This window comes from Cyrtonyx montezumae, unplaced genomic scaffold (genome assembly GCF_038088225.1).
Source record: "Cyrtonyx montezumae isolate F1298 unplaced genomic scaffold, pur_monq_1.0 scaffold_1, whole genome shotgun sequence".
NCBI lineage: Eukaryota > Metazoa > Chordata > Aves > Galliformes > Odontophoridae > Cyrtonyx > Cyrtonyx montezumae.
This window is the reverse complement of record NW_027071825.1, coordinates 21,309,392-21,597,749: the sequence shown is the minus strand read 5'-3', so window position 1 is coordinate 21,597,749 and position 288,358 is coordinate 21,309,392. Positions and strand designations below refer to the sequence as shown.

Genomic DNA, 288,358 nt, shown 5'->3' with positions numbered 1-288,358 from the left:
CTGGGGATCCTGGGACTTCTGAGTAGGGCACACTGCTGTTCCCCAGTGTGATGGCTGATGCTGGATCAATACATCATTCTATAGTCTTTTCTAGCCAGGCTAGATTTTTTTTCTTCAAAAATTCATGGAAAAATTTATTCACTTAGTAAGGACATGGATTTTTTTCCTTCATTTACACTTCTCCAGTTGTGAATCCTTTCCAGTTGAGTTTTGCTGCCCCCCACTTGCACACACTCATCTTTCAGAGCATCTTGGGGGTCACCCTGTCAAAGATTACTTTAAAAATACTTTAATCAAAGATCACTCTCCTTTCTATGGCCATCCTCTATAACTTCACTGATATTCACAGGCACTGACTGTGAGATCTCTACTGCTTTACAGTAAATTTTCCTATTTACTTTTTTTACCCTCTTTGTATGTGTGCTATTTTTTTCTTTGTGTATGCTGTTCTCATCTTTCATGTGGAAATGCTCTATGATGACTGCGTGATCGAAGATGCATAAGAATATGTTCTGGGCAGAATGATTTCCTTACATCAAAGAAGTCGGTGCTGCAGCAGTTTATATCTTCCCCACCTTACCTCCAAAACCATGAATAGAGATCAAAACCCAAAGTAAACTCAGACGTTGATTTTAAAAAGTCTTTGTTAAAAGAAGAAAAACACTGCCAGTGACAGCAAGTTTATACTGGGATTTAAATGTAATGATACAGTGTGTCATGTATTTGAAGAATGATAGTTACTATTCCACAAAGCCCCAAAGCTCACATCAACTGAGACTATCTTTAATTGTTATCCACTCCTCCTCTTCCCTCAGATAGAAACACAAAACTGATGAGAGTCTGGGGTTGTGTTTTTCATTCTGAGGGCTGAAGTTAAGGAAAGTTCCAAGGAAATCTGTAGGAATCTGTTTGTTTCAAACAGGCATTGTCTGCGTGGCCCCTGGTGACTTAAATGAATGTTTTCTCACTTATATTCTTAAATAGCCAGTTTTTCTGGGCAAGACCTGAAGTTGTTTTCTGAATTCTGCACTATGATATCAGCTTGGCATGAGGTATGTAGGCAATTATGGAAGGAGGAATCTATTTTTAGTATTAAATAAGTTGTCAACAGAGAAAAGATATTCAGAGGGGCTACTGTATTGTGTTCAGTGACATGGCTGTCTTGTTTGTTTGTCAGTCTTGTGTATGTGCAGGAGAATAGGTATCATCTTAATCAAATGTCTGCAGGATTCTGTCTTCTATAAAGGGAAACCTGCAGAGTTCATCAGATTTAAAGCCCAGGGAGAATGAAAACCCCGAAGAGAAAAAGTCCAGAAAGCTTTTCAGCTGTATGTTTTCTAGCATAAAAAAGCTTCAGCTCTGCCAGAGGAGGAATGATTTTCACTTCAGCAGACTGCAATATTCAAGAGAGGAGAAAGAGAAGACATGAAAGTTACATGTCGCTGCTTGTTTCACATTGCTGCTTTCTCAATATTTCTCACTCAATTTATTAAAGTGTGCAGCTCTTTTAGACAGGAGATCTGTAGAAGAAGCAAGTTTTCAAGGTTTTGTGTTGTGAAATGTGTTCTTCAGGTTATTAGTTAGAAAAATATTCTTTTAGATATTCATTTACTAATTGGTATCACTTGCTGTGTGGGAATGCTGGCTTTTTTCCATATTCATTACTACCTTCCTCTGAGAGCACAACTTAATATTGCAAAAATCAAAATAAATGTCAGTTCATCTCCTTATCTCTTAGTTGTTTTACAGTGACCTAAAATGAATGCTTTCACCCGCTGCAAAGGTAGTTGGTTTTGTTTCTTTGTTTAACTTTTTAAAGCATAGGACTAGCTCCCAAAAGAAACGTCAAGGTCGTTTGTGTGGCTGGAGGTGAAGACTGTATGGTTTGCCACCTTCTCCATTTTTCTCCCAGTGAATTCAAGTTTGGACACTTCCAGACCTAAGACTCAGTAGGAGAGAACATGTGAAAGAAAGGTTGTCTATTAAGCCAAGATTGGAGAAAAAGGCAATAGATCATCATTCCCATTCAGGGCGAAAGATCACTGCGGCACAGATAAAGAAAAGAATGTGGTGCAGCTTAGTGAGGTGAGAACAGGATGTAAAGCTTCTGTGAGAGCAGTAACAGGAAGGCGCCTTGCAGCAGTTTTTAGTGTGTTGGCCATGAACCATTTGTTTTTACAGAATTCACCAAAATGATCTAAAACCTCCCCTGCCTCCATCTCAAACTCTTCTTCACGGGATAGAAGTCTTTTGTCATACTTTATTTTTCTTGCCTAAGTGTATAAAAACTGGGGAAAAATCTCTTTGGTTTCCAAAAGTTGGAGGTGTCTGTGCTTTGAATACAAATGGCAACTTTTCAAGGTCAGTGTAGGGAATTAATTACACTAGGTAAAATACTGCTGGATTGTTTTATCTTTGTAATGATAAAGAAAAATATCTGTGGAATCAGAGTTTCTCCTTACAGTATTGTAAGTGTTATTGCAGTATTGTAATATCCTCTCGGTGTTGTTTTATCTAACCTACTTGAGACCTTTGGAATTTCTAAGACACTATTGGTATCTTTACTCCACCGGCCATCAGTATGAATAAAAATTACCAAGCTGTTATTATGTAGTTGGGTTCTTAGGTTCTTGGTAACACATGAGATTTATACCTGAATAGTACTGAAGTTATTTTGTTTGCAACAATTCCTGTAGAAAATGGGTATAATCCGATTGCATAAAAAGCATTTAACTTTCTATACTTACTTCATTCTGAATAATGCTTAATTATGGGGCAGCCTTCAGTTATAGGTCTCAAAGGAAGAATGAATATATTTGATGGTGAAGCTGAGGTATAAATGATGTTTTGTATCAGTCAGAGAGCTAGAAGCCATGCTGTCATCACTTAATAAACAACTACCATTTGTGCTGGATGTAAATTGAAGGTACAGAAAAACATAGTGTGAGAAAAAAATAATGTAATATAAAAAGCTTTAATATCAAGCTTATGAGATTGCACAGATGAAAAGATTTAAGTACATACTTAATACAAGTAATACTTTCAAAATTTAAGCCAAATACGTATTTTTGTCATATAAACAGTATTAAAGTTACAATACTAAAATGAAAAACATGAAATCGATTTTGAATTAATTTTCTTACATGCAGCTTTTGTCTCTGAAGTTAGAGGCATAGAAATAACTTGCACAGTTGATAACCTGATATACACAAGCTTGGTAGAATTCCCATGCAGTCATAGAGACAGCATGAGACAAAAATTAATAAAACAAGGATTTCTTCTGTCTTCTATCTTTTCTTCTGTAAAATAACATAACTTAGAAGAACTCTGAGATGTTTCAGGAGAAATGCTGCTGTCACTGGAAGAGAAACATATAGTGAAAAGTGACAGATATGAGGTAGTGGTAATTATGCCATCTTAAATATTTATGAACTTGAAAATACTGAAACAATGAATTCCTTCATCTGGAAGGTTCAGTGATATTGGAAGTTACGTTTCAGATATTTTTTGTTGCCCAAGGTTGTATTTTAAGTGTTAGCTTTGAATTTGGAATACCTGTGTTGTCACTATCTTCAGTCAATTGGAGAATTAGGAAGTGATAATAAATTAAAAATGTATTTGGTGAACAGGAACATAATCAGATGGCTCATCTGAAAAGGTTCTGTATAGATTCAGTATTTCTTAACGTTTCACAACGTGTCCCAATAATCAAGTCTTTCAGTTTCTATATTGTCACGTCATTTTTCAGTGAGCAACATCTTATTTGTTTAGTTCTTTGATTTTTGTGTCATTATAATCAACTGTACTTCAATGATTTGAATATATGAGAAAGTGGTAGTTATGGTAAAATACTCAGAAAGCTAACATGTCTGATACCAGCATCATCAAACTGGAATAACACAGGAATTGTTTGCCTTGTGTTCTTGCATTTAGATGAAATTCTAGTACGCAAAAGACAATGTAGCCTCCAGTAAAAGACCATAAGGATGCTGACTGCTTCTACTTGCATTTCTTAAGGTACAATGAGTACTAAATAATTCAGTGTTGTTTCAACAGCATCTCCAGTTCCCATGCCTCAGCGAAGTGCTGAGTGTGGTAACTTTTGAAGACAATTCAGTCAGTGAGATGCCAGGGTATTCAATGTGCTTTTGAAGACCATTGCCCTTACATTGCCTTGGATGAACAAAGTAACTTAGGAAAAACAAAGTTAGAAAAGTTAGAATTTTTGGATGTGAAACTGCAAGTGTAGCACGAAGTTTAAAAGGCAGTTTTGTATTTTTTATTGTTGTTGTTTTTTATTTTTAATGGGTTTGAATAGTATTGAATAATATAGAATGGTTCGTGAGAAAAGTGTTTTAGGCTGTCATCCATTCTCATGAATCAGAATAGACTTGTTTAAATTCAGTAGAGACTTTTGCAAAAAAAAAGACAAAACTTTTCAGTATTCTCAAAATAGAAGACAAAACTAATTCCATAACCATAAATGTTTTGAAGATATTTACAATTTGAAAGAGAGGAGGTAACGGAAAATGAACATGTCATCAGCTTGTGAAGAGTTTCTAGATTAATTGATGTGTGACCTTTTTAATTTTCATCTCATATTTTAATAAAATAGTTCCAAGGATCAGTGCATTTGACAGGTTTAAAGTTTGCAATTGATCCTTCAAAAACCTGAAGAATACTCTTCAGGAAAATCCATGTGCTTACAGGTGCCCCGAGCAGTACTTGTAATGAAGAATGTTTTATAACTCAGCTGTATGCATAGATCCAGATCTAGAACACACACAATTTCTTTTTCTCCCTCTCTTTTGTTAAAGCTCTGTGGTACTATTTCCTATATCTCCAGGCAATGCTTGTTGTTTACCTATTGCTGAGGTCTTTCACTGATGTATGCTATTTGCAAAAAGCAAATAGGACCTTGGTGGACCATTATAACCAGAGGATCTTTGCTATTGCTTTTTTGTTTTTAATACTCATTAAGAAATGTGACTTGAACGTTAAGATTACTTGCATCTTCAGGCAAAATTTCAAAGAAGGGGCAAAGTTGCTAACATATTTGTACTTAACATGGGAATTTGATAAATTGTTGATATGCATTTCTGCCTGGAGCACTTAGGTTCAGTTTCATTTTCTGTCACAACAAAAATCCACTTTCTAGAGAAATATCTTAAAACCCAGGCATTAAATGTCTATAGGCTAAGATGATCTTCAGGCTGTCTTATTGATTTAGTTTAAATTTGCATGAAGTACCCTAGAACAACTGGAACTCATTCAGCCTTCCAGTAAATATTTTAACCTCTCAGACTAGAAAATCAATCTGTGGCCTAATGGATGTGCAAGCATAACAGAATTATCTCAGAAGAATGTGATGAATTATTTCCTCAGAATTCCTTATGAACTCAAAATCCTGGAAAAACTGTATCCCCTTGGATGAAGAAAAATCAACAGTATGTCAGCAGGGCCCAAATCTGACAGAAAACCAAGTGCATTTTCTCAATGGAAATGGACCTTTTCTAGATATGAAGTAAAATAGCAAAAGTTCTTATAGCAGACATGAAAACTGGGGAACTAGTGTTGTATGTGCTTATCTTAAACAGGATCATAGTGGAGATTTTATCAAAATAAGAGAAGTTTTAGTTTCAAGTATTGTAGTTGGGCTATGTTTGGTAGGCTTTTATCCAGCCATTCATGTTCCTCTTGAGCTGAAAACCTTCACCCTGTGAGATCCAATTTTTTTGCTTCCCTCTTCCTGCTGTTAGTCAAATGAAAGGAATTCAAAATGCTTGTAGCAACAAATATTTGTATATAAATACGCATATAATGTGTTGGATTGCACTGAAATATTGCAGCACCTTGGTGTTCCCAGAAGAGATGAAAACTTGTTGAACTAGGAGCTTTGTGCACAAACAATGTGAGACAGCCCCAGTCCAAGTTTAAAATAAAATCCTGCGCAATATGCCCAGGAAACAGTGGCATTGATTTGCTCAAGGTAAAGGTCATGGCCAGAATTAGAACACAGCATGCTAGAGGAACACTTGAAATGAGATTTCCTGCCTGCCAACTCAGTGTGCTTTATTGGACCATGGTGCTGTTGAGCAACACTTTTATCTTACTAGCTATCCCTCAAGGGGAAAAACAACATGGAAAACTATGAATAAGGCAGTCATTTGAAGGCACTGTCATAAGTGATTAATTTAATCTTAAGATTTTACATTCTTTCCTTCTTTTCCAGATGTATTTTTCTATTCAATTGTTTGGGGAAAAAAAAATACAGAAAATATGGAGGGAAAGGTGAGCAAGCTTGGGTAAAATTACTATTCCAGTGAAGAAATCTGATCAGTGATAAGATGAAAATGTAAATCCCAAAGAATGTTTTACGGATAATCAGTTTTCTGATATACTCCATGTCACAGCCTTAGGCTTCATAAGCAAACATATTCTTTTAATTTCTTTTTTTTTTCCTCTTCTAGCTACCAGACTAATTTTCCACTGAACTGAGGTTATTCATCCTTGACTCAAATGATAGCAACTGGTAGTAGTATCTTCTTGGCTAACGTTTGGATTGAAGCTTTCAGTTACAAAGTTCTCTTAGGTTTTTTAATTACAGATATATTTTTAACACCTTGTTTTCCAAAATGAAATATATTTATTTATTTATTTATTTATTTATTTCAGCCCAATATGTTCTGACATGACCTCTGGTAGGACCCTTCTGAATATCTTTTGTATTTGATTCATAATTTGTAGTCTGCCTTTAAACTTTTCTCTTCCGTGTTTTCTGCATGCTTTGTGAGCATGTCTGCAGGAAAAAGTTGTAGCAAGGTATCTACTATTCTAGGAGGCTTTAAAAACAACAGAAGAATAAAACAAAAAAGTAAAGAGAATGAATCTGCTTTTTCCCCCATACACAAATATTTTAGATGGATGTACTGAAAATGCTTCTACTACATCCACCCTGAATAGCTTTTGTTTGCAGGACCACTTCTGGTTTTAATGAGATTTATTTATTTATTTCAGAGTAATGATTGTATGAGTGAGAAATATGCAAGCAGAGGCATACTGTAGAATGAAGTTGAAATCTGGTTGTAGACACGTGTTCTACTTTGACTTTAAGATGTAATCTTGTTATGTGTTTTTGTACTGGGGTAAGTTTTTGTTTTCCTCCTGAAGTGTTACTGATAATTTGTTAGTAGGAAAATGCTAGCAACATCATACTAACAGGTAAAAAGTCCTGTGATATCAACAGCACAGCAGTTCTTAGTCTAGACATAGACAAACTCAACCTCTAATTGCTAAGTTCTCATTTTCTGCCCCTTTTTGGAGGTATTAAATTTGTTCTTCCTTAAACACAGAAAATAGGAATGTGTCAGTTTTATGGGGTGGGGAATTCATATTTCTGAGACGTTCAAGAAGCAAAGGAATTCAGAACCAGATGATCTGAGAACCAGATCAGAATTTGTTTGAGGAGGTGGAGTATATCAATAAAGAGGATTCAAGCTAATCTGGAAACCATAATGGGAATTCATGAACAATTTGCTGTCATAAACGAACAGCTTGATGAGTGAAAGCCCCTCAGAAACCCCCCTTCTGCTGAGAAAGTGATAACATTCTGTGATGATGTGGAGTGGTGTAACTGCGATTTTTACTTGCTTCTTAATTAAGAATATAAAATTTGAGATAACTATCTCTTCTTAGTAGAGTGTAGTAAACTATTTGCAATAATTAGAAGCCTTTATAATTGCCCATGCATTTTAAAAACTTACATGAAAAACTTTTTTGTCTATGCAATGTGTATTTCAGTGGGCTTCCAATTTTGTTGGATTTTTTTTCCTTGTAATTACAGCTATGAAAATCATTCCAGGCATGCGGAAAACCTTTCTTTGAATCAATGAAAATTTTATCACACAGTATGTTTTCTCATTTGGTACAGATACACAGGACTGAATCTGAAAGGTTTATTCCCTTAAAACTGCAGGGGTGTTCCTACACATACTAGGTACAGGTGAAGGTTCCTTGGTCCTGCTTTGACCACATTTTTTGCCTTTGATTCTTGGGTGATATTCTCAGGTTTTGAAAGGTACCGAGACATTGTGCATCTCCATGTATTCCCAAGCCTCCTGTCTCCAGGGAGAGAACACATACAAAGAGCATATCTGCTTAACAGAAAATTTGTTTAAGAGTAGGTATTTGGTCATTTTCTGATTTAAACTGGAACTTGTGTACGTGGCCTAATACCAGTTGCAGCTTCAGTGAAAATGCAGTGCTCAAAAAGATCAAATTGGTACCCAAAACAATGGCTTAATGGCTATGACTTTCTTCCCTACCATTTTTTTTTAATCTCCCGGTTCCTTCTTTGTTCTTTCTTAACACTTGCAATTTTAAGCCTCTAGTAACATGCTGACATCGAAGGTCCTCAGTGGGTGGTATTGTCTGTTTTATAAAAGGAGATTTGAACTGTGGAGACGCTGACTGGCAATGCTTCCATGCATATTAAAAAGACTTACTAGATTGCCAGCGGCCTGCGTATGCTGTACATTCAGTTGGTAGATTTTGGATATTCCCCAGGTTTGAGAAGTAGTCTGTTGCAATCTAGATGAATCTCAGATATGACCAAACCTATTAATAAAGACAAGACTAAAGCTTCTCTTATTCTTAAATAGGGAATGTAAATGTAAGCTGTGTGATTCGACCTGTTAATATTTATTAGGTGTGAATAATTAAACCTGTCTTTAATGGTGAATGTTTGAGACAGCAGGTTTGCAGATTTGCTTGACCTTCTTGCTGATGTCAGGTGTTTAAAGGTACTTGAATGAATTATCTATCACCTAAAAGAACTGCTCTATTGTTTTATTACTGTTTTATCTTAAATGCAATCTGGAGTAGTAGCTAAAGAAGAAGTAAAGGAGAGAACATAGAGTATATATTTATTGGTATAAATCAATATAGATTTTTGACCCTAATGAACTTGCATAGATTTTTTTACAAGCTGAGTATATTCATCAGTACAATGGATACAGGCTGACAGTTGTGTGTAAGGTCTCCTGTAGGTTTCCTCCTCTTTAATACTCATGTCCAGGTACTGGACAGATCAGCTAGAGATGAGGCATTACCAGACCTGATACATGTCCCTCTTCAGTGCTTAAGAACTGATATTTGTAACTACCCCTATGTTCCAGTTGACTGAAGTGGTGCCAGAGCCTAGGTCCCTTGGGATGTTGGCTGCATATCTACTAAACACCTTCCAGAAAACTGTTTTCCAAAATATCATAGATGGCAACTCATTTTTTCTGACCTTACTGCAGATTGACAGGTGTCATGTTGCTCACTCTGCTTCCTGTTTGCGTTGTTGGACATGTCTGTATATGTTGATTTCACGCCTCCATGTAAGTAGTGTGCCTTGGCTCACCATACTTTCTAATTTACATTTTCCTATGGTGCTCATCTTCATTTCTTAGCAGAATAAAGTTTTTTTTTCTTTACCAGAATTTAAGATCAGCAATTTCAAATTTGGATTTACACATATTTAGCAATATGGTCTACTCATAGCTACAGTTTATCTTTGCATGGATCTTTAAGGCACAAGTAACTTGCTTTGTTATGCTATATCACACATTGAGAGCCATCTTGATTACAGTTACTATACAAAACCTAATTAATTCAAAAATTGTCAAAGAAATTTGTCACACCTTGATTCTCAAATATATTTTCAAATTTTGGTAGTGTGTACATGCATCACAGTTTTGATCACAGTGTGAAAAAGATCTTAATCACAGCAACACATGTTTCTGAGGACAGGCTTTCCTCATTCATTTCCTTCCACCCACTTTTAGGTGTATGTCTGCCATAAGTTCAGTCTGCACCCATCTCTGTAGCAAGTTGCATCCATTCATGAACTAAAAGGATATAATCAAAGAAATGTCATGGGATTTATGTTTATCCTTTAAGGCCAATTTAAACTGAAGGGAAAATCTTGATGTAATGAGTTCCTGCAATAAATCCTACTTTAATATAGGAAGCAAAAGAGTGATCAATGATGGAATTATTGTCTATTAATAGAACATAGCTCTAAATATTTTAATCAACATATGTTGTGTTATTAGGATGACAATATAAGTATATACATCCCATTATTAGAAATCTCTTCAGGAAAAAAAACAAACAACACAGTGATCAAAAATTTGGTAACATTCTGTTACTTTTCTCATTTATGAAGACTTCTGTATGATGTTTAATGTAACTTTATTGACACATAAAGCTAAGTTTAAAGAAACCTTGCTTAATTTCTTATTCAGAAGGAATATCTCACAACAGTTTTTTTTAGTAAAACTACAACGTTAAATAATAGCTCTCTTAATTATGTAGGTCACTCTGAAAGTAATGCCTCTTATTTTTTTCCATGGAAATTATGACAGATTAAAGAGTACAATAACATTATTCAATAGTGCAAATTCTCATCCCCAAAATGGTATTTTTTAACATTGACACCACCATTAGCTATTTTAAATTGCCAGCGATGTACAAGAGCCTGCAATCTGTGCTTGTAAAAATGTGAGCCAGTGGTGATGACCCACTCTTGCCACTTCTATAACACACCACCCACTTCGTCTCTGTGCTCACATCCCTGTTTGATCTCCAGAAATGTTCAGCAAGCATTAAGGAACATCAGTGGGTGCAATTTCTTCAGCATGGAGGAATTCAGTTCTGCACTTCCATGTCAGACACCAGTTAGTCATACTGCCCCTCTACTGCCATCTGTCACACAGCAACAAAATTTAATGGAAAGTTGGTGGGAAGATTCCACCTTTACTTCCATATTACCAATATCTGCCTCTGATGCTGTGGGCCAAAGTAGTTAAATAAGAGGAATTATTTCTGGAGCAGCCCTCGTGCATTTATTGGTGAGATAAATGAAATATTATTACAAGAGTCATTTGACCCAGCTTAGCAATTGCTGGGATAATGGCTATCTTGATCTAAAGTGGTAGAATAATAAAGCATTTAATAGAATTCAATTTGTAGTTGAATTAGACTTATGTTCAAGTTGATATAAAGAATATTACATTTATTTCCTATTAGCTTTCGTCAGAGATTTGTAAGTAAAAAATACTGCTGTTGTCTGAATGAATGCATACATGGTTATACAAGTGGTTCTTTTTCTTTTATCTGTTTGTGATTTTGTTTTGATAGTTCATAATATTTAACACTGATGAGAACATTTATGTCAGAAGGGATGGTATTTCTTGAAATGTAAGAGGTACACAGAGGGCTTCAATCTCTTTGTATATTCTATACAAAATGGCTCAGCCATTTTGCCTGTTTAGGAATAGCACTGCAGGTTCTGTAACAGCCTCCTCTGAAGAATTTGCAGTCGAGGATCTCCTCTTGGTATTTCCTGTAGAAAGGAGGTGTCTTTCAGCAGCCGTGCAAGAAAATACTTGCATTTCTCAAGTACAGTCCAAATATCAGAAACTGAAGATTTTCTTGTTTTGTTCATTTCTCCTTACCTTAAACTACTTTCAGTTATCATCTGAATCATATACTGGTTAAATATTTTTGCTATGCTTTCAGCTAACGTGAATGTAAATATCAGGGTGACCATTTTCTTCTACTGCAAACTGCTTTAAAATCTCACTAAATGTGACATGCTGAGTAAAACATAAAATCTTGCTGTGCTAGACCATAGATTTGTATTATTGTTACCAAGTGATACCTATGTCTTCTCTGAAGACTGTGAAAAAGCTAGAAAGTCTCAAATAGCTTCTTACTGAACCGAATTGTATGCTGAGCTCTGTAGGTTCTCTCATATGAGGTAGCCACGTGATAAGTATATGTGGTTGACATGCAGATGTCAACCCACAACCCCCCAGGAAGGGAAGGTAGGTTCTCCCAGCTGTCACATGCAGAGAACTTTGGTCTTCCTGTCGAAGGCAACTGCATGTTTGCACTCTTTTCACACCATCAAGTGCTAAGCTATAGAGTACTGATGATGTTATAAGTGATTAGAAGCTCCATGAGCATCTCCTGTGCCAGAAGAGGGAGGAGCACTCCTCACAGCCTGCTCCCTGTCCACTTCTTTCTTCTCAGCCTCTGAGGTTGCAGGGCTGATCTCAAGATACAAGCTGTTCTCACAGGCAGCATCCACCTTGCAGGCCGTGTGCTAGTTTATGGCTTGGATTAAAATTATCTAGAGACTAAACACAGAAACCTGACTAACCCACTTGACAGTTTCAAAGATCTGTTTGCACAACTGATTTGGTTAGCAATTAAGAAGCATCTAAGTGGATAGCAGTTATTTAAAATTATTTCTATTACCACAGTTTATATCAGTAGGAGGAAGGTGGAGTTCTATGTGAAAGAATTTGGTTCATGCGCTCACTTCTTAACATTTTAAGGGCTGTCTGTCTGTTTAAACCACCATCAATCTCACAATGTGAATCTCTGGTAGCATCAATGCAGATAGCCTCCTCCTGGGATATGTTTCCTGATGTTTCTGAATAGTAGTTTGTACAAGGAGAATCATGCTTACTGACATGCAAACATCTGTTGTTAATTTATATACAAATTGATCCAGATTTCTGGAAAAGGTGCTAGAAAAGATCCGATCATTGTTCCCAAAAGTTGAACTGTATCCATCCATTTGATGTCATTTTCACTTAGACATGTCCTCTTAGCAAATGTAGACCCCAGTTTTATGTGACATTAAATGATTTCAAACCAGCATGAGAATTTAAGAAAAGCATTATTTGGAGAATGACTAGTTCTGAGGAATCATCAGTACGTTTCTACTTTGTCTGAGAAATTGGCAGAACTACAGGGACAGACTTGATAGCCGGAACGTTTTGTGTCCATAATTACTAGGTGACTGGGGGCTCCAGTTAGTCTGCAAGTGCGTTAAGATATGGCCAAATAGACTGAAAGTGGCTCTGGAGCATCGGGTAGGAATATAAGCGTGAGAACATCGTTACACATATCTTTGCATTTATTATTTGTAAATTATTATCTCTGTTTATAGCCAAAATATAAGGGTGCATAAAATAATGCCTTTTTGTATTTTAAATAATTGACGTATTGTCATCAGCAGCTAATACCTAAGACATATTGGATTCAGAGGAACATGATGTTCTGGTTATTGGTTATCTTTTTTTCTAAACTAAATAATTTTTAAGTACTTGTTCCAATCTCCTTTTTTTTTTTCTGTCCCAAAATGGTCTTTCCTTCAACTGAGAGTCTACTGAATGCAATTTATGTGACGTGTTGTTTATCCACAGTTACGAGAGTTTTTCTCTTATATTTGTCACTTTTTTTCCTATTCTTTTATATATGAGGAGACAGCATATTCTCTAACAAAAAGTTTTATGCCTAGTCTTTACAAATACTATATTTTTAATGTGAAGTATAGCTCTGGATAAACATCTGTTGTTGATGTATTCCCTTGTCTTGTATTTGGCTCCTATCTCTGACTAGAGCAATAGCTTTGTTCAGTACTACAGACACGTGGTGCTGGTATTCTCTAAATCTTCTTTTCCTTCATAAATTTGAGTTGATTACTGCCAGCATATAAAATGTATTCTGGCTCAATTAAAATTTCAATCCCCAATCTTTTTTTTCCTTTTTTCTTTTTTTTCTTAATGAGGAAAAAACAATCATGAAAAATCATAACAACAGAATTTTAAACTCACTAGGGAGCTGTTTTTTAATTATTTCTGTCTTTTTTTTTTTAAGCAATTTATTCAGCAGTTGGAGTCTTTTCTGTAAAGAATCTTGATTGAAATAATTTCTATTTTCTCAGCTGGAATTCAGTAGGTGCAATACGTATCTGTAACAACAAAAAAGATTAATTTTAGGGAAACTCTCTGTAAGAAAAGTGCTTGAAGGACTAGTATTGGAACTGTGATTCTTCCATACACCCAGTCTTCATTCTTGGTAGTGTAGGAACAACAGAACAACACGCTTTCCAATTTAGCTGAAAATATTTAACCAAGTACTCAGTTTTATTTTATTCCATTGGCATCATCTGTAAAGATGATATGAGATGTAAATCTGTAAGATTCAAGTATGGATCCCTGCAATATAATATTTGTTACCAGCACCTATGTGGAGTAAGAGGCAGTAGTTACTACCCTCTGCATCCAGATACCCAAGCATCTTTTCACCCATTCTGTCCACTGACCCTAACATTGTACCTTAGGTACAGTACTGCTGTGGTAGATGCTGCTGAGAGCATTGCTAAACTTGAGACAAATGGTATCCATTTGTCTCTGATGAAAAAATTCAAACACTTCATCAAAAAAATGCAGTCAGATTGGTCAGGCATGACTAGATTTTATAAATCCATTCCAATTGTTCCCACTGAGCACACAGCAGTCATGCAGAGAAATGTGGTGCTGTAAGGCCCTATGATGTTCTCAGGGACTGAAGTCAGGCTAATGTGCCTGTAATTCTCTGAGCTGATCTGTTATAAATCTCTCCTAAATGTCAAGTATCTCAGCTTACACTAACTGAAAGTGAAATATATGGACAAATCTATTTGGTGTTTTGGCTTTTATAAAGCAAAATTAAAAAATACTCTCAAAGTAGTGATTTTCAGAATGTATCGGAAAATGATTTTGCTCTTAAGTTGCTGTCCAGGACCACATATGAAAATACTTGATTTCAGTGGCAGTATCTCTTCTACATGCCAACATTATTTTTACCTACAGGACATGTGACTGCCTGCTGGTATTTGGTCAGGTATTTACTATAACCATCCTACAGTGTTTCTGCATTTATTCATTCTACCGCTGTGACTTCACTTGTTAGTCTGGCAAAGAACTTGAAAGTAAGATCTGAATGAAATCTGACTGCAATAGCTGCTGCTATTAGTAGGTAGAACTTTCAGAAATTTAGTAGCTTTTATATGGAAAAAAAATGGGTTCTTTATTATATTGCTGATCTACAAGGTTTCTTAATCTGCATTCTACAGTGATAACCCACAAATGGAAAACACTGCTTAGTCCCTGTTACAGCCAAGGTCATTTGAAGGAAATCTTGACAAGGCTTCTTTATTTATCAGTTGTTTCATATGAATTTATGCAACCTTCAATAAAAATAAATCATTTTTATATATCAATGCCTTCTTATAAGCGGGTATAAATGGTCCATCCTGGAATTTAAAAGAATGAAGTTTAAAATGTTTGCATCAAGAGGTTGTCATGTGGACCAAGGCATGTTTTTTCAGATACATTCTTTTGTGGTAGATTGATCAGACTGTGGATTACTTTCTTGGGAGTTAAAGGGTGTCTTTGCAATTTGTATTTTAAACAACCAAACTTCTGTGTTGTGCTTGTGGTTTGAGGGATAACTGTAGAAAAATTAACAAGCTTTTTTGCTGTTTTTGCCTGGGCTGTATTGCCATCCTATTCTTAACAGGAATTAAGCACACTTGACAGAAGGCACAGAAAGACCTGATAAACCCAGTACAGTATTCCAAGTTGTTAATTCTCATGTTTGAACTGTGCATTTCTGATAGAGATAGTATGGTTCTCCAATATCTGTTTCAGAAAAGGAACAATCTTAAATGCTGCATATTAAAAGTGAATGGATTTGTTTCAAGCCTCCTTAGGCTTGTGAGCTTTCATTGCCATATGGTACTGATAATGGCTTTTGACCTGAAGTGACGTTACCAGAAATTATATAATATGTCAGTGATTATGAACAGGAGGAGAATGCTAGAGATAACTTGATTTTATTTTTATTGCCTTCCTACTTAAGGAGAATTTCCATCATTTGTTCTTTTTTTTCCTCCATCATTTTGTTCTTTTTTCCTGATGCATCTTAAAGAACTAATCTCTGAGATAGCAGAGAAATGCTGTTTGTTGCTATTTAGGTGACTGGTGTGCTATAGTAGACATACTGCAAGCCATTGTGTCAAAATGTAACACAATGTAATGATAATGATTTTACTGGGGTTGTGTATATGGATTGTATTTCCAAAACTGTCATAGCAGAATTACTGTTAATTTATCTTGGTATAAACTGGGGTTAATCCTTTAATATAACTCAAAATACAAACGTTACATAGCAAAAATATGGAAGTTAATACATTTAATTCAATGTTTTGTCCTAGATTTTTTTTTCTCTTAATTTTATGTAGGGGGGGGGAAATTTTAAAGGAATTTGTTGTTGGAAAGGATTTGATCTCAGTTTTCTGAAATACATCCTCTTTGTACAAATGGAATTACTCAGACCTGATATTAGAGTGAATCTTGATTTTTACCCTTAATCTCTAAACTATTCTTACAAAAGATTGGGAAGTATTAAATAGAATAAGTAGGTCAAACATGTGAGATGATACTGCCCCTTATCTTTAAACAATATTCTAATTTGACTTTAGCACAGTGAAAGGAAATGAATACTGTATGGATTCCCATGTGAGCTGTCAGAAAGATAAAACTGAATATTCTCTAAATCAGCTTTTCCATGGACAACTGCTTCATCATCATTAGTATGCATATCCGTATTAATATCTAGGCCACCCAGTTATGTGATCCTAGACTGAAACCTTCATAATTTACAACTATCCTAACATTTTCAATAAGAATGCCTGCATGACCTATCACAGAATTAAGTCGATGAATTTATCTGAATCTTCTCAAAGATTTTTTATAAGAAGGATATGAATAAATGTATCCATCTGTTTTTAAAAGTTGTGCTTATTTACAGTGTGATGATTCTTGCCAATTGATTTACTTTAGCTGTGTCTCAAATAACTGATCATTATAACATGTCTGGGTATTTGGAAATGAGAGACAGAGCGATACCTAAACGTTAGCTTCAGATCATAGAAATTCTGAAGTCACCCAGTTTATACACAATATATTTTCAAGCAGTCTTTGGACCAAGCGTAGAAAATTTCAAAACTGTTTATAGACCACTCATAAAAGATCTCTTCATCTGGTTGAAAAATTTAGCTTGAAACTTGATGTTCATAGCAGAAATTAGGGTAAATGAGAGTGGAATGGAGATGACTGTACACCAGTATACAGGTAGAGCTAAGGGAAACAAGTGTATATAGGTGAGGCTAGATTATTGTAAATGTCATTTGCTTCTAAAAAGGAATAATACAATGTAGACTATACTATACAGGACAATGTAAACAAATATGCACAATTGACTGCTATGGCAGCATCTTCAAAAGAAATGGAGAGTTCAGCACATGGTTCAATATAGTTGGATTATTAAATACATAAAATCAAATTAATATAGAACTTCAATAGGTTGTTAGGAAAGAATGAGTTAAAGCTTATCCCTTTGGAATATTTTCTTGTTGGTATGTTGAGATGAATCTCTCAGTCTATGATCTCTAAATGTGAGGAATTAGCTCAGGAAGCTAGGATCAGAGGAATATTTTAGCTGCTTTCTTGCATGACGTCACTGAATGCTTTTAGGAATTGGAACTTGAGATTTCTGAATGGTCTGTCAGTTTTGTGGAATAGTATTCATAGTTTTTTGTCTTATAAATTTGGTCTGTACTCATATATATATCAGAGAAAAAAATCCTGCACTTTTGTGGTTGGACTTGGAAATATTCTGAGCAACGTTGAAGTTTAATGCTCTAATTCTTCAGAGATTGCTAGGTTGGATTTGTTCCTTTGCCACATTCCTTCATGGGCACTGGATTTAGCAGGAATTATTTTGTTGCAAGTTTAATGGATGTTGTTTCTGCATAGGGACTTGCAGGTGCATTGACATAGAGGAGAAACTTTAATTTCAATACCCATATCTTCAGTTATTAGGAGGGTAACCTCTCATACATTGCTGTGTTCAGTTCAGAACTGATTAGAGTGAGTTGGACATTTTTAATAAAAATATAGCTTGATAATTAAATATATTAACTTTCATGCTGCAGACAGCAGCCGAGTAATCACATCTACTGATGCAGTTAATGGTGATCCTCCCTTTATTTCTAAGGGCAGTTTACATTTACACCATTCTAGATTGCAGCATTCGCTGAAAATAGCCCGTGCATAATCACAGCATCTGATTGGTTCACAGTATACAATGGTGCACCTGTCATGTGTGTTACAATTGTCTCATCTAGTTGTTTCTTTAGCTGAAGCTGCTGTGTGTTACAACCATTTCATCTAATTGTTACTCTAGCCGAAGCACGCATCTTCTTCTTTCTGGCAAATGCCTTTTTGCTGATTTACACAGTGTCTGTTCTGTTCTTGTCCTACTTTTCAAATGATAGCGACCTTTATGGCAAGGATTGCTCATAAGTTCATAAGGTTGGAAAGGACCTATAAGATCATCTAGTCCAACCATCCTCCTATCACTATCTCTACCCAACTACTAAATTAAGTCCTTTAGCACCTCATCTAAACGCTTCTTGAACAGCGCTAGGGATGGTGCCTCAACCACCTCCCTAGGCAGGCCATTCCAGTGCCTGACCACTCTTTCAGAAAAGAAATGCTTCCTCAGGTCTAATCTAAATCTTCCCCGGCGCAACTTGTGGCCATTCCCTCTCGTCCTGTCTTCTCAAAATCCCATACACTTTCATAAATGTATGTCTCAGCTATTGCTGTTTACTTTCAGGGCAAATACGGCAAGGTAAAGGTAATATGGCGTTTGTTTCACTCTCTGGATAATGTAATGGAACAGTTAGTGGATTTCTATCGGAGGTTGGAGATGAGCTACATGTGTCAGTAAGCCTGATTCAGTATGCAGTGATCTAAACCATGAAATAAGTATTTTTAAGTCTGAGTTTGAAAGGATAAAAATCATGTAGATTTGTACAAACAAACAAAACCAACAAATTTGTTTCATGTAGATTTGTTCAAACTCTTGTCTTCTTAGCACTTACTTCTTGGTACATCTTGCTTGAAGCTCTTTCTGTGCCCTTTCTGTTAGCTGCCATCATCCTATGTTAAACAGCTTGTCCTAAAGCACAGTTATCCTTAAGTAAACATATTGTGCTTCATGTGGTGAGTCAAATAAACTCATGAGACAGAATGTTCTGTTTTTGAGTCACAGCTGAATTTGCAGATGGTTAATCTGGAAATCTTAATTGTTGGAATGCTGAAAAACATGAGGTAAAGTACTACTATTGGTTTGTCAAATAATTTTGTTTCCAGCACAGTCTCCACTGTGAATGATTTTGAAGGTATGGGGTTGTACATTCATTTGTAGCAAGCACATCTGATTTAAGACAAAAACTCACTCTGAAGGTGATCAACGTTTCTAGGTTTGACATCTTTAAGACATTCTTTTCCACTGAATGATTTGTCTTTACCCTGTGGATATATAGTTGTGTTACTAATCTTAGCATCAGTACTTAATTTGCGTGCGCTTCTCCAGGGTTTTGTGTTGCTTGGTTTGCTTGTTTGTTATTAATCCTACCAAATTTTGATACAAAATAATCTCCATTATTTTTCCTCTGCTGTTTGTCTGGTGGCTATGTTTGTCAGTATGCTGATGCTGTTTGTGCTCTTCCCTACAATTCAAGAATCAGATGTTTGCTGTGCTAAAGTGAGAATATACTACTTGTGAATCAAGCGTCACATGAAATAAGACAAAAGTGCATCAAGAATGGAATTTCTTCCAGGTGTCTCACCTGTACCATTAACATTTTTGTTACAAAGTTTATCCTTAAATTTTGCAATAAAATATTCTGTATATTTTCCAGATAAGAAAAAAAAAGGTTTTCTCACAAAACTATTAATCATCTACTCCATCGATTCTGAATTTGTTTGAGAATGTAATTTTAAATCCCTTTTTAATTAGAGGAAAAAGACAGGGAGCTTGAAGGTATTTACATTTTACTTGAAAATAGATATGACTCTCAATACGTATATTTTTACTTAAGTAAGTTAAAATTACTTTTTTTGTTGTTAGTAAACTTAAGGTTTCCTTTCTTGTGCCTATCATCTATCAAGGGCACATGCAGTGTAGATGAATACAACAAAGTACTTCCTTGCAGTGTTAGCAATTAATACTTAATGTTGTCAGGATCTTCAAATATATGTGTGACCATCTAGATAACTTTTAGCCATTTAAAATTTGAGTTGAACTCAAGACTGGTGTTGAGTCTGATGTTGATACTATTTTCAAGATAGATATAAAAACATTATCAAGTCATGCATGAAGGTTTTTACCCAAATTGAGCCAAAATCCACCACTTATTTTAAATGAAAAAAGTAGTTATATAAAATGAAATAATGGTAAAATAAAGAATGTGTAAGAGATGTCTGCTTTTGACAATATTTGAGGTTGCAATAAGCTTTTAATGTCTGGTAGAAAAGCTACTAAAGGCTTTAAAATCAGCAACAACAAAAACTAGAGGCCTGAAACACAATTTCCAAGTGTTAAGAGCAACAGTCTCCTATTGCACTAATGAAACCAATGTTTACAGTCTTCTTATAAGAGTTGTGGTGGTGATTCACTTCAAAGCCATGAAAAAATTGTTTTTATTCGCAGTTGGAAATGAGTTTTAGGAAGGTAACACAGTATATTACTGTTACACTATCAACTTTGCTAATTTATTTTGAATATTTAAAGCATCTCTATATCTTTCTGTAAGGAGATCAGTATTCTGAGTCCATTCAGACCTCTTCCAAATCAGCACTGTTGTTTTACAGAACTCACTGACTTCATTGCACCTTTTGATGTTATTTAAATAATATGATCAAAGTCAAATAAGTGTGTTAAGTAAAATGGGAGCATTCTTTCGTATCCCACTTTATGACTACACTTTGACTATAAACTCAGAATTAGTGAGCTGACTACAGTAAAAAAAAAAACAAAACAAAACAAAAAAAAAACACAAAAAACATATGAGTTATGGCCAGTTCTGCTGTTAAGTCTTATGCTATCTCAGTATGCTCATTCTTGGACAGTAGCAATGCTCAAGAAAAGTCACTCAATAATGTATTGAGAATAAAGACTACAGAGGATTATTAATAAAAGTCAAGTCCAGGTTAACCCAGGTACTTTCTTGTTTTGGAAGTTTCTCTTTTATTGATGCAGTTTTGACTTAAATCTTAGCCTAAATCTGAAAAAAAAGTCAAAGGGAATTGTATTAATCCAGAGATTTAGTTGATGTCTTTAACATCAAGTTTTTTTTTAACAAGCAGTTTCTTCCCTTCAGAGGGAACTCTGACTCAGTCCAAGAATTGCAAATGGGCAGTGATGTCTATTAAATTTTATGTGCTTCAGTTCTGTACGTTTATGTAAGTGATTGTCATCCTGTATAAAGTAGATCCATAGGATAAGTGTTAAGTCTTTCAGGAATTAATGATAAGCTTCTTTGACTCACAGCTTCAATAGCAGATCACTAAATATTTGCACCGAAAAAACCTTGAAGGTTTATTTAATCAAATGTATTTTGATGCAGGATTTAACACTGTAAGTTGATGTAAGAAGTGCTTAGCTGTGCACTTAGAATGTTTCTAAAAGCCTGGGCTGTCTGGATCTGCTGCGAGCACGTTAAATTACAATAGTAAAACATGACAGTGAAAATGTGATGAGAGTATTGTGATGTTCACTTCCTTTCGGAGATGAGAAATCAGTAATAGTAAGAGCAGGAGATTTTGGAGAGAGTTAATGAATAAATGAAGACTCTTCAATTTTTCCTTTGCATAAGATTAGTAGAATGATTCTTAATTTATGAAAAAGAAGCAAAGTTCAAGGGAATGATTCATGCTACTGCATTGGTAACAAACATTTATTTCTCTTTAATCTTTTCAGCAAATGTACGAATTCGTGCTTAACCAGATTTCTATTACTGGAGCATGCAAGTTTGCCTTTAAGCTAATTTCTTTATTCCTTTGATCGCTTTCATAATTCTGATTGTTGTTCAGTGATACCTTAACGTAATCAAAATAGTTAAAGACTACATATCATAAAATACTTAAATTCTCACAAAACAAAGAATTATTATTGTTCTAAGCTGCCTGGTGCTTACCACACTAAGTAGGCTGTATTTTCCTCTATAAGGTTAGATTTGGGAAAAGAAGGCTGGGGAAGGGGAAAATTCAGTTGTTTGGTTTTATTGTTAGGTTGTTAAAGGATAGTCTGTGTATGGATGACTGTCTGTCACACTTCCTATAGACAGCTTTTCATAAGCCTGACAGTCTGTCTTGAGAAAGCTGGACAAGCAAACAGGATTGATATGGTATATGTTTGAGATGAATTCCCACAGTTGTGGAGTCATAAGGTAGAGCTCAGTGCATTAAACCTATGAGATCTACAACCTTCAGGAACTGCTGGAAGGAATGAGGATGTCTGTGGGTGTCTTTGGATTTATAAAAAAAAAAAAGAAAGAAAAGAAAAGAAGACTCTTAGGAGTTTGACATCAATGCTGCACTGCATTCATGCTCTGATAGATTTGGGACCAGTCTTTTATTTCATTTGTTATTCTTTTGTTACTAGATTTTTTCTTTTCCTCTTTTCATGTAAGACGCCACAGCAGAGAATTCCATGTCCAGAGTGCTCGAATAAGTACAGTTTCCTTTGTAAGGTTTTTATAATGCCAAACAACCTCTTAAAATGTCATTTGACTGATAATGATCACCTGTAGGCAGACAGCTAATCTGATTATGTCCTAGATAAAAGTAAAATAGGTTCCATTTGAAAACATGATAAACCATCACTCTTTTATGGCTGCCACAGGTAAAATTTTTTGCTGTTGCTGTGGCTAATTTAATATTGTTTAAATGATCATCACTCTAAATTAGCCATCACCTAATGAAAAAGCAGTTAGGATTTCCTTAGAAATAATTAAAGCACCCTTGATTGTGACATAGCTAGTAGCAACTAACAAATTAATAAAAACACGTTCTACTGAGTTTATACAAGAATATTCTATAGGAAAAGTAGTATTTATTTACAGTTAGATTCTTAGCTGAATAATCATTTGTCCTTTGACATTATTTATTAACATAGATAAGAGACTGGATTATTGATGAGAAAAGATATAAGACATAATTACTCTTAAAGCACACATTTCATATAATGGGTTTTGAAATAGTAATTGTTAGTAGACTTTGAACAATAGGTTGTAGATCTATAGAACATAATATTCCTTCTTAATAATAAAATATACTTCAAGGTGTTGATGACATAAGTGCAGAGTTAACATACATTTGGAGTCTGTCTTGCCTACTGCAGTGTCTTATTTTTCCCTGTGTTCCATTTGCCCAGTCTCTCAGACTTAAAAGTCTCACCTGCCCTGAAAGTTAAGAAACAATACCTGCTACAGACACAAGTATATTAGTCTTCATGTAAGTGTTTGTTATATTGTTAATACAAAAACTACCTTATGCTATATTATGTACTGTTATCCTTCTACAACATCTAATGCAACCAGTAACTACACAAAAATTAGTAAATTAATTACATGCTCAGCAAAACTGGAGCAACCCTTTGCTAGCAGTATCAGCAAAGGACAAAGCACCTAACAAGGGGAGTATCTTCTCTCAGTGTTACAAGGCATGTGTATATAACTTGCCTTGCAGAGTTCTTTATTTAAGAGAATGAAAATAAATTGACTAGTAAGAGCCACGAATTTCCAGCTGACCTATATGTACAGAAACTCCTTATAGCTACATAAATGAGTGATGTAGAAATGATGAGAAGTGTAAGAGTTTGGGTTTGGTTGGTTGGCTGGTTGATTGTGAGCTTTTTTTTCCACTTGCCTTGAGCTCTCATTTTTGATCTTCAAGTTGATCTTTTAGTGATTTTTGAAGTACAGCAAGTTTCATTTATCCTACATGAGACAATTGTTAGCAGATAATGCTTGAGTTTGTTTTGGTTTTGTGTTTTACTGTTAAACGCTTTAATTTTCATGGATAATGCCTTGTTTTCTATTGGCTGCCATACTTTATAACTGACTTGTGCAGACAAGTTACACCTTTATAATTTGTAATTATCCCTTTTTTCTTCACAATCAGCAATTAATCGACTTTTTTTTTGTTTTACATATGCATTGTAATCTTCTGCAACTAGTAAAATTATTAGAAGTATGAAGCTTTTAGAAAACTGTTTCCCCCTGTGCGTAATTCTGATGCATCTTGTTTTTTCTGACACAGAAAAATAAAATGAAAATTTTATGTGAAGCTAAATTGACATTATTAAGCTTAAGTTACTGCTGATTTGCTACTACCAAAAATCAAGTTCCTTTTTTGAGAAATGTAAGGTTGTTTTTTTTTTTAATGGGAGACTGAGAATCTCAAAGCAACTATTCTAGCTTGACAGTTAATCTCAGAAGAGTAGGTTTGCTGCAAATTAAAAACAAACAAAGCCTCCGTTTACCTTGTGAAATGTTCTACTCATTATATTTTGGGATTCAGCCTAATGTTTTTGCAAATTAAAATTATGTGCTCATATCAAAGTAAGGGGAAATAAAAAGGTTAATTTTAATGTGCATTCATGTTCCTTCTATAAGCAATTCCTTACAGAACTACTACTGTGTCAGAAGTGAAATCAGAATCATCAGATATTAGCCTTTGAAAACTGCAATTATCGATAAGTCATATTGTTCATTATAAAAATGAAGAGTTTTTAATTTGAGAAATTGCAAAGAGAGTTCTTAGTAGTTATGAAATGAATCTTAATACTCTTTATTGTGGGAACCAGTAGCATTGCTTTTGATGCATCTCATTAATAACAAGAAGTCTCATTCCAGTTATTAAAATACTCTTGTATATTCTGTACTGATCATTTTGGAATTTTTTACAATTTATTGCTTGCATTACTCCCCAGTGACACTATCTGTGTAAATTGTTCGCCAAGTACGTACAACTGAATAATAATATTAAAAACTAATAACATCCTTTGAGTGCACTGTAGAATTAAAAAAGGAAAACAGCTTTAAAAGTTTAATATAATGAAAAATTATATTGAAGCTTTAATATTCCTTTGCTTATGCTTCAGTTATTGCTTTCATTAAAGTTTTAATTTCCAGAGATATTGCTTTGATAAAATTAAATAAACCTCTCTGGTTAGTATCAGTGCAGATGCTGAAAATGATTTGCCTTTTCCTCCTCATTTGCTGTCATATAATTTCAATCATAATTACCTCACTAATATATACATACAATGCAGCAAGACTGATCCATGAAAAATGCGTGGGGATGAAGAGTATAATCTTCAAAAAAAAAAAGCAATACAAGAACAGGAAGTTACATTTTTTATTTTTTTATTGCAGTACTCCATTGTTTCCACTGATGTGTGTATTTTAAAATGATAAAACACATTTATTGTGGAGAATAATTACCTGTATTTTTAACAATTCTATCGTTTACTAATTACTACAACTGTTTTGTAATATGGCTATGACTTATTAGCCTAAGCAGTGCAGATGCGATCACTGAAAGAAGAGGTTAGATCTAAAGCTGAATGAAGTCAGTGCTCATCAAAGGAAGACTGGGCTGTAGAAATACAGTCTCTGAAAGGGGAAGACTGTCACCCAAATGTTTTTGGTTTTTTTTAATTATTAACCTTAATCATAGTATTTAACCATGGATTATCAGTATGCATCCAGATAATATTGTTTCAATTAGCTTTATATCAACTACTTTAAGCAGTGCTACCTGTGTTTCTATACACACCTCTCTAAGCAGATAAAAATGCACTCGTGTCATGAAGCTTCATCTACAGATGGTGCAGGACGGGAATTGCAGTTGGGCTGTGTGCTGTGCAGGGGACGTACACATGAACATATGTACTAATTGGTCTTTGGAATGTTAGTTAAATGAAAAGGAAGAGGGAGACATTGGAAGTTATGCGTGAAAGCCCTTAATTGTATCCCTGAGATTCACAGCCCAGGAAGGCTGAAGGAATCCTCTTTTTGCTTTTTTTTCTTATTAACTTTCTTTTTGTTGAGACTCCTAAGAAGTGAACTAAGAGTTTTAGACTGATTCCCTTCATGTGGATGCACTGGATTTTTTCCTACACTTTAGCTATTGTAGCTCCCCATTATATCTTCTTTTGAAGCAGCTACTTCTGTATATTGGCCTTTTGGTGAGCAAGGTTGAATTATTGTCTATGGTTTCATTACTTAGAAATAAATATACAAAAGTATGGAATGAACCAAAAATGTTAGGATTGTTGGAAAGTTTGGTCATTTGTGAAAACAAGGAACTTTGAAAGTGGTCTCATTACTTCAGAACTCCCCATATACAAGTTCTATGTTTTTCTCTTCTCACCTATTGTTATAATACTGATATCAGCAGTTGTAGAATTCTCAGTATTCTGATTAAAATAATGATGATATGAGCAGTAGTAATAATTTATGGATCTTTAATTTTATACTGCTGTTACTAATTTCCTCTATTTTTTTAATTTTAACTGAGATTACTGTGGCTTGGATGACATCAACCTCACTATGAAAGCTAGCTGAACTTTTCTTTTAACTGATAAGTAGATCAACTGATACCTTTATTTGTGCCTGTCTAAACAGGTAAATACAATAATGTCTACTTGTAACACGGTAGTATGAAAAGAGCCCACCCTCATAATCTTGACTGCCATACTTTAGATACTTATAAACAGTTATGAGATCCCCTCCTCAGCCTTCTCCAGGCAGAACAGTCTCAGGTCTCTCAGCCTTTGACCTCAGTAGTCTTTGTTGTCCTAAGTTTTTGAAATTTTTAACTAATTATACTTGCAGTGAAGAACTAAAATAATTACATTACAATAAAAGTTAATATTTATCCTGGATTCATTTTTAAAAGCTTCACTTTAAATTTAGTCATCACATCCAGGTTGTAACTCCATGAAGTAAAGAAACATAGAAAGTCAATCAATCCTTTACTTTTTTTATCTTATGTTTACATAATTTGTTTCATATGTGTTTGTATGCACATATTAATTCATCTATGGTCGCATTTCATATGCATACCATAGCTAAGCTGAAAGATTCTGCTTTAAGCTTGTTATGATAGGCTATCATCAGTTGAGACAAATATGCCTACAACATTGAAAACTACATTTTGCTATGGTGTTCTTGACCCTTGACAGTACTTCTCACTTGCATGATAATGAGCAAGCCCTGGAGAATGCCTAGTGCAGCATTTGAGGGTCAGTCTGCTTTGATGCTGCATAGCAGCTGGAAGTACTTGGTGACACGTACACTAGAAGCTGATATTCTTCTGAGCATGTTTAGTCTAAAACAAAGCAGTGCCTCTGATTACTCACTACATTAGCTCTATCTACTTGATCCTGTAGTTATGGTTACTATTCTATTAAGTCTAAGAACGAATTTGGTTCAGGAAAATATTCACTCTATTTTATATTGCATTGAAGGAAGCACTGTATGATAAATCATGCTGTATTAATCACTTCTCCGCTTAGTAAAAGGAAAGAGGAAAAGAGTCTTAGCACAAGCTGCTGTGGAAGTACTCTCAAATATACAATTTTGTGGGGGTTTTGTTCAAGAGAAATCAGATGTTGGAGTAGTATGCCTTCTAGATGGATAGAAATCACTTCATATATTGTCTGGTTTATAGTAAAAACAAACTCAGACTTCCAAAGGATTCAGAGATTAGGAATCCTTCCATTTGTATCTCTTTTATGCTTTTTAAAACTAGGTCAAAGTACTTGTTGCTATTACTGTCATTTAACAGGATTTACTTCAATATTCTTGCTAGTGAGCTTCTGAGAAATTTCATTTTAGCCACTGCAGTAGCGATTCAGATTTATGGCTTCTCAAATAATTGATGTTGTCTTTATTTCACTGACTGCAAAAACTGAGGTTTTTTGTATGCAATAGTTTTATCAAAAATATATAGAGAAATGTACAGTGCTACAAAAGGACAGGCAGTCCAACTGATTATTTACTTATTTTGTGACATTGATATGGAGGATAGGTTGAGAATGAATAGATTGAATATTTAACCATCCCGTTAAAGCATAGCTATTTTTCTAATTACTCCAGGTTTACTTCATTGAAGTTGTGAACAAAGGAATTTTCTGTTGTTCTCTAGATTTGTCACCTTCACAATAGAAGTCCAGCAGGCCTACTTGAGGAAATGCCATTGATTTCCCTTATTATGCCTAAGATCAAAGCACCGTACTCTGGAGGCTTACACAATACTCTTGCTACTCAGATACCAGTCACTCATCTTCTGTCAAAATAACCTCATGGCCATAGGCTATAGCCATTAGGATACTAAGTAAAGTGTCATTATCTATGGTTTATTCTGAATGCAAGGTTAAAATTCTATCTTTCCTCTTGGAACTAAAGGTGTGCAAGTTTCATTATGCTCTTGGAGGCTTTTTTTTTTTTTTGTGGTAAGTGGTTCCCCAGCTCTACAGAAACATGCAGTGATCTTGTGATCTTGACAGGAGATGATCACAAGGCTATGAGAAGAACTGAAAACAGTTCTCTGAATTACAGTCTCATCTGAATACTGCATTAGTAAACTTCACAGTTTACTTTTTGTGATTTGAAAGGCACTTTATCATAAAGTAATTAATTTAAGCATCTTTAGAGTAATTTATTTTACTGTAAGATTTAAAAATTACAAGTAATTCTGCATTTCAGTGGTCTACATAATGGCATAATAATGTAGTAAATCCACAGAACTGAATGAACACCTTCAAGATTTTGGTATATGGAATCTTGGTTTCACTACCTTCTCTTCTGTATATAACTAAGCCTTTTGCATACAGCAAGAGAATAATTTTAAAGGCACAGGAAATTAAAATTTTATAAGAGTTTCTGCCAACCAGGACTGATGAATCAGACTGACTTCAAAGGAAAATGGGTTTTCATGTTGTCTGCTGCTTTCAGTTCTTCTTATTTTAAAGGGACGGGAGCTATTTGTGCATTGCAATCTCTCTCATATGTTGCATCTGACTCAAAACTATCAAAGTCTTCTGGTTAATTTTAGATTTTCAATAGACATTCAAATCAGTTTTGCTAATTGGTAGAAGGGAGAGAGGAAAATTTCAGCCACTTGAAAAGTGAGTAACTGCCCTGAAATTAATGCTGAAAAATGTAGTTGTCTGTCAGTTCCATGATTAGCCCAATATCCATTGTGGTGAACTACTTTCTATGGAATATGCCTGCCATATGGCTTAAGTTTTCTTAACTGCATTGTCTAAGACTGCATCACGTCTGAATAGTTATGTGTACAAATGTAATATCTTCAGTAAATGTAGGAACATTTTTTTCTTAAAAAAAATGTTTTTAAACTTTTAACAGCATATCAGGTTTTTTGTGCACTAAGCATGCTATTTAAGTTTTTAGCTGACACACAATGTGATTTTTTTAAGTTACCTTATGACAAATGACTGCATGAACTACAGGAAGAAGAGAGGGCAAGATATAAAGCTCAAGTTTATTAAAGCTTGTCTTCATGGTAGAAGTGACGTCTTACAGTTGAAAAGCCAGCTATGACTCTCTCCAGCATAAATGACCTCTCCAGCCTGTCTGTACTTGTTGTAAGATTAGTCTTTATTATGCCCAGGGGACAGACACGTTGAGCATGTTCCAACAGCTCCTATCAACAACACAATGCATTCCAAGAGGAGAGAGGGATGAAGTTTTGGGGCTTGGAATCATTTTTTCCAGGAGCAGTCAGAAGCAATGGGAGTCCCTGCTTCCATCCACGTGTAATCACACATGTACTCTACCTCTACATCCCCTCCCCTCCTCTGCAGTTTAAGTTTAGATATTTTGTCATTTTTTTTCTGCCTCACTCATCGATGGCCAATGTGATTCCTGTGACTACTGCTTGTGCTAGGATAGTGCCATGTAACTTTGATATAATCCTGGTTAAAAACTGCCCAACTTGCCTAATCAGGTCATAGCACTGAGTATGCAGGACTGACTATTTGAGTCCCTTCTGCCAGAGGCATTGTTCTACCTATGGTTGAAGCTAAAGGAAAATTGTCATTGATGCTTGTGAGCTCTAGGCCTTGTCCTGTCAGTAAAATTTCCCTATTTTAAAGGGAACTATTGTTCAATATTAACAGCCATTTCAGCTGCTGATTTTCTGGCAGCAATGACTTCAATAGATATTATTACTATATGAGCTGACAATGAGTTGGATTAGGCTGGAAGTATTTTCAGCCAGTATTACTGGGTACCAACATTACTGACATTAATAAATGTGTCTGTTCAGTACCTGAGAATCTTAGATCATGGTATTTAAAGCCTGGCTTTTATTGCCTGGCTCTGAACACCAGGAGATCACAATCTATTAAACTTTATCGAAGTGATAGAATGAATCGGTGTCACTCCTAGGGGTCTCCTAAGTCACTAGTCTAGTTTATAGCTGCTGTTTCTCACATGACAGAGTTTTCCACATGTGGCTCTCAATGTTACAGAGCAGACGAGATCTCTAGTGTTAAGGTGTCATCCATGAGGGTGCTGCCCATGTCCCCCCACCAAAGCTGAGCCCATGAACCCTTCCAAATATTGTTATGCTTTTGACAATAATTATTGCAATTTTTAGTGAGTGAAACTGCAGATGACTGCAAGAGGTATATAGTCTGTTCTTGAAAAAGTGACTTGGCATGTCTGTTCACTAAGGCAGAATTAAAAAAATGATACAGAAAACATTTTCTAACGATAACTTCAGCTTTCTTTTCAGGCAAAATAAGAATGTTTTGTTACATGTTTAGCAAACAAATATTTGATTATATAGCCTAGCCAGACAGCAACAAAACATTCTAGGCATTGCTATCCTTAGGAAGAAAAACAATCTGTCTTCAGAATCTTCCTTTAGGCCAATGCTGCCTTTACCACACTCAGAATTCGTAATCTTTATCACTATGACTAGAAAATATTCTTTTGGTGAAAATGAAACAGGCACAGGAGACTACATATCTGTGCATAGAGCACACACCACATGATTATTTGATGCTGCATAATCATTTGGTGGAACAACAATATAAAAGGAAAGTGATCTCTCATTGACCTTTGTGATGTAACCTTAACACTTTTTACACTTGCACCCCAAGTTTAGCACAGCAAAGTCCATTTGCAATCACTGAAAATCTGAACATGTCTCCTGTTGCAGAAATGAATTGAGGTGAACAACTGCAAGGAATGCTTTTGTGTACAGGACATGGATTTGGTTTATAGAAAGCAAATCACTGAATAGCAAATTGCTGATAGAGCTATCATGAGACTGTTCTTTGCACCACTGCTTGTTGGCAATCTGCAGTTCCTTACTGTATCCCAGTGTTCTGAGTTCTCTTTATCCTGCTATCTCCACATGCTAACTAGTTAAAGAGATTTTTTTGAAGAGGTAATGGAACCTTCCATGCTTCCTTTCCTGAATATTGCATTAAACAAGTCCTTTTTGGCTTCCTGAAGTCACTTAAATAATTTCATCACATACTGAAGCAAAACTCAGCATCTCCACATAGGGTTGATAACAGCAATGATGATAACTTCTTATCTTTGTGACAGTCTACAATAAAGTTAAACAATTGCTTTTCCAATGTTCTATCTTTTATTCACAAATGATATACTTTCTAATGATGTATGGAAGACTTGTGGATAATTTAAAACTTTTGGAGCTGTAGCATTGGTAACTGCCACTTAGCACATAGCTGAAATTCCCTAAGCTTTTCTTGCTTCAAATTCAGTAAATGTTGATGTCTTTGAAATCTATGATCAAAATCTGTCTTGCCTAGTGATTTCTGTCTTGTTAGACTGAAATGATATAAGAATACCTATGGTAACAAATCAGTTAGTGCTGGCTGTTTCTGTTTCATATTGAATAGCTGCCTTTAGTTATCTACATCAAAATAGCTGATAGACATCATCATTAGAACAGACTCAAACTAAGGCCCTTTTTATTCTTGGTTTTTGTTGTTTTTTTTTTTCCTCTCTAATAATGTATGAACTGAAGTAGAATGTATCAGGCACATGAAAGTTTTTCTTTCTTGATCATCAGTTTTATCTTTTTCATAAATTAATTCCAAACTCTGAGATTCTAGTTTCAAAAGGGTATTTTAAGTGCAAAAACTACTTCATCAAACGTTACCAGGATAGCATCTTCACATCTGTGACCTTGTCCTCTTACAATTTTTCTTAATCATTTTCTTCTTCCAACAAGCAGGCAAATGTGTGTGTATGTGTTTTGTATATTTCATCAATACATCATTTTCCCAAGTGATTTCTGGCTTTCAGAATAGATGGAAAAATACTGACAGCTGAATACTTTGAGAGATACGCTGTTCATTCTTTGGAACATCCTTTCTTGAGAACAGTGTCCGTTTGCTCTTTATGTGAACTTAGTCTTGGGAATTTTACCACATTTAATACTTATTGGTGTTTGAACATTTTGTTTGCAGGGCTGTAGTCATGGATGAGCTTTATAATTTTCATTTCTGTTTACGCTGCCATTTGTTTTCTGGAAAGTGTACCTAGTAGATGTAATTTCTTTTCATTTTGAGAGCAGAAATAGATTATTTTTTAAAAGTTTCTATTTAATTATTGTGGTGTCCTTGAAAAGAAAATCTGTACATACAGCAGACCTGACCTTGTTTTCGTACTCTGATAATTAGGAAACCTTATTTAAAACTGGTCATGATCTTTGTTCTCTACAGATTAGAATCTTTCAGATACATGAAGTTTATTTCGGAGTAATTAAATTCAAAAGGCTTTTGGTGCAATAGCGTCTTTTTGATTTCTGTTTTGTTCTAGAATGTGAACATTTTCTGGTTCCAGATTTAGAACCACTAACAAAGAAGGAAGGGAATGGTATCGCTATTACTTCTGATAAGGCACCTGCTTCCATTCTAATTTGGTTATCTACATGTGTGTAAGTGATCGCTGTGTGAAACAAGGTTTGATTTAACAGGCAGAGAGAGGAGGGGAGTAACAAAAGAAGAGACTTGCTTGAGAATTATGCTGTAGGTTGATAGCAAAAATTGGAATTCATCTTCAGGACTCCAAGTAAGTTTTTACCTACATAATATCAAGTTCAGAGCACACTGCCTTTCCTGAGGGCTTAGGCCAGTCTTAATCGGGAGCAGATTTGTGGATTTGAGGATCCTCACCAGAGACCTTCGATCAGGAGCTGGTTTTAAGTTCTGCCCTTTGCCCTTGGTCTCTGCCTCAGCTATACTGAGATACATCTGTGCCCAGTTTTGTACTTCTCTGGTGCTGATCCCAACCCAGACCTGACTGACACTGCAGACAGTCTGGACAGTAGGCAGAACCTGGTAAGCATCTCTGGACCCACCTGCATACCTTGTGTACTCCCACAGGGCTCAGCCTTTGGCACAGTGCACAGCTCTTCCTGCCTTTCTTTGACTTTGGAATCCTGGCTCGCTTTTCCTTACAAAACAACCTGCCCATACTGCTTCATGGGTTGTCTTTCTCTTTGTATGTAAAGTGCAAAAATGGAACAACTAAAATTGCATTCAGCAGGATATTTCTAATGTATGTACCACAACATGCATTTTTCTTAGTTTCAGTGTTTATACAGTGGTGTGGAGAAATGTTCATTGTTTATTGAGTTCTTGTGTTATTTTACTTCTCAAGCTGCTGCTTTAAGGTAGATATTGCACCTTCGCTGCTGGTGTCATTACTGTTTCATGCTGAACAATGTTTGATCGCAATCTAAAAACAATATAAGGTTTTAAAGAAAAATTAGAGGTTTGCCTTATTTTTGCTAATGAATAGATCACTTCTTGGTACTGCTGTTTTAACAGTGTTGTGCAATGTAGCAATCAAATCAGATCTTACTTTGCTTCTGCTTATATAATACGTGGTGACTATTACCACTATCTATGTTGCAGAACTGGAAGTAGAATGAAACTGCACAGTTCAGTATCAGATGAATATCAGATTAGTATCAGATGCACATAGTATCTTCATATTTAGCTGCCAGACTAAATCCTTTAAAAATCTTGTTTGCATTTATGTTTTTGTGCTGGTGAGATAAACGATATCTAATTTGGAAAATAGAAGGTGGTTAAATAGAACATCCTTTGCAAAGAAACTGGGGCATTCTAATTCATATGCACTGCTTTTTCTACATGAAAATATAGAAAGGATTTTCCACTCTGAACTGACAGTCAGGTCCACTTTGAAACGTTTTGGCAGTCGCTTCCTGTATGGTTTGCCATACGTATCCTGGATGATCTCTCATTGTTTGGAGGAAGGGGTGAGGGAGGAGGACCTAACAAATGTTAAATAAAGAAAAAATCTTAGTGTTTGTCACTTAGAAATGTCATAAACACCCCGCAAGACTGTTATCTTGTAAGTAAGTTTCCTGTAAGGCAGTGTGGGTGGCAATGGAGATACTGCCACTGCTACATAGATGCATTTAAAAAGAAGCAACTGAAGGGCAGAATCTGAATTGAGTGAAATCATCCTCATTAAAAAAAACCCAAAAACAACAACAACAACAAAAAACCAACCAAACAAACAAAAAAACATTTCAGACTGAGTTTTACTATCAGGAATGCAAGTTTTTTCTGAGCAGATCACCCTGGAGGATAAAACAGTGGAAAGCTGCCTGGAAAGGACTTTACTAAACGTGCTTAAGTTGGTAACATTCTTCTTATGTCATCTACTCTTCTTATGCCATCTTGGACTAGATGATCTTGTAGGTCCTTTCCAACCTTATGAACCTACATCCCCCTGAAACCCCACCAGGGAAGAACAGCAGTGTATTTGCATAGGAGAGTGTTAGTGTAAAGTTATACTTTATGCTCATGGGTAATTATTCAATTTCTGAAAGACCAACATGTATTGACTAGAAGAAACAAGTTTTCTACAGCATCTCATCTTTAGTTCCATTTAATTAAAGGATAATTCCTATTTTTAGTAGAGTAATGCAGTTACGAGGAAATGCTTGCAGGATGGTCTAGAATGACTTAAAACCTTTGGCTTCTGTTTTGTGCATTGTTAGGATCTAGAAGAGCTCAGATCCCTATGCAAGATGATAAATTATTATTTAAGGTTAATAGAAAATAATTCTCAATGGTGATAATTCTAAGAACTGGTGGTTTTGGGGTAGCTCTTTATCTCCTTGATAATGTATGTAGATACAACTAATTGAAAAAATAATTCATAAATTACTATTATATACAAAGCTTAATCACCTAATTATCTCACCAGTTAAGCAGGAATAGACTAGAGTTGATTTCCCTGGGTTTCATAGTCAGAAAGCTCAGGTTCCATTTATATAGAACTCTAATTACAGATTTTGGCATCTCTTTATGTTTCTGAACTTGATAACTTCTTATATAAGAAAAAATAACAAAACATTTTGAAGCAGTGAAACTTTGAATATTGCGGTCCTTAAAGGTGTACAGTTCTTTAGAAGTACAGTTCCTTATTGTTCAAGTTAAATGAGTGTCTGCAGAACCACCAGATTTGAAACGTTGAATTCCTCTGGGATAGCGTAATCCTGGAAGATACTGCTGTATCCAAAAGGCAGTAATGCTTTTGGTTTGCTCATCTTACACCACTTTCCAGAGATGTGTAAAATTTAACATTCATAGCCAAAAACTCAGAAACAAAATTCTGAGTTCAAGCACAGACTTTTTCAAAATGTGTGTCATGTTGGGTATAAGCACAGTGTTGCATCGTCCGTGCTGGCTGAGCTCAGTCCTTTTGTGGGATTCTCCAATGTCTGTGGACCACTATTACAGTATATTTCCAGAATATCTTTTCTTACTTCATACCAATATTCAGCCCCATTTTACTCCAAGGAATTGTATTTAGCATAGGAACCCTCCCACATTTTTGCTGTAAAATGGCATTGACTTCCTAGTCTGTGAAGAAACCTGTTTTGAGGTACCTCCACTATTACAGAAAAAAAAATGCCTCATTTTCCTAGCAATGCCTGTACTTTGTTCCCTCTCTTTAACAGTGACCTTGGGAGCCATTTATTGAAAGTGCTGTTTTTACTCTAATGAACATGTTTATATTGGAGTTAAACATAAATAGTGGAAAGCCAGAATTTAACAGTAGGTTAAGATTCTAGAAAAGCGAGGTAAGAGCATCTTCAGTCCTAGGTGGTTAGACGGAGTCATAAATCTGAGCTGGAGCCTTACAATATGTCACTAGTGTAGCAAATGCCTCCCTTTGTCATGCATCCTGTCAAGGTAATAAAGATTTAAGCTCCAAGAATGTTCTCAGTCTGTATGAGAAACAAATTTAACAGATTGCTATTTCTATTCTTTCAAGACATTCTGCCTAGCACTTCTGTATGGACCTTTAGGGATCATATTATTTCGAGCGTAGTTTTACTCAGCACCTCTGAGACCAACTACTGTGAAATCAAGTACCTGTACAAAGAAATCTGTCTGCTAATCACATTTCTCCTGCCTCTGTTAACTCTGTAGTTCTTGCATTGGAGAAAAATCTTCTTCCACTGTGGAACCACATTGTGCAGCTCACGTAGACTTTCCCAGCCTGTGGAGCTGTGTTATTTTAACAATGCCAGAGCATCTCCAGAGGCCCATATTTACCTGTTAAGTTGCATAATTTGAGAAGACTACAAATATACAAGTGGGGTGGACTTTGAAGGCTACACAACATTGTGAGAAGCATATTCTTTCTTTCTAAGCAAGCACTTGTGCTAGACTCACTTAGAAGGGATCAGGGGGTGCAATAACTTCCGCTGAATTCATGTGCAGCAGGATGTGAAGGATGACCTTCCCACTGTGTGCTTTAAGGAATGCCTTTCTCCTAAATGAATTCAGATACTTGCTCCCCAGCTGCAAATGCTTTGTTAGGATAATGAAACCAACTTGTAATAGGGTGATCAGTTTTCAACTGCTGTATAGAGATTGTCTTAATTGTGAAGTAGCAATCCTAATTCTTCCTTGGAATAGTTTTTAAAGAAGGAATCTACCCAGTAAGGTGTATATATGTTTATTGTGGTATGCATCTGTTGTTAATTCTAATTTGTGTGTTGTATAATATACCCAGTTTTCAAGAGTGTAACTTTTGCAGTTTCAGGGTATTAAGTCACGGAAGTATGACATATATGAAAGAGAAATTAAGGTAACACCAACAAATGAGCTTGCTGCTCAGTCTTTTAGAAGCATATTTAACGTTCTTGTCTTGAGAAGAATTTCATTGTTACCCAGAGAAGGTTCAGCTATGAAAAAAAGAGCAGATGGTCTCCAGGAAACATCTACCGTGGATGGAAGATGAGAATTTTCAATCCATATGTGATTTTTTTTTTTTTTTTTGTTGGTCTCCCTGGGATCCTGATTGCAAAATTAGCAAAATGGTTTGAAGCATGTCCTGTCATTATCATCGCTGGTGCTATTTGTTAGAACACCAGATGCCAGTGGTCACAATAATTGAAGGCAGAATTAATCTTTCAGCAGACACTTTGATTTAGTCTAAACGTACTTGGAAGTTTTCTAAAATAAGATTTTCTTCTACCATCAAAGAAATGTAATCTTATTCATGTTTTGTAAATTAGGCCGATTTCATTGATTTTTCTGGTGAGAACCTAGGGACCTTTTGAACTGGATTTTAAGGGACTCCAGACATTCCACTTCTTAGTGGAACATCTTAAAACTAATTCTTGTTTCAAGAATTGTTTGAAGCAAATTTTGGAGCAGATTTTCTTATTATGATAATTTCATTCTAACTTAATGTTTTGGTAATTTTCAGAACTTTGTTATTTTTCATGGAAAAAGAGTCAAGCTTATTACTTGGCATATTAATCACACTTTATTACTTTCTTTTAATCCATAGTTTTATATAATCTTTGTAGGCATTTAGAAATAAGAATAAGGTAAAATACTTCAGAGAATCTCCAGCTTCCCAGTGCAGTACTGTCCATCTGTAGTCATGTTTCAAAATCAGTGCCTAGCACCTAACTTGTATTATGGAAGTATTGCAGTTTGTTTAAGCACTACATAGACTTCTCTACCTCTCAGGATCCTAAATAAAATACATTTACAAAGATATACTTTGTGCTAATACTGCAATACATCCTGAAATAGCATGCAGCTTGTTACAGCACTGTAACATTTGAATAGCCCCATTGTTCATGGAGAGCTAAGAGTTAACACACGTTGGATTAGTGCTGTCACTTTGCAAGTGGAAACAGTAATGGGCAGGAACTTCTTAGAGGCTCTGTCCTATTTGTGGAAATGCTGATTTTCCTGCCTGTGTGAATCTAAGTATCACTGGCTGAGCACTCCAGATGGTAGGAAGCAAGCTCAGGGAGCAGCCACTCACACACAGGCTGTCTGCAAGGCTGCAAATAGCTGCTCTCTGGTTCCCTGGGGAGCACACAACAACGGCAGAGAAGCATGGTGATTGGACTTGCTTGGCCAAAGGTGTTCACAGAGCATTTCTAGCTACTCCTAGAAACAGGCTGTAATGCTAGTACAAGCAAAGTATGTGGAAAAGCTTGCAAAAGGCTGTTGTTTTTATTAGAGGCACAGTTTAACGTTTTAGTCTTTAATATATATATATAGTTTTCATTTAACATGGAATAATTAATGAGTTCTTTTTCCCACTTGTTTGTACTAGACCTTAACAATAACTTATCGTTAATTTCTTGGTGACTGCTACCAATGTGTTTTCTCATGGGTGTTCAAATTTCTTCATGTTCTTAAGCATCAGATGCCATCAGATTGAACTGGGATGATGCTTTCTTTTCTTCCTGTTCTGGGAGCTACAATTGTATTTATGTTCTGGGTGAATATTCATACATTAGTGTTAAACTCTCACTGTCATTATATGAACATTCTGGGGCATTTGCTCTGTTTTTCAGGAAAACATACTTTCCTGTGTATATTTAATTCCTTACAAAACCAGAATATTTTTATGTACGTTGAAGTGTACTAACTTTTTAAGTTTGTAGAGGTCTTATTTTTGTTGGTAGCTGATATCTCTAGGGGAATTTAATTGCTGATGAACCAGTAGTTAAATCTATTGTGTTAACTTGAACACATGTGGCAATTAACTGACACTAGTTGAGGCTCATGTGCCTTATGGCTTCCCAGCTGCTCCATGGAGGCTTAGGTCAGAAAACAGAACCTCGTCTTCTAAAGTTTAAACAAGTGCATCTGCCTGAGCAAGCTGCTGAGCTAAGCATAAGAATCAAGTGTTTTAATGAAAATATTTAAAGACAGTTGAAATCATACTATTGCAACCCAAGTTATCAGCTGTTCCTTTGTGATTCTATTCTACCTTCATATTTATTTAAACAATTGAGGTTTACATATGTTCTGTTATCTCAGACTGGGAAGTAAAGCAATCGACTTGTTATACATAAGTAGCCTTCATGCTGTGCATAATGCTCAGATTTCCTAAAGGAACAATGTGATATTACAGAAATGGTCAATGCTTGACACATGGACAATGGTTTTATAGACAGACTGTGATTTTTATTTCCAAAACGAGCTATTTCAATGGCTTTAATTTGACCTAAGTGTCATATTTTCATTAATTTACTGTGCATTATTGTGGTGACAGAAAGGAAGGTAGATTTCTTGAACTCCCCAACTGCATTTGGATTTTGAATTCACATTGAATGGGTGAAAAATTGAGACTTGTGTTGAACAAGCACTTAATTTCTATCAATAACTGCTGGGGTAATAGCTACCAGCAGAATAAGCACCTGGTCTGACAATCACAAGGCAGCCTGATTTGTTCATGCTAATGATGAACATAGTTGTACAGGATCTTTTTGGTAAGAATCTAATAGATAAATGTGCTTGAGAGCTTTTAAGATTGTAGTCTAAATGCAGCTATCCTTACTCTTGAAACAGAGCACTAGTGTATTGTCAAGGAAGCATCTGTCATGTCTGAACTTCCACTGATCAGTTCATAATTACAATGCAGTTTACTTGTACATTATGTGCCTTGGTTTTTATTTTCTCTCCTCTTTTTTAGGTAGAGCTAGTATGTCTTTGAAAAACTCTAACAGTTTATGTATTAAAATTCAATTTGCAAGTTTGAATGCTTTAATAAATGCTTTAAGTAAAGCAGAAAGCTTTTAGAAGACCTAAATGAATTTACACAAACATTTTTTCCTGCCTCAGAAGAGATTGTCAGAAAGACTTAAATCACCAAGAATGCACAGAATTATTACAATTTGTGCTTTATTACACAGTTGTTAAGTGACACATTCAACTCTTTTTGTGTGCTGATGTTATTTAAATAATTGCAAGTAGGAAAAAAAGAATCATTAATAATACAAACTAGATATATGATCAATATTAAAGACCTCATTTAAATAATCATTTTTAAACAAACTTGATCATGAGATTACTCATTATGTTCTAATCTGTTCTGCTTTGAATCCTGCACATTCTTGTACCACATGTTTCTGTCTGATGATTTTGTAATTTTTTTTTAATGTTCTTGAATGTTGTAAAAAAATACTGCTGATGCACAAGTTGGCAGAGCCAATGTGAGCTCAGTGTCTTAATCTGAGACTTCATCCCGGGTAACTTCACCCCTGAATACTGAGCTATTGGCTTTCCAGGAGCAGTTCCATAAGCACCATGCCTGTGCATAACGCACAGGTGTATTCTGTGAACTAAATAAATATATATATATATGTATTTTGTTTTCATATCAATGAAAATGAATGCACCAAAGCTAGTTCATGATTTTGGAAGGACTCTTCCAAGATCAGCAAAGTTGAAGTGAACTAAAAACTTCTGAAACACAGTATAAGATTTTAATCTAATCTTGTAGGCAAGTCAGAAGTAGATTGTCAAGGCAGGCCACTGTCCAAGACAGAAGTTATTAATTTGGTAGGAAGATTATTATTAATTTGCTCAGCCTTTTAAGTTTAAATATTACATTAGCAATTAAAGGGACAGAAGATATTTTTCTACATACATAGATTTTTTCTGAGTTTATTTCCCCCTAAAGACAGAGAGAAAACATTTAGTTTTTAAGATACATGGCTCTCTTGTAGTTTATGATGTACTAATTAGTATCTTTAATATTTCCTATTTATGGACTCTTAATTGTTTTCTATTAGTCATCTTTAGAATGTTACATTTGTTTTTTAATTGTGTTGCGTAGTTTGATTAATCCAAGTTGCATGCTTCGTGCCGTATCATAAAAGACATGCAGTACATTAGCATATTTTTTTAATTTGTCTCTCTTTCATGTGCTGCTATTTAGCATATTTCTAACTTCCAAAGAGCGACATGTAGCTAAAAAAGTTTTCTCTTCAATTTTTTAAACTTGTTGCAGTGTTTGTCACCTGCCAGGAACTGATTTGCCTTCCTTTCAAGTCTGAGGAAATCTCATTTAAGTAGAAATTAAAATGTAAAGGATTCCTTTAAAGAAAATAATGTGGAAAGAAATAGGTTTCTTCAAATTTTCAGTCTCAGATTAGGCAATACTCGATGTACCAAGAACAGGTTCACAAAAGCCTCATCTTAAAAGATTTTAAACGAAATCTAATACTATGCACTTTCAGACAAATTCCAGAAGGAGAATGATCAATGGTAGATATGTTTTTCACAGATTCCAAGCATTGTTTTCCTTATCTTGCCAAGCTTGCGAGGGCAGTTGTTCTTCTGTTCCCTTTATCTGTCCCATTTTTTCTCCTACCCCAATGTAGTCTGCATTTCTTCCAGATGGGAAGACCAAGAAAATCATTGTTTACTTGGCTATAAAAGGCTTAGCACCTTTTCATTTTTTGAATAAATAATTATTATAAAGCAGTTTGTGTGGCATTAAAATCATCTGTAGATTCCCCCTGCCCAGTAGTGTGCATGTGTATAGAGTTTATATACACATGCATAGGTACATTTAGGTAATCTTATCAGGAAATATTTTGAGAAAATATCACTTGGGAGAAGTCTTCTCAAACTTTTCTCAAGGTACATGCAATTGACTCATGACAAACATTGATAAAAATCACATAATGATGTTAAATGTTTACAGTCTTATGGGGCTGCTTTACAAGCTGTCCAGGGCTGAGAGCTATGAGCTGGTCAAACCTGTGTTAGAGACTTCTTTGACTCAAAGCTTTGTGGTTCACTTTTCTTTTTTCCTTACCTAAAAGCATCAGGAAACCCTCAAATTTCTCAAGAGGGCTTCCAGGCATTCTCCGAGATTTTCAGGCCTTGTCTTGAGAAGGTTCTGGGGTTCCAGTAAAAAAAACAAACAAACAAAAACCAACACAAAGACTGCTGCAGAAACTGCTCCATATGTTGACTGCTTCTGTTGGCTGCATTCTGAATGTGAGAGAGGGGAAAAGATTAGTAAAAAGAAGAGGTCAGAGAAGAGCAAAATGGAGAAACACAGGGAAAGAGGTGATCAGAGAAAAGGTTGTCAGAGAATGTGGGGAGAAGAGGTCAGAAAGAGCAGATTGGAGAAGACCAGTGAAGGACAGAGAACAAAATGTCAGAGTGGAGAAAAAGGTTAGAAAAGAGAAGACCATATTTGAAGTTGAAGAAGTAAGACCTTTGCTTTTCCTAAGCCTTCTGGATGTTTGTATATCAGTTTTCATCTTAATGGAACTTGGGAATGAAATATTGGTTAGCTGGGAGTCTTAATCCCTGATGTTTTAACAGATTCTGTACCCTCTATCTCGATAGCAATGATGGACAATAAAAATGATAACATGCTATTTTACTTAAATCAACAACCATGATTTTATTTGTAATCTGCAGCCGTATCTTTGCACCATAACAGTTAAGTAATAATTATGATATTTTCATTGATAATTAATCAACTATGTTTTCTAGAAATGCTTGTCCAGCTACAAGTCATTATGTTGAGCTAGTTTCTAATATTTCATATGATGAATACTCAATAACAAATTTCAGTTATAATAAAGGATGTAAATATTGGCAGAAATTTAATTGCTTGAAATTCAACTCATGGGCAGAAGAAATTAAACACATTGCATATAACATTTAGTTCTTAAGGTACCATTGATAAAATTCTATTTACCTTAAAATTAGTAGTTCTCATCTGCAGATAAATAGCTCCTTTTAAGGGAAAGCCTATGGGAATTTGATCATTAACTTAGTATGACAATGATCAGAAGGATGTTGCATAAAATAGTTTTGTTGACAAGTCTCATAACAACTCAAGTTAACATTTTAGACAGTGAATTTTACTTTGCAAAAGTGTGAGAATCTCCCTTGCATAACAATGGTAAAAGTACACTTCATTTGATATTCATTTCCATCTACATAGCACTAGAAACAGTTCAGAGGAGAGAGAGATGTAGCAAATGATAGAAATGACAAGTGAATAGGATAGCAAACCTCTGGATACGTTGTGTACAAAGCCCTGAAGTACCAAAACAGCTACAATGCTCAGGTTTGTATTTCTTATTAAAAATGATCAATATTAAGACATGTTCCAGGTTTTTCTATGTGATATCTATATTAATGATAAAAGTAACTTGATTTTAGATAATGTTTTCCTTTTGCTTAACAGCTTATAAACAACATTTTGGATAAAATATCTGGGGAGCCTATCTTTTGAGTTGGATATTTTAACTATTGTTGTTTCAGAAGTTCTGACCATGTCTGTTAGCACAGCAGCCAAGAAAAAAACAAAGAACTGCTATTTACACACAAAAAAACTGTTCTTAAAGCTGAGACCTGACCACAACTGGGACTCTACAGTAACAGGTAGAACAAAACTGAAAGCAACACCCAAGTCCAGCAACAACCATAAACTGTCAAAATTAAGATGTTGAATATTTCATGCTGGCTGTCATGAGTTAGAAACAACAGCAACTAACCAAACAAAGAAATAAAACAGAGATCACAATTATTTTATGCATTTTCATTCTTTTTTGTGTCTCCTTAAATACTAGAGTCATACTGTATGCTTGAAGTGAACATGCAGAGAGGAAGTATTTATTGTTTTAAATTCCCTGGTGTGATTTGCAAGAACAGTTCTATCTACAAAAATTTTAAAGTACCTATGCTGGTTTTCAAGTATTGGAGATAATTGCCTCTTCTCTCCATCATCCTATTTGTTACTTGACTGTGATGACAGCTTCTTCATACAAAATACAAGTATGAAATTGTGAAGCATTCCCAAGCCACAGGAACTTCCTGTTTCCATTAGTCATTCTTTCAAGGACCACTACTCTCAAATTTATTTTGTATTGAAGACATGAGTTCTGAAATCAGGCAAAGTCTTGCTTGAGACCATGGTGACTGCCTCTGAATTACGGTGGCTGTGACAGCATTTCTTGATCTACGAACCATCACTTTGATCTCTGCCTGAGGGCTCAAGCAGTTTTCTGCTAAAATTCTCTAATCTCATTTGAAAAGGGTAACAAATGTGGTAATACCCTTAAATTCACTTTGAGATATGAGATTTTGATCTGTTTGTAAAGAAATGATTGATTTCTTTGAATCCTTTGTGAAGGCCAGATAGGCTCACAGACCAAGCTAAAATACCTTCCCATATTTAAACATCTGTTTGTTCAGGTAAGAGACACACGTTCTTCTGGATGAACTAGAATTGTCTGCCCATTTCAGCATTCACAGACTTTAACAGACTAACGGAAGTGTAAAAGTCGTAACAGATCGTTGCTTCTTGGAGTAAATAATAAAAACTATTGAAGGTTCACAGAAGATTAGGGATGCTCCTTTTCTTCCAAAAATCTCTCACCTAATTTGAAATGATGCTGTCTAGGGTGCTGTAGTTTTATTTGATGTAATGATGTCTCCCACTGGCACTAATTGAAAATTGCTGTTTTACCAGCACACTGTGCTTGAAGAACTGCTGTGCCCCCTGTGATGCATGGCTGATTGATGGAAAATAACTGAGAAAGCTCATTTGAACACAAAGATTTTTAAAATACAGAGTCATTGGAAATAATTTGGTTACAACGATAGAATGGTGTGATAGATGAATAAGAGAAAAGCACTCCATAATACATATCCTAAGAAATGTAAATCTCTTAGAAGTATATATTTTTGGCTAGGATTCCTTGAAAGTACTTGAAATTAAGACATGGTAAGTGTTGTAAATATAACACTATTTCTGGGAAATTTTTGAAATCTTTGGCTGCTTTTCTAAGACACCAATTAGCTTCAGCTTTTTGTCATACTAGCAGCATGCAGGAATGGACAGTAAAGCAAAAGACCTGGTGAATGGGGAGGTTGTAAATAAGTTGAACCTGCTCATATCTTTGTAGTACACGGATTTTTTTCATTTATACTGATTGGGAAAACTAAGATTTTTAGTGGTCAAATGGTCAATCATTAATTTTTTTTTAATAAAAAAAATAGTCTTTGCATATTTACCAAACACACACACAAAAAGATATGCCTACTGAAAGAGACACACAATTCCAGGCACAAACTGGTCTTTGAGCTGTGCTAACCCCAAAAGACTTCCAGCTGCTTTTCCAAGACACTCACTGCTCCTTTTTATCTTGCTCTCGCAAATAGTACTTTAAAGAAAGCACTAGACATGAGGTCCTCCTCGTTTCTTGTCCAGGTTCTCTCACAGGAGATAATTTAAGCACTTTTGGGGATGCAAGAAAGCAGTTCATGTCATCTATATTTAAACATCTAACTGGTAACTAAATCAGAATTATAGTCTCGCAGGCTACACCTCACATAGTCAATGAAGAGAGGGAGCAGCAGTCTGAATTATCCTCTGGAGGGCATGAGGTTGAACAAGCTTGCCCTGAAGGAGTTGCTTTATCACTGCAACCATAGGAGGAGGTTAAGCTGCTTCAGCTAAGTCTACCAGAGCTTGGAAACTAAATACTTTTCTTGGTACTGATTATACCAGTAAGCAAAAGGGAGGTGTAAATAACTTACAGTAACAAAAGAAACATTTAGACATCAGTTTGTATTCTAGTTAGAAAACCAATACATTTATAAATTTTTAGGGATATCCCTTTGATAAAATTCTGGCTGTTTAGTCTCTACTATTTATAGCTCACTGTTCCAGTCCCCCTTCTCCTTCCACCCCCCAAAAAAAAACAAAGCAGAACAAAAAACACGTATTTTCCCAATTTATAGAACATCTTATCTTTTTTTTTTTTTTAACTTCTTATAGTTTTTTACTGAGTTTTCCTGTGAAACAATTGATGTCCTTTAATGAGAGCCTGGACAATGAGTTGATCACTGAGAATTTTATTCCTGGTAATTTTTATAACAAAGTAGTTGTGATAGGTAATGCTTTGTTTAGTAGAAGTCTAAAGGGAAACAGAACGCTCTATTGTTTTTATAGGTTTTCAAAAATATATCAGAGATATTCAGCATGCTGTTTTTTTTTTCTGAAGATAGAACAAAAAAATCCTTTACAAAAGAGAAATCTGAAATTTTCTCCACAAAAAAAAAAAAAAAAGGTGAGAAACCCAAGAATCTTGCAATTATTTTTCCTGAGGTTAATGAAAACAACTCATAGGGTATAACTCACAAGAAAGAGAAAATGTTGCTTAACAGTTTCTAAAATTATATCAACAAAACCATGACATCCAGCAGGCTTTCATAGCCATTAATTTTCTTGGCAACAAAATTGGAGTGCAAAATAAAGAAATGCCATTTGTATAGGGAAGAACTTCCTCTTAATGTGAAAAGTAACTGTTACAATGATGGTTTGTTTATGTACCTCCTACTTAATTGCACTAATGTTTTCAGTCATTCTCAAAGATACTCTTAAAATTTAACATAGTGTTGTGGTTTCACCCTGGTAGGCAGCAAAATATCACACAGCCACTAGTTCACTCCTCCCCCTGGGGGAGAGAGAAGAGAATCAGAGGGGTAAAAGTGAGAAAATGTGGGGGTTGATTGACAGGTGAAGCAAATGCTGCTCATGAACAAAATAAAGAATTAATAAAGAATTCATTCACTACTTTCTGTCACCAGGGAAATGTTTAGCTATTTCAGGGAAACAAGAGCTTCATGACGTAACATGTACCTGGGAAAACAAATACCTAACTCTGAACATTCCCCACGCACCTCTTTACCCCTCCTTTCCAGCAGCTTCTCATGCTGATCATGAGATTACAGTGTGTGAAATATCCCTTTGTCAGTTGAAGGCAGCTATTTTCTCTACTTAGAAATGTATATCAATACTTTATTTCTCTTACATTGCTCTCATTTTTAGTGTTGGTGCCTTTAACTTCTCTTTCAGTGTACCCTATTTGTTGTTGCTCCTGAAACAGGCTGTAAAAATAATTACCCCAAAATAGTGTAAAGTTTAATGTGGCTAAACATTGTATAGCACGTCATATGACAGTGTGGTTGTGTTTGATGGTGCTTTGTTAGCTGAAGTGCTCTTTTGCTTTATTTTTTGGGGGGAGGGATTTTGTATTTAAAATGTCTATTTACTGTGGGTCACAGGTTTTTTTTTTTGTTTGTTTGTTTTTTGTTTAAGTTCTGATTATATTCTTAACTTCTTATTAAATACTTAAGTGCTGCTTCTACTGTTGTGTTTTTTCCTGAAAATAAGGAGATGGTATGTCTAATTGGTATCTGAAGTGGATGCACAGTAAACATGGGTAGACTGTTGAGTCATTATCTTATTTGCTTTCAAGATGGAAACATTTTAAATTAGACTCCCTGTTTGAGGGCACTTCTGAAGCCAAGCCAGTGACAAGAGTTGAATTCAAGAAACTGAAAAATTAGCCTGATAATCTGTGTTTTTCTGTTTCCCCAAGTATACACAACGTTTATACCATTTTTGATACATTCAAAAATATGAAAATATCTCTGAACTTCTTTTAAAGAAATAGTTTTCCGATAGTCTTGAAATAACATTGAATACTTTTTTTTTTAATTAAAGTAATAAATTTTCAGACATAAAGAGCTTACTGAAGCAATTTTCTCTAACTGAACTATTGAAATTGTGATATTCATATTAGAGCTGGAAACATTTTATTCCTAACATCATTATGACTATTGATTAGTTGGCACAGCGGTGATAGCTATGATTTGGGGAACAGGTTGCTGATGTAAGAACTGGCATATGTGCTTATGCTAACTCATATAATCATATAAAAATTATGTAAAATTTATGCTTCAGTAACCCTTTATTAACATGATTTCAAAGGAAAATTTTCTGATATCCATTCAATCAGATTTAGTAATAAGTGAAAGGACAGCATTTGTTATTACATTGCCATTTTAGCCCAAGCAACCAAAATCTATATGCGGTATGTGGGTAAGAAGTGACTCATCTATTTATTGCAGAAAACGTTGAACTTTGCTTTCGTTCTTTTGCATTTTAACTGCCTCTGCCCATCTTTGAAAGTGGCTGGACATCCTAAATTTAAAATAGAAAAGTCATAACTGAAATTCAGGTCAGATTTTCCTCTCATTTTACCGTATCTACACTAGAGTATAGAAAATGATATTTCCTGAAAACTTAATTGCCATTTCTGGGTTTACATTAGTGTCAGAATAATGAAATGGTGATTGTTTTGGTAGTGGTTTTTGCTCAGTATTTCTCAGGTTGAGTGTATGCATAAAATGAAATAGTTATTGCTGTGTTTCTCAACCGGAATCTCATTGTTAGTTTATTGTGCTATCCTTAGGTGTTCCAGTGCTTTAATGGAAAGTGACAGTTACATTTCGGTGCGTGTGATAATGTATTGATGTTGCTCAGTGAGATATGCAAATAAAGCATTCACTCTAAAAATGGGAAGAGTTCTGTCCTGCAACCAAGCATATGGCTAGGGACTGTGCAGCTACACATTTGGGGGAAAAATGATTGGAAGTTCCTGTTACGATGTTTCCCTCTTTTTAGAGATCTTCCAGCCAACATACAGAAAGCTGGAGCTTTTCTTTCTAGATTGCTTTAAAACAATATCATAACCTGGCTTTATTAAGCTTCTAAAGCTGCCTGTTGGCAAATACCAGCCAAAGAACTGGAGAAAGGCAGGAAATTGCTTAGAGATTTCTAATTGACAGGAGGCAAAGTTATAACTTACAATCATCTGGAAGAAGAATGAGATTTAGTTTTGATTTAGAGTAACAGTTCCACCAATTCCAAGCAAAAACATTTTGATCTCCACAGTGTCCCCTTGTGCTCATAGCCTGTATGTTGTACATGGGTGAAATGCAGGAAGGAATGTGTGTGCAACAGTAATATAGTCATACTGACACAAATAAGATATTTTGTCTTTACCTATATATTAAGAGTATTTTAATTGCATTTTGTATTACCTTAAAGGGCTTTCTGTGAACTTCCTGCTTTCCAAGTCAATCCTTCTCCAACTGATCATCAATGCTGGAGAACATGACATGCCCTGCGAATGATTTCTGCAAATGGCCACTCCTGTAGTGACATCTAAGAGAGGACAGATAAAGAGAATGACATGTGATTCTTAAGCAGAGTTGCAGTAAGTAAATTATTTTTTCTCTATATATAAAATTTCTAAAGCTCTTTTGAGAATTAAGAATTTATTTACCAGAAAGATTTGCTGTAGAATTCATAATGCCTAATTAAGAACAGAAGTTTTTCTGAATTCTTTTGAATACATAAAGAATCAGATACCTGACTCCTTTATTGAAGAAAACCCACTCATACAGAGCTTACTCTCAACAGAGATTTTTAAAACCTCTGACAATGTTTTCAATTGTAGAATAATTACTTAAAGTTAAAGCAGTTGGAAATGTTTATGGCCTTGTCTAATCATGCTGTTCAGGTTAGCTGAATATATTATTTTGTACAAGAGCAGTTTGTGCTCAGACATGTGTCTAGGTCAGGGCCTCAAAGCATCGGAAGTATTCAAGAACCTTGCCATGTGCACATATCTCCAGTAACAGTGCTTCTAGGATATTGGTCCCTTGAAGCTTGGCTGTTATGTAGGCAAATTCATTAGGAATTTAAGTAGTTTATAGTGTCTTAATTTCAACTCTTTAAATGTTTTACTCAATGGAAAAAAAAAAGGAAAAAAGAATAAAATTCACTTGTTCCCTTTGTAAGAATGCTTTGGTTTCTATTCAATTAATACTGTCATTTTCTATATTTGATATCATTTGTCTAGTGAATATAATTATTTTCTTTTAAATACACTGATTTTATATATATACCACACTTGTGATTAGATGTACATTTGTAGAAACCCATATCAGGATGCACCAAATAGTAAGCTTTTATGTTATCAAGAAGAAAAGCTAATAGTGAAACCAAGAACGGTGTATTCACTCAACAGTAGAATTTCTCACCTTATGCTTATCATTAGAACATGCTAGGTGAAATTATCTTACTGCGTTTATTATTATATTCCGAATTAAGTTTAGAGAACATATTCCATACAGTTTAGAGAATTTTTTCTGAATGAAATGTGTTTTTTGTTGAAGTCAATTAGTATGAAAAGAGAGACAAAAAGCTGAATTAAAACTTTTGTTCATGGATTTTGAACTGATTTAGAAACCTGTTTTTCTCTTGTATCTGCTTTAAGAATTAGATATTTTCTTAGTACAGCACTGCTCTCCTAGTGAACCTGGTGAATCTGTCCATTCTTCCAAGTGATGACGAATAAATTTGTAGCATGGTTTATAGTAAGAAACTTCAGAGAAATAAGAAGCCGTTTCTTGTTTCTGTCTCATTTGTTTTCGACTTCATCCATTATACGAAGACAAGGGGAAAATTCTTATGACTGTCAAGTGCACATGTTGAATGAATTCAGATTACAGATATCTTTTGTTCTGAAATGTTGGGCATAGGCATCTTTGAGAAACTGATTTCTTTACACAGTATAGTAGCTCATTTTCCACCTTTATGTGTTTATTATATTTGATTACATATTAGAATTGTACTATTGTACTCTTATTGCACTCTGAACAGATTTGATTCGTGTTTTAAGGTACATAAACATACTTGAGAGTGTATTAAAAGAGGAAAGATTGTCTGGAAGGTATTGAATTTGCTGAAAATAACATGGATGGTAACTAAAGTAGTACATTCAGTGCACATACAAAGAATGAATTGGAGCTCTGTGTATGCCATTTATCCAGAGCCAAATATACCTGAAATTGACATTAGCAAAGGATCTAAGTAATGAATGTGAACACTATTTCTTCAATCTGCCTCTATATGACAGAAAAATTAATGATTTCTGAATTTTCAAGCAGAGGAAGCCAGAACTTGAATGTGGGTTTTTGGTAGCTTTTTTTTTTTTTTTCCATTGTCATACTTAAATACAAATAAATGCATATTTGACATATGTACATGCCTGTATTTACAACATAGATATGATAGACTTCATGAATCTGGTTACCGTAGCGTTTCAATGACACTGATTATATAAATTCAGCAAACCACCAGATGTTTGAGCAGAAAATAAGAATTAATTTCTGTGCTTTTCATCTTCACCTGGCAAGATCCTTGCTGTCCCAATAGAGTTGAAAATATCTGTATGCTCCCCCCAACAGGGGAAACTGAAGCCAGTTCAAAATATTCTTTTTCACAATACCTTGTGTGAAGAGTAGTGACACACTTTTCAGTTAGCCTTAAAAAAGTAAGAAAGCATGCAACATGACCTCACAGACTGTTGTGTGATTTGTTCTTCAGTTACATTCCTTCACCATGCAATTTTATATAGTATATGGCTTCACTTAAAGTCATCAGCAGTCTTAGAATGTATTTCTTCTTCGGAAGATTTGCTTCAAGGATTTCCATGCCATTTCTAACTCTTCTGTTCTTTGAGCACTAAGTTACCTTAAATGCCTGTAGTTATTTCTCTAAACTATTAATAAAGGACATCTTTATTCAGCTATTTAGGTAGATAACTTTGGTTGTTGACATCTATTTATTAAATACTATGAGTTTTAACAGTAATTAAGCACTCGATATTAATGTACAGTTTTCCACGTAAAAATACAACATTTATGTTTGGTTGATGTTTAAATAATTTGTTGAATAATTGAATAATTTGTTTGAATTCTGTTATAAATATTTTAATCCTTTTTTTTAAGGAATTAGCTGTTCTATTTCCTAACTACACAAGTCTATCTAGACAAGTCTATTGCCAGTGACCAAAAATTGGGCTAGCCAATAGTTCAGTTTAGTCCAGACTCATAGCACTACTTTGACAGTAACTGACCCAGAAACAAATTACTACTTCCAGCTACAACTGAACTTTGTGTCTGTGCTCCTCTTTCATTAGGTGGAATGACCTATGTTGACTTTCTACATTCCATAGCTTGAGGACAGCATGTATATTGTATTTTCCCTGTCCTCATTTCCTCTGTATTTCTGCTGTTACAAGCAATGCACTGATCTAGAGCTTCTATAGGAAGCAACAGAGTAGATTTGCATCACGTACTCACCATTCATGGTAGCAGTAGCAGTAGAAACTGATTTCTTCAACATCAGTGTGTACATGACATACCCAGTGTCATTTTTGTTGACTAATTGGATTGTTATTTTGAAGTGTCTTCTTTTTTTTTTTTTTTTAAATTTGAATTAAGACTCCAAATGCAGAAAAAGAGACAATAAGAAGGGAGAAACAAACAGAAAGAACCACAGGAGGTTCTTGATCAAAGACTTCTGAATAGGCATAAAATATTATTTCATTATTCAGAGAAAAAAATGCCAGTTCCACATTTTATACGTGCTGTGAGTTGTATTTTCATAACTATACCAATGACTTTCGTAGAAATAGGTGATCTAATGATACCTGCAACGTTTTCATTATTTACTCAGCGAATAATTTAAAGTAACTGTTTAGCATATATCTTTTGTGTAAATCTTCCATTAATAGAGAACTTGTCTTAGTACTGCACTGATGTTACCTCCTATAAGAGCGCAGACGGCAATGAAAAGTCATTTAGTCACTTTAGGACCTCTTCATGTTCCACTGGGATGACCTTTTCGACTGCTAATTTTCTCAGAAATCCCAAACAATTTCTGCAGAGAATTTAAATCTATAGCCTACATGTTCTAAAATAGCATAATCTGAAGGGAATATTCTAGCAGCATTTATATGCAGAAATAACTTAGTTTTGTATTTTCAGCTCTTCACATAATGCTCAGGAAAAAAATCCGGTTCCACTGCATTTCTAAAATCCTGATGCAGTTAAATTTTACCATTAGACCTTTTTACCAAATGCTAACATTCTTCTATCCTTTACAAAACAAGTGATTTATTCTTTCCTCAGCTCCATAAACTTCAGTGAAGCTGAAAATTGGTTCAGCTCCATTTATCTCAATAATATTACACCTATTTACCCTAGCAGGCTTTAATGAGTGTGTCTATGAGATACACTTTTACCCAGTATAGATTCTTCCTCTTTCTTTGTGTCAGTGATTTATTTAAAAGAAAGTAAATGCATGGTCAGGAGTGGGATTTCAGTCATACGAAATAGTTAAGCTGTCTGCTTAATACTGTTCATTCATGCGCTTGCACTTAAAGCACTGACAGTGGAAAAGTTTGTCAGAAGCAATAATCAATGTACAGCAAAAGAAGTGGTTTACCAACAGTGAAGCCACTTTGGTAGGAGATTCTGCATTTAGATCAAAGATTATTTATTCATGACAACTCTGAGCCGTTGCTTTCTATTGTGTCTGTTTTCATTTTAATACGGGTTCTGTAGTGTGCACCTACTGTCATGTCACATGTGTGTTTCAGGCAACTGTACATTATGGGTTCTGTACTGGATAGTAATGTTCTCTTAATGTTGCCTCTTTTCAACACGTAGATTTTTTGCAGTTCCTGAATGACTCATCTGTGTGCTGCAAATTGATAGTTCAGAAGAGCTGTTCCTAGTGACAGACAAGTAGCCATTCCTCAAACAGGTAGAAATAGTTCATAGAAGGTTTGCGGTGATTTTTTAAAATTTATTCTGTTCTTATGGCAACTATTTTTAAAATGCCACAAAACATTCAGGTTACAGTTCTATCTTTAACTGGAAGTTATCATATTCTGTAAAATGAAAAAGAAGGGTCTGTTCTACTCTAATAGATTTCCTGTTGTTAAAAGATAACTGCACAACTGAAAGGAATTGCTAGAAATGTCACTTGGAGTTTTGGAACACTGGAAGACTTCTTGGATAAATGAACTAGAATGGTGACAAATGTCAGGAAGTTACAAGTCTTTGCTTTTATTATTCTGATTGAGCAGATCTCTTAACAATGCAATTATCGATTGTAGTAGATTTGATAAATAAGATTAGGAAAATTGATTTTATAAGTGGTACAGAGAGTATTCACTTAATTAGAGCGAGCATGTTCTACAGACTTAAGAACAAAATAAAGAAGGTATATATTTGAATCCAGCAAAACAGGCATTTTCATTAGTTAGGTAGTAATTGTTTAAAGATTATAGTACTAGAATCTCCTATTTTGGTTCCTATAATACATTTTACTTTATAATCAACAAACGAATAACATGTAGAAGAAAGAGCTCACCCTGATACACACAGAGCACACTATGAGTACAGAGAAACATCACATGACATTTTTGCCAAGTATTTGAAGTCTGAACCAAATGTACAAATCCACTAAAAGCATAATAGATCATCACGCTGTGTATGCATGCTACTGAAGGAAGGTTGATACATGCAGCCACAGCTTTCACTGATAGAAGTCAGGGGGGGGGAGATTGAGTTAGAGAAGAGCAGTGCTCTGAAACACACATTACTCAGGGTGATACTTGTGGTGTAGATACAGCCCTTTCTTTCTCTCTTGTCATATTTTGTCCAACTTTTTGACACATTCCTTCATTAAAGAATTATTAATTATATATATACAACATGTCACTTCATTCATGAGCTTCCGGTATCTGCCACTATGTGTTCCTAACTCAAAGTAAATTAACTTCTACACACTAACAAATTTCATTTTATAGACCGTTAGAAATCATTTGCAAGACTTACTGCAAGAGAAGAATAAATAAGACTAAAGATGTACAAGACTATAGATGCACAAAGTGCTGGACAAAAATGAATCTGTTCTTCCAGTGCCAAGCTTGTCAAAATCCTCTTTGACTTCACAGCCAGGTTTCATAGATTGCAGAGAGAATTCTTATGCAAAATATAAGTAGATTTTATGTTCTGTGATTTACAACTTGTATTTGCAGGGAAAAAGTGGGGAAATGATTTATATGCTTCAGCTCCTTAACTGGGAAGATTAGTTTTCTTTTTCCAATAAAAAGGATTAAGAAGGAAAAACATTTTTTTCTTTTCTTGTAACTAGGGGGAAGAAATAATCATTTAATTTTGTTTGGAGGGAATAGGGTCAAATCCACTGTGGGGTGAAGCACATCTACCCCCTATGGAGAAAGAGATTTGATGGACCAAATGTTCTAATACTGATAGTGTTCACTTATACATACAGCCATAGAAGAGAAACAGTACAAGGCAAAATAGTTTCAAACATAAAGAGGATAGATTTAGGTTGGATATAAGGAAAAAATCATATACAGTGAGTGTTCTGTGGCACTGACACAGGCTGCCCAGAGAGGCAGTGGGTGCCCCATTCCTGGACATACTCAGGGCGAGGCTGGAGCATGTTCTGAGCAGCCTGATCGAGCTGTGGTATCCGTGTTCATTGCAGGGCAGTGGGACAAGATGACCATACAGGTCCCTTCTAATTCAAAGGATTCTATGAGAAATAGTATCTTTTGATTTAAAAAGTTTGTACCTTATTTCATTGGAGGGTTGTTTACAATAATTTGTTCTGTTTGCACCAGAGTAAGGAATACAATTAGTTCTTTCGTGAAAGAACATCAGTCTCCCCTGTGCAGGACTTAAATGACTTCCATGTGGCTGTTTTTGATGGGTTATTGGAGAATAATATTAAAAATCTGTTTTGTCCCGATATGAGTTCAGATCAATAAATAATACTGTAAGATATAATTTGGGTAGGTAGTAGCCAAGAAGAAGCAGATCTGAATGTATTTTGTGGCAGAATTACATGTTTCTATGAAATACATATTTAAGTGATTTTGCTATAGCCTAAGGGCATGTACACAAACTGTGGTTTAGTAAGTGTATGATAACTGGGTTTGGCCTTGACACATGGTCTTGGAATGGTGTACATTTTGCAGTTTTTCATGGGCTGATGCTATCAGGTGGTATGTCATTAGTTGCTTCAGCACTGCTCCCATGTCTGCTCTTTACCAATGATTTATTTAAAATTTTTTTGATAGCAGTAAAATTCAGAACAGTTTTATGAATGTTTTTAAACCATGGGAGTTATTACTTAAGTGATTTTGTTACCTCATAATGCAAAGTTGAGTTAGATTTAGGAATATTTTTCTGTTTTGTCTAAATTGTCTAAAAATAGTACCATTCATTAAGCTGAGTCAACTTTGAGTACATGTGCTTCCTTGTTTTATGTGATGTTACAAAAGTATTGTGCAGCAGAAGCCAATGCTAACATTCGAGGCTGAACTGCTGAGAAGTGTTCTTGAAAGCTCCTCTGTTTATGGATCTGCCTTAAACACCTTTAAGTCTGATCTCAAGCAGCACAGGATTAATATTTACTTTGTAAGAACAGTGCAGAAGTCTGCTTCATACTGTCTATTTTAAGAAGTGATTTTATTAAGGAGAAATTTTGATGCAGCAATATTTCAATTTCAAATCAAATTGTTTTTGCCCAAGGAAAACGAAGATGAACGATGAAACCACTGGTTCTGCCCTTGCCACTTTGCACAAGAAATTCCTGAAATAAAATTTAGTCAAATAAGAAAAATCAAAAGATGGAATTAGGGCTGATAAGTCATTGACTTAATTGCTGAGATTAAAGAATTAACGAATTAATTTTGGGTTAAAAAATGAATTTTACCAGATATGTGAAGTCTGACCCAGATACAGTTCAAATACTGACAGTCATATTCCCAATTTTCTGGGGTATTATTACTTATGTTTACTATTACTTGTATAAGCAGAACTTACACAAGTTTTTGTGTTGTTAAACACAGCTGTTCTTTAGATATATTCAGGATATTGCTACTATTTGTTTGTTTTAGAATCTTGTTTCTATCAAAAAACCCACATATAATGACATAAGTATGTCTAGAGAGTTTCTAAAATTATCTACTCTACCAACTAACTGCAAAGATGTACCTTGTTTTAATGAGGATGATTTATCTGTTCAGGAACACACGGCATGAGCAGTACATCACAATATAGGTTACTATAGTAACTCTTCTGTAGTTTTAGGCTCATATTCTGCTATATCTTATTTTATTTTTCGAGGGCTCTTTGTGAACATTTTTAAATTAGCTTATCACTGGAAAACACTTGTGGAGGACTTTTTACCGCAATATTATTTAATATTGTTGTTATGGCAACAATATATTTCTCTTGAAATTTTACCTATAAAAAGACAGTGGCTCTGTCTCAGGCAAATAAGGGATGAAAAAAATCATTTGCTTGTTTCTACAAACGTGGAACCTTGTAACAATAGTGATTTTAGCATGATGTACATAAAAGCATCTACTCATATCAGGGTTTGAGCTGTTTTCTTCTTAGGCTTTATTAACCAACAATGGAAATTCTCTGGATCAATATGATTGATAACATGATGTTACACTTGGAAGATTCTTGATGAGATGATTAGTTGATGTGAGTTACGATGAGACAAAATAGAATAACGAAGAGTGAGGCACATCGCAAAGGACACTTGGAAGTCTATTAGCAAAAGAAGCCATGAGAAGGACTGAAGTTAGAATGAAGCAATGCCCCTATCCGAGAGAGTTACTGGCACTCTGTAAAAGAATTACAGGAAGGAATCTTCCTGCAGGAGTTTTATATCTAGCTATTTGATGCAAACAAGTATGTAGTGCAGGAAGTACCATCTTAGTTTTGCCTACAGAAGATCCCTTATCTTGATCCTATCTTAATAGGAAGAAGATCCTAAAAATAGTGGTCTATGAGATGTCTGGAAATCAAGGATTCTGTTTGATACTTTTTTCCATGGGTCTCTGGCAGCTTGCAGAAGTTAATATTAAAAGCCTTTCTGGAGGCAAAAGTGAGAAATGACTGTGTCAGGATCCACACTCAGGTCCTTGTTTTATCCTATCTATATATCCATACAGTACTGCAGTGTCTGTACGCAATCCTCCATTCACTTGACTTAAATATAAATACAGCCTGATATTGAGGTGAATATTTTGTATTTGACAACAGAAAGGTAACTGTATGTACAGATATTTTTTGCCCTACTCATGCTGATGTGGAAATTTAGCATGCACTTTTTAGATATCAGATATTTTAAATAATTTCACGACTGATTTTTATGTTGGTCAATTTCAAATTAAATTTACCATTACAATAAAAGTATCAGTCAGTACCCTGTCATGGTTTAAGAAACAGTTTTACAGCCTATGGTCATATTAAGCATTATTTAGATTATTTATTTTGAGTAAACAATAGACATCTATGTCCAAAATGGGTACTTACTTTTTAATTAAAATGAACAGGACAGTAATATTAAGCACAACACAGTATTTCTTAGACTGAGAGATATAATAAAATATCCCCCTAATTATTTCTAGTATATATCAGAAAATTAAAATCTAAGCTTTTGGAATCCTTACTCTGAGAATTCATCATTACTTGTAAATTGAATCAATGATCTGAAAAAGTACTATCTTCACCATTACACAGCCTCTAAATAGATACTGAAATTTTGCTAAAATTCTTGTACCAGTCAGCAGCACAAGAGTCTACCTCTGCTGAGCAAAGTCCTTATTCATATGTGCAATAATTCAGGTTTCATAAGATTTTACAGCTATTTTTTTATTAAAAACATGCATGTAGCTGAGAATGAATATTTTAAAAAAGGTTTATAGGAAGTAGAAGTGGTAATAAATAGTGATTTGTAAGATAAAGAGTTATTCACTACAAAAGCTATGTTACCAGTTCATACCGGTTTTAAATTGACTTTAACTTATGTGCTTACATCACAAAATAAGTTCAAAGTTCAAAACTGAAGAACGCAATAAACATAATGGATAAATCATTCATAGATAGATCTAGAGTCAGTATGCATTTGTGCAGTGCTGTGATGTCACCCGAGGAGCTCCACGAATGTTTGATGGTTGGATGGACTTGCAGGTGTTACTGAAAGCACTGCTTTTGGTCTTCATAAATAATTTTGTGTAAACCCTCTCCTGGCTTTGATGCTGTAGAGGTAAATTAAGTAGGCTGTTGTTAGACAATTTTTTTTAAACAGTACTGTGTACTGAAAGATGCAAGTCCAGTTTATAATCAGTCAAGGTTATGCCACTATTTTTTGGTAATAAGATAAATTGAAAATCTTCCTATACGTGTCCAATAGGCAAGAGAGGGATTTTAAATGATGCATAATACATCCTAGACTTAGATCTGAATGATATTAATTTGTTTATAACACTGTGCCTTCAGGTAGTCAGACCTAGCCTCTAGGATCAAGCGTGAAGATCTTGGAGAATGCTATTAATTCCTGCAGAACTACTTTTTCAGAATGTGTTATCAGAATGTGAATATCTGTTCAGATTTAATGCTATTCAACAAAGAAGATAAACACTTCATCTGTATCTGTTGTGGTTTGTTTTATTTTGAAAGAACAAGCAATGAAACAACCGTTCACAGTTTTTTGCTGAGCAAATAGTTTTTTTTAGCTTCACAGAGATCACTTTTTTTTTTTTTTCTTAAGACTTCTCTTTAACTGTGTTCCCTACACGGGCACCTGCATCCAGTGGAATTCATTATATTCAATGTCAGAAAGTTTGAACAAAGAGATCACTTGTAGATCAAACTGGGGTACCCAGATGAGGCCCTGAGCAGCCTGATATAGTAAGGGGCAGCCATGCCCACAGCCATGGTGTTGGAATTAGATGATCATTAAAGTCTCTTTGATCCTAAGCCATTCTATCATTCTATGATCTCTTATAAATCCAAACAATTAATCTTCTCTCCTCTTTGCAGAAAAGAATGGGAGTTAGCAGATTTTACCACAAGCATTTGTTTGTTGCAGAACTAGAGGATGTGACTTCACTTCCAGGATATTGCTGATAGTGCAGTCTGAACCTGGTTGAATACTCAGCTGCTGTTGGCTCCTTAGGCCAATTTTACAGCCCATCTTGAACACGTCCACAGCACAGGGATTGGAACTAGATGATCTTTAAGGTCCCTTCCAACCTAAGCCATTCTACAATTCTTTGATTTTTCTCAAAAGCAAGGGATACTTAAAGTAAGCGTATCTGTTTAAGCTGTGCAGACTCCTTGACACTCAGCATTTGGGTGAGCCAGCGAAGGCTTAATACTTTGACACAGAGAGCTTCTGCTAAGAATGATCTTCCACCATGTATGGCCTTCATTATATTAGAGGAAATGTCTGACTTGCTCTAAGACACATTTGTCTTCTAGAGGTCATTAAGGAACTCTGGACTTTGTCTTCTACAGTGAAACCTGGAAAAAGCTGGTGTAAATTGTATGACATTCACTGTACTCAGTGAAGGACAGTAACTGACAGCAGTTTATATAAAGGAAATAAAAAGAGAAAGAAAAAATAAATAGGGTAACATGCAAAAACAAACTAGGCTTTCTGAAGATAATGTCGCGTCTTCCTCCCTGCCAATCAACTAGTTGCTTTGTTGTTACTGTTTTTCCAGTAATGTATTGCTTAAAAAGTATCACTTTCCAGCTCTGAACCTTAATCATCTCTTTTTGGGGGCAGTGAGACTCCAAGTAACCTGAAGCTGACTGTGGTGTGAATTACTGTTGTTCTAGCAGCAGTCTCTGCTCCTCAGCAGCTGTTCTGCAGGGTACAGCACCACACATTGCCCTGCTGCCTGAAGGAGACTTTTTATGAAGTGTCTTATTGACCCCATTACTTCAAACTACTATTGCATTAAGTTGAGTGTTCACCCCACCCCTGTGCTGATCACCTTGCTGATTCTTACCAAAGCGTCGTCCTAAGTACCTCTCTGTAAGTAGAAGTACTGAGGTATCTTCGGGCTTTTGGTGATTCAAACATTAAATATATGCTTTGATTGTTTGACCTGGATGCTCAATGACTCTATCAAATATTTGGAAGAATTCAGTTAGAATTTACTGGAGTGACAATAGACAGTTATGAGCACTGAGTACAAGCTTTTCTCATCCTTTTGTGTTTACAGTCTTGATAGCTCTGGTTAGCTCAGGCTGCACTGCACCACAGGAAAAAAAACAACAAAAAGCACACATTCCCTTTAGTTGACCACAGAACAGCAAATCTTTTTTGTTCAAGTTACTGCCAGTAAACACCATGCCACTGGCAGTGTAGTCACTAGCTATGTATCCTCCTCCTCCACCCTGTATGTGATCATGAGCTTACGTGGCCACATGTTCATTAAATCAGTCTGCTGGTCTGTCTGACATCTGGAAGGGATTACAACCACCCATTAGGAACATGGGCTGCAATTAGACTGGATTAAATTTAGTGTGAAGCTGAACTCCTGGTCTATGTTGTAGCAATGTGTTCTACCTCAACAAGTATAATAATTTGCTTGGCTATGCAATAAATTGAATTTACAGGTGCTGATCTGAAGGTAAGACTTATGACTTCGGTTTTTTGTTAGCTGCCAGTTTAATCAAATATTGGTGCATACAGCTTGTGTGAAACAAAAAAAAAAGGAAGTTCTTAGGGAAATAGATACTGCCAAATTGTCAGGACACTGAGTTTTGCTGTTGAGTATGTATTAAGATATGAGGGAAAATGTCTCTTCTGGAAAACATAGCTCTGTATTCTGTGTTCTGTTCCTTAAACACAGAATTATTGGAGAGTGTCGGCTAACAAGGCTGAGATGAAAAAGAACATTTGAAATTATGAATTGTTTAAATCTATCTGAAATCAGTATGACTCATTGGTTCTTTACTTCAAAAAATGTTAAGAAAACTTCTTTTTTGTCAAATGGAATTGCTGAAAATAGTTTTATTGTGGACATGCATATATTCTATCCAGTTTTATCACTAAAGAGTGAATTCCTTGGTTGGAACACAACATGTCTGTCAACTATGGGAGAAACTATTATGTTACTCTTTAAAATACATAGTTTATAAAACAAAGTATTGGTGTACAGTGATTTCCACACACAAACACACACAAATAATAGTAAACTGTGAAGAAAATGTAAAATTCTGGGTTTAACACTTACTGGCAGTCTATGTTTGAACAGATGCACATCCAAAAAGCATGGACATTTGTCTGTCTGTACAAATGGCACTTATAATATAGGCTTCCAGTCTTATTTGAATGCATTTTAGTACCTCTGCTTATGGTTAGATGAGAAAACAGTACAGGAGCTGTTTCCAGAACTGTAATTCAGAAGTGGACCGTAATAAAGAAATCTCTGCATTGCAGGAGTGTAATGTGGTGCAGTGATAAAATATATTATGAATTTTACCCTTATTTGCTTTTCAGTTCTTTTTTTCTTTTTTTTTTCTTTTTTTTCTCCTGGCAAGTTTGTTGTCATACTGCACACAAACTTGTTTGTACAGCAGAGAGGAGAACAGTCAGGCAGCTCTTGAGTACCTTCACCATCTGTTTCTCAGCTCTTTGTTCAAAATCCCTGATCAGAAGACCACAAACCGTGTTGTCTTCTGGATACAGGTGAGGATATTGAGGCCTTTTCTATTATGCCACTCTTTCTTTGTGCTTCTAATTTGTTTGCTGTAATTATGATTGAATTAATCCTCAGTAGGGGCAGAAATTCCAGTATACAGCTGCATCAGAAAGAAGAGAGATTGCCCAGTCTGAGTAAAAAATATGTTTATGTATGCTTGTTCTAAATTCCCACTAAGATCAGTTTCATCATTTATGAAGAAAAGGATGTGAACTCATTGAGTTCATTATTTATATTTAATCTGTATGACCAATCTTAAAAAATATCTTAAAAAATCTTTTGAAATAGCTCATCAACTTTGGCTTTGTTTGTTGCCTTGTATTTTTAGAAAGTTCTTTAAGAGTCTAATATTTTCAGGATCTCTTTGGAATTTATTACTAATTCTAGCCTGCAATTCATTTTTTCTTCAGTTCAAAATAAAATTTGACATAGGCAACTTCACTGGCCTGTTCTATGTTCTTATATAATCCTTAGGCTTGTTCTGTGCTTTTCACAGTTAAGACTTCTTAAGTGTCTTTGCTGCATTTTTACAGCATTGTCTGTCCATAAGGGAATGTGTAAGCACTGTGGGCCAGTGCTGTAGTTTGAAACATAAAGAAAATTAATGTAAACAAAATTATACCAGAAAGGATTCCATTGTAGGATAATCTTAAAAAGAATAGAAGTGTTCAAAGGTACAGATGTTGAAAATCTTTAGAGACTCTGACAATTACTGTTGAATAAATAGGATTCTGTGGAAAATTTTCCCTAATCTTTAGCAGAGTTCTGATGCCTTTATAATACTGATTATTGAAATGTGGAAAGGAGAAGAATGGCATCACAATGTTTTAAAAGGACTAGAGAGATCATTTTGTTTGCAGTCACACACAGTACTCATGATTGCAGAATGATATGCTCCCATTTTCAGCAATGAGATTTCTATTTATGAATCTGCATTTCATAAGGCATGGGACTCCAACACCTTGGCTTGTCTGGGATTCATGGAATGAAGAGGAATTGTCCTGGGCTGCATATAAAGTAATGCATATAAGTAATAAAATGTATGTATGGGTTTTTAAATACACACACACACACACACACACACACATATATATATATGTATATATATATAAAAGAGGAACAAAAACATAAGACTAATGGGATATTTGACCATGTTTTTGTGAAATAAACGCATCAGTATCTGGTTTAGTTGAAGTAGTTGCCGTGTTATTAGTGAGGTCTCAAGGTGCTAGTCAGAGATTTTTTATTAAAAATGATTCTACCTGTGATTTAGCCTTGACAACAGATATTCACAAATGTACATACTGCCAAAAAGCGATGACATGAATGAGGTGTGATTGTGAAGCATGGGATATTCTTCTCTGGTAAGATAGGTCTTATATAGGCCTAGTAAGGAGATATGATCGAATCTATATTTGAGTTGAATATTTGATGGAACCTCTATGCATTCCATTCGAAAATGTGCAGGTAATGTATTTATGTCATCTGATAATGGAGTAGCAAATATACCAAAACACTTACGATTTTTTCAGATATCTTGAAACCTATTCTCGAATTCTTTTATCAAAACTGAAAGCAACCTACATATTTTTGCTGTTCACAGGACTGTTTAGTCAACACTTCCAAATGCATGAAATTATTTGCCATAACTCAAGCTTGCAATAATTAAATTTCATTTATACTATTTAAAACTTAGCATAGATAAAGTGATTTTCACCTTGATGACATATATTTAACTCATTTAAATGAGCGGTCTGATCCACCAAAAATGCTAAATCTGTGAGCTATTTTTCATTTCCGAGCTCTGGTACATATTTTCCTTTTTCTTCCATACATGGCTTGATTTCATTTCTCAAATCATAAAAGCCTTTCAGCATTCTACCCCAGCTTAGCCATCTTCCTTCAGAAAAGTAAATGATGTCCCTATAATCAGCATCTATATTTTAAGGAGCTCCTGGAAGTGGCTGTGATTCAATCCATTGGACTTGGGTACAACTTTGGTACCAATTTGCATGACATTATCCATTTTTATAGCTTTCAGACACAAACAGTCTCAATATTCAATGCAGTGATATTTCACCAAATACGTTTCCAGTGGTAACTGCATCATCTTCTATTAACTTTAAAAATCCCTGTTTTTTACCATCCATCACTAAAGCACCATCAGAAGCTATACCACATATTGGGAAACATTATATCTACCAATCTTTCCAAACATTTCTTGATAAACTCACTATCAGTAAATGGCTTTGATTTTTTGCTATCGGATTTGCTACCACTTAACAAGCTTTCATAACTGAGTCTGTTTGAGTTAGAACTTTTTTAAAAGATTTTTTGGAGATGGCAGTCTTTTTTTCACTGCCATTATTTTGTCTTTATGAAGCATTCCTTGATATGCACCAAATTTGGCAGCATGTTTTTGCAGATGTCTTTTCAAATTGTAATTTTTAAAAACGGACTGTTTCTTTTCAAATTAAGCATAGTGCCATATTACTTTTTCTGGATAAAGAAGTACCTAAATATCTTTATTTGTTGTTGTTGTTATACACTCTTCCTTCCTTCATGATTTTTCTTTTTCCGAGTTCTGTTTTCTTCTGAGATGCCATGAGGTAAATTGAGTATCACTATCAGCAATCACTGTTCTCAACAAGTGCCACAAGTGCATGCCACGTGTAATACACGTGGGGGTGATGCGAGTGCGTGCAACAGGTGTGAGAAGAAGAGTCAGTACTACACTGCGACTTCCCCTTCCCCTGTTTCCAGCCCAAACAGTGCTGACTGCACACTTGTGGTTTGACTGTTGATGAGCAATGGGTGTACACCTGGGGCAAAGCTGCCCCATCTGTACCAGGCTGCATGTGTCCTGTGCATTGTTGGTTGGACATGCCTGGCATAAGGATTGGTGAACTGTGGGACGTATATCTGTTCTGGTCTGCTTGGCTTTCATTTGAATCTAAGTCATGTTTATTATGTTCTTATCCTGTGCCTTGAGAACTGAGGCATAAATTGAACTGACTATATTATCCTTCAAAATCCTGTGAAAGGAGATGTAAAATAAATGCAGGTGTCATTTGCACAGCAGGAGATAGTAGAGATGAAAAGCTGGCATGCTTTGTGCAATGCTGAATGCCGTGGAAATAATCAGTTTGCCTGATAAAGTTTATAAACAAGAGAGGAAATTAAACAGCAAGCAATTTGACATGATGGAGCTTTCTTGACAGGAGATATCTGGCAAAGTAAAATAGTAAACAAGTATCACAGAAGTCTAAAGGCTGTTGAGGTGCGTATATTTAATTTTGGGGTACAAGAGTATGAGAAGAAACTGACAAACTGATAGAACAGAACGGCATATGTCATCTTCAAGTATTTAAATCTGTTTCACTGTAGCCGCAAGTGTGCTTTGCTGCTATTAGCATATACACGCCAGTTATTCATTAACTGACTTTGTTAAATGCCTTGAGACATCTTGTATCACTTAATGAAGTTAAACATGGCAAACCACTCCTATAGCTCTATAAAGCAAGTGTAGTTAAGAAAAATATTTGCATACCGTAATTGTTTGAGAAAATTAGAAAAAACAGCATTTGAAAGAAGAGACCTTGCTGGATATTGGTCCTGAATTGCAACTCGGAGGCTGAAATACTGCATAGCTTTATGGGAAATGAAGAAAAATAGAAATGTGATTGGGTTTATAGTCTTCTGCATATATAACATTCAGCTTTGTTTAATACTAATATTTTTCTGCTGCCATTTATGGATTTGGTTGAGAGAGTTCTATGAATATTAGTGACTCATGCACCTAAATCTACTTAAAATATCTAAGCTTTTATTTGCTATTCAGCTATTTAGAATAAAGTTCAGAAATCATATCCAATCAATTAAGTCCAGGGTCATATCCAGGTTGGCTGGTTCAACCTTCTGTCCTTCTAATACAGCTGAAATAAAACTTTCCAAGGTTTACCTAAGAAAAGCTAATTGATGTACTTGCATTCTTAACATGTATTGCATGCATAATACCAGCAGAACAGAATCAGAGCATTTGCACATATAACTCATGGACTGTGTGTTCCCTGTAGGTGAACTCTTAGCAGCTTTTTATTTTCTATTTATGAATCCAAAGTGTTCTGGAAGAGCAGAATATGAGCATATCATATAGAACTTGAGGTTCTCAGGGCGCACAAAAACTACTTAGAGAACACATGAAACTTTCTGGAGACGAGCTAATCTTACTTGTATAGTGTTTTTGGCTGTATAACTTTCTACATACAGAATTCTTGAATTGGTGTGACATAGGTTGTTCTTACATAAGAGAAACTCTGCATAACAAAACTACGAGACCTGAGAGGGAACAGGAAATTTATACAAGCAGAATTGCAAAATATTATCATTTTAGTAAAGGATTTGTTCTCAGAGTAATTGTTTAGTTAACCCAAATAGGGATACTTGGGAGGATAAATGAATGTATCAATTTTAATATTTTTTCCTTACAGTCACAATTATGACTGGAAAAAAAAAAGCAGTATTGCACTAATGGACCTCCAAAGAGAATCTAATGGAATGGCAAGTTAGAAAGATTAACTGTTTTATGACAAGTTATCTAATTTTATCCAGTTCTTCAGATTGTCTCAGTTGGAAGTGTGAGGTTTTGCCTCCAGAAAGAAAATTCTGAATAACTCAGTAACTGAGTCAATCGTCACCTCTCTCAAGTCTCTTTAGTTAGCTCACTTAGGTGAATTGACCCCAATGAAAAGAGTACAGTAATTATTTCCTTGTTAAATCTTCCTTTAAATGTCATTAATTACCTGAGTGTTGAACATGGACTCCGATGGCCTTCTATACAGGTACATTTCTCACAAGCAACAGTGATTCAGCTATAGCAAATACAGAATGGTTGGGAGGTACATAGAATACACAACTTTGGTTTAAAAAACAAACAAACAAAAACAAATAACAAAACCATGAGATGCAAGAAAATCATTGTTCTGGGAATACGGTTCTCCTAAGGTAACTTTCTGTACAAGCTTAGTTAATAGCTAGACCAGGTTGCACAGGCAGGCATCCAGGAGGGTCTAGTATTGATCATTGTTATAGAACATTTTTAGCTAACTAACGTTTTCTCTTGTGTTACTTTCTCATGTTTTAATTTGAAGAGCCTTTTCTGATTTACTGAAGTATTTTCTAAGGCAGAGAATTTTAAATGAAATCCAACTTGAACTAATCAATTAGACTTCCACGAGGTTATTCTGTTACCTCTTAGATTTTTTTCTTTTCAGTTCTTTTTCACCTGCCTCTCCTCCCATGGTCACAAATTTACGTTGTAAAGATACCTTAGACTCAGAGCTGCATTGAGATCCTGCCCTTTTGTACACAGTGTTTTGCAATGTATTTTTTTTTTTCCTGTACTGATAAATATTTGTTTGTTTCCATTTGTGTTAAACCTTGTAACCATCTTTCTCTGATAATTGAGTTTGATATTCTTCAATCTTAAAAAGTAAATCCTTCTCTCCGATTTATCACCTGACCATGTTTGCTCTCATATATATATTACCCCACGTGTTTTTTTTTCTTTCTGTCAGAATTTTCATCTATTCTCATACATCGGTGCAGTCTTACAGCTTCTTATTCATGCCTCCAGGAGTAGTGCACTTACTGAACTCAATCATGAAGTCATTGCCATTGCTGACCCCAACTGTGTAACGTAGCTTTTTGGTACCTTAAAAGGCCTTCTGATTCTTCTGTATCATCCAAAGCAAAATTTAAAGTAAACTTGTCCTTATGCTTAATGTTTTCTCAACGTTATTTGCTGCTGGCCCCTTTTCAGAAGTTATATAGCAAAGAGGCTACATTTGCCAAATGTCACTTCTGACCGATATGATGGAACCCTGGTAAATATTTGCCCGATTTACAGCTTTGTTACTGCTGTAGGTAATACCATTTTCTGGTGCAGAATTGAAACTTTGGAAATATTCGCATGATTTTAAACAAGCTGTGAGTCATCAGCTGAGGCACATTAACCCTACCCTATATGTATTCCTTGCTTACTGCCAGTACAAATAAATTAGATTTACTTAAGTCACTGAGAACTAGACGTGGTAATGATCACAAGAACGTTCAACAACAGCAGCAGATTGATATTTCCTCAGCTTTGAAGTTAACTCTGCTTTGAAAAGAGACTGCCCTAGATGATCCCAACAAGCTCCTTCTAATCTAAATTCATCAGTGATCCCAAATATTGTTTGAGTATTTTCCATTTAGAAATTCAGAAAGTACAACCATCAAAGAGAACAAATAGAAACTATTTTTAAAATTATTGTATGGATTAAATACTGTTACTGTGTTTGAATATATTTATTTAAATTAGATTTGATCATTTATTCATTAGTCTTTATTCACAAGAGATTCTTCTGTTTGGATTCACAAGCAGGCTACAGTCTTCTCTAACGAAGTCCAGGTTGTGATCTCACCTTTTGACACACTTTCCTCTCAGGGTCCTGAATTCTACCACCTCATGGCCACAATGAGGCATGCTTTTCTGCAGTTATTATACCTGTGAGGAAGTATATGCTGCCTGTTAAACTAAATTAACTGTTTGAAGGTTTTGTTTAAAATTGTTCGTATCATGCTATTGGCAGATGGTTCTTTTCTGATGCCTTCAGTATAGAGAATTTCTGAAATAATACCTATAGCCAAGTGCACTTTTTGTGGCATAAATCTGTGAAGGCTATTCCCTGGACTCAATGGATTTATATTAGTAAAAAGTAAAAATGTGCATTATTATTTTTTAAAGAGTACACTTTTACTGACCTTGAACAAAGGTATATACATAATTAACCTGTGGTAGTAAAACATTAGTTATTGAGAAATGGTAGCATGAAGGATGAAACAAGCATTCCCCGAATGTACAAATACAAAATAAGAGCAGAGATCTTCAAAGTACAACCACAGCATGACAGTAAAGGCCCCTGAGATGTAAATGAACTCACTAGTTATCATTAAATTAGTGCAACCTTGAGAATGGTGTAAAGCAGCTTCAAGAATAGCAGAGAAAACAAAGAGCAAGTGTTCATCACATTAAAAAAAAACTATAAACCCATATGTACAGTAAATGCGTATATAACAGAATTGTGTACCAGTGAGAAAGGAGCTAGTAAGTGGACAGTGATAGCAAATGTGTAAAAATGAGCCCGGGCAGAGTTCAAAGCAAGAGGTCAGTGTTGTACTCCTGGAAATGAACTTGGGAAGCTAACAAATTGTTGTTACCTCCATTCTTCTCTCTCTGATGGAACCCAACACTGTCAGCTGCGAAGCTTGGGCAGCAGAGAAAGAAAAGCAAAGAAAGAAGAGAAACATAAACACTTAAAGTGACAGAGGAATGCCAGAGAAAGAAGTATGTACCAGAAAGTCAGTGTTGGGTGTGTTTATTTGGAAGAAGCTGTATAATCCTGCAGTTAAACTAGTAAGACTTTTATTAGACTAATAGTGGATTCTCAGCTTCACTTAGGTGTATCTCTTTGGTCTATATAAATTGCATGGAGTGTTTGGTATGAAACCAGTGGCCTGAGGCTTTGAAGTTAAATCTGGAAACAGCAATGCATGATAATGATGTCAGTTGCTACGATGGTTCTTGAGCCTAGGATCTTGAAGGCATTTTACTTACCTGCCATCCAAGACATCTTTGAGAATTGGATATTTTCCAGAATACTCTTTTTTAGTCCTGGATGAACAAAGAAAGAAGTGAAAAATGTATTTTATTTTTCACAAAGAAAGCTGGGTCCTTGTTGTGGCTGTTCCTCACTGGACATATCCTGTTCATGGGAAAATAAAAAAATTGGCATCTACCAGATTATCCTAATTAAGAAAAGGTGACCAGTTTTGTTATCATGTTCCACTATTAGCAGAATTTCAAGTGGATTGAATTATGGCTTGACAGAGATGTACTGACATGATAGGGTTGTGAAATGGATTCTGTCTACGGTAAATAAAATAATTCCTGTTAGGCTACTGCAGTGGAAGCTACTATTTTCACAAGCTTAGCATTAGTGACTAAAAAGCTGTAGACAGATCTATACAAACTGTGGTTTCAGGGGGACACTGTGTTATTGACTGACATTTAGGATTTTGACCTAGAATATTATTTTAAATAATGATGCTCAAAACTGAAATGAGAAGTATTGAATTAGGATTAGCTGAAATCTTTTCAGTGATTACTCTGTCACTCAAGTGGATATTGCATGGCCTATGATTCAGTGCACAGGTGAGGTTACCAAGAATTTTGCTGATAAAAAATATTTGAAAGTTTGTGCAGGAAGACACGTATTTTTGAAACCACATCCACGTTATAATATGAAATAATTAAACTGGAGATTAAAAATAATTAAAAAAGAATTCTGCCTAATTTCTTCTTATCTGGTTTTTGCAATCACCTAGGGAGAGGACTAATGTCACGTAAGAGAAAAGCACTTTAATAGAACGGTGTTCTTGGTTTACATAATATGATGCAGCAGAGACTAAATTCAATATCTTATGAGTGACAGTATGGGCTACAGGAAAACACCTAATCTAATAAAATCTCATTTAAAGACTGGGCAAACCATTTGATTGGAAGTACCATGTCTTTCTTTAGAATAGGATAATATACTGTTTGAGATGGAGAGCTAGGAGAATTTAACAACATAAATTGTCCAGAATTCATGTAAATATGAATATTATTTAAAATGAGTTGCCAAGATGATGTTTATTGCTTCTCTTTTTAAAGAAATCTCTCATGGTAGTTGTAAAGATTCTGTGATTTTACCTGTAACCTTAAGCAATATTTAAATTTTGAGATGTTTGTGGAGGAGATAGAATAGTAGATTTATAAGTGATAGAAGATTACACATTTTGTCCAGCAGTACTGGGAAAGGTTCTGTAAATCCAATTGTTTAATTTATATTTCACATAAAGAGTTTAGCTGAAATGCTGCATTTCTGACCCCTATGTAAGCTACTGCATAGGGCTTCATTTGGGAGGCAGAAAACTCATCTTGTAAAGCTTCTGCTGAGTATTTCTTGTCCCAGATTCTCTCAGTATGTAACAACTGAGCATGAAAAATATTCTGCAAGAACTTATGTGATTAAATTTGTACCAGACCAGAAAGCCATGAACTGTATATGAATGAAGCCTCCGCTTTACATCTTCTACAGTTAATCCCATTATGTGCATAACAAATGCCCAAATAACCACCAACTTGTAATGCTCAATAGATTCTGTTGTAGTTTCAATCTATGTATGCTGTTTTTTTTGTCTGCAGAAGATATGCATTTTAATTCAGTCTCATGCTGGCAAAAAAATTCAGTCTCTGATGGAATACTTTAGGATAGTGGAATTATGGTGTTAGTATAACCAAAGAAAAACAGAAGTTAACTTAAAAGAAAGAAAGGAGGGGAAATGTTTTCAAAAGTCTCCACAACCATAGCAGTCCGAAAAGAAAAGCAAAAATAAACATTTTTGGGGGGCATTATATTTTTCTATTGTTGTAATTATAACAAATAGTCTTCATATGTGGAATACTTGGAGATTATCTTGCCCTTGGTGATTCTTCCAGAGACTTTGTTACTGATATAGAAGCCCCATAAAGTTTGATCATTAAAGCAGATCTGCAAAAGGACGTGTAGATTTTCCCTCTTAGGAGAACTGCAATGATAAAACAGAAAAGGATAAAACAACCGTTAGGAGCAAAACAGTCCTGAGAAAATATCTAGCAATCTTCTTTTAATTTCTTTAGCCTTTCTTATTTTAAAATGATATCTGTAAGACACAGTGTTGATTAATATTCAAGTCCATTTCTGAAATTGTTTTCAACTTAAGCTGTAATTTATAACAGCTTTATGGAAAATCATGGTAAGGATGAGTGTAAGTCATACCAAGGCAGAAGTTATAGAAATAAATAAATACTTTTTTCTGGAATGAATTTTTGTCTTTTTGGAAGAGACGGGCACTGCTCTTGAAGAGAATAGTAAATGAAATCTGTGAAGACAAATTGTTCTGAGAGTTGATAGCTGCAGTACCACTAGGAGAGACAGAACATGTTTCTGCCAGGCGTGTTTGGGAATAGGGACTTGAATATTTTCATTAATCTTGTCGTAGCTTGTTGCTGCTAACTTCCACAACAAAGACGGATTTTCATTTGTAGCAGCGAATGAAGATGAAGTCAAAGACTTCCCAAAGAAGCTTTTGACAGTCAACCTTTTCCATATTCAATTACTTAGCTTTCATTCTTACTAGAATAAAGTAATTCATTTCTTAATAGAATTGGAGTAACTAAAAAAAAAACAAAACAACAACAACTTCCAAATCAATCTAAACTACATCAGATTGTTTTGTATTTCTGAGCTAGAGAAGTAACCCTGGTTAATACTCAGGTTATTCGGTAATGAGGTCCACAGGCACTGCGGTGACTTGCTCTGGATTACTAAGGTCAAAATGCTGGTTCTTTGAAACTAATAAATCCCTACTGAAGTTTCCTTATTATTTCAGATTTCAATGAGTATATCTCACCCTATGCACTTTGCATTTACACTGGAATAATTTATCTGATAGCATCATCCTGGAGAAAAAGTAAAAGCCAAGCAAGACCTAGGTACAGATATTGATCAAGAATTATTGACAATCACTCTGAAAGTGTGGGATAGCATAGAGATTCAGAAGCACTGCTTGCTAGCTGCAGAAAACTGCAGGAATGACAGTTAGAGGGAAGTCACTTTGCAGACACATCATGTGTCATATGGTGGTTCATGGTTCCAGAAAGTGTTTGCTTGGAGGGTGGTCTCAGAAATAACTCCACCTTTTGTATGACCGGTTTTGTGTCACATCTACTTTAGACTGAGCAGCATAAAGTGACACTGAAGAGAACTGTTTTGAGTTCTATCTTATTTTTGAGTGTAACATCCATTTATTTATCTGTGGGCAACTGTTCATTGCAGAGAACAAATTCTGTTCATAAGCAAGGGAAAAAGGACTCTTGAGACGCTTTCTCTTCAGCATCAGGAAGAGAAATGTTTTCAAAATAGCAATAAACAGGAGTTAGAAGTGTCTTCAGCTGTTGGGTCCCTATTGCTTTGCAGAGAGCTTTCTCTCACTGTCTGTAAGCCTGAGCTGCATATGTTGCTGTGCAGACTCCCTTTTCCTCATTGGTTCTCAGCAGTCCAGGATTAAACATATCTGATTGCTTAATATGTATCCATTAAGCTAGTTATGAATAATTGCTGAAATTGTTTCCTTCAGTGAATTAGTATCTGACATGTTTCTGATGTCTTTTATTTTAAGAGCTTAAATTGATTGTTGAGGTCTTAGATTAAGAGCTTCATCCTGAATCACTGAATACAGTGACATTTTTGTCATGACCTCAAGGAGAAAGGCATGGAGCAACATAGGCACAATTCCTTACCTGCATGTCTGGTACTTCTGAAGTACAAGTAAGAGTTCCATTAAAAAGCAGAACAGAATTGCAGCACAAGAACCATACGCTGTGCTCTCTTCAGCTGGGAATTTGAGTTGTTTGGTACTATGGGATTTTTAGGATCTCTGCCTGAAGTGGAATGAGTAATAACTGTTGGAGAAAAACAGACCCAGGTTTGTACAAATCCTGAAAGCTCAGTTTTCAAAAAGTCACTTAATTATGATTACAAGTGTACATATTTAGATGCATGCATTTAAATATATACATTTAATATAGTAAAATTAATGAGAAATCTTTAAAACTTTAAGTAGCAGCAGATGGTTATGTAGTACAGAACAGAACTGGCAAGGAAGAGAAAAGGGAAGACCAAGTAGGCCCAGGTTGTTGGCATTTTTTTTATTATAGGCGTATTTTTTAAGTGAAGGTGAGTAGGATTTTAAGTGGACTGATCATAGAGTAAGTGAAACATAAATGGAAATAGGCTTAGTGTAGAAATGTCAAAGAGGTATGCCAATAAGGATTGCTTTTGTTCACGGGGCAAATGAAATAAAAACTAATTTGAAATAAATAAAAACTTAAGAGTTTTTTGCTATATCTTCTTTTTAAGTTGAATAAAATATATGCCATTGGGTTTCTAAGTGTTACTATTTGCTCCTAATGACTTTTTTGACAAACATGAAAAAGTGAAATGCAAACAAGGATGATTGATTTGGCAATTTCATTTTGAATATTTGTTTCAGCATGCAGTATCGAAGAAGGAATCTCTAATAAGGACTCAGATGATGGGTCTGAAATGGCCCATCACAAAAGATCCTAAAGAAACATAGGAGGATTGTGATGTCTGTCAGTGAACAGATCAGTAAAAAGGAGAAATGGAGCAATAGCTCTGTAGCTCTACTTGCGAAAGACGTGATTATTTGCCTTATGACTCTGTTTTAACTGCTGTGGTCTCCCTTGGGGTCACAACTGCTAGTTTGGGAACCACTGAAATAGAGTGAAGAGTTTGCCAGGAGGTGTGGAAATGAAGCTTGACAGCAGGCAGAGATGCCTTCCAGCAGAGACAATTCCCTGCACTGCTTTGAACTGCTGGGTCTCTATAGCAAGGAAGGTGTTCCCTGTTGTTGTTCTTCAGTGCATGTCAAAAAAAGCTGTACAGAGGTACGCTACCAAGTTGTTAGCCTGTACTTGAGATTATTTAAGGTAAAAGTATATATTACAATAGCTCCAACTCCACCTTCATGTTACATTCTGTCTGGAGTCATAAGACAACTTAGCTTCTTGGGTTTGTCCACATTTGTTTCTTATAGTATGGTTATGATTAAAATTACTTATAATTCAGTCCAGGTTTTCTCCTAATAAGAATAAGCTTATTGCAGTCTAAGTAAGACTTCAGATGTTGAACTAGCCTGTAGTAATGATTTCTGTTATTACACAGCAGTAAGCCATAATAAGCCTTTGATGTATGATGCCTAATGAGTTACTGGTACAACAGCTGAACATCATACTTGTGCTGAGGAGGAAAATGAAGCCTCATTTGCAGGAGTTTAAGTAGTGACGAGGATTCTCTACTTGTTCTCTATAGAAGGAAGGGAAAGTGCACAGTCTGCTCAGTTATTTTAGGAAGTTATTTATCTCTGTGGGTGTCAGGCAGCTTCATGGTAACAAAACTACACTGTGTATGTTAATGATACACATGCACGCTACTCATAGTTTATATTAATTGAACCTTATTTTATTTTTCCATTTTTTATTTATAATTTCAAAGTTTCTTTTCACAAGCAGCAACTAGAAGGTTGTTCTGTGTAATTGCTCCTAATTTTGAATGAGAAATATCTCTACTTTCTGATAAGAGGTAGTTTAGCATACTGTTCTGGGGGGAGGAGGTGTGTTTGAAAGGTCAGCTTGGAGGCTGTGTGACAGTAATTATTTTATTCTCACTCAGATTATTGACTACTGTGAGAAAGTAAACATTAACTGCTGTTTTTGCCATAAAAGAAGTACAATTACTGCCAGTACTAAAGTTGTGATTTATTTTTCCAAATTAACTGTATTAATAATAAATCAAAAAAGTATTTCTGATGTCAAAAACAGTGTAAATGCTATATTAGTGCTTGTCTTTCAAATGGCAGTGAATTCGTGGTGCAACACAAAGTCAAAACCAGGAACTCTGATAGATTTTTTATTTTTTAACAAATTTACATACTTTGGTGAGAAATTCACAGGAAGATAGAACTATAATCTCTATTACTCAGCCCAAATGTTTTTGTTGGTACTCAGCTCTCTTTCCTTGCTTTGTTGTCTTCATGCTACTTGACCTCAGAGTTTCCTGGTAGTCTAGGAGCAGGCCACCATGCTCCCCTGGTCCCTGATAAAGTAGGGAGAGAAGTAGTGATTGAACGGAGTGCTGCATCCCCTGCTCAGACTATTGGAGAGGGCATGGCCAACATCAGAGCCACCATCAGCTTCTGCCTCTGCTTCCACTACAGAGCAGCCAAAACTTTATCACTAATTACTAGTTTACAATGTGATTGTATGAATTGTGAACTGTATGGAGCTTCATTACAGCCAAATATGTAAGACAGTATTTTATTTCTTCAGCTGTTTACAAACTAAAATCATTTTGAGTTATTAATGGATGATAACTGATGGTTGAGTGTGCTTGCATCTCTACAATGATGACAGATGTAAAGATTCATGACCGTTTGAGATGGGCTGCGTATTTTAAAACATCTAGCTCTGAATGAATGTAGAAAATCCTACTGTGTGAATTTAGTATCTTCTACCGAACCCTTGATCATAGAAATTATTTGTACATTTGACTATCCAGGCTTGTGTAAAAAGGCGTGTCTGGAAGTTTGTTTTAATGATAAAATAAAGGAATCTAGGATGGAAATTTAGAAAGGTATGATAATATGCTATACATGAAAGAAAATTAAGTTTGAGAACAATTGAAGAGGCACTGCTGGAGAGCAGAGAAAGCATTTCAGAAGATCGTATGAAGAGCTGTGTAAGAATAAAGTAATGTGGAGTTAATTGTAGGTTATTTTACTCCATTCATCTGAAAAATCTGAGCTGAGTTCACTGTATTCAATTGTTCTGAAGTTTGTGTGTGCTTATTAGTGACACGGTAATTCTCCTTTTAGTAAGTACTTTTCTATATATCTGTTCACTGTGATTTTTAACAAATTTCAACTACTGCCTAGTAAGTATTGTCTTGTGATTACCTCTCTCTTAAAAGGATGGACTGACTGATTCACATTGAAAATACTGCACCACAGATGTGTGTTTAAGTCAATGTTATAGAATTGTTTAGAATTCCACATGTGAGACACATGCAGTGAAGAACAGCAACCCGTAGAATGCCATTAATTTATAGTAGTTCACATATCCAGTGCAATCGCTGAATGTTATGAAACAGTCAATAAGAAGCAAGCCATACTTATTTGCAGTTGCAAAACTTAGCCCGCCTTTCTTGTTACAGCAGCTGTGATTCATTTCCTCCACATAGGGAGAGGGGAATGGCTTCCTGAGACAGCAAATGGGTCAGGTGATGCCAGAGTAGCTTTCTCGAGTAGACTTGTGTGAGGAGCACCAGAAGTATACAAAACATTGCTCATGAGTCTTATTTTTGGTTGCTTCATATTTCCTTCCACTTATTTGAAGAAGACTAATTTAATCCAGTGAGATAAAAGAAAATATTAGGAGTAAGAGGAATGTTACTAGATCACAGTAAACTTGTCTTTCTGTCTTTGAACAGTAGACTGTCCATATAAATGATATTGTGAGAGGCAATCAGCCCTAATCTGAAGTGAAGCGTAAAAGAGAAGACATTTACTCCTTTTTGAAACCTACTATGATGAAATGTTTTGGAATTAGAAAATTTACCATTTGTTTTAATGAATTTGCATAGGAAATTGCTTAGTTATATACTTTCTTATCTTTGTAGCACTCCAGATTGTAGAGTTACTTGTCAATTCAATTTCTTTATCTCCATTTGGAAGGCCTTCCTGTATTTTATTTTCAGATCATAATAAAGAGGATGCATAAGCTCTTTTTAATTATGAAATAAATCCAAGATAGCAATAAAGTATAATAGTTTGGTACTCTGGGTTGATAAATTGCTATCTACGATCTTTATATCAACTATTTACTATTGCAGTCTAGGATTTTACGAGCAGAGCTATGCACATGGTGAGATCTCTAACATGGTTTATTTAAATCAAGAAAATGGTAATGATAAAAACACACCCAATTGCTGGATTAGTCAATTTGTCACAGCTGAACAATGTATCACCATTAAGGCTCCTAATGGGTTTTGTGAACTGAGTAGCTTCTCATCTAAATGAGATTTTCTGGGATTTATATGTCTTTAATGCTGTTAAAATTTGTAGATATTGAAATCAAATTTAGGTGCCAAGCTGAAATGTATTCAAATATTACAGTGCAGTTATTGGCTTTTCCCAAATGTTATCTAATTAGATCCACAAAGAAATAAATACCATGTCAAAATATGCAAATAATTAGCAAGGAGAGATTTTTCACCTTTTCCTTTTTTTCACTTGGTAGATGGATTAAACTGAAATTATCATGAGTACAGGAAAACAATAATGTGCAATGATACTGTATGTGTATAGAAAATTTACTGTGAAACAAGATGGGGGTAAATTCTAAACTGGGAAGAAATGTTCTGTTATCTCACCTGAAATATTGTATTCATGCAGTAGTTAACTGCTTTGTAAAATACTTTTGAATTGAAGTATATATATTTAATTAAATTAGCTGACCAATTTAAGACTATACAATGAAAGACAGGTTTCTGGGGAATGGAGTAGCAAGTCCTCTATTCTGTTATCTCCCTCAAACAAGAATAGCCTTTAGCATCGAAGTGCCCTGGGCAGACCAGGCCACTAAGTACCCTCTTAGCTCAGATCTGCTAAGGAATAGTACAAAGCAGGTTAGAAATCATAGAATGATAAATGTCTTGGGTTGGAAGGAACCTTAAAGGTCATGTAGTTCCAACCTTTGTGCTGTAGTCACAGTTGCCTCCAGGAATGGGGCATCCACCTCTTCTATGGGCATCCTATGCCAGTACTTCACCACCCACTGAGTAAAAACCTTCCATGTAGCATCTAATCTGAATCTCCCCTCTTTTACTTTTGAACCACTCCCCCTTATCCTATCATCCTCTCCCTGTGCAAAATGTCAGTTTCCTTCCCCTCTAAAGAGTTTAGTGTGACTTGAAGGATTGTTTGGGTGACTGTGATTTGCTTTTTTGAATCCTAAGAGGACTCCTTTTCTACCGTTTTCATAATAAAATTACAATAGCTGAAATGTTTACAGTTTTCTCTCACATATACTCTACAAAAGGCATTAGGAAGTCACGAGAGCCACAGACACAATGTGATGCTGGATTTTGGCCCCAGACTAGTCAATTTAGACCAGTGATGAATTGATATTCATGAATGACTGTGCTGACTGCAGGGCCTGAATCATAACACAAGGATGAAAATTTGACGTGCTGTCAATTTTTTTGAAATACATCTTCAAATGAAATGCTCTGGATGAAACTTTCATTAGTATACATTGGTGGTGAAGCATGCTGCAGCATAATGAGGATTAAATACCAAATAAGAAAGTGCTAAGCCTGTACAGTGGGTATTCTTCAAGGAAATTTTCCCTAAATCAGTCAAGTCAGTCAGTTTTTACCCATGACTTGAATACAGTCTGATCCAGCCACCGAACTGTTTGCTTGTCAGAAATAAACTTCTGGCTTGTGCTGAGGTTTAATGCTTAGAAACTCCAGTCAGTGTTGGCTAGCTGAAACAGAAATGTGAACTAAAGCTACTCACTGTTATGGGTCAGAGCCTTTCCTCTACTAATACCATTAAAATGATAACTCAAGGGTGCTTTCAGTTAATGAGGTTATTATGCTATCCTGGATTTGACCTTGGAGTTTATTACTCATTTAACAAGAAATGAGAAGCTGAGATATGTCTTTGTTGCTGGACACATCTTGAAAATTTTGAGTTTAAGAGCCAATCAAAGCAAAAAAGATTATGGTGGTGAATTGAAGCATATAAATTTGCATATTAATAGTATTGCTGAGAAAAAACTTCACAGTGGTCATGCAAATCTTTTAACTTTGGCTAATAATGGCTGTCAATCAACTGCAGTGTGGGGATTCACAGACTACATTATCACTGAGACGTACTAGTATAACAAATTTGCTAATAGCAAAAACAATTACAGCACCACAAAATACATAAGAAAACTTTCCTGCATAACTAGATTTTCATTTGCTGAATATGTATTTTAATATAATATTTTAAACCACCTTCCCTCCTTTTAATGATTGCAACTTTGACTAAATGGAAAAAAAATACAATGAAAGCCATCAAAACCCAGCACTGCTTATGAAATGAAAAACCCCTCATTCTTTTCTTTGAAAAAAAAAAATAGAGAAAAAGAATGTTTTCAATACAGGAGGAAACTTCCTTTTGCTGTTGTGAAACTGAGAAAAATTAGAATAATATCATAAAAGATAAAGACATTTTTTAGCATTAGCTGTAAGGGATCAAAAGTTTTTCTTATATGGCACATGGAGGCTCCGTTGCCCTGGCTATATGGTTTGTTTTCTGTGGAGAGTATAGAAGTCTGTATTTTCTAAAACTCCAAGAAGGATAAGGAGCAAGTGGAGCTAACAGGCAAATTTAGCTTTGGGAAAAGAAGGCGTAATCAGATGCTTTTTATTACTTCTTTTTGTGATACGGTGTTAATGATTTTGATGTATTCTTACTTAGAGAAAACATAATTTTTGTTCTTAAAATACCTTATACTGAAAGAATTAGATTGGTTAACAATACTCTTCAACAGAGTTTTTCTTTAATTAGTACTATGAAGTTTGTTACTAAATTATCATCTTATAATCTGGTTAAATATAATTTCTTAGACATTCTGGATTAGGAAATGTAAAATTTTAGGGTCTTTATAAAAGCCGTTTTTGTTTTTGGAGTGTACATCTTTTTTATGTGTACATATCCCTATCTTTGAAGGAGATTATATTTGTAGGTTTGTGGAGGGGAAAAATGTATTTATACTATATAAATACATGTAGCACGCTTGTTAACACAGCTTGTTTTGTTCATATTTTTGATATTTCTGAGTTGTTTTATAAGATTAGAAAAAAGGCAGAATTAATATTAATCCAATCAGAAAAAAAAAAATCATAAGTTAAAGACCACTTTAAGGAACTTTTCAAATTTTTAGATCTTTCCACTCTCTAAAGGCTTAGGTGGCCAAGGCAACATCATTGTTTGAGTTTTTTGAATGTCTTTATGCTTCCCAGAAACCAAATCACTGCCTATGCAGCATCTGTGTTGAGTAACTGTACTCAGAAGTATACTCAAATATGCAAGTCTGTCTACCTAGTAGGAGAACAAGGTTTCCAGAATATTGTATCAAACTTGGTAGAAATGATGGGCCTGGAGTTTGAAAATCTGAAAATATCAGACATTTCTTAAATTCAAACTTTTACTTCATACCTTACATCCTTTCTGTTAAGCTGTACAGTATTTTGTCAACAATTTTTAAGGTTGGGCAAGAATGTATTTCTATGGATCATACATAAGCAGAAAAAGGTAAGTATACTGCTGAAACTATTATTGTGTTACAACTTTTATTGTAAGACAACATGAGTTTGAAAATATGCAAAGGAAGAGTAAAAATCCTGTATGTGTTTCTGATATAGAATCCTATCTGCAATTTGGCAGCTAAGGAATAAATAATGGTCAATCCTCCATTAGCAACCTTACAAATGACTAACTTGAATAGCAATAAATGCTTTCTGAATAATTGATTTTCACACTGAAGAGTCAGATAGGATTGTGGAAAACTCCATGTTAGCTGCTGAAGACAATTTTTTCTTGAGATAGAAGAATAAGAAAGAAAGGAGATAAAAATAATGAATGGGAAGACAAGCCCATAAAAAAAGAAGACAGAATAGCAATTGCCTTATCTCATCTCTTAGCCAAGCCTGGAAAAGGTAGCTGTGGTGGTGCAGTAATGTTCTCCATCAAATTTTGTTAGCATACTGGCCAGATTTAAGCTTCTTTGTAAAGGAATTGATAATCTGGAAGCTAAAGAAACAGTGGAAGGAGCAGAAAGGTTGCAATACACTTGCTTCAGTCTATTCTCATCCATTTCACATCATAATTCATTACTGAAATTCCTTTTTTTAAGGAGCTCTAATGATAGGATGAGAATAGTACATTCCTTCATTACTCTCTACATCTGAGCCTAATTTGCAGCATTCTGATTTTAGTCCACCAGATTCTAGTGCTCTCATTAGTGGATCCAAGGCAGATACAGTCAAGTAGCTTTTTTTTCCCAGTTGTTTTAATTTCAAACTTTTACTGACTATAAGAAAGGATTTTAGTTAACCAGAGTATTAATGCCCATGGCAATGCAGATATCAGACTTGTATGACAAATATTTACTGCTGTAGTATTGGTGACTGCTGAGAACATATAACATTTCCTTTTCAGTACTGCTTATCTTATTTTTTGGGGTGTTTCTGTTCTTCTGTTGCTCAGTAAGTTAAACATGTATGATTCACCATGGTAAATAGGTACTGTATCTCGGTATTCCCACCCATCTCTGCAGTACAATAAAATCAAAGCAAAGAACCAGCAGACAATTGAAGACATCCGTTATCCTCTAATGATTGGCATCTTGAATTATAGTGTATCATTTTGGAATGACAAATATTTTATTCACCAGCACACACTTCTGACACTTACACCTGAAGTCTTCAATTGTATCAAATATATTTTTGATACGCGACATGTTTCAAAAGTAAACAAATTCTAATTTTATACATATTTACGATCTGAGAATTCTTCATAGGTTTTGTAAAATTTATATATAAAGTTGGACTTCATATATCTTTGTTTTTCACCACTATGCTTGTTAGCAGTTCAGTTTCAGTGTACAGCAGAGAAAGATATACAGAAAAAGCAAGCTAATCTAAAGAACAGCAAAATGCAGTATTCCCTCTATCTTCTTAACATGATGTTTCTGGAAGTTTATGCATTTGCTACCTGCTATTCTCCCACTTTTCTCCCTGAAATTCCATCTCAAACTAAGTATTCGTAAGCTAAAAATGTGCTATAGATCCTGACTAGTGAGAGGAAAAAGAATGTTTAAATTGATTTCTCCAGTTCCTTTGTTGTTGTTTTTTTTTTTTTAAATATCTATGCATTTGTATCAGTCTGCCAGCAATTTCTGGTAGTAGTATACGTGAAGTACGCTTATCTATTACACTGTTCTCTAATTGACAATAGTGTCCAATTAATTATAAGATCAAGCCTCTACTTTGAATACCTAAGATATACACTTCTGCAGCCATAACATACTTTTCATTAATTTACACTAACAGAAGTATAAACTTATTATTTTTCAGATGCAAGATTCAACCTGTGGCTTTATATTTGCTGGAAGGTCAATGGTTACTGACTCAGTGAAAAAAATTTTACTTAGCGAAAAAGAATATGTTGGAGACAATGGAAATGTTGATAACAGATATTCCAGTTATATTTTTACTGGCTAAATTATGGAAATACATATCTGATCTTTCAAAATGTTTCTTTTTATCCTGGCTCTTGTGGTAAAAGATATTTATTCTTTCACAAACGCTGCAGGCAATGCAGTACCGATAATTGTTCGGCTTCATAATTAGATGGATGCTCTGCTTTCAGATTAAGTACCCATTTTCCCACATTAGTGTGAGGATTGTGAAAAAAATAATCAGGTCACCAGTATGACTGTTTAATAAATAAATTATAAAGTATAAATTTAAGCATCTCTTGTTAGATAACTACTTGGAAAATGCTGCTTTTCCTGATGAATAATTTCATTAGCAGCTCAGCATTTTTTGGAGGAAGACTCAAAATATGGGTAGATCATGTGAGGGAAAGGAAAAGAAAATTACCAGAGATACACTGTTAAAATGACTTTTTTCATGCAGACAGGAAAATAACCATTGACCTTCCATTGACCTGGGAGGGAAGCTAATATAAAGTTGCAGGTTGAAACTACAGCAATTATTCTGAGAGAGCAGTTAAGTAAAAGAAAGGGGGTGGATTCATAATACTTTCTCTGACTCAAAGATTCTGTTATCAAATCATAAAGAAACCAAACAGAAGGGCAGGAAAGGGCGCATTTGTAGTGAGATTAGATGTAGTTACTAATGGATTATGGATTGTGTGCAAAACTCATTCTTAAAGCTTACATGTTAAATGTACTTTTAACTTGGAGGATGAGAGATCTCATAGGTGAGAACATTTGCCGGTGACAAGTGGAACAGCAGTGTTACAGAATGAGCAGGTTAGGGAGGAGTCTGTAGTAGGAATGGATTTAGGATTATGAGGTGTTTATCAGATCCTAAACAAGTGTAATCATGTTAAAGAAAACAAGCAATCTGTGATGACTTGGCTTTAGTGGCCTTCATCAAGGTCTGAATCAGAATCAATGTTCTCTGAAAAATTACCTTGAAAACAGGAAAAATAATTTCTCTGACCCTATGCTAAAGGCAAGTTTAGTAGACAAAATTATTCTCTAAGTTTGTACTAGCTCATAGTGGGATTTATTTATTTTATTTCTTTTGCAAATGTGTTTCTGCTTGTTAAACTTGAGAACTGTTTTTTTCCCTTAGATACATAATAGCTTTCCCAAGGGCTAAAGTACAAATCTAAATTGGATGCACACTCTCTTCTCATCAAGAAATTTTGGCAAGAGGCCACCTGGGAGTTGTCCATAGTTAGTGGAGTTTCTGCATTTTAGATTCCACATTAATGCTTTCTGGGTATATCTCCTATTTGGAAGTCTGCACTGCTTGAGAAACCACATAATTTTGACAGAAATACATTTTGCTTTCGTTCTCATTGAATAATCAGCAGACTTTTCCTGTCCCTTGTGTGACATCTCATAATATGATAATGATTTTCTTTGAAAGCTTTTCCTGGAATTGGAGGGGGGAAAAAAAGAAAGAAAAAAAAAAGAAAAAAAAAGGAAAAAGAGAAGGAAAAAAAAAGTCTAATGAAGAAAAATATGTCATAGAGAAAATATTGACATGTATTTAAAATTTCTGGTTTTATGTAAGATAACTTGACTTTTCTTTTTTTAAGACAGAATCATTTTTATTTCATAACTTGAATATGATCCAGTGATACAATGTAGTTGTGGAATGATTTGCTGCAAAGAATTCATGTATAGTAATTATTTCTTTTAAATAATTTTTTTTGAGCTTGCAGGATTACACTTCATTTTATACTGTTTTTAAATGAAGTCTTACATCTGATATCCATAGACTGTAAAGAGTTTTAACTTGGATTTTAGTTACTCTGTTATGTGCTATGAACCTAAAGAAAGGCCTATAAAACAATAAGCAACTGAGTACAGTCTTTGGAAGAGATTTTCTATGATGTTAGTAGCTGTTGGTATTTGTTGTAGACCAATTTTAAGGGAAAGAATATAGCCTTATCGAGGTAAACAAATGATTCAAATGAAGGAACAGTAGTAGATGCCTCAGATTTAAAAGGCTTTTATACTTTATTAAAAACCAAAACTTAGGGAAACAAAAGGAGGTTGGAAACCAAACTTTCATCCTGTCAAACCTATATATGAAAGGCACAAGGTGCTTGTTCTGAAAATGGCTACATAAAGGGTGGCAATCTGTGTCCCCAGCAAAGATGCTCTGCTCTGAGAAGCAGTTAAGGAAAAGCAGTGTGTCAAATGAATCTGTCACTGATAAAAAATAGGTCAAAGTGAAAACCCAAGGCCCCATGCATCTCATTGGCATTATGATGACAACTGAAATGCAATTATCTTTACAAGCTCTGTCTGCTAAATCAATTAACAGCGTCATTCCTGACATGACTACAGCTTTCCTCTACAGCTCTTGTTTATGGATTCTACCTCTTTTTGTTCAGTTTGTTTACTATGATGTTACTATAGGGCAAAACAGTGGGTTTAGAGAACATTATTATGATCTGCTTCTGGAATATGAGTTGCCAATAGTTTCATTTTATTGTAACCCAAATATATCACCACTGTTATTCCCCGTTACTGCTGTGAAGTTTTCAAGTCAGATTTATTTATATATATATACTACAATTTATCTGGTATCTAATTGCTTAATTTGGATTTAACTGAGCTTTCACAGAGTTCACATTATACTTACTGAATTTGAAAAGTTTGGTTATGAAAAATATAGCAGTAATTCTTTTTCTCAGTCTTTGCCAAACCTGAGAAAGAGAATAATACCTCAAAAGTTTCCTCATTTCTGTCCTAATCTCAGAACTGCAGCAGATAAGAAATATTTTGATGTAAACATGTATTTTATGATATAAATGCTTTTCTTGTTTTGTTGCAACATGTAACTATTGAAATGAAACATCAGATTACAGAAAAAAAAAGCAGTGTTCTTATTTTTTGCTTTGTTTTTGTGTTTTTTTTTTTCCAGAACAGCTATGAAGATAGGACTACTTGTAAACTCACTTCCATCACACAGCTTGTTTAGTTTTGTGTGAAAGTAGCCCTAAATAGATAAAGGGAAGATGCAGAGATTTCAGACTTGAGGATTGAAAAATCTCTCTCAGTTATCCTGAAAGACATAATATCTGCATTAATTTTCTGCCTCTTTTCTCTCAAGACTTCAAAGCCAAAATTTATTTCTCATAATTATCTGCTACGTTTTTTGCAGAGATACTTTCATGACAAGGCTGGATCAAGCCCTGGGCAACCTGATCTAGCTGTGTGTGTCCCTGTTCATTGCAGGGGAGTTGGAATACATGACCTCTAAAGGACTTTTCCAACTCTATGTATTCTATGATTCTATGAAGTATTTCAAAATCCTACATCACAAAGCTGTTGGCTGCTCTGTGGTTTGAGTGTTTGTTCTCTCATTTTGATTTAGAAAACACAGTGTAGACTGGGTAAATTTTTTCTCCTTTTTTCCCACAAAAAATATCTAGAGAAGTTTCTGAAATTTGTTTTTTTTTTTTTTTTGATGGGGTTGGGATAAAGGCTTACTTGGAACATTCTCATATTTGCTGGTAATTAGATTGCTCAATATTTAGGTACTTTGCATACTATTTATAACAGGTTATATATGAGATGAGCTATATATCTCACGTTATGAGCTAGGATAAGAAGGAATTTGCTCTATCAAATAGTACTATTGTGCTCCTTGTATCTGTTGTAGTTTCCAGGGAAGTAAATAGGAGGCATTGCTTACGGAGCAACCTACATAATTAACACTGGGTAAATGGTTGTTGCTTACGTGCTGTAGCAAATAGGAAGTAATTGCATCTGACAAATAGAAAAAGTATGATTTCAAATCTCGCACACATATAACCTTTCATAAAATACATATCACACAGAATATTTCAAGGTTTGCAACACTGGTAACAGACGTTTATAATGCTTTTCATTCTCTCCCTTAAAAAAAGAAAAAAGAAATCTTGAGAATTATAGTTGGCTTACTTTTTATTGCAGTGTGAACTGGAAAAGATCTTGTTCCCTCTGTAGTCTGTGAGCAGTTACATATCATTGCAGGTGGGAATTGTTTTCACAAAGCTATCTCTTAGTTATGATATATAATACACCATTTTACCTAAATCCAGGAGTTGCTAGTACTTTTTATGTGGCAACAACTAAGAATCGTATGTCAGTAATTTATAACCTCATCTGTGAAACACTGGACCAGAGCTGTAGTTTGCAATATCACTTTTCAGTGATTAACAGGTCTTAAAGTATGTTTTTCTGTTGTATTTTACAAAATCTGAGGTTGCTGTGGAAATTATTGCATGTTGAGACATAACATATATTCGTGCATTGCAGGAAGTGTGAAGAATATCTGCTGCTATACATTTACTTCATTTCAGCATTCTGAATGTGAAGTTCACTTTTTCATCAGTGTACTACGTCAAGGGATCCTATCACATTAAATAAACAGCATTAAAGATTGTACTGGCTGTGTAGCAGACCTGTTTGACAGTGAAAGATTTTAAAATGACTATTTCACCTGGAAAAAAAATGAATACAGGCACATTTTATGAGCCAAATGACAAACTATAATGATTAATAGACCTATTTAAATGAATAATTGTCCTGTGTACTGCAGCAGTTTATGTTGTACAATGGCTATATATGTAGCAGCTGGCAAACCTCTTCTATGGAGATGTAAAAGACAAGAATTGGTAAAAATAACAAGACACAGCTGGGGCAGGCCAAGGTAAAAGTAAGCCTACAGCTTATTTCAAATGACCTCAATAGAGCGGATAGGATTTATTGACATCTGAAGGCCTCCAACACTCTCACCCAATTTATTTCCAAGTCTTTCTTGATTTACGGTGGAATGTCATGTTTTAAAGACCTAATTTAATCCTAGTGAAACAAATCAAGGCAAATTTTCTTTGTTCTGTATGAGAACTTATTTGATAGGTTTCTATTTTTGCTTGCTTAAGGAATTAGTGTGGCTATCATAGGTATAAGATAACTGGAATTTGTTATTGGAATATGTGACAGATACTTTCATTTCTACCTTCTCATTTCCTGAGCACTGTGGTGGGAATTACTCACTGCATAGGCAACTGTCTCGGTGCAGGTGGGGTCATCAATTAGTGGTGACATAGCCAATCATTCTGTGCTTAACTCTAGCACAGATGCATGCAGGTATATGCGAGTCTTTCTTTTTGCTTTTGTTCTATAACATTCTCTGTTGCAATATGTGATGTATTTAATATATTTTATAGCATGACTGTGCATTTTTTAAAGGCTCTTCATGTTGTTGTTGGATATTTGTTAGTTTTGCTGTTTTTCCTTCATGAATGTAGTCTGCTAAAAACCTGCAGAATCCTTGGTTCCTACCAATTTACTCATCTGACAGTTGTAAAGGCATTCTGATACCTGTGGTGGAAAGATCCAGAACTATATTGCTTTTCTATTGTTGTAGACTTCACTCCAGTCTTCTCTATCCCTGCCCTGAGATTCAAGTGTATTTATTCTAAATTAGTCTCTTATGGATATGAAATAATGTGTTCTTTTATTTTTATTTATTTATTTATTTATTTTGTCATCACAAAGACTTTACCAAATGTTAATGGAATTTATTAGCACTTGAACTTAGAGAAAAATGTCGTTAGACAAAGTTTCAAGCCTTCCTTCAGTCTCTTTAAAATTGCTACTATTTCATTCAGTATAATATATGCTAATCAATTATTTTAATAATTAACTGATTTGTGCGTTATCTGAGTTTAGAAGCTTATATCACTCAGCTTGGTGTTCATGCCAAAATTAGTAGTCTTGCTTTATAGGAGTAGCAGAAGTGTAGTGGTAAGACCTGAGTCTCTGAACTGAGTACAAAGAACCTGTAAATCTTTTGAAATGTGTGTCTATTATTAGCTACTAATGGAACCAAAGTTTCCTTAGGGCTTAATTCAAAATCCACTGAAATTGATGTAAGGATTTCTAGGTTTAGGTTGAGGTCACAGTCATACATCTGTGATAAGGAAATGCAAAATCCCTTTTTTTTTTTTTTTATGTTTGTCTTGGCTTCACTTGTATAAAGTAGAAATATCATCAGTGCATTTAATATCTCTAAAAATACCTTAAAATGCAACTTACTGAAAAAGAAGACCTATTGCAAATACAGAAAAATAAAAGTAAATGGTCGGTAAGCCTGTGACGCCCTGACGGAATCATTTTCCTATCATTCAGATCAGCTTTTCTCCTTTTTTTTTTTTTTAGGCCTTTTGGCAACAATAAAGACAACTAGAAACTAATCTTCGGATAACATATGCCCTCGAGGCAATACAGAGTGCAGTCTGCAGAAAGAAATGAAATAACGTTCTTAAAATGTTTTGTTACAAAAAACTTTTTACAACACACATATATAACTCATAATTGTGTGAACCAGCACACAAAATGCACTGCAAACAGCATTTCTGTTTCAGTCATCTTGGTGCTATTGTCATTTCAGAGTTCCAGGGAATTATGAGATAGTAACATAAAAACTTGTCCAAGCATTTCTTGTAGATTTATGAATATGCTGAAAACACACATTTTTATCCAGTGACAAACTGGTTTTTGGTTGTTTGGGGTTTGTTTGTTTCAGTCTAAAATTCTCCCATTTCCTTTTCATCTAGTTTTACTTTTTCAATTCAGCAAACATTATTGTGGGGCAATGGGGAGAGAAGCCTGTCCTTTTCCGACACGTGCACCCTTTCCATGCTCACGCTGTTACTCTGTCCCTTCTGAAGAAAACACTGCAGGATTTTTCATCTCTGATCCAGTGAATGGAAAATTGTGTTGAAATCTATGTTGTGGGGTCATGAGAGGCACCGTGTGAGGGCTAACCTAATAAAGGTTTACAGGAGAGCATGCAGCTTGTTAGGGCTTCTCTCTCAGTGTTAGTTTGTCTGTTTCTCAGCTTACCCATACTGGTGAAAAAGGTCACTCTAATTTCTTATTATGTTGTGTTCTGTGCTTAAGTTGAAAATGTGTTATTTTAGTGGAATCTATAGCATTATTTAGCATATACAAGGGAGAAAACATTTTTTCTTAGTCCTGATGAAGTGTTGGTCTTTTTCATGAAACATATCCAAAATAGCAGTGGGAGATTTTATATTTACTATTTTGCAAAGAATATATTATACTGAATTTTGAAGTGATCATAAAATCATAGAATCACTCAGGTTGGAAAAGACATTAAAGATCATCAAATCCAACCACGACCTAACCATACTACCCTAACTCTAATCCTCCACTAAACCATGTCCCTGAGCAATGTATATAATTGGATATAATCTGAGTTTTAATTCAGAATGTAAATTCTTCTAAATGTGGGCTCAGGATAATGGAGGTTCTCCTGGTCTGCTGAGCTTTGCCTGGTTAAATCACATCAGTGATGACACCTCTGCTTCCCTGGTCTTTTGGTTTGCTTGCACGTTTAACAGCAGTTCACAGTTAGTTAATGATTCTAACCTGATTTAAGATAATTACTTTAAATAAATTAATGTATCACATTTATGAAGCTTGACAGAAGTAGATGATCAATTTTATTGCACAAGAACAAATGTTTATTGTTTACATATGATTTTTCAGAGTTAGAAGTTACCCTCTGATATCAGCTGATACAATGCAGTTGTATTCCCGACCTCTCACGAACTTCTTGCAGCTGTGTCTTATTTCTGTATGGAGATAGAACTGACTGAGAAATATCACCTTACATTCAGTCATTCCAAGAGAGGAAGAAAAGGCACTTCTTGTGTCTTACAGTTTTCATGTTATTTTAATGCTGATAGATTTAGGAAAGACAAATTATTGTCAGTTCACAGTGGGTTCTTCAAGGAAGGAATTAGAGTAGAAAAACAACACAAAGACATTGGAAAAAAAAAAAAAAAGTAGTAATAAAATGCCATTGACAGTGTGTCCATACAGGATCAGAGATACATGTGAATTGGTACCAGGATGCTAGAAGTGTAATTAAAACTGTAAAGGTCTTTGTTTTGTGATGTTAATTTCTTTTTATTAAACTTCAATGTAAGTAATGTAATTAGTGTGTATAAAGTGCAGGAGGGAGTTAGCTGCTCAGCCTGTAAGCTGAAACTTTTCAAGGTTGTGCTGAGGTATACAAATTAAAGTTTTGCAATAGATACAGCGTGCAGCCTAGCAAAAATCAATAACCTCAACAGACCACATTACACAGAGTTATGTGAATGCCAATTAAGTAAATAAATGGACATAATGAGATGTTGTCAAGGAGAGATCTTAAAAGGAAATAAAAATGACTGAGGATGGAGAATGTAGGTTATAAGGGAAAAAAAAAAAAAGCAAGAATTCAGTCAGAAAGACAAAGTCAGACTGATTAACAATCAAGGCACATTTGGATAATGAACATATCAGAGAGGTCTAGAAATCTGCAACCACATCCAGACTGTTCTACGAGATAACTTCAGAAGTTAATTTATGCAAATGATTTGTTCTCTGGTTCGAAATGACATGAAGTATTGAAGGCTATTCACAAGATGACTGCGGCATAGATTGTCAGTGTGGAGGGTGATAGAAATATTATTCTAGGAAGAATGTTTCACTCAGGCAAAAATACATATAATGGTAATGTACAACCACAAGATGCATAGTTTAATATGCTCCTGTGATGTTTCTGAAAGAAGTAGAAAGGAAAGAATGCCTTAAACTTGAATGCCTGCACTTTCCCTCTCTGCTACAACGTTTCACTGGCATCCAGAGATAATGTATCCCTTGACTGCAGCTTAGGCAGAGGTATTCTAGGTTCTGTGTTGCCTGAACACCTGTCAGATGGAAACGATCCCATCTGTGCCTGCTCCTCCTTGGTTCTGCATGTTTGTAGTGTAAAATCAAGCAGCCTAGAACAGAACTTGATATCTTCCTATTCCATTTTGTTTTCTTTTTCCTTCTGATTGTTTCAGCACACATCTTTCTCCCCTCTTCCTCTACAGTGGAGACTTCACGTCTGTTTCACTTGGTAGTTATTCAGGTTCAGTAAGACTGCAGATGTAATCCTAAGCAGTAACATTTTTCCCTCTTCTCTGGAGATACCTTTATTACCGATCCCCTACCAGTGATTGACCTGTGGGTTAGGAGAGGTTATGCAGGAAAAGTTCAGTGAGGGCTTACTGCTTTAAACTGGAGAAGCCTTTCTAAGCAGCTCCCACCAGAAAACTTACTTCAAACAACTCTCCACATTCACTGAGCAAAATCTCGTCATTCGCAAGCAGAAGCATTTGGCATTGTTCCGTACCCAAACATCTTACGGAACAGTATTTGGGAAGAGTTCCTTTGTAATACAGCCACTTGTTTTTCCTTCCTGACATTTATTGCTACTTTTTAAGTGTAAGATGCATTTATAGTATATATTCTCAAGTTCAGTTTGTCTAATACATGTTATCAAAGAATACTCCGCTTTAAATACTGTAATGTAAGTAATGCCTCTTTTTAAATTGATACAAATTTTATTCAAATGTTGTAGAGAAAGCCCATGGAGGATACTTTATTTTGAGACCATTCCTAAAAAACCTCTTGCAGCATCACTGTCTTCTATGTAATAGCTTATCTTTACAGCGTTAAAAAAAATTCTATTTTATATCTTTCAGTCTATCTATCTTATCTTCCTTTACCTATTAGATCTCAGAGTTCCTGCCAGAATATCTAGGAGAATGTTTTTCATTTCTGAGCGTGCACCTCAAGAAATGGAAAGTATTACATTCTTATGTTGTATAGAAAATTTGTCTCACAGCAAGGCAGGAGAGACTTGGAAAGTTGCATCCGAGTGATCCAAAAGTAGCGCTGAAATGCTATTTCAGCTCTCCAGGAAGATGAAAGAGCTTTTTACTTTCTTGCTACTATTATAATTTCAGAGTGACAAGTGATAAAAGCAGCACTGGGCCGAGTGCCTCCCACAGTTTTTAACAGCATTTCTGAACCATATGTAATGCTTTCTTTATTGATAGAAATACAGAAGGTAAGTTGTTCATTCTAAAAAATGGAATTTTGGAGGTTATGCTTTGCTCTGCAACTTGACGTGTACAAAGGAACAAGTAATTAGCTGTACAGACATCAATAACATACACAGATCCCTCTGTTCATAGCTATTTGAATGCCAGTTAGTTTGAACAGATAAACGGAAATAATGATAAACAGTCCAAGTGTTTGGAAAGCAGGTAATGAATAAATAAATAAATAAATAAATAAAGGAAATGAGCTAAAGTGGGAGAATAAAAGAATTATAAACACTTTTGACTATACTGACAGCGTATACTGACACTTGCCAGCTGATTTTGAAGTATATTTTGAAGAGGACAGTAGCATGATGAATATATGGAATAATGCCCACACAAGTGACAAGAGCACAAACATACTTCTTCCTTGAGTACCTGAAATCAATTTGGGCCCAATTTTTAAAATTTAGCAGACTCTTTGTTTTTTCCTCTGAACTACTGTATTCCATCTGCTACTGTTTGTCATTTTGTCTGTTAGACATACTGATAAAGTAGACCTTATTAAGTTTGAGTCTTAAAGAGTAGAATACACATGTGAAAATGGTGACATAAGTTCTGTGAAACAAAAAGGATTGGTTGCTAGTATAAACAAACTACAGTGTTTTACTGTTATTACTTAAGGTTCCAGCACTGTAAATAATTAATCTAATAATGATCCTGAGAGTTTTTTCTTTTGACACACACAATGTTTTTAATATGTCAAGATTCCTTTTTTTCTTATATTTTTATAAACCATTCTGTAGATATTTACCCCTGCAAGTGAAAAGGTTGTCCATATTGAAAGATTCAACTGGCTTTTTTTTTTTCTTTTTTCTCTCCCTCCCCCCAGCTCCCCCAACATTGTTTCTATCAGTCGCCATGCATTTTTTTCTGTCTTCAGAACTGTGGTACTTCTAAATTATAGAATAGCTATCACTGCACATGGGGGGTTTCCTCTGAAAGCAGGCCAGGAAACATAGAACTGTCTACAACTAGATGATTGACAGAAAACACAGGCTGTGGGGATGTGTCTTAAACTTGTCTCACTCAGGTCTGCCTGTTGCTGAGCAGCTCAGTCATCCAGAAAGGATGAGACAATCTTTTTTAAGGGGAAAAATAGGAAGCACATACTTAACATTCTGGAGCAGAATAATTTTCTTTCATTTGTGGTTACATGGAAATATCCCACTGTAGGGACTGTTAAATCTGGATTCAGTACTGATTAAAATACAACAGTAAATGATTTAAGAAGGGCAAAGGGAACAGAGAATCACACTGATGATTCAGTTTCATTGATATAGTATAGTTTCATATAGGAATACAAATTTAAGTTGGAATGTAACCTCTTCTCCATAGTGTAGATTTAACAGTTCTATAGGAGTTTGATTAAAAATCAGCTAAATCTGGAATTTGTCTGAATTATTTGATAGAGCATTATAAAAATAATATAACCTTCTAGTTAAAATCATTCACATGTATTTGTTAGTGTCAGATACAATTACTCATCCAATTTCCAACCATCTTTCTCATTTATGTTCAAGGGTGGAACCTCAATTATTTCTTTTTATAAAAGGTTTTTAGCACACTATTTAAAACTCATTGAAATGGGAAACATTAACATTATTCGCATACAAATGGACAGCAGGAGGTGAGGAGGGTAATGCTGGCAAATTTCCAAAGCCTTTGTAGTGCAGGTCAAACAGACACTTAGCATGTGAGGTCTATATTTAACAGTACTTAGCACTGGACAAATATTGGGTGTTTCAACAGTTAGCCTTTATCTACTATGCTCTCTGCTTGTAATGGGAAATCGCATAAATCAAATGTCTGCAGTGCATTTCCTCAGAAATTTGCATTAGAGCAAATGGTGATGTTCCTTTCCTGCCATAACACTCTGACAGTGGGCACAGAGCCGGCCCCAGGGCTGAGGGGTTCCTACTGCTCCAGATACATTCCTTGCTGGGCACAATTAGTGTTACTATGGATCGACCTCCTTAAAGGCAGTGCATCAGTCTATTTAAGGGGGACAATAAGATTGTGTCTCCTTTTTTTAACAAATTGATTTTTCATTGCCTTGCTTTGTGCCATGTTAAATGAGCTCTGAGGATGATGCAGGCTTTCCAGATGGTTCTCTGGAGGCCAGGCCACGAAATTCACATTTCATAGAATCATAAAATGGCTTGGGTTGGAAGGGAGCTTAAAGATCACTGAGCTCAGGCCCTGCTGCGGGCTGGTTGCCCCCCACAAGATCAGCCTGCTCAGGGCCCCATCCAACCCAACCTTGGGCACCTCCTGGAATGGGGCACCCACAGCACTCTGGGCAGTGTGTTTCTGGTTTAAAGCCCTTTCCCTTTGTCTTATGACTATCTACTCATATAAAAAGTCAGTCTCCCTCCTGATTATAAAATCCCTCAAGTACTGGAAGGCCTCAGTTAGGTCTCCCTGGAGCCTTCTCATCTGCAAGCTAAATAAGCCCAAAATTTAGTTGCAGTAAGAGTGGTGACAGCTTCTTTCTCCCACTGAAGGCAAGCAGAAAGTTGCAGTGATTCCACAAGGTTTCATTGTGTAATAAGCAATATTAGAAAACAGGCTTTGCTGAGGAGATAAGCATCCCATTAAACGAGGAATGGTTCCCAAACAGGAGCTTTCTGTAGCCCTCAGGCTATCAGTGCAGCACTCCCTATGACCCAGCCCACCCCTGTGCCCAGCACCGTGCCCGCAGTGGTCATGGGAAGGGAATGACCACGTAGGAAGGCCCAGCTCTGAGCAAAACGTCTGTTATGCTTTCTCAAACTGTTGCCATAACATGGTAATAACTATTTTATGATCTTCCTGAATAATAATTAAAATTCCTAGTGCCTGTCTCGGCTGATTAAGGTAATTATGGTGCTTCCTAGTACGGTAGTACCTCAGATTACTGTTGCCGCTTACTTCTCTTGCTAAAAATGAGCCAGGAATTTTTGCACGGACTAGTTCAGAAGCCACTGGATTTGGATGTGATTTGTCACACATGCACGTGCGCTCAGCTTGCTTTTCTTTTAGTGAGCAGCGTGCAACGGTAGCGTCTCAAATCGCATCTGGGTCGGTGCTGCTGTGTGGGACGGAGCTCGCGGCTCTGCCCCTCACGAGCGACGGCGCTGCGGCGGGTGCTGCTCCCACCGCCCCGCGCGCAGCCCGCAGGTGCGAGGGCAGGGAGATGATGGCGCTCGGAGCCCGGCCCCGCGTCCCGCCCTCGCCTTCTCCCGTGATCTTAGAGGCGGTCGATGAGCCGTCGAGGGTTTCTGAGGCTCTGCAACTCCGCTTCGACGCCTTCTGCAGCTGCTGGGGTGTTTGCAGCGGTGCCGCGGTTGCTGGGACTGCCTCGTGGTTGCGCGTGAAGGGGTTGAAGACCTCAGTAGCGCGCAGCTGATTTGTTTCAGCTTTTGCTTAACTCTGGGAAAGTTCAACCTGGTACCACAGAAGCGCTGATGCTTCCACCTACGATGCGATCGCGAGAATCGATGCTCATTTCACCCATCGCGTTGCCAGCAACGGTGAGTTTAGCTCTCCTCTCAAAAGAAAGAGGCGGTGCGCACCGTGAGGCGGCGCCCGGGGCCCGTGGGCTGCGCGGCTCTGCCCCGCGGGAGCGCGCCGGCTGCAAACGCAGCAGGAGATTGCCGCTTTCTGGAATCAGAATCTCTGATTATTTGACTTTAGTTAGCTTGGAGAACCGAATTTGCGTTGTGCGTCTGCTCCTTTTTAAAAGACGAAGTTGGACAGTTTCGCTAAAATTTCTTTCTTACTACTTTTTTTCTTTTTTAATGGATTGTGGGGGTGTTGCTTCAAAATGAGGATTGTAGGGTTCAGTTAGCGTTAAAATGGCTGACTCACATGGTCGTGGAGTGCCGTTATTGCTTTCACCTGGGTGCCGCTTGGCGCAAGAGAAGAGATGATGTCCTCCAAAGCCCTTACCTCGCGAGCAGAAGTTTTAAAACAAGTAGCAACGATTCCTGTTTATTCAGGCCTGTCACTTTTAAAAAGTGATTATCAAATTCTTGTATGCATAAGCGCAGTGTTCACTTGTCCTCTTTCGCTTTCTGTGTCTTACTCGCTTCCAAAATGTTGGCTTTGTTAGAGTTTTCAGGAGCTGTGTATTTGCGTGTGTGTGCAAAATGCGGTGAGGCTTGAGAAGGATCGTCTCCAAACTCAAAGGTTCAGCTGAGCCCCAGCTGGACTGCTAGCAGGCTTTGAACTTTAAGTGTTCTTCTGACGATATTTGTCATGTTTGGAGTCTAAATGTACTTAACACTTTTCTAGAGATCGGCGATTTTATTTTTATTTTTTAAGTCCTGCATCCCTCACCTTGTCAAACACACTTACTGATATATGAAAGCCTGAGCAGCAGTATTTCAAATGTAGCTGAGTAAAAATTGGTTTTCTAGTTCTTTAAATTGTGAGAGGCAGGAAGATCGTGACAAAACCATTTTGATATGGTTGGCACAGAAGCTTAATGCATGTTTTTGGTCAGTCAGGGCAGTGTTGATTTCTGTTTTCTATAAATTTGTAAATATTTTGAAAAGTCAGTTGTGAGGTAATAATCACAATGCTGTCAATTGGATTGGGCTGGACAGTGTGACCGCTCCACTTGCCCAATTAATGGGAGTAAAGTGGAAAGAGACTGTCTTAAGAAAGAGTTCTGTGTGTTTTGTGCCTATTTTACCTTTTTGACATGTATTATTTGTGCATAATTAGCGTGCTGGACCTGTATAAATGTGGGAAATCAAGACGTTGGATTTGCATTGCATAAGAACAAAAATCAGAGTAATTAATTACGAGCAATGACTTTTGTTAAACTATTTTGCTTAACTAATGCAGTCTTTCTGCTAACTTGCTTTGTGTTACTCTTTGCCTTTCTGTTATGAGGAACAATTATGGTAAGTATTTTATCTTGGAATTGGGAGACTAACCCATTTTAATCTAGCTTCAGTCAATCAGAGGAACAAGACTGATGAGGGATTAAGGGCACTTTATACATGTGCTGCTCGTTCACCTCAAATTTTTATTTGTGTCTTAATCCATTTTGTGGTTTTCCTTTTGATGCACTGTTGCATATATTTGGGTATATATACAGTATCTACTTGAGTAACGCAGATAAGTTGTTTCTTTTTCCTTTATTCTTGCACTACGAAGCAAAAGCAATTGCGAGGCAGAACATATTTTAGTTTCCTGAGGAAAGAAGAATGTAGTGGTCTGTATTCTGCCTTTATTTCTTACTGCAACAGTTAGGGAACACAATGATGCCAGTGAAAATGTAGCAATTTGTGCTCACCTGAAGCATTAGTCTGTATGCAGCCTTACTAATGCTAGTCACTCATTTTTTTTCCTATTAGGCAGGTGAGAATAAATGGTGACTGACAGTACTGTTTGCATTAGAGTGTTAACAAACCTGTTCATGCCTACTGCAGCATGATTATTCACAGGGTGAGGTTTTCATTTGCTCTGTTACATTTTGCATTACTTAATCTTTGAGCAAAACTTGTTGCTTCTATTCTGAAGATTTAGGAAACTGAACACCTGATTAAAGTGGCTCCTCATGTATGCTTTCATCTGTATGGAAGGTAGTCACTATTGAGAAATACATTGTTTCTCTTTACGGACTTCCTGTCCTAAACTGGAGTTTTAGAGTCTCCTAAATAAGCCAGTTTGTTTGTGTTAGGCTCTGCCAAAGTCTTAGTTGTGGTGTCCACAGTAGCAGACTGAAGCAGATATGTCTTTGTGGTCTTTTACAAAGCTTCGTGGTTTTCCACGGACATTCCACTCATTTTAAAACAAACTTGTGCTTGCAGGCCTAGGGAAATAAAGCCAGGGTAATTCTGTTGATGAACCTTTCAGAGTTGAGCTCGTCTGTTGTGGTGCTGGTTAAAATGCCACTGAGTATGATCGCTGTGAGTAGCTGTTAGTAATTCAGGAGTGTGGCCTCTGGAGCAGAGTTAACTCACTTCCATCTATCGTGTAGTCTATTCGGCTCTTAAATCATCATGGAAGTTTTTAAGTTGGTTAGCTGTGCAATTTTGTCTTAGGAATAAGAAACTGCAGGATAAATTCTTCATGTTTTGTGTGATAGCCATTCAGCCTGTGAATTAGGACACCTAGTGGTGTTTTCATTGATGCAACAGTTGTGAGGCCAGAGCAAATGATGGTTATTTCAAAACTCTGTCATCCCCTCAAAGCTCTAAGTATTGCAGAGAGTGGTCACATCGTATTTATGACTGCAGTTAATTATGTGCAATTCATTGGGTCACAACTCCACGTTAGAAGTAATGTCCATAAAGAAAAATCCAATAAGATGCACAGTGAATTGCAGCATATGAGTGTATATGGCAAAATGGCATCTAACCTGTGGAACTTCCAACATATACATCTTAATATTTTAGATTTTACAGTAAAGTAAATTTTAAAGTCTTCTTGTCATAACATGCTGTCCTCAGTGCTGTATGTTGGAACTCAACACTTTCAAGTAATTCTGTTCCCTTTTCTTAGTGAGCATTGGTTCTGTAATGTTAGATGTTATGTTGACACAAGAAAAAAAGGAAAACTTATTGTTATGATTCTATTTAGAGGCTCTAGTAAGAAAGAGGTTAAATTGTGGTGTGAAAACACATTTTCTGTCATCTAGATGTATCAGCTTAATCTGAAGTTTAAACAGATTCAGTTACTATGAGCAAAGATTGTTTTTAATCTTAATCTATGTAAGAAAACACTGTTCTACAGAGCTAAGCAGGGTGAGAAGGAAGGCAGCTTCTCTATCCCTATCATCATTATTTGTGTTTTTATGCAGTAGCTATTAATTATGATCTAAGCTTAGAATCTTCCAAATGAAAATTTATTTTTGTCTTTTTTTTTTTTTTAAGTTTTTAGAATGTGTAAGAAGTGTTTTAAAGTAGATAACAGTGCTACAATTGTCACGGCTGCTTATCTCTTCAGTGCAGTCTAACAAGATACGTGTAGTAGGGCTGTTGACTATAGGACTTTACATATAAAATGTTGAGAAATTAGTGAAATTGTTCCAAGGTGACTGCTAGGTAAGATCTGTAATACTCCTGCCTTTATTGGGCTAAGTCCAGGAGCCATACTTGTATGTGTTGGGGTTAAATTATTAAGGAGTAGCTTAGTGAACCACAGTGCAGTATGCTCTCGGTTTATATAACATGGCTGCCATGAGTGAAATAAGGAACTACAGTTTCAGATTTGGAGCGGTGCATAAACTGGAGCAGAGTAGATCAGCTGGGAGCAACCAAGTGGTGGTTTCCAGGTGACAATCCTTCCTAAGAGCTGGAAAACAAACTTGGAAGGATTTTTGAAAGATACAAATTACTGCTGTAAAGACTTGTCAGGGTCCTGTACCATTCGTTCCTAGGTGCAAGTTACAAAGTTATAAAGATCGAATGTGGATTTAGTACTAGCTCACCGTTTAGGTGTGTAATTGTATTTGACTGCAGCTTTAGTTGGTGGATTCTGGGCAGGGCTCTGGGATGTCAGCTGTTACCCAGTGCTTTGTGGATGCATGTCACTCCTTACTTGTTTTTTCCAATCCAGCATTTAAATGAAGTAACTAGCATAGAAATTTGTTAAGGAAAGTACCGCTTACAGTTAGTGACTGTCATAAAATCAGGCATAAGTGTCTGATGGCTAGTCTTAATTGGGTGTTTCAGAACAGCCTTGCTATCTTATTTTTGCTGCAAGAAGAACTAAGACAACCAAACGCTGGGATGGACTGTCTGGACAGCTGCTTTCTCTGTTACATAACTGTCTCAAAGCAGTGAACCAGATGGGCTCAGTTATCTGTAAAATAGACTTTTGGGAGTTTATGACAAAGAAAGTTTGTAGTGATACATACAAAGCCTTATGAGGACAAACGTTCATCACTTATTCACTAAAAGGACCTGATGTGTAGCAGCAGTCTTTTTGTGTAGTTACTTCATTTGTATCTTGCAGAGTTTGACAAAGTTACAGCCACAACCTTAAGGAAAATAAATTGAAGGACAAAAAAGGCTTTCTGTGCTATAACTTGTGTAGTTCCGGATATATGTATGCATATGCAGCTGTTCAAGTACTTCTGGTATTGAAATTACTTTTATTGATCCTTGTTAAGATCATTGTTTTCTTTAGGTAAACTTGCACTCTTTTGTATGCAGGAGATGAATGTATTACATGTTGTGTAAATGTGATTGTACCATGAAACTTTCCATCTAAATGCCCCAGGAGAAGTTACTGAGAGCTCTACACTGCATTTGTGTACCAAATGAGGCAAAGCATTGCAAAGAATAAACGTGCAAGTATAGCTGGTTAAGAACCCAAACAGAACTGGGTGAGAGAGCTATGAAGTGCAGTCTAGTATTTAAAGAGAGGTACAGCTTTCATAACTCTGCAGTGCTTTCTCAAATTTTGACTTAAAATAACTCATAACTGTGCTCATCCAGTTTTCTAGCAGCTTCTCTGGACTGTGTAGTAATGAAAAAGATCACTTTATTCTGTGAAGAAAAATCACTTAAAAAAACAAAATTCTGCCATCAATCTGAGCGTTACTGTTATTTTTCATCCTTCTACGATATTTTATTTTAAAGTTAGACATTTATCACTTTAATACAGTTCAGTGGATTACAATGCATCTGTGTACTCATTTCAACATTATGTAGTGATATTTTTTTCCCCTTTTTTAAACAGTTGAGTAGCAACTGAGAGGAACACAGAAGAGATAACAACAGGAGCTGGTTCAGGGAAGAGAAACAGCACAGCTTTATTACTGAGATACCAGTGCAGGGTTATTAGCCCTTCCTGTTGGCTATTTTGTCTTTAAGTGGTGCTGCTGTGTACGTAGCAGCAACTCATTATAGCTGCTTAGTGCTCAGCGGAGTATGTTTCCGTGTGCATGGTATGTTACAAGTGTATTTTTTTTATTTTTTATCATGTAGGACTTGCCAGTTTTTAGTTTTGTTGAGATAGCAGATTTTGACCACAGCTGTGTGTTCTACAAGACAGGCAAAATCTAGTAGTGGCTGAACAAAGGAAGTTAGCATATTCAATGAGAAATCTGCATATTGGCCAGGAGCAAACTTGAAATCTGGATTTCCTGTCAAGAATGTATAAAATGTAAACTGTGTGGGCATTCAAATAGGAATTAGGTGGATGTTCTATGGGTGCATGTGCTCACGGATATATCCAAAAGCTTTAGAAAGGAAAGATATTAAATTTTGCTCTTGATTTTTTTCTCGTGTTGAAATTGTTCTGAGTACTTACTGAAGCTCTTGGAGGTAAAAACTGAAAGTCTTGCATGTTGCTGGAAGCTGGACTCTTGTCTCTAAGATTATTTAGTCGAGAAAGTGAGAAGGCTAATGTAAGGATGTTAAACTTGCCTGTTTAACTCACTTGTTTCTAAAACCATTACTGTGGTAGATTCGTGCCAAACGTATCCCCATGGGTTACATTGTTCTAATTTTGGATCACGCAAATAAACACATTCACGGTAGCACTTTTAACTTAGTTTGTAATACTTGGGAATTGGATTGACTTACTGACCAGGTTACTGTCTTTTTAGTTCATAATTTTTATGGAAGTTAATTACAAGTGTGGGAAGAGATGCCAATGCAGTGGGGTTAAAACTGCAGTTCTTATCTCACAGAGATATGACAGGTTTGCAATGATTTTTTTAGTGCTTAGTTTATTCTTGAAAACAAGTTAAAGGCATAAGCAATCAAAATCTTTTCTGGTTTACAGTTGTAAATATAAACAAGTTCAACTGAAAAGAATGGTCTGACTTCATATTTACGCTGATGCAATAGAGTTGAATACAGATTTACCTTCTTATCAAATACTTTTGTGACAGATAGGAGAGCGTGTATGTGTACACGTCACTTAATTGGTGTAACTGCTGTGGTAGTTGAGGGGATGCTTTACATCTTTGTTGTTTCATATAAGAATAATGGAAGTAATGTTTAAATTCATGTGTGTTAATATTCAAAGATTATAGTAAATTATCTGCCTGGAACATCCAGTGACAAACATTCTTTGTATGTGGATTTCAATCATTTGAAAATAATTCTTTCTATTCTATTTATTTTTTTCCTGTAGAAATCCATCTTGGCTGAAGTTCATTATTTTTGTAGTATTTTTTCAGCTAGGAAAGGAAATTCTGCATGGCAAGGCTGGTAATTAGGTGGTAGGATCCTGAGGAGAATGAGTTCATAAGCTCGTAATTTGTCCTTCACTAAACAGCTCTGCCACTATCTGTCAATCATAAACCTGTACGTTGCTGTTCACATGGGAAACACAGGTTCCCTGAATTGTCCCCATTGCCAGCCTGGGCAATGCCGCTCTGCTGATCCGGAAATTGGATGCTAAGAGGAATTTTATTACTGAGCTAGACAACTGAGAAATTTTATTAGTGGTGGAAATAGAGTATACATTTCATGGCTCAGTGCTTGTAATGGTTGGAGATTTCAATCCCTCTTTGGGATGGAGGAAATAGAATTTAAATATGAGATCCTAACTGATCTGAATCAGTAACTCCATTAAAGCCGCATTTATTATACAACTACTGACAGTGATCAAGGTGTCATTTAATAATCATAGTGGTGGTGCTACAGTGAAATCTGTATCCATATAAGCTACTGAATGACTCATATTTCATGCTTTACACATTCTACTTAACTTTTATAAATCATACTCTTGTGGTAGATGGAGCTTAAAAGTAATAGCATTTGTGTTTTTAGTTAGGTGATTACTGAGTTGTTGACTTGTTACATCAAGAAAAATATACTCAAAGAGAAAAGTACCTACTATGATGTGCTTTGCTAGTTTGTGTTATGTAAAATCTCAACTATTTTTAATAGGGGTAACAAAACTGCAACCTTCATGAGTGTTAGCATTTTCAGGTTTTGGTGTTTTTCTCTGAGCACTCAGGTTGCTTCCACATCATCATAACAGAATTATGAAAGTTGACAGATAGAAATTAGCACCACCCCCACCTTGCTCCCCTCCTGCCAAGATCACAACTGAAATGTCATCACATTTGTTTGCTGAGTCTGTGGAATATTAGACATTCATTAGGAAGCCACTGAGCAGCCTAATAGTGTGGAAAACAGACTATTTATGTGTCAGAATTGAAATGTAAAGTGTGAGATCTGTTTCACATCTGTCTGTAATATTAATGAGGTGGACTAACTTATTCTTTGCACATGGTAACAAATTCCCCCAAAGCTGTGTAATCTCTGTTTTAGAAATAACGGGTGTATTTTAGGTGTTTGGCACACTAAAATTTTTTGACAGGAGGAGCTTGAAGCATTTAAAGAAAAATGACATTTCCAGTATATGAAATTCATTATTTTTCCATTTCGGGAAGGAAGATATAGATACTGATTCTTTCCACTTTCTTCCAAGCAGAGCCTCATTAAATTGATCCTGTTCCTGCCTCTGTTTCAACAGTGCATCAGATGTGATTCTTGCTCCAGTGATATTGAGAATATTGCTATTATCTTTAACGGGATCAGGTCGTTTGGAAAAGGCATTAGATGAACTGAAATGTAGAAAAAGTAATGACAAAGTTACAAATGAAATGACACTTTGTACATTATAAGAAGTTGTTCCATTCGGCAAACAAATTGAAAGATAAATTAATTGTAAACATCTCTTTTAGTTTGCGGTCTAAACAAACAAACACAAATGCCATACTGCCTATTCTGCTGTTTAGGAATGGTTGCACAGTGGAGATTGTATTTTTTTTTTTTTTTAGCACAAGATTTTATTTGAGTAAAATACAGTACTTATCTGGATTGTTTTGGCACTACTCATAGATAGTGCATTATTGATTCTTCAATCAGAAGAAAAGGCGATGTATTTTGAAAGGCATAGGACCTCATTGTTATGAAGTTGGAATCAAGTATAACAGCATCTTGAATATCTAAAGTTTTGAATGTCAGTGGCTAATTGGACTGTAATGGATGCTTCTGCACCAATGTGAAGTACCTGATTTTATTTGAACTAGATTTTCCTTGCAAGACAAGCTGATATCCCTGATTTTGTGTTAATTGTAGGAAGAAGAGTGTCAGAAATGATTTATATCATTTCCAGAAGATGGGTATTTCAGTGCCCCATTCTGTCTCTTTCCATCTAGACTGGACTCAAATGTTAATGTTAAAGGCGTGGGGGAAGTTGTAAGAAGTGTTAAATCAATCTCAAATTTTCTTTTGAGGAAAACATCATTCTGTTTCTGTGCCAGAAGTTAAGGCAGTTTGTTGTAGTATTTCTTTAAGTAACGGACAGATAATATTCTTCATTATATAGAAGGTAGATTTAAGGGAAAATGACTTGAATTTATTAAATACAAGGATGTCCAATGTTGAATGGGTGAACATTGAGCTTGAACACTTGCCAATTCAGAGATAATGAGGACACTGTATCTATTTGGTATGGTTTGTTTGTTTTTATTTGCAGAAAGAAAACAAAACCCTGTCAAAGTTTTAACTTTGCATTTCTAGTGGGAATTCCTGTCATAAAAGTAGAATGTGATTATTCAACCTGAAATTTTTGGTAAACAAAAGCTAAATCAATGAACATGAAATAGGGTGCTGCGTTACATCTGTTCAGTCAAGAAACATTCAGAATTAGTTGATGAGAGCACTTCAATTCCAAAGCTCTTTGAATCCCTAAAATGCTGAAACAAAACTGAAAGCTCCTGTTACATTTCATAGGCTTCAGATTAAGGTGCAGTCATAAGAATGCTTGAAGCAGTGACCTAGTGTTAAGAATATTTATGTTTTTTTTTATATTATTTGAATTGTTCATGATATTCAGTGCTTACAGGATACTGTGAGAAGATGTGAAATCATTGTGTAGGTTGGTTTTTCTGCAAAGTAGAGTTCCAGGTGACGAAGAATTGAGACAAAAGAGAAAAAGCAAGAAGAGAGTCTCTTTCCAAAGCTGTTTCACGTAGAGCTGTTGTTTCCCTTAATAAAGAAACTGACTTCTGGTATAATTAGCTAGGTTAGGTTTTCCTCAGAATAAGACCTTATGCACTCATTTGGTATTGTGTATCCTCTGAGTATAGATATATTTATATTAGTAAAGCTTGTTTCACATAGTTGCATGTTTTGGATGTAGAATAAGCTGATAGCTCGTTCATATGGGACAGCTGCCCATGCATTATATATGCCACATATGTTAGAGGACAGCTCCTGATTGTATTATCAAAGGCTTTTTTTTTTTTACAAGATTGCTATCCTTTATTCAGGGTTGCTTTTTATTAATAAATAGGATATAAATAGAAGATGACTACCTCTGTTTCCTCACTTTATTTCTGTGATTTGTTTTCATGCTGTGCTGTTGTTATCATCTTTCTTTTGTTATTAGCAATGACAAAAAGAGTAAAGTGTACAGATATGACAGCTGAATACTTGCCATTCCTAAGGAACTTTTTTCTTATGTTAATACTAAAAAGAAACTTGGTCCAACAATTTTGATTATCAAATATTTTTTCAGATGATTCTGGGTAGTTAAGGTTTTGTAGTCTGTAAACCATAGAACCAGAAAGTGGCTTGGATTGGAAGGAACCTTAAAGTTCCAACTCCTTGCTTTGGGCAGGATAGCTACTTACTAGATCGTATTGCCCAGGACCCCATTCAGACTTGCTTTGAGCATCTGCAGAGATGGAGCACCTATAATTTCTCTGAGCAAACTGTTTCTGTGAATGTTTAGAAATTTCTTCAGTTGTTTACTTTCACAAAGATTTGTCCCTCCCATGCCCTTTGTTTTGTATAAATCAATTGACATCTTGACAGCTAACAATTCACTGTATATGTTTTTATGAGTGTCTGAGCACAGCATTTTAAAAAATCTAAACAAAGTAGGTAGCTTTCATAAAATAAAGTAAAAAAAAAAAAAAAGTAGCTTGTACTATGATTTTTTTGTATGGTTAATGACAATAAATAAATAAAAGCTGGCAAAGTTGAAGAATATATCTGTTTCATAAAAGTCCTGCTTTAGAAAGAATTTTTCAGAAAAAAAATCCACAGAAACAAAGTTTCACTGCAATTAATACAAAGTAGCACAGAATTCCTTCAATCTCCTTCAGTTTTAGAGGTGAGAGACACTGTATGCTTTTGGGAGGAAGAGAAATTCACTATTTTTGTGTTCAGAACAGCAGTTTGCATTCATTTCACATACATGTGTGTGAAGGCACATAGAGCAAAGCACCACTTCCTCTGCCCTAACTATACAGAAGATTTTATGAAAACTTTCAGAGAAGCAGCTAATTGCTGTAAATGTCGTTGGTTTCTAAATAAGAGTTAGCATTACTTGCTTGCATGTTGGGTGAACGTTAATGTTCTTTGAGCTTTTTCAGCATACTACAAATCACTTATCTTATGTTTGTACACATGAAGTGAAATATAGTACTTGCCTTTATTTATTTATATTTTAAGAGACATTGTGGAACTTGTAATAAATTACCGATTACCTGACTTCATCTTAAGTTCACAATCTTCTCTCTTATACCCATATATATATATATATATATATATATATATATATATATAGTACTGGAATTGTATATGGGGGGGAAAAAAAGAAAAAAGAATAGAATATAAATTGTTGATTTGGTCAAATTATTGAAATCTCAGATTATGCTGTTTTATAAAAATAATAAATTTTAGTTTAGACTGTTTTCTAGCTTGCACTGAACAGTATACAGTCCCTTTTGGAAGAATAATACATCATAATTCTGTAAAATATTAAGTAAAAGGAGTGCCCCATTTGTTTTGGGGTAAAAACTCCTGTTACAGAAAACTAGCTTGAATGAATAATATTTAAGGAGGAACTGAAGCCTGATTGTGTAGTTTAAAAATCAACAATAAACACAAAACCACACAGATTTTAAATGAAAGATGAAGAGTCAATGTTTCATCAAAAACATTTAGAACAAAGATGAAAAGCAGTGGTTGGTTTCTAACAGCTGTTGGATGGCTTGGGTCCTCAATGGAGCCCACCAGGCTGCTTCAAGTTCCTTGGTCTTCTGATAGCTATCTCTGATGCATTCTCCAAGTGTATAGACAGAGTAAAATTGGCTTGTTTATTTATATACTTGATTCTATCTGATTCTTGATAAAAGAATAACATCTCCCTCTGTTAATGCCTACTGTGGGAGGAGAGGAAAAAAGTTCATAACAAAAAATAAAGATGTGGAAAATGTTGAGAATAGTAATGGCAAGCATTGGTGGAAATATCTTGTCTCAGATGGGTATTTTAACCAATGAAAGAAATCATTATGTAGTTTGAAACTGTCAGTATCTCAGCTCTGTTGTGTCCCTCTTCATTAGAATTTTCACGGTTTCCCCTTCTCATGTAATCTTGACTTCAGGTTTTCTAAGTAACATGCTTATTAAGCAGAAAATAACTCTGGAATGATAATGGAAGCATCATTTTGATGCTGGTGAGCTGAATTCAAAACTAGTTTTAAGAAGGAAAGTATACCAAGTATAAACTAGCATCTTTTCTCTTGCCTCGTGCTAGTACCTCTTACATTTCAGCACAGCCCATGTTTGACTGCAAGGCAGAATAGGGGAGAAGCATCTTTAGAATACTCTAGTGTTTTTGAAATACATATACAACTTCTAGTGTTTGAGACACATTTATCACCATAACTCTTACTGCTGGAAAGTTAAAAACTTTGTTTCACAGTTCAACAAAATATTATTGACAGTAATTGTCATATCTTTTTCACAAAGATTTTCATGGCCTAATGTAGTTATTAGATCATACCTAGTGAGTAAATATTGCAAACAAATGTAAGGAAATTCTCTCTAGGCAATGGCCAAGAGAAAAAAAAAATCTAAAATACTAAGAGTCAGGCATAATTTGAGATTATTAGAATTGTGAGCTCAGAGCTGGAACATCCCCAAATGCTGGCAGGAGTCGTCTCCTCTGCAGAACCTCATTGTATGTAGTATGAAGGACAGTTTCTGTAAGACGAAACAGTTAGTTTCTGCTGATTTTAGATATAAAGGTGCATATTTCTATCCTTGAGAAAGAGAAGGAAAAATAATTAGAAGTAAGTTGCAGAGACGGAGTCTATGGTCTTTCACATCCTTTTGAGTCACATCTATCAGTGCAGTTAACAGGGAAATACCGTTTGTGTTTGTAAGGGCCCTACTCTAGTGAGATTCAGTATTGCTCCAAGAGGCCTTGCAGCATCAGGAAGGCGCTAACTGTGTAACAGCAGAAGTAGAACATGCATTGGCACATACCTGTTCCAAAGCACGGAGAGTTTACTTCTAAATCTGTAAAGAAAACGACTTCATCAAAGGCTGTTACTCTCTGCCTGTAGAACCATGACAGGGATTCTTTTATGTCAGATTTTTGTGCCTGCAGATAAGAATGGAGAAATCAATGCATGAGGGAACAGCTGAACTGTGTACTTTTGTTTTTAGTCAGGCATGTCCACGGTGGCACTGCAAGAAGTACTCTGTGTGACCATTAATATGTTGTTGTTTTTTATTAGTGACTTCTGTTTGCTTGAGGGCTCTATCATCAATCCACTTCTGTAAATTTCCCTTTCCTGCTTTCCCTGCACTTTTTCCGCTCTAACAGCATCTTCTGGATACAATTTCTGTGTCATGAGATAGCTGCTGTGGACTGCTATGTGGAGGATATGCTAAGGAGGCTGTGAGGAGGAACTGTAAGAAAACATGAAGTTATGTTTAGCCTGGATTTCGGCTTGGTTTTGCACAGGAAAATAGAGAAAACTTCCTTTGCTTTGCACATCTGGGAGCCAAAGTGACATGAAAGGAACTGGACCCCTTTCTGCACAATATCTTTTGGGGCAGCTTTTGCTAATTCTTCAGTTTTAAAATTCCATCTCTAATCTCAAAATCAGCTTTCAGAGAAAGCTGAATTTATCCTCTTCTTGGATATTTTTTGGGAAGGTGAACATGCTGCTTCACTATTTTTCCCACCCACGTGAGCAATGTCTGTAAGAAAATAAGATTAAATGGCCTTTTTTTCTCTTTCTCTGTGTACTGTGTTTCGTGATTTGAATACTGCATTTCCTTTATTGATGCTGATCAGTTGATGTCTTCCTACTGAGCCCAGTTAACCTTCTTGGACTGTATTTCTTGGACTGCTGAACAAGTCCCTTCTGCTCATTTCTGGATCTGCCTTCATGCTTTGAAAGTTTGCAACTGTTCCTGTTGTACACAACCAAAATTCAACCCAGCATAGCACTAATTTAGTTTAGACTAAAATATCCCTTCTCAGATCACAGTAGATGCAACTCAATTGCTATCAACCTCACATACATTAAGGCAGAGATAGCCTTAGGAACTCATTAAAGAGGCACTAGATTTCCTAGAGTGATTCAATGCCATAGATTCATTATGTGATGCTCAGTTCTCCCCACTTGTAGAAATGAAAATGTCTCCTTATGAATAATAGCATACTCTAGCTGATGCTGCTTTCATGCTCAACTAGGAATATGTTTTGATATGGGAAAAGAGAATGGCTGAAAATACTGTTTAAAATATAATTTGCTCTGTTGACAGTGCCAACATGCTTGTTTCTTTTTGGAGATCTGGCTGACTGCTACTGTGACTAGTAGTTGTTGTTTGAGCTCTTGGTTTTAAATATTGTTTCTGATCACTGGTTATCAGAAATCTATCAAGAGATAAGGGAAAGATCTGGACACAGTATTTTGCTGGAAAACAGTATTTCTTCTTTCTCACAGGTGATATGTTTCATGCAGTAGCTGGCTGCCTAGCAGATTGAAATTAACAGGATAACATCCTTCGTTCATCATTTATTGAGCATGCTTTTTATCACGGTTTCCATTTTCAGCTCTAAACCTTTGCTGTGGTGTGCAGTGACTGATGTTTGGCTCCAAAGGGTGTTGTTAAAGCAGCTGAAAGATGCGCTAAATGTCCCTCTTTAGGAAGCAAAATTTACAGTTGTCTGTTGGGCAAGGAAATTGTTCTGTGACAACTGATTATGTGCGTCACATTCTAGAGACAAATTTTGATGCTGGTAAAAGACAGTGGTTAACAGTAATTCTCTGCAGGCTTGCAAAGCATCCAAATGCTGACCATTGTTTCTTTTCATCCTATTCTAATGCAAGAAATTTACAGTAAAACCTTTTCATTCCCTCTTGAGCAGTTCATCACTAGGCCTACCTGGTGAGGGAAGCTAAGCTTGAAAGCTGTTGTTAGTCACATGGTGATTCTGGCTTATGCTTTTTCAATTCTAACCTGGTTTGTTCTCACCTCTGCTATACAGTGCCCCATTTTACAGGTTGATGAACACGAGTGTTCAGTGTGGATCTGGCAGGGACTAAATCAGAGCACCTGCGTGCACATGAGATAAAAAAACTGTCTTCAAACAAACTTGTGATTTGATTCTCAATTCAGCCTTGCAAACAGTTGTATTGGTACAAGATTAGGCATGACAGAGCTGCCGAATCTGTAACTGCAGATGAGGAAAGACTATTTCTTAAATTGGCAAAGCTGCTCAAGCCTTTTGTTTTGTGAAACTTCTGCTCCGATTATCTTTTTGTCATGTAGCTGATGGGATTAGCTCACAGACCAGCAAAAAAACAAAGAAAAAAACAGGCAACCCGCAAGAAAGCTTCAACAGAACAACAAAAGCTTTGTGCAATGTATGTCATTGGAATAAAACCTCTTTGAGTCATCTTTGTTTGGCTGATGTTTGTAGTTTGTAAATTTTAATTTAAAAAAATGTAGTAAACTTTATGTTCTGTCACAAAAAATAAAAACTATGAACTTGACATTTCAAGTTTAGATCAGTGCTAATGTATTCTTACCTCTCTTTCCTCAAAGGAGTGGAAAATTATGGGGATTTTGATTTTTGAGTGTTCTTATTGGTAAACAAGGGTTACTAAAACAGTTTGGTTTTAGGCATGTTACTCATAAGAGTATTTGATAGAAGTGAAAATTTCCTTCATCTTAAGTTTGGTGTACCTATGCAGAAAGGGAAGGGAGCTTCTCCATGTAAAAGGAAGTGCAGTTAAGGCTAACACAATTAATGTTATGTTTGATTCAAATAAATAAATGTAGTGGTTCCATGATAAAAGCATCTTTTGAAGCTCTGGATTTATCAAGCTGTATTTAGATAATGTCTGCAATACAAATGACAATAAACAGTGAATATTTTTTTTAAATTGTGCTATGTAGTTCACTTGCAAGTTAGGCCGTGAACTTGTCTCAGTTTACAGCGCAATAGGGTGCAAAGTGTTGGTGCCAGAACAATTCTGAAAGTTGCATATGCAGCAAAGAATTCTCATGGTGCCTCCCCAGTGCACAGTTTGTGCCTTTGTGCTGTATTGAGATGGAAGGTGATTTTCTTGGTTTTGGTAGGCATAGTCTACACCTTGCCTGCTTAAAGACAGTAGAATCTGAACCTATTGCTGAAACAATTGCTGTTTGCCTATTCCGAATTCCCTCGCAAGTACTGGAAGAATTGTTAGAAAATATAAAGCTGGAGAACATCTAACAAATGGAAAACTTCAATAAGAGCCTTGTAATTGTAGCACGTTGGTATTCAAACTGCACCCAAGTAATACAGTTCAGTTTAGTATATAGATTTGATCTTTGTTGTCAGAAAAAGTCCAAAAATGAAGTCAGCTGCCTTGTACTCTCACAGACGACACACTCTCTCCAATATGATCTCAGTTATGTTTTAAAATGCCTCTTGCTCTGGGACAGGATTTTCACACTTGTGAGTTAAGTTATTGATTTTTATTGGGGGAAAAATAGGGGAGAAATGATAGCTTTAACAGAAACTAAAAACAGGTGGATTTTTGTATTTCCCAGAGGTCCTCTGGTCATATTCCAGAGGAACACAGTGAGAGTGATTGAGGTACTTAGAATGCTTGGCTATGACAGTGCAATCGGTGCTCTGCAGTGATTGTTTTTGAGTGGCTTAAGACATTTTTATTACTGAAGACTTATTTTTCTACAGAGAGTTCTGTACAAGGCATCAGAAATTTCCATTTGGAAGAGGTTTCTAATCCATAATAATGTTTTTGGTTAAAACTGCCCCCCAAATTTTTTATGGAATCTGTCCATCTTTTATTCTATGGTAGCCTATCTTACTGACGAGTAGGAAAGATTTACCTTTATTGTGATGTAGCAGAAAGGTATTATTTAACAGCTTGAAAACTTTGAATCTCTTTAAAAATTCTTTTCCATTTTACTCAAGGATGTGATCTTGGAAGCTGTCATCTTTTGAGATAAGATATAAAGTTTGGCCTGTAAGTACTCTTTTTTTGTTGGTTTTTTTTTTTTAAAGCTTTAACAGATGGATGAATTATTGTCTTTTAACATGGCTAGTATGAATTGTATAGAATTTCACTTGCCTCAAGATGATCTGAGTAAGATATTCCTTCCACGTTTTTATCTATTTTCAAGTTTTACACAGTATTTTGTTGTACTGAAAGAAAGCTATCTTCTTAACAGGATGAGTTGGTCCCTGTGTCTCACTCATAAAGCCAGTAGGGTTCTCTGGAATAAAAGGTATTACATAAATATCAGACATAAGAACTTCATAATTTTTGTAGTAATTATATTATAAACTATCAGTGGTGTTTATATATGTTTACTGCAGCTTTACTAGGGACAATAGGTTTATTTATTTTCTGAATTTCTAGATCAAAATATTATCTAGTTTCTTTTTACACCAAATCTCCCAGGTTTGTAGAGCATTCAATGTGACTCAATTACTGCAGTATAGAATACATCTAAAATTCAAGTTACCTTGGCACCAGCTAAATCCATTAATAAATGGGATTTGTTAGAGGACAAGTAAGCTGTTTTGGTTTTTTTATCATTGGCATAAGGAAAAAAAAACAATGAGATGAATCCTACTTTATGTGTTCTGTGCATTGGTTAGTGCAAAAATGATGCCTCAAATTTATAGAGGCATTTTAATGTGCAATTGGAAGTACTATAGCTGTTAGAGAATCAGATTTAAAAACCTAAATTGAGGGCAAAAAATAAATTTTCTATAACCACTATTATATTAAATTGAAAAGTCAAGACCACTTTGGCAGGAAATAAATTTCTAATTGTATGATGAATGTGCATTTTCATTTTATGTAAATGATCATGTGAAGTACACAGTCCTTTCCTAAGATGTTCTGAATAGAAGAGTCATGTTTTCTTAGATATTGTTATGTAATGATTAGGAGCTATTGGAAACAGGTGAAACAAAACTAATGCCATAAGATGTTTTTTAGTTTCTTAAGGTATTAATGGTCAATATTGTGGCTGTGAGGTTAACATATTTCTTTGGGGTAAAAAACAAAGAAACAAACATGAGTAAGAAACATTGTGAAAAAGTGAAGAATACAGAGAGGAACTGCAGCAAAACAGTTTGTAAATTTCCATAGATTTGCAGGATTTAAGTATGTCGTAATTAAATTCACCTGCTTCGAATCAGGACCTAATGGTTGTGTTAGTCTGTTTTTGAAGAATATAATTGGATGTCTATATATTCTTTTGTTATGTAGGGTTAGTCAACTTGAGGCACACAGTTGTTAACTGATAACATTTTTAGGTTAGTAGGGCCCTTAAGTCCTGCTCTCAAAAGCAGTAAAAATAGCACAGACAGAAGAATCCATGATTTTATTATATGAGATAGTCATACATCAGACACCTTTGAATTTTTTTCTCTCACCTGAAATTTGGAGGAAAAAAGAAGGAAACTAATTTTTTTCTTCTTCCTGTAACTAAATGTTGCCTATTGCCAAAATAATTTTGCAACATATAGAAAATGTAAGAAAGTAACAGTGTACTTGTAAATTAAGAAAATATCATTTACAACATGTTTTTCTTCCACTTGATGATCTTTGTTTCAAGTAGATCATGTTTGTGGATTTCTGAATTTTTATAATGAGCTGTAATAGCTTTGCTGTTTCTGGGACTGGGGAACTTGAATTGCTGATGTCCAATTAAAAAAAAAAAAAAAAAATTAGTCTCCAACTGAAACACTTATTTTGTTTCTGCTGACTTACCAAACTATAGGAACACTCTAAATGACAGCAGAACAGTTAAGCTGCTGCTTTATAGTATAAAATACTTAATTTGGAGAAGAAGTTTGTTTCAAATGCAGATATTCGTTGCAAAACTGCTTTGCTGTAGATAGCTGCACGCTGTGTTAAACACAGATACGCAAAGAGATTTAAAAATATTTTTCATCATGTTTCTAGGGTTAGAAGAAATTCTAGATGTGTACTTCTGTTTCAGTAAAACTTGATGCAATGTCAGCATGCTATGTAATACTAAGGCATGCAGATAGACATTTCAGGTTATAGGATGACTGCTGTTAGTAAATTTCCTTAGCATCCTGACTCAGCATCAACTCTAGACAAAATGTAAGCTGTTAATGTTGAGGAAAATCATTATATGACTAATTTCAAAGAGGAAGGATGTTACTGAATGTCATCAAATCATCCCATGTACTTGAGTTGTATGAAATATCTTTACTACTTAATCTTGATAAGCACAAAGAAATAGAGTATTTTTGTAATTGATTCTAAGTAAATGCTCTTTAAATCAACCCTCTGCCTATTCCTATGTAACTAGAATTAATAAATAATCTATCTTGACTTGTTCAGCAGACTGTAGAAGCTTCCTAAATGCTGTTTTCAATGTGATGTTTAAGAAAGGCTTAAAATTGAAGCCACACTACTTCTTTTGGCATTATAGTCTATTTATCAAACAGTAGCGCACAAGAACACAGATGACAATAAAGTTGTTGTAACCTAATTAAATACAAAAAGCCCAGTTATCTCTGTAAATCTTATTTCAAAAGAAGTGACTTAGAGATTTATAAAAGGAATCCTCATGTCACTAGAAATACTATGAATTTTTAAATAAGTAATTCTGTGCCATAAACTTTTTTTTTGCCTGTTACTAGCTGATATAAAGCACAGTGAATAATTGGGTGTTAATTTATATTACTATATTGAAATTCCTGGGAGGTTTCCTTGTGTGGTATATTTCAAACTCTTGCCAGTACCAAGAAAAGACTTATGTTTAATATAATTCCATTTTTCATTCGTGATAGGTGTCCAGCAATGACAAATGTTTCCACACGTAGCAATAGAAAGGTTCTCTGATAGCTCGAGCACTGATACCTGACACTGAGCACACAGCTAGCTCAGCCTCTCAACTTGTTTCTCTTCAAATCCTGTGAGTGAAAGCAAACACCTGGGTATCAGTATCCTCAAGGCTTAATTGCAGAATAGTTTTAATCTACAGTAAAAATAATTCAGGAGACATCAGGTTTTTTTCCTCTGGTAATAATAATTTCACATGTAAGCATTTTGCATGTGCCGGTGTGACAAGTTAACAAAAGGGTGACATACTGGAAATGATGGCCTGTACAGAATCTTTTATCTCTGTTTAGTCTGTGGTGAAGTTTTACAATGATGAATGGCTTTCAATTCCCATACACCCCTTTCTTGGCACTAACAAATTTTCATTCAGTGCCAAACTTTAAACTCAGACAGATTGTATTTTTCAACTGAAAAACTTCCATTATGGGACTATTTTAAAACTATTCTGACAGCAGTAAACTTGCTAGATCAGTATTTGCCGCTTTTCCTCATTTTCTTCTTTGCAATTAAACTCATGTAATTAACTCTTCTTCTATAAGCAAGTCTGCAATAGCATTCCTGAAGGATTGTGTACTCCTATTTGTGATAGACTCTTGACCTGCTTTTTGTACCTACACGTGTATTTTCTCTTAGAGTAATAACCTCTAAAAATCTGCAGGGATGCTTGAATCTAAAAGCCATGAAGGACTACAATTTTTGTGGAAGCCTGGAGTACTTAAATACAGCCCTTATAGTTTAAGTACAAACTTGCACTGAATGGTTGTTAAAACCCTTTAGGATAGAAGAAAAGATGGGAAAAGTTAAGTGTCACCACACTTCTGCTTTAGCAAATTTTTGTGACAAGGGCATTTAAATTTTTTGTAGGTCACAATGTTAAGTGTTAAAAATGGAGTAGTTGAATGTAAAGATAATTTTGCAACTACATGTGGGGTTCTGTTTTTTTTTATTTTTGTTTAATCTGGAAGGTCTCATGTCTAGCTTCTAGTACCACTTTTTTTTTTTTGGTACAGGATCAGATTCCTATTGTTTTTATTTAAGCATACGTTATTTTCCAAGTTCTTTATTCCATCCAGTCACTAGCTAGTACCTTCTGTTGTTTTTCTGCCTTTTTTAATTATCTATTTACTTGATGTGAATGTTGGGGTGAAGGAAGGAGAAAATAGGAGGAAATAGTTTGACAGACCTTAATTGTATTTTCTTCTTTCTTTTATTCTTTTATAATAAAGTCCGCAGGGTATTTTCTTTTTGAAGAGTCTCACTGTGTGTGCATGTGTGTGTAATTTTTATTTCCTGAAAGCATGAGTAGGCCTTAGCATGACGATAGACCATGTAGAAAAATGGGAAAACAACACAGCCCTTACCACAGAATACAAGTTGTTCTCTGTAATATTCTGTTTCTAAAATAAAAATCAATTGTGTTGCACAGTAGAGTACTTGAAAGTTACGAAACGCTGACAGTGTGGTCTTATGCAGCTTTAGTCCTTTAACAGGTTTATCTACAGTCTCTGGCATTATGAAGCAGAACTCTGCACAAGTAATTGTCTGTTTGTATAATCAGTTTAGGCTCAGAGCCTACGTAGGTTTAAAGTGATAGGAGAATTAACTTAGGCTTGGGTAAATTGCCATTAGAGTAATGTTCTGATTTCTCGTCTTCTCTAACAAAGTGTGATGAAATAATAAAATCCTTAATGTCTACTTTTTATCTTTTTCCCTTCTCTGAGTTCTTTTAGCAGTTGTGCAGTCTTACTTGACTTCCTTAATATAACTGGGTAGGCATGAAAAAAACAAATATTCCTCCAGTGATTCTTTAGGCATTTTAGGTGTTCTTGGGAGACAATTAATGTCAGCTAACTGTGTAGTTCAGTAGTTGGCCATGGTTTCACTCATTGCGAGATGCACAAAAGCAGTATCTGTGCTGAAAAGCCTGTCTGTTCTCCTGAGAACTCCTTTTGAGACTTACTATTGCAGTAACTTATACTGATTCCTTTTCCTCCCAAGTTTTCTGTTCTGATTGACAAAGTCTGTGTACACATCTAGTCAGAATGCAATATGCTTAGAGATCAGCAGAAAACAGGTCCAGGTTGGCTGAAGTTATTTTTTATGCTTTGGGAAAGAGGAATAGTATAGTTAAAAAAATATATATATATATATATATATTTTTTTTTTTCACTGTGGTTTCCATAAAAAATTGAGTACCATAAATGCAAAGAAATTTGATTAAACAACACTTATCTTTTTTCAAAAAAGATAAGTGAATCATACATGAGAGGGTTTTTTTTTTTTGAGGTGGGTGTGGTGTGTGTGTAAGCAGAGGAGGGGCAGTGGGTTGTTTGCAACGTTTCTAAATAGTCACAGGATTTGATGACTGTTGGAGATTTTAGCAGCCCAGTAATGTGCTATAAGGAGATATTTTTTTCTGCTCTATCTTAAGTATGTTGAATTTTTATACAAAGAATAAAGCAATTAGACATAGGCTTTTGAAGATTTGATTATGACTGATAAGAAGAAATGTATTTAGGATGTCAAGGTTGAAGAGAATAAGAGAGAGCAAGTGTCTGTTAGCATGAGTCATGATCCCTGAGATAGTAAGGAGGAAATAGCAATGAAATAAAAACAATGATTTCAGTATGACATGCTCCATTAAACTCAGAATTGGTCAGTAAAGCCTCCTGAGAGGCTTCTTGAAGGCACTAAAGAAAATGGCACTCTCTCCAATTAATAATATCAAAAGCACAGATGCATACTGTCCCATTATAGAGAAGTAATAACTACACAAAATCACTCAGGCAAGGGTTATCTTGTTACTCATCTAATTCACTTCTCTTGAACCAATCTGGTGATTCGCTGCTCTAGTGAGCAAACTTGAGAACTTCTAATTTCATCTGTATATCCGTGTGCATATATATAATGTATATACATAGTGTCTGTGTATGTGTGTGTATATATCCATGGATAAATATATGCATGTATCCCCCTGTTGGCTTCTACTTTTGGAGGCAACTACAGCTGTTGAGATTTCATGTAACTTCTATGTTTTCTTATCTGGTCATCAGACAAGGTATAGGTTTTCACAGGGAGCGTATACAGGGTTTTCTTGCTAAGGATGTATAGAGCACCCTAGTATTAATAGGAAAAAGCAACTAAGATAAATAATTACTGTATAGAAGCAATCAGAAAACTGAGCTCAGTCTTTTCATGTAAATTGCATGGAGATCTACTCATGGGTGCTTCAGCTTGCTGCTATTCTCCATTTCCATAAATGCTTTTATTGATGGTTTAAATTGTTGGTTCAGGCAGTCTAGAGAGTTCTAAATGTTGTAAGATATGCCAAGAATTCAAAATAATCTTGTTCAGTTGTGGATATGAGTGGGGAGGGAAGTGGGATTGGAAATCGCTCAATATTAAAATTATACTTCAGCCAGAAAGAAGAGGTACACTGTTATTTGGGAAGGAAAGCCAGCTAATTAGTCATTTTGCAAATAACGCTTGACACCGAGTCATCAATAAGACTTCTGAACAGGAGAAATAAGTTGACTACATTTAAATTCTAACAGGAATATGTTAACAGTCCTCAAGTATCTAATTGTTGCTATTACAATGGAGGAGAAAACTTGCTCACCATTACAGACAGCCTACTGTTCAGGTTTCAGCAAGGAAAATGAGATTATACTAAAATAGAGGTGTGGGATTGTCAGAGGATCAAACAGTTAACTTCTCTATTGTCTTAAATACAGTGAAGTAGCTTAAAAAGTGTGAGTACAAAAATGCGTAAGTATGTATTTTAAACAGTGAGCTATTACCATGGGATTGTCTTCAGTTTAGTCCTGTTTCAATCAAAGTGAGCACAGCTGCATGTGTTTCAGTTCTGATAGGGAGCGTTGTGAATGCTAAAGGAGGAAATGCAGAAAGTGAATTCTCATCCATCACTTTAACACACTCCACTATGGGCTGGACTGAGATAAGGAATTCTTGTCACACTGCAATTTCCAGCTTTCTGAAATACTCTTTTTGTGCTCTCTGCCTTTCGGGAGTGGGAGGGGGGGGGGGAAGTACAACGTGAATGTTTGTAGAAAGTTGAGTGAAACTGCTCTGAAGTTGCCTCTGATGTAGCTCCTTGAAGTGTTTGTTTCATAAAGGATGAGCTGGTTTAAAACCAGCTTTTAAAAGTTTGCCTTCCCAATTGAATTTTTTATCATTTGTTACTTGACGGTAGGGCCTTCCCATTTCCAGTGACAGTACCATTTCACAAGTAAAAGAATTGTTGCAGGCTATTTGTGCTTCATTATGCAAAATGTTGTTTGCTTTTTATGGAAACTATTAATAATAACCCCCAATAGCTGTACTTAGCCATTAGTATTTAGCTACTTTATGCTTCATTGTAGCAAGTGAAATTAAAGCACAGTATGTTCAAGACTTTGATATGTCTGCATACCTAGAGGTTGTTTTTTTTTTTTTTACTGATGTTTTGTGTAAAAGGTAACTGGAGGCCCTTAGTGGTTATCTGCATTCAGTTACAGAAGGGATGAATCCATGCTATGTAAATACCTGATAGACATCCTGCTATTGTTCTGCATTAAAGGGAAACAAAGCTCACTCAATTTTCTATTAGCAGGTCTTTATTTTAAACTGTAATACTTAATTTAAAGCAAGGCTAGGATTAGCAAGGTATTTTGCTGAAAGTTAATTACTTGGTTACAGAAACTTCTTCTGTAAGCTTTAGATTACACATAATGTGCTGCAGAATATTTTTGAGAGCAAACATTATGCCCAAGGAAGAGAGGTGTTTTTCTTAAAAAAAAATTCCCTACTAAGTAGGATCAACACTGTGTGTATTCTTATCCTTAACTAAATATGATATTTGGCTCACATCCTGTAAAATATTTCCTAATAACGAGAACTAATCATGCTTTTAATATCAAAGCAAAATTCTGTTTTGAATATACTTTAAAGATAGTCATGTTTCTCTAATCACTCTATTTTGATTAATATGAACATTTTTCTTTTGGTTACTGTATTTTGAAAGCAGTGCACTGCTATAACTCTTCAATTGCTTTTGAGAAATGAATTTTCTAGCAAAATAAGTATTTTCTATTCTTATATGGATTATTGAACATTATTTGATAAAAAATATATCTATTTTAAAAAAATCCAAAGATTTTTCAATGATATAACTTCAGAAGTATTAAGCAGCACTGTTGGAAAAAATTAGGTCACTATTGTATAACAGAGTAATGGCACACAAATATTTAATCAGGGGCTTCTGACTAAAAAAAGGAGATAAAAACAAGCTAAAATTAGTATTTGTTTATAAAGGGGTATCTCCCATTGCTAGCTTTGCATGTGGGAAATAGAAAATAGAATTGTGTAGAATAACTTGGTGTATTTCTCAGGGGGAAGTACAGAAGGTGTAATTTGATAAAATATAGTTCAGTTTAAAAAATGCAAAACATTGAAATAAATGAATTATATAATGTTCAGCAATACAGTTTAGCCACAAGCTTTTATGTTACTTTTAGTTTTTGAATGGACAAAATTCAAAATTCAAAATTTGAATGGACAAAATTGTTTCGGGACAGGATTTTTTTTTAATAGGATTGTGGTTCTTTTCTACTTTCTTTTATGCCTTGTCCTCTTGTAGTCTTTCTGCTCAACTCTATCATTATGAAACCTTACGTGCAAAGGTACGTGGCATACAAAGTAAAACATGTTAATATTCTAACAGGTAGCCATTGGCTGTTATCAAGGAAGCTGAATGGCAGCGGCATTCAGGAGGAATAACTTTATCAACATCCATTTTTACCTAAGATAGAGCACCTGAGAGAGTTTAAGAGGCTAGTGGGCTTAAAGTTAATAGGACTATGATACACAGGGGCAGAGAAATCTACAAGCAGGCATTAAGTTTTCTGTTTTTAGAGGCAGAAGCAACTGCTAATATTAAAAAGCTCTTTCTTGAAAAATAAGTGGCAGAAGCACATTGATTTTCAAATCACTTTGGCTATGCCATGCTGGCATAGTGTTTATTCATTAGTTACTGTACGATACATTTCATTTATATAGTTTTCCCCATGGGCTTCTCAAAGACATGCAGCTGCAATTTGTTATTCACAAACTTTCCCGCTGAATAACTGAGTCCTAATTTCCTTTCGTCTTTCTTGTCTGGTCAAAAGGTCAAGTACTGTTTTCTTTCAATGGAAAAAGAAGAGATGTAGGAAGGAAGTAAAAGGAGTGCAAACTTTCATAACTCTTGGCAGAGCAAATCTGTGTTTTGGTTTATTTGTTTATTTGTTTATTTGTTCATTTGTTTTTCACTTTTTCATTATTTCCTTGATTGATTCAGTATTTCCACAGTAAGGCCCAGCGTTCCGCATATCTGTGCTAAAATAAGACGGGATAGATTTGGACTCTTTCAGGTTTCTGGAAGAATTGGGTAGAGCTGTATTTTGACCGTTGGGAATGTCCTCTTTTTTTTTTTTCTTTAATTTGTGTTCCTTAATTTTAGGATGAATGGCAAATTATACCATTTTATTCATCAGTTTGAAACTTGTTTATTTTTATAAGTACATTAATGCATTTTGAAACTTGAAACATATGTGATGATCTGTTAATAGAAAATTAAATCATAGCGATTTAATTCAAAGGTTCAGTGCTAAATAGGTACAGTGAATTGTCTGGGATTCAGAAATGTAGTACTTAGGACAAGGAATTGTAAGAACATTTTATTATCATCTGTTAATGTTTTTGGGAGCTAACAAAGTAGCTGAAGTTGATAGTAATGTAGATGTATGTGAATCTGATTCTGCTTTTATTGTACTTGTTAAGAACCTCATCAGAGAACTGACATGAGTTCACTTTTCTATTAGATATCATCCTTAAAAAGCAAGTTGTCTTTTGTACTATTTTGTAGCCAAGCCCAGTGACATCACTGCATAGCACGGATACAACAAGCGTCCTCTCAATTCACCACTACAACGTATTTCATCCGGAATGAAATGGCGATGTATGGGGATCTTTTCTTGCTACTTAGTGCTCTTTCATGCCTGTAGGTTCTTTAACAGAGCAGACATTAACATTGAAGTACCCTACTGTTCACTACTTGGGAGTAGTTCAGTAACTATCTTTGTATAAGCAAAACATCTGCCTGGTGGAAAGAAAGGTGGAAAAGTTACTTGAAAATATCTGTACTTCATACTTTTAAAGAATGTAATGAGAATCTTTTGTAATATTTATGTAAGCAGCAATTGTAAATTGGATCAAGAAGTCTACAAAATTGCTATACGAGTCTGTGATTTACCACTAACTTTAAGCAAGCCAATCTTGTTCTGTATTTCATGATTGTTAGGAAGAGTGGTATCTTTCTATTTTATGCTTGCCATTCTTTTTTTAAAGGTTTTTATAATAGGAAACAGTGAGGCTTCTTGAGTATTTCCTTCAGAATGGCACAGAAATGTAAAAATTTTTACTTCCATCTATTCAGTTTCTTACTTGTAAAGAAAAACCTTGAAGATCTGTTCCACCCCCAGCCCTAAAAGCTGAAGTGTTTCTTCTGGTGAGCATTACTCCGGGAACTTCCTTGTAAAAGTAACTCTGAGAATTCCTGTGTTAGTGGCACCAGTTTTTGAAAAGCACAGAGGAATGCAAAAGGCTACTTTCTGTGTGTTTTAACCATGCATTTCCCTACTAGTACACTGGAACTGGATGGCAAGATTAACGGAGACAAACTGTCTTCAGTTAGATACATCAATTAATTGACTTAGATAGCATTCACTTGTTTGTAATTTAGTATTTCAGAATTAATGTCACCCCAACTGGTTTAAAGGGATAATTTTTGAATGTTATAGTTGACAAATGTAACTATATAACTTTTGGGGAAAGTCATATCCAGAAATTACCTTTAAACATGCTGAATTTATAGAATCACCTCTGATGCAATGCTATTAGATTTGCCTGCTCTAGTTCTTTCAATTAATCAAAACCAGTGGCACCTCTCAGTTTCAGCATACTAAACTCTTGACGTTATCCTCTGCCTCACATACAGGTATTGCCTTCAATTCCCATTTACTGCTTCTTTCATTTCCTGCCCCACACATTGTGATCCACTGTGTCACTATTGCTTCTTGCAGTGCGCTTATGCTATCATCATCTTTACCCTGTCTTCCTAGCTTCAGGATCACCCCCACTGCAGTGTTTATTGGAAAATCGTGGTTGTTTGATCTGACTGTAAAGCATCAATATCCCTAGAAACAGTTATCAGAATTACCTTTGAAACATGGATATGCTGAGACTGCTGTTTGGAGAGTGCAAGTTTCTACTTCTACTTCTACAAAAAAGTTTACTGAACAGTTCATTTTTTTCATGTCAATGTATTTCTTAAGAAGATAAGATACTTAAGCTATCAAGTAGGTCAGTTATGTGAGTAGATGGCTTTTTTGTTCATGATAACAGAAAATGGTAGATTTATTTATTTATTTATTCCTCCTCTTGGACTTCTGATTTATTTCTTTAGATTGTTATAGCAGACAACTGGAATGATCTCTTCTGTGAGTACAGCCTGAAGCCAAAGCATATATTTAGATAACAGTCTAGGAAGCTGAAGGTGCAGGTATTCTGAGGAAAAGGCAATGCATGATTTCCCTAGTGAAATGTAAGTTTGGGCTGATCTCTGGAGATCTTTTCTGGCAGACTGGGCTTCGCAGCACTTCACTGTGTGCTTGTGTGACAGTGTGTTCTTACAAATGAATGCTACCACCACTCAGCACAGATTTATTAGTGTTGTGATCCTATGACTGAACTTTGATCCACTGCCTGGTGACCAAAAGTCTGGGTTATAGTTAGCCCTTCTACAAGCATGCAGACTTTTATGAACATGTGGTTTACAAGTCCTTCAAGTGAACATATGGTGGTTTTAAATCACTTCACTTAAATCTTTAAATCACTTAAACCTTCACTCTGGGTATGAATAAATCATTAAAAAATATACCTCATCACGAACCCTCCTACTTGCTCTAGAACAAGTTCTAGAGTAGGAAAGCAGCTGACTTTGCAAAGTGTGGACTATAACGTCTGTGCTTTCTTGATCCTTTCTTTAGTTTCTCCTTAGCTTTCAGCTAGTATGCTAGAAACTCCATCTAAAATTATCCAACAGGTAAGGAGCGTGATTGTAGTGTCTTCAGTGCTGTGACCAAGCAGATGTGCATAAATAAGGGCTTCTCTGAAAGCAATGCCTCCTATTTCTTTATGTTGGTCAGAGGTGGATGTTGGTAATATGGCAGTAGTGGTTGAACCTTCCTGCCAATATTCCCTTATATTTTGTTACTGTGCGACAGATGACAGCAGAGGGACAGTCTGACAGAATCACATCCGACATGGAGGTATGCATGAAGTCAGGGTGTGTCACTGAATTCCTCCATGCAGAAAACATGGCACCCATTTACGTTCATGAACTCTTGCTGAATGTTTATGGAGAGTGAACAGTGGCTGTGGGCACGGTGAGGTGGTGATTGTTGCATTTCAGCAGCGATGGCAGTGAGTCACCTCTGCTGGCGCAGATTTTTACAAGTGCAGCACAGGCTCACATCAGTGGCAAAAATGCAGAGCTGACTGTGGTGAAAACAACTAGTTCTCTGTAGCTCTATCAAATAGTGTTGTTGAGTTCTTTGCATCTACCGCATTTTCCTGGAAAATAAATAGGAAGCATTACTTTCAGAATGATCTATGTATATAAATGATTTTTCTGTTCTTATTTAAAACATAATGAAGTCTATCTTAGTCTTAAATTTTCTCCAGCAACCCCAATCACACTTTTTTGTTAACTATATGGAGCATATTACTGCTAAGTATTGTCGATAATTATGTTCCTAGACATCATTTCTATCGAAGAGCCATATGGCGTGCTGCATAATGTGCTTTTCAGTTGTCTGTGAGGGACTAAAATTTTAAAATGAAAGTGTCCTTATATTCATGCCTTGCATCAAAATTTCTCTTGTTTGTAAAGGAATGATAGAAAAAAAATGCTTTCTCTTCTGTCCCTTTCAGCAAAGAGAATTAATGGTTTGTTTAACACGCACATGCAACAATTAGGAAATACTCAGTGTTTAATGAAATTCCACCAAAACTTTCTGTATGTTGGGCTATGCTGGCAGGAGGTCATCAGCACTAACTGATAATAAAAATGTAAAGAGGAAAAAGGTGGATCACTATTTCATCTTCATAATTTACTCCAACAGCTGAGGCAGATAGTATATGTCATTGATTTTAATCTGGAATTCATAAAAGTTTTGTCAGTGGCATGCTTTCTTCTGTTTTTAGAAGCTTAGAGGGAATGTTACACTTTTGATAAGCTAGAAGGAGGGCTGCAGATGTGTCTTTGTTCATAAGTGTTCACACTGAAGTCATGTTCTTAAGTGTAAACAGATAAACAGTTATTGTATTGTCTTCATGTGATCCGTATTTTGCACTCATAAATAAGCCAAACCACAACTGTTCAACCTTCTGATTTATTGTAATAGTCACTCTTGTCTGTTGCCTGGATATTATTATTATGGCAACATACGCAGGAAGTAAATACCACTATGAATTTCTTAGCTCAGTTTCTTTTTCTGCATTTCACTGTAATCTGTCTAGCCTAATGTGATGTATTCCAGATTAACTGAGCAGGAAGGTCATTCATTATAGCCAAAAAGGAGGGAGCTGAGTTAAAAGCCTCATTATTCAAGTAAATGAAAATTGTCTTTATTCTGATCACTTGCTGTTCATGAAGCATGGACAGTTTCAGAGTCCCTTTTTAAGAAGGAAAGAAAAAGGCTTCACTGTATCACTTAGAGTTCTTCAGGAAGTACTAATTATTATCCTTTTCAGGAAAAAATAAAAAAGAGCACCTTCTTATTGTCACACTAACTCTGATTATTAGTACTTGGGATGAAATTTCAAGAAGTATTACATATGTTGCTTTCATACAATATTCATAATATAATAAATTCATTTAATGATTTAGATCTGTTCAGTAGTCTTAATATTTTCTTTATTCAAATAGTACTTCCAATTCTTTCTTAGGCTCAGAGAAGGCTCAGTATAGCCATCTGTACAATGCATGGATAACAGTGTCTTTCTATTACAGATAGCATTTGCTTGCCCTAACTGAAATCTTCTGAGAAATTGGTTTTCCAAATACAAGTTTTGAAGTATGTGCCCTAACATGGGACTTGCCTGGGAATGCTCATGTTAAATCTGAATAGAAATTAAGAACAAATCTTCACTATGTTCCTGTTATCTAGAAAGTAAAAACATATGTTGCTCTGCTTCTACTCTAAGTGAATTTACAGACCTGATTTAGGCTTATTTGACTCACTTCAATAGCACAGTCATCAGTAATGGCTCTGGCAGATCCAGAGCACTTCTCTAAGCAGGGCGTTTTCCTTGTCAACGCTGTTACCCAGATTTTTTATTATACGTTTTATCAGTGCTGGTGGAAGAGCAGGAAAACTTACACAAAAGAGGAGAGGAGAAAGGAGGGTCTGCATCTGTCTTGGTGAAGATAAGCTCACTTCAAAAAAGCGTTTGAGGTTTTCTTTGGCATTCTTTCCATTGTCTTAAATAACGCTTAAGTGTTGAGGTCAACAAACAGACTAATGTTTTGAAGAGGAAGTAAAATGGAGAGAAAAACCTGCAAGAATTAGGTAGAGATTGCCTGTGATTAGGTCCCTTTACATTCCTCTGAGTTCAAAGTGTTGGAAGAATAAATTATTTGTGCAGCTTCTTATTTCTATTTATAGTCATGGTTAAACAAGCCAATAAGGACAGTAAACAGTGTTTATTTGTTTGTTTTTTAGAGAAAAGTAGTCATATATTCAGAATAATAACTTGATCTTTAATGCTAATATTATGTTAATACATCAGTGGTTTTTCAGAGTCTCTTCAATGCTTAAAATATGTATGGTTAAGCAAATAAAGCGTCAGCGTTCTTGGTTGGTTTTTATTTTTTATTTTTATTTTGACTTTTAATTACAAACACAAAGATTGGCAAACACGATCAAGTGCGCAAATTTTCAGGGTTTGAAGTGTCAGGATATGGGTGCTTCGTTGGTATTTTCCGCATCTTGGTATTCATTCAGTGGAGAATACACAGTAATCACGATTTGGTGCATAATTACCTGTCCTTTCATTTAGGGTTTTGAAAACAACTTTAATTTGTGAACAATCACAGTAGATACAGTGATTGAATTGAACTCGGAATAAAACTTGAGTGGGACAGAGAAAAGCAGTTAGCCTCACTTTAGAAAACAAAGGGAGGAGAACAGGGTTTCTCAAGCTTTTTAACAGTTAATTGATTTTTTTGTTGTTGTTGTTTCTCTTTGTAGACTTTCACTTTGCACCTCCGGACACTGTAATGAATTTCTGTTATATAGGTCAATTTTGTTTGAATCTTTCTTGAATTTATCAGGTAAAATAACAATGTCAGATACAATTCTTTTTATGGTCACAAATAACATTACTTAAATACAAGCTCTTCCAGTAGTGTGTTACTTTAATGTTTGAGGTGAGACTTGTGAATGAATCTATCATACTGGCTATACAAGTCTTTAGCTTTCAGTTCAGATGAATACGAATAGCATTTATTTAGTTAAACAAGTTTGTTTCTGAGAAACTGACAGTGTATGATTTATGCCAGTGATTCCTCACTCAGGCAAAAATGCATGTCTTCATAAAGGATGAAACTTCACAAGCCATTTGTGCAACCTCTCTCTCTGGATCCTTGCACCAGCTTTCCTGCTCATTAGACTTGCTGATATTTAATTTCCCTACTGAAGTGGTTATGCACAGAAAACAGTCAGCTTAGGAAAAGGTGTAGGACCACTTTGTAGCTCAGCAGTTTCACAGAACTTCACCAGGAGTTTGAAATAAAACTGATTTGGTAAGCTACACTGTGACTCTTAAATCTGGGGCTGACTTCAAACGGGTTCATTTGAAGGACTTGTTTTACAGTGTATGATGTCTCAAAACACTGATCTGTGTCAGTTCTGAACTGTGAATTACTGGTAAACAATTTATGTGACTGGGATGGGTGATTTAAAAAACAAACGAACAAAAAATAAGTAAAACAAAACTTCATTTTCTTTATTTTTTTCCCCAAACACTAGTTTGTTATTGAATCAGGTTTGATCATTTACTTTAACATTTCAGGTATGCAAATCTCCGTATTGGTGCTCAATGACAATAGGTATCAGTTTTGCCTCTGAGGGTGAGCAATTATGGTTCTCCTTCTTTATTTCCCAAACTTCTAGCATTTTGCACAAATTTCAACTTTCAGATTTCTTTTGGTGACTTCATTCTTTATCAACAGGTGTTTTCTAAATGAGTGTTTGTGTGTTTCTTCTTACTCACATTTTCTGTGCTCTTAGTTTAATTCAGTTTGTTTATGAATTTACCTGCAAAAAAAGTTTTGCTGTCTTTCTGTTGCAGTGGAAACAATACAGTTGTTGCAGTCTGCATCAGGGACTTGACTTTTCCACTATCATGGACTGCCAAAGCATGTATAGATGCTCCACCTCCTGAATTTCTTTGACTATTTCAAAGGTGGCAGTGATGACTTTGATGGAGGGCCATAATAAATGCTTTTTTCTTTAAATATCTTTTGTTCTGTTTGATAATAAAATTAGGAAATCCACCAAATATTAGTACAGCCAAGAAGTCATTGCATGGAAAAACATGTACATTTGTCTTCTTACAGAACTAAATCCTTCTTGCTTTGCTAGTAAAGGAATTTAGTGCAGCAGAAGATGATCCAACACTATGAATTGACAAAATAAACTGATACTGGTCCTATCATTATGTTTGCTGTGAATTAGGTATTCATTCACTTGTGTAATCCAATTAGCTATTGTGGGAAAAGTCTGAAACTACGAGCTACTAAACTATCTAAACTGTAGATCAGTCGTGTTCAGAAGGTGGGTTCACTTAGAACTATTGTTCTGCTATGTGCTTCTCAATTTTTAGTGATTTTGATCACATGAGGAATTGTCTTAGCTAAAGTACTTGTTCAGGACAGTTAGAATGAAGGAAGGAAACAAATCCATCAATAGTGTAATTCTGGTAGCCAAAATAAGCATTCTAGTGGCATCATTTTTTGAAGGAGCATAACAAAATACCAGAAGTATTCTTTGTAAAAGGGGCAGTGTATTTAGAATTTATGGTTAATTTAATAGTGCTTCAACAATTTTTTTTTAAATAATCTGTGAAGGATCATAGATTCTACTAATGTGTGTTTGAAAGAAAAATTCACCTAAGTGACCCAATAAGGCCTAGACTTTTGTGAAGTCTAGTGATTTCTAAGCAGTCTTTGGTTTGATTTTGCAGATGATGAACAGGATTGTTATTATTTTTTTCTTTTTAACTTTAGTAAACTACTTAGAGTAAAATAAAAAGAATGAATAGTATTATATAATGTACACAGCATTCAAGTTGTATACAAAGTTATGGACATTTTATTGTTTATTGGAAGAATAGTAAAACTGCAGCTGGAAAGTAATTTAAGGGAGTTAATCCTACAATGGATTTGAAAATTTGTAACGTAGGTTTGTGCATACATTTCTACACATCTGCCAGCTTTATGAGCCCTGACTAAACCTGGCATATTCAAGGGTCTGAGCTCATTCCCTGCTTTTTTTTTTTTTTGTAGCAGGCTCCTGCTGGATTATTCCTTTTATGTTTATTTATGTATTTATTTTATTTTTATTTGTGTGCATGCTTTGAGTTTTTGTGGTGGTTTGAGATGAACAGAGAACACTGGTTTTCAGACCTTTCTTCACCAGTTAAAATCAGCTTGAGTTTCTTCTGCCAGAACAAGAAGCAGAGAAAAGGTTTTGTTCTTTTACCTTCAGGAAGATCACTAAGGTTTCCAGTGCGGCTTTTCTGTGAACACTGCAACTTAAAAGCAAGTCTGTAGTAGTAGTAAGCCAAGGATTCTTCATTTCCGTAGCACAAAGTAAAACTGGTTGTTATTCAAATTTGTACTTAATTTTATTCTAGTACATGGAAAAGTGAAAATAAATAGTTACATTTCACAAGTGAAAGTTGCTTGTTTCCTATGAAAATCAAATAAAATTTTCCAGTAACCTCAGAAAGCTAACTAGTATACCAGAGGCTTCATATCTGTAGGATCTGCACTGTAGTGTAAAATTATAGACAAGCATAGAACTGATTTTTATTCAAAGATTTTATTAATCTAAGTGAATTAAATCACAGTTTAATTATCTCATATCCTCCTGTAGAGATCATTGTAGTATCTGAACATAAATTGATGACAGCTTATATTAAGAAACCTTTGAGTATCCATGAAGTGAATCTTCATGTGAGTTTGAAATGCATTAAAAAGACTTAGAAAATCCAGAATGACTGCATTTAAATAAAACAGACCTGCAGGAATGCTCTGATTTTCTGAAATAAATTCAGTTTTATGCAAAGGAAAATTATATCACAGAGGATATTATGAGTAGTTGTTAGAAAGAGATCCTTCTGGTAGTCAAACTGGGAGCTGTGGGATGGACATCAGCTTTCCTAAATACCCAAGAAATTCTGTGAATCTTGGAATTACACTGTTTATGCTTTACAGTAAGGCATCATGTATGACTTCAAAAACAGATCTTTCCAGCCAAGAAGAGAACTTAGGGCATCATGTTTTGAGCCTGTTATCTAATGGAGTAAAACTACTTACAGCAGTAACTGCCCATGCATGACAGGAAGCACAATTTCTATCATCCAAAAATGGATAGACTGTCAGTGCCCATTGTTACTGTTTGACAACAAAGAGGTATGCTACGTGACGTTTTCCTTTCTCTACTTATGCACGTTGATTAGACAGCAATGATAGTGCTGAGAAGCTTAACTGCTTTTTCAGATTCATAAAAATATATATATCTCCTAGCACTAATGCAAAGTAGATAATGTACTGCAGAATCTCTTTCTTTCTTATGGTGTTCATTTTGGTATTGATTTTTTTTCCCAATCTTTATCATAGAATTGACTTTAGTAATTTCATTTAGATGATGTACTTCTGGTAGAATTCTTGGAATCAAAATCATCAAATTGCTTTTTTAATGATAGTTTGCCTCTGGGGTGTTAGTTGGTGAGGTTGTGCAATATGTTTTAGAAAATACATTACTTTCCCTGGGAAATGGTTTATTCATATAGTAGTAAAACAAATGCATTTCATTGTCGGGGACAAATTCAGTTGTGGCTCCTCTGCAAATCTTCTTTTGTATGAAGAATGAAAATGTTTTGTTGATGGATTATGATGCTTTGGTGTTGGTAATTATGTAGCTCTTGTATGTTCAAGCATTAAAAATGTGCTCCTCTACTTGAAAACTGCATAGATATAATTTTATCTCATGAGCATTTCAATAGTTTAGGAAGATGATGGTAAAAGAATTGTGCTATATTTGTAGGCATTGAGAAAATTTCTAGTTCTTTGTCCTCTTACTGGAAAATGTGCTCATATTGGGTAACAGCTGCTCTGTTCTGAGTATCAACAGGATAAAAGAGCAAATAACTGATTTCAATTATTGGTGCTTACCAAGTCATGGCACTACCATTACTGCATTTTGTACCATACCAGTTTTTGTCTCAGACTTTTTACAGATCCATTTGCAAAAGTCATTGGAAAACTCTGATTAGTTTGATTCACTGCCATTTCATTAACTATAGAGTTCATGTTATTAGAGTACATATTTTTCATTCTCTTTCACACTCTGCTACACTCACAGAATGTAGTTTAACCTGATAACTTACCACTCATCTGTATTCAAACACAGTTATTTCAATTCGAAAATGCCATTGATGAATGAAATATTATCTCATTATATTACCTGAATATTTTATATCTGTAGAAAGGATTGAATAGTAGTAATAACAGTCTTAGACCATTATGTATGGCTCTCTTACCTTTATGTATTCAATGGAATGCAAAAATCAATGGGTGACTCTTTACCTTGATGTGTGTGCAAAGATCCTCTAGGGAAGGAACTTGCATTGTATTGTCGCAAATTTGCCCTTTAATTTTTTGAGCTTCTGATTTATTTATTTATTCATTTTGAGATACCCAATGTGATAGTACTTTCATGTCAGTCTATGGACATTTTTCTCACATATTTGCAGCTCAAAAGTTATCCTTAAGGGAGCAGAGGGAAAACAATTGAACCTTTTTAGAAAGTGGGTTCTGTAGTTTGGTAAAACTTTTGAAGTTCATTAGAGAAGTTAAAAATGACTTTATCTGAACAAAAATAAAACCCACTGCAACTATTTAACCTTGGTAATGTACAGAAGTGTAGTTCTTTGTGGATATTCCTCTTGGTCAAGTGGCCCAAAGGGATGTGCAGGTGGGTGTGTAAGAGAACATGAGAGGAAGTTGGGTGCAGACAGAAGTGCCCATGAGTTCACTGGTCCAAAAAGTGATCCCACTAAAGATAATTGTATTTTAAACTAAAAAATAGATGATTTTAAAGACATCTGAAACAGAGATGTCAGTTCTAGAAGTTACATATCTTCACGTTTCTTTCAAACAAGTGCATCCAGCTCAAGGCGTGACAGGGCAGTGGCAGGAACCCCATGGATGTATGGATGTGTCACCATGACAGCTTTTTCACCAGAGCGTAGATTAGCAGGTTGTAGGTAGCAGCAAACATGTTGTAAAGAGGAGCAACCACTGTTCCAATAGTGAAAGAGATAGAGGAGCGTCTATCACTACATCAACATGAAATAGCTTTTGGGGACTGGTTAACAAAGGGTGCTTAGAAATTTTCTGATGTAAATTAATACTTAGTAATGGTCTAATACTGTGGTTGGTGTTGGCATAGTGATCTTGGGCATATAATTTATACACTACTTATGCGTTCCTAATAAAACAAACTGCTTTGGTAATAATTTTTTTTAGGTTTTGAATGGAATATGTTTTTCTTCAAAAAAAGGTAGTTAATATTGACAAATTTTAGTATTCCAGCAATAGTTGAAACTTACACTAATGTAGGTTAAACTACACTAAACTATATTATTTCTCTGCTATGCTTCCCTATGACTACTCAATTTATTTTTTTACATGATAGCATTAAAAAAAACACCCGTAGTAATATTGATAACTTACATAGAATGTAATATAAATTATAGATTGTCATCAAAATCTTTCAGTTAAACAGACTTTGTACAGAGAGATGATTCCTTCAATCTGTCATCTACACCTCCCTATGGAGGTTAAGTGGAGGGAGGTGCTGGGCTCTGCTCCTTGGTTGACGATGAAAATATATGAGGCTATGGCAAAAGGCTGCACCAGAGAAGGTTCAGTTTGGGCATGAGGAACAATTTCCTGCGGTGGTGGTCAAACACTGAAACAGACTTTCTAGCAAGGTGATTGATAACCCAAACTTGTCAGCATTCAGAAGTCATTTGAGCAATGCACTTAACAATATGCTTTAACTTTTGGTTAGTCCCGAAGTGCTCAGACAGTTGAACTAGGTGACTTCTGATGGGCAGTGAAATATTACTGTATTTTATTTGTACTCCTCTTGTGAGGAATTGGAGTTAAACCCTCAATATAACTATTCAATTTTCTAGGGAGTACATTTTGGGTACACAAAATGTAGCACAACAACAAAACTGTACATGTTATTTATTTTCCAAACCCAGCTGCCTGTCAGGACAGCTGGTCCTCAGTCTCTCAGTCGATATTCTAACTATATCTCTCAAGTAAAATTGCCCACAGAAGTCCCAACTGGTCATGAAAGTGTATTCTGACTTAAAAACTGAACAAAGTACTGACTCCTAGAAGTTGCTAAAACCATTCAGTTTCTATTGAGTTAACTAGAACTGAATGTACTAAGCCCTTTAAAGATGTACTGCAAAAAACTATGGCTGAATCTGTTATTATTAGCATCCCTAAATGAGCTTAAATTGACTTTAGTGATCAGATGCTGACATCCCTTCTGCATAAGAAGTAGGGAATATTACCTAAGAGAAAATTTTCTGGGTAGACTTTTAGGTGTTCAAAATCTGTTCTTTTTCTATGTATCACCTGAGTTTAGTGGAAGCTGCTGTCATACTGAAACTCTGCACATAAGCATTTGCTCTTGTCTTAATCTTGCACCTAGTGAAGACAACAGGAAAGTTCCAGTTGATTGAGATGAATTTTGACTATGTAAATCTGACAAAGTAGTGCGTGTTGGTACTATTTTGACGCTGGTGGCAAGAAGTGCATGAAATTTATTTTACTTTTTTTAGAAGTCTGTAATCTACTTCAAACTTTTAAGTTCTCGGTGTCTCTGAGCTCTTGTAACATTCACAGGCTGTGAACTGATTTATGACTTGTTCACCCCATGGTTGTCAGTCATTTTTCAGTTAATGAACTGGTGGAAGAATTCAAGTCATGTTTTTTGAATTCTTTCTGAGGGTTGTCTGTAACTTAATACAAAAGTATTTGCAAAGATTTAAGAAGAATTTTTAAGGAGTTTTATTAGTTTGGATGGTTGTTATAAGGTTCAAGCTGATGAGATAGAGCAAGTCAGCTTTATGGAAATGCTTCTTAGGGAGTTTTCTTAGTTTATGGTTTAAAGCCATCATTTTACCTTTTATGAACAGTTGGTCATATATTTTCCTTACTAAGGCGGATGACTTTCTTAGATTAAATTTGTTATTTAAGTGTTTGAACAAATCTTACTTGAGGTATTATATAGTAGGTAGTCATATTTAAGTAAGATGCTAAAACATTAATTTTACATACACATGTGCAGAATACATCTGTATCCAGAAAAATCTTGTTTGAATGTGTTGTTTTTAAGTAATTGCAAATAAAAAATGAGTGGGCCTTTGTCAGGCTGCTAAAGGAAGGTCCTTCCAGTCCTGAGTAATTTCTCTGGGGAGGTATTATGTTGAATGGACAGGGATTAACCATCTGGCAGACATCTAGTAAGAATAATTTGCTTCACAGTTTTGTCCTTGTATTCATTTACAACTAACCCAGTATACTTTAAACGTAGAATTTATTCACTTTTTTAAGAATATACAGTATAATTCAAAGTATTTCTTATTTCAGGTGTACGCATTTTTATCAAATTATGTTCTGTTTGTGTCCCACAGAAACAAGAAAGGAAAAAGGCTTGACTCATAATTATCAGTATTCTGGGATGTCAGCTGCGTTCTCTTTCTTGTCCTTTTCTTTTTTGGAGGAAAAGAATGCATGAGGGAAAGGTGTTGAGGGAAGCAGGCTATTTATGGTATACCCATCCATCAAAAAACTGTCTTCTAATAATTTCCAATATATCTGCCCAAACTGGCAAGAAACATTTGCCTTCTGCTTACTTATCTTAAATTAGAGCTATCACTGATTTTGATTATGGACCCAAGCTGTTTTCAGAAAATGCCTCTAATCAGCTAATCAGTTATACTGTTCAAAATGTGGTGGGCCAAAATGCTTTAGAAATGGTGAAATAATGTTGGAGAGTTGACCCTCTTTATGCTTGCATGTCATTCATTAGATTATTTTCTGAAATATAATTTGAAGGAATCTATAAGAAATAAATTACTCAGTCTGCCAAGAACTTGTCCCAGTACTTTTTCATCTGTTTCTTCTAACTTATACTGAAATCCAAAGTTATTTGGCTGCATACATAAAATAGAAAAACTGTTCCCTGATTTTGATGGACAGAACTTCCAGAAGCAAGTTATTAATTTGATATATTTTCCCTAACTATTGCTTTTAAAGCTATTGCTTCTCATTGAGTTATCTGTTGTTAGAATAGCTTTTAATTGCGTACCAAAATGAAATTCCAGTCTAATCAAATTACATTATAACTAGATTTTAAGTGCCTGTAAATTTGAAAGTCAGATATTTTTAATTGTCTTTCACTGTGTTAGAATAAACATATACCAAATGAGTTGTACTTTCTCTCAGACTTTGCGATAATGGGCAGAGTTATTTTCAGTGGAAAAGCAATTGCTCTAGAGAAATAACTATCTGGAGGATATGCTCCTTTGCTGATTTTTAAGTATGTAAGTTAAAATTTTGAGTCTAACAGCTGCTGACAGAATCAGGGATATTTTACTTGTCAGTACAGCACATCAGCTAAAATTTCTCCTGGAGTGTTTCCACATACATATATATTTGTGCTGTCACAGTTAACCAGAAATTACTGATAGCAATAGTAATTGTGATCTAGTAAACAGGAGATAAAGTATTCTTGATAACAAATTAAGAAGATGTTATTTCCAGGACTCCTGGTAATGTTCCATAGCATTTATTTATTTATTAATAACTTTGTCACGAGTTCTGAAAGCAGGAGATGTTTTGGTGTTGCTATTATTTATTTGTTTATTTTATTTTTTGTGGCTGTTCAGTTGTTTTCTTATTGAGTTTGTTGCTGTTACTAGTGAAAGCTTAAGGCCATGATCTGTATGTTTTTTTTAACACTAATTTATTGGCAATCACTGTGCTTCACCACTCTTCTTCTTGGGAAAGTTGAAAGGGCACACTTTCTAAGTATTCAGGACTTCTAATTCCTAATAAGACAAAGCTTTATATGTAGTGCTGTATTTCTGTCATAAATAGAAACTTCAGTCACAGTTATCTGAAGTGATATTTCAGGAGTTTGGACAGTGTCAGTAATGCAAAAGTGTCTGCTGTATATGGTTGGTTTTTGAATCTGAAGTGCAAACCACAGTTGTGATTGTAGTGTTATTGAAGCAGAAGCCTTAGTTTACATGCTTCAGTTAAACTGTTTATATATACCAGAATTATGAATGAGACAGCAAGAACAACAACAATCCTTTCATTTTTCTGGTGATCATTAATATTTATTAAAGATCTATCTTAGTCAAAATAGCGAATCCCAAGCATATTTCAAATTTGGGAAACTTCAAGCTGATTTAAATTTAACTGATAGTGATTGAAACATGGCAACTAAGCAATATTGCAAAAATTTAATGAGAATCAGCTACAGCATTAAAAATAGTCTAGAAAAAATAGTCTAGAAAAAGTAGTGGAGCTGTTTTTGTCCATCAATAGAAATTCAAAAAGAAACCCATGTTGGTCAGCCAAGTTGTGAGGCAGTATGATATTTACAGCTCTTTCTGCACCAGTGAAGACACTGTGGTATGGATCCTTGTGGTATGGATCAAAAGTGTTGACTGTAAGCATCTGTTTTCTAGCCCAATTTTAAAAAATTGAGTTTTGGACAAAAGTTGTACGGTTCAAATACTCAAGTATAACATATAAATATTTATACTTGTTTGATAGGAGTATACTCGCCAGAAAGCATGATTGAAATTAATATTTAGAGTTTAAGACTGTTAGACCGTTTTAGGCTCTAAATTGAAAGTATAGCACTGCTGAAAATGTTCCAAGTTATGCCTATTGGAGGTGCTAGTGCTGTCTCAGTTTATGGCTTAATGAGGACAAGGATTATACAGATGCACCGACCCAGATGCTGTCCACTCACGATCTGTCACTGAAAGACCTTGACTCATCTCACATTGAAATTTCAGGCCCTTTGCACTTCTAGTCACCTCTAAAGTGAAAATAGTCTGCCTCCAGATCTTACTAGCTCAAGTCTTGTAAATTGTCTGTGATGTGCTAAGCTAAAAGTAGCTAAGAAAATTGTCAGCACTTAATATGTGTTAGGATAAATAATGATTTGTTCTCTATTTTGCAGAAAAGCATAGCTATTTATAGCACTTAGTGTCCCAGAAAATTAGACTGCAGACATTTGAATCCTATAAGCAGTTACACAAAGTTATGATGGAGACTGCACTTGATGTTAATCAATTAATGAAGCAAGACAAATATTACTTTCTTACTATTTCTCAGATTTAGTGACACTGCGGAAATACTAATTTGAGCATTCCTCAGCAGCATTCTCAAGCTCTGTATGTCCAAAGTGCTGTCAGGTAGAAATTTCTGAGAACAGTGCAGTAGGGCAGGGATGTGTTTGAGAGTGCAGAGCTGGGTGGGAAGGATGGAGATGGCATCGTACTGTATGCTGAGGGGATGTTTGGTGGTGACTTGTTAGAACCAGAGCAGAAATGTCACCCTTGGTTTGAATCTGCTAAGATCCAGTTCTCTTGTTGGCTGAGCTGTGCATTTCTGCTTCACTCATGAAGAATATTTATGTTGGATACATAAATCTGTGTGCTAGCTTATTCTATTTTTTGTGTGTGGAATATGCTAGCTTTAGCTCTGGAGAGATAAGTTACCATCAGAGGGTTCTGAAAACATGCACACAAATATCTGTATGCTTTCCGAACTTAAAAGTGTGTTTAAGAACCGTGATGTTACTATGTGTTCCTTTTTTGACTATCATACTGATACATGGACTCCAAATCTTGATCAGCAATACATAAAGGGAAGCATGGCATTCCTGTACTGCCAAGTACACTAAAGTATTTCAGGAATGAAGCACTAGTGCAAGGACAGCGTGAACTCCACCGTATTGTTTTGATTTCAGAAAGCACTGAATAATAAATCACGAGTCAGAGTTAGGGTGTGATCATGATTTATTTCAGATGTTTTCTTGAGCCTTTTGTTCATTTGCACACGTAATTGAAAATCAGCCCTTTTTTAAAATGACATTTTAAAGGGTTTGACATTTAGTCAAGGTGACCACAAGCAGCTGAATTTTGAAAAATCAATAATGCAAATAGCAGTGTGTTAGGAGAAATATCAGTGTGAGGTCATCTTTAAAAATGAAGCTCGCTTTACTTGCATCATTGCTTCCTCCTTTGTGAAAGAAAAAGTCATTGGTTTAATTAGTATCTGTGCTATGTGACACTGAAGTGACTGCTTATACAGGCAGTCTGCCAGTAAGAGCTGTTATTTTGCTTTTTTAATATAATGGAACAAATAGTCTAATTTTAAGCTTGCATACTCATCTTTTGTTAGCAGCAAAGCAGTCAGCATAATAAATAAAAGCAAAGGTGGCAGCTTTGAAACAAATGATATGAATTGTGTATCAGCAGGACTACTTGTAATACGATTAAGCTATTTAAGAAGACTGTTTTAGTTTAGGAAAGAAAGAAAAGTTCTTGTTTCCAGAAGTTAAAAGCCTACATAGAAGAATTTTGACAAGGAAAAAGAAAAAGGCTGAGAAAAGGATTTTGACATGAAAAAAAAAAAAACCTGAGAACTATGTAGTCCATAAATAATGCTGTTTTTTTTTTCCTGCTGAAAACTTCTTGATCTTCAAAATAACTTGTTTGAATTGTAGGTTGTGCTAATTTTTCCAGTATTGATTAATGCTGCCGCAGTACTATATACAAAAGCTTGTTCTGTGCTATTAATTAAACACCTATAAGAAGCCACTGCCTGAAAGAGGTGAAATTTTTACAGGAATTGCAGGAGAGTATACATGTACATTATATTATTGAAAAGCATCCACTTTAGGTGTGGTGAAAAAACAGAGCTGAGAATCACAGAATACCCCAGGGACAAGCACAAACTGCAAAGTGTTTGAAGTGTTGTCTATCATATCACACTATAGCGAGTGGAGTACTGGGGAAAATGAAATATCACATTTAATGTACATGCATTTTCAGTATATAAACTCAGTATGTTTAGATATATGCAGGAAGAATCCTCACAGAATCCCCACTTTTTCTGAGGGTTTAATAAAATGGAGCTTTAACAATGCCAGGAGACATCACAGAGCTTTCATCAGGCATTTGAAAACTGTGACAACTTACACAGAGCTTTGACGCTCTTCAGTTGGAGAAGGCACATCTGCCAACAGTGGAAAGATAACTATTCGTAGTTAGTCTAACAGTTGTGTTATGTTGTAGTTTAAAAGTCTTTAAGAGCTCCAAAGTTAAGATCTTGCATGCTATATCAGTCATGTTCTTGGTGCTGATAGGCCAGAGTTAGGGAGGATAGATTGAATGCTTATCTGTTAACAAAATATATGCAAGACACTGTCTTCTTTGCTGTGCTTCCTGGTACTGACTTCCCAGAACTGTGCGTCTTTGTCAAGATTTCTAAAACAGAATTGCTGCTCATGACTACTCAGCTGCTTTGTCATGAAAGCCTTACTCAATGATGCTCTTGAACACCACTTTAAGTACCTTCATAGCTTGTAGAAACCAAAGTTAGACACATACTGAAGCTCAAATGGCTCCAGAGGATGTGGGAAACTACAATAGATGTATTATGTTAGGAGAAACAATCTGTATGCATATTTTCATCTAAAATAGTGAATAGCTCTATGGTAAAATACTTCAGAGTCAGAAGTGTGGTTTCTGAGTAAAATACGATTGTCCTCATCAGCTGTGCTTTGCACTGCATCCATGTGCATAAGACAGAACTACGTTCATACAGTCAAGGTCTCTCTCACAAGTGATACTGTGGAGTTGATTTCACTCTATGACAGCATATAACACTGAAACAGCTGAACTGAAGCATATTGTAGAAGAGCGCTATAGAAAAGAATTATCTCCTGTCTGGCCTGAGAGTGATCCAATGGAGTAGTCAAAGAATTGTGAAAATGATTCTGTAGCAATCGTTCAGTGGCGAATTCAATAGTGACTGTAAGTCTCATTCAGCAGTGGGAGTCTCCTATGGTGCTAGAAACAGTCAGGTCTACTTTCTTCTATTTTTATTTCTAAAGTTATCTCACTAGTGGCTCAAGCAAAACTATAGATATGTCAAGTCAATACCCTGGCAATGTATGAAGCCTATGGTTTGTCCTCTCCTGGTAGTGTTTCCAGCATCTCCAGAGTTGCTGAGACAAGAGAGCAGCCTCTCCTGCAAAGCAGGTAAGTGGATCAGCTGGCCCTGTGGCCTGCTGGCCAGCAGCATGGCTGGTCCCTTCCTGCAGGCTCTGCTGCTGAAGGAGAGAATGTCCCATCTACTGTCTATCTTACTTATCTTATTGCCATTCATGTGAGTAGAGCCTGACATCATATGGTTCTGCAGTAAACAAAAACAAAAAACAAATGCGGTAAAACAAAATATCTTTTAGATGTTTCAAGGTGGCCCTGATTTCAGCATCTTTTTTCAGAAGACTAGAAATTTCTATTTCTCTAACTACTGCTTAGGAAGAAGAAATCTGATATTCACATCAATTGGCTGGTCTTCAAGGAGAAAAGAAAATCATAAGTATTCTGAAGCACATTTTAAAACTGTAGGAACTGGAGTCACTGTGTGCACTCAGACTTGTAAGTGATTTCTTCTATGTAGAAATGAAATGCGTATGAAGATGATTGCAGGCGATCTGCTACCATGGACAGACCATAGTGAGCAGACTGTCACATACACGTGTGTGAAAGCGACGTTTTAGGACCTGCTTTGCAATCCTGACTCATGAATAATACCATGAGAAAGTCAGCCAACTAGATTTTGTAATGGCACGACTGAACAGTCTGCTCAAGTGCGCTGATATCTGCTGGGTAGTATTGTCACATTTCATAACAGCATTGGATAATATAGAATATGACTTCCTCGGTAGATGGACACCCTGGAGGTGGTTCAGCTTGTCATGCTAGATAAAATGTGTCCTTTGCCTCTGTATTAAAGTTCATCTATATTTGCTCAAGTCTGATAAAATTAGACAAGGAAAGTTGTTTGTTTTTGTTTTCTTTTTTTTTTTTAACGAAGTCAAACATCTCAACTTAAATGAAAAGCTACATCATGTGCCAAAAGGAATAATATTGGATAAGCATATTAAAAGTGCATATATTTTTTTACTATTAAAAAAAAAATTAGTAAGCAAATCATGACAACTTTGCTTTCATTTGCTTTCATTTACTCTTTGGTGCATTAATACTTCTTTTGTTCTATGATGGGCATTAAGTAGTTGATGAAGATGGTAATGTCCTGTTCATGAAAAAACAAAAGTGAAGTTTCAGAACTATTATTTTCCCTCCTTTTTTCTTCTCTCTTTTTTGTAATTGTTGCCATGAACCGTATTTAAGGTTGGGGAGTTTAGTGAACATTTTGAATAGAAATCTTTTTTTCATTTTTCTACCTTAAAGTGATAATTACCTTTCTCCAACATTCTGTTTTTGTAATGTCTTTTAATTTTCTTAACATTTGGGTCACGTCATAAATCAGTCTCTATTGATTTTGGCATTTCATTTCATTTGGCCAGCTTTTGTCCTTCCAAGGATTTATTTCATTGTGTATTAGAGTTCAATGTGCTCATACTGTTGGCTTCCACTTGTAGAAGTATGTAAGTTAGCTGTTCTCTCCAGCATTTGCTATTGCTTTCTTCTCTGTGTCTGTGTGTGATTTTCTTCCCATTTTTTTATTTGTATATGTTCATGCCACAGTGAATGTTCAAAACATAAGCAGAAGTGTTGAAACGTTGTGGTAATCCTAGGTTTTATGCCACCTGCATAGCTGTGTGCAGTAGTTATTTTGGACAATTTACCTTGATCAATAACATAATCCTGACAGTACCATGTGATTTTCTGAACAGGTAGATAGCTTTCCCCTGGTTATGTTACAGTATACTAGCCCTTGAAAGTTCTTCTGTGTTTTAAGTAAAAATTGTCTAGTATATGTGTTATGCACATATAAATGCACTTTGGGGAGAGGTTTATTCAGGGTGATTTCCTATGTGGCTTTCTAGGTGAACAAAACCACCATTTTCATAAATAACACACTGCTTGTGCTGAGCCTGGAATTCAGTGCCTGCTTTTGACAGCTGGTTTTGCAAACTCAAAATAATAATGTTTAGGCAAACCATCAAATGGGGGCTTGCATGTAATTCTCAATGTCTTTTTAACCTGGTAGAGCTGAGGGCTACTGCTAGGAACATTGTTTACTGAACTTTTTCTCCTGAACACATTGTAATTATTTCTGCATTGACCCTTTGTCACAATCAGTGATGTTTTGTGGTGTTCTGTCATTGGAAGAATCACCCTTCCTCCAGAAAGCCTGATGTGAATGAAAGTGATTACTGTTTCCTAGAACACATTGCAGATAAGGGAAAATGTAATTGCTTCAGACTGGAAAGTTAACCATAACAAATGTTGTCATCTTTTATCAATGATAACAACAGGTGAAATAAAAATGACTAAGAAACGTTTTCTAGAGATTATGCAGTGTGTATTGTAATTGTTAGTGACAGGCTGAACCTGAGGCTGGTACTGACCCTTTTTTATCTATTTGCTATGAGGAAACAAGAAAATAAGAGCCATGACTTTCCATATTGGTAGCACATGCTCTGGGACAGTCTGGTTTTGTATCCCTTGTCTCATGAATAAATTTTCCTCATGAAATAGCTCCATCAGGTTCAGACACAAATATTTCTTTACTAATGATCTAGCATGCTTTTATATAAAAGTCAACTCATATTAGTCTGCAGCTGAAAAATGCTTGTATGTTAAAGTATTTACAGAATATTTGGCAAAGGAATTGTGGTTAGAGAGATACTGTATAAGAAGTCCTATTTGGTATGCTTTTTAAGGGTTAGTTGCAGATGTAGAAGAGATGATTTATAAGCTTGCAGGAAAAAGAAAATGCTTGAAGGTTTAAGATGGTAAATAATGCAAACAAGAGAAAAAAAAATTTGGGGGGGGAAGAAAAGAAATTACTTTATATTTTCATATAACCTAAAGTAACACACTAATCTCATGTTATAAATTACTTTAATTTACTATGGCTGCATAATCCTAGACAGCTGAACTTTTCAAATATATAAATTGAAGAAACAGCTTCAGAAATTCCATAACAATACTGCATGGCTGTCTCCCATTCTTCCTTGCTAAAAATCTCTGCATAAGATTTTATTAACTCGCTAATGGCATCATTGAAGGTTTATGCAGTTGTCTTGTTTAGTGTCTGTTTGGACAAATGCCATGCCCTAGATACAACTACCTCTTATGTAGTAAATCAGCATTATTGCTTCTGAAATCAATTTATGTATTCTTAATGATTTTATTTTTTAGATAAAGTTTTCTTCTCAACAACTTTCTGAAGTGGAAAATACTTTATTTCACCTCAAAAATTAGATCATGCTCAGATAGACTTCATAGGTACCGTATTTGATATCAGCTAAGTTGTCTTGAAACATTTCTGCATATATATGATTGCTAAAAAGAAAGCTGTTGTCACCATTCTGGAAGGTCGACAATATTATTTGATCACGTTTTCCTTTTTAAGGTGTTTTTTCTTCTCTTTTAGCTCAAAGGAAACAATATTTTTAACTGAGCTGTCTGATTATGAGGCCTGGTTTCATAACAGGTTAAAGCAAATCTCTTGATGTGTCTTGCCCATTTCAGCTACATGAAGGATTTGGTCCAAAGTCTCTTGTAATCCAATCTTCTTATCGAGTCAATATAAGTAGTTCTCTTGATTCTAGGATTGGCAATGGCAAATGATTTATTTACAGGGAATTCTTTATCTTCACTCATAAATACTAGTTTGTCTGCAGCTGATGATTTAGCCTAAGAAGTTCGATATTGCAGTCAGTTTGTGTGTATTTTAATCTAAAGTGAACGTTTGTACAAATATAAAATCTTTGGCAAATCAACCTCAGGTATAATATTGTTTATTCTTTAATATAAATTTATTAAATACATTTAATATAAATATAAAATATTTAAAAAAATAAAAAATTGTTAGGGTGTTACAACTAATGTGCAGGAGAAATGCTCTGAACAGGCATCTGGGAATAGATAAGATCAGCTACTGTATATCTCCTGTTATCAACACAATCCTCATGACCTTTAAGGATGCCATTTAGTAAACTCATTAACCAGAAGATTTGTAATCTTTACACTGCACATTATTTTAAAAGATGTGATATAAATTCAAGAAAATTTTGTGAGTTTTAATTATTTTTTACGATGGTTTGAGATTTATTCCTATGAAGATTAATACTATGAGAATCATATATAAAAATACCAGTAATAATTATTACTGTGTAAATATTTTACATATACACTGAGATTTTTGTTTCTCACATCTTACTAGACGTTATATTGCAGACAGTGCACAAGATTGTAAAAAGGATTGAAATTCTTTACATAAAATGATACCATTCACAAGGAAAGTAAATGGGAAGCAAGTGCTTAACATTTATGTTAACTACTCACAGTTCTCTCATGTTTATTTTGAGCCAAAAAACTCAGTTTTCCCTGTGAAAATTTTGAAAATGGTGATCAACTCGAATTTCACAGTAAGTCTTATCAGAGTTCAGCATTAAAGTAAACTCTCAATGTCCATCTAGTCCAGTAAATAAAAACTTTCCTTCTAGGTTTATAGTTTAATGTTATCAAAATGAGAGGGCCTAGAATTGAGTTTTTTCAGATTTAAGAGAGAAATCCTGCAGTATTTCCCCTTTTTTTATTTTTAGTGAAGAATGTTGAACATAATGTCTAAGCTTCCCCTCAGATTAATTCAGTGTTTCATAACTATGTGAGTCTAGGATGTTGGTTGTTTCAGCACTGTAGTGGCTTATCTAGTTGTAGTATGTATTATGCTAAATACAGAACATATCCAATTTACTGGTCAACTGAAGCATTTTGTAGCATATTGTTTTTTGTTCAAATTCAGACAAAGCAACAACTTAGAAAGCTGATGAAACTATTTCATGTGTTTTTAGCTTGCCGTTCATTTTACTGTTTGTTTTTGACAGAAACAGCATCATGAATAGTATGTAATGTGAAAAGTGCTATAAATGCTTGTTCAGGCAGCGATTTAGGCAGTTGGAAAAAGTGCAGAGAGGAATGTAAATGAGGCAAACTTCCATTTTCAAGTTTATAACACTTTGATAAATTTGAACAGCATTCAAGTGATTTACAGATTCTGCATTAAAATTCAAGCAAATAAAATATTTCGTGGAGCTTCTTAAGAAGATGAATTCAGATACCTCTGTATGAACTCATAATTCCTGGCTGCAGGATTTCCTTGGTGGCCTGACTGATGCACTTATTGTCTCGCTTCCTGCACCTTCCTCCTTTGACTGTTCAGTCAGGAAATAAAGTTACTAATCACTGTTAATTTTGGATCCTTACTAGTTCAGTGAATTATTTCAAACAAAGTTAGTAATTGGCAAGAAAGATATTGCCCTGATTTTGCTGCTCTCTGTATTTTTAGGATAGCCAATTCTGTTTTACAAAGAAAAATCTGAGTACTGAAGTTAGAAAGCATCAGGCATATGGTAAAGTTGTTGAATGTGAATAAATAGTACATCAAAAGAACAAAAGTGTCAAGCAGTTTTCTGTTTGGATGTTGAGGCAGCAGGATCTTCAGGGCTATATGCTTACTGCTACTACTCAGTAAGGTAGGAAAGACTGAATACTGTGGCAGCCTACACTTCTGGCTGTCTGAACAGTTTTTCTTGGGTAGTCAAAGCTAACGCTATTTGGAAACAGTTGCACTGCACATTACTGTACGTGATGGGCAATAAAATGACAGGTAGAATTTAACATTCGCGAAGTCACAGTAAGGCACAATCTGTGCAACAGCACACTCTTAATTCAGCTATTAGGAAACAATTATGAAAATGTTAGCTCACCTGTCAGCAGTAAAGACATGAAATATTGAGGAAAAAAAGAGTGCTAGAAAAAACTTCAGATTTTGTATGTAAGAAAGATTGTCTTAATATTACAAGACCTTGTAAGACCATATATACCTTGAAGCATGATTTGTTTTCCCACTGAAATAAATGTAAAGGGTAGTCTTACTTTATCAGCTAATCTTACATTCTCCACTCTGAAATATGAAAATATTAGAGGAAAGGTAACTCAAAATAAATACCAGAATCCAATGGTGGGTAACCCATCTTTCTTGTTAAGGAAACATCTAAAATGGAAAAAACAATACAGTAAAATACCTGTAGTCAGCACATAAAACTACTGCAACTGGATTGAAACTACAAGGAAAAAAGAAAAGTGGTTTCAGTTTGCAATCGGTGAGATGTTTTTCCTTTCCTAAATGTTAAAGAAAATACTGCTTTAGGATTCCAGGAGGTATTTCTGTCCTTTACACATACACTGTGATACATCTTGTGCATCAATGAATGCTGCTGCTTGTATGGCGGTAAAGTGGTTTCTAACATCACTTCCCTTACCTTTACAATATATTTTGCCCCTTTGATTTAAATGAAAAATGAGAAAAATAAATTAGAAACGTTGAAAATATGTATAGCTCCAAGACTTCAGACTTAGCACACTGAACAAGATGAAATATTTCATGTATAATGAATAGAGTTGTTTGAAGTCTTGTTTTGCCTGCCCTTTTCCTTCCTTCCAAGGATACTACACAGTATTTTGTTTTTAACTCTAAACCCTCAAGCTAGAGTTTTATAAAATGGCTAATATTGTAAACATTTCTTAAGAAATGAGTTTATGTAATGAAAAATTACTCAAAGCTATATAAAAATGGAAAAAGGAACATCATAAAGAAATAAAAAGCAAGAGTGTATTTTTGTTCCCTGAAAAATAAAGCTGCCACTTTTAAATGGTCTAATGGTAGGCTTTAGAATATATTAAGAAAGTCAGTATTGAGCTAAATATCTGTATGACTAAAGCATTTGTAGCTGTCTTACACTAAGGTTTCAAAATCCTCAAGAAAAGCTCCAAACTAATGACAGTACCTGAAACCTGGCTTCAGTTAAAGGCAGAAATTATCCACCCTGAATAGGCTAGTAAAATGAAGGTTATGTTGCAGATGAGACTGAGAATGTCTCGTTTTTCTGTGCGTTTGATGCACTGCACAGCAGCTCCTCTTCAGGGACCTGCTGTTTCTGCCATTCCTGATAATGGGCTGCTGATGATATTGGATATTTCTAGAGACAGACCAATATTTGAATACAGTGCAGTAGGATCAGAATTGTCAGTAATTCAAGGCTTTTTTTTAATAGTAATGAAATGCAGTAATGAAATTAGTTTTAGTGCCATGGTTGTGACCTTGCAGTTCTGATTATTGCTTCATTGGGGCACTTTGCTGGTATTGTTTTTTTTTTTTTTTTTTACTATCTGCTTTCTTTGTGTGCAGAAATAATCTTCCCTGCATGCCTTCCCCTCTCCTCATTCTAATACAGAGACTACTCCATGACCACAGTCTGGTAAACCAGTGTGTGCATATTATGCAACACATGTAAAATTTTTCTCCATACTTGCAGCATGGCAGCAAAAAAAAAAAAAAAAAAAAAAAAAGAAAAAAAAAAAGAAGAGAAAAAAGTGCAGAATTAAGTATACTGAAAAAGTGGACATGCAGGAAGAAAAAAAGTCAGAGAATGAACTACCTCTTTCCAAGAGGGGAAAAAAATAAAAAGAAATAAGTCTCTTGTAAAATGAGTATAAGAAAACCTGTAGAGAACTGAGCTTACATATTCATGGTTTCAGAAATCACTGGGTCTCCTGAGAAGTGAATATGAGTGAGATCCTTAGAAGAACATAATAAGGGTTGGATGTTTGATGGATAGTTAGTTATGCTATTCCTATTTCTCTTTCAAGACAAACTCCTTTCTATATTTTTAGCAATAAGTGTTGGTTGACACGATCTATAATTTCTTGCAGGTTTAAACAATCAAGAATGAGCAGAAAAAGACTGACAATGCTTAACAGACTGGTAAATATACCAGGAGATGAGTATAGAGTGCTTTAGACTTGAGAACTAAATGAACTGTACACACGCACCCTCAGTCCACATCTAAAGCTCATTTTATATCAGTCCTGTGAGCAGCGTGAGCGAATATCATGTAGGACCAGTTTCCTTAAACTCAGATGATTCAATTTCCACAAAATATCTTGAATAAAATCACAGAAGGATTTGGGTTGGAAGGAACTAGAAGCTCAACTAGTTCCAGCACCCTTGCCGTGGGCAGGGACATCTCCCACTAGATTTAGTTTCCCAAGGCCCATCCCACCAATCCTTGAACACCTCTTGCTGAGCAGCCAGTGCCTCACCAGCCTTCTAGCGAAGAAAATACCTTTTCCTCAATAAAGAGAGCATGTTCCTTTCCTCAGTAAAGAAAGAGATTTCAGGTTTTTTTTTAATCAGCATTTTTAGTTGAACTTAAGACTTCTTAAGCAAGAAAGGATATATTTAGCCTCTTCTACATGCACTGTTTAGACATGAAATCAAACCTGTAATATATGTCCATAGTGACTCTAGATGTTGGGCCTTTTAACATCCTTGAGTGTCTTAATTATTCCCTAAGATCAGTAACAGCAGGCAGATATATAGCATCTCCAGGACTGAGTACTAATTTTCTTGGGACCTTAGTCATGTGTAGTCCCAGTCATGTATTGCTTTTTAGATTCCTAGGCTGCTGTTTATTGTTTCTGAATAACAGTGAACTTAACTTAGAAATTAGTTATCTTATCTTGGATGTGTAAGAAGTCTACTGATAGCTTGGGAATTTTTTAGAAGTATCTAATTTTTTAACAGTCACAAATCCAATTAGGATTTGGATCTATTTCGGAAAACTCAATGCTTAATCTCCTTAATCCTTTTTAAAATTTGGTGCTATTACTCTTTCTATTGGGATTGTTTTGCGTACAACTGAAGGTACTTGAAAGAGAATTTGTGAGCAGGCTGTTAAAAATATGATGCAGTTATTCGTTATTTACTGGTAACACGTTCAATAGATAACTAGGAATTAATGATATACTAATGTAAATATTATTATGCTCACTGTCCATGATAAGAAGACGAAAGAACTTTGGCTAGCAGGCATCAGTCAGGTGGGAAATGTTGGCCTCTGCTCTGCCTTATCTGCCTGACCAGAATCACGATGTCGCTCACTTTCCACCTTCTACCCACAACCTGTTGTGTTGTTTGCTTTTATGCCTTTCCATGTTCATGCATATTTCTGTTGAATAACAGCAGCCAGCAGTCCTGGCTTCAGCGCTTCCTCCTGTGAAGGCCCTATTGCTTTACTCACTGCTTGCAAACCAGTTAATAAATCGTCTTGATCAGGGTATCAGGCCCTGCAAGATAAACAGCAACGCAGAGGTGTGGGGCTTCCTGTTCGTTTTCCTGTCAGAAATAACAGCTATTACTATAGCTATCAACATCTGAACTGCAATAGTCATGTCATTATATTGAAAAAGCCTAGAGGACGAAGACAACTTTATGTAAAGCTGACTAAGTCAGTAACCTAATAAGCTCTATGTTCTTGACTTATGGCCATCATACATCCTCACGTTCTTGGAAGCACATGCGGACTTTGCAGAGGAAAATATTCTTACTGCTGAGGTACCTGACTGTCTCTTCCCTCAGCTCATGCTGAAGATGGTACAGGTCCTTTTTAAAATAAATAAATGGAACCCTGGGGCTGCAGGGATGAAAGCTGATGATTCAGAGGCTGGATGGCCAAGGCCTCATGAAGAATTTAATTCACTGTCTTCTGGCTAGAAAAAAAATTGACTGCATGTTTGGAGAGGCCAGCCTCAGATGATTCAGAACATGTGTATTGGAGACTTGAAGAAGGAATTATTTAGATTCCTATCTTGCGTAGTGATTTTTATTTCACGTTTTTTATTATGTTTTACTCTACACAATTAGATGACTCATCGACTCCTCGCTAGTGCTAGCAGACTGGCATTTTCAGTATCGTGCTGCATCTGACCCTTTGTTGCCTTTGTAAGTTTTGAAAATCTAGTAATAATTGCTTCTCTCTATTAATTTTAAATTCACATGTCAAACTTATGTAGTATTTTAATGCAGGTAGTGTGAATTTAATAGTGACATTTTTTAATCCAGAACTGTTTGGATTACTAAACAGAGGTTGTCTCAAATATTTGCAACACTTCTTACAAATAACTGACAGATAGATAGAGGGAGATGTAATCTAATATGAATTTCCGGTAAGTGAGCTGTGACTGTTCCTGAGTAAGAAAATCATCCCTCTGACACTATTGTTGATTTCAGTCAGCACTCTTTCATTATAATAGTTATAAAAAGGCTTGTGTTTTGAAAAAGTCTATATGAACACAGGACGGGAGAGAGGATGGAACAGAATACCACAGCCAAGTGCTTTGTGTTGGCTGACATCCATTCTTTCAGTCTTTCCTTGAAATGGTGTTCCTGAGTCTAAGGAAGATCCATGAAGACTGAAAAGGGAAATGAGGAAGCAGGGTAGGGAGGAATAGTTACATTAAGAATGTGCTATTGGACAATGAAAATGGGGAGGAAGGAAATATTTTCTTAAAATTGTTGGAAGTTGATAAGTATAGCACTGCAATTAGAAGCACTGGTCTGTATTTTATGCTGTCTTTTGTATTTACAGTTGAGAAGGTGCAACTGCAAGGAGTTGTTTGTGTATTTTTGCTCTGATTTCAAGTAATTATTGGTATAAGGTCCAAAAAGCTGATATTTAGGCAGCATGTCTATAATTTCTGAATGCATATGTTGTTGCTAGACATTTTATGGTCTATGTAGTCCCATTAGTATGGTGGGCTTATTGGGATTTGTGCTCATCTCTTCTGCATTCTGATGGCGGTGGTTCTTTGAGTCCAGTTAATCCATGAAGCAGCACTGTTGCCTACTTGAGACTGCTGTACTCTTCACTGTATATCAAAGTATGAGAAATCTCTTATTAAAGAGTCTCTAATAATGATGTGTAACAAGCTTAGTGTGGGGAAGAGGGATGTATGCAGAAAGATATTTTCAGATGCACTAAAAGCTTTCAGAAAATCCTCAAAAATGTTTTATTTGTTCTTAAACTCTCATACATAACACTGCTGGATGTCTAACCCAGCAGTCCCAATGAGGCAGAATGTACAACAACTCTGATGTCTGCCAGCTTGTGTTTCTATTTGCAGATAATTAATAGACTTAGCTATAGAGAACATAAACTGTCAATGAAAGGCATAAGGGGACCCGTGTTTCCTCAAATAAATAAGGACGGGCATGGCTTTACAGGATGTTCCACATTAGAATAATCATTTCTAAATGAGCCTGAAACTTTAAGAAATCAGGGCAGAAACTGAAAGGGGCAGCATGGCAGCAGCTTTTCTCTGTGCTGGTAATTAATCTTGCCGCAGGCATTCAGCGCCAGCCAGAGTTTTCCCAGCATGTTCTGAAAGCAGTGGAGGTCTGTGCTGCAGTTCCTAAAGTGACAAACGATTCCTAAAATGTCAGGCACGGATGAGCACAACGGTCTTCACCAGAGATAAATAGAAAATTATTTTTTAAAATGCTTTTGAATCTTGTTGCTGGGGCAGTGTTAAACTTCTTGGAGGGAGGGATACGCAGACGATTTAGTTTTGTGGGACTAACAGCCATGGATAAATTAACGAGGAACGTGGATTTTTCTAGGAAAACAAAAACAAACAAAAAACCCCAACAGCTTAGCTTTGGAGCTGTCCCGTCCTGAGGACGGAGGATGTGCAGAGCCGCTCACCCGCTCCGCCTCTGCCCGCGGCGCTGCGGGAAGCGGGCGCGCCCTGCCGCCGCGCGGGGCCGGGTTGGGCTGCAGCCGCGGGGCGGGCATCGCGGGAGGCAGAGCCGGGCGCGGCCGTCCCCCCTGCCGCGGTTCCTCCGGTGACCGCCTCTGATGGCGGGCGGTGCCTCGTCTTTGTGCTTCCTTCCGTCTAACGTGTCTAGAGTTTGCTCCTGTCCTGTGTGCAGATGCGCCGATTTTATTGTCTTTACGCAGCTTTGAGCCTGCAGGAAGGGGAGCAGGCTGGGCTGTGTTTTCCTTTCACAACACTTTTTTTTAAGTAAGCTGTTGACATTTGCTCATCTAGTGCTGAAGCCAGTTACTTCTCTGGGTCCTTTCCCTATCTCTTTCAGAAAAGCACCTGTGCAGCTTTTCACAGAATGGTTTGTAGTAAGAAGCAATGAGTAACATCTTCCATAGCTTGGTAGGTAAGGTCAGGATGTATTTGCAGAATGGTGTTACAGAGAAAGCAGAACTACAAAAGCATGCAATTTCTGTGAAGTACTGTGCTGACAGGAAAGGCTTTTCTTGAAAACAGTGCTTGAGATGTATTTCTCTCATTTGGGCATCGACTGTGAATGTTTAGTATAACTTTTCTGCTCTAATGATATAAGATTCAGTTTTGGCAAGGGTGTCGGAACAGAGCACTTCTATAGGACATTTTTGCAGCAACAGTACAGGCTACATCTTGTATTTAGTTAGAGGGTCATATAGTCATAGAAGTATTTTGGGAAATAGATGCTATTACTGAGTCCATTCCCCTCACAGAACAGGAGCCATAACCCCTAGCAACCCACCTGTCGTTGGAAACCAGCAACAAATGATGTTTGTAGCCTAAATTTAGTACTGCATTCCAGTGTTCACCTAGGATAATAACTTAAAAGGTTAATCAGTGCTTTATGCATCAGCCTTGAGTTGTCTATTCATCTCTTTCTGTATCCTTAATCTGTCTTGATCCATATTTAAAAAACAAAAACAGCAATGTGATCTTAAATTTCGCTACGTATTTCTTTGAAGTACAGTGTTCAATACTGTAGAGGTCTCCTCTGGGTTGAGTAGACAATCTTTCAGAAGACAGTGTCTTAGCACATCCTCCTCTTTCTGAAGGAACAACTGAACTGTTGATTCATTAGGTTGATAATCCTTAGTCTTTCTCTGAAATATTTGTTTTGCAGTAGTTAAACCTGTGACTTTCTTAATGAGTTTCTGCCTTCTTACATGTGGTAGTTTTCTTAGTCAAAAAGCTTCTTGTTTTTATGTAATTTCTCTAATTTATCAGGAAGATGCTGACAGAGTTTTTGCAACTTCCCTTGCAACACATGTTTTTCAAGCTACAGCTCATTAGTGGATTTGTTCATTTACGTGAATCACTTCTGAAATCATTAATAGCACTAAATGGAAAAGCAGGAAAGTTTTATGGGAACTCGATTTAATGGGCTTTTGTAGCTGAGGAACAATGCAAAGGTGTCTGCTGCTGGGGGTCTAACCAGGGAAGCTTTGCATTAATCATAGTATAGTTTTTACAGTGTGTGAGCCCACTGTAATGAATGTTGGCAACTCATATAAATCCTGTATTTTCATTCAATTATCCATTCTCATTTCTAGCTTGAATTATGCTGCTACTTTTGCTGAAGTAACTCCAGATTCACGAAAGTGCTAAGATAGTCACATTCGTCTTAGTTACTTCTTAATGAGTTATAAAAATTATTTTATATTATATCTAGGTATATTTTACAGCGAACAAATATTTATTCTTTGGGGGCTCATACAACTAGTCAGACTTAACTTTGTTACTAAGCCAAATGTATGGCTTATTTTACAGAACATCTAAATATAGTTCAGTTTAATCCAAAATAATAATTAAAAAAAAAAAAACAACACAACAGACACAACAACAACAAGGGAGGGAAGAATACAAGAAATTATAATAATGAAACACAGCATGTAAGAAACTCGTGATGAAAGGAGGATTTATTTTCCACTGCCAGCAAAAGAGCTAGGAGGCAAATTTAAATAGGTTTCTTTCATAGTACGTTGAGAGAATGCTGCCTACCTTTAGTGAAGTTCTTTGTTCTTTAACTAAAACTCACTTTAATTTACTAGAAAATACTGACAATTATATTCATTTACAAGATCTAGAGCGAAAATCCTGGAGTGCTTGATTGAAGTGGTATACATCGTTTACAATTTCTTACAGCTTTTTTTAGCTGCAATTGATCACAGAAATGTAAACAAAATGTTGTGTGTACATTACATACCTAAAAATTGACATATTCTTAGTGGATGTGAAACTAAAACTGTGAATAGAAAACTATACAGGGTTTTACTGTGCATTTCCTGGAAGGATGGTAATGAAGTCCAGGAATTGAGCAGAGATGTGAAATCAACTTTTCAGGTTTTATTTTTTCACCTTAGATGCAAAACCAGATAGTACTTTTCTGTTTTGCTGTAGTTATTCCAGAGTGCTTTGGAGCAGAACTCTGCAACTGCTTTCATTTGAGCCACACACAAAAAAATGTTTCCTGTATAATTTTTGCTTGGCATGCTTTAGTAAATCTGAATATAAATGTACTTTTCAGACTAGACCAAAATGAAATACTCACGTTAATTAGTAAAACATTTTTACTGTAAATTCTATACTTAAAGATTCAGTATATCTCGCATTCTCATGTCCATTTACAGAGCTGGATTTTCGCCAATTAGAGCAGATGTTATTTATTGAAGTTATAAGTAAGACAGAAAAAGAAAGTTTTTGATATAGCGACCTGAGCTGCAACAGGTGAAACACACATGAAAGGCTTCCCACAGCTCCACTTGAGGCTTTTCAAGAGCTTCATATGGAAGTGCTCCCAACCTCTGAAACCTGGCAAAATGAGCAATCACCAAAGATGCAGAGTTTCAGGCCTTCATTTGAAGTGTAAAGTGAAGTCATGCTTCTGGCGCTTCCGAGTGTATTTGGTTCAGTTTTTCATTTTAAAGAAATTGGTCATGCCTCAGAAATTTGTACTCGCAGTTCTGTGTGTAGCCACGACATTTGCTCTTGAATCCACATGAAATAATGCAGCTTACAGCAATATATATATTTTTTCCACTTTAACAGGTAGTTCCTCTTTCTGGGGGGATTCGTCTACAAAACAGATAGTTGGTTTTACTAGAGCCACTTCTACATGAGTGAGGAAATTATTTAGTTCCAAAATGTTCCTATATACTTAGTCAAAAAGCCTTAATAAAATGGGTAGAAACTTCTGGGTTTAATGAGAAATTTTTTTTTAAATAAAGCCATTCTTCAGTCAGTCCTTTAAAAGAAAAAAACACATTAAATGTGAAAAGGCAAATAAGTATGTCAACAACAGCTGTTCTCAGGAAGTCCTTGTGTCTGTTGGGAACTGTTTATTGGAAATTAAAGGTCAGGAAAACACTTCCCTTGATTCTGCACATTCTCCACAACTCCACCCCAATCTTCTGTCAGAGTCAAGGAAACAAAGCACTTAGGGCTCAAATAATAACATTATGTGCAGCTAGAATTAAAGAGTTTGTCATAACTATGATGAAATGGAGTTTCAAAAAAAATATGATATTAGAGGACATCTATGGTAAACTCTAAAAATGTTCTTTAAACTTACTTGCATAGCTTTTAGGCTGTGCATTGCAGGTAGGTGCTCAGGCAAGCACTGATGTGGCTTTGGCCTCAGCCCAGCCCCTGCACAGATGTGCAGTGGGTTGGACAAGAAACATTTCACCAGAGAAAGATGGAAAAGAGGTTTATAAGAACAGTGATATCCTCTTGAGAGGGAGACTCCATGAAATTACTCAAGTGGCAGTAAATAGACTGTAGTAGCAGTAGTGTAATGAGAGCAGCTTATGGAAAGTTATGAAGTAGCTTGGTGCTGTGGTAATTGGGATGTAGGATGTATAAATGAGTTGCTTATGAGCTAGCTTAAGGAAAAAAAGCAAACAAAAAATCTCTTAACGTAAGCTTGAAACCTCTTAAAGAACAGTGTTATTCAGAACAATCAGAAATGTGACAAGTTTTCAGATAAACATCAAGAAAGAAGCTTGCATAAGGCTTGCATGAATGTGCCTGTGGCAGTGGAATCTGATGGTGTTAATGGTAATTGTATTACCAGTACGAAACTGTGTGCCATCATGTGTAGCTGAACCATTTGGTGGGTTGGCTTGACCTGAGCATGCTCTGTTTCAGCTTTCAGAGCATGTTTATGCCTGCTGAAGCAGTTATCTGTAGCAAGCAACATGGCAGAGGTCTTTTGCTTAACTTCTGCAAAATAATGAAACAAATGACTCAACATTAATTCTTTTGTAATGCGAGGAGAATCTTCTGATATTTTCTGATAAGTTGTTTTTTTTCGGGTTTAGATATAAGTAAACATGTTTTCACTACAGACATAAAAATAAGGGTTTTGGCATCTGACGCTCTGATGTAATTTAATAATTGAACTACTTTAACCTGTAAGGACTTTTTATAAACTTGTAATTAAAACACTGTTATATCTAATTTATATCTATGTAGATTTTTGGTCACATTCTCTTGATTATGGCTGAATATATTGTAGATTCTAAATTAAAAAAAAGAAAGTTTTTGATTCTCTTGCAACTAAATTTAGTGCCGAGGTTCAGCTTTCCATGATTTTCCTTGGTCTGCCTTTCATTTTTCAGCTTTCTGTTTCTGTCTGTCAAAAGATGATTTCAATCGAAAACTTCTAGAACTCAGCTCCATTCAGTGTGTGTTAGAAGTTGAATGCAAGCTGTCAAAGCCATACAGGTCAGTGAGTGTTAAATGCACAACTGGAAGTAGTGTGTATCCCTCATGGGTCAGTCTGTGTGCTGCCAATGATGGATACCATTTCTAGGGTAATTTTTTAACTACTGTGTAAAGCAATACTAATTAAAAAATTTGTGTAACTGATAGTACAGCGCTTTTTCACTTGAAAAGCAAGCACACTGAGTACAGAATTCAGGGCTAGGATCTTTGTGGAAAACAGAGTGGACTGTATGTAGGGAGGAAGGGTTTTCATCCTCGTGGCTCTGATTAGTGCTGCATGCTTCCCTTCTGTCCTTTGCCTTGCTCATCCTTGACCCATCTGCTCAGGTATTTCTTCATAGCATAATTAGCATTTACTTTGTGTACCACTGCTATTAATTTTGTCTTTCTGCTGAATTTAAGTAGGAAAACTGCAGTCTGGGACTCTCTACCCTTGACTAGAATGTAAATCTTCCTTTGGAGGAAAGAGTATCAATTGATGCAGTGGAAATTATGCAGAGGTGGTTGTGGTTCTAGTAGCTATTGTTCTGTCTGGATAGCTCATGCAGCAAAACTCAAGTACAGATGTTGAATAAATATGCAGATAAATTAAAGGGATTTTAGTGTACAGAACAGTAAACACCCAGTAAGTGTTACTTTGTGAAAGAAATGTTCCTCCTGATGTTAACATAGGCTGATAATGCGTGTAGCCAAGGCTTGTTTGCACATTTATTCTGATCAATTTTATTAAAGTGAGGAGTGTTACTTCACTCTTAATGTTTCTTAGGAATTAAAGTTTATTTTCATAGAGTGAAATCCAGCAGTTATCTTGACTCTAACCTTTATGGCTGTTTTCTCTGTGAAGAGATTGGAATGCAGCTTCCTGAAATCCATGTAATAGCAATGGATCTTAAATCTAAGTCTGAAGAGTCACTTTTATGTAAGTTTAAGCTGAGTCCAAGCTTATGTTGAAGCAAGGCAGTATTTTTAGTTCAAGTCGAATGCTGAGTTTGTGTAGTCAGGAGCTTCCAGTTAACCTGAGGCCTGCAAACAGTGCATGTGGACTGCTGCTTCATCAGCCCTTCCTACAGGGCTTTGACTTTCAAACCCTCATCTCTGAAAAGTTTAGAAACACATCTGAACACCAACTTGTGAGATTGTAAACTTTGTGAGACTTCTCACCTTATTAAGGAGGTTCCTTGTATACTTAAGATTTTGCCTTAGATCTTGGCATTTAAAAGATGTAGAATAAATCCAGAGATAGAGATAATAGCTACCTATTCCTTATGAGTACCTACAGATACTAAAAGGAGCACCATCGAATAATTTGGTAAAATAAAAAGTACAAAACCTTGAAATATTTAAAAATGGCTCCTGTAGGAAAGAATTTCTTGGACATTCAGGAAATCACTTTAATCATGGAAATTATGAAAAATCTTAACTAAAATACTGAACACCTGGATTTTGATTTCTCTTAATATATCACCTTTTTAGAATACAAACCACTGTGTTCTAGCTTTAAAACTGGATTTTTAAAATTAATCATTCATACTTGAAAAAAGACAGATTCTGCCCTTCAGTTTTACTCTCATTAATTTTATGGGCAATAAAAAAAAAGCCTCTTCAGTTAATGCTTGCTATTATTTCCCAGTTTAGGACATCTGAACATAAATTTCTGCAATTAGAAATGCCACAAGCTTAATTATTGAGTTTTGGTGGTTCTTCAAGCTGCAGAAAAGCTTCAGCTCTGTAAACCAAACTTGCAGCCTTTGGAATTGAGCCCATTTGTATTGGCAAATATCTCTGGACAATATGGGACCTCTTAATATAAAAGCGAAAAAAGTGAACAATCTGATTTGTTTGGTGAAGTAGTAACTCAGTCAAATTATGGACAGGAACAACGCTAAGGATTTCAGTGCGATTTCTATCCTTGATTGTAGTTAAGTTTTAGAAAATTGGTCAAAGCTCTAAAAGATTTAGCTTCCTAATACAAGATTGCCTTGAAGTAAAACAAAAAATCCTGTGAGACTTCTTGTGAAACTTGCACTGGTTAGATATATTGCCTTGGTGGGTTGAATATTTTGTAAACTTGCCTTATGAGCAGAAATGTAGGTTGTGAATGTGTATAATATTTATACATGTATGTATGTGTATATTAAAAAAAATTACAAATACAGAGCAGTGACAAAGACTTGGGTACATTTTTTTCCACTCTGTTCTATTTACTTGCTGTCTTCCTTCCATTAAAAAAAATAAAAAATAAATGTAGATAGATGATGAAAATTACTTCTGCTACCAGATGTGGGTGTGACAGAATTTGGTGTTACACTCAGTTGGCAGTAACTTGGCCACAGTGAGACAATATTTTCAATAGGATTGCTTAGAGACATGCTTGCGTGTGTTATGTATTGAACAGACATCAACTTTTAGAAAATTTAATACAGATTAGGAAATCTCAGACCTAGCAGTCACCCAGCATTTTGTTAGCAGTTTTGGAAGCTGTGATTGCCTCCTGAGTTCATACTGTCTCATGATTTGCACTTAATACAATTTTCTACTCCATAAAAAGGAGTAAAATGTTTTTCTGAATGCCTATACTTAATATAAAAAGAAATGAAAAGTGTTTTTTGACTATCAGATAGCTGAAGCATTCATGAAATCAACACAAAGCCTTTCTTTGTGTCCTCTCAGCTGTAGCAGTTGCAGTTAATTGCTTACACTTTTCCCAGAGGTGCATTGGCAAAAACACTCATTATGCTGGTGCATCAGCACTGGAGTGTGCTGAAATGTTTTCTTATGTGCTGGAAAAAAAAATAATAAAGAGGAGTCTTAAGAAAAACATACACCAGTACTAACTAAATATGTCAAATGTGGTAACACAAAACCTTGTAGGTAAGTTAAAATATTTGGTTTTAGGATTTCTAAGAGAATATCATTATATAAAGGGTAAAAAAAGAATTTTAAAATTGATCTAAATTTATTGAGGGCTAAGAAAATTAATTCAGAAACTATTATGGACACGGTGCAGAAATTTGAACAAGTTTGTGATAAATAGGAAATGTTACATTAAATTTCAGATGAAAGTGGTTGCTTCAAATATAAGCAATTAAAGGTCTGTGCCCTATATAAAGGACTTATAAATACTTAAAGATATAAAATTATTTGGTTTCAGCTTTTAATCTAGGTTGAGCTCCACTGATCTCAGAGATGTTATACCTAGAAAGGAAGCTTGTGTTGAATATGTGTAGAATATTCCTTCTTGCTTCCAAAAGTCTGCTTTTTTTTCTCACTATTCTGTTATTGCCCAGATTCCCAACTGGGAAGCCTGTTCCACGAGGAAGTGAGAGATGACCACATCACAGGCATCTTGTAATGAAATTCCTGGTGGAGATTCCTATTGGTATCTGCTAACTTCACCTCTCTCTCATTCCTTCCTCCTCTTTTTCTTCAGCTGCACACTGCACAACCTTACTGAGGAGGAAATGTCCGCAGTGGCTTTTAAAACATATTTTTGAAAAAGCCAAGGAACTTCTGACCAAAAAAAGAAAGGGGGCAGGATTGATGGATTGATTGTTTTCTAGTTAGAAAGCATTTGTGTTTTGCCAAAATTCAATTATTGCCTTTAATGAATATGTCTGAAGGACTCATGAAAACAAGACTGGCAAAATGTAGAAAGAATAAAGAACTCATGTTATTTAATATTGTACAGTTAAGCCATCTGTGTGTGGTCCTTATTCTGTCTTTCCAGAAGGGCATTTGAGGGAGCTAATCTGCATTACTACTAGTTAATAAAGATGCATTAAAATAAAACGCAGTGCAGCTTGTGTGATTGAGCTGTTAATACCTAAAAGGCTTTTGCAGAGAAGTTGCAAGGTTCAAATTTGTATCAGACTCCACTTGCTAGTACATAATTTAATCAACTTATGAAATGTGTTAAGAAATACAATGTGTAAGTTAAAGTGAAATGAGATGTTTTCCTATTTGTCGTAGCATCTTGGAATTTGTCAAAAGCGTAAACTTATTTGAAAACTGAACAACAGCACAGTACATTTTTGTATAATGACACAGCATTTTATTACTTAATGCTCAATATTTCATTATTTAATGTTATCATTTAATATTCAGTAATGTATTTCATCAGATCCCTAAAGTAAAGTTCAAGGCAATGTTAACAGTACAGGATTGCCTCCACTGAAAAGTACTTCCCCTTAAAGTCAACAAAGTGGCTACACAATTTCAACATGTCCTTGTCCTGGGTTAAATGCTTCCCTTGAAGCATAATATAAAATAGAAAGGATGAAAATATAATTATACTTACAGAAGACACATGCTTTGCACTCTAAGTCTGCTTATTTAACTGATCTCAATGTCAGTGTTGTTTTAAATATTACAAATTCAAAATCATAATAGGTTAAGGACAAGTGGAGAAAAAGGTAAGCACATCCCAACAACTGCTGTGCAAGACTATTTTTAAATTTTTTGCTTAATTCTTGAAACTTAAATTGAATAAAGAGGAGAAGCCTACTCCAGATGTACAACATTTGCAGAATAGACTTTTTTGACAAAAGTGACTGTTGAGAACTAGGCAGTGTCTGGATCAGTTACTGCAGCCTGCAATGAAGCTGCCTGCTCATTTGTTCAAATTTGTTCATTGGTTTACTTGCGTCTTCTTAGAGGTTTTCTATTTAGTATAAAATTTTATACCAGGGATACAGTACTCCTATGATGTCACTGTACCTAAGCTGTATTTAGCTGTATGTAGTTACTATTAATTGATGTGCTTGAAAATTTTATTTGGTTAAGAATAGTCAACATAAGTATGCAGTCACTGCAGTTAGGGGTCTTGTTAGTCATTAACTGATGCTATGAATTTGAATAGAAATATAGAAGTGTGATTAAAACAGAGAAACTGTACCATCAGCTTGAATACATGCCCAAACATGCGGAGTGATTTTTTGTATTGTACATTAAGATGCTCATCTGGTCATATGCCAAATTGATCATTATGCACTGAAAAACAGTGCAGTGAGATAGAAGCACATTAAGCTTGCAGCATTCAGAGAATGCACTCACTGCAATCCTGTCTCAGGAAACCAAAAATTCAACTGCAGTGTCATTAAATGCAGTGCTCTTGCTTTTCTGCTGCTGCTGCTCACTGCACTGGGCTAGGAAAGGAAAGTGTCCACTGTCATTTCAGATCAGTGGTGACATCCAAACTTTAGCTCTCTTGTGCTCAGGGCCTGTGAGCGTCTCTTCACCATGTGTTTCTCCTCACCTTAAAACTGTTGTGTCCTGGTGTAAGGCTTCCCTGCTCTGGTAGCTACCGCATCAGTCTCACAGAGCTGCATCACTTGCGCCCTCTTATGCCAGCAATTGCAAGGAGCACAGTCAGTGATGAGCAGAGAGAGAGCCCCACACACCCTTACAGCGCTACAAGAAGTCAGAAATGCTGGTGGTGACAGAACATAGTTACACTCAGAAAAGACATATTATGGCAGTGTGCGACCTATATCTATCAATAATTTCAATATCCTCTCCTTTTTCCCCACTTCTGGTTTGACCTTGAAAGTAGTTTGTTATTCAGCGCACTCAAAAATAGACTGTCACTGTGTAACAGGTCCTGGAATGTGTACATGCTGACGTGCAGATTCCTGTTGGTCAGGTGTGGCTGAGGCAGTGTTCCTTGTCTCTGTTCAGTGATTCACTAAGGAATCCCTTGGATTTGATGTGGAAAAGCAAAAGAGCCAGTGAAGTATGCAGTGTGGTCTGAAGCATTCAGCATGACAGATCAAATGAAGAAATGGTAGATTATAATCTTTATCAGATTTTTGGCTTCCTCTACAGGCTTAAGAATAGTGTGTCATTTAAAATGTTCTGAGGCCTTGATAGCAAGCCATGAAATACAGGGCCAGTGAACATGAGGCATATTTAAATACAACAAACAAGAAGTGCTTGGATATTTACTTTTTTTTTTTTTAATATATATATTTGAAGCATTGAATGCAGGAGGAAAAAACATACAAGCACCATGTTAGATGCCAACTTCAAGAGGCAGCTTTTCTTTGTGTCCTTTGGCTCTGACCTAGATGGGCTTCTCTGAGCAAAAACCATTTGAATAACTTTATTTTATCTATAAACTGGCAATAAAACGGCCACCAAAAATAGCCATGAATTTAAGTCAAGTAGAAAATGCCAAAAACATTTTATGTTCTGCTGCTTGTTATTTCAATTCCAGTTTGTGTATTCTGAATTTCAGATCTAGCCCAGAACCAAACTCATGAATCTTCTGCTGAGAGCTGGAAAGCTGAGACTTAATTTAGCTACCACAAATTGCTGTTCAACATTTATGATGTTTCTTGTTCATATTGCTAAGCTATTTTAGTTCAAAGTTTACAGAAAAGTGATTGAAATTCCTAAACTGTTAGTTCTAAACTTTTCACTTCTTTAAGTATACAGCCTTTGGTGGTAGATTACAGCTGTCTGAATAATTTTGCTATGGAAACAAGAATGTGTTTTAAGCATCTTGAGAAGAGCTGTATGCAGATATTTGGGAAAGAGAAGGGATGTGATCTTGAGCAACTTCTTGTCAGTATTTTCCTATTTTGGTCCTAGTGAGTATGTGGATTGTCATTTTCTTCCATGAGTGCTGGAGTCTCCTGTCACAAATGTGTCAGTCCACATCGCATCCAGCAGCTCTAGTGGAGCAGTGTTGCAATAATGACTGTACTGTAAGTGGTTTTAGAAAATGCTCTGAAACATAATTAGATTGTGTGTGAAATTTTGATTGTTAGTGTTGTTATGAGGAGAACCTGATTTTGAGGTGTTATTGCTCACAGTTTTTTTTTTTCTTAATTGGTATTGATACTGCGTAACAAAGTTTCCTTTCTCTAAGCGATGTAAACAACCTTCAGTTCTTTGTTTTACTTCTTGTGTTCTGAAGTGAACAATTAAACTTGCATAATAAGAACATGTAAATCCCTGGGTCCCTTGTTTTTGGCACTGAGTGGGGTCCCCCCCAGCATCTCTTCTTGCTCCCTCCGCCCCCCCTCCCTCAATAAAAAAAAAAAAAAGGAAGAAAAACCAGAAAGATGATGATTGTTATTTGTTGGATTTTGGATTTTAATTGGATGTCCTTGAGATATATTACAGTTAAAATACCACTTTTAATCCACAGATGAAAGCTTATGCTCTTGAAAATAGTAACCATCTACCGATGGCTGAAATGTTTAGAATAGGAAATGAGAAGGGAAGGAGAAGGTGTATCAACAGATCATAGGATGACTGAGACAGAAATGTATTATCTATTCAGCAGGGTACTTTCACAAAGAAAGAAGTGCAATCGTACAAAGAGTTGGTGAGAATGTCATGGGGTACTATGACTGTCTCTGGTTGCACAAGATCAAGGAGTATGAATTCAAAGAAGATTGAGTGTAAAGTGCTATTCCTGTGAGGTTAAGAGAGAAATATGCTGCAGGGAGGATGGGGGAATGAGAAATGACAAAAGAGAGGGAGGTTTGGAGTGTTGATGTATCAGCTAAGTGTGAATTGGGTTGTGCCTGTTCTTTATGAAAATTAAAAGTGGGAACCTCTTGAAAAATAAATGCATTGTTACATGAGACTTTTGAAGTGTGCATGTGAGTTGAATATTATAACTGTGGAAATGGTTTCTGTCGATGTAAAAAGTTCACCCAGAATTAATTACTGCTATTTACATTAAATTTTCTGCTAATGAACCTCTGAAGTGACTTCAGCTTTTGCAGATGTTTTTATATGTTTATGTTTGCATGTTTTGAGTAAGTAGCCTTTGACCTATTCATTTAATCAATAAATAGTTAATTTGCTCACTTACTGTTCATTATTTTACAGCATCAGATTGGTACTTAAGTAATATACTGTAGCTTCTACTTGCTTGAAAACTTAGAGATAGTGTTCTGAATAGCATTAGCTTATAGTCAATATTCAAAATTCACATATTTCTAATGTGAGAATATCGCATAAAGGTACATTGAAAATGTAAAATAAATGATTATAAAATAGCACGTAATGCAGCAGTTAATGTAATATATTGGCAAAGCTTAACTAGTTGCAAACAGAGCAGAATTGTAAACAAGTTCAGACTATGAAACAAAGTGAAAATCACTAGTTCCCAGAGGAAGAAAAAAAAGATTGGCTACTCTCCCATACATATTATTTAAAGGAAATTTTTCTGTCTGAAATGGATCAGATTGATCAGAGATGGTTACTATTTTAATTTTACTATTTTAGTAAGCATCCTAAAATCAATATAAGAGTGTTAGAAACTGATTCAAGCGCATTTCTGTTTTGGGGAAAAGCAAAGATTTGTTTGCCAGTTAGAGAGGGCAAAAGCTTGTTACAATTGGTTCCTCAGATGTATACGCAGCAGTAGTCAAAGTATCTCCATGACAATATTGACCATATCTGCTCATCTTGATTTCCACTGATTTACATGCTTTGCATTTAGAGTACTCTGTCAAACTGGCACCGACTGAAAGTTCTAAATGGATGAGCTATTGTGTGTATGAGAAGTTCATTTGTGTCAAAAGTATTAATCTAAGTTTTTTTTTGATCATGAACGTTTTGTTCATATCATCTAACACACCTGCTAATGTTGATAAATACAGGAATTTCAGTGCTGTAACCAAAAATCATCTTAGGCTCTCAGCTACAGGCTGCATCAAATAAACTTGCAAGATTTTTCTTACAAACTAACTTAATAATATCAGCACAGACTTGGCTTGCATATCCCCATCCTCTCAAAAGGATAAGGATGATGTAAAGCTCCATTCATTCTGTGAAAATGAAGTAATGGTAAATGGACTCTCACGATTACTGTGGCAGTTTTAAGTTATCTGTTCTGAGGTGTTCCAACTGAGCTTTAAGTAAAGTAGGAGCTGGAGAACGCAAATCAGAAGTGAACAATGGTGTTCTATATTTTAAAAGAATGGGATAGTGGAATCTCCTCTTGTGGCATGGTTGTTTAAGGATTACTGGCCAGAAACTGAGCATAATTTCACAAGTTGATGCCACGGTCCCATAGTTTTTGATCTCAGAGGTTAAAGTATTGTAGTGTGTTGTACTAAAAAGGATCAGACTCACTGATGAATTAATGTTGTTATTAAATCCCCTTTCCATCCTTTTTTTGGGGTGGGTTTATCTTGTTTGTTTGTTTGTTTGTTTGGGTCATTAAGTGATGTGAGTTTTGGTTGGAGTACTTATAGGGAAACAGGCAAGAAAAGATTTACTGCCTGAGCAACTATCAGTATATTTCAATTGATGTCCTCTAGGTAACAACGATCATATTTTCAGTGCTGATACTAAAAAGTATACGTGCTCCCAATAGAAGTTACAGCTTGACAGTTTTGTTACCAACACTGCCATGTATAGGTGTGTTAGCTGGCAGATTAGGCTGTTCATGGGAGTTAATGTAATTAAACATCTGCTGTTTTAAACCCAGAAGAGCATTATTGTACATTTCTGGTCATCCCTTTCACTCAAGCTTGTGCTTCTCTACTCACTGTTCCTTGTTGAAGGATAAAGTTTCAGAGAAAAATGGCTTTTACATGAATGAGAGGAAAAACAGAATTTGTAAAAATGAAGGATTGGTTGCTGAGTATCCTTCCCAGCTGGCCATCGTTAGTCTGCATGCCTTTTAGACAGGGTGCAAGTAAGAAACATTTTTTTATAATCCTTGTTCTTAATTGAACCAACATAAGATAAACTGAGGTATGTTAGGAAATTTGCCCAGTGATTACATGAAATAAATAAGCTTATAGAAGATGATCAGTATCTGTTTACAGGATGTCAAGCAGTAAATTCTTCTTAGGTTGTTTATGAAAAAGAAAATATTCTTTATGAAGAAAACTGCATAAAGCATTTTTTCATGATCTAGTCTGAAAGAAAATTAAGTACTTCAGTATTCAAGTTGTTCCATAGCTAAGAAAGCACTTCTGTTGTTTGTGTACATCCAAATTGTGATTTTGTATTTCAGGAGATAGCTGCTCTAAGCAGTGTTATTCTCAGAAGCTGTGCTTCCAGGAAGAGAGTAAGGGAAGGCTGAACATGCTCATCCCAGTGCTTGCTTGTGTTTTCTTTCAGGAAGGAAAGTTCAGAGAATGCTAACATCAAGTGAACAGAAGTTTCCCTAGCTGAGATACAGGAAAAGTGGAATGAATAGTTTAGTTGCCCTGCTGTGCGAATGTCTCTTTTCTATTTGTATGTTCCCTTCTTATAAATGAACAGCAGCAAAACACCCACAAAAGAAACCCAAACAAATAAATACACATACACACACACAGAAAAACAATGCAATTATGTTGAAATACAAGCTGCAGGGAATTTGCTAAACTTTTTATTCTGTCTGGATGTATATGTGTGGGACAGCTACCATCTCTGTATGTCTGCTGCAGAGATGGTTGTGGTCTGATGCATGTTGCTGCTATGTACTGTGTGAAAGGAATTGGGACACTGAGGATTAACTACGCTTTCCTAGTTTGCAGAAACACTCTGCCCCCATCTCTTGTATTTAAGCTATTAAGAAATTATTTTTACACTGATTGTTAGAGTTTTTGTGTTTTCCTGCGTTCTGTAATCAAATATATAGAAATATTTTTTCCCCTCTAATTAAGACTTGAAAGTGTTTGGACTTGTGCATGTTTTGTCCTTCAGTTGTTGTCATTCAGTCTTTCTCTTTTCACTTTCTGATGAAGCTGAAAATGTTGAAATTACCTCTTCATTTATTGACATAGAAATCTTCTCAAATACTGTTAAAATGATTGGGAAAGTAACTGTAGCATTGTGGTCATGTGTGTGAACAAGTTATATATTCTTGGTCTCCTGTTTCTCTAATTTCTCTTTTACCAACTGACAAAACAGCTGAGAAATACATGTTCTCAAACTGTGCAGATTTATTAGCCACCCACAAATTCACAACTGCTTGAATTTGATCTGTTTTCTGTGATGTAAGCACAGCAGTGGTGTTTTTGTAAGCTGTAATGGAGATCTTAGAGAGAACTTCTGGGGAGGAAATCAAAAGCCCTTACACATTTTTCTTGCAGTAAGAAGTGCTGCCTTTTTAGGTTCTCAGACTTGGTACCTTTTTTGAACATCAAAACAAGCAATAAATGCTAAGTGGAATTTATTCAAAATAGTTGAAATCCAGCAATTGCAGAATAAGTTATGGTGAGGAGCAATGGGTATACCTGGCTGGAAAATAGCCCTGTGGATTTTTTTTTCAGCTTTCAGAGAAATGTATGCAGTTTTCTGTTGGAAATGGCAGGGAATATTAGCTGATGTTTTAATATTATGAAATAACTATTCGCATTTCCGGTTTAAAAGAGTTTCAAATCTTGTAGGTTTTGTCTGTTAACTGAACAGTGAGTGACAGTGCACATGCTCTCATGCTCTGATTAGTCCAGTTATTAGTTGGTATGCTCACAAAATTTTACTGTAATAGCTTAGTCATTAAAGTGCTTCTAGTTAATAAGGCCTTGAGAAAATGCATGTTCTCATATGCTTTCAGTGCAGCACAGTTTCCTTGTGTGCATCTGCAATCACGCACTTAAACATCTATGCAGCATTTTCCAAAGAAGAATCAAGACTCTTAAAAATTAGAATAAAATTGTGAATGATGATGGATTTGTAAAGTCAGAGGTTTAGTTCCACATTTTTGTATTTTAGTTGATTTCTAATACTTGATATTTTAGGATGATTATTCATCATTGTGTCATGGTGTTCACGACACGTTGTGAATTTTAACACAATGTTTTTCATCTGAATACATTGGGTTTGGCAAGGCTTTTTTCTTCAGTATATTATGGAGATCTATCTTGCTGCTTTGATTTAAGAGAAAAAAGGGTAAGGGTAAGGAAAGAGCTTGGACTAGTTTGTAGGGTTTTTTTCCCATTTCATAGAATGCAGTTTACATCCTGAACTGCTGTTTTCTTATATTCAGTTGATAAAATGAATGATCTGAAAGCAGCTTTTAGCTCTGTTCCACGTTTGTTCCTGGCATGAAGAGCCAAAGGAGGAGATAAGGGCATGAGGTGAAAAGCTAGAGATTGTACTTGGATGGCTCAGATATGGAATGGCAATTGCCTGGAGTGTGAAGTAAACATAAAATAAATGAAAAGAATCGTTTTAGCAGTCACTGGGAAGGAGGAGCTTCTCAGGGGAGTATTAAATGACTTTGGAGTGAATGAGTTTGTGGTGGTAGTTCTCATGTAAGCCCAATACTGCTGTCTTCAAAAACAATGGACTTTTATAGCCTGTTTACATTTTCTCTAACAGTGCATTTTTTTTAAACTGTCTTTAAGACTTAAAATTTATTAATTGCCAGGTGATAGGAGGACAACTTCTAGTATTGTGCAATATTAGTGCAGACTTTGAAAATCCTTGTTTGTATAATAAAACAGAGAGAAATTCCCCTGGATGATTTTATTTAACTCCTCAGCATTATTGAAGATATCCAAAGCAAGGTGCTTAGATTGAAGAAATTATGCAGATGTTGCCCTCCACCCTTTTCCTGTACTTTTTCCTTTCTTTTTTTCCCTTGCTTTAGCTTCAGTTCATATGCCGTTAGTATCAAGCAACAGTTCTTTCAGATGTGTATCTATTTTTTCTACATCTGTCAGTGTTGATGGAAATAATTGAAATAGGTTTCTGCAGCTTTTACTCATTTGAGAAACTGAACAATTTTCTAAACCTGAATCTAAATTCAGTGCTTATATTTCTTATTTTCTTTTGGATTTTGCTACATGCAAATAAGACCAAAGCAATTTCTACCCATTCTGTAAGTGTGAAATAACATCATTCAGACATCTACTCGTTACTCTTCCATCAGTCGTGGTAAAATTCAAGTTTGGATTTGAATACTGTAGCTAAAGAACATGTGTGTGTCTTATTGCGAGTACATAAACACACACATTCCTCAGTCATTTCTTACGCCGTTGATAAGCTGATGCTCACTGAACACCCAGAAAGTTATTCTTATGGCTGTATTTGATAGAGAAAGACTTTCAAAAGCTCTCAGTTTGTGAACAGAAATAAGTAAATTTTTATTAGCAGGCAGTTCTGAAAAATGTTACCTACATTCTTAGAAATGATTTCATATTGCTGTCAAATCTGTTCATAAGTATCATAATTTAATGTATGGAAAATAATTATATTTGTGACAGGCTCCCTGTATGTTTTTCTCCGCATTTTTCCTTTTGACTTTTTGAGTGATGGTTCTAATTTCTTGGATGTAAAAACTTGGTGATACATATACAGAAAAGGCAACATCAGAAATATATTTTATTCTAACACTACTACATACAAAATAGTTTTCTAGTATAAATATATTGGGAATATTATTTTACTTTTGATTTGCACAATAATGTAAAATCTTTCTGGAGGATCTGATTTCTATGCAACTTATAGAAACACTTTGTCTAGTCATCTGCAGATTTATTTTTTAATACTGATCTTACTGCTTCTATCAGGAAAATGATCCCCCCAAAAAGATGTGATCTTGAACAGAAGTAGAATGAGAACACTCAAGAACCTCCTTAGCACTGGGAGGCTAACATGCAGTGCTCTCTTTTACTTTGTTACGCTGCTTTCCATCTTACTTACAACTTGGAAAAAACTGTTATGTGCAGACATTAGGCTTTTTTGCCTGACCTTCAGGGAAATTAACTGTTCGTGCTGATTTATCTGAGACTAACAAAATGAAAAAAACCAAAACACAAAAACCAACAAACAGAAAGAATTCTAACTTAACAGAAACATGCAGAAAATGTTTTTTTGTTTTTATTTTTTCCTGCCAGTCTTTATTAACTGTGTCCCCCCCCCCCCCCCTTTTTTTTTTTAATAGGTATGGAAAATGCAGCTTTAAAAGATGCTCTTCACAAAAAGCCCACTACTCGTACAAAGTTTGCTCTAGTCACAGAGTGAAGGAGCTGAACACAAATGACAACAGTGACCACCCTGGGGACTCCTGACTGAGGTCTACATGTGAGTCATATTGAGTTTTATTTATTTATCCGAAATTCAAATGCATCATTCATAACCTATACTTGATAAGAGAAGACAGGGAGAAAAAAATAGATCTCTGTAGAGCCACAGATTTTATTTATTTATTTATTTTGTTTATTTATAAAAGCTTAGCAGTTATGATGGGGAAGAAGGGAATCACAAAATTTGATTGGGATTCCTGATAGTCCATTTGCAGGAGTCTTTGTCTCCATGATGCATAGCCTCAGGCTAGCTGTAAGTAAATAAGTAATATGTGAATAATATAATATAAATGAATTACTAATATGCAAGTAAACATGTTCTGAATATTTACACTGAAGTGCAGGAGAAGGAGAGATCCTTTTCCAAGGGCTTCAAGGAAAAAAAGAATGCACAACTGAGGATCTCATTCTCAGCAGTAAAAATATGTGGGAAGTTTGTTGCTTCTTAGTGATGTCAGTGAGGGAAGCAGCAATCACTTGATTTTAATTTTCTGGTGCTCATAAGGACAAAGCTTGTTAAAAATGCTAAAGTTGCAGACATTGTAAAAGCTTCAAATCTTACCACCATATAATTAATGTCTGCTGTTGATTTATATGCACAGGACACTTATTAGCTACAGGCTTGAGTTGGTCATGCTGTCATCGTGCAGTCTACATTGAAAAAAACGAGAAATCCTGTAAAAATTCTTTTATTGAGTTTATAGGTCCTGGCAATAAATAATTTTATTGGACAATTAGCCAATTAGAATGAGCATAGGTTAGCTTACCAATTTTCATTCCTTGACAAAGGCTCTGATTACACAATTCTTTCTGTTCGTTGTATCATTGGAATATTGAACTGCAAATTGGCTCACTTTCAAAACCCATCTCATTTACTGCTCTGGGACTGTACTTTCTGCTCAGATCTCTTCTGGCTGTATGGCAGGCCCACACATCTGAAGCAGAAATCTCATGTATCTTTTTTGGTGCTGTCTGTGATGAAACCACTATGGAAGCTGACAGAGCTATATGATTTTCACGGCTGTGAAATGCTTGGCTTCAATCAGCAATCTCTTTCTTTGTTTCTTTATAGAGATCTGTTTCTTTATTGAAACTTGAGAATAAGTAGTTGCTGAGGCTATTTAGACAGTAAGAGAAGACTGTGAGAAATATGAAGAGCAGGTCAAAATAAGTATAGGCTCATCACTTAGTCTCAGTTACACTTTGTTTTAGGGGGTTTTCTCAAAATATGTTTACTGAAAAGTCTAAATTTGAAGAGCTGAAAGGAGCTTACATTTTTTCTATTAATCATTTATTTTAAGCACTGAAAATACATACTCTGAACTATGGAACAAATTTTGTTTTGAGGAAGGCAAAGAAATTTTGTAGTGAAAAGAGTAGTGACATTTAATGTGGCTCAAGCTGTTCTTGGACAGACCAATGGAAAGGCCAATAGCAGTGCTGTAGTTGGCTGTCAGCAATTGAGAAAGTGAACAGTCTATGCTGTTTGCAGCTGTGATCTGAAATTTCAAGTTTTTTCATCTTTCTTTTACTCAAATAGTTTTGTTACTCCAAAAGTTTGGCTCGCAGTTGGTTCTCTACTTAAGAAAATAGATACTATTCATTATAATCAAGATGAAAGACTTCAGGTCTCCAGATGACTTCCTAGTATAAATTTGAAGTCTGGATTGAGTTTTGCATTGACTAATACACAGAGCAAATTCTGGTACTTAAGCATCAAGCCGGAAGATGTCTGATTTTTATGTTGTTTGCACACACAGCTTACATATAAACTTGTAGCAGTACTCACATTTGTGTCTCTATTACTTTCTAAAATGTGATGACTACGTTATATTCTGCTCTGTGGTGAGAAATTTTTGAGACAACACAAATGCAAATAGTCATCACAATGTAATTCATTTAGATAAATAAGCAAATTATAAGTCTACTCTGTATCTGTGATCCCGCATTTCAGCCTATGACATCTCAATGTCCAGATCTCTGGACACTATCAACTGAATTACTTCTTTATGAAGATTATTTGGGTAGAAAAAAGTGTTCTTTTGTTTTGTATAAATGAAGAATATGGATGATCTTGTGAATCCTGTTAATTTTATTGTTAGAAAAATTAAAAACTGGATTTTAGTAAGTACATTTTTAATAGGTATTTAACTATAGCTTAAGAAATCTGGTAAATGAGAAATGAACTACCCTTTTCATTCTTTGAAGAAGTTGTGAATATTTCACAAGCATAACGACTAACAGAGTGTTGATGTTTGTGCCAAAATGTTTGTCTGAGCCAAGTATAGCTCAAATTTGTAATGAAAGCTTTCCAGGCTCCCCAGTGTGTTCCTTTTCATACCCGTTTGATGTTTTTCTGGCTTGACTTCATTCTTGCGTATAAGTATTCTGCGCTGTCTTCAAAATCACCAATATTGGAAAGGTAAATCTAATCTTAAAAGCTAGTTAAATATATGCTCAAATATACACCCTTCTAAATAGAAACCCAGAGGTTTCCCAGCTGATTGTGAAACAGATGTTAAATCTCCAAAAGTAATAACTCCTATTTATTTCTGTGGAAACTACAACTGATATAAAGAACACAATACTATTTGAGAGTGTTTCTTAGCTACAAAACACTTTTTTTAACAGTCACTACCATTAGATGTGCATTTTTACTAGAGATGAACAAGAGCCTGCATGCAACACTTGAAAAATCTGCAGCAGTGGAGGTGACCCACTGTTGAAACATACCACCCACCGCCTCACTGTGCTCATAGCCACTGTTTGGTCTCCATTAATGTTCAGCAAACATCAGTGAATGTCAGTAGGTTAAATTTTTGCTGCATGAAGGAATTCAGTGGCGCACCTTTACTATATACTCACTTGGATAACAGATGCCATTCTGTCAGACTGCCATGTGACAGATAGCAGAAGAGGAGCAAAAAATTGTAGTGGAATATTGGCAGGAAGGTTCAGAATCTGCTGCCTTACATAAACCTCTTGACATTGTGGTCCAAAATAATAAAATAGGAGGCATTACTTTCAGAGCAGTCTTCATATTTTTCCCTGTTATTTCTGTAGGATAAAAAATAATTGTGAGCTATTATGAATCCTGGTATGTAGTTATTTTCAGAAGATGGTGATGAAAATTATAAACTGTTAAATTAATTCCTTAAAGAACAGCTTTGCATATGGAAAATCCATAGGAAACTCCTCTTAAAAGAGGGTGTTTGGTTAGAAAGGTAAGTATAAATCAGAAGAACTGTTCTCTTTATAACTTCTAATGCTTCATAAACACATCACTTTTGCCTTACATATCATGCTCGTTGCTTGAGGGCTAACACTGCTAACAGTGATGCTGCTGTGTAACTACCATGAGGAGTTCATGATGTAAATGATCTGTCTAGAACCACTGTTTCTGAAATTTTCCTTCACTAAACTGAACCTCCCAGGCTTCCTTCTGTATCTTCCTAACCCTTTTGGTCTGACATAGTCTGCAATAACTATCACCAAAGCTAGAAGTACTGCTCTTGAAAAAGGGCTACATCCCATATTAGAGAGAATCCTAGATAAACCCGTGAAGTCCTTGAACAAATTGTATGAGAGTGGGATTGCTTTAGATGAAGTACTCAGGTTCAGCGTGAATAAATAGGATACCTATCTAGCTAGATATACATACTCTACGGGTACTGCTTAAATCTAGCTTTTGTGGAACTCTCAAAAAGTATTTCAGGGGTTCTTCCAGTCTTCTATTGTTTCTGCTGAATGTCACAAACAAAATTCCTAGAAACTTCTTTAAAATACAACAGCTTTTTATAATCTGCTTTCTCTGTGCTGATCCATCTGTAAAACTTACTTTAAGGTATTTGTAAACCTCAGTGATCCTTGCCTTGTCTGTATAAACGACTTGGGGAGAAAAATAAGTGATTTAGATTTGCACCTCCTCTATACCTGCAGCAGCATACAAGCTGCTACACTTCACTGTGTTGTGTTCCATTTTTCCCTGTTATCAGTTTAGCTTTGTCATCGGTATTTCCCCAGTTCTTTTTTTTGTGCAATACTATAAGCAGGCAGTTGATCTGGAAGGATGAAGCATACACAACTTAGTAGATCCTTGGATGGGTCAGTTTGCTTCTGACTGAGGTGAATTTGCTCCCACTACAAGTCTCATTCACTTCTCTCTTTCTCCACTACTTTTAGCATTCAGCTGCTAGGTTTTTATTTTTAGATCAATATAGTAAATCAGTTACTACACACTCCTAAAACCGTAGAGTTCTAACTGGTTTTTACAGCCCAATAGATATAGGAGTAGATGAGAACAAGAAGGAGCAAAATTAACAGCTTATTATATATTGCACTTTTAATTGAATGTTTAAAAACAAAGCTCCTGAAGTGAGTATTTTACATTTAGTTATTAGACTAGACTTCAAAAGTCAATAGAAGAAAGATTTCCTCTTTCTGTATTAAGAAGTGATTATTTTTTTCTGGGATTTGCAAAGAAGCAAAGTTTTAGTAAAAATCCTCTTAGCAAAAAAGAATGAGAAGAATTGCTGATCTGAATCTTAATTCTGTATTTCAAAACTGCATCCTCTTTCATGTAACAGTATAACGTTTTTGTTTTGTTTTGGTTTTTTTACTTCTGAGAAATCTGTGGAGTTTCTACATTTCACTCAATCCAAACTCAGTACAACTGAAAAATGTAGGAAAAAAAATTGAGGAGAAAAATTGAGGATGCAGCATAGTATAAAAATCGCTTCATTTTATGTAATTAGGTACTCTAACACCTATTAACTTTAGACCTGGATAATCATTTAGAACTTTTGCATAGATAACAAGAAAAAAAGTACAATTAGTTGATTGATAACGAACCTCGCAGCATAGAGACTTAATCTGGAAAGCTCAGTTTGTGATTATTTATTTTCTGAGATGTCAAAGCTTTCTGTAATTATCTTCTTGATTTCTGAAATAGTTCAGTGTAAGTATTTCCTGTTATTGATTTCTATTTTTGATTTGAAGGATGGCTCAAAATAATTTGAAGAGGTTTTGATTAATTGCAGCCTGTTTGAAATATCCATTATGTATAAATAGACTGTCTTGTTCCTCTATAGCTTTACTTGAAATATGAAAAATGCCAATGAAATGAAATGGAATTAATTTCATTATTTAATAATGTTTAATGTAATCCATGCAGAATGGTTGACCTGTGGTAGTTAATTTATTTGCCTGCAACTCAAATTTTCCTATAATTACTTTAAAACCACCTGCAGTAAAGATTTGGGAATCAACAACATGACAGGAACATACAGTTTTGAAAGCCTAGGTGTTGAATTCTTAAACTAGGTATTTCAGGTGTAGTAATTCAGAATAGCTCTAATGGCAATTACAAATATTCTGCTTCTGCTAAAGATTTAACCCATGTGCAGGAAAGTACATTATCTTTTGGATGCAAGTGTGCTTTTCCTACTGGAATCAATAATCTATTAAAGTACGCACAAAATCAGAATTAGTCATGGTAATATTCAGGTTAGGGCTAGAGGTTTTGATATTATTTAATCTGCTTAGGGCAACTGAAAAAATATCTGGCACAGCATGGGATTTGGCTCTGACAGGAGATGTGTGCCATGGAGAAAACTAAGTCCAGGGTCCTTCTAAAAGTAGTCCAAGAGTAATTGCTATGAGTTTTAACTTCTGCTAATAACACCATTATATTGAGAGATTTAGAATGATCACTGCAGGATCTACAGAAGGATCGCCACCTTTTTTATTTTTACCAAGACTGTATGCCAGTTATTCAAGATAGTTATTTATCATCATAAGATCCAAAACAATTTTGGCAAGATATAAAACTTAATAGACACCAGTAAGGTCATATGTCAGCTTAAAAAATATTTTGTTTTCTTATTCTATTGTCCTAGTTCTGCAAATTGGTTTACTTAGATACGGCACTGCAGTCTGCACAGAGAGTTATATATGTTTTGACAGGCAGGAATACAATATTTTTAGGGATTAATGAATATGTAAATAGTGCTGAAGGTGTTTAATATATGGCTATTTTGTTTTGCTTTTTAACTCCTTCCTATGTAGGAATTAGAAATCATGTGTTTCACTAGAACTGATAGTTTTGAGCAGTCCTTTCTTTTTTTAATGCATTAATGCATAATACAGCTTCTGAAAGCAGCTTGTATGTACACTGCCTTTTATAGATGGCTGAATCTAATAATAGCAAAGTAATTAATGCATTTGAAAAGTACATAGTAGTATATCAGTACTGTAGCTCAAATTCCGTTCCCCATCAAGTTTATGTGTGGTAGTGAAGTAATTTTGTTGTTCACTGGGCTCTGTTCAGAATACATTAAGTTAATTTTTAGGAGTTACTGACTCTAAACATTAATACTTCTAAATGTTAAAACTTGTTTTGTAGAAATCTTAGTGATGCAGTGTAGAGTCCAATATGGAATTCAGTACAGTAGAATGAAATCAATAAGGACTTTAGCACAGGTTATGTCAATGCTACAGACACATGATGCTTTTGCAGCTTTCTGAAGTTTTGACACAAATTGTAATGAGATCACCTTGAGCTGGAACTACTAAGACAAAAACCAAAGCTTGAGAATTAACTGTGGAAGCTTGCAATCTGTGTGATCAGATATTAGCAACTGTGGCTCCCCAGTAATCATGGAATGGTCTAAAAAACAAAACCAAACAAAAACAAAAGCAAACAAATAAACAAAAAAACCCAGCCCAGAAATAATTCTGGTGAATTTTCATTTGTTTTGCTTTACTTTGTTTTTAAAAGTGTTTTAATCCAAAGAGTTTGTTTTTTATATAGAAGCATTGTACCAAAGCATGTGGAGATGCTGTAACCTGGAGTGTTTGCTGATATTTTGCATTAAGCTGCAACAATCTCTTCTGCTTCTGTCAGTCCTAAAGAATATAGCACCCTCAGTCTGATGTAGTAATCTAGAAATTGATGGTATCGGTCTTTGGGGCAGAGAGGTGGAATTAGAAAAATCCTTGGCAAGGGAAGACAGAAATGAAGTAGGCATCTCATTTCCATTGTACATTACTGTTTTTGTTTGTTTGTTTTTGTAGGCTTGTATATGGACCAAAACCAGGGTGGTCTAAAGTGCCAGGTGATCTTAAAAAGTGAATTATTCTGTGACTTTTGTACAATTTTTTTCTTCAGTAGATGTTCACTCAAACTTATTGTGGTACACATAAATAATGGAAATAAACATAATGGAAAGCATTTGCTTTATGAAAACCTTGGAGAGACAAAGAAGTTAATTAAAATGACTGCAATAGATTTAGGAATTAATCAATTCTTACTGTTTATTTTTTTTTAGTTTGTTTATTTATTTGTTTTGCGCACACTTTTTAGTGAACCTATCATGCAGACTGTGGTTGCTTCTAGTAACAGCCTAAGCTGTGCTGGAGGCACCTGGGAGATTCTCTTCTACTTCAAAGAATCCAAACTTATGTTTTTTGTTTGTTTTGTTTTATGTTTTTTGTTTTTCAAAAGAGAGAAAGAAGGAAGTAAAGTACAAGTAAAATAATGTGCTACGTGGCCCTCAGTTTTATACTCATTATCCAAGATTGAATCCCTCCCAAAGCAATTTATGAAGAATAATGAACCAAATTAATTTATCATCAAGATACTTCAACTTGTATTCTCAATTGTGTTCAGTCTCAATAAAATTGCATCATTATTTATCTATAATTTTAATTGTTAAGCTAAATTGTTTACCAGAAGGAGTTTTTGCTGTATCTCTCTCCAACTACAATCTATTAAGCACAGAGTAAACACTGACAATAAATCAAAAGCAAACTGAGACCATCGCTGACTTACTGAACTGGTAGTTTCCATGAAGCTTGTTATGCAAGGCAGAAATTCTCAGTTATTTGCAGCTAATTGTATATCACTGGAACCCTGCAGCTCCCTATAAAACTCAGAGAGGGAGGACGTAGTATGGGGAACTCGTACCTGGTAGAACCTGCTTGAATGTGACTCCTTCACATGGGTTGTAATAAAATAAAAACTCTTAAAATAGTAGACCAGACTAGGGTGAGGGGAAAACCAGTTTTGTAGTAGCACCAGTAGTAGTAAACATAATGTGCACTGAATAAATTTCTTAATTTTTCATTAGTCAGTTTTTTGTTTTCAGTATTATCCCCAAGAAAAAATAAGCAGATTTATCTTGGAGATTACTATTTAAACATACCTGTGATCCATGGGTATACAAACTTGCATTTAACAAAAGAAATGTTTGGTTGTTGCTGTCTCAAATGTTATGCAAAATAAACACAGGTTAAATATTAGAAAATAATGTAAATGTATGATTTTCAAATTTTATTACCAGAAATCTCATCTTGAATTATTTTAAAACTCTCTTCAATCTACTTGCATTGTCTTCATCTTTACTCTCACAATTTATCATCTTCCCTATGCTAAGCATAGCTCCTAGTCCTAATATCAGCAACATGCAAAAGTATGTATAATAGCAGTATTGTGTACCCAAATAATTTAACATCAAATTTAGATTTTAACATCAGTGTTGTGAAATAATTGCATTTGGGGCAAGGGAGATGACCAAAAGATAAGCTTTTGAGTGAAAGCTTTCAACTATTTAAGAAAACAAAGGAATAAAATAAGTTGTTTTGTATGCTCTGCAGAGAAAACCTGTAAATGGGGATATTGAGTAGGTACTGTGTTGAAAAGAAGCGACCTATATTGGCTTGAGCATGATATGGTCAGTGGTAATTTCATGCTTTTAACATAAAACTGAGATTTTGAAGTGAAGTGTAAGTTTGTGTCATTAAAGCAAGAATGTATGTCTTACACATGTCCTTACAAATGTGTTTGAGATTTCCAAGATTATGGAAACAGTAGTAAGATTTATTTTAAGAGACTGACTTACCCTTACCATTACATTGTGAAACAATGATAATTAAGCCAGAGTATCTGCCATGGCAGCAACTCTGATACCCATCCTATGATCAAGGAAAGTGAGCCAACTTAAATGAACTGTCTTTTTGTATCTCTGAGAGAAAGTTTAGGAAATGTAATGTTTATCTCTGGATTTAAGGGATTTCGTGTCGGGGGATCATATGAGTGTACGTGTGCAATCTCACAGAACAGAGAGAGATTTGGGCTGGAGATTAGAGAGAGAAAAATTGTTTTTCCAAAGCGGTAAAGAAGCGTTAAGTACCTCTCACAGAAGATATTTTGGGTACTCTGTACTTAAATATATTAAAACAGAATCAATTTTCATTGGTCTAAAATCTTATTGGGCAAAACAGTTTTTATCATAATGTATTATAACGTGAAATAATGTTCTTAAATTCAGATGGAAGTGTGGACTGACTTCAGAATGAAAACTACAGATATCAAATATATACAAATATAGCCAATCACTGATAAAGAGGAGGAGTGGGGGGTGGAAAAGTGGCCTCCCAGAACATTAGCTTTTTGTTGCAGTTACATTGCATGCCTTCTTGCCTCCTTCAAGTAAAGATAAATCTTGAACACATTTTGTTGGCGGTGTCACCATCAAATCAAACAAAATTAAAGCAGGTGTCAAGATTTCTTTCTTGAAGTTGTTGACAGTTGTTGCCATGTCTTCCTATTCAGAGAGCTGTAAAAGTACTCTGAGCTTTAATGCATGTTTCCTTGTAACTCAAATTAAAATAAAGCTCTCTTATCAGGTACTAGCCTGTGCACATGCAAATATATATTTAATGCATTTATTTTGAAGTTTTTTCCACACTTCTCATGGAGTATTAGATGAGTGTATTGGGATTTCAGTGTTGTCCTGAATCCAGATGTGCTCTGACACAACAGTAGGTGGTTCAGAAAGACTCAGTAGATTCCTTGGATGTTTTGAACCTTGATAAAATCTTTACGTTTGACTTTTAATTAGGTAGTACCAGATTGTTTTCATTAATTTGGTAGATTATTTAATTATATTTTGTTTCTGGAAATCAGAATATTGAACACACCTTCATACACTTCTAAACACACAAATGGAAGGGACTGATATTTTCAATTTTGCTTGGTTGTTTTTAATAAATATAACAAAAAAAAAAAACCAAAAAGAAGTGTCTTTAAAGAAGTCACGGTTTGTTAACAGGCCAATACTACATTAAACAATGATGTATGCTCTATGTAGTTCAGTATTCTTATGTTTTTATATCAGATCTTTTAGGAAAGGGCTGGTTCTGTGCTAAAGAAATAAGTTGATTTGCAGTATGTAACAAATGTCACCTGACAGCATTTGTAGATGTGAAATGGAGCAGAAGCAAAAATATGTGATGAGGAAAGACTGTTTTCATAGAAAATAGTTACAAGTTGTGCCAAACCAAATATCTTTACTCTCTAATAGGAACCTGATAAGAAGCCAAATCAACTGTGTATTGTGAAACTGAAAGCTCAGGCTCAGGAAATGTTGTTTGCCATGGTAAATAAATGAAGAGTTCTTTTCTTATTACCATAGCTGCTTGACTGCCTTGAGAAATAGTGCAGATGTTATTATCTCCTCCTACCTGTGAGGAAACCCTTTCAAGGGCATTACTTTAAATGCAAGTATAACACTATAATCTAGGGAAATATGTCAGCATGTGATCAGAATAATTGTAGTTTTATTTGTTTTTTCAGTGTATTAATAGTTTTATTACTCCCTGGCTGCCTATTTTATGTTATTGAAAGTGATTTCAGTAAGTAATTATGTTAGAAGAATAGGACATCTTATTCACAGACAGCCTTCCGGCTGAATAGTAACAGGGAATTATTTAATGTTTTATACTAACTTCTTCATTTTTTCGTACTTTTGTTTAGTATACTATAATATTACTTCTATACTATAATATTACTTCACATACTATAATAGTACTTCTTCATTCTGGAAAGATAAGCACTTGATAGTTGCAGAGATTCCCATCCAAAGAGTATAGATGAGGGTTGCTGTCTCTTAAATTCCTGTTTTTCTTCTTGGATCATCTTAACTTATCTGACACAAATAGTGAAAATAATCATGTACTTTGGTCTCCTTATTGCATCTCTATAACAACAACAACAAAAAATAGTTTGTACTTGGACAGAATGTAGCTGCTTGTCTAAAGACAGATATAAATAATAGTGGATTACCTCCCTGTTAAATAATCAGTGTAAATTTCTTTGTTCTAAAATATCTTTAATCTGTAGAGTTGTTTCTCAGGTGGCTATATAGTATCTTCAAAAGCAAAGGTAGTCACATTCTAATTCTTATAATTGCATTCCTTACTTGACCAGTAATTGACTAAGAATGAATTGTTTATAATTCTGACAGTTTTCAATGTGTGCTCGTGTTTTAGAGACCTTTTCTGTTATATTGCACTTAAACTGCAAATTAGAGCAGGAGACACCTGGTGTTAAACTCTAACTGACACAGCGAGATTTTATGACAAGTTGATAACAAGCCTGCTGGGCTAGGACTGGGCTCTCATACAGTTAACATAAGGCATCGTTAGCAGGAAGCTAGTGGCATCCTACAAGCAATGTAATGTTTTTCCTGCACCACTAGCTAGAGAATTTAGATTGTGCTCATCATTAGGTTCGAAACAAGCTAAATGAAATCTGTTTTTTGTGCTTCTGAGGTTGGAGTTGCAAGAGGTTCCACCAGAAGAAAATGTTAATGTTCTGAACACAAATTCTCAGAGCAGCATCATGTCAGAAAAAGGTCATCTCAGTCTTGAATGGAAAAACGGATGACTATAAGCGACTGTACATATATCTTTATTTCTATAGATGACACTAGTTAGGATGTTAATGGAGCAATAAATCTAGTTCTAGTGCACTTTAGGAAAACTGGTGAAAAAAGATGGAGAAAGTCCAAAAAAGTACCCTCTGGATTTATTTTACTGATAGCTAGAGTGCCTTTTGGACAGACTTTGTTTTTTCTATTTTTAGAAAGGTAGAGTAAGAAAGAAGAAAAATACCACGTCTTAAAGAAAATGACACAGCTGTCAGTACTTGAGGTAAAACAAAAAGTCATATAAAGCTTCTGTGTATTTATTTTAAATAAAAGTGAAGGTGATTAACAACTGAAACCCTTCCCTAAAAGAATCCTCTTTTAGTTAAAATTTAAATCATAAAACTCCGAAGAAATATTTCCCTTTGGGAACAAAATGTTGGGCTGAATACAAGTAAATGAATTTAATTGCTTCTCTTATACAATATGTTGGCCTTTCAGGCCTTCTGACCCAGACTCATTACACTGGATGGAAACTGTTAAAAGAGATATCTATATCAGGATTAAAATATTCTGAAAAATTTAAATGCTCTAAATGCTTTATAACTGATGGAGGGATTTTTATTTTTATTTTTTTCCTAAGAGGTTAACTATACAACCAGATTCAGAACGAAGAGAAATATTATACAAAATCTATCTGAAATACCATGAAGATATTGCTAGATACTTTCAGTATTGATCTTATCTGGTCTTCAGACTGTTGGGGTAGATTGAAAAGCAGTGTCCATTGGTGAGACAGAGGCAAGGTAAATGGTAATTGCAGATAATGGGCTAAAGCCAAAATAAAACAGTCTGGATTTTGAATAAAATGTTTAAAACCCATGGAGAAAAGCAGTAATTGAAACAAAACCCATTTCCAACTTGCACATTCAAATGGTGGAATAGAATTATGCTAATCTAACATATCTGCCTTATTGTGCTTTTCTGTTCATTATGCTGCATGCATAAGTATGAGATGGTTATTATCCCTTTGATAATAGTCCTTACTTATCTGCTTCAAATTGGTGTGCTCTTTCTGAGAGCTGCAAATGCTGTCTTTTGAAGGATCTTGTTTACCAAATGAGCTTTCTCTGCTTGTTATAATGTATTTTAATTCAGTTTTGTTTACATCGTGTAAAAAGTAATTCAGATGATATTTACTGAGTTGTGTTATAGGCTATTTGATGCCTGCATATTAGTGGGTACCTCCCACATGATCTCCAGAGGATTCTATATTTATTTCGTAAGAATTATACTGGAGTATAAAAGCTGATCATGACTGGCACCCTCTCTTTGGTCATAAGAAATGCTGGACACTTTTCAGAGGAAGATCAGAGTTGTCTTTATAGTGTGTCTGATAATGGACCTGGGAGGTATTTCTTTGGGAAATTTACGTAGTGAGCCTTAGAGCTCTTCAGAGTTGTGCATTACTTAACGCTTTGTCTAGTATTTTTTTATAGTAAGATCTCTTTCTACTCAACATTACTACTGTTCTGGAGTACTACCTGAGTGTTTAGCGTTTTGCTAACGCACGTTAAATACTGGTCACACAGTGAGATGTGACCTTGCATTTGTAGTGATTCCATGGGCACCCTGGAGCATTTACTGTGAAATGCTTCTATGCCCTGAATTTCAAAATCAGTTAATGAGTATAAAGGTGAGGTCCTGTTAAAATTTTGACCTTAAAGTTTTACTATGATCTTGTTTCAGTGTAACAGAACTAAAAATAAGATGCACCATTCTTAACAAATGATCATTCTTATCACTTCATTCTTGTGTTTAGATTTTATGCCTCCTGGAATATTTTATTTCTAGTAGCATAATTTCAGTGTGAAGACTGAAGAACACCTTTCTTAGTCTCCCATGTTAAACTATCAGTAAAACAACTACTCAGAATTCTTACTTGGTAGACAGAAATTTGAGCAACATTGGGCAAAAAAAATAAAAATAAAAATAGATGGGCACTTTGTTCTCTCATACCAATGATCATTGCAAATAGACTTCTGCAATGGGTTTTTTTCTTTCTTTTTTTTTTTTTTTTTTTTTGAAAAAAAGTCCAGGTAAAATATATTTATATTTGATATTGTTGGTATGATTTATTTACACTCTGAAAAGTCGACATATATGAATTTCAGATGTAAACTGGGATCTGAAATGCTGAAAGAAGTCTACCAGAAATGAAGTACCTCTGTGCATTTCCAGAATTAAAATTTTCAGCCCTGGAGGGATATTGGAATTTTAAAGACTTAAATTCAGTATGTACATATTGTAGGCAGCACTGGGGTAGAAAACAGTTTAATGGGATAAAGTGCCAGAGACTTTCTGTTTCAGATATTCTTGTAAGTTTATTTTAATTGCTAAAGAATGTATCCCTGTAAATGATTTTTGAGTGAAACACTGGAATTAACATTGAGTGAATTCAATACATAATGCAGTAAGATATTCCAGTAGTTTGGTAGGAAAAATGATCCTGTGCATTTCCTATGTAAATTTTTCATTATTATAGCGATGGAGAGTTGCAGAGAAAAACTATGTAAACTTTGGAAGGGCCCGTGATTATAATATGTAATTATTAGGAACTTTTACTGTGTGTGGTTGCAAAAATAAGGCACGGCAGTCACCTATGGAACGATGTTTGAGATGAAGAAACTTGCTGATGAGATTTAGATAGCAGCAAAATCAGTCTTGAATGAATACTGAGGACAGGTTATCCTATTAGACCAGATCTTGTAGCAGGCTATATTGAGACCACCTATTTACAAACATTGTGCTTGGTAAATGAATGCTAAGCCAGAAGAGTGGTGTCTCAAAATATAAGGAGGAATGGAACTTTGGATTCCTGACTAAGCTTTCTTAAGATGTGAAGTGGTTAATCCATAGGTTTTGTGTCTCACATTTGGATATAGGAGATGTAAAATCTTCTTAGAATGCCCCTTAGGACATTGAAGATCCACAATTTGGGTTCGATCCAAGGAACTTTGCTATGTGCAATTACAATTGCTATCACAGGAACTCATGCTTTCCCACAGATGACGCATAGTCATTTTAATTCTTTAATCCAATCTCATTCTACTCTGAAAGTGTAGTTGGGAATTTGGCAACAATTCTTTGAGTTACTATAGTTTATTAAGTGAATTTTACAGCTGCAATTTTTTATTAATTTTTATTTTGTAACTATATAAAGTTTGCATTGTTTTAATGTGTATAAAAGACATTTAAATTTGATCAGTGATGCATAAACTCAGATTTAATCATGCCTGGCTTTCTGCTATGCACAAAATCCTTTCTCAGTTGGGGATGAGCGCTGAATCAAAGACATCTTGGGCCTGATCTAGGAAAGGATGAATTAATCCCCAAATGGCATGAGAATTTTCTCATTTAAGCTGATAAGAGAGCTACAAGTATTGAGTACTTCTCAGTGCTGACCTCAGACACTCTGGAAAAAAAAAAAAGTGGACCTAGGTTCTTTCTAAGGATAGTTATGATTGCTATTATAAGGGCATACTTTTCATGTCCACTACCACTATAAATTGGTACCTGTTATTTAATAATTTATTTACCTTGTTACACATTAGATTTATTTGATAGATTTAAAAAATAGTTTAAAAATGACAAATTATTTGATGATAAAAATTTTTTCAGTAGGAAAAAAGCAATCAGAATGGAATCATGAAGACAGAAGTGGTTTCCGTACAAGCAGTCATAGTCTTATGTTAAATGTAATATTAGATGGATAGTCTGTATGTTTTCCAAACCTATTTTGTGTACTTCGAGAATTTGATCCATCTGAATTAACAGTCTTTATTTCTAGCATGAATTACTGCAAATTATTTATTTATTTTTATTGAACAATACATAAAACATCACAGTTCGCATTTGAGCCTCTTGGTCTGCTCTCATGGCAAAAAAACTCTCAAGAACTTCTCTGAAATATTCACAAGAAAAACAAAAGATTTGTGCTTTTTCGTGGTACATAAAAGAAGTGAAGCATCTATTTTTGTGGATTAAAGGTTTTAACATGACAATGGGATCAATTAATTTCTATCATATATTTAGACTACTTCACAAAACCCAGGTGTTTGGAATTGGAGCATCATATCATGAATATAGAGTGGCAAGAGCAGTTTCAAGCATAAACAAGAGTATGTGTACTAATTTCCAAGGACTCGTGTTTCTCAACTTCCTAGGGTTTCCTCTATAGCAGTGGGAAAATTTGAAAATCTGATCTATTCTGAGAAGTCCTCTTTGCCTGACGATGTGCATTTACAGAATAGTCATGTGAAGATGACAGTAGCCTGTATGGTATATTCAGAAAGTTGTTAGTTCTTTACTTTGGAAGAGTCCGAAAAGGAAACAAAATTGGTTTTGACAATTCTGTTCTATGCTTTCACAGTGGCAAATAACTTTCTTAATTTCCTGGTGATAAAGGAAATAAAATACTTGAAGTAATTAACTAAAGGTTTCTAGTGGCATAAATCTTAAGCTTATTTAGATATCTCTTAATCAAATTTTGATCCAAAATATAATCCATCTTCTAGGGTAGTTTTCTGTTGTGCTGCATTTAGTGTCACTTTCTGGGAAAATTACCATGATTTATTAACAAGCATTTTTATTTTAACTCAGAGGTTCTGAGCTCAGTCTTGTTATGGTGCCATTATCTATATTCTCTAATGAATGCTTAACACTCAACTGGAAAAGGCAAATAAAAAAATATAAGAATTATAAAATATATGTAGCAAACCCTGATCGCTATCTAAGATCCATTTAAAAACTAATTTCCTACTGATAAACAATAGAGAAGCAGAAGAGCTTAGGGATAGATGTAGTAGAATCACACATTAATTTAGGTTGAAAAATATCTATGGAAGACAGCTGGTGAGCTCAGCCAAGGTTGGGTTGAGGCCAAACCCCAACTTCAGTGAGAGGTTCTGCCCTTGAGTGTGATATGATTGGCTTTTTGCAGTCATCAGGAACCTCCTCTGCTCACCATTACATCTCAGGAATGACAGCAAGTGATCGCAGTGCTGTACGAGGTTGTGTGCTCCACTAAAAAGGCAAGATATGAATCGAAGAAATGCACTGTGAATTCTGGTTTCGTTTATTCACACAACATATATCATCAGTGGTACATTCTAATTAATATGACAGAGACCTTCAACAATAATTTTCCAGTTCATCAACTATTGCTCTAAAGAAAGGAAATACAGGATAAACAAGGGGTTAAATTGGAAGACCACATTTAATTTTAAGTTTAAGCTAAAAAAATATAAAATCATACAACAAGAAATATAAATTAAGCCTATAAAAAGCAACTGTTCATCCCTTCAGCCTCTTTATAACCTTTTTCCAATCAAATGATATGAACTGTAGTATTCCAGAGAGAAAAATACATGATGCATGATGCCTCCCTCGTTGTGTGCAGGCTTGAAGAATAGGATTTATAGACAGGTAATCTAAAGATGAAATGTTAAAGCTAATTAATAATTAAATTCCTCTTTTCTGTTGTTAATAAGTCAAAAAATAGTAAACTAAGCACTGCTTAAATGGTTAACATCATTAATATCCATCCAGTATAGAATAAGGAGCTAATGCTGCACTGAGATGATGGAGGTATTATCTACCTTGTCATGTGACTGTTTCCAGCTGTCTGCAGCCTTAGGCAGACATCCTATAACATGCTGTATTTAAAAGGTTAGCTCTGTATCTGGAATAATGTTTAGAGCCTTAGGCTCAAATTTGACTATGTTTTGCTTGGTATCTACTATCATAAGGATATAAAGCAACTATAAAACTGTCTAACCAGCATGTTAATCCCAGTTTATAGTTATTCTACAGGTCCTGGATAATGTGAAGTTGTAGGAGCAAATGAACAAGTCTGGTTCTCGTTTTTGTTTGTTAAAGGAAGTTTACATTTTGAAGGACAGTTATGTAGGTATGAAAAATAAACAATTAAGTTGGCAATTACATAGCAATTTATATGCTTGCACAGTCCAATTATATACGAGACCCCACTTGAACTTTTCTTTGAAAATATTCGGCAGGTGCACAGTCTAATCTCCTTTTATACACAGATGCACAGATCCATTTCAGTGGCACAAAACGTTGGAAAATGTAACCTGTGTTCTAGTACTTGTAATCTCTCATAATTTAAATGATCAAATATTAATAACAAGGGTGGACAGAGAGAATTTTTTTGTGTATGTTTTCATAACTAAAATACTGGGTTCATGTTTGGAAAATGAATTGAATCTAGAGAGAGGAGTGGGAAAATGTTTATAGTAACTTAAAAACATACTCCAGTGAGGTTTATTCTAAAGAATAATGTGCCAATCTGTTATAGTTATGTGCATGATAAACAGCTGCTTTGAGTAGAGAAGGATATTTTTCTGTTCATTATGAAAGAATTTTTGATAGAATGCAACTTTTGATGTTCCTCTAATTAAATCTATTTTTAGTTCTTATCTTTCATATAAACAAGTAATAGGATAAGCTAAAAAGAAATAATTTAATTAAAATAAATATGAAAAGGAAAAAGTAAGTCAGCATTGAAGAATGATGTGTTATTTAGAATACTGTCTGAGGAATGTAGCTTTTTTTTCTGATGCTTTTTATATCATGTTTTTAGAGTACGTTAAAAAAAAAAAAAAAGCAGAGGAAATATAACTTATTCCTTAGGAGTTCTTTGTTCTTCCCAAAATAAGAGTGACATCTTGAACTGTAAATGGATGAGAATATTCTGTGGGGAATGGATTGTGGTTTTAGGTGTATACAGTTCCCCTCAAACAACCTTAAGCTTTTTCAGAGAATCAGAATACATTTTGATGATTGATATATTGACTTATTAATAGGTAAATCTACATTTTCATCTGAGCACTAGGACCTATCAATTGCTCACCCTTGTTGAAGTCAATAGGAATAAAAGCTCAGATTTCTGAAGGAGATGCAGGGAATTATGTATTCTAACAGCACTAGGCTTGGAAGAGTCTTGGAGACTTTAGTATTGCTTGAAAAATTATAAGGTCGAAGGGGGATATATTTTGTCTAATTGCAACTATACCTATCTATCTATGTTATGTTGTATTTTTATTTGCATAGCTGAAGAACCCTGTTCTGAATTCAATATAATATAACAGTAGAACTATGTATTAAGATATAGATCCTGCCATTAATGTTTTTTTTTTTTTGTAATTAAGGATTTAGATTATTTCAAAATGTTTGTTTTATTTCAATTTTTCCTATCCTTGAGAGTTATCCAAAACCTTGTCTAGAACTCATAGATTTTCAATGGGAGAAAAGCCACAAAGTCTCATTTTTTTTTCTACCACAAATAAGAGACAATGTTAACCACAGTCTGAATTTGTAATCATCACTAGAAGTCAAAATGTCATTAGCAGTGAGATGGTTGGCCTCATACCGACTGCTTGAGTAAATTTACTAAGTCAAAGTAAGTATTAACTGCCAAGAATGCTTTTGGATGGTTAGGACATATCCATTGTTCACTGAGACAAAAAACCTCCGTTTGGAGTGAGTACTTCTACAAATACAGTTAAATGTAAAATATAGGGAGAGATTTTAAAACTTATATTCTTCCATTTGGAAGGTGAGGGGATATATTTTAAGTTGTGGTGCACAGACTGTAAGAATCTTATATGCATGTTAGCAGTATGCAATGCAGTGAAATTTTTTTCTTGAAAATAATGTGATTATGATATTCACTTCCAAGGGAATTTCCCTGTTACTTGACATCAATTAACTTGACATAAATATCATTTGTTGTAATTCCCATTTAAAGCAGAAATATTTATCTTAAGTGGCAAGTTACACTTAGCTCTTTTGATTTTTATGTTGATGTAATTTTATACCACTGTAACTAATTTAACATTAATTAATAACCAGATTAGCATTTCAATGCTAATACATCAACATTGGGAATTGCTAGGATTTTGCTTTTACACAATTCAGTTGATGCGTGTAGTTGGGAATCAAGGGAGAACTTGTTCTTGTTGGAAAGCTGATAGAACTGCCTTTGTCATACTTGTAGTGGATGGGATTCTCTATTTCTTCATTAATATGCTTTAGAAAAAAATGTGAAAGCATCCAAGAATTGCTCCAGATTAGTACTGTAGGAAATATATTCTGAGCAGTGGGATTAGCTTTTCTGCAGTGTACGTCTCTCACTTTTTCTCTGATTGAAACTGCAATCATTTGTTAATTATCATTCAGTAAACTATATAAAGGCAAAAATAGGTATTCTGTCTTATCCACTAAGCATAGTGATTCCATTGTAAGATTTTTATTTCCAGAAGAAATTTTGTGTTTTCTTTCCTTGTACTGCAAATATAAACCATTGCAGAGGGAAGGACCTGGGATGTTCATGCAGGGACTTTTGTGCCAGTACGTCAGGTATTGTACTTGCCAATAAAAATTAGTTTAAACTGTGTCTCCACGTAGTCCCTTTGTTCCACAGGTGCTTGAACAATCTGTGGTACCCAAATATCTTTGCTCTGCTTGTGAATCAGCTCTTTGTGTTAATTGTGAATAGTCTATGGACATACTGCTGCTTTGAAGACTGTGTTTGCTATTCAATGAATATTTCATGCAGACAAGTTTTTTGTCTCTAAATTGTTCACTGCTCGTTCAAGGAACAATTTAGGTTATAGATAATTTCTTATTCATGATACACATCCTTTCAGACCTAATTCTAGATGATCAAAAATTACATGAAATAAAAATAATCTCCTCTATTTACATATGTGTCTGGCTGAAATAACATGAATTCTGAGGATGAGTTACCAGAAAGGAATGTGATGTGAAGGATATTTTCAAAAGGTCAATTTGAGGATCTTTCTAATTTTTCACAAAAATCAGTTTACAGGAGTTTTGCTATAATCTATTCCAACTGTTTCTTATTATTCTTTCATTTTTCGTAGTCATTCGCTTTGTAAGTCTTCCCTTCCTTCAGCAATATTCCCTGGGCGTCCAATTGCTCAGCAGATACTTGGCAGTGCATCTTTCTGTTGTCACTGGAACAGAGTCCATCTGATGACAGACCCAAAAAACCAGTTGGTGACTTGGAAACAATTACAAAGTAGAAGTTAATGACAGATGAGCAGATACAACTCAGTTGTGCAGAATCCTTTTTGTATCATTAGATAAATTTTGAGAAATGTAATTGAATGTAGTTAACAGCAACACAAGTAGAAATGAAAGTTTAGACATGCCTGTAAGTTTGAGGTGTTAATAGGCAGGAAATTAGCATGTCCCAACAAGGGATATTGCAATGGTTTGCAAGTTGCAAAACAAATGGTGTTTCTGGACAAAAAGAATTATATAAAGAATGATGAAAAACATGAGATATAATTTAAAAACAAACAAGCAAAGCTATCTTCGTGAGTAACATTAAGATTCTCCACTGAAAAAAGAACTCAGAAGAGAAAGACACATGAGGTCTCATTGTCACTTCTATAGTGATTTGAGTGCAGAAGTTAGTAGTGTTATTTCAGTCTAGAAGTGGTTGTATTAAATAGAAAAGGCCACCGTCTTAAAACACCAAAGCATGATCCCAGCAGTTGACTTGAGGAATTAATCTTTGAATTATGCTTTCTGTTTGTTTGTTTCCTGGTACTCTTTCTAAGTAACCAGAGAAAGATGTCTTCAAAAAATGCTTTTTGATGAAAAATTTTGTGATAGACACTGAGACCCAGAATTTGTCTTGAAGCAAATATTATTGGTTGTGTATTTGCCTATGTCAAGAAGCGTTTCACTAAAGCGTGGTTGTATGCTGATCCTACTCGCATTTCTACTATATGTGAATTCAAACTTCTACACTGTATACTTGATCCCTTTATACAGTGCCATCCTATCCATAGTTGCAAATAGTTTAAAGCTTTTGGAATGGAATGGACGTTAGGTACACAGCAGATGACTCTGGTAGCATGGGCTTTCAAAGTAAATCTGCTGGTTTATTTTCTTGCAAAAGAAATCCTGTCGTATGCACCCAAACTGCTCTTAAATATGAATGTGTCTTATCTGGAAATATTCAGAACTGCAACATTTCTCCATCTCCCCGAGATAAATATAGCTTGCATATTTACTCTTGATATTCTATTATCTGCTAAATCCGTGGTCAGCTGTGTGTTAAGTATGTGCACTGGGAACAAAACAAAGCCCCTTGAGCCTGAAGAATAGGCAGAGCTAGTGAGAAGTGCTCTTGTACATTGTTTGGCCTGGTTACAAAGAGTTCACACTTCTGTTGTCTCTTGGTGGAATTCAGTAGATGCTACTTTGCCCTGTCAGGTGCTATTCTGATGACTTCCTTGTTGGCTTAACTGCTGCATGCAAAACATTTCTTAAGAAATCAGAAGTACTACAGTCCTTCAGAGTTTTGTGCATTCCCTGTGTTGCTTTCTACTACTGTGGTACAACAAAAGGTACATTATACTTTGTTATTCTCAGTGCTTTTGTGTGATGCTGCACATGTCTTGGATGAGATACTTCTTTCAGCCCTGAGGATATGAAAGTGATTTCATGAAGTTTTGAAAGAAAGTGACAAAAGCAGGAAATAAATGCAGGACTACCATTTCAGATCCCTGCTGCCTTAATCACTGGCTAAATACATCCAGACCTATATTTCATGTGGTTCAATTATAAGGTTGATAGAAAAATATATTTTTGACAGCTGGATGTCTTGTCAGCCTCTGCAGCAGAAGAGATTTGGTTTGCATCCATGGGACTGCTCTGTCTTGATACCAGTGTTGTCATGTGTTAATGATATCCTTCGTGATTGTGAGACAATTTGAAGATGAGGTAGTTTTTTCTTTACTCAGTGTAATATACTATATTAAGAAATAAACAGCTCACACAAGCTTTCTACTGTAACTTGAAAGCTATAACCTGCTGAGAGGTAAATTGTATAGCTAAGCAAATACCAGACTTCTTAAATGGTCCTTTATTTACCTTGAAATGGGATCCATTTGAAATACAGGACTTTTCGGGTAACTATCGTTTATCCTTTTGTATGTTTTTTTGATCTTTTTGTACACAAAGTTTTACACTTCACCACAAGGTATGAGACAGATATTGCAACTCAGATCAACTCAGATATCGGAGGCAACTCAGGATTTTTTTTTTTAATAAAATGTATTTAGCACAATACATCTAAAATTACTCTAAAATAAGTAGGACAAGCCAGCTAAACACTAGGGACTCCAACATGAAAGTTTGATGCAGATCACATGGATAATTCATACTTCACATTCTTCCTTCTTCTAGCTCAGAATAACTTGTACTAAAATTCTAATCAGGAATATATTACCAAATGTTTCCTCCTACTAAAAACAGCTTTGTTTCTCTGCACCTTATTCTTTTACTGTCCCTCTATATGGAAGTTCTCTAAAATGCAATAAGATCTCTGCGTTGCCCAGCTTTTGGTGTGGAGGAAGTTTCTTTTCACTGTTCTTGTCACTTAAAATTCTGAATCGTTTTCATACAAATTTTCTAAGGCTCTCCTGTCTTCCTAAATGGTCTGTCTGTCCAAAGTACTTTAAAATCATTCAGAACGATCTTTTTCCCATTTCACAAGTATTTTTTGTTGGTGGTGGTTGTTGGTTTTTCTATTTTTTTGTTTGTTTGTTTGTTTTTTCAGTTCATGTAACTAGAAAACTTTTGTCATCCTGACAAGAAGGTCTGATTTCTGTTCCAGAATACTTATTTTCATTTGAATAAAGTAGATTAAGTCTCCTCAGAGTTGTTTGATTAACTTCAAGTATGCGCGAGTTTTTCCTTCTTTACAGTCAGAATTTGTTTTTAAAAGAATAATGCTTTGGCTTTTATACACAGTTTTATTTGAACACGTGGATCTGAGGTAGGCACAAAAATATAAATATGTGAGTTTGTGTGGCTAGTTAATTGTCCTGAGTAAATTCACACTGCTTTTATCTTTGAGACATAAATGATACCTTAGTAGTAATATCTCCTGTGAAATGTCTTGCACAGTTAAAATCTGAGATTATCAGACAGTTTACAGATGACATTGTATCTGCAATTCTTAGTTCCTTGATGTCATGTCCTTCCTTGGCATTTCAAAGTTCATGGTGGCCTAATTCCTAATTCATGTGTTGAGTTCAATGGAGGGTCTGTTCCTCATATTCCATTTCAGAGATACTCATTCCCTTTAGTATTAAATAAAAATCATTTTGTGTCTATATCATCAAATAATTCATAGTAATCTCTTAACAGAATGTTCACAATGTCTATGTTTTCTGCATACTTATGTGTGTGTATATATATGTATATGAATGTTTAGCAGAATGGATTTGCTGCATTCTCTAAGGAAGAAAGTTAGGCGAGTCAAACTAATCCTAACTTAAGAATCAATACACAAAACAAACCACATGCAGTAGAATGCAGACTTTACCTGTAATGACACCTGGAAAGTGAAAAATTAATTACTGTCGTTTCCCTTTCTACGCATTTTTGGTGGTTTTGTTTTGTTTTGTTTGTTTGTTTTTGTATGAGTAAATTCCTATTATGCATTATGATATGTACTTATAATTGTGCATCTTCCTTTTCAGTTCTTGGGTGTAACTGCACTATTATCTCCTCTTCGTTCATTCTCTTCAATTATTTTCTGTGTTGTAAAAGAAACAGATTTTTGTGAAGGATGGTAAAATTCTTAATAGATGATATAGGATTTCATTTGACACATAAAATAGTTTTATAGACTATGCAGTTTACACATTCATGTATTTTTTTCAGCAATGCCATTTTTTTTCCCAAGAATCTTCCTTGTGATTACACTTTATGTAAATATTAATCACTTTACTTAATAAAATACTCTTTGGAAAATGTCATTCAAATTCTAGGATTTCTGTAGAAAGTTTATTGTTGCGATCTTTGATAGTCATCTGTGGACTGCTTTGCAGTTGCAATCTATAAGACACAAACTTTTAAACATTTTTGAAAAAAAAATTACATTTGTCAGTAAAAGATCAGATTTTATGTGTGTGTAGGTGTTCAGAGTATTGTGCATTGACAGCTCAGTTTCCAAAGCACATTTATCTCCTGTATCTGAAATATTATATATTGATTATGGGATTAAGTAAAAGCCAATTTATATTTTATTCTCAGAGATAAGAAGGGAGTGGCAGCTTTCTCTTGTGAGTCAATTCCAGTCAAGGTTACACAAGAAGAATTAAGGCAAAGAAAGGTTTATAGAGAAGATCTGCTCCTGTGCTAGAGAGCTATAAATTAGCATTAAACTGTTGAAACAAAATGAAACAGTTTGTCTCCTAGTGTGCAGCCTGGGTTATCTCCTTATTAAAAGCTATTTCTAAAGCTCATGTTCAGACTTAGTAAAATGTTCTAACACTACCCAATCTTGGAGCATACTTGAAAAAGATCAGTGTGTGTTTTATGGTATACCTATCCAGTTGGTTTAATGCTATAATCAAATAAACAGGAAGGTCATCTGTAAAAATAAGTGTAGATCAAGAAACAAGACAAGAATTCACACAGAAGAACTTTACTTGACCAGTTAGCAAGTATGCCTCTGCTTTAGGAAGTTCATTTTAAGAAAGCCTACGTGCTTACCCACACTTAGATACTGATGATAATATGATAAAATATATGTTAGTTTTAGTAATTACTATTGCCATATTGATCACTGTTTATTTGTTCATTCATCTGCTCAGATTTGCCATCTTTGAAATGTCCTTTTAAATTTATTTGTATATGTTGTCTTGTGTTTCTCATTTCACTTATAGAGATCCATCAAACTGATAGGGGGCAGAAGGATATATTACCATACATAAGACATGTTACTTCAAAGCTAGTTACCTTCAAAAGCTATCATATACTGTCAGTAGCACTGTAGGTGACTTGTAAAGCAAGGCCTATAAATATTATTTGTATCGTTGATCATTTCACACAACTAATAGGTTAGTGGCAACTGATTTTTATGAAGAGAAATACTATAATCATTTTCCTATGGTGTTTTGTGAAACTAAGCATCAAAGCAAAAAAAACCTGTTAAATTTCTGATGCTGCTAATCCTTTCAAAATTGGTTAACAGAAGTTCTTTCATCTTGGCCTTAAGTTATGGTCTTTCAAACAGATATCAGATGCCATACCACAAAATGTTGCAACATTTCCAAGCTGGTGGCATAAGTGTGCATGACTATATCATACTTTCTTCCACTGTTGCTTCTCATGCATCTTACTTTTTATTCACATTATTACATTAGATGTTTCATTTATATTAACTGGTATGTTGTCATACTAAGGATAATGAAGATGCTCAGTGAGCTGATTTTGAGTATTATTATTTCACGCCTATCAGAAATGCATATTGATTTTGTTTCTCTAGGTTCGTAAGTCATTAAATAAAGGGAAGGAATTTTATCACTTGTAAGTAAAGAGATTGATACTTCTGCTGCAATTCAGTTCCTTGAAAGACTGTATTCTTCATCTGGACAAAAATCAGTCTTAAAACTCTTGGTTTCTCCTGAAAAACTTTTCAATATTTCACCGTTACAATGTGTCATGATTATGGGATCTGTTACTACTGAAATATTTTCTATCTGCTTCAGCCATTTCCTTTAGTTTAAACCAGATGCAGAGTACAAAGCTTATTTTCTCATGTAATTCCCATTGGGAAATTCATTGAGCAGCATAAGAACGTAGTGCTGATTTTAGGCATTTGTCGCTGATATTTGGCAGTCAGGCTGCTATTAAACTCTGGAATATTTTCCATTGTTTGAACATGTCACTTCTCCCGGGAAAGCTTTTTAAGATTCTCAGGCTTGCCAACAGGTGCATCTGAAGTATTCTTTGTCTTTATGTAGGCCCATCAAATTGAATATGGATGGCTTCAATCTAAGTGTGTTTGTTCTAGGAGCAATATTTTATCAAAATAAATTTTCTGACTCAATAGCTTTATGGGCAGTACAATGTCCATAAGCACTGACAATGTCAAGCACCAAACCTTTACAGCTAGAGAGTTGGCAGTGATGTTTTATATAGTGTCCATTTTATATAACTGCCTACTACTGTTTCAGTGGTAAGCTGCAGTCATGTGAAAAATATTTTCTCATATATCTCTTGTGCAGGTCTAGGAGGTATTAGAGCTGGATCTTCAACAAGGTCAAAAGTTGTATTCCAGATGGTTGCCTTAGTGAAACCACTGTAATGTAAGACAGATAAAAAAAGGGCGTTATGAATGGTTTGGTTAACGTGAAATTTCTGGATAGGAGAAAGTCAGACGATGTCACTGCAATCTGTAATTGGAGTCAGACGTACAAGGTATAAGTACTAGTCAATGAATGTTAGAAGTCTGATTGAGGATCATACTTCCCCTTCATTTATTCAGCTAGTGTTCAGTGCAGTGCTGCCCTGTTGGACTAAATTTCCTAAATGCTGTGACAACACAGCAATGTTTTAGTAGTAAATGTGTTATGCAGTTCAATTTGCAAACTTGTTTGTAATAAGATTATAGCTAATTACATATGTAAATCTTTATTTAGTACCTTTGTTCTTTTAGGCTGATACCAAGAAGAGTAAATCACATTGGGATTTGACAAATTTGAGCATCAAGCTCACGTTGTCAACTCTGAAAATCACATACTTGTTTTTAGTTACAGGTGCTTTCTGAATAATTTTCAATAATTTCTACATTTAAAACCCTTAAATTATCTAGTACTTCCATTGCTTGATTGTTCTGTCTGCTGTACTTATAATTGTTCAAGCATAATTATAACTAGGCATAATTTCTCACTGGGGAAGTAATAAAAACAAGATCAGTAACAAAGCTGATTACTAAGCTCAGCCAGCAGAATGCTTCCAGTGAGTTAAAGCTGGGAGTGTTGTTCATTTCAGAACTCATTCTAGTTCTTGAGTCCATGCAGGGTCGAATGACAGGTGGTGGAACCCAAGTGTTAGAACCTCCTGTGTTTTCGACTCCTTGTAAAACTGCACTGATGTTCCTTTGCTCATCATTTTTCTAAAACATGTGTGTGTCTTTGGAGGAAAATAAATGAAGTATTCTTTGTTTTTAGTTTCACTGGGTATCCATTATACTTTCTAAAAATATGAAATGAATTTGTATTTTGTCTTTAATTTACACCTACTTGGAATCTCTTCTTCAGAAATGAGTTAGTGATTAAAAGTAAAATTGGAAACGAACCAAAACTAAGTTATCTCTAATAAACATACTGTACTGTGTTTGGGTCTGTGGCACAACAGATGTCGGACAGGTAACCACTGAACTATTTTCATTTAGATTTCACTGAGAAGTGATTGTGCTTGGCTTCTGCAAAGTGTTCACTACTTTCCTCAGAATCAAGCTGTTGATTACTGACACTTTTTTTGCACTAAGTGTTAAGAAAGCTCCCTGTGTTTTTCACATTCTTGGGCATCTATCTGCCTCTTAATGCAAAGGAATAGTCACTTTCACCCGATTCTTAGGTGATTTAGAAAATTCTCTTGCCTCTTTACTAAAACAACATTTTGTTTGATTTTGTTAAAAAAAAAAATTCAAGTCAATTGAGTTGATTATTGAACTCCACTGTCTTCTGTAGGTAACAGCTATTTCATCTAAGTTTTTGTAAGTGAAAAATTGCAGTTTATATTTAACCAACAATCTGTTTGATTTCTGGATGTCTAATAGCTTTTGGGAGCAGTTGTGAAATTCCTGAGAAATATCTGCAGTATGTGTGAAGCAATACTGTGAGGTGTGCACGGGAAGTAGAAACTTACGGTACGGCTGATAGAGTGTCAATGTGTATCTAACATTGCTCTGAAGAAACTGCCAGTGAAGGCTTGTTTACATTTTTGATCTAAACATTCATGGAAGATCTGGCCTTCATTTCATACTGAAATCTGGTAACAGTTCTGTGTGTATGAAGCTGGCTACTAAGAGGAATTGAAAAACATATTATTTCCACGCTATATTTGTCTCAAAAAAAGTAGAAATGTGTATATCATCTATTGTGTTATTTGTTAAGAGAAATAAGTTAACAATATTGCAGTCAGTTCATTGGTGAGGCAAAACAAGCTTCTCTGATTTGTTGATTTCTTTAAAAAGTATTTCAAACAGCATGCAAAGTTTAGTAAGTGGCACTTACAGACCTCATTAAGGTGGCTTTTTATTTTTTAATTCTGTGTGAATGTCTGGATTCTGTTCACCATGGAAGCAGATAGGAGCATGATACAGTACATACCTCTAGTTTGGAAATTGCAGGATTAGTTGGCTTCTATCATATTTCCATGTAGGAATTCACAAAATAATAATTTGATGTGCTAACTCTTTATTGGAATTGTTTTAAAGTAGAAAAAAAAATGGGTGATTCAACCTTTACCAGTACACTTTTCCAAATGCTCTTTACACAATAAAGATTAATGAAAACATGGCCTATGACAGGAAGATGTGTAGCAGTTTGGTAAATTATGTCTCTGGACAACTTGAAGGGACCAATATCCATATTTTATTTACTGTGCTACAGTATTTCCAGTCCCAAATATTTCCAAATATATGATTTGCTTCTCACTGTTGAACATAATTTTTTTTAATTATATTTCTTCTTTTTTTCTTTCTGCTAACTCATGCATAATGTATTAAAGAAAAGAGCACTCCTTTTAATGAAAAGGACACACTACAAGCTGAATCTAAAAATATCAAACTTCATATATCACCAGAATTGCATTAAAATTGCAAAACCTAACGATCCCAACCTGTTAAGTAAGTTTCTTATAAGAAAATTACATGTATGCTGACGAAGTTATAGCCCAACTGCTTATTGTTTCTGCTTTTCTTGGAGGAAGAGTTTCATTCCCTCCCCCCTCAATATTATTTAAAATGCCTAAGAGTATTTTAAAATTACAATCCCTAAAGTTAGAGATCTAAGAAGAACAGGTAAATTCAATATTTCAGGATTGAGTTATAGATTGGCACTTCATGGAGATTTTCTATGTACTTTAGTAGAATTCCTGAAGCATAGAATAATTAAGGTTGGAAGGTCTTTTTGGCACTCATTTGATCCAATTACAGAGTTGCATAATTTACATATGTTCTGAATTTTGTTTATGTTCTGAAAGTATCCAAGGTTCCTGTGACTCCACATGTTTGTGGGCAAAAATAGTCATGGGAGCAGACCAAGACCAACGTGAGCACAACTGTAGTTTTATGCAGAAACTCCAATCCTTCCTGCGACTATGAGCTGCCCACAAAATAGTACTGGAGACTGTATGATGCATAACAAAGTCCCTGTGTCTGAGGTGTGTTTTAAGCCATATCACAGTTGGCATCTTTTTTTCTCACTGCTTCATAGTGGTACAACTGGGTAGGTGAATACCAGAATAAATCTATATTCTTTTATACTAGAGAGGCTCTATTAGCTGCTGCTTTTTACAGCTGGTGTTTGCTTTACCCATAATGTAAGTCTGTGCCAGCAGAGTTGTCTTATTTATGGTAGAACCTTGGTGTGAGAGTGTATTACTTAAACCATTCAAGAGCCATGCAGCCTCATTTGCCTTGCAGTCAAAACACTTCCTACCAGCAAGGGAACCTATGTTCCAGTCATTAATCAACTTAAAAATTGATAAACTAGGAGAGATCTTCCCCTTTGCCTGTCTTTCCTCTGGCATTTCCTTTATCAGCCCCAGTGGAGATGTGAATGTGTGTGTATATATATATATATAGTGAACTTTCTCCTTCCTTAATCCCCAGAATCTGGAATTTAACATTTGACTACAGTCAAATGTAGGTGTCAGAAAAAAATGCTAAGGAAAGTTTAGAAGAAAATGTGCACAAATACAATATTTATCTGTAAGCAAGCTGAAAGCATTTTGTATGTTGGGATGTGTATCTGATAGGGAAGCAGAGTATTTCTGCAATCTGTTTCTCCAGAGCAGCCAGGGGCAGTCATGGGGTTCTGTATGTTTACCACACTCTTCAGAACCATTAAATGAGAAGCAGAGGACAGTAACCATCTTTGGCATGCTGTCCAACTGCTTGTTTAGAGCCATCCTTCTTTCCAGTATAAAGAAAACTTGTTGTATGTAAATGAAGAATACACTTTGAATAAAATTCTAAGCTTTCTCAAACAAACAAAAACATTAAATACAATAGATTAAGATGAAAATATATTTTGAAAACAAAAAAGTTCTTTGCAGATAGTCATATGTGAAAAGAAAATAAGTTTGTTATGATCTGAAAAAGGACTAATTATAATTCTGAAAGTGTTTTGAGGCAGTTATTAGAATAGTTTTTGTAGTATTATTAGAAATAAATTGTAGAAAGAAAATTCTGTTAAATATAAACATAGGAAAGACAAAATTAATACGTGCTTCAGGTATATTTTTGGTTTTGCATCTGTCATATTTTGACTACCCTGCAGGTATACATACATACATGCATATATATATATAAACTAACACATATAAATGTATATAGACAAGTATATATATAGGGCAGAACAGTTCATGAGAAAATATTTGTGAATTTTAATGATAGCTTCCAGGGTTTTATGACCTACCAGGTCTGGAAATTACATTATTGGCGTGTAAAAATGTTTTGTGAGCGGGTTATTTGTAGAAAGATAAAACTGGTCAAAGACTGATGAGTTGGTTAAGCCCTGACCTTGGTAAAATTAAGACTTTTGGCCCTAGATCAAGAGATTTTCAATGATTCAGAGTGACGGACAAATATAGTGTATTTTACATCTGTGATTTGAAAACAGCATGTGGTAGATTGACATAAATTATGCCTGGGTATGTTTTTATTGCATAACTCATTACTCTTTGCAGTAGGAGCCAAGAACATAATCTGCATAGAGAAACTACTGAAAATCCCAGTGGTTTCCATCCTTCTTCTTAGGTAGATAAACATCTTTGAAACTCTAACTCACTAGATGGAAAAGAAATTCTGTTATCTTATGAGCAGGAAAATACTATTTTCTTTTGGAGAGTGAATGTTACCGTTTATGACAAATATGAATGTGAAGGTTGAAGAACATCTTAGGAGAGATTTCCTTTTTTAGGAGCCATTTGAATAGAGCCATCCATTTTTCATGAAAAAATGACATGGAAGTCATAGAGATTTTCATGTATTATTTCTAGAAAAGTTCTTCAGAGAAATAACTGGTGCCAGGAGTATTTTGAAGTTAGTCTTCAAATGCTACTGACATTAGGTCAAAGTGTGAAATGGCTGATCCTACACTCCTGATCAGTGGCAAGATGTCAAATGACTACATAAAGATATTGGCTCATTAAAACCCTTGTCCATATTTCTTTTTTCTGCAGGAGAATCATCTCTGTCAACTTTTGTATTGGGCCTTGTAAATCCTTAACAGCCTATCCTTATTTTATGTGATCATGAAACTTAATCAGTACAGTAAAAGGAAAGGTGAAGCAATTAAAAATGGTCTTGAAATGAGCTGCCTAGTCAGACGTTTTCTTTGTCAGTTACTTAGGTAGTAGATAAAAAAAATGGCTCCACTGACAAATATACAACCTTGCCTAGTAATCAAAGATGTGAGAAAGGACTTGCTACTCAGAAATGCAACAAATCTCTTCATAATATACTGTGCAGTGCTGTCAACAAACAGCTGCAGCTCATTACATTGATGTATTCGTTAATGCTTTACAGCATGTTTTCAAACAAAATCCAGTCAATTAGTGTAGATAGATTTATCGTGAATATGTGAAATATTCAACAAAATGTTCTTCTCTCAGATGAATGAACAAACTTTAATTGACTTCAAAATCTGTATTTCTGTCAGCAGAAAAGAATGATCAGGGTGATTTTCTTATGGAATGTTATCTGTTTAATTTCTCTTGTTATTAATAATAGAGTGTCTTTGTGAACATAGTGATTTAAAAATCATGTTTGAAGTATTTAATAGGAACAAAATACAGCCGTGATTTTATGACAAGAGTCGCATTTGGAAGGGTAAATTAATGTTTCCATAAAAATGAAATTTAATATGCTACATTTAAAAGGCTGATGTATAGTAGTAAGCCATCTATTCTCTCTAGAATAAGTGATTTAAGAGGTTTAATTTGCATATTCAGTAAAGTGGAGGAAGCTAATGGCACAATTTAGAACTGAACTTAGATTCCGGCTAACTTATTCAGCAGTGATCCATTGTTTACTCTGACAAGTGTCTAGGTGTTCCCTTTTCTTCTTTAAAGTTGTTCACATATTGCTCCTGAATTTGAGCACAGAAAAGGTCTGATAATCAGATACAGATAATCAACCTTGTTCCCATTCACCAGAAGAACTCTTTAACACGCTTTAATAAGTGAAACCTGGAGGCTGTGCTGACCAGTGCAATCTTAGGATTCTGCGTGCTTCTGTGGAATTTACAGTTCTGCAGAGGGTTTGAGGAAAGAAACAGAAGTTGGTTGTATAATTTAGAATTAAAAATAAATAAATATTGTGATTGTAGTAATGTGGCAAAAGTTTGTTAGTTTGACAAGTAAAAAGTTGCCCAGAACATGACCTTGATCACTTTATAACAACAATAGATACACTGAATGTGAAAATCTACCTCCAAGAACATTTTTAAGAACTTGAATAAATAAATTGAGAAGCTACTAAGCTCTTAATTTTGAGCTATCATATAGTACATACTGCTTCCTTTCAGCAGTTAAAAAATAAATCTGTGGCACCAGAGCCTGAAGGATATTTATTTGTTTTATCACTTTTCCCCTTGAAGTTTCTATGGGAAAAATATTGAGGCCCTGGAGCATGTCCAAAGTAGTGCAAAAAAAAACTGGTGAACTGTCTGGAGCACAAGTCTAATGGGGAGAGGCTGGAGAAACTGGGTTGTTCAGTTTAGAGAAGAAGAGGCTCAGGGGAGACCTTATGCTTCTCTGCAACTCCTGAATTTTCCCAAGTGACTTGTGACAGGACAAGAGATAGTAGCCTTAAATTGCACCAGCAGTGTTTGGATATTAAGAAGAAATCCTTCTTAGAAAGGGTGATGATCCATGGAGCAAACTGCCCAGGGAGATGTTGGTTCACCGTCCCTGGAGCTCTTCAAGAAAAGGGTGGATGTGGCACTGAGGAACAAGGTTGTTTTAGTCAGCATAGTGGTAATGGGTTGATGGTTGAACGAGATGGTCTTAGTGGTCTTTTCCAACCTTCATGAATCTGTGATTCTGTTATACATTTCTCTTATTCTAAGCCTCAGAGTGCAAAAGTGACAATTCTGGGCACAACTGAAGCCCAATTCATGCATTCTTACGTTTTCTTAATGGTGAAGCACTGCAAATATGGTTTTCTTCAGCTGCAGCAAAGCCATTTAGCTATCACTGTGCAATTCTCTGGACTGCTTTGTTCTTCTCACAAAAGTATATGTCCTCAGTCTAGTTTCATTTCTTTTCCATTGTAGACCTTTCATTGTGTAGGCGTTTTTCAAATCTTCACATCTCATCACCAATACAAGATCAAGAAATCAACATACTAGTATACAGCTAAATATTTTAAATTATATATTGACATTCCAAAGCTTACTCAAAAAGAAGGTTTCTAAACCAAGTTTAGTAATATCTTTTATCTTATTTTGCCATACTAAAAGCTTGAAAATCCTCTATTCCCAGCTGTCAGAAGCAAGAAGATGATATGTTTCCTCAATCTACTTAAATTTGTTGGTTTGTATCCATCAATCAGTAAAGATGACTTCAAAATTGTTTTAGTTATCTCTTAGTTTGGGAAGACTGTGCCTGTCCCTTAATGTTTTATAGTGTGTGACTAAACTAATCTAAAAAATTGCTTTTGTGTTAGTCCATTTATTATGGATGGGTCTGATGCTCTATATCCCACCAAGCTGGGATTAGAGGCTTTAGGCATTTTCAGTTTCTCTTAAAAACAGAATATTTTTATAGACTCTGCTAAGAGTTTACAAATATTTAGGCCAAGATAGCTGTTATTTAAACTACAATGACATTTGCATTTCTGATGTATTTTTATTCCTAGAAATTTATTTTATTTGTTAATTAAGAAAGATGATGTTCTCTGATTTTAGTGATTGACTAAAGTAATCTGTCTCTGAAAAATGGATTATGAAGATTTCATGTAGCCATATCAGCTACTCAAAGAACTAGACCACAAACTCAAATCTAAACAACCTTACAGCAAATTTGATTAGCTATCAAAACCTCAAGCTAACTATAGGAACAAATTATATTCAGTGCAACTGCTATCCCAAACTGATATCACAATCTTGAGTGCTTTTCAAGTTGCTAAAATTACTTTTCTGTTTATTGTTGTAATAGAGATATGAAAGATTTTGAACTTAAATTTTAAACTAAAAAATAGTTTTAAGTATTAAAACTGCAGCATTTTATTTTTTCTATGAAGAAGAGCATTTACCAAATATATTTCTGAAAATAATTTTAACTTATGTGCCACTTATTATCACTTATGTACTACTACGTACAGAATGCATGAATTTGTACACAGAAGAGGAAAATAAGACCTATTTCTGCTGTTTTCCTATAAATATACTTCTTAATACATTAAAGAATGGATGAAATGAATGAAAGTGATTTATGAAGCTATAAACAAAGGCAATGAAGTCTAATAATTCTTTTCCACTTTTCTTGGAATCCAGCACAGGAAAAAAAGAAGTAAAAGAAGGGTTACTTGAATGAGAGAGATTAAAGAGATTAAAGAACAAGAGAGAGCCTATATTTAATACACGCGTTTAGTACGCAGTTTCAAAAAAATAAGATGACATTCTGTGTCTTAAGTTTTTGAAGTGTAGGACAAAACCAAAAGTGCTTTCTGGTACTGTTAAGATATAATATCTGGGAAGTACATATTTTAATAGCCTGTAAATATAAAAGTGGTTCTATTCAGTTAGGTGTCCCAAGATTTCCAGATGCCCTAAAGCAATGTCAGGAAGCAGAATAAATATAAAATATTGCTTGTTTCAGTCAGAGACTAGTCTCAATTAAATTGTATGTATATAATCAGAAATATTCCAGCTCTTCAGAGCCTTGAACTCTCTTGTTAGAGTTTACAACACACCCATGTCTGTTTTTGAGGTTTCTGTTCTCCCATTTAACTTACATTGATGATCTATTTTGGAAAAGTTATTTAAGTTATGTAAGTGTTGATCTGTCAGGAGATATCTTTCCTCAGTAGAACCTGATTGAGGAAAAGCTTTTTTTATTGCTTTTCAATTGTAATGTACTCATCTAATAGGATTCTTCTTGAAAAGTGTATATTCCATATATTCCTAGTCCTTAAGCTTGAGTAACAGAATTCACATCTTGAAGATCAGCAGTCATGTGAAAGGAAATATCAAAAGAATATTTTCCTCCCTATCCATTAATGTCCATGGATGTCAGCAACAAAAAGATATGGCAGAGTCTCATGAAGGAAAATAAAGCATCACTATCTGAAAGGTTTCACTTTCATTGCTCTCTAACGAGTAAGAAGATCAAAATTTGCAGTGGATTAGTGCTGAAAAATAATATGTACAAGAAAAAATGACAAATAATTATGCAAAACCCCAAACCTCAAAACAGTGTCACTATTACAGTATATATTTCAGGTCTTAAGATGCACCTGCTGTACAAACAACCAAAGTAAAGTTTTTTTGGTTTTTTTTGGAGGGTGGGGTTGGATGGTTGTGGGAGGGGTTGTTGTTTGGATCTCCTCTTGCATTTTGTTTTACAAATCACTGAATAATGAAGAGGTTTCTGAGGTAATGACTTTATACAAACAATTGTCTGAAATGTGCAGTCAGTAATTGAAGCTGTCCCTGTATAAGAGATCCTTTCCCTGTTTTCTGCATTGGATGAAACAGTGTTGCAGAGTCCTGATCATCTCTAATAGCTCTTTGAAGATGGCTTGCACTTAATATTGTCTGTCTTACCCAGGGTAACCTGGTCCCAGTTCTGCCATGGAGCCGTGTTGTGCAGCTTATTTTGAAATAGTGTGACTCTTGGTAAGCTTCTGGATGCCTGTAAGGACTCTTGGCTTTTTTCCTCTCCAATTTCTGGTGTTGTTTTTCCGAAAACTGCTGTGCCATCAGCGTTTCCTGATCTTCTTAAAACTAGCATCATCTTCCCGCTTCCAGCCCAGTGGCTGAGGATCCATTGCAGGCCATTGGCCATGTGCAGTGGCACTGCCTCCACAAGCACAACGCTGACCTCTAGCGAGGGAAGCCTTAAGTTACAAGTTCCCCATAAATCTTGAGAGACTTTTAGGGAATCTGAAGTTGGAAAAAGAAGGGAAAAAAGTACTTACCAGCACACCAGGCAACAAAGAAAAAAAAACAAATAAACTCAAAATATGTTCTGTTAATTAGCATCTTTTCTTTGAGCATAGTATAGTGCTTTAGCATATTTTCACTGCTTATCCTTTAAATATTGCAGACATCAGGAAACTGTGATGAAGTATTTAAAGCAGGACTGTATTAGAGCCAGGATTGCTCACTTCTCATTCCCTTCTTCAGTGCTGATCTATGCTTGCTTCTTTCTGAAGACACAGGTAGCTGTGGGAATCTGAAATTATAACACAGTTTTGTTCATTGTTCTATATTCTGCAATCTTGAAATCAGTTTTATATAAATTGCTGAATATGACTAATCTGCTTAATTTTTACTTAAAAAAATTAACACAGAAAAAAGTATATTTACTTACTGAAAGGTGGTTTCATGAGAACCAACAATATATCATTTAAGGCCCAAACTTTATATTTAATTCCAAACAATATTACCAACTGTTTCTAATAACTCTCAACTGCATATTCATCAAGAATAGACCCAGTATATTTATATGTATATAGACAGAAAAGATGCACAGACATATTTTTTTCAGCAGTTGGAGCTCTCATTGTCAGATCTCTGTTCTGAATTTCTATATAGCCCTGGATGACACAGCAAGAAGTGCAGAATAGATGCCCGCTGTGCACTGGTAATTCTTTATTTAGTTTCCTGACAAAGAAAAAAATCCTCACAACTTAACAACAGCCATTCTGAGAGGGCTTTCTTGTAACATGGTTTCATGGTTTCTGTCACTGTAACAGAAGCATATTTTGCAGGCAAAAATATTTTTCTTAGTATTGTGAAATGTATTTTGATTGATAAACATCATTTAGAAAGTCTTTTTCATGTATACTTTCTTGGCTTTGGCTTTATATTGTAATTTCTAATCTTTAAAATGGATGAAAATCCAAAACTCTGAGATTAAATGAATTTATTTTTCCCCTTGACTGTGTATGACAACTTCTCACCGTATTTCTAAACAGGCTGTGCAAGTCAGCAGAAAAGGAAGACAAACTATCCTGGAACTGAACAATGCCAGACCTATAAACAAATAAATTTGTTCTATTTTGATTAATGCTGTTTTCAGCACATTACTGGTGGCTTCTCTATATCCTATAACCTGGTCTTATTAAAAAGACTTAAACGTATTAAATGAAGGAGCAGATATCTTCTGCATTTAAGAATGTGCCTTCCCTGTGAAATTATACATGTGTTCTGGTCACAAATTGCAGTGTGGAAAGATGTCTTCAGGGAAGCCTGTGGTTGTAAGGCCTTTCCTTTGCTTCTAGGACAACTAATTCAGGCTCCTTTTTTTTTTTCCTATTTTTTTTTCTTTCTTTTTTTTTTTTTTTTTTTTACTTTTTTTCCTCTTTTTTTCTTTGGCCTGCTCCTTGCTAACTTCTGAGAGAACCTTTGGGAATGAAGTCTGTGAGTCACTCTAGCACCTGCATTAATCTGCATTCATATCTAGTCATGGTTTTCAAGCAGTTGGGTGCTGTACAAACCTATTCAGAAGAAACATAATATTCAGTTTAGTGGTCAAGGTCTTGATGTACTCTGTACTAGAGGTGTACCAGGTCTTCTAGGTCTGCTACTGAATATGCTTCAGTTGTACACTCTTGAGATCTCAAATGTCATCTTGAAACTTTCTGAATTCTCAAGCAAGAAACTTTCTGTGACAAGCATTGTTTACTTCCAGCACCATGTAGCCTCTTTGAGAATCTCTGTGGTTCCAGCATGGGTTGCTTTTCTGTTTAGGAGAGTGACTGAGAGGTAAGAGCTATGCACTGCGTATTTGCTGCATATCTTCTGCCTGGTTGCTGTGCTCTGTGCACAGTTTGTTTTTTTTTATGGAACCATTTTGCAGGCATCTAATTTCCTGTTCATGATCCTGAGCATAGATACGTAACGAAGGAAAATGGATTGCTGCAGACAGACAGCAGAGTCATGTAGGTCCTCCAGAAATCAGGATTTCAGTTCTTTCATTGTTTTGATATAGCTTTTAAGCCCTAAAATTTATTTTCAAAAGTAATGAAGTCATTTGGGAATCTAAAGCACAATGGAAGAGAGTAGAATTTGGGTTAAACATTCATATGTTTTTAAAGCGTGCTCAGTTTTTTAATTTGCTAAGACAATTGGTTATTTTAAATATTTTCCATGCACTGCTCTGAAAATTGTTTCCCTTTGTAGCTCTAAGGTACTCCATATTTGGTGTGTTTGTGTAAATTTAACTACATCTTTTTTTTCTTTTCTTTTTGCAGTTCAGTTATAGTATAGTGCTAATTTAAATTAAGTTAAAATGTAGATACAGTTGTGTCACTTCCTATCTGTCTAACTGGCAGACCTCAATGAGAAAGTACTTTGCTGATTTATATACTAGTGGGATATCTGGTTAAGATTAGTGAACCAATCTTGATTCTGCTCTAAAATTGTATTTACTTAAAGGTATTTATATTAGGCATGCTTATATGATATAATTTCTCAAAACAAAAACCACAACAACAACAACAAAAATAAACCTACCCAAAACCCCCAAAAACCCTCTATAAATAGTCGAGCTATTTAATCATCTTTTATTACAGCAGAAAACATAATTCAAACCCTGAAAAAATACCTTCTATAAATGGTCTTTTAGAAGGATACAAATGCAAATAGTGGCAGGTCCTTTATTTTGTACTACTTACCCAGTGCACTAGAGGAACTTCTGCAGTCCCCTAGTTGAATGCTGTAAAAAAAAATTACTTCTTTTTCAAGGACAATCTATCTCTTTGCACTTTTTTTTTTTTTTGTTCTTCACTTCTAGATGTACAAAGGAATATTTGTCATTAAGTTTGGACATACAAAAACATCAGTCTCAATTTCCTGATGACTGCAGGTTCAAAGTTTTGTGTGTAATGAGATAGAGCAAGTGTTAGATATCCTATTCTGCTCAGGCTCTTCGTCTAGGAAAAACCCTGATGGAAAGGGAAGAAAATGAATGATATATTCATCTTTTTGAATTTGTTTTAAGTAGAATATTTTCTTGAAAGCTGAAATAATAATAATCAAACAGCATCATATACAGCTTAAGTCCTCTTAAATATAATCAGTGTCAACACAGGAATCTCATATAAGAAGGTACAGATTAGATAATTTGAACATAACATCCAGTTTATAGTGAAATAGAGCCCTTTTCTGGGTTGTATAATGCTAACATGGCATCTTGATGTCTGCATAACCTTTCGCCTTTCTGTCCGGATTATTGGGCTGCACTGATCGCAGGGATGGCATTAAGGACTGTCAGAATGAAAGGTGTTTTAATAATAAAGCAATTATTATCTTCTTATGGGATATGAATGTAATAGTCTTTTAATGGAAGTCTTTTAATGTAAGTTTAAACTCTATGTGCTTCAATCAATGTGTCGCTAAAACTGTGATCTATAATTCGTTAAGAGTGGAAGGATATTTGATGCTGTGAATGTAAACTAAGTGGTGCAACAAACGTTTGTTGCTGAGGCATGGATACTCAACAAATGGACCGAAGTGTCCAAGTATTAGCATCAGTGTGAGGCTTAATGTTTGTTTCAATTTAAGATGAAGGACTTTATATTTATAAAAACTACTTTGTCAAGGAGTAGCAGCAGAAATTGGATATCAGTGATTGCATAAGCATCATTTACGAAGTCATGTTTTTCAACAAACTCATAGGGCTGTCTGACTTAAACAAACTAAAACTGTTTTAATTTCCTTTTCAGATGCGGAGCATGGTCTCTGGGTATTAAGTCTTTTTCAAGGTTCAGTGTTTTGTAGCTTTCCTTCTGTTTTTTTTTTCTTACTTTTTTTTTTTTAATATTCAGTCATTTTTTAAGGTGTATGCTGAGCTTTACCTAAGCAAATATTTTCCACCTTTTAGTTTTCAGAAATGTGAGAGTGCTATGCTTCTGACTGTATTGCGCAACTTGTCTAAACTGTTTTTAGTTTTGTTAAAAACATGATTAATGGCAAGAAGAAAATTGTCTTGCAATTTTAGAGAATTAAGATTTGCTTCTGTGCTGCTGACACCTCAGTTAACTGTAATAGTAATACAAAATGTGGTACATTTATGATGGACTGAATTGCAACGATTAGAAAACCCAGAAGTTTAGGTAATCATATATTTTGTGCAGAACTAACATCAGCTGTTCGATAAAGCTAACATTAAGGAGTTTTGTGTTCATTAAGATCTCTTGGTGGAGCACAGTTCCTTAAGAAAGTAGGGCCAGACATTGCAGTGACGTGAAACTTCTGCATTGCAGAGAAGTCAGAGCAATTTCTGGCTGAAGTTAATGAAAGGAAAGAATGGCAAGGCATTGCATTTAAAAAATACATGCTTTGTGAGGAATTTCAGTATTGAAGAAAATATTCCACAAATGATCAAGTAGATATTAGAGAAATGTACCAAATCAATGGTAAATTCACAATAGAAGACCCTCTCCTATTGGATGCTCTGGTATCAATAACTGAGACATGTAAAAAGCAGTGGAAAGGAAAATGCTCCATGGGTTTAACCCAACTTTCATTTAGGTAAGTTTGTGTAACCTTGCTACATAAAGCAACAGTGACTATTGTTAACATAATCTTATATTCCTGTTGTTCATTTGAACAGAACGAACAGCAAACAGTGTTTAAGAACACACAAGAACAGGTCCTGGTTTTGTCAGCTTAGCTTTGTAAATACAGAAAAAAATTTGTCTGGGTATATCATCTAGCAAGATGAACCCTTATAACTGTCTACAGGAGTGCCTGCACTGTAGTGTACCTGAGAGAAAACCAAGCTAGTGTTAGATTAATTTCTACTAAAAAATAGTCTAGCTATGGCAGGGTGGTAAATTATCCTCACAGAGAGCTAGGCTATTAAAATGGACTTTGATTTTCTGCAGTCACTGCATTGTGCAGTGCAGGTGGGAAGGAGGCCTTGGTGCTGCTGCTGGTCTGGAGTCTGGGATGCAATGGGAGTAAAAAAAAGTATCATTATTTTGATTCACAGATTATCTATATTGTGATGCCGATAGAAAGATGATCAGAGTACTTACAGGATGCTCTTCAGTGCTACTGAGTGCCAGTTATTCACCTCTGTCATTAACAACCTCTGTTACCACAAATTTCATATTAACGCAAACCAACCTTTCCTTCTCTGAGACTTCCCAAAGCAAATCCTCCTGGCAAGTCTATAGGCTGTAGCAGTTACTTGTATGAAATTCATATACCAGTTCAGAAATATGAAATTCACTTTTAAACTAACTTGGCAGCTGGGCTTCACATCTATCAAAACAGATATCATTAAGGAAAAAAAAAAACAAACAAAAACAAACAAAAAAAAAAACCCAAACCCAATTTTCTAGAATCTTGTACCAGTGGATTGGCCAAAACATGTTTAGTACTGATGGCTTAATGTCAGAAATCCTGTTCTTTCTACTTATAGTGAGAGCTGTATTGGAAATTTCAGTGCAATCAAGTATGATGGAATTGACTGAACACTAAGTATACTTCAAACCGTAACAATAATCTTCTCTATAAAATTACTGATATGAAATGGGAACATTTCAAAAGAAACACAAGGAATGCATTCATAAACCTGTTAATTGCAATTCAAATAGAATTTAAGCTTGTAACAATTTGGTCATGCTCATTTATTTTGTTGTTTCTGAGAGGAACTTTGTTAAATCAGGTAAGAGTGTGTGCCTTAAATCTCAATTCTGCAAGATGCTGCAATACCGTGTGCAATGACACTGTTAATTCTGGTATTTTAACCTTATAGAAGTCATGAGATGTGCATACATTTTCTTCATTAACCAGACAGTAAAGCTTGTTTTTAATCAGAAAGAAGATTAGCTTCTACTCTGTAGTAGCTTTACTATATCTGTAATAGCTAATTCAACTTTATGAATAATTTTTATAATTGCTCTTACGTGCACCTTGATAAAATACTTTGCTGGTCCTTGCAAATAACCTTTTAAAACCTGTGAATATTCTCACTTCTGAAAAGAGAACTGATCTTCCTTGTTTTAATTGGCTTCTTCGGCTACGGAACATCCACTCTAGTCTTGATAGCACCACAAGCATTCTCATTTCTTAGTTAAACACTAAGATACAAAATTTTAGAAAAAGTAGTCTGAAATATTCTTCAGAGGGGGAAGGATTTTCAGCCTCCTTGAAGTGAGACAGCAGCACAAAGTCTGAGAATTCACAGTAAAACACTTAACTAAACATGAATAGAAGAAATTCTTTATGGTGAGGGTGACGGAGCACTGGCACAGGCTGCCCGTGGGGGTGGTGGAGTCTCCTCCTCTGAAGATATTCAAGACCCACCTGGATGCCTACCTGTGCAACCTGGTGTAGGGAACTGCTTTGGCAGGGCGTTGGACTCGTTATCTCTAGAGGTCCCTCCCAACCCCTATGGTTCTGTGATTCGTATTCAGATGATTAAATGATTAGAGGTGAAGAAAGTGTTCCATATGAAGGGAACTGAAAATATTGAAATTACTGACTTTGGAGAGAAAACTCAGGGGATTTTATGTATATATATAGAGAGAGGCACACATAACTTTGTGTTAAAAAAAAAGTCATAGAGAAGATAATTACCTATGTTACATACCTTTTGATCTTGATTTGCAGAGCAGAGTAGGGATTTAATATAAATGTGAATAATTATTTTTTTAAGAGGAAAAAAACACAGGTCAGTTAAAGAATAGTAGATTTTAGAATTGGCGCATACTTACTAGATGTAAGTGGGTGTCAAAATCCCTACAAGGCTGAACTGTGTCAACTGTGAATGATTTCATCTTTTTTCTTTGTTTGTTTTCATCTGGGATATTCACTCTTAGATTTCAAGATACAAATCAACCATTTGCTGGCGTAGCTTTTGTTCACTGAAGTGTCACTGTTGGAGGCAAAGTCATGGCATGTTGTTTTGTTCTGGAAAAATAATCTTTGTGTTCCAAGATATCCCTGTGGCATCCCTGCCAAGAAATGATTTCTCTGTGAGAATGCAGCTTGATTGGTTAGCAAATAAACGGAAAGATGCAAAGAACATATCACAGCCCTTTTTCATCTTAAAAATTTTCACTTGTTCATGAGCTTATGATCTAAGCATCCCTACCGATTTTTGTCTGTTCTTTGATATTTATTTGCTATGCATCTTAGATCCAAGCACGTGCACAGTAAATCACTCTGCAGATGCTTATTCCAAGGTCAACTGAAGGTAGTAGAGTGAGATTTAACTGCATGATCTGTGAGTTCTAGATGCAAAACCTGAGCAGCAACAACTTTTATCTGTAATGCAGTCAAATTAAAAGCAATTTACCTCAGAAAAATTAAAGAAATTATTCCCAACTGACAGCTACAGTCATGGCAGACTTGAACTTTAAGCTGTTTCATCTGTGGTGCTTTAAAAAAAAGCAAAACAGAATATGAAAATAAAAGTGCATTTTCCCCACCTTGATGATTTTATTTTTATCAAACTAGTATTCACCTTCAAATTCAGACTGATCCTAAAAAAATATCTAATAATTAAAAGCCAAAGAAACAAAAAAACCCAGCAATTCTCTAATCTTAACTACAGTGGTTGCTGTTACTCCCTCTATAATTAGGTGCAGACTTTTGTGAGAAACATAGGAATTTGGTTTACAAATGAAGGCATAGTAGTAAGAATGTAAATGGTTCAGGCTTTAAAATAAATGGATATACTCAAAAGATGATATGTAATTAAAGCTGATGTTATTACTAACTGCTACAATTCCATTTGTTAGCAGAAAAACATTAAGGAACTTTATATAGCCAGACTGAGCACAAGTTTCATGTAATTACATGCATACTTAAAGAATACAATCAAATTCACACATTAAGCACTGGAGTGTTGTATGCTTTGTATGCTGAGGAGAAGTGAAACAAGACACGAGAGCCCTCTTTTGCTTTAGAAGCAAAACTTAGGGATCATTATGAGACAGCAGACGCTGCAGTAATTCCAAATTTGACAGAGGAGAAGGAGATGTGCAGGCAGGCAGCATTGGCCTACACATGACTTAGAGGTGTTTTGCTGCCCTCCCTCATACCTATGAGTGAGTAACTGAGCTTTCTTAGCACGTTTGATTCCCTTGATGGGTACAAATCTGTTTAAAATAATTTTTTTTCTTCTGCAAGTGAAAAGGAGTGTCTAAAAAGAAAACTTTAGACTTGAAGTACTCCAGACAGGCCTGCTAGGATTCCTTAGAATTCAGTGTTCATTGTAATTAAAAAATACATTATTTTCTAATGCTAGACTTTCTGCAGCCTAAGAAAGGCCAAAAATTCTTGGAGCGTCTGTTTCGTGGCAGAATTTGAAATTTTGAACAATGTAGATTTTTTTGCAGAACTGGGGAACATCCTTATTGGCCCCCTAAGATTTTAAAATGAATTTACTGCTTTGAAATTCTTTCAAGACACTAAGGTTCATGGCTCATGATGTCGAGATCTCAGAACTGATAAAATCAACAAGATGTTGTAGACATGGCTGGACCGAAAGTTACGTAACTTTGGAAGATTTTCAACTGTGCATCCAAGAACTGTTTGTGCAAATCTTTAGTGTAACTGGGGTCAAGAGATTTAATGAGTTTGCAGGTGCATAACAGAGTCAGTGGATATTGGGAATTATGTCAGAGCCTTGCCTCTCTAAAACCTTATGTAAAACTCCTGGGGCTTCTAGGCAGCATGAAGGTTCTGAAGCCTTATTGTCTGTTACCTGAAGGCTGGGACAAGGCAGTTGAATTGTGTCATGGATTTTTGAATGATGTTGCTGAATTTAAAACACTGTCTTTTTGGCAAGGCCTTGATATATCTCAGATCCATACTCAAAAGTACTCCTGCCCCTAATGGATCCATGGGAGACCAAACCAGTGATTGGTCTTTGACTGAACACACAGCGAGAGGACTTCAATCACTGTTACTCATTACTGATCACAATCTCGTTACTCTGTCTGTCTTGCATGGATGCTACTTTTGATGTACGTACAATTGTTTCTTTCTTTTTTTTTTTTCAACCAGTTCATGTGAAAACAAGTTTTCAAGTAAATTCTGAGTCTCACTAGAGTGCTTCTAATTACTAGTAGGTTAGCAACACTGCACTGAAACAAATTGAATTATGTTTTTCTTGGATGTTTAAATGCCACTTTTCATAGGTAGAGAAGTTTAGACTCAAATTTTTTGCAGTGCTGTTTTTTAAACAGGTAATCAGATGAGCTTCAAGGCTACATGAACTGAAAGCACTCAAAAATGGTTACAAAATGAATATTATTTATGAAATCAGTTGTGGTACAATAGCTGTTACAAATCTCATTTAAATATCTTTGAAGTCGATCGGATTTGCATATAAATTTATATTCTTTAAAAGTAGTGTGAGAGCTGATTTTGGAACTCAAACTGTACTGCAATAATACTTCAGGTATCCTCTGTACATTGTTGGGACAGTGACAAATTTGATTCTAAATGTGTTAAGTCTATAAAGTTAGTAAGTACGATGATGGAAGTATTGATAAGCCACTGTTCCATATTTAATGCAGTTCTTGGATTTGAGGGTGCAATATTTCTTTTCTATCACATTTCCTTTTTATTTTTAGCCATTACCGAATGGGGAGGAGTTGAATATTTTGTACTCAGTACATCACTATTAAAATATCTGCTTTATAACCTAAACTTATGCCCCAAAATTTTCCAGTCATGTCACAAATGTTCTCTCAGAGCAAAAAAGTATCAATTAAATTTGAAAAGTAATCCTGTCCATACAGTACACTTGATCCCTATCATAATTAGAGCCAGAGGTGCTTCTTGGGCCTGCAATTACCTAATGGGTGTGAAATGGTGAGCCTAAAATCAATATAGAAATGTTCTAATCTTTGAAGGTAATAGTCCCAAACACTGTAATTTAGTATTGTGGATGGTATTGTCCTGGGACATTACTTTTTCCCAGGGGCACAGTATGTAATAGCACTGAATGGAGATAGAAGTGTAGACTAAAACAGCTTTTCTTTGAGCACATGTATACAGGACCCATCAAAATTGTTTGCTTTCTCCTTGTTCTAAGTGGTGGAGGTGATTTTCCCCTGGAGCTGCATGACCATCTCTGCAAATAAACATTTGCTATGTGGAATCTCCAGCACCTGAAAGGCAATCTATCTTTTCTGCACACTGTGCACCTTAATTTTGCCGTTGTTAATACTGCATTAAGTCATATTTTCTGCAGATACTCATTTTTAACATACTCTGAGTCACTTTGCTCAGTATTTTACATATCAACAGTAGCTATGTATTTATAGTTGAATTCCCTGAACACATTAGCTGTTTCTAAAGACCTTTTTCACTCTTACACCATTTGTACATTTTACAGAAATACATTTTTCTTTGTATTTCTATTTGAATAGAATTCCATGCTAGCATACACAACAGCCAAGAGTATTAAAAAGCATTCATTCTGGTGCATACTTCTCCAAATTGAAAAACATGGTGATACAAGATTTTATATTTTACGCTTTCCTTTTTCTGTTCCTGTTCTTTTAGGTGCAAATTCATAAAACCTCCAAGGGCTACTCAGTAGTTAGCCCTTACTTGTTTTTCTACCGTTATTAACTCTTGCATGTTACAAGGTCTTGCTTGAGAACTAATATTCACTGTCACCACTAGGAGACAACTTTAGCCTGACTGGGGTATTTATCTAAGGATGTGCTTACAGGTGAAATATAAATCTGCCTGGCTCATACTTTGTCACCCTCAGCTCGACCCTTATTTTATCAATCCACATGAGAAAATATATTAGATAGGAGTGTGTAAAAAGAATAATAAATTAGCTGAATAGTCTTTAAGAGACATAGCTGTACTCAAAGAGCCATGTGAATGGTAAAAATCAGTGAAGCTTTGTGTATGGCATATAAGGAAATAATTCTTTGAAATGTTGGCATGTATTGTCATAAATTACATTTCTCAATCAAGCAAAAACCTAGGAAAACCTGCCAGCAGCTATCTATGACCTCAGAGAGTTAATCAAATTAGCTAAAGCTTGCTAAAAATGTAGCTTTCCTGTATCTTTTTGAAGACCTATCACAGGATACATCCTTAATTCCTAAAACGCAAAGGAAACTGTGGGCAACTGTATTCTTCTGAAATGATGACAGAAAATACACCTACAAATGAACAAACAAACTTTTGTCTTGCTATTCTAACAGTCAATGCAGGGAGAAAGGAAACAATAAAATGAGGGAAATTAGCTTCTGTCTTCCTAAAGTCCTAAATATCTTCCTATGAAATGCATTCTAAAACCAATTCTACAACATTAAGTTAGAAATCGGGGTTTTCTATAAGTCTATGACCAAAAAACATTTGTTTTGAACATATTTAAAACAAAAAAAATGAAGAGGGATTGTGCTCATTGTTGCCCAGTAGATATAGCATCAGCGGAGTGAGTTCAGTGACAAGGGAATAGGAGAGGGATGTAATTAATAAGTGTGCCTGGTGGTAGGCAGGAGAAATGGGAATGTGAATACAAGCTAGAGATTTAAATTTGTTCCTTTCAATTAGGTTAGTTGTTTCTTTTCAATTGAGTTAAGAAACGCATACAATCTGCTAGAACATCTCTGGTGAGAGTAATAACATGAAGTGCCATAATTTGATCATTTGTGGTCATCTGAACATCCCTAAGATTTTCCCTTTGGCAACTCCATTGCTTTCAGTGGATGTACTCCAGGGATGAATTAAACACTGTGCCTGGGGAAATAAAACAATGCCTTGTACATGGATTTGCTCCAACTTTGCTGAAAGGAGAGAATCTTTAATGGTAGAAAAACAAGTTCTAAAGGTTTCTTCTGAGTTGCCACAACATAATTTATTGACAAGTCATTTATACAAATAATTGACTTTATACGTTTCCTATTTTTGAATAACATAAAGAGAACAGATTAAGAAAAGTGTTTTCTTGAGTAAACATGGTACGAATTTTATTTTTTATTGATACATTATTTTATAATGACATTCTTACACAGTAACACATTTCATTTCAGTTATTAAAGGAATATGTAACACAGAAGGTTTTTTTCTTTTCAGACTGACACCACTGTGTTGGATAAAAGAACTAAAAACGTCTTGTTAGAAAATGCACATTTACATTTTCTTGAATTTGAACACGTTAAAAAACATTTTACAAATAACTGTTCATAATAATTTCAGACCTTGATATTTCTTACTGAAAGTTGCAGTGTGAGAAATAAAATTGAGATTCTAGATGTAAAACTGAGATTCCTTTAGTGAAGCAGATAAAAATTGCGTCAACAGGCTCCTTGAAGCCAAAATGGGCAAAACAGAATTGCTTGCATTTAAACAATTTAGTTGCTGCATTACTGTTTCCCTTCAAAAACAGTTTTTAATTTTAAAATCATATCTCCAAAAATTTGGGTATTTGAGAAAATGTGGCTTCTCCTGCCCGTCCACGGATTGGATGGGCATATGCTCTGCTGGGTAAAATGTTGGCTGGATGATGGGGCCCAAAGAGTTGTGGCCAGTCACAAGTGGTGTCCCCCAGAGCTTGGTACTGGGATCACTTGTATTCAGTATCTTTATCAATGATCTTGATGAGGGGATTGACTGTTCCCTCGGTAAGTTTGCAGATGACACCAAGTTAGGAGGGAGTGTTTATATCTGCAGGAGAGTAGATAGGTACTACAGAGGGGCCTGGGTGGACTGGACAGATGGGCCAAGGTAAACTGTACAGTTTTCAATAGGGCCAAGTGTCAGGTCCTGCACTTTGGGACAAGATTTACTGGCAGGTTGTTAGAGTTAGGGTAAGTATGATTAGTTTGCAGTTTTGCACTTGATGATCTTTAAGATCTTTTCCAGCCTGATCAGTTCTATGATTCTATGTTTCTATGACTGGGGCAGTTCATGAGACTAGTCGAGAAATCAGCCACTGCTATTCTATTGGCACAAGGAATAGTTGCAAATTCAGCTTTGAATGTGAAGAATCTTGCTTTTGAAATTAAATCTCAGAATGTGTGAATTGGTCTGAGAAATGGCCTATTTGTTGTAATACCTAATATTAAAATAAGATGATCTTTTTCTTTTACTGAAAAGGTCTAGATGGTATTACTCTTGTCCTCACCTAAGTTAATAGACACTGAAGAGTCAACAGTATTTCTATTTTAACTAATGTTCTGCTTCTCGGTGCTCATGCTGCTGGTCTTGAAAGCTGTAGAAAGCTACGAAAAACTGAAAATAATAATCCAATATGGAGAGCAAGTGAAGGCGTCGGTTTGGTACTTGTTCATGTTTTAGTCTTGAGTCAGGCTGCCTTTACAGTGTTCACTGGTCAGATATCTTGTCATTTCACTAATGGTAATTTCAGAGAGTCAGAACTGGAATATGTAATCTGAAGTATGTATATTGCAGGAGTACACACAGTGTAAACAAAAGCTTCAGAAAATGCACACATTTTCAACAGCAGAAATTTTTGTATGTCTTGTTTAATTGGATTTGATTGATATTTTTATGCTGGACGAAACCAGTAATTATTATAATTATCTTCTGATAAAGCTCTTCTTTTGGCTGCAAAATATTTGTATAGACAAGGCTAGTTTTGAAAATGTGAGGAGCTGCTCTAAGTTGCATGCTATCAAATTGAGAGGCTGCTGGCGGAATGGAGCAGTGTTGGGTATGAAGTTATAAAAGGCAAGAAAGAAGTGCTGTTGGATATAAATTCACTAGCAGCAGCATTAGAGGTTGGAGGCCACCAGAAGAAATTGTTAAAATGATAGAATTGAAATTAAGATCATCTACTCTGAAGTTTTTCAAGTTTTCCAAATAGCTTTGGCTCTAAATCCTTTGAAAATGGTGATAAGTTACTTGTTTGTTTGTCAGTATTTAACTTGTCTCATTATATCACATAAAGACTGCAATAAGGAGGAGTCTCTTCAAATTTCTGAAAAACTATTAAAAAACCTGTTGCTATATAATAGTGGTACTAAGCTTCTCATATGTAATATCTGTGAGGGGGAACATCTCAAGGTATAACTACATCAAAACCATAAAACTTTAATCAATGTGTGAGGTTTTAATTAAAAAAGAGCAGAACTGGCAGAAAATTACCTAAGAGGAGAGTTGCAAGGTACTGGCGTGAACAGGTGGGCTGAATCTTTCAAACATCTCTATAAAATACTTCAGGGACAGATGTGCCAGCAATGAACGCAGCATTTTCAGAGAGCTGCTTTTGGAATGTGCTCCATTACATCAAACACACCAGACGAAACTTCTTATGTGGAAATAGTGAGAAAGTTTGCATTCTCCTGAGAGAATAAACGTTTACTTTGGGAAATACAGTATTAGTACTTGATAGATTGAATTCATTCTATTTGGTGTCTAAAGCACTGGTTGGTGGAAAATTTAGTCAGATGTTGGACTATGGCTAAGCAACTCCAGTTATTCAGTGCCTGTCCTGACAAACAATCTCACTGAAAGTCAGCTCTTTCAAGCAGCCTTTGAAGGTAATGAAGGAGACTGAAACAATAGCCTTACTGCTCCAGGAAAGTGTTAATGAGCCTTATAAAAATTTAGTGAACAGCCCTTGATAGAAAAAAACACGTAAATGCTGATTTCATAAAATTTACCAAAAAATAATTTATAGAATAAAACAATAGTTAAGGTCTCTTATGATTCTAAGACAAAGTCAAATAGCAGTATATTAACATAAAGTATATTGATTGTTTACTAAGTGATTAAACAGAATGACTTTTTAAAAATGGAGGTTAGTGTACAACATGCCAATCAATGTTACTAACAATATAATAGTCTAACTTCTGCCTCGTGGATTTCTACTAGGTTAAACAGGTATGCTGCAGATCACACAGCAGGATCAGCAGATTGTACTGTAAATGTGACTCCTTATTTCTAAGATGACTATAACAGTCAGGCAAAGGTGCCATGGCATATTGAGAACAGCAGAATCTGACAGATGAACAACTTATTCCATTCAGAATTTTGTTCTTAAAAGGTCTACTAAGCTGTGTTGTTATGAGAAGGATATACACTTTGAAATTATTAAAGAAAGCCTTGGATACTGTAGAGCAGAATGATTCTGCTGTTGAGATTTGAAAGGCAAGGTAACAGATGCTGTTGCATTCTGCTAAGTATGTTAAAGACTTACTCTGTATGCATGAAAACACTGATTTGTTAAGCAGAGCAAAAGCAAGCACTGCTGTGTATATTGAGATCAATTACTCAAGCTGGTTTTTATAAGAGAGAAAAGAAGGAAGCAGTCTGTCCTGTGTTGAAGGTGAAACACTGGAAAGTCTTTTTATGTTCTTGGTACTGCATAGAAAATAATTTGTTTCATTTATTCCCAAAAGGCACATGAGGGAGGTGCACTGTATCTCAGGCAGTTAGAAAATGATTCCACCATCTCCTTAGAAAAAGTAGATCCCACCAAACACGCTGATTGTATGGGCCCTGGCAACAAACACGCATCAACCATCCATAATGCAGTAGCTGCACAGTGATGGGGCAGCACCATTACTCTGCAAAATTTACTACACTATATTTTTTGCACTTAAAAGCTTACTGTTTTCTTTACAATGCTGCAGGTATAGTACTAAATATCTAAATTTTCACTTGGTGTGTTTATGAGCGGCAGCATCTTTGGCATCTCCTTAAATGGTTGCTGAACAAATATTTAATTCTTGTCCATCTGCCTCTTGTGGTTCCTGATGGACTGAATGCAGAACCTATGCTCCTTTCAGTTCTTGAAAAAGTTGGTCTCTTTTTGCCACATCAGTGCACTAAGTGCATCGCAATAGGAGGGAAAACTTCTTCGTGAGTGTGATAGTGCAGCAGCTTGCTAGCCCTCAAGTTCTTATTAATCCCATCCCACATGCCTAAAATATGGAAAAATTCTTGATATTTTCTCTTTGATATTAACATGATAAGCAAACACCAAAATCTTTGAAGGCAGGACATGAAGAAAAAAGCTAACAGTAACACAGAAGAAATATAAATTTCAAGTATTTGATTTTTTCCAAGCAATCTTTACTCTTCTTTTGAAGCATCATCGTTTATCACAGAACACTTTCATGTAAAACAGGAAAAAAAACCTGTTTTAAACATTTCCACTTATTTTTCTTCTTCATGTAGGTCTTGCAGCCTATATTGAGAAAAATATAACCATATTCTTTCACACTTTTACCCATGGAAAAAATCATTTACATATTCTTATTACTTCTTTAAAATCATTTACATATTCTTTTTTCCTCTTGAATACTTTTCAGAGCTTACATGAATTGTAATCACAGTGGAAAGTAAACCACGTATCTCTTAAAGCTTTGCAGTAAAGTGGTTCAAACTGGTCTGATTGACCTGCATGTAGTGAAAGCGCTTCAATTGTCAACCTATAGGAAGTTCTGTGGTTTGTGAGAAATATTTTTCCAAGTTAATTCCTGTGAGATTCAAAGAGAGAAAAGTAAAATGTGCAGGGATCCAGTGGATGTAGGCTTTGACTCACATACCAGCTAACAAGAGAATATATCTTTTTTTTTTTTTTTATGAATTGAAGTTTAATGAGTAGAAATTCAAGTGCTAATTTTCCTGCTGGAGAAATTAGGAGCCTAAATCCTTCTTATCTGAAAAGAAAATTAGGAAGTGAGTTTTTCTGAAGATTGTACTTGCATATGTAAGCTGCTTTATATTTGCGTAATAGTCTACATGCATAATAATTAACTTAAAATAAATTTCTTGTCTAGGCATGAGACTAGAAAAGAAGTGCAAGGATGTTAACTTGGAATGCTTGAGAGCTGGCGGTATATAAAGGATTTTTTTTTTTTTAACAAAACTCGGTGTCCTAAACATAGATTTCATTACAATTTATTCAAACCACTGCTCTCAAAAAATAGATAATAAATCGTGAGCGTCTAGATATTTAGAAGCAGTTCTGTTGCTGTCATGCAAGAAAACTTATGAGAAATAAAAGGCATACATCTAGCATTTCAACAGTCAGTGCTTTCGGCTTTAAAGGAAGACACAATGAAATATTATGATTTCATATGCAGGCTTGGCATCAAGTGAAGGATACATACTTATTCAGGATTTTGGGAATGTGAGAAAGAAGGAAATATGTGATTGAAGCTCAGAAGGCACTGTCACATAGTTGTGGTGAAGGAGAAGGTTAAAAAACTATACCCACTGTTATTTAAAGCTGCTGTTTGTACTTAGCCTTTCAAAGCTCAGCAGCTTCACAGTATCTGGTGTAGTGGCAATACAGACTGTCCTACTACAAAATAACTAAACGTAAGGGCATTTTTCACTGTGTTTGGTTTGCCAGGGAAAATTGTCTCAGTTAATTGTCTACTGTTTATTTCAGAAGTTTGACAGGTTGTTAGGTCTAAATGCAGTGAAATATGACAAAGTTGCCTCATTTCATGGAGCATCAAATGGAGCAGTGAAACATTTTTTCAGTGAAACATTTTTTTTCAAACCATTAACCAAACAATGCCACATAAGTTAGCAGAAAACTTCAATTTATTTGATTTTTTTTTGGGTACAAAAAAGCAAAACTGCATATATATTGTCATAACAAATGAATCATTTGGTTAGTGGTTTTTAAATAAACTGAGAATTCCTGAGACTTGTGCTGTTAGCTCAACGGGAAGCCTGTGGCGTGTTACAAGCAGTGGAAGTAGTGGCGACACTGTGTTTACTGAGTCATGAGGTTATCTATGGTTAGAAGTGAAAAGTTTCCCTTTATATCTGGAATCTCAAAATGCTGGCTTTGCTTGTTGTAGCACAGCCCTTTGTAGAATGGCACAGTTCTGTTTCATAGAGGAGGTGGGGCAGTTTTCTTTCCTTTACACATTCAGCAAGTTTGGTGAATACTCAGTGACTTGAAATTCTGCTTTTGGCAAAGGGGAAGCTGAGCAGAAAGCAGCAAGTGTAATGAGCAACTGTGTCGGACAACTCATGTCTACAATGCTCTGAAGAGTTTGTTTTTCTACTCTTTTGCTCTGACCTGAGAAAGTGCGTGGTATTACTGTTAAAAGCACTCAAAAACAAAAACAAAAAAAAAAAAAAAAAGAAGATTAATTCTATAAACTGTCCAAACATTTCATGCAAATCTTTAGGAAATATTAGTCAATGCACTTAGGGCTTTTTAAATTGTAAACATGCTTGGAAAGATTCTTGAGAGAGCATAGTAGAACTGAGAGAGTCTAGACATTTGAAAATGGTACAATGTGAACAATAAAAGCCAGACAATAAATCCTTAGAACTTAAAATGCAAAATTTTGCTTTGCAGCCTTTCAGTGGCTTTTAGTGTAATCATTTTATTTTGCATTTCTGGTTTTTATTTTAATTATGGTTGGGTTTTTCTTTGTGTTTTGGAACTACTCATGACTTGCAAAGACTCAGAAATGAAATACAAAGTTTAGTTAATTAATTTGATTAAACTGAATATGAGAAATTCTCCTCAGGTCTGCGTTTTCATAAGTGCATTTTAATGGGTGTATCTGTGGTAGAATAGTCCTGTTGGGTGAGACCCTAAAAGATTATCTAGTGCTACTTCATGAGCATTTCAGGGCTACCCAAAACTTATAGCATATTGTTAAAGGCATTATCTAAATGCCTCTTGAACCCTGACAGGCACAGGATATCATCCACGTCTTTGGAAACCTGTTACAGTGTTTGACCACCTTCACACACAAACAATTTTTATGTACACATATATTGCTAATGCTCAATCTGAAACTCTTCTAGTGCAACTTTGTGCCATTCCTGTCAATCATGCCATTGTTTCCCAGGGTGAGTGTGGCATCTTTGATTCCTCTCCTTAGGACACTGCTGAGATAAATGAAGTCACGTCTTCATCTCCTTTCTTCCAGGCTAGATAAAGCAAGTGTCCTCAGCCTGTCCTTAGAGTAAATTCCCTCTGGCTCTTTTATCAGCTTTGCTGCTTTCCTCTAGGCACTTTCAAGGACCCAAACTTTATTTTTAATTGTGGATTCCAGAACTGTGTGTAATATTCAAGGTGAGGCTGCACCATGATTGTATTTTATGTAATATGTACTGAGATTGCACCATGTGTTTCACTAGTAACATTTTACCCTGCATTAAGGGGTAGATTTTTGTGGAGCGGGTTATGCAGGGTCTCTCTTCCTCCTGCATGTGACATGGTCATATTCCCCATCACAAAATATAGCTGTGGGCCTCTGCACAGTTTCCTTTCTCCTTTGCCTTTTTACCTCTCACACTGTGGCTGCATCTGTCAGTAGATTGAAATCTTAGAGTACTATTAATAACTTTTTGCTGAATGATAGTTTTGAAAATCAGCATAGTCTATCTGCGTTCTCACTACAGGCAGTCAAAGAATGGTCTCTGAGTTCTTTGGGGAGAACTATCACTGTCAGCTTCAGTACTGGTGGTAAGGTCACCAAGGAGATGATGTTAAATGACAATGTCATGAACTTGCCAACTGATTCTTGCCAGCTTGCTGGGATTGTGGCCAGACCCTTCAGTGTGATGGACAGGACAAGTACAGATAAAGCTTTTGCCCTGTTTGCAGCTAGAGAATAGCCATGATGAATAGAAATGACTCCCAATGCAATGCATTACACTGTGTTTTATAAGCACAGTTTAACTGTCCCCGACTTAATTGTAGGCTTGAATAATTTTCCTTTAAACAGATGTTCTTAACAGGCATTCATATCAATATTTTATGCTCATAGATGACCAAATATGGAGATTCTGTCTTTTCTTTGCCTTAATGATTCTTTTTCTCAACATTTTACCTCAGTTTTTGTGACTTCAACTTTTGCGCATTTACTTCTATTCGTTGGTCTTCATAGCACAAGATAGTAACATAAATTCTGGTTATTATTACATATAGAGAGAAAAATCCAATAGAGGCTATTCAAAGATGCGTGCTCTGGTGTAGCATATAAAAACTTGTAAATAAACACCAATAGTTTTATAATACATGCTGAACTCAATTTCACTGAAGTAATTCATTGGGAAAAATTATGAACAATCATACTCAGGAGCTTTGTTTACAGTGTATCAAATTTAGTACAGTGCTGAGACTCAAGCTACCCTCTCTTACTCTGGGCTTGTAATTTTCATTTATATTAGGGAGCTGTGTCTGTCCGTGAACTGAGATTGCTTGTATCCCTAAGTGCTTAATTGCTGTATTCAGAATTGTTCTTCTCTTTATAAATGATTTAATATTGAGATTATTTAGAATTATATGTGGCTCAACTTTAGCAAATAATGTCTGTAATTACTTGATCATTATTTAGAAAGCCAAAGTCACCAAAAGTTGAATAAATAAATGATGGTGATTATGCATGTAGGAATCTTGTTATCTTTATTTCCACCTTGCAGTGTTCTGTTTTCTTATGCTGTGGAAGAGTCAGTTTACCTGCGGTGTTTCTATTCTTTCAGGAATTAATGTTTTAGGGGTTATTTATTATTCCTCTATACTGGCAAGTCATAGGGTAATAATGCAGGTCAGAAAGGATACAGAGATCTCTCGACCAAGCCATTTTTCAAAGAAAGGTGGTTATGAACTCAGGCTATGTTGCTTGGTGCTTTATCCAGATAGATTTGCAAAACCTCCAAAGATGGAGACTTCAACAATATACATGAATATTCTATTGACAGTAATTTCATTATGATAAATTTATACAGCGATTGCTACAGGCTTCCCAGAATGGTGCATCTCTTTATGCCCTGCCTACCTTAAAGGTTCTTGACTGCTGAGGCAAGTCTGTTGTTGCTCTGCGTGCAAGTGGTTGGAATTTACATCGGTCAGTATTTCCCAGGTGTTACAGGTTATCTGTGTGAAATACTGGCTGCTTTGCTGGATCCTCTCGGCTGAGATCAGAGGAATTAGACATCTTTATGCCAAATAAAGATCAGGTCAATTAGCTTATAAGACTTTTAGGTAAAGAAGTACATTTAATATAGTAAAGAACTAAGTGATTGAATTGTATGGGTTTGTCACTTAAAAGCCATTAGGAGGAAATGATTTTCTGATGTGCTTGATAAGGGCATACAGGGCATATTATACTTGACAGGCACATGGCAATAATATAATGATCAAAACAGTCCTTACACAGAAGACATTTATAAAATAAATTCACATTAATGCTTATGACATTAAAAATGAGGCTGCTAATGACTACAAGCTTCATCTGTAACTGTATTACAGTAGCAATATAGCTATAATATTGGCACTGGGTAAGCTGTCTTCAGATGTTTTATTCCTGCCAGAAGCAGCCTCAGTAGAAATATTTACATTTTTGCTGAAGATGGCATCATGTTGAAGATGCTTTTGTTCCCACTGAATAGAGGAGCAACAGAAATTGTTACTTCCTCATTTTTAAAAAGTAAATGTCTGATTATATTGCAAAAATTTAAGTTCTCGTTTGGAAAAGCTTCACAGCTAAATGTTTCAGTACTGGATCTGCAAATCTTATTCTGTTTATCTTCATTCTTGTATTGGTTAATTTCATAGAGATCTGGGTCAAACATTTTCTCTCTATCCAGTAAAGGAGCTCATGACTGTTTTATAAGAAACTAGAAAAACCCTAGTAACCAAGAATGTAATTTATTTGGAAATAATAAAGACAAAAAAGGTCCCTTTGTGCCCCACTGGAAAGTTACAGAGCAGTGATAGAACATTCTAACTCTATTACCAGTAGCAGACTTTATAGTGCATTGTTAGACTGGTCCTTGAGGTAAACGTGGATTTTCTAAAGCTCTTTTTACTTTGATTTTAGGTAAGCATAACATTTAGCTCTTACATATTCATAAAGGAAACTGCAGTCATCCTGAAAGTAAGTACAATTATGAAAAAAGTTTTCTACATGGAGAGGAAAGCAGGAAGGTAATCGCCGTTATCTGAAACACATACTCTATGCTTCTCAGCAGATGTGTTACTGAATAGAATGGTCAGACATTAGCATTTTTAATGTCTCCTAACAGCATATGACAAATGTGTCATGAATAATTAGATAATACTAACTACCGAACAGTGCTTAATTCACTTACCTGCTGGTACATTTGCCCTTTCTATCTGACAGCTGAAGTTGAATATATGCTATCTTTGGGCTCTGAACCACCAGCTGCACAGGGCAGCAAGGTCGGTTTCTCATATCACAGTGAAAGCTCTTTATGCTGCATAGCAATGCAGCTCCCAAGTCTCCTATTTGAATGGAACTGCCTGGATTCTCAATGTTATTAACTGGTACAGGACTTTGCACCCTGAATAGATTGTATATTTAGAATCATGATTTCAATGTAGGCAACACATTAATTAATATCAATGAAATTTTCAAAGAAAAAGAGTTTCTTGAAATAGACATCTGTGTCTACAGAGATGTCAAGAATTTTTTCTTATATATTAAACAAAATAACTAAATAGTGGCCAAGTCCCAGTTAATGAAAACATAGTTTAATTAGAGTAAAAAATCTCTATTTTCTGCTAACTTATGGTTTGGAAGTTGACTTTATGGTTTGGTTTGAAGTTCAACACTTTAATCATAGAATCACAGAATCACCATTGTTGGAGGAGACCTCCAAAATCATCTAGTCCAACTATCCACCCACCACCAGTAATTCACCAGTTATTAGATGACAGGGTCTTCCACATAAAGATGATGAGAATGAAGGATGAAAAAATCTCTAGTTTTATGATAGTTATAGATAGTTTTCATGTTTTCCATATTTGTGAGAAGGTATCTCATAACCATTCCTAAAGTTAAAGCCTAATTTAAAGCCCAGTGAAACTGATCCAGTTTTAGGTCTTTTTTCTTTTATAAAGCTGAATGTTAAATTCTGCCCTTCTCAGCTTGTACTAAGTCTGTTCACTGCTTATTAGCAAAAATGGTTTGTGTATCTGCTTGAAAGAAGCATTTTGAAGATGGGATGGGAGATTTTGCATCTAAAATGAGGAAGAGGGAATTTGGGAATTTAAGAAACTCTGAAATGTGCTTCTCTGCTACGCTTTGCACTATTGAGATCTGGTGAGGTTGTTTTTAGGCGCATAATTAGAACAAGTGCAGCGTCTTTGGTGAAATCAGTGCTGTTTTGTCATGGGAAGAGGTGATTGTTGGGGAGGAATGAGCTATAGGTGTCTTTTTGCTGGGTGACAAATGGTAGAAAACGTTGAGTTAAAGAAGATCAGGAAGGTGCTTCAATATCATGTTCAGTATTCCAGGAAAGAGAGGAAAACATACTTATGTGTAAGACTACTACATCAGAAAAAATAATGATCTGTAGGTAATGGTGGACCCATGAGCATCTATTTTGGTGGTTTTCTATATATATATATATATATATATATATATATATTTGCATAAGTAGTTTTTGACATTCTCTCTCTATTTATCTTTAACCCCATTGTTGTAGAAGACAGTACTTTATTTTGCTAATTTCATGGTGGTCATAGCTGAATACTTAATCCAAATGTTCTGTGTCCAGAGCAGTGATGCACAGCCACTATCTTCACAGAATCACAAAACTGTAGGGGTTGGAAGGAACCTCTAGAGATCATTGAGTCCAACCCTTCTGCCAAAGCAGCTCCCTAGCCCAGGTTGCACAGGTAGGCATCCAGGCAGGTCTTGAACATCTCCTGAGAAGGAGACTCCACCACCTCTCTGTTCAGCCTGTGCCAGTGCTCTGTCACCCTCACTGTGAAGAAGTTCCCACGTACATTTGTGTGGAACTTCCTATGCCTCAGTTTGTGACCATTTCCCCTTGTCTTATCACCGCACACTGCTGAGAAGAGTCTGCCTTGTCTCTTTGCCTTCTGGATGTTAGATATTTATAGACATGGATCAGATCCTCTTTAAGTCTCCTTTTTTCAAGGCTGAACAGACCCAGGTCTCTCAGCCTCTGCTCATAAGAGGCTTCCAGGCCGTTTATCATCACTGCAGCCCTCCTCTGGATTCTTTTGATGAGATCCCTGTCTTTTTTGTTGCATATATGGACTATATCTAAGTCAGTGATCACATAATCAAAGCTGTACAAATGTACTACTGTAACATGAAGGGAATATTAATAAATACAGAATGATCAGGCCCACTGTAAATCAAGTGCTGATCCAGACTGTAGTTGCTCATGGTTTTTGTTATCATCATTATCTGGAACATGACTTCTAATGTATCCTCTAACCACAGTGAATGGTTACAGTCCAGTAACCATTCCATTGGGTAGTTAATTTAAACCAACTATTTCTTTTTTCACACAGGACAAAACTGGATGATGTGTGGGCAATGATTTCATTAAAGGTTATTAGTAGGAATACTTCATATGAAGCTTAAGATACATTGCCTATTCTACTTACAGAATATATAACTGGAAGGCAAAGTCTCTTGTTTTTTTCCAAACAACAATCTTTTCTGCTCAGATGTGTTTCTGCCAGTTAACTTGCTATGTCATTTTTCATAACACTGAATCTTTTGTAGGGTTTCGTTATCATTAGGATTTCCAGAATCCTCTCTATCTCTTGTGCTTATTTTCTTTTCACTGTGGAGATTTTCTTTTTCTTTTTGGTGGTGTGATATGATGAAAGAATTTTCAGACTCTCTGTGTGATCAGTATCATAAATATCTAAACATATTTGTTTTATTTACCGACCAAGTACTGAGCCCTTACCAGATTTATCTTTTGTTTGTTTGTTTGTTTTTCTGACACATATTGCGCTATCATTAAAACTTTTTGGCAGTAGAAAGAACTCATGCCTGCAGCTAAATAGAAAAGTGATGTGGTGTTTTTGTTTCTTTCAGAATAGATTTGCTGCGTTGTTCACCTCACAGCTTTTAGTATTGAGTGAAATGCACTCTTTAATCATACATGATCCCTCATTGTAATTGTGAATCTGCAGCCAAAAAAAAAAAAAAGCCTGAAGAATACTTGCAATATAACTGTAATATGTTCCAAGATGAACATGGCTCAGTGTTTAACTTATTATGGAGTGGAGAGACTCCATTCATGTGATCTCAAACTTTGCAGATGGCATAGGAATATTACCGTAGAATCTCTTGCAAGTTTTGAAGCTCACCAATTTCTTTTCTATATATATGCATGGCACACTATGTGCATAGATACTCATGCATATTAATTTAAATGAGATGAATATATCCTTAATATATTGCATAAAGGCAATTTTAGGCCTCCAAAACTAGTGTTACTAAGGAGTTTTAGATGTGAGAAGTTTTGCTTCTCAAGTGTCCAAGTCACCTAATTTTCCTATCACAGGGGAACAATCTTTTTCTGTAAAATGGTCTGGACAAAGGTAAGCAAGGTATTTGGAGTTTGTATGAGTTGAAATTTGAGGAAAAATGGCTGGCTAGTAGTTAAGAAAATATACTTTGTCTTCTGTATTTGAATACTGTACAAGGCAGTTTCTTAGAATTATGGAACTCCTACATGTACAAAATCTATTATTAAAAAAAAAGGTATTGATTTTTTAGTAATTGTTGCATTCTGTTACTAAGATTGTTGGTTATAGTTACCAGTAACTTGTTGTGTGAGAACAACATAGATCAAATATACTGCTCTCAGAGTATGGGAACTGCAGTTGAAGACAAACAGAAGAACAAACAATTGTTTGATTTTTATTTTGCTGTGGGTATTCACAGTTGCATAATCAAGATTAGATAATGAAATTTCTCATTGAGCTATTTGCTCCAATTCTCTTTTAGTTTCATTTTATTCAAAACAGTCATTAACTTCTGTACAAAGGAGCAAAAGGAGGAATGGAGACATTGCACAACTAATCCATTTGCATACATAAAGTATATATGTTTCTATTCCAGGACAAATAATTAACTTAAGGTCACATACATCCAACTTTTCTTCCAAATTATGTTCTTCATTTGTTTTCATTTATTGTAAGAACACTGAGGTTATGATCAGGCAGGCATTTAGGTAATGGCAACTATATCTTACTTTTACCAATGTTTTAAACATAAGCATACATTACCTGTAACAAAGACAGCAGGCATTGAATCCACCCTAATAAAACTGCACTGCTGGCTTTTCTGAACCACTGTTAGTTCTAGAGATATGCAAACCTATTGTCATCAGATTTAGTGTTCTCCTTAAAAAATTATTTCTGGGAAAGCCAAAATCTGCATTTGTTTTATATTCTGGTATCCATCTCAGATGTTATATTCAGTGCAAACAGCCTTCATTTGAATAAATGGACAGACGTGTCTTGGGTATGGAATCAGAGAAAGGGAGTAGGATAATGTGAATACTGAAACTGTCAATGAGGTGGAGGGAAGGAATGCTCGGAGAGCTTGAGAAAAGTAAAATGAAAATAAATAGTTCCTCAATTCTTGGCTCAGTGATGCTATCTGGATAAAAAGTTACTATAGAAATGCATTTCCTATGACTGAAAGGAGCATTTGGGGACACAGTGGTGCTGAATACTGCTGACTAAATCTTTTCTCCCAAGAATGAGAGCAGTAGGCACTGACACTTTCCAAGAATTGAAAAATTAACCATTGTTCAATTAAAAACTTTCTCATTTGATCTTTTCTATGGAATAACTGATTATTTGAAGCCCTGTCTTTATTCATAACTGAATGGCTCACTGTGGTCAGTTAATCAAAGAAAGAATTTGAAAACTTGCTTTAAATATTTTCTTACCTTTAGTTCTTCTTCTATGAATATATTTTGAATTTCCAAATGATGTTGAAAAGGTGGCTTTGCTGAAATGACAATTTATAAGAGTGGTGGCACAGTTTTAGAAATGCTTTGTAGAAGATCTTTCAGTGAAATCACATGAGCTAACATCGTGGGGATTAACTGTCAGTATTTCTTGGAAAGCAATGCTGCCATGCTTTTGAAGATGCACCTGCAAAACTTAATGGTGCATTTATAGCATTACATTAAAGTGCTGTATATTTTTATTATGAATGTGGCACAAAATGAACAAAACATGATTAATATGGGCACATTTGCTGACACCCTTGTGCACTCTTGAAATAATGATCTGCTACTTAACTGACCTTTTTCCTGCACCCTCTCTCCTACCCGTTGCTGTGAGGCATTGAGTGTGGTTTACTCCGTGGCTTTACTAGTTTCTTCTCTAGCAAATGTAGTGGTCAAGCTCTAGCTTTATACTTGTTTCCCATTATTTTCCCTTTTACTCTTTAAGAGATCAGTGGTGCCATTTATACAGTTTATGCTTCTTTTCTTTATTCAACTTGCCCTGTACATTCTGTGTTTACAATAATCCAACAAAAAACATTGACTGCACAAACACAGAAAGTCCCTCTGTCCTTCTGTTACGTGATATTAATTTGCCATCTGAAATTTTGGCCTAATATTTTAAATGTATAAAATATATAGATAGAATAAATTGGAGCTGGTCTGTGAAAGGAGTATATGTAACACAGAGACTATAGCTCAAATAAACCTCTAAATCTTTCTTGCTGAGGACCAACAACAGAGAAATCCAAAAGCCCTTAAGTTCAGAAGGCAATAATCTCTCACTGATCTTGAAGCACAGTGGGATACACTTTTCTTGGCTGTTCTGAATACTTGTTAAATAGTTGAAAAAGGCAAAGCTTCCTTATTCCATTAGGCCACGCAGCAAACACAGCCCTAAAACTTGAGTAAGGGATGAAGAACTCTTAGGGCAAAAAAGCATATTTTAGTTTTGTAGAAATGCTTTTGGCCTGCAGAGTCCAGATTGGAGGAGTTCCAGCCCAAAGGGGCAACAAAAGTAGTGAATAATTCTAAAAGGTAAGACTTGATGAAATCACTAGTGGAATTAGTTTTCAGCCCGTTTGAAAACCTCTCATTAAAAATCAAGATCTGAAGGAAGGTTCTACAGACTTAGAGTCCAACTAGTTATAGCTGAGAGACTGTATATGACAGCTGTTACTTTTTTTCCTAATAATTCTCCACAAAAGGAGAATGAGAACATAGAATTGTAGAATGGCTTATGTTGGAACGGTTCTTAAATGTCATTAAGCTCCAGTCCCATTGCTGTGAGCTGGTTGTTACCCATGAGATCAGACCGCCCAGTGCCCCTCCAACCTGGTCTTGAACACCTCTTGGATATGGGGCATCCACAGTTTCTCTGGAAAGCCTATGCCAGTGCCTCACCACTCACTCAGAATTTCTTCCTAATATTTAACATAAATTTCCCCTCTTATTTTAAAACCATCCCCTCTGGTCATGCAATGATCAGATTATGTAAAAAGTCTATTTCCCACATGTTTAAAAGCTCCCTTCAAGTACTGGAAAGTCACAATGAGGTCTCCATGCTAAACAAACATATATCCTAAAGCTAATACTGGCTTTAGCTGGAAAGTTTGTTAATGGCTGAAACAAAGCTACACCTCTGTACTTCTAGTGTTATGCGTTCTCATTTCACGCTGACACCAAAAAATCCCTTGATGATTAATGCTAACTCCACAGACCTACAGCTGGTAATGATGTACACATTCTATGACATCTTCATCACGAGGCTGCCAAAGACCACACCTGAACTCATCACTTTATTCAGTGGCAACAAAACTGTATGGATTTTGACCTCTTAACAAGACTAGTCAGGCCCCAGTATTTGTGGTAACAGTAGTCTAAATCCATCACCTCATAGTTCAAATTTCACCTTGTTGTTAGACTTTCAATCTATTATTAATTCAGGACAAGATGCTTAAAATCCACATAAAAATGCATGAAAATAGCAAACCATATCTAAGCACTGTATTTGATGTATTTTGGTCCATGTGTGCTGTGTTTGTATCCCATAGTACTTTGTGGTGTATGTTATTTCAAGTGAAATAAAAATAGGCGACACATGCATTGTAGCATTAGGATCTGAGAAATCATCTGTAGGTTTGATGGCTTTTCAAAACTTAAGACAGTATAATACAAATTTTAATTGCTTTGCAATTAAGTAGTTTCTTTGAAAGCTTCTTCCTTCTTAATAAAACTATAACACAGCTCTCTGAGGCTTAAGGAAAAGTACTTCATGGCCTTTTCCTTATCCTTATCTTCATGCATAGATGTTCATCTACATCAATTGTATCATCTCCAGTCTAATTACCTCATTTACATATTTCATGCTTACTGCTCAGAACACTCCATGGGACACTGAAGATTTAAATTGTGTGCTGTCAGACACAACCAGTAAAGGGGGATGCATTTTTATTTTATTATACGTTATTAAGAATTGCACAGTACATTTAGTATTAACCAAATAGCATGTAATGCTTCATACAAAATAGTATGTTTAAGAGTAGTTTTAAAAGCAGGCTGTTAGAATTTTAGATTTGCTGAAGTTAGGTTGTTTATATCATCATTAATGGGATTAATGAACTTTTTTTTTCCTTCCCCATTTCAGATTGGGTAATAGACTCACTCTACTATCAGTTATATTTTGCAGATGATACACCACAGAACTAAAAAATTGCATAAAGAATAGCACATAACCAATAAAGCGGAGTACTGGTGGAGAATGTTATACAGTGAGTTCTCGTAGCTATAAGTCAGTCACACCTAATTAAAGATGTAACTTAGGTACTCTTCATGGTCTGATGCTTAAGGAGATAGAATAGTTGAAGTTTGACACAGCATATGAATTCCAGTGTGAATCTGGGACCCTTGGTACCACCTAGATACCTTTACAAATCTCCCCTTAAAAGAAGGTGACTTTCCAGGTAGGCAGGCACATAATTGTGGCATTCCCTTAAGATTAGGCATCTTTGTGCCCTGAGGGCAGGTAGGCTGCTCTCTCCCAGCTCCTCTTCAGAGAATCAGGTATCCTAACTATGTTGCAAGGCAGAAACTCTGGTAATCTGCTCCTTGCAGGCTATGCCACTCTTGTACATCCTGCTTTACAGGCTTCTGTTGTGTGAGTTATTTTACATGCAGAATGCAGAAATGTCATGGTTCACTGACTAATGGCTTCTAGCCCACTTTCTTGCATAGCAAGAATAATTTGCTATAGGATGAACCAAATGAGCACTCCACACAGGCAGGATGTGTGTCCTTTCAGTGGCTGAAATGAATAGTTATCCCAGTTAGTAATGACCTTTCTCCTACTGAAGGGCAGGTTAATGTTCCTTCATTTGAGGAAAGATATTGCTATTCTTGCTCTGCTAAGTACTGCTAAGGAATAGCAGACTATGGCTTGTAATTAAGTGTAGAGCTCCGCAGAAATGTTACCCTTTGAAGTCTTTTTCTCCTTGAATTGAATCTTCAGTTATTTTGTGTATTGAACTTTCTTTATAGTTTACTCCTGCCTTGTGAAAAATACTTTAAATGGACAAGGCATTTCTGAGATCACCTGTCTACAGATATCATGCGTGGATTGCTGTCCATGAAAAGAAACCCCAGATTCAGACAGAAGGCTGAGATCTATATGCACAGCTATGAAATCAATAGGCAGTATCTGAAGCCATTGCACGTAAGAGGCCTGCTATTAGAGTGTTTATTTTGTCTGCAGCTCTGAAGAGTTGTACAAAACGGCATCAGTCATAATAATAGAGGTAATTAAAAAAAATAAAATATATAAGGCAGGAAAAATATTTCCAAAATACAGTTCATAAAAATTTCAGAAACTTTTCTCTCTTACTGTTGTCAGCAATGTGTAATGCCTTATACTTCTCGAGATAGCAAAGAGAGCACTTAACTTCTTTTTAGTGCCCTCAAGATTCAAGGTGTGTGGAGTTTAAGTATTTCATAATAGTGCTCATTTATGGTGCCTTCGGATGCAGCAGTTATGTTACATCATGCAAAGAAAAAAAAAAGTGGTGAAATACAAATATCAAATACCTCAAAGCAACAATATTATAATCAGTAAGTTAATATGATCACAAAATGATGTTTACTAGCTCCGCTATTGAACTCTGTGTTCATACCCTTCCACATGCAGAGGAGCTGTTGTCATGTTCATCCCTAGCCAAATGAAAACATTAAACGCAAAGTCAGTTTACTCTACTCTAGGTATACTTCTTTTAACACACGTAGGGTCTTAATACCTACATCATGCCTTTCTCTGGAGTTCACTGTTCCAGCAGTTCAACCCAGGCAGACGTGTTTTCTTCATCTGTGTTTTAACCTCACAGTTGTTTTATTCAGGCTTCCGTGATCAGTACTTTTTGTCAAGAAAAAAACATGAGTTGCCAGAGCCTAATTGTGCTGATTTAAATGTCCCGTTTAATTACAGTGTCCCAGACAGTTTACGCAGCTCTGTATGCATTTTTGGCAAAATTAAGAAAGAAAAATTCATCTAACAGCAGTGAAGGGGTAACTGTTTTCAGATAGAATTTTGTAAATTTAATTACTTAAATCTACAAAAGGTTCTCTCTATCCTGATAAATTCCAATTTCTATATTTTAGTTTCTAGTTTTCAGTTACTATAATTCTATAATAATTACTATAATTCTACAATAATATTAGAATTCTACTTTCTGTAGGAGAGTATGAGCCAGGTTGACAGAGAATTTTTATGAGCATAATTATGTGTAAATCTTAAATGCAAATATAAATAGTTTTTTGCAATTATTTGACGCAGTTTTAGATACTGTGAAATGTACTAGGATTCCATCTTTAGTGCTAGGCATATGGGAAATTAAATTCATGACACTGAGTGCTTCCAAACAGCAAAGCAATGTTTTTTCTTCCTGGTTGTTTGTTTGTTTTGTTTAAATCAAGGTGTGAAAATTTATGTCAATGAAATCTGACAATATTTAATCAGTTCATAGTTGTAGATGTAGATATGTAGATGTAGTTTTCATTTAAGTGAGTGGAAATCAAATATAGATGATGACGTTAAATTTGGCCTGGCATTATCTCCCTTCTCCCAAAGGAAGCAAACAGTAAATCCCTTTTGTGGTTTTAAAGGGGTAAATTCAAAATTGCTTACCATTAACTCAGACTTCTTAGAAGTCAATAGTAAATCTTACATTGATTTTACATGATCTAATTAGATCAGTTCTGAAACTCTCAGAATCTAAACTAGCTAATTCATAGTTATACTCTCTGCTGCCCTTCAGTATGTTCAAAAATAAGCAAGAAATGCATCACAGTGTCCCCCAAAAAATGATGCCTGAAACTGGATATACTTTGCTCTGTTAGACAAGTTTGGTATTCCAAAATTTTGTTAATGTTACAAAGTTAGGGGTCCCTGAAAGGAATATAGAGAAGAGAGTTTTAGATTAGGTCCTGAGGTGCTATGCTCTTCTAGCTTTGAAGAAAATTATAATTATTCCCATTTTAAAAGAGCATATTCTTATCATTCTGAGCAAATGAGTAAAATTACATTGCTTTCAAGAGCTTTCTAAAATAGGTGCTGAGATACCATAGTAATGACGAGCTTAGTAAAAACACTTAGGCACAACGTGATCTGATAAAATGAAATGTGGCTTAAGACTAATTGATAAAACTTCCTCGTTAACTGAAACTATTTGTAGCTTGTCAAGTATAAAGCTGCTCAGATCAATTCTTTGTAATTGAATTTCAGAGGAATATTAACTTAGTCTGTTATAGTAATGAATGTAGTAGTTTGTCTGCATGTTTTGTGTATATCCTCCAAATTAAAATTAAGTAAATATATGGCTAAGACATTTCACAAATGTTGCTTTAGTTATTATATTAAAAATTGAACTTTTCTCTAAATTGCTTCCTCCTTAAAAGTCATTTAAAAGCTTAAGGGAGCTTGAAAATCTAGAACTCACTGGCTGGTGGAAAGTAGCTGTGTGAAGAAGGATCTGGGTGTTCTGGTGGAAGAGCAGACTGGCCATAAGCCTGCAGTGTGCCCTTGTGGCCAAGGAGGCGAATGGTATCATGGGGTACATTCAAAAGTATGGCCAGAAGGTCGAGGGAGGTTCTCCTTCCCCTCTGCTCTGCTCTGCTCTGCTGAGGCCACGCTGGAGTGCTGTGTCCAGTTCTGGGCTCCTCAGTTCAAGACAGTGAACTTCTAGTGAAAGTCCATCAGATTGCCACAAAACAGACTAGGGACCTGAAGCATGTTGGAAAGACAGAGAGAACTGGGGCTGTGCAACCTGGACAGGAGAAATCTGAGAATCTCAGCAGTATTTATTAATATCTAAAGTGCAGGAGTCAAGTGGTTGAGTCCAGGCCCTTTTCAGTGGTGCAGTGACTGAACAATGGGTAATGGGCAAAAACTGGAAGAAGGGAAGTTCCATGCAAACATGAGAAAGTACTTCTTTATTTTGAGAGTAGCAGAGCCCTGGAACAGGCTGGCCAGAGTGGATGTAAAGTCTCCTTCCTGAAAACCCACCTGGATGCTTTCTTATGCAACCTTCTGTAGGGAGCCTGCTTCAGTGAGAGGTTGGACTAGTTGACCTCTGGAGGTCCCTTCCGGCCCCTACAATTCTGTAATTTGGTGTGATTCTGTGCATGTGTTGACTTGTTTATTTTGAAATTGAAATGGTATTCTACTATTTGCTTGGAGGATTTTTTAATATTTACTCAATTTTTCAACCTTTAATGAATCCACACATCTAGTTTGTACGTGAAATACAGAATTTGTATAAATGAAGGAAACCTAGCTTTATCGCTTTCCTGTAAAACAATCCAGTAAATTTCATTATAACTCTGTGGCAAAAATGATGGCTTGTGATAAAGCTGCTCCTAATAAAGACTCGAATGTGTAGTGCATAAGGGACTTATAATGAGCATTTAAGATTCTAATACTTGCTAATGTCCTTACTTGCTATTAATTCATAAATTTCCCTTTGCAAATGATAGCTGTTTCTCATACATGCATCAAACATTGCTTCTAGGTGTGTATATGAGGAAATTCACTTCTCTATGATGTCTAAGAAAATAGTGTTTGTGAGATTTGTACCTTTTTAGGATGTCCCTGTGGTTACCGTAATGAGTTTGCTTCCCTCATAATATTCACTGCAGAGCCAAAGTAAGGCAAAGAAATTTCCAATATCTGCTGGAACAAGCACATCACAGTGTCTGAATTAAGGACTTTTTTTTGTACTAAGAGCATCTTTTATATAAAAATAATATGAAAGCAAAAGGATGGAAATTGAGAAATTCGAATCTTTTCCCAGTTTAAGATGTTATTATAAAAGATATGATTTCTCTTTACTATTGTATTTTACTACTGACAGTATTTTTACCACTAATGAGTAATATTATCATAAATAATGCTTATTATTCTGTGACTTCTGTAATACAAGATTTATCTGTAAAATCTAATCATGTTCAAATATAGCTAAATCTAGACTACCATCAGTACCAGCAGAACAGAAAGGAAAAAAAAAAAAAGCCAACAAAAAACCCAGTAACAAAGCACCTAAATAATTCACGTGAAATAAGAAAAGAAAAAAGGTAATTGAAATTGATGTTTAGTTGTCTGGGTGATGAAGTGGAACGAATTTCTCGTCAGTATTATTGCTGAGAGGAACCTGGGGCCTTTGTGGTTAACCACCCACGCTAAGCCAGGCACTTGTGGCTCCTTCACAAATGCTCTAAGGGCAGTGCAGATATCCTCCTGGACGCTTCTCTTCCCTAATTGCATTGTGGGTGGCATTTGTGGTTTGGGAGCCATGGAAAAAGCCTTGTTTTATATCTCCGTAGGTAGAATCAATACAACCTGTTTTGCAACAGTTGATTCATGTCTTTACTGTTAAGCACTGTGGAGTGGAATTCAGTGTTGGGAAATTTTTTAAGTGATTGAAGTTCTACCTGGTAGATAGACTATGCTTGCTGGAGCCATGACAGCATCCTCAAGTTGTTTTACACAGCATTGTTAGGCTTTTTAAGCACTGGGCAGAAGGCAAAAGCTTATCCCATATTTTGCAGCACTATACTTAGAACTGTGCTCTTGCCTGAGTAGTTGTGAAAGATGTCTATGATTGTTTTTCTAAGTAAATAAAATATGCATAGGTAATAACTACAAGCAAGAGTGGGGAGATTTTGCCATCCGTAACTTAATTGCTGTTTCTTTAAGAATTTACAGTGTGGAATTTAATTTTTTTGTTCCTGGGGGCAACTGCTTAGTTGTATTTTAGGACTTTTTTGTGTTCTGTGAGGCAAAATTGCAAGTTGTGTAGTGCTTAATCACAAGTGGGCAGTGCCCAGTCCCTTTGGAAGAGACAGAGAGTGAGAGCCAGGCTGTGCAGGGAAGGCATTTGAAGCCTTCAGACAGTATTAAGAAGGCAAACAGGAAAGCTTTGATTATAAAAAAAAGAAAAACAAACAACAAAAAAAAAACAACTACTTGCACTGCTGCTTTGAAACTACTTAGAGAAGCCTTGCTATTACCTCAGTGGAACTTGAATAACGTGGAAATAGAACTTTTCATGTTTGAAGATTTCATGTGGAGTTTCTTCGGTAGTTCATTGTGAAATATAGACTACAGAATTATAGAAGTAGTAGGAAATGTATGATAAAAAGAGAAATATTTCAAAACCTATCAAAATCATTTAATATCAGCTGCAGATCTGTACACGTGTAAGTAAATAGCACTACTGAATTTCATGGTTTTTATTTGATTTTATTTATGGTATTGTATTATTTAATTTTATTTAATGTTTGTTATGTTATGTTTTGTTAATGTGTGTGTGTGTCAGGTTGGGTGTCAGGAAAAGGTTCTGCACTGGAGGATGGTGGGCATGGAACAGGCTGCCCAGGACAATGACCACAGCTCCAAGCTACCAGAGATTGGACAGTGCTGTCAGATAGTTTGGATTTTGGGTAGTCCTGCACATAGCCTGGAGTTGGGCTGGATCATCCCTGTGGATCCCTTCCAACTTAGGATAGTCTGTGATCCTGTGATTACAGATGTTTTGTCAAGTGAATGTGAGCTTCACATGCATTATTTCAGACAATTTTGGCTACAGTTATCATTTCCTACTCCCTTCACTGCAGGAAAATGGGCTGAACCACTAACCTAAAAGTGGTGAGCACCATGTTTGAATGAAATAGGATCCTTATACAAATTTTAATGAACTATCAAGGATAGGTCACAGCAACATTTTCTGCAAGTGGTTACAGGCCTGCAATGTCTTCCTGGGTAGCTGAATGAGCAGAGTCATGCCTCAGTGCACTGAGCAACAGCATCTGTTGCATGTACCCATGGCACTTCAGGTCATTGTACCCCTGCATGACTTTGTGTCTGACTTTCTGGCTGACTTTGTGTCATGACTTTCTGTCTGACTCTTTCCAGCTTAAATGGAACTGTGGTTTATAACAAAAAATAAAGTACTGAAAATTTGCTGGGAAAAATGTTTGGCAAACAAATGTAAAGGATAGTTCTGAGCAGGACTGAAGTGTCCATCTCTGGTGGACAGCTTGGTCAGGATTTGTCACCAGTGTGAGTAATACTACCACTTCTCTGTAACATACTGAACAAGAGGAAAAGCCTTCTAGAATGAAATGCCACTATTCTGCATTCTGCAATCTGTCAGCCTCTGCTGCTATCTGTAAGCAATTATCACAGTCCTACTGAGAACACACAGGATCTGTGATGCAGCAGTAGAAACAGAGAGATAAGATGATGATGTGCAGTTGATTTGATAGACTTACCTGTATAGAGTTTCTAAGAGGAGGGTCAAGCAGCTGTTTCTTTGTAGATATTACATAAAGTGATGCAGCAATAACTTCTATATTTTTATCCTTCACTTTTTGTTGTACTGGTCACAGAAAATTCAAGAAAAACAAAACCAGTTTCTCACTGTCTCTATGTTTATTGTAAATCCTTATGGCTCACCAAGATTTTGTAATAATAATTATTCCACATAAGATTTTTCCCTCTGTATTTCAGCTTTTTGCATTAGACTGAAGTGATATTACATGACACAAGTCATTAAATTCACTGATAATTTACCCCTGAAAGCAGGTTTATCGTGGGTTTTACAAATTGTAATGGGTTTATCTCTAGATCTCTCAATGTCCATGACAGGGGGACAGCAGGCCCACTGACCTGAAAAAGAGAAGGGGGGTGGGTGTGGAGTGTTAACAGTTTACAAGCTTGTTCAACCCAGTTCTGTGACTAATGGGGCAGAGGGACCCATGGACCCATGCCTGGGGAAAGGGGAAGAGGGCAGGGAGATGGGCCTAACAAAACAGCAGCAATGAAGGAAAGGTAATTTACTAAATATGATATCAGAATGCAAGATAATATAGTATAATACAATATAATTGTAATTGAGGACAATAAATCAAATAAAATGAGAGGGAGAGTGTCCAAGATTGAAGCCCCTATTATAATGCTGAATGTGAGACCTCAAGGGAGCACACATCCACAGATGAACAAGAAGGGAAAAAATAAAAAAGAAGGGAAAAAAAACAAAAAGGGACATCTAATGACTTTTGGACAGCTTTTATCTTTCCCTCTGAACAAAAAATGGAAATAGAACAGTGTGTCTCCTGGAAGATGTAGTTCTTCTCTTCTGAGAACCAGGTACCCAGAAATATCAACAATCCATGGTACTGGAGCATTAACTATTTAGCTCCCAGTGCTCTCCGTGTTGTTATGATGTGGAATACTGTCAACAAAAGTCATAAAAGCATGACATTTCACCCATTATTTGACATCACTACATTATGCTTAATATATTTATGTATACAACAAACAATAATTAACATGCATTAAACACAGATACAGAAGCTGGAAGGACCCAAAACACTTTTCCCAACATGTTCTTTGCATGTACTACAAAGATAAGGGACCTTATCTCCTTCTACAGTATGCAGGGAGCTGGATTGGGCAGGACCGTCGTGACTGGTAGACCCTCCAATAATGACCAATCAGGTGGCTTCTCTAAGAAAAAATAATAGCTCAGACACATGAAAATTCCTCAGAAAATCTTTTTCTTTTAAAGATTTTATAGAACTATATCTGTGAATGCTGTAAAGATGGATGAACCATAATAAGATATTCCTCACTTGCTAATGTGTTCTGTCATAGTGTATTGACCTTCTGCTGTCTCAGGTCAAGCCTTCACTGGGGACTCTAATGAACATTATTGACAAAATTGACTGTATCCTAGCAGGCTAGTTTTGAGGTTAGTGTTTATAAAGCAGGATAGTTGAAAGGAGGGGGAAAATAATCATTTTTTAATCAAATAAGTACTCCAGTAAGTATGAGTAAATAGTGGCTGATCACTGGTCATTAGGAGAAAGCGAAATAGATGAACTAAAGATGTTGAGAGTTTTAAGCTGTGAATTGTGAATTTAACTATTTCGTTTGTCTTTCAAATTTAGATGGAAACTGGAGTATAATGGGGAATAGTTCTTTCGGCCCATTTTGAATCTTCATGCCAATGTTGCCAAGAGCGTAGACATGTATAATGGTTTTGTTCTGTTTCGTATGGTTCAAAATTATTTTGAATAAATAGCATTGGATAAATTATTTAAATTTTGTGGTGTGGAACATGGGAAAAGTAGGAAATATTTTGTGAAATTTCCTATTTTCAGGTTAGCTTAGAATTCTCTGCAGCTGGATTTTTTTTTCTCTAGGATCTTTCATGTGAATCATAGCGATTGTCATTTGGATATATCACTTTCATGAGACTTTGATCACGTCTTTCAATATTTTCAGCTTTCTTCAAATGTCATGTATTACCAAGAACCTTGTCTAAGCAGATACTGCTGACACAGATCTGGAAAAGAATTGACTGTTTTAAGAGAACATATTTATTTTCTGTAAAGTGATGGCTGTTTCTGCTCAGATGCACCATTTAACTTGTGCTTTGCTTACAGATGTTTCACAAACAACAGTTTGAAGTTTACGCTTACCCAAATGCCTAATAGAGAAAATACATTTCATTTTTATTTAACTCGAAGATATACAGCACAAGGTGTTTATTTGAACATTTCTTTGGCTTCATATGGTTATAGAGGTGTGGATTGTTGAGAGATCACAGAGTATGTACCTCTATCAGAACTGTTATTCCATGCTGACCTCTGCTTTTCTAAATGCTTTCCAGTTCCTGTTTATTTTTCTGGGTAAGCTCTGTAAAACCAAGCAAGATATAACTCTCAAGTATTTTAGATTTGATGTTCTCAGTTTTCTGTTTGGCACTTTTTGTTTGTTTGTTTGTTTGTTTGTTTTTGTTTATTTTGCCACTGAAAAATGAGAATTGAGTACACTAACTACTGAAAGTGTCATCTATTCATCTCTTTCCAAGACATCTACTTGTACTTGATCTTTGTGCAGGGAACTGTGTTGGTTGATCCTATGGCTTATCCTCTATGGTTTTTCTACTTGCTTGTTTGCTAGTTTGTTTGTTGTTTTTTAATATTTAACATATTTTTAAGTTTATTAATAAGCCTTCCCTTTGTCAGTAAATGTTGGTGTAAAAAAACTATATGTCTATTACTTTAATGAAGCATTCAGTGTAAGCTCCCTAGAGGAAATAAATACTGTTATACATCAATAACTGAAAGCCAGATGTGAAGAACTTTCTGTTACTGATATGTAGATGCTCTGTGAATGGTAGCCAAGGAGGGAAAGTAGTATGTTCTCCTTTGAATATAGAAGGAATATTCAGTGCATAAAAGGTCTCGCTGAGGTGTTGCAGTGTGTGATTAAAAGGTGTAACGTTTTTCTACAAGACATGAAGGATTTGATGCTGAAAGTTTATGAGGTTAAAGCAAGTAGGCAGATTAGCAGAAAACAATCTATTAAGGGCTATTAAGGCTATTAAGCACAGAAAATCAGTTCTGTAAAATAGGAAATCCAGATAATTGTGCAGTCAGAAGTTAGACTTTTTTTAAAAGTAGTTATCAGTCTTTTTAGAAATATATAATTTTGGTCTGAACATGGAAGTTTTAATGAGTACCTGAAAGGGAGCATCTGCTATTTGGGTGGATCCTGGATCTGGTGGATGGTTTGTCACATGGTGAATATAGTGCATCTCTACAAGAGAGAGCCAGATTTGTTTTAGATTCAATTGTTTTATTCTCTCAGTAGCAAACTGAGGTCTGTAAATGGAAGAGCATCCAAAGTATTTCACAGTCCACATCTAACAAGTACCCCAGTTTCACATTAGTAATTCCAGTAATCACTTTTGTATATGAATATCTATTGCAGTTATTTATGTGCTATTGTACTTAAGAGCAAAGGCTCATTATTCTCAAGAATTTTGTAAAGGTAGCTAGTGTTTTGGAACAGTGGATTAAATTGCCTATATGTTAAACAAGAATTACAAAATGCTTTATATAATTATGAACAATAAAATTTTAATTAGAACTATTCATTCATACATGCTCCAAAAATTTCACTGTGAATTTTACAAGTTGTGATTTGGCTATAAAGACAAATTCAGGAAAATATCTAAAATATTTCTATATTTAATGACGTACTAAAGCACATTTTAGGTATGCTGAAATGAAATCCCAAACTTCTTTTATGCTTCCTATAGAAATTTTTCCTGTGCCTATTTACTGAGAAATGTACCTTGAAAGCATAGTCTGAAATTTAGGAAAAAGCTACACAAAAGTGTACTGAGATGTCAGTTTTGGTGCCCAGTGAATGAAATCTATCAGTGTGAGTTATGCCTCCTCTATGCAGGGTTTATCAAGACAACACATCTAAGTAACAGACAATCTATAGCAAGGAAGAAAAGGAATGTTGTTTTTACTGCATTTAGTGGTATTTTTAAATGAAATATTTAGTGCTGCTCTTCTATGCTGCATACCATTGAGATCATTCAAAGTCTTTAGTTAAATAAATACTTGAGCTCTAAAAAATAGCAATACCTGCTTAAGCTAAAGAAAAGAGAAACCAAGCCATTGTTGATGTGTAGAACCTCCACAGCAGCAGTAAATTGCTTGAACAAGGAATACCACTAGGTAATAAGATGATTGCACACAGAAAAGAAAATAAGCAAATTTGATCTGCAGCCTTATCAGTTCTTGTTGAAGATGCTCATAGAAGCACGCGTTTCTGTAGTTTAACATTTCATGATTGTGAAGAAAAGCTTAATTGTGTAACATCAGGTCTGAGGATAAATGAGAAAGAAATCTTGGGCATTATAGGTCAAAACCAGTGTCACAATAAAAGTAATTGGAGTTCTAGAAAGCTTTGGGGAAGCTGACTTGTCACTTTTGGCTGCTCAGGTCATCAAAACCTCTAAGTACATATCTGTGACATTCATTGCTGTAAACGTTTTCTGACCAATACAACAAAGAAAGGCTTATTTACAGCTCAGTAAGTTATGCTTGATTAAAGAGGAAAAGAAATCTTAGTATCACAAGAATTTATTCAAGATTTTTTAAAAGGAACTAAGTTTTTGGCAGAAAGTCCTGTTGTCTGGTCATCTATGTTTACACCTATTTAGTGTATTAACTGAGTTGCCATGGATATTAGATGTGAACTAATTTTAAAGAAGCAGTTTTCTCTTATAATTCTTCTCCTATAAACCATATTTGTAGTACACTCTAGGCTTTGTTTCTCCTTATCAAAACGTAGCATGAAACAGACAATAATGAGGGTGATTTTCAAAATGAATTGTCTGCATTATAAAGTAAATGGAGCATGTAGGCCAACTTCTTATAAAGTGAAAGAAAATACTGATCTGTTAATCTGGGGAGCTGTAAGTAAACTGCTATCAAGTGTTAATAAATTGGTCTGGTAATGCAATCCTAGCAGACATGGTCCCTTCCTCCATCTCTTTTGAGGAGCAAGATTATAAAGGTAGTTAATAGAACCCTACTTATAAATTCTATCCCAATTTCATTCTGTTATTAACAGCGAAGCCCTGATTCAGATCTCTGCAATATAGAAAATTCATCCAAAAATGCAGAACATTGATTGTATTAAATGCATCCAGTTACAAGTAAATAAGTTGCAAATTGCATACAATTTGTAAGACAGAAGATGGCAAAAGATCAATGCATCTAATTCTTTTTCTGCTCACACCTGTGTCCTTTCACTGGGAATCAAAACAATATTACAGTGGATACTGTATTAACATTTGCAGGTTGGTTCTTGGATCATATATTTTCATTTCTTTCATCATTTTATAAAATGAGTGAGCTTAAGTGATTTTACCAAACATTACAAAGAAATACACAAAGTAAATAAAAATAAAAACTAAAAATAAAGTACAAAGACCAGGTAATCAGACCTCCATGTTGATGTGAAATGATGGCAGCTATGTATTCAGAATGCTGCTAGATCATCTGTTTTTAAGAGTCTACTTAGAAGTTTTAGAAATTAAATGATTTTAAATTAGTAATTATATTTAATTAACTGCATTACAGGCATGAAAATGAAGCATCGCTCTATTTAAAATAAATAAATAAATAAACCAAAAACCTACAGCAGTTTTTCAGCTATCCAGAGTTTTAAAGCTCATATAGTGTGCTAAACCACTGCTGTCTTCATTTTATTATCTTGTAGAAACATTCAATTGGAACATCCAGTCATAATCATTTTTCATTCAAACTGATCACAGCTTTGAAATTTGTGCTATGAAAGTAATCACATCATAAGGAAGACAAGAAATTAGGTCACTTGAATAAAAGGAAAATTATCACACAACTAGAATGCATTCATATCTATTCTTGCATACAGCCTGTCAGGCAAAGTTGCACATACAGCAATTTCATATTCACTCGAATGTTTTAAGTTTTAATGAATTATGAATGATATTATAGCTGCTATTGCCTTACACAGCAGTTCAAAATTTTTTTCTAATTACAGTGTCCTGTGACAGTTCTCATTACTTTGTCACTCACTCTAAATATTCTCTTGAATCCAGGCATGTGACAGATATCAAATTAAAAATATTAGTTATTCATAATAGGAAGTATTTGTTGTCATAATGAACTGAAATTATCTTTTTTAAGTGAATAATTAATTTCCATTAAAAAGAAAAAGAAAGATAGCTTCTCTGGAAATCAAAATTCAAAAGAAAATTATGAAATTACAAAGCAGGATTCCAGTAATAGAAGTGCTTGATCCCAGGCAGATTTGCCTTTGTCAGCCCCTAGGATGATAAGAATGATGTCAAAAAAACACAGCTTCTTTCATTCTGTGTAAAACTCTCCCTTCAGAGCTGGCACGAAGGAGTGCTCCTCTGAAGAGTAGAGGATGACTGAAGGGAGAGATCCCAACAGCATGGTCCTCCAGTAAAATGGGATGACAAAGCCACAGTTAAAAGTATGGAATGATTTATACGTATTAATATATGATAAGAATAGTGGCTTTATAGTGTTATTGTGCTCTTCTTACTGTAGTTCCCATGGAAATAAATAGGCATTATTTTCAGAGAGACCTATGTACCTTTTCTAATCTGGCACCACAGTGCATCTGTTACACAGAAGAGCCATAGACCTTCTGTCTGACTCCATGTTGCCAACAGAAATGGAGAAATCTTTTGCAATTGGGGGAGCATGCTGAAAAGAGATCTTATACAGGGCATACGTCCACTATTGAAATCTTGTACAGCTTAGCTTGAATTTGATTTCAGCCATCTGGAGAATACAACCCTTTTACTTTTCAGTCTTAATGAACTGATATGAGAAAGAGATCAAATGCTTATGATTCTTAGCTTTCTTATGTTCCTTTCTCTCAAATCCCCAAAACCTTCTTTCTTGCTTTCAGACCAAAAAGGGAATTGCTTTATTATTTTATCCCCCATGTACCTAAAGTGGTCAAGAGTAATTCATCTGAAAAATTATGAAAGGACTGTTTGCCTTAGGTAAGAAACCTACAAAGACAGATGAGGTAATGCTTAACTTCCTGCTGAGGGCAGCTTTTAGAGCACACCCTTCTAGTTACATCTGTAAACAATACTCTATTTTGAAAAACATTTTACTTATGAGGTAATAATGGTTGCTATTAAAAACTAGTTTAACTTGGGGATAGGTTGGCATCTATAACTCTGAAAATAGAAATCAGTTTTGAATATTGTTCCCACAGTGAATAAATGATAACCTTCTTTTACTGTCTTACTCGTCTTGCAATTTAGATGAAGTATACAGAAAGCACCCTTGGCAAAGTCAAGTGCTTGTCATGTACCTCACAGGTCTGAAGCTCCACCTTCTGCCAGGAACACTTAAGTGATAAAATAGGAAGTAAAACAGAAACAAAATGTTCTCCTGAGGAAACAGTCTCTCATCTAGAAAATTTAAGCAAGAATCAAACCCCTGATATGCAGTTCACATCAGTATTTCCTACTAAACAGATGGTAGATAAGCTTTTCCTAGTAGAATTCATTTTCATAGAGACTTATTTCAGAAATAAAATATTTCTTAAAAAAAAAACCCACACATTTAATGTAGTGGAAATTCTGCTTACAAATGAAAGAAAGTATTCAAGAAAACTTAGTTCAAGAAGCCATATGTATTAAACAGTGCTGTGTTACTAGTGTTTCTTACTTTTCTTTCCTTTACAGCAGGATATCTTTTACCACATCTTAATTATTTTTGTTAATTAAATTTATTCATTCTACATTCTTACTAATTGGTGTATTATTGTGTAAAATGAAATTAATTGTTCTGACTTTACTGAATCTTCTGATTTATCCAATAGAGTAATTAACATGGCCAGCTTTTCTGCAGTATTGAGGATGAGTTGATTATATCTGAGGACCATGAACATCCTCGTGTTTTCTACCAACTTGTGCAACATGGAGATGTTAAACTCTGTCAGTGTTATTTGTGTTGTAGGAATAAGGAAAGCTATGTGATTTTTTTTAATCTGTAAGAAACATAATTTGGAAAAATCTCAAAAATTTCTCATTTCCTTACCTTGTAACACATTGATTTTGCAAGTGAGTTCACTGAGAAGGAAACACGTCAGTAAAAAAATATATGAGGAAAAGTTAGGATACTTTTAGAAATGGCTGTGCAAAATTAAACTACAAATGGTCTCCAGTTGTTTGATATTGTTTCTGTGCTGAAAATTGCTGATCCTACTGCCGAATTAGAAGATAAAAATGAGAGCACTCCATTTCTACTTCAATGAGAAGAGAGGTAATCCTGCCTAATCCACTAACAAATGTTATTAAAGGCTTTCTATAGCAGGATACAAAGAAACTATGGAGCAAAAAAGAGCTATTACTTGTTGGTCTTCTAAGAGAAAGACTTAATGATTACTAAAAGAAAAGCAAATACTTTGTTTGAAGAGAGCATGTTTTAGTTTGGTTTCTTTTTACAGTATTGTTTGAGGACAGCTTTTTTTTTTCATATTTTTTTCTGCTTTAGTCTGAGTTTTCTGAGTTTACTTGTGCTAAGGACAAAATGACTTACAGGCCACCACTGGCCTTCTTTAATTCTTCTTTTGACTAACATAGCAAGTTTTGTACATTTTTTTGTATTTTAAAAAAGTACAGTATTGTCATTTTGTTCTCCTTTGGAGTGTAACAATACAAGGTGTCTGAAAAGAAAAGAAAAAAAAACCACAATTGAACTAACCAAGTTAATGTCCCAGATAAGAAGTTTAATTTTAGCCACTTTTACTCTGCATTTCGATTAACTTAGCATTCAATAACAACTAAATTCATCCAGTGAGAAATATTTTAAATACATTTCTGCTACATCTGTCCAATCCTGGTTTCTTGTTTAACTTAATTTACATCTAATTCAGAAAATGTCCACAATTTAAAACGTGGTTACTGTTATTTCTTGTTTTTTTTCTTCTTTTTGTATTAAGTGTATTATATATATATTTAACATTTCAGTAACTCTTACTGTAATGTTCACTAGTTGGTTCTGTATTTCTTTCCCTTCTTTTCTAAGAACATAGTATTAGATTTCTGGGTACTTTTTTTTCCTCAGATTGGAAGCTTATAATTCTATACTCAGTTGTACATGGGAACATTTGAGCGGGTCTGAATGCATAATTAATTAAACTGATTGTGAATAATGAATTTCCAGGCTGCGGACATATAATTGCAGTTTGCTTTTTTCAGACTACATATCATAATGGATTAAGATGTGTGTCTGAAAATACATTTTAATCCTCTGAACTGTGATCAGTGATCCTCACCTTTTTTCTTTAAATCAAAAAATGTGTGAATACCAAACATCATGTGGAAGCACTGATCAGCATTTACATCCCATAAATTTGATAAATAAACATAAATCAGTAAGAGTGCATAAAATCAATTAACTAAACAAACCATGCATAACACTCCAAAGATATAATTCTAAGTGCTGCAGATGCAGTCATCTGAATCTCCAGTTATGTCTACTGAGATAAGCAGTGCTATTTAAACATTTTAACGTGGAAGGTTTTTGCCAAAGAGTAAACTTAACTTTCTGTTGAAATTAATGAGAGAATTCTGGTTCATAATCACTCGTGTATGTTTCAATTAGTGAGAAGTCCAACAATCCCCTAACATCTAGAGTAATGCATAGTTCAAGCTTTAATTAGAGAAATTTATAACAAGGCAAAAGGTAAATAGGCATAACATCAATTAAATTTTCGATATGCAATACCTGGTTTCCATAAATAGAAATTATGAAACTGTCTGTTTAAAGAGCTTCTTTCAGTGGTTGCCTGCAGTTAGTAGAAATATCAACTCAAAAACCTATACAAATGTAGAGAAAAGAAAATCACAAGCTTACAATGTATGAATTACCTCAATGTGGTTTTTGGTCAGCTGAAAAGAACACTCAGGAGCCACTGATTTCAAAGAATGATACAATTTTACTGTACCGAGTGGCAATCCTAATGAAATCCTAATAAAAATTAGACATATAATTGCATACAGCTTCAGCACTAGCGCAAATGAGTGAAAAAACCAAACTGGTTAAACACAGACTGCAGTTACACTGTCAGTCCGGATTGTGAGATGTTCATCTTCTGATTCAAGCTGTGGGGTTGAAATTGCTCTTGATGTCCTGAGAGGAACATTCAGGTGTCCTTCTCTGGCTTTAGGTGACATTTCTTGAGAGAAGGCCAGCTCCCCTGGCTGCCTCACAGCTTGCCCTACTGCAAGGGGAGCCAGGAGGAAGCAAAGTAACTAGTGTTTGGGAGAGTGAAATTTCTTTTTGAAGATTCTTGTCAGTAGCTTATGGTATTGTCGTCAGGGAAAGATTTTGTGAAGTCTAGACAGTGCAGTTTAATTGAACTGCCTGTGCATAGATAAGCTATAATTTTGCTTAGCTTTTTCAAAGATAAAGAAGAAAACTTGTGAAAATTCAAAGATGGAGCCTTTTGCGTTTTATGAAAGGAAATTACTGTCAACAGGAATAAGGAATAATGGCAAAAATTAACCTTTTTTCTCCCTTCAAAAATTCTTAACTCCTCCTAAGAAAATAGTCATTACAGTAGGGCTTCAGGAATCTTTCATGTTCCCATTTGGCCATTAGCTGAGAACTGAAGGAAAGTTGTCAATATAAGGTATATTTTTAGTTTCTAATTATTAAACATACATAGGGATGTACTGACAAGGAGAATTCTGTTCCTTAGATGATTCTGTGTGCTTGAGTGACGGTCCATTGCAAATGTCATTTTCTAGCATTAGCTCCGAACAGTTAAGTCAGATTCTTTCTTGTTTTAAAAGTGTCTAATTATGTTTGTCTAAGATCTGTGCAGGCTGACATATCAGAAATTTCAGGAACTTCTTAAATCTGTCTTAAATGTACATCTCTAACCATTGAGCATTCATGAAAACCAGTACTAACTTGCACTTGCAACAAACAAGTTTTTGTTGCAACAGAGACCATGACCACATCTGTGTTTCATGTTTTCATAGGATCAGAGTAATCTCAAGAAAACTAAAGATACTCTGAAATCTCTAGTAAGGAGTTTTGTTTTAAGAGATTTCTCTTGTTAAACTTATAGCTTCTAAGAATAATACCCCTGGAAAATCTTTCCTATCTTGGTATGTATCTGGAAGGCAGGAAGAAACTCAATTTAGGGTTTCCAGCATGGGCACTTCATGTGTTTCAGTTGTTCAGTGGCTTCTTAAGTATCAGCAGGATACATGGATGTGTGGAGTGTAAAGCGAATTTATGATCAGCAAGGGTAAGCAAATATCAAAATATCAAATTCTAAAAGAAGGGATTCTCTGTTACTTGGATAGTCACACTCTACTTCCATGCATTTTCTAATTCTCAGTGTCCCTGAATTGTCTTCACTCTGTGTTCTCATCTGAATGAAAAACTAAGCAGTTTTCTGCTGCTGATCTAGTGAAACTTGAAAGGCATTAATGCTGTCGTTTGGATGCCCTACTAATTCTGAATAGGGAAAAAAGTTTATGGTTTGAATGAAGGAAAAGATATAAAACCTAATGATGGTTTACAGAGGAGAAAGAGCTGAAAACGAACCATTCATGAAGGTTATCAAATAGATAAAAGAAGAAATAACTGACAGATTTCATTATGAATCTCTTCCTCCTGAGGAATATCAAGGTTTACTGAATAGAGTTAGGAAAATAAATTATGCAGAGTATAAATGATGGTTTGAGGCATCTTTGGGAAAATTTAAGAAATATAATGTTATTTGCTCTCAATAGCTGCCACACTCCCAACTCAAGCATTTCACAAAATGCAACCAAAATATAGGCAGGAACATAGCAGTTTATTCTGTCATGTTCATCCTTTAGCATATAGGAGACTATTGTGATGTTTATTTCTGAATATTTTCGGAAGGACTGACACCTGAGTCTGTAAAAGATGTCTATAAAAGTACAAAGCATCAGGAGCTCAGAAGAGAGGGATAAAGGCTGCAGTGGATTGTGGCCACTGGTCAAATTTTGTGATTATTCTCTTTAGTTCTTAGAAGATGAAGATAATGGTGTGAATTCAAAGAGAAATTACAGAACTCTCTTCTTCATTTTAAGGAAACTATTGTTAGAAGGTAAACAGTCTAGAAAAACAGGACTCGAGGCAAAGGTCTGAAGGAGCAGGTACAGAAATCCTGTAGCTGTTCGAAGTTACAGCAAATATACAGTATTTATTTGTCAATAACTATTCTATGTAACGTGTTTTGTGAAACATTATTCATTAAGCTAATAGCTGCAGCTCATCCCTCTCGCAGTGTATTTTCTCTCAGATTGATTAAAAAAAAAGATTATTTCTTAATCATACGGAAGTCTCTACTGTGTAGAAATGCATAACTTCAATGAGGCTGAGCAGATGAGGGCAATCCAGGTCACAGTGCTATAGGGGAAAGAGCATCCAGATTGTGCCTGGTCATTCCCAGGATACTGAACTTCCAGCCAGGGAGCTTATTTGGAATACTAAGATGGAAATCTCTCCTTACCATTGTCAGTATCCCTTTCAGGTTTGATTTCAATGGTGTTTAGGTATCCATAGCTCTGTAAATGTATGAATTTACATCTCTTCTTGCCTGCTAAATGTCTAATAGCCTAGTGAATGTTGATGAAACAGTATGCAGAAGATGACATGAACTCTCTCTGAAGAGCAGTAAAACAGTCAGAATGACCACTTAATTAGGAAGAGGATGTGGCAAACTTCCAAACTAATGCCAGTATAAATATTCAGACTTCTAGGAGCAGTGCAGAAATGCATGTCAGTGTAATCTTAATCTTCCTAGACATCACTGTTTAAGATATTTTAGAGCCTATAGTAAAATTCAATTTTGAGAATTACCTTAAAATACTACTTGCATACATTCAAACCAATATTCCTTTGACTGAAAATTTTGTTTGTATAGGCACTAATAATATAACTTTAACTTTTAATTTACATATATATATACATAATAACTTTATAAACCTTTTAATGGTGTGTTTTACTAATAATGAATTAGCAAATATAAAATAAAGAAGTCCTAACATATTTAGGTGGTGGTTGTTGTTTCTTTTTGTGTTACTGTGTTGTTGTTTTTTTTTTGCCTTGAGTCACATGGCTAACTTACAGGGTGATTAGGACTAGTAGATTTTAAGATGAGAAAGGTGCATCACTATCATCTCTTTGCAGTCCCTGCTACTGATCTTGATAAAATTTCTTACTCGTATTTGTGAGAATCCACATAAAGATGATTATTTTGGGGAAGATGTATGGTGAAAAATAGTATGTTCTTTAAAAGAAAGTAAAACCAGTCAACCCAGTGGCAGTAAAACAGCAAACGAAGAGACCATGCCTAATTTTTGTCTTCTTTTACTTAGTGCCTTTTTAAAGGACAAAATTATATTTTCTTGCTGGTCAAATATTTTAACTGATGTTTTCTTTCACTTCAAGCATTTTTAGCCCTTTAAATGGATGAAAAGTATGCATCAAGTGTGATTTTTTCTGTTTTGGTTTATATGGACTCTCTAATCCTTGTGTCTCCCAGAGGTTATTTTAAATATTTTCTTGGAACTGCTTATTTTTTTCCTTATCAGATATCCTGCTGTTCTGTATCAGACATCACTTCTCAAATTCAGATAAATAACTGCATGACAGAATGCAGTATAAAAGCTCATACAGTTTGATCAGCATTAGAGTTCTCCTCTGCTGCCACACTTATCTACAGCACAGTATGCTATTAGCATTAAGTCCAGCCATGGACTTAAATTGTTTATTAATAGTTAGCTGCCTATCACTATGTAATAACTTTAGGCAGACAGAGCTGAGAGCTTTTTCATGTGTTTATTAAAAATATAACTTACTACATGTTTCATAAATAGGAATTTTTTGAGCAAACTTGCTTACTTGTCTACCATATACAAGTGGTTTGTGGTTTATGGTTTATACCATTCTTAATCGTTTCCTTCTTACATTAAATTAGGAGGAAGTCAGTGCTGAAGTTCATGTGTATTGAAATTGCTCTTTGGTAATCAATCATCCAATTTAGGAAAATTATTTTCCTATAAACAATCTCTGAGAGATGTGTTGTACTCAATCCCCAGTACATCCCTGTGTGTAATAGGTCTATGTAATTTCTTGAATTCATACAGACAACGAATATGAATTCAGGGGGCAGTTGGTCTTCTCACATCAGAAGAACAGAATCTACTGGTTGCATCATGCCTTGTGGTTAGAGATCTAAAAATATCGTTCCCTAATTACTCAGTACTTTACTAATGCCAGCTTATTATTCTCAGTCTCTCATATGATCATAATTTGTAAGCAATAGCAGAGTATTCAGCCCAGATACACTTCATGAATGTACTGAATCTTACAGTGAATATCCTTGTACCACTTTCTTGCCATGACTGTTCTCTGTAAAAACTTGTAATTGCTAGGAAATAATTTTCCTGAATAATACATACATTTACAGCTGTAAACGGGAAAATACACAGGATGTGTAGTTATGGTTTCCCTGGAATATAGCTTAGGGATTATTTTAAAATGCTCTTGCTTGTTGTGTTTTGATTTTTAATGCCAGCATCAAAAATATCATTTATTGCTGTGTTTTGTTGAACAGTCCTTCAGGCTCAAACTTCTTGAGATTCTGAATATAATAACAGCAGATATCTGTACATTTCTTATTGCTTGGCTGAGCACAAAAGGCTTAGAAGCAATCCTATTCCCTTTATGCATTCTTAAAAACCATTAATGTTTTCTGGCTAGAGCATGCAAGGCAACTGTAATAGTAGAGCAACATAATTAACCTTCTTTATAAATGAAATGTGCAAATATGATATATAGCACACAGAAGCTAGATATAATTATTTCTACTTCACTGTAGATTTAGTTGGGAATAAATAGGTTCCTAACAGCTGCTGTGTGGATTGGGAATTTGAAACATCTTCTACTTCTTCAATGATCTATTGAGAACCTGGGGCTGAGAATGGCTGCACACGGAATGTAGTCATATATTATTATATACAGAATCAATATTTCCAAAGGCCATCCAAACTGTTTGAGAAAAGAAGGATTTGCCATACTTTCTGTAAACTTCAGAACAAGTGAAGCAAATAAAACTGGAAATACTTGTTTTTCCTATCATTTACAGTTTAACCGACAGAATTCTGTTATGCTAAGATGGCAAAGGGAGAAATTAATTATTTATGTAGCTGTCATTGATTGGGAATACACTTTAGCAGCTGTGGGAGAGAAAGTTTGCATAATCCATAGAAGATAAATATTCCATTCAAAGTAAAATAAAATTGATGTCTTTTATGGGATTTTTCTAACTATTTCTGCATAAACTTGGGAGAGCCATTCCCTTCTCCTCCTTTAGGACAGGGGTGAACATAATCCTTATCTTTTGTAGAGAAAAAATAGTGGGTTCCTTTTTTGAACAAATATGGTCATTTCTTTGTGTTACCTATTTAAAACAAAGGAAGCTGCTAAAATGTGAACAAATTGAAATTTCGGTAGCTGAGAATCCTATATGTTTTTCTTCAGAAATAAAATGATTCCTGTGGAGTCGTTGCTAATCTGTATTGCTATCTTATATCCTATGGAGTCACCTCAGAATGTAGTTCCTGAAATAAACAGATCAGAAAAAAACATACAAAAACAGCACCATTGTCCTCATAAAACAGCAGATCTGCATGAAATATTTTCTAAACATCCAACATAAAAGAGTATTCTGAAACTTTAAAAGTTGTCCTGTTGTATCTCACAAACATATTAACAACTGATGTAGTGAAGCAATTTTCTGTATATTTTCTCTCTGTTCCTGGTGGGATGTGGGATTCATATTTGCATACCTGAATTTTTCTCCTAGATACAAAAGACAAGTAAGATGCAATGAAGTCTTTTCAGTGTGAAACATTCTTATCTCTGTCTGCTTTTTTTAAACTCTTTTCCCTAGAACTAAAGTTTAGTTGTTAGACTTTAGTCAGGATGTGTTACTGTGAATTCAAATATATGATTCTTCTTCTTGACTAGTATCATAACAAGGTTGTGTGATATGAATGGTATCTGACCATCCATCCAGGAGACTTAAAGGGTGTGATGGTATGTATTAGCTATAGAAATGGATTTGCTTCTATCTTTTTAGCCCAGTGGTGATTTCCTCATTGCATTATAAACAGCATTACAAAATAATGATGTTTTGGTCATTGTACGTTTTGGGAAGCAGAAAGTTATCATGATTGAATGTTGAAGACAAGAGATACATCACATTAAATATCTAGGGACTGTATGCTTATTGCCTTTATCCTTACAGAACAGCAGGCCATACCTAAAATAATATATTTTGCTGCTCAGGGGAACAATTTAGTGCCATTTTGATGTTCCTGAGCTAGCTAGAGTATCTTCATTATAGAATCAGAGTAAGAAAAATACTCAAGTTAACTGTGATTAAGATGTGTCAATATTTGACTGATAAATGTCCTCAGAACCTCAAATGATTACCCTTGAGATATTCACCTACTGTCACAGCACAATTTTAGGGTGCACTGAGACACTGTTTATGCTGCCTTTTGGATCAGCTAGTCTGTATCAATTCAGATATCAATGTGATCTCTAAAAGCTCCCACGATACCTTCCATAAATAGGATCACTAACCCCAATATGCTGCCCAAATAACAAGTTCTGATATCATTCAGTCAAGCCAAATTCCCCCTGTACTCCTGTGTCAGGTATATCATTCTTCACTTCCTGCTACTCTGTTTTCTTATTAAACCTCAGGAAAATAAAAGTAGTCAGGACTGTGAGTAATCAAACCTTATTTGAAACATAGTTCCCTGTTCTTCCAAAGCAGATATTGGAAATGCTGACTTGGAGTTCACTGCAGACTGCTTTGCTGCATAACTAGACACAGATTTCCAAGTCCTTAGCCTATATATCCATTAGAATTAGAGGCAGCACCCAAATATCTTACTGTCTAAACATACTGACAGAAAACAGAGAAGCTATAAGAACAGAGTCCTATAGAAGATTATGGTTAATAGTTAGGATTAAGGTATTAGTCTACATATTAGAAATCACTGCAGCCAAATAACTTTTTATCATCTGAATTTGTAATGGATGCATAGACAACACATCAGTAACAGTTCTTGCTTCCCATAGGAAGGACTAGGATCCCATAAAGTATTATTCTTTTCTTAAAATGTGGCATATAGTAAAAAATGTGTATCAAAATAGTAAGAAACTATGATGAATGAGCACGACTCCTATTTGTGAAATACTTGTATATGATAGGAAGTGATCACGTGCATGTTTTTAAATGGAGCAGACCAGGGGATGATTACAGTAGTAGTCAGATCTTGTGAGTGGGTATGAAGAGGAAGACTTTAAGAATGGAAATGAATTTACAGTGAGTCTGTAAAATTTTAAGTGGTCTTATTGTCTGTTAAAATATGTTTTAATTATAGGTTTTTTTGTTTGTTTGTTTTTCTTTTTCTTTTTTTATTTTTGCCAATATCTTGCTGTAAAATTTCTCTGGAATACTCTACTTGATGAATCATATAATAAATTTCCATGTCTATGCAATCATATGATATAGCAGTCACTTCAAAAAGTTATCATTGCCATGTATAGTCTGAACCAGCAAGGTATATGCAGTTAACTATTATTATTGCTATTATTATTATTACTATTATTTTCTTTTATAAAGCTTCCAGATGACAGCAATTTCTTAGCCTTTCTGGCCAGGTCCATAGTATACCTATAGAGGTCAGGTCTGCAAATCTTGCCCTTTCCAAATGTTTCTCCATGTATTGTGGCTCCTGCTGTAATGTGTTCCTGTGTGAAAGACTGTCAGCAATCATAGTGCAGTATAACTTGTTTTTCCTTTGTTTTCTCAGATTTTTATTTTGTTTTGCCCAGGTTCTGTTTTCAATTGTAATGTAATTCTAGGTTATTCTCAGACTTGATTTAGAAGCATCTCATTCTGAGCTCTTTGGTTTTGTTCAATGTGTACTGCATGAATTATCAACGTATAATGGCACCTATTATCAGGTTTTTTTAAATGTTACTCAGTTAGTCTTAATTCTGTAATTTCTTTGTAGAAGGAAGCCGAATTCCAATAGAATATGTTGTATCAAAGTTTCATTTGCATTTTTGCTTATTCAGTATTTCCTTTTTTACTATCCACTCAATCATTGAGCATCATGTTCCTAGTTTGACTTCTACAGAGAACAAAGCCACTTCTAAAATTATGCCATGGCTGTAATGGAAACTGGACTGCTCTAATACATACTCATCAAATGTTCATTGCAAAATACCTACCCAAGTATAAACAAAATATAATGTCAGACTGAAATGTCTAAGGCTGAAACACCTCAGTGGGTTGTTTTTTAGCTAGAAACGCAGGTCACTCAGAAACTCAGCTCCAACAGTAAACAACCAGTGTTGTACTCGTCTTTATGAAATCAAGAAATTCATTAGATTAAAAATGGGGTTTATCTATGAAAACTCAGTCAATAAAATACTGCTTTTACAGACATCACACAGCTGTGATAAAAAAAAAAATAATAAAATTAGCAACAAGCAAAAAAAATGGTGTCTTAGAAAATAAATAATTGGAAATCAGAAACACCAAGGAGTACTCTGCAATTAAGTATGAGCTTAGTCATCACAATCTATAACAAAGCTTAAATTACTGCGAGACGCCAAACACTTTTGTAATACTGACATGTTCCTCACCAAAAAATTACATTAGATTCCTGTCTCATATTCCCCTCAAATTTCAATTAAAAGAATTTCAAACATAATAGAGGCAAAATAGAACTGTACAGTGTGAACACAGATCATGAAAAAAAAGTTTATTTTTTGTTAGTTTGAGACCTTACAATAACTAGTCTTCTATATGTAGTATTTTGGATTATCACAATATGCATTTAATGGGAAACTATCTTGATATAATTAGTTGTTCTTGAAAGAAAAAATATTCTTTTAGATACCTTATTCATATCTATGACTACATTGACATTGGAGGGAGGTGGGCATATTTATCAGGATAGCAATGAAAATAATGATTTTCTTTGGTGCTTTGAACAACTGGCAAGCAATATGGTAATGGAGAATACAAAGTTTCTCTTTCGTGCCTGTTTACAGCTGTAAATCTTTTGTGAAGTATAATGAGATAGAATAAAAAGGAAAACAACTGCTGATACGTTAATAACCTGTCCTGCAGGACAGCTGGAATTTTAAAGCTTTAGATCTATGCATTATGCAAAGTTTGAATTTTATGAAGAATCTTCCTTTCTGACCTTTTCTTCTTGTATTTTTCCTTCTCATGTTATCTTTCTGTACCTTTCAAATCGGGCTAACTCCACTGGAAAGATTGGAAATTATCCTTCCTCCCTTAAACTTTATATATTACTTTGCTGTGCTAGTAATAAAGTTCTTTGCTTAGATTGTTATCTACAGAGATTCATGTAGCTTTTGAAGCTCTTTCAGATATGGAAATGCTTCTCATATTCTACATGTTTAAGGTAAAAGCAACTGAATTTCTGCTCCCATCTTAAGATTTATTATCATTTTGTGCTTGTAGAGTAAATATCTTCACAATTAATTTGGCAAGTTCTAGTTGCAGGTATGTCAGTTAAAACCAAGAATATAAATCTATAGCAGAAAAGGTTTGTTTAACTATATAAGCTTTTCTCTGATATTCTTCAACCCCTTTAACATGTGGCCAAATGAATGTAGACAGAAGTAGCTTGCGTGCATCCTGTGAATTCTACATTAATGTGAAATGGAAGTCATTTTACTTTTAAATTCACAGAATCATAGAACTGCAGGGGTTGGAAGGGATCTCAAGTGATCAGCTATTCCAACTCCCCTGCTAAAGCAGTTTCCCTACAATAGGTCACACAGATAGATGTTCAGACAGGTCTTGAATGTCTTCATAGATGGAGACTCCACAACCTCTTTGGGCAACCTTTTCCAGTGCTCCAACACCCTTACTGTAAAGAAGTTCTTCCATGTGTTTGTAAGGAACTTCCTATGTTGAAGATTTAGGCCATTGCTTCTTGTCCTATCAGTACTAACCACCGAGAAGAGCCCAGACTCATCCATTTGCCTCCCAGTTCCCTTTAGATATTTATAAACTTTACTCAGATCCACCCCCACCCCTCAGTCTTCTTTTTCCCAAGTAGAGGTGGAAGATAATCCCCCTCGACCAACTAGACACTCACTTTTTAATGCAGCCCAGGATACCATTGGCCTTCTTGGCTACAAGAACAGGTCATGGCTGACCTGTTGTCTACCAGACACCCAGGTCCTTCTCTGCAGAGCTTTTATCCAGCAGGTTGTTCCCTAACCTGGACTGATGTGTGTGGTTATTCTTCACCACGTGCAAGTCAAAAAAAGTTAAAGTTGGTGAAATAATTTCCGTAAGAAGTAAAATGGGTCTAATAAAAAATTAAAAGGCAGAGAAGTAATTATAAACAGGTTATTAGAGTCCCCTCCAACAATTCTTTTTTGTCATCTGAAACAAGCTCTGGGAAAGCAGATTGGCAGATGACAAATTAGTCCCAACATCATTTTTATGGTAGGCTTTTAATTGTTTGTAAAAACATGCCTTGTTTGATAGCATTAGTAAAGGCACAGGTTTGCTTGTGGAGGGTAGTTTACTACTATAAATGTATGTCCATACAAATAGCCCCAAGGGATAACACTGCAGAGATCCCAAAGAAAAATATCGAGCTGGAATGGAGAAGGTTACATGCAATTGCCAAGTGAGACTAACCCGAATGTATCATTTTACAACACAACCCACAGAAATCATTCTTTATAGTTTTCCATTCAGATCCACATAGCTCTCAGAGCATGGAGTTAGGGGGAAAATCCGATCTTTTCCTTCCCAGAATTTGTTCTAGTGTAAACCAAGTTCTTCTGTTGAAGCTTCTGCATATGATTGGCTTTCAGAAATTCAGTGTATTCAGTAAAATGTAGATTACAGTGCACTTCTAGCAAGGAAAAAAATACAGGAAAATATATGAATATAATAGAAATGAGACAAAGTGGTCGGAGTTAACACATGAGAGTTGCAGCCCTCATGTTATTTTGCCATTTCAAATTCAAGTGTAGATAATAACTGTAGGAAAATTTGAGAACAATCTTGTTCTTATCTCTATTTTCATGTAGTAAATGTGAACTTAATAAATGAGATAATTTTAAAATGAATACAGAATGCTGTAGCAGATACTATTTTTAACAGAAGAAAAAGTGATTATAAATGTTTTGTTGAGAATCTAAAAATACTTAAGGACAGTCTTTTTGTCCTTATACTATATAAAAAATAGTTGGCAGACACAATGGAACATTATTTCATTTTGTTGATAATAAGTGGTATCCTGTACCATTTAAGAAAATGTCCATTGTAAAGTAATGCTGTAAATACTGCATAGTGTTATTTTGATGTAGTGAGGATTCTATGAAAAGAAACAATAATTGATTGCCTTTTTCAGCACTATTAATCTGTCCAATTTTGAATTTTTTTATAGGTGAAGCAATGTAGATTCCATTTTCCTTCCTTTATTCTACTTCCTAGCTTTCAATACATGGTTTTTTTTCCAGGGTTTACATTTGTACTATTTGTACACTGGTTCTGCAGTTAATTGTACAATAATAGAAAACAGCTTATTTACTTTAGAAAGAAATCAAACAATCTTTCTTCTGTGTCTGAAATTGTCTCTTTAGGTGGTACTTATCCCTTCTGCTCACATGAACATCAGTTGATATGGATTATGAGAAATGGCTTTCCACAGTAGTAAAACTTATTGTAATAAAGGTAATTCAGTATATAACAAGAAAAGAAAAATTCTGTATAATAGATCTTATCTTCTTGTCTCCAAACAGTAGATTTAAGAAATGTATTGGATTTAACCACTAAAAACTCTTATCAATTTATAAATTATTTTCCTTGACAGACAAAATCATACTTGTTTGTAGCAAATCAAAGAGACATTCAATAAAGTTATTTCATTGTAGGTCTGTAAGTGCTGTGACTCTGGTCTGTGAAGAATATACTTGTACTTTTGTTTCTTAATAGAGAAAGTGAAGATTAAACGGTTATTTACCTGTGTCTTTGAAGTCCCATAATACAGACATCTTCCTTAATACTCTTCTGTGGTATATTTGTGTATGATTTGATATAAATGTTTTTGCAGTAAATTTTGCTTCTATTCTTTACCTAAGTAAGTGCCTGAATATCTATGTACATATGCACAGACATTATATGTGTCTTTGTTTACAGACAAGGAAATGAGGAACTTGTTTTCAGGTTGCACTTGTGACCTCTAATCAGTCAAAATGTGGTTATCACAAGTCCATGTTAAAGTATTATTTCATTCCCTCAACAATGCTTCTTTTGTAGACTTGGACATTTTTTAATTTTCATTTCCTTTTTTCCTGAGTTAATGAAATATTTTTAAAGTATTCTTCCAACTTAATAAAAGGCTATGTAATAATTTTATGTATATATGTGTATATATATTCCAGTAAGGCTTTAATAATTAAACCAGTCAAAGCATGTATTAATCTTGGATTATCATCACAAGAACACATACAGTATTTTTTTCTTATACCTAAAATATTTTGTATGCCCTCTGCTCTTTCATTTCCAATCTTTTGGGGTATTTTTTTTGCTTCTTAATGCCATATTGTGTTGCAGACAGAAAGTCCTTTTTATTGGTGTTATATTTAAATATATTTAAACTGTCTTTATCCTTAGATATTACTTTACTTTCAGCTTCAAAGAAGAAATATATATTAAGATTTCTGGTACTGAGTAATTTAATTGAAAAATTGGAAAAGTCGCACCTTAGAGTTGACATTCCCCCCCCCCCCCCCCCTCCCCATATGTAAAATAGCTTTAAAACATCTTCATAAAATGGCAAATAATTTGGAACTACTTCTTGTTTCTATGACAACCTTTCTGTGGAATAGTAGTAGGATAGAGATCCTCTGAAGCTGCTAGCAACTTCATTAGATATTTTATTTTAAGCAGGGAGAATGACAGTGTTTTTAGTCAGATGAGCATTTGGACTATTGTTTTAGTTTTTGATTGTAAATATGCTGATTTCTTGTAGCTTGGCTATTTCAGTATGAAACTTTGAAGAAGATATAAAATAAGCAAGGCTTAGTTCTTTAAGCATAGAAGAAATAGTATTTTCTACTCACAGAAAATCAGTTTCTCAGACACTAACAGTTTTGCATTTCTTTCCATTAGAAAATTACTTGTCTAAAATAGGAAGCTGCTCTTAACTGAATATCGTTTCATGAGGAATCTGTACTGAATCTTCAAGAATAAAAATCAGCTGCAGACAAATTTTACAGTAACACTTTTTCTACTAATTAGCATGGATTTACTCTCATTCATGTTTTCTGTTCTTTCATCTTACTTTAATGAATGCTCTGACTCTGCCTAACAGTTTGATATTACTGTGCAGTGTAAACTGACATCAGGATTATTGATAATTCAGAGTGGCATTAGGAAAGCACATGTGCAATCTACAGAAAAATTATCGAACAAATATTAGTATTAAATGATAAAGCAAAGTTGTTCAGTTGTGATCCTACTAAAGCTAGACGTTTCACAGTGTGCACAGAGAGCTGCAAATACAAAAACACCTGTAGGATACACCTGCCTTCCAGGTGTCAGTTGAGACAATAGGTATTGGGCATTGCTGTGTGTAGGTATAATTTACTGTATAGTGAAACATACAGTTGAGAGAGTACAGCACAGCACATTAATTCATGAAACAAATTTGGTTGTCTATCCAAATAAAACAAACAAACAAAAAAAAAACCCAACACAACCGTAGTACAGAAACAAGTAATGGAAATGGATATACAGATGTAATATTATTCCAGGATTGTTTTAGATCCAGAGAACTGTTGATACATCTTTTATAATCCAGTAGCTATTGAGTGCTCTTTCTCTCAGGACTTCGTTTTCTGGCTCTGCTGACATTAAAGTTAATGCCAAATGTTTAAATTGCATAAACACTGCATAGGAAAATACTTTGTATAATATTCAGCATAAGAGCAAAAGGTGCATTTTGGAAAAATGTTGGGTGAATCTTGGCTTACTGAAGGGATTGGCAGAGCTTCTGTTGTTTTCAGCCAAAGAACAATCTCATCTTTTACTTTTCTAGATCCCTCACAAGAAAATTTCAGCGTTTTATCTCTTACAAGGAGAAGGAAGAATCTTAAATTTCTTCATGGGTTTTCTTCAGAAGCAGAACAGAAAATGGAGTTGTTTTTTTGTTTGTTTGTTCAGTTGTTTTTGTTTTGTTTTGTTTTGTTTTAATTCTAGGGAAGGAGAATGAAAGGATAAAAGTTTTCCATGAGCAGAGAGGAGTAGTGAATGTCCAGACCTCAAAACACTAAATAAATATGGGTGCCTTTATTCTTTATGTAGTTGTTTATTATTATTTTGTTGTTGTTGTTTTTAATATTGGATTTTTTTTGTGAGGATCATATATTTTCAGGAAAATCAAAGAAGAATAAATGGGTTTCTTTCTTCACAGATTAAAAATACAACTTCCAAAATGATAGTGTTAAATTGATGTTTATAGCGTGAATAACATAAGAAAAAATCTTTGATCATGCTGAAATTCATGGAAAGGACTTTAATTGTCTGAAATGATGAAATAAGGATTGCAGAAACTGGAAATAAAAAAAAAAAGCTGTCCTTTCTTGAGAACATTTTCCTGCCTCATTTTGTTGATCAAAAAAACTGGTCCTGCCTTTATGATCACACGTTATTCTGAGAACTGCTAATGCTATGTATTGGCATAAATACAAAGCTAGTAATGTTAATATTAGAATACTTTTAGTTATGGTTTTGAAAACTCTTTTAAATTTGCGTGTCATTTAGAAATGTATCAGTTTATAACTTACATATCTATTTAATGATTTCTAAGGTAACCTCATAATTTTGTGCATTCAGATCTTGATTTTTGTGGTATAGGAGCATACAAGACTGTGCAATGCCAGTGATGTGTGTTTTCATTGGCCCCTAAGTTCAGCTGAAGTGTGTAAAAGCAGTATGCACTGGAGTAAGCACACAATGGAGCCAGGTGGCGTGGTTAATAGCAAAGGTGGTACCGACGTGGGCTTCAAACTGTTAGCTTGGGGTACTTGCATTTGCTGAAGTGTGTGGGACATACCTCGCTGTTGTCATAATTGCCTCAAAGATATTTTAGTTTAGCTTTTTGTACCCCACCTGTTCATTGTCATTTACTCTGGTTTCTCTGTCACATACTGCACTGTCCGAAGTTTGGACTCAAGTATTCCAAGGTTGCCTTTTAACTTCATTTTCTCAGATGTTTTCATACCTTTTAATCTTTTCTTAATTAAAAAAGAACCAACTTAAACAAAATCAATTTTAACAGGCTGATGTGATGAATACATAAGTGGAACAAAAATGTTTACAAAAACCTGCCAATTATAAATGATATTCTAGAGCTTTTGTTGAAACTGAAGCAATTTTGCACAGAGACAGTGTTTAGAACACCAGCTAGAATAAATAAATACTCCAGCACCAAAATCGTACTCAGATTAAAACTGGTTATGAACAACATTTAGGTTTTGAAAACCAAAAGACCAGGAAGTGAAAGAAACTACCAGAAACAAGGCAGCTGGGGTATGGTAATGTGGATGGGGAAGTATCTAATTAACAGAAGGATTGAGCAATGATCTTGTGCATGCTTGGAGGCATGCTTGATTTAAAGTGAGCAATGCAGCAGTTTTGGAAAAGTTTAAGAAACTATGCATTCAGAGCTTAATCTTTAGAAATCAATGTAAGGGAAAAAAAAGTTCAAGACACTCCACAATCCAGATGCAGGGTTTTTTTTCTGTTAATATATGAAAATAAAGTTGATGGACTTTTCTGAAAACAGAAACTGACAAAGCCACTGTCCACGTTTGGCCTGCAGAAAATAAGGTCCCTATTTCGCTTAAAAACAGACTTAGTCAGAGATTTGTGTCTTAATTGACTATTTAGTAGCTTAGTTTTTTACATGTAATTCCTTCTTACTTTTATACCAATAGATATAGTATTTTATTTTAAAATATGCCAACTAAGCATTTTTACCTCAAATACTGCTCTGAAAGTAGTGCTTCCTATATTATTATGTCAGCCCATGATGCCTGAGGCAGATGTTGGTGGTATGGCAGTAAACACTGAATGTTCCCAATAACACTCCTTTCCATTTTGTTGCCACGTGACAGGTGGCAGCAGAAGGACAGTCTGACAGAATGGTGTCTGACATGCAAGTGCGTATGAAGCAAAGGTGTGTCACTGAATTCTTCCATGTGGAAAAAATGTCACCCACTGACATTCATCAATGTTTGGTGAATATTTCTGGAGACTGAACAGTGGATGTGAGCACAGTGAGGTTGTGGGTGGTGCATTTCAGCAATGGTGACAGTGGGTCACCTCCTCTGGAGCAGATAGATATGAGCGTGCCATGCAGGCTCTTGTTCATCACTGGCAAAAATGCACGTCTACTGATGGTGACTTCTCTGAAAAATAGTGTTTTGTAGCTGAGAGTTTTCTCTATCAGATAATGTTATTGTGCTCTTTTTATCCATTGTAGTTTCCAGATAAATAAATTGACAGCATTACTTTTGGAGCAACCTATGTATATTATAGATAAACGTATTTTAAAAACAATATTTTGTAAATTGTTTTAATATTTCCATCTTTCAGTGTTTAGTCTTTTTACAGTGTCTGATCACCTTATAGCACATGCTTAAAGCAACAGTTAAAGCTTTAATATATGTTCCTCAGATAAACAGCAGCTGTATGTTTAAATGGCATAAGTCAGTTTAAAACAAATGTACCCTCGTATATTTTTAAAGCAAATTGTCTCCAGAATTGCAGGGAAAAGCATTGATATTCCAGAGCAAACATCTAGATTTTTGAATTTAAATAGTAACAGCTCTGAAGAAATACATTTGATTTCACACATTTGGCATAATGTAATCATATCAGATATCTGACAGGAAGGCAAACCTTGATTTTGAAATATAAATCTACAAAGTTCAGTATGGAACACACTCCTTCAATCCTTTCTTCCTAAAAGCTATCTGAGTAGAGCAAAATAAAACAAAACTTATGAACTACTTCTTGTTTAATATGACAAATAAGTCATATTTGAGACAGATTGCTGAGCAACATAATTGAATTGGAGTGCTCTGGAGGATTTATAAAATAAATGCATGAGAACTTCCACAGTCACACTGGATATATGACATTTACATAAACCTGCACACTCGTACAGTGTTTGAAATTAAGAATACCTGTCTCCTAAACTAGTTAGTTCATAACTGGCAGTTCAGAGGTAAAAATCTCTCTCCTCTTCAAGTGAGTTTTTAAGTGTCCTGAAACTTACTCATATAATCCTTTCAGCCAAAGAGGTCCAAGATAGTGAAATTTGAAAAAGCTAGGTCTGAAGCTAACTCCCTCCTACCTTGGATTTGAATTCAAGTGGGGGTGGAATTCTGATTCCCAGACAGGAATTCCAGAATTCTTTAGTTCCAGTGGGACCAGAAAAATTTCATGCATTCTGTGACTGAACTAATAACTTTACGGATAACGTCAATTTTTTTTTATCATTATATTATTTTTTAATTAAAGTATTGTAATTATGAGAAACGCTCCTGGCCCTCTAAATAAGACTAGAGGTTGGGATGAATTTAAGGTTTTGAGTATGTTTTCACACAGCAAAAACTCCATCCCATGCTGGGCATGCTATGTTTGAAGCTATGGCTTTATGAAGCTCAGCAATTTTGTATGAATTTTGCCTACATTATTACTGTAAAATGAGGGAGAATGTAGTTTGCTTTTCAAAAAGGGGCTACAGCCTATTATCTTCTGTAAGAAACCTACAGTGTCCCACTTTCTTCAACTACTGATTTAAGGAACAGTATCAAATCCTATAAAACGAGGTTTAAGAGAGATTTTCTACCTGTCTACATATGACATTGTTTTTCATACAAAGCATTTCTTACATTATATTTCATATGTTAGCATTTTATGTATTTATGCAGCTTTTTATAAACAGCCTTAGCACGTAGAACTGAAATCTAAGCCCCCACTCAACATTTTTTCTGCCACAATTATGGCATTACAATTTGAATTTCTGCATTCAGTGTTGAATATTCTGTTCAAAGGTTATAATATCTTTGGTAATTGGCTTTTAGTCATTTTGCATAATTTATATTAATTACAGTAATTAATAGTAATATTTTTCTGCTAAGGATATCTTCTCTGTTGTGTACCCAAATGCTGAACTAGTGACTATTCATTGGGAATATCAGTGAGCACAGATATAATTTGAATAGCTTATGAAAACTGCTCTTAAGTTTGTCAATGATAAAGTGTGAAGGGGTGAAATAACTAGAGCTGTTACTTCTGCTAAAAGTTCCTCACAGTTCAGCTTGCTTTTGTCTTTCTTATTGAAAATAATGTCATTTTTTCATAGGTCATAATACTTTGTCAACCCAAGAACTATACTGGCATGTTATTATCCTATGATAGAACTAGAATTCAAGGGACATAACGTGTTTTCCACACATTTTTCTACACAGAGTATTCATAGAGGATTAAGATAGTAGTGGGTAATACAGACCACAGCATAGCTCATTCAACATATTAATGCATAAATTTATACCAATGAGGATGGCATGTTTGAACTGATATGTTTTTATCTTTGTTTACATGTACCGAGCCTGCCATGTCTACCTATATCCGAAGGAATAAATTCTTCGACAGCACAGCCTTTTCGAAGTGATATTACACACAGTCAGATAGAAACTATTTTTTAAAATCCTGTAATCCTGTTGAACATACTCAGATTGAGAAGTTGCCAGTTCAGTGTAGTCACTTCCATCCCTAAATAGGTATTTACTGTTGCTGATTGCAAACGAATGCATCTTTTAATCTCTCCCATTTGCAATTTCATAATATGGGGAGGGAGAGACTAACTGGGCTAACTGTTGTTGGATTGCAGTAGGATCCTGACAGTACAGAGCAAAGTTGAAAGAACTGAAAATTGAGCATACGAATATGCATGAAGAAAAATGGTAAAAAAATAAATTAATTAATTTAAAAAAAGTTGTGAAGGAGATATGGAAAGAGTGTAGGATCCCTACAGCTGTTCTGAGAGAGTAATGACTCCCTAGCTTCTCTAAAATTATTTGATCTGCTACATGATAGACTACGCAAGTTTATTCTTGATTATATTCTGTGTTGTAAACCCATAATAGTGTCTCGTTAGCTGTGTTTTGCTTTCCTGATTTTTTTCCCTAGGAACTCCTTCTTCAACTTCAAATACTTAGAATAAACATGCTACCTTGGACATATTTTATGTGAATAATTTATTCCTTCCAGGAGGAAAAAAAACCCAAAACATTTTGTGTAAAAAAATATAAAATTATTAAGCTGCATCTGGTATCTATAGCCAAGCCTAATGGGAGCAGGTGCTCTACAAGCTTTTCCATAGAGTTCTGCCAACAGAGCTTGCTTCAGTCCAGCCAAACGCTTGTCATCTCATTACCAGCCCTCTCCTGGGCAGCCTGACAATTGGGCAAGCTTTATTTTATGCTGCTAAAGAGCAAATTGGACTAGATTGTAAGTACTTAACTCATATTATTTCTAAGACATATGCACCTGGAATTTTCAGGGTATTGCTGTGGCTCTTAGAGCAGCTTTAGGCCTTAAATGCCCTGATTTGTCTCACCTGTGTCCCCTCCATACCGTCCTGCCTTTGGTATGGGATATCCATTTGTGCTCAAGGTTAGGGATCTGGTCCTTCTCGAGATGTACTTGTCTTTTTTCCCTGTGTGGATGTTACACCTTTGTAGCCTTGTTTATAGCCCTCTCTTGGCTCCCTGGACAACCCTGGTCCATCCACTTGCCACATCCAAATCTGCCTGCCTAGCTCAGGCTCTGTGAGGCAGCACTTGTTGGAGAGGGCACAGTCTCTCATTCATCCTCCACGGAGGATGTTCTCACAGTTCCTCATTCATCCTCCACGGAGCTGCCCTGCTTCTGCTGCTCCTTTAAAGGAACTTCTTTACAGGGAGTCCAAATTCTGTACTATAGAGAAACCTCAATAATAATAGGGAACTTACACAGCCATGTTCGTAATATTGCAAACTAGTAAAAACTTTCTCCTGATAAAATAAACACAGCCATTTTCTAACTCATAACCCTTTATGAAACTTACAGTAGGTGTGCTTAGGTGCACAACGCAGCTTTACAAAAAGAGCCCTGTGGCTCAACCCTGATTCCTTCATCCCCATCTATTCAATTTGTGAAATGAATTCTCATGAGAAAGCAGGTAATTAAAAATTGTTAAAAAGAGTGATGACTCTTACAGATATCGCTGTGAACTCGCATAATATCTGTCCAGTTCAAATTATTTGTATTAGCATCCAGAAGACAGTCATGGTAGTGTGAGGAGGAAAACTTCTTCCTACTTGTTTATTGTGTTTCAGCTGCCTTAATGTAAAATGAACTCACCTAGTTTCTCCTACTCTAACCTTAGTGAAATCTTAGAAAAGCAATTACTGGAAGAAAAATATCTGAAGTCTTTACTGTTAAGATAAGCTCGCATCTGTCTTTTGCTGTGAAAGGACACAGGCTGTAACTGACATGCAGTCACACTCTCTCTCTCCTCTTTTTCCGCCAGAGCTCACTCCCTGTGTGCTCAGTTCTCAGTTGTTTAGCAGCCCAGGCAATTTAAATCAAAGAGATAGTATTATTACTTGAAAATACTGACTTCTGGAGTATGGTTTCTGTAAACTTGGAATATTTTGTATTTAGTTGTTAATTATTTATACCCTTAAGGAATACTAAGTCTAATCTAGTTATGCAGCTTTTACTAAGTCTTACAAAAGTTCGAGAAGTTAATCAAAGATCAGTGCAGTACTTATCACCTAATAGTTTTGGCATTGCTGTGTATGTGTACTTAATGTCGCCTTGTAATAAAAACGTCCTTCATTCTCACAACAAAAAGAAAATAATGACTCAAAAGTAATCTCCATATTTATGTGACCTTCGTACATACCGTTTCTCAACATCACTGGAGAGACACAGACTTCTTAAACAGAATTTACGTTCCTTGTCTGTAAAGTGATGTATAATTTATTTAAGAAAACACAGCCAAGAAACCTCAGATGGTGTCAGTTTCACACCTGCTACCCCAAACCAAAGTTTAATTAGCACAAAAACTATGTTTCGAAACTCAAGTGTTCAGAAATGCAATGTGTAAAGTCTCTAGCAGGTGTTCATCACAGGAGGTGCCTTAATGATGTTTCTTAACCAAGCACTTTTAAACCATTATGTTTTGAATTTTCTTACTACTGTTATTTTATTTTCTGACACCACAATTTACAGAAATTCATATAAGCTAGTGACAAAATAGAAATTTGCTTCATTTCTTTGTCATAATTTCTTCTTAAGGATTTTATTTTTGACCAAAATAGTCCTCCATAAACCTTACATTCCTTTTCTTTTCTCTCCTTGAAGCTTCATCTGAGGTTCTCTGGAGGCATTTCACTGAATTGTAAAAGGCTTTCTTCAGCTTTTGAATGCTGAATTTAATAAGAAAAGCAAACATAAATCAGTGGGGTTTTTTTTGTTTGTTTTTTTAACAGCCCTGTAGTTGCTTTGGATGTGCAGACTCTGAGTCCATATTGTGCCTTGTGATTTCAGTGGTGTGTTGGGTAATTGAAGACAATTATTTCTCTCAGGTCACCAATAACCTTCAGAGAATCTCTGCTTCTTCACACTGAACTGATGATAGTTAAATACAGTAATTTTGGTACTTCAGTAGCATTTTACTGTAGTGTAAATAAAACTATTCTCCAATAGTAGGGATAGGAGGGATGGGTTTTTTTGTTTCTTTGTTTTCTTTGCTGTTGTTCCTTCTGTTGTTATCTTTAAGAGTTACTTACAGACTTGAGAAAAAACAAACAAAAAAGACTCCTATAACAGCTTGAAAACCATTGCACTAGAGTATAGTGCAGCCTAGTGGATATTCAGTTGTCTTTCGTGCCACAGATGGTTAATTTGGAGCACCTGCCATGCTCAAATGCTGCTTGCACAAGGAAATCCCCATATGTACAAGAATAAGTACGATCTATTTTATTTGCAGATACTCTTGTCTCAATTTTACATCAGAAAAGTCTAATTCATAACCAGTACAGATGATTTAAGTGTGAAAGTTTATTTCCTTCTCTTTTGCTTCAAGTTAGAGTGCCAATATTTTTCTGCAGAAAGTGAAGCTAAAAGCCAATGTCTTTGTTGTATAGAAATCAGAATTAAATTGAGATAAATGCAAAATAATGAATTTTTAGAGAAATCAAAAAGGAAAAAGTGCTAGAATGCAATGACCACACATAAGGCTCAAGAACACCAAGCAAAAAAAAAAACAATTAAGGTGTCGACACCTGACAGAAGGAGCAGGATACTGGCATGAATCCCAGATGCATGAAATCAAAATTAAAGGAATTACCAGGTACTGGTTAGATCTCAGCAAGAGTGTTGCATGCACTGATAGCCATGTGAGAAAAGCTATAATTGCTCTTAGTAGGATGAAAAGCTAGTAACCAACATGCTACCTGGCTCAAATGCTTAAATTATGAGCAGTAAGGAGTAGAGATTTTCTTGAAATTTTTAGGAGGGGAAAGCAATGGAACTTGCCAGCTTAAGGCTCTAAACAAGCTCTTTGTATTTGTAAGAGATGAGACAGATGACAAGATACAAAACTGCATGCATTCAGAAACACTCACGCAATTAAGAAAATAAAATAACAATTGTTATGTGAAAATCTGATAATCTTAAAAATAAATAAATAAAATACACACACAAAAAAAACCCCAAACCTGATGTGCTGTATGCTAAAGACTTTTTGTCTCTTACTGAGGACCTGAAATGTTGGCAGTGAGATTCTAAAGAATGGGCTTCATGCCTCTTACGGGGATCTAGTTACAGCTGAATGACAGCAGTGTTTGCTGTAAATGAACCTGTGAATTAAGCTAGTCTTGGAGTTTATGTGAAGTGTAGCATTCAGTGTGAGTTCCCCTCTGATAACATTCTTGAATTTTTTTGAGCATGTGATAAGAGAGTTATTGCTTTGAGTAAGTTACCTTGAAACACTAAGAACATCAACCCCGTTATTCAGTTTCTATCTCGCGAACCTTCTAGCACAGACTGGCTTCTGTCTTCACTATTGACTGTTGACTTCTAGTCTGTGTACAGACTGTGTAGTACTTTACTTCGGTGTCCTTAGGATCTTGGTCATGCTGAAGCAATTCCTTTTATATGTGTTTGCAGTTTAAAGTCCCTGAAATAATGAAGACTGTTCTGCAGCATAAGCTGTCTTTTTTGCATGATCCCAAAGGTGTGCAAAATGCTCTAGGGTATGCTGTGAACATATGTGAGCATGTGTTAGAAGATATATACCATGGGAGGATGACAAATCTGGTAGCCTTTGAAGAAGCATTTCTACAAATGAGCTAGTGAACTAAGAGTTGCATTAGAGGGAGCCTATAAATTCACTCCTAAAATGCCTGTGGGTGAACGAATATGTATATGCTCTGAGTACCACTGGAGTATTAAAGTGTATATATTCTGAACTATCTGATGCAGAACTACGTCACAGTATTTATTTAGATATTTAAAGTATTGGGGTTATGTTATCTTCATTGAATGTATGTTCTTCAGTTCTGGAATGTTCCATCTATTTGTGATATACTGAGTGTTGGAAAGATACAGAATTGATGTCAACTCCAGCTCATAAGTAGAAGAGTGTTACAGAGTGACAATAATAGTTTTTCCTAAACTGGTAAATAGCGTGTTTCATTGTTAGAGCAACAGAAATCTCTGTATTCTTATGTTTCCATATTAATAAAATTATACAGCATTATAAGTTGTATTGTATACAGACTTGAAGATCATAAGCTTCTAATTGAAGAGACAAATATTCTGGTAGAGATTTACTATGCACTAATGACAACTATATAAACTATTTTCTGATTATTAAATAAATAAGTATCGTTAGTAAGCTGAACACGAGCCAGCAATGAGCCCTTGTGCCCAAATCAGTATGTAGCTTGTTCCAAAAGTAATGCCTTCTATTTATTTCTGTGGAAACTATGACAAATATACAATAGTATATACAATAACTATAGTTAACAGAGCAAATTCTCAGCTGCAAAACACTAGTTTTGACCATATCACCACCATCTGTGCATTTTCACCAGTGATAAACAAGAACCTGCATGCCACACTTGTAAATTCCATACCAGTGGAGATGACAGAATGTTTTACTGCTTCCGTGATGTTGTTGTTGCTAAAACACACTGCCCACTACCTCACTGTGCTCTCATGCATTGTTTGGTTTCCATAAATGTTCAGCAAGTGTCAGCAAATGTCAATGGGTGCAACTTTTTCCCCACATGGAATTCCGGGGCACACCTTTTCTTCATATATGTTTCTATGTCAGATGCCTTTATTGTCTTACTGACCTTTGCTGCCATCTGTCACACAACAACAAAATGTCATGAGATACTGGTGAAAAAAATTGAACTCTAGTGCCATATCACCAATATCTGCCTCTGATATTAGGAAGCTACATAATAAAATAAGGGGCATTACTTTCAGAACAGCCCTTACATTTGCAGGCACATATTATAGAACAGACTGGAATCCAAAAATCTCAGTGATCCCAGTAAATCATCTTTGTCATATATGTTGTACTTATAATAATAAGAGATTTCTGGGAACGAACATTCACATTCTAAGAAGGGAAGAGTGGAAAGTCATTTGAGTTACTTTTCAGTAACCAAATGTATTGACTAACAGAAATGAAAAATAATATTTAGATGACACCTTTAAATGCCATTAATTTAGGACTTATTCACTTCTCTCTAGCTAAGAATATTCATTAGAAGTTACTCCCATTTTTTACTTTTAACAAATGTCTTTTCCTTCTTTGTGAACTATTTCCTATAACAAATCTAGTAGTCATGTTCTTCGCTTCTGTCATGGGATATTGATTTTACTTCTAGAGTTGTTTACAGAGGTTGCTGGGTTTTTTTTCAATAATAGAAAAATGATAAATCTGTGGTAAGTTTTGTTAGAAGTTATTTCCCTAAGTGAAAGATTGAAAATACCAATAAACAAGGAAACAAAAAAGCCCACCACTATCATTTTGATTATCCAATATTACTTTCAACATTGGAAAAGTGTCTTCAGTTCACCCTCTAAGTAGCTAGTTTAATTGAAGTTAACTTGAAACATATACCATGGGAGGATAAAAGCCATCATTACAGTTGACCTTTGTGAAATTTCTTTTCATGATGACTTTTTAAACCTTCGGTGCTACCTAGAAAATTAATAATAGAAGGACATAAAGGGCAATGATTTTCCTACCAATAACCTAGAGGTCAGGACTTAAGGCAAATTAAATACTGGACAAGTCCCAGGAGCAGACCCACATGGAAAAGAATTTAAGAACTAATAAAATACATTCATAAAAATACTAATGGGATCTTAAGTACCTTGGAAAAAAATCAGCAGTCTTTCAAATTAAATCTACAATCTATTTGTGAAATATTCATTTTCATTCAGACTTCAAGTGTTCTGCATCTTGATATTTTGCTCATTGTTTTAAAAATTGCTCTTGACCATTAAGAATGTTGCATCTGTAGCAAATCAGCGTTAATGTGGTCTTCCTGGAAATTATAGCTAGATGTTATTGAGACTTGTGACAAATGAAATCTGCTTGTTCCTAAGCTTTGATATTTCCCTTATATAAGGTAAGCAGAGAATAAACAGAATTGTTTAGCTAGAGTCCTAGCAAATAGTGACTTCAGTTTAAGTCATACAGTATAGCAATGGAAAAATGTAGGGAAAATATTGGTATATTTAATACCTTTTTTTGTGTGTGTGTATATGTTTTTGTTTGTTTGTTTTCAGACCATCTGGTTTACAGACTTCTCAGTGCAAGGAATAACAAGTAGTAAATAAAGATGTGCTTCTTATTAGTTTAAATCAAACTGTCAAAAAATGCATGTGTATTAAAAATGTTTATATGGTTATGGCAAAATAATCTCAATCATCAAGTTCTTAGCACAGGTGAGAGTACAGCTGTTGTCTTAAGTGACAATATAATAGTTAAACACTCTGTTTTGATATTTATAACTCTCACACGGCTGCAAGTTTGATATTTGTGAAGTACCAGTAAAACTGAGCTTCTGTAATCCAAATCTGTTCAGATTCTGGAATTAGTAAAGCTAAGATAAAATAAAATATCTAATGCTGGAAGTTGATCTGTCAAAACTTCCTGAAGTTCTACACTAAATGATTTTAATGCTTCTGATGTCCAAGTTATTCTATAGAAGTAGGATTATATCTGTACTCTTAAATGAACTTTGCCTGCTAGGGTTACGGATCCGTGTGAACACTTTGGAGCCAATTTGAATTTAAATTTATTGGATTGCATGTTTGTATAGCTATTAAACTTGTATAGCTATTAAGCTTTTAAACTTCCAGTCCTTTACAATCTAAATTCTCCAGGATCTATCAAGGAGTGATACATCTCTTTCACAGAGACATTTAAAGAAAGTTGCCATAATGCAGTAGTTTGAACCCCAGAAAAACAAAAGGAATGAAATAGGAGGAGCTGCAAGAACCTAATGCCTTGAGCCATCACCTCCAGAAGTGTGCCAGAAGCAGAAGTGGCCTTTCCTGCAGCTGAAGTTTTATTAGTTTCAAATTTTAAGTGAATGAAAATAAAATATCTGTCCCTGACAGATAGTTACATGACTTAAAATTATTTTCCATTCAGTAGTAAATTCCCAAGAATGGCAGGATAATAGTAATTCAGTAACAGAAGCTGCAATTTTACTACAGGTAGTTTGAGCTGCATGTCAGAAACCAAAGAAGTTGTGAAGCAGAAGAGTCATTTCAGCTGATTCAGTGAAAGCCTGTGTGATCTTCTAAACTGAATGCATAGGTTGAAGTTTCCTTAATGAATGAGTCTATTATGTCTACTTTCGTTTACTTAACATCATGTGTGATGCTTTTTATTTATTCAGTTTTGTTCTGCACTGTGGCTGTTTAGAAGAGGAGGGTAGAGTTAGACTAGTCATTGGGAAGAAATTTTTTACTGTGAGGGTTGTGAGACACTGGAACATGTTGCCCATGGGTTATGGATTTCCACCCTGGAAGCATTTGAGGCCAGACTGGATGGGCTGTGAGCAACCTGGTCTGCTGGGAGGTGTCCCTGCCAATAGCAGAGGTTGGAGCTACATGACCTTAAAAGTCCCTTCCAACACAAAACATTCTATGATTCTATGATTACTAATTACTCACCTTGGCTATTTTAAACACAAGAATCAGATTATGAACCTCTGGCTTCTTGCCCTTTTCTTTTACAATAGGGTTCTTCCTCTCTTATTCCAACATTCTTCTCACTATTAATTTTGTTCTCTCTGCAGAAAGCCCACCAAGGTCTAAGGAAGTTATCAATGCACATAAACTATAAAATTTAGCAAAATCAGTTAATCAAAAGTGAAGATAAATCTTACACAACCAAAAAAGTATATATATTTGATGTGGAAATGCTGCTCTTTCTGCTTTAGTTTGTAATCTCTTTCTCAACTGTATGCCATTCTTACTGTTCTCTGTATCAGAAGGATAAATCTAACAGCTATGTGAAAAATTGAAGTTATCCGTAACTTCAGCTCAAGTTGAGATGTTTCTAGCTTTTAAATGAAAAGATATAAACATGAGGTTTATATACGTATGTACACACACATATGGCAGTTAAATTGCTTCTGATTTATGCACCTGTAACTGAGAGTAGAATATGACCTGCAGCTTTCCCATCAACCATAATGTGACATCTGTACTTAGGTTATCTCATAAGTTTTGAGTAGACCATATGGTCTTCGACATGAGTTCTTGAAATACTGTGGCCTTTATCTACCTTATATCACTTGAGCTAAATGTTAAATGATATCTTGTTATTAATCCAGTCTTTAAGGACACTCCAAAGGTAAATTGCACAGAAGCTGTTAGTCCATAAAGTAGTTGCATGTAATGTGTGAAAATCCTCATGTTTTGTATATAACAACTTTTCTCCTTATTACAGAAAACTTAATCAGATGAGTTTATTTTCAGAGTAATATGATATTAGATTTAATAACTTACCTGAAGCAGACTACCATAGTCTATTCAGTTCTGCTTCTCTACCAGCAGAGCGTATATCAGTGAGAAGTACAGTTTTTGTTGCAATTATATGACATGATACTGCTATAAAATAAAGTTCATATGTGTCACCAGGAGATTAATCTGGTTATCCATCCCTTGAATCATGTAATTTAGATTCAGTTCAGAATAAGTCTCATTAGCAGATTTTCCACAGTGATAGGTAGGAGGTGTCTTTCAAGTACCTGACACTTGAAGGTCAGTTGTTGCCCTTCTGTTTTATACTTACATGAAATATTTTACAATAGCTCTCACAATCCCAGAGTAAAAAAAAGTTGTCCTTAGGCCTAGGCTGAAGTAGCCTTTTCTACCACAGAAAAAAGACAAAATGGTAGGGAGAAAAACTTCTTTGCACTCTCTTTAAATATGGGAATGAACTGTCTTCAAACACTGCATTAGCACTTGCAATTCCTGCCTGACTGCACCATGCTCCATGGGAAATGGATAAGCTAGTGAATGTAATCAGCAGTCAAGTTGTATACTGAATATATGGAAAGCAATTACATTATAATAATGCATTACAATAAATTAAGATCATGTTGACTACAATAAATTTGAATAATTTAATACCATTAAAAACAATACATACCTATTGAAACATTCGCTGTAATAAATTGTTTAGGTTGTGTAAAAGTTTATCGTACAGAATTAGCAGCCCGTATTTCCCAGACAACAATTAAAACTGATGATTTTGAGTGTAAAATTGAAATGTTCTAAATTACAATGGAGTTTTTATTGCAGTGAAGGTATAGAAAACATTTAAATTTGCAATTATGGATTACAGTGAGGCATAATGTATGAGACAGTTTTAATGTAAGTCAATATTGCAAATAAAATTAAATTCAATATTTGTTTTGAGAAACAGGAATATTAACATTGCAATACCTGGGACTCAAAATTTTCCAAAGAAATGAAGTTGATATAGACAGTGTACAATCCGAATGGCTTTAGGGACAAAAAAATTAGCTTTGAGGGACAGCATAATTTTTAATTTCTGTTTTAAAAAGCAGATGGTAGTGTTATAAAAGCAGTGTAGTCTGTGTGCCATGCTTTTCTTTCATATATATCTGTGAGATAACTACGTTAACAAGTGCTGAGAGTTTGCAAAATCTCTGTATCAGTACTGTGAAATCCAGGTATGTTGTCACAGCTACTTCACTTTCTCATTTTCCATTTGTATTAAGTAGTATTTAGCAGCCAAAGCCACTGTAGTAGATACTGTGCAAGAGAACAAAACTACTACTATTTTGTATTATAATACTGATTTTTAGTTTTGTATCCATCTTTTTCTTTATGTTGTTATGTCTTCTGGACTGTAGTCTTAACACTAAATAACATTGCAGGATACATCATCTTAATTGAAATCCAGGCTTTCACTGTATGTAGGTCACTCCAAAAGTAATATATTAGTGAATGTCTTTTTTTTCCTCATGGAAGAATTCAGTGGCACGCCTTTGCTTCATACATACTTCCATGTCTGACACCATTTTGTCAGACTGACCTTCTGCTGCCATCAGTCACACGGCAACAAAATGGAATAAATTATTGGTGGGAAGGTTCAACCTCACCTGCCATATCACCAACATCTGCCTCTGTTATTGTGGGGCAACATAATAAAATAGGAGGCATTATTTTCAAAGCAGCCTTTGTACTGTGAGGACTTATTCTTCTGAAAAGTTAGAGAGAATTTCTAATTAAGACTATTAATCTCAGAGCACTCTAGATTTTTCCCATTTTTAAAAATATGATGTGTAGGAAAAGCAGAATTTATTAAAAGTATGATATATTTACAATACAAGACAGTTATATATATCATATAAATTTTAGATGCTTGCAAATTTCATCCAAGTAGACCTCAGTTTCCCTGTGAGATTACTTCTTTTCCTACTTAGGTATACTTCAATGTTGATATGTAAAAATCAAGTTTACCTGAAAATTGACACTTTTCACTTTACTAACAAAAGAAATTGTGACACTGAGCTGAAGTTCTTGAATACTGTTTTAAGTTCAGTGGCTGTTTTGACATGAGATATAATTCCTAGTTAAGATGATGATCATACATATCATCATGCCCTGTCTCCTTTGAGCTCTACTTTTCTCAGTGTAACATAAGATAAGTATATGCAGTACATATGATTATGTGTGTTATATTGTGTTGCCCTGAGAAAAAAAGACTGTTACCTTCAATGTGTTCTGGCTTTCCCATGTGACACAAAATTCATGTATTTAATGAAAAATGTAACCCATGGAAATGAAAGAACAAAATCCTAAAAAATTGCAAAGAAATAATGTGTTTGAGTACTGAAACATTATTTTTACATTGTGGATGGTTAAATAGAAAGCATTTGATCTCTGAGATTACTAACTTTCTTTTCAGATAGAAGATATGCAGCACTGGTTTTAAGTACAGATTGTTGACATAAAAAGTATTCATTCAATTTTTAAATCTGTAAGTAGAGTAGTAGTCGGATTGAAGTTTCAAAATTAATATAATTTTCTATAAACAGTGTAGTTCTGATACTGTAATCTTCTACTATATTAATTTTAATAATCAACTGTGTCCATATTTCTCTTTAACATAGTTCTACTCAGGAAAAACAGCAAAATAAATGTAATTATAAACAGGATAAATTCCTTTTTTTTCTACACCAAAATATTCTGGGCTGCCAAATATGTTCAGTACTTAGAAATGTATTTGTGGATTCAAACAAACAAACAAACAAAATTGAAAATGTTATATAACACCCTTGAAAGTTAAATAACTTTGAGGTTCAAATAGAAATTTGTTTCTTCACGTGGAGCCTAATGGCTATTGTTTTTTCTCTTCTTATGTTTTTCAGCCCACTGGAAATCATCTCCCCAAGAGATCAATACTTCACCTCAGTACGCTGATTGAGTTAGCCTTCAGAAATATAGAGAAGGAAATAAAAGCACAGACAGCTGGCAAATCCAGCTAAGCCATGAATGAGTCAACGTCTGTTAAGGTGCATTGACTTTCCATCCATTTCTATTTAAAGGTAAGTACACACTGCAAATGAGAAATTGTTAAGCAGGCGAAATTATTCACTGCACTGCCATACAGCAAGCTAATTTAGTATACTACTTTGTGAAACTTCATCTTGGTTATTCTTGCCATGAAACAAATATTAACTGTCCTAGGTGTCATTTAACAGAGCTAGCTTCTTACCAGAAAGAGTAGTCTTAGTCAGTCAAATATGTGATTGAGTAAACGCTGAATTATATCAGGATTTTTATCTGCTTTTGCCCTCCCCTGTATTTACAGGGGTACTCAAACTCATCATAAGCATTTTATTAGAATATTTTCCTGTATGTTTCCTAAACACAGATGGAATTTGCTAATCTAGTAAGGCAATTTATTGGCAATTCATGCTATAGAGACAATATAACAGTAGTTATACTGACAATACCAAATCCCTGGTAATAGAACTCCTTCATAAGATTGTATGTTCTTACTTCTGTGTGTCAGCTTGATTACTGAAGCCTCCTCCATCTGTAATCAGAATTATCTCATGGCTCTAAAACTTTTATTCATGAAAAAATAGGCATCTAAATAAT

General features: G+C 35.2%; 1 long non-coding RNA gene across 1 annotated transcript; it reads left to right on the top strand.

Moving 5' to 3' along the window:
• Window positions 1–158,991: 158,991 nt before the first annotated feature.
• On the top strand, window positions 158,992–287,739 carry LOC136055037 (uncharacterized). The gene is made up of 3 exons (XR_010622797.1): window positions 158,992–159,081; window positions 172,607–172,746; window positions 287,623–287,739. It is a non-coding gene; the product is annotated as an uncharacterized LOC136055037 (long non-coding RNA).
• The last annotated feature ends 619 nt before the right edge of the window (window positions 287,740–288,358 follow it).